At 44.2% G+C, this 268,799-nt stretch overlaps 1 protein-coding gene and 1 long non-coding RNA gene across 4 annotated transcripts; one reads left to right on the forward strand and one right to left on the reverse strand.

Moving 5' to 3' along the window:
• Positions 1-9,015: 9,015 nt before the first annotated feature.
• Positions 9,016-26,194, reverse strand: LOC122444827. Its single transcript, XR_006270359.1, has 5 exons — positions 26,103-26,194; positions 25,744-25,876; positions 17,773-17,953; positions 9,750-9,853; positions 9,016-9,147 (listed from the first exon to the last, which is right to left on the reverse strand). It is a non-coding gene; the product is annotated as an uncharacterized LOC122444827 (long non-coding RNA).
• Positions 26,195-26,655: 461 nt separating this feature from the next.
• DGKG (diacylglycerol kinase gamma) lies at positions 26,656-238,329 on the forward strand. 3 transcript variants are annotated; one of them, XM_043473480.1, is made up of 25 exons: positions 26,657-27,097; positions 72,010-72,325; positions 87,368-87,444; positions 96,571-96,736; positions 97,266-97,328; positions 109,735-109,890; positions 113,671-113,720; positions 117,309-117,383; positions 118,070-118,192; positions 122,334-122,451; positions 124,019-124,107; positions 127,362-127,478; positions 128,477-128,569; positions 130,155-130,214; positions 132,808-132,887; positions 134,035-134,109; positions 136,780-136,865; positions 141,809-141,898; positions 144,508-144,668; positions 151,920-151,984; positions 183,599-183,689; positions 203,047-203,224; positions 224,851-224,971; positions 227,190-227,250; positions 235,223-238,329. In XM_043473480.1, the coding sequence occupies exons 2-25, from the start codon at positions 72,259-72,261 to the stop codon at positions 235,319-235,321; spliced, it is 2,361 nt and encodes a 786-aa protein (XP_043329415.1). In that variant the 5' UTR covers positions 26,657-27,097; positions 72,010-72,258; the 3' UTR covers positions 235,322-238,329. The 3 variants fall into 3 exon arrangements, with proteins under 3 accessions (XP_043329416.1, XP_043329418.1, XP_043329415.1); XM_043473481.1 differs by lacking the exon at positions 134,035-134,109 and having other exon boundaries at positions 26,656-27,097; XM_043473483.1 differs by lacking the exon at positions 127,362-127,478 and having other exon boundaries at positions 26,656-27,097.
• Positions 238,330-268,799: the final 30,470 nt, after the last annotated feature.

Below are 268,799 nucleotides of genomic sequence, written 5' to 3' on the forward strand. Positions count from 1 at the left end.
TTGTGTCTCCTGTAATCAACATGTCACAGGGTTGTTTTCTATCTGGAGGCTCTAGGGGAGTATCTAATCCTTGCCTCTTCCAGCCTCTGGCATTCCTTGGCTTGTGGCTGCATCACTTACTCCTAGGGGATCTTCCCACCCAGGGTCTCCTGCATTATAGGCAGATTTTTTACCAACTGAGCCACCAAAGAAGCCCAATGTTAAAGGCCAATGTTATTCGAATGGTCTTCTCTGTCTGTCAAATCTCTCCCGCTTCCCACTTAGAAAGAGACATACAATTGCATTTAGGGCACACCTGAATAACCCAGAACATTATCTCACCTCAAAACATTTAACTTAATCACACCTGCAAATCCCCTTCTTCCAAATACAGTAACCTCAACAGTGCCAGCGATTGGACCTGACATCCAGGGGACATCATTCTGTCTTCTACTGCCCTGGGCTAGGGTCTGGCACTCATGACCTCTTCAGTCTATAACTGTTCAGTTAAAGCTGAGTCTGCATGGGGAAAGGTAAATGTGGTATGGAAACAACAGGATTTGGGGGAAACTACGTGGATGAAAGCAGGCCTAAGATTGCCTTCCGTAGGTAGCAACTTGTTTATTGATTCTGTTGTAGATCTGCCACTTCTTCACATGGTTTTACAGAGCTGGCTCAAGTTCCCAGGCTCTTTGTGTCCTCTCTATCCAACCAAATCCAGAGAAACTAAATTCAGGGAATGGCTGTCCCTGACGTCCTGGCATGTCAGAGCTGGAAAGATGACCTGGGCTAATCTTTGTTCCTCTCCTCTATTGATGGAGAGCCTGAGGTCTGGGTGAAACCAGGCTTGTTGAGTCCCTTCTCTCAGCAACCAGTACTTCCAATACTTGAGTGTACTTGGAGGGGCCAGCACAGTATCCCCCCAAAGAGACTTCCAGTCTGGGACATAAGGATCAAAGCAGGAGTAAACAGGATTGATTGAATATGTGAAAACCATCTTTGTTGGTCCTCTTTGAGCCTGGCTATGGTTCCGCCTGCCTCTCCTCTCTGGATCAGTGGGCCATCTCCTTTTCACCTTCCATATCTCCTTCTCATTTGCTTACGTCTTTGCCTCCACACTCACTCTCTCTTCTTGTCCCGTGGTGCTAGGTCCTGGAAGGATTTCCTCCCCTCCCCACCATTATCCTTCCCTTCTCAGCCCATAGCCCACCCTACTCCAGTGTCCTTGGCAGTAGGGTTTTTCAAACTTCAAGGCAAACATGATGAAACAGAAGCACAGTGGCTTCTGGAGGCAAAGAATTTTTTTTTTTTTTTTGGTGAGGGGGTCAAGTTTAAGGCCTCTAAAACTGAGAGATAATGAGGAAGGAAGTGGGGACGTGAGGGAGGGAGGTTCACCTTAGCTTCTCTGTTTGTGGGTTTCATTGCATGAATTCTCCTGTTAGCAGAATGAGGAGATGATATCTGGGCATCTACTTATATAAGTGCTAGGCTAAGGCTCATGTGCATGAGCACAAGAGACCCCCTAAGCTAGGGCCTCTGTTATTTGGGTGGTCAGACTGAGGGCTCTAATTCTACCAAAGAATCATTCATTAGCCATGTGACCTTTGGACTTAACATTTCCTCATCTTTGAACATCACAGGGATAATAATATCTACTTCACAGGGTTTTTGTGAAGCATAAATGAGATAATGCCTGTGAAATCCTCTAGTACAGAAATTGTTGCCAGTTAACAGTCAATAAATATTCAGTGAAATGATATCTGAGTCATTTCCCCTGTGAAGACTTTCCTGACCTCTTTCTCCCAGGACAAGTGACCGCCCCCCTCCCTTATACCTTAAACCCCTTATACCTGTTTATGCCCCTTTTTTAGAATCTATACTTTTGTTTTACCCTCTCAGCCCTCACCTGCCCTACTCCTCACCACTCTCTGGCTCAGCATCTCCAGGACAGTGGCAGTCTTACTCATCTTTGTCCTCCCAGTGCCTAGTACAGTGACTGGCTCCTAGAGATGCCTTGTAAGTATTTGCTGAGGGTTTCTGAGCACAAGCCTCTCAGGCCAGGATTGTTTTGAATATATCATGCCAGTTGCTGCCTCCTTGTATTTATTAAGATCGATGGCAAAACCCGTTGAAAGGCATCTGGCTCTCAGAGCCCCAGGAGATTCTGTCGGCTTTGGTCCACTCCAGGCAGACGGGCCTTATTTAGAGAGATCAAACTGTTTACTATGCTGGCAGTGCCCAGACTTGCTTCCTGCCCAAGCTGGGGCGGTTTGCCACTCAATGCTGTCATATTATTGAAATGATGAAGGCTCAACTGAAGGCTCACGCGGCTCTCCAACACTGCCAAAGGGGTGTCTCATGGGCTCATTTTCCCTGGGGACAGTCTCCTCTGGTTACAACCAGAGTCTTCCAAAGTTTTCATGGTTGGTCCCATCTAGACGTGATGGGTGGGAGTGCAGCCCAAGGAGTCACATCTGGACAGGAAGAGTCCTTCCTGGGGCCTGAAAATGCCAGAAGCTATTCCATGGGACATCGTCAGGATGGAGTACAGTGAGCTAGCTCCCTATATATGAACCTTTAAGTTGTGAACTTTCAAAGATGCGAACGTGCCCCTGCATGCCAGTTGTTGTACTGTACTACTGTACTTTTCAAGGTACTGTGCTGTGAGATTTAAAATGTTTTATTTTTTGTTTGTTTTTATGTATTATTTGTATGAAAAATACTATAAACCTATTATAGTACAGTACTATATATTGTGTTAGTTGGGTAACTAGGCTAATTCTGTTGGATTTATAAACAAATTAGATTTATAAACGTGCTCTCAGAACAGAGCTCATTGGTATGTAGGGGACTTACTGTACTAGCAATACTGTGACTCAGGAAAGAGTCAGTGGTGTGCCTAATCTAAGGGTGACGTGGAAACCAAACAGAAGAATGAGCTGCTAAGACATAGTTGGGAATTGCTGAAAGAGGTTACAGGAGGAAGTGGCAAACTGGCTGAAAGGTTCAGTTCAGTTCAGTTCAGTTGCTCACTTGTGTCTGACTCTTTGTGACCCCATGGACTGCAGCACACCAGGCCTCCCTGTCCATCACCAACTCCCGGAGTTTACCCAAACTCATGTCCATTGAGCTGGTGATGCCATCCAACCATCTCATCCTCTGTCGTCTCCTTATCCTGCCACCTTCAATCTTTCCCAGCATCAGGGTCTTTTCAAATGCGTCAGTTCTTCCCATCAGGTGGCCAAAGTACTGGAGTTTCAGCTTCAATATCAGTCCTTCCAATGAACACCCAGGGCTGATCTCCTTTAGGATGGACTGGTTGAATCTCCTTGCAGTCCAAGGGACTTTCAAAAGTCTTCTCCAACACCACAGTTCAAAAGCATCAATTCTTTGGCACTCAGCTTTCCTTATAGTCCAACTCTCACATCCATACATGACTACTGGAAAAACTGTAGCTTTGACTAGATGGACCTTTGTTGGCAAAGTAATGTCTTTGCTTTTTAATAAACTGTCTAGGTTGGTCATAATTTTTCTTCCAAGGAGCAAAGGTCTTTCAATTTCATGGCTACAATCACCATCTACAGTGATTTTGGAGCCCCCAAAAATAAAGTCTGTCACTGTTTCCACTGTTTCCCCATCTATTTGCCATGAAGTGATGGGACCAGAGGCCATGATCTTAGTTTTCTGAATGTTGAGTTTTAAGCCAACTTCTTCAGTCTCCTCTGAATGGTTACTGATAATTAAAAATAATCGCCATGTATTAGGAAACTACTAATGTCCCAGGTACAGTTATATACTTTATCTTCTTAATCGTCATGACAACCTATGTAACAGGCTTGCACATAAAGAAACTGAGCCTCAAAGGAGTAAGTGACTTACTAAAGTTCACACAACAAGCAAGTGACAAAAATGGGGTCAAACTCAGGCAGTAGACCGCAGTCCTTCCGTTCCTACCATGCTCCACTGCCAATATGGGGATGGAGGGTATGCGCTGTGACATCTTTTATACAGTATTCAGCATGGGCTGCAGATGCCTGGGCCTGGCTGGTTTGGGGGTCCACACTAGTAGAGACTCATGACGCATTCCAGAGCTTGTAGAGAAATAATGCTCTTGTCCTCCTTATGGCCTATTTCTGGCTTTTGATCACTGCTTGTGTCATTGCACTGTACTGGGATGGAGTTTCCTTCTCATGCATTATTCAACAACAAAATTCATTGTCTCTGTTGTAGCCTTAAGAAGAACTTCTTAAAGTTGAGAAATGTGACCTTTTCCAAGTCAGTCACTACAAGAAAAGGCAGTAAACTGAGAAAGTGGAAGAAAGGATTCCCTGTTGCTCTAGGGATCTTTCCTTCACTCTCATGAGGCATCAAAGAGCATGGATTTCTAAGGTAGGACTCTTCTTGGATGCCGGATGGCACCCAGTAGATAAAGAATGAATGAAATCCAGAGCCACAATCTAAAGACCAAGGAGTATCTTGAGAACCAGATTATCTAGTTGTAAATCACTCTCAGTGCTTATTTTCCTTCTACTATCTCTGAACACTGCATGAAGAATTGTTTAAACACCCCAGCCTGCCCTCTGCTCTATCAAGGAGCTTTTAGGAGAAAGACTTGTTACAGCATTAAAGAGGAGTAACACCCTGAACGTAACACCATGAAAGGTGAATCTTTGGAAATGACAGTTGGGTTGCATTGTCCTGCCTTTCTCCTCGTGGAGAATCTCCCTCCCTGGTCAGCCTTGCAGAGAGTGCCACTTAGAAGCTTTTTGACTGCAAAGAACAGAACATGTTGCTTAAACAATAGGGAAATGTGTTATCTAATATAAAGGAAGGCTAGGGGTACAGTAGGCTCCAGGCATGGTGCAATCCACACATCAGTGATGGTATCAGACACACAAGTTCTTTCTGCCACTACCCTCAGCTGTCCTCAGTGTCAGCTCCTACCCGAAACTGGTTTCCCTTGTGGTTTTAAGATGGCAGCTAATGGCAATCAGGACTACATGTCTTGTGAATATCAAGAAGTATGATGCTTCCTCAAGCATGGACTGTAATCCCTTACACTTCCCATATCTGGACCAGTAACAGATGCCAGTGAAATGCCACAGCTGGTAATGGGTAATGGGTTGATAGAATCAGGATTCAGTTGGAAAGTTCAGCTAGTAACCAACAGAATCTGCTTCAGAGAGTCTGGATATTATTTTATTTTATCATCAGTTCAGTTCAGTTCAGTCACTCAGTCGTGTCCAACTCTCTGTGACCCCATGAACCGCAGAATGCCAGGCCTCCCTATCCATCACCAACTCCCGGAGTTTACCCAAACTCATGTCCATCAAGTTGGTGATGCCATCCAACCATCTCATCCTCTGTCGTCCCCTTCTCCTCCTGCCTTCAATCTTTCCCAGCATCAGGGTCTTTCCAAATGAGTCAGCTCTTTTCAAAGTCAAAGTCAGGTCTTTTCAAATCAGTCATCAGGTGGCCAAAGTGTTGGACTTTCAGCTTCAACATCAGTCCTTCCAGTGAACAACAAGGACTGATTTCCTTTAGGATGGACTGGTTGGATCTCCTTGCAGTCCAAGGGACTCTCAAGAGTCTTCTCCAATACCACAGTTCAAAAGCATCAATTCTTTGGCCCTCAGCTTTCTTTATAGTCCAACTCTCACATCCATACATGACTACTGGAAAAACCATAGCCTTGACTAGACAGACCTTTGTTGACAAAGTAATGTCTCTGCTTTTTAATATGCTATCTAGGTTGGTCATAACTTTCCTTCCAAGGAGTAAGCCTCTTTTAATTTCATGGCTGCAATCACCATCTGCAGTGATTTTGGAGCCCCCCAAAATTAAGTCTTTCACTGTTTCCATTGTTTCCCCATCTATTTGCCATGAAGTGATGGGACCAGATGCCATGATCTTAGTTTTCTGAACATTGAGCTCTAAGCCAACTTTTTCACTCTCCTCTTTTACTTTCATCAAGGGGCTCTTTAGTTCTTCTTCACTTTCTGCCATAAGGGTGGTGTCATCTGCATATCTGAGGTTATTGATATTTCTCCCAGCAATCTTGATTCCAGCTTGTGCTTCATCCAGCCCAGCGTTTCTCATGATGTACTCTGCATATAAGTTAAACAATCAGGGTGACAATATACAGCCTTGACGTACTCCTTTTCCTATTTGGAACCAGTCTGTTGTTCCATGGTCTGTGCCACTTTCTATGTTTTATCATAGGAAGTGGCAATTTCCTTAAAACTGGCCTTTGCTTCTGAGGTTTGCTAGAATTTGGGAGCCTTTATATTGAGTGGAGTAGGAGTAGGAAATGGCAACCTCTTCCTGTATTCTAGCCTGGAAAATCCCAGGGATAGAGAGCCTAGTGGGCTACAGTCCATGGGGTCACAGAGTTGGACATGACTGGGTGACTGAGGACGCAGCACACTCCTTATACCAAGACTGAGAGCAGGATGGGATCGCAGGTACACCGTTGCCAGGTACACAGAGCCCAGGCCTCATGCCACAGATGACATTCTGTTTACGGCTAATCTCTGAGTCACTGTCCAGAGTTTCAAGGGGCTGCAGCTGCCAAGGGCTGACCCCATCCTCCTGGAGGCAACTAGAATACAGAAGAAACCCTTAAAATAGTGTCTGAAGGAACTTCTAGATACCAACACATGCCACTGTCTTATGCAAACCTGTCCAGACAGAGGTCTTACAGCCTATGGTCCTAGAAGCTGTATTCATGGTCTGTCAGTGTTGAGTTGGGCCCTTTGCTTCCCGGAGGCCACTGAAGATTTCAGTTGACCTTTTCCCTGCACTGCAGTTAATAGGGCCTTAATAAAACTAAAGAGATTCCATATCTGGAACCCCAGCCCTCATTCCTTTCATTAAATGCTCATTTTCTAAGTACCTCTCAAGAACCAGGCACCAAGAAGGGATGATACTTGCATGCTCTTCTATCTTCTTGCTCCAGAGATTATCACTAACCCCATGCAAGGAAGTAAGGGGATCATATCAAAGGCAGACACTTTCATGAATCTTTGATATGGGAGTTACTGCTAGGAGCAGTGAGGTGATGGGTAGAGGAATTCATGGAATATGAGCTGTACATGCTTTTATGGGGAAGGGGTTCTGTGGAGCATAATAAATGACAGGAGTCATTCTGGGTGAGAGGCTACCCTAAAACAGCCTTGAAAACAGCTACTCGCCAAGGGAGGCCTACATGTCATACTAGTTAATATAGGTTGTGCAGAGAAGAGGTTTCCTCTACAAGTATTCCAGGTGAGAAGGCTGCCCAGACTCAACAGAAGGGAAGCCCCATGTTGACTGGGGGACCGTGGAGAGCTGCTGTCAACGCCACTCTTTGTGACTCTTCATCTGGCGTGCTCTCATGTCAGAGAGGCAAAAAACATATTGATCTTCCTCTGGAGTGGTTCCTCAGTGACTGAGTCAGCAGAAAGGCTGCCAGCACCACGAAGCAGTCTAGATCAGGATGGCGGAGGTGGGCAGGTGGCATGTTAAGTACACACTCCATTCTGTGTACACTGGTTTTTAAAAACAAACAGCATGAACTTCTGTAGAAACTGTATACGTGTGTGTGTGCGAGGCGGGGTAGGAGGGGGAAGTGTGCACCTATCAGAGGAAATGTGCTACATTTTGTGGATCTGCACTGTTTCTATCAAAACCATTTCTATCAAAGCTTCAAAAATTAAGGTGGGGTGTCAGGGCCCTGTGACCTTGTCACCTAGGAATGGTGGACACTGGCTGTGTCTGGCAGGATTCTGGTCTGGGTGGCCAACCAGAGCCAAGTGGCCCCCTGGACTGGACAGGCCAGGAGGGAGCTATGGCGTTTTCCTTCTCCTCATGGCAGTGGGCCATCCTGAGACCATGTGAATAGCGGTTTGGTATTCTGGGAAGAAACTTACCCTCTACCAGTGATGGGCCTGGAGCCTCCCCTGTGGGCACTGGCTCCTTATACTTTGAGAAGTTCAGCTTACCCTAAACTTAGAGGGTAAACCTCCATCCCTGGAAGGCTACCACTACTTCTACCTTTATTCCTGCTGCCTCCTCTGAAATCAGCTCCCCTCCATCTTTAACTACCATGACTACTACTACTGCCATCCGATCACCTCCACTCCTCCTCCACCACCACCTTCATCTCCAACCACCATCATCACTTCCTCTGCCACCATCACTGGCCACCGCCAGCTCCTCTACCACCACCAACACCATCACTACCACCTTTATTGTCACCAACAAGCCACCACCTCCTCTACTACTGTTGTCACCATCCTCCCTACCCCCTCCACCAGGATCACCAGCGCTGTCACCACTATTACCAAAACCAAACCACTCGGTGACCACAACCACCACATACTCTGGGTGTTTACAGCGTAAGCCTGTGCACCATTGGGCCCACACCACACTTGCTACTATTTCTTATGATTCTTCCCTTTGTAAAAATTCTTACATTCTATAAATCTCATGTCTAGTGACTAGAACTTTGATGAGTCAGGGATTTGGATTAAATGACCAACCAACTCTTTTCCAGCTCTAAGATTCTTTGGTAGGTGTGTGTGTCTGTCTGATTATGTGTGCAACACTCATCCATGCCCTTAGGCATGGAGGCGGACAGTTCAGTCTGGTATTCATCCATCTTTCCAGGAGAGTTTCTGACAGAGCCTAGATTTAGAGTTTGTACCGGAAGACAGGCATGATGACCACCGTACACGTGTAAGCCCCGCTAAGTTCACGCCATTCAACACTGCCTTATTAACCAGTGATGTGTCCTGGGAACTCTGGTTCGTGGGAAAGCTTGGGGGCTGCAAGGCATACAGGAAGAGTCAACATGGAGAATTAGAAAAGACTGGTGTTAAAGATTATTGAGGCCTCCCACTCACTGAATGACCTTAGGTAAATCACTTTTCTCTCTCTCAGCTTCAACTTCCTCTCCCTGTAAATGGGCGTAATTTTACCCACGTCCTGGTATTACTGAGGGGGTTAAAAGAAAAGACAACATGTGATAGTACCTGATGCCAGGCTGGAACACAAGGGTGTTGGCTCCTCCCATCACTCCCCCACTGTTCTGACTCCCTGCAGCCCTCCGTCACTTGGGGAGCACCATCCCTGGTCCTGTCCTCTGAGACAGTGGGCTTCCTGTTCCCACTTCCATCTCAAATGGCTCTGAAGAAAGAACACAGTGATCCTGTAAAATGTCACTGAGTCAGAAGCTCTGCAGCTTTGCCAGCAGTCTGGGGGAGAGGACTTCAGAGCAGCTACAGGGAGAGAGAGAGAGAGGACACTGTCCTGGGCTGAGCTCCCGCTGCAGATGGACACCAGGGCTTCTGTCTTTCTGCCCCTTTAATGTGGGCACATCACACACCACACACACACAGGCCAATCTCACTGTGGGGGCAGAGGACAAGGGCCAGCAGGGAATGGGATCAGAGCCCCTGAAAGCTGGAACCGGTGCCTGCAGGGTTTGACAGATGCATTTGTGCAAATGACTGCCCGGGTGGTGCCTTCCGCCATAGCCTCAGCCCCGAGCATACAGATGAACAGGCTGACAGCCTCCCTGCCAGGCCCCCTCAGCGGGTTTCGTTGCTGCACTTCTCTCTCTTCTGACTGTGTCTCCCACCAGCCTTTAGCCCAGGTCTCTCTCTCTCTCTCTCTCTCTCTCTCCTTCCCCTTGGTCTCAGCAATAAGGGCAGGTCAGGGGGCCGTGTAAGCTCAGGCTGGTGCTCAGGAGCCCTTGAGAGATGATGGCTTGCTAACAGTGACCTCACCTCTGTCCCAGCTGCTGGCACTGTCTTCGAAAGCCCAGGGTCACATCCCAGAAGCTGAGCCAGAGAGCCAGTTGGGTCTGCATCTTCTGCAGTCATGGTGTTTCCTGGAAAGTACATTTTTATTTTCTTCTTAGCTTACAAGACCCTTCATGGGAATAAATTCCAACCAAATTTTGGGATCCATGTGTTGGCATCCAACGGGAGTGGAGTCTTCACTAAATCCCTGAGCCCAGGACTTGATCTCTACTCTGCCACATAAGGCTAAATGACTTTGGGGAAGTGACTTATCCTCTTTCTTTATGCCTTTCTACCTTAATCTGTAAAAATAGTAATAAATAATGATATCTGTTAGAGAGTTGTTGGAAATTTAAATGAGATTATTTAAATGAGAATTATTTTCTGGCACTTGAAGATTTTCCAGTGTTCTACAAATGTTACCTAACAGTGCTCTTACTACAACTGCCTCTATCATTACAATTATTGTCACTACCAGTAAAGCTTGTTGGAAGAGTTATCCCCAGTCTCAAAGATGGAATCAGCTTTAGTTACCATTTAATTCGCACCTTCTATGTGAATACTCAGTTGGGTACCTTTGCTGACATTAATGAGTGTGACCCTCACAATTAGACTGTGCAGTAGGCCATACCATTTTTTCCCCCATTTAATGAAAAGCTTCAGCAATAAGCATGGTGGTTTCTTAAGATCCCAAGGACAATGAGAGTAGGGAAGGGAACTTTGCATATTCTTGGTCCAGGCATTTATCTAGTTATTTATGACTTGCTTCCGTACAAAAAAGAGCTGAGGTCATGTGCCAGACAGCAGAGTGCCCTAGAAAGTATGAGTACAAAAGCATCAAAACTTGTGAGCCCTGGGTTGGAATCCCAGGTCCATCACTTACTAGTGAAATGACTTGGGAATGTTATATAAAACTTCTCTGAGCTTCAGTTTCCCCCACCCATTGAATCTGATCTGCAGCCTGAGAGACAGTCATTAATATCCCCACTTTTCTGTTGAGCAAATCAAGATTCAGAGATGTTGATATTTTACAAAGTTTACAAAGTTATTAGATAAGTAAAAAACAGAGCCAGATAATGGCTCCAATCTGAAATCTGATCTGATTTCAAATTCCAAATTATTCTGAGCTATCTAAATGGTGCCCTTCCCAAGCACAAAGCTGGGATTCAAACAGTACAGTTCTTCCTGTTACTGTAATTTTTCTAGGGGCATTGGACTTAAAGGGAAGACATACCAGACATGCTAATTCCCCCATTTACACTCAGTGCTCCCAATGACTAAGTATCTCAAGCCCTTCTTTCAAAGATAATTAAAACTTACACTGCCATCCAAACGAAAAAGGAGAAGATGGGCTAGTGGAAAGTGAGGCAGCCTGGATTGTAGCTTCAGTTACGGGTTTGCTTTTCCTTCATCCCCCGTTCCATGTACCACTGGAGTCTGACGTCTGCCCCAACACACCATGGGAAAACACTCCCCCAAGGTCATCAGAGATCTGGTGGTCAATTTTATGGGCCTTTAATTTTTTTTTTCCCATCATGTAGTACCAAATATACACAAACAAGCTGCTACACAAAAGCACCGTGGGAGATGATTCAAGGTTTAAAAGGTTCCAGGCCTCAAACAGAGTATACAGTCTGTGGTGGGGAATGGTGAGAAGAAAAATAAGCAGAATGCAAAGCAAACATGAGACACAGAAGCACAGATAGCTCTGGGTGTTAGCCTCACCTGTCCTCCCTCCCACTTCCTGCTCCTCACCCTACCCATCCTCCACTCCCACAAATGAAGCTCCCTGCCCCCCACCACCCTCAACAACCACTTCCCATCCAGCATCTCTCTAATTACACCCTGATCACTCCGTGACCACTCTGATGACCTTCAAAACCAGCACGTTCAAAGCCACAGACACTATTCCTGCCACCAGCAGCCATTTCCTGGTGAAATGCAGAAAAATTCACCCTTAACACCTTTCTCTCCCTCACCCCCCAAATTTAATCAGTCTCCCAAATCCTTTCAAATCTTCCTCCTGGATAGCCCTTGAACACAGCTGCTTTTCTCATCTCTAAAGTCACTTGTTTAATTCAGACCACCCTGCCTCTTGCCTGGAGTGTTCAGTCAGCTGATCACCTTCAGCTCTTTAGCCTGTCTCTCATCTGCTGTCCACACTTTATAAGAGTGATCTTTGTAATGGCAAAAGTTGATCTTGTACATTCCATGTTAAAAATCCCCCTTGTCTTCAGCATAAAAATCCAAACTCTTATGCCTGGCCTGCAACGCTTTTCCAGGCCTGATCCTGTGTTCTCTCTCATCCCTTTTCATCTCCCACTCCACCACCTAATATGGTCCATAATTCGAGTGATTGAATAGTGTTTCATCCAAGCCAGAGTATTTATGAGAGTGAAAAGAGGCCCTAGTCATAACTAACCTGAGGCACACTGGGATTCCCCAGGGTGAACTGATACATTTGGTCATCCAACCCATAATGGCCATCTCAGATGCCAAATCTACATAAATTTTTCTCTCTTCTCTAGAGATAATGGGCAACTTCTCTGTGTCCCTTGGCTCCCAGCTTTTCTTTGTAATCCAAGCCTAAGTTATAGGCCCTGACCAGCCTCCAGACTGTTTGACTACCCTTAAGTCAGGGGACCAGCATGGTCTCATCAGGGATGTCAGTGGGTGTTGCCTCAGGGCATGGCACATGGCCATTCACATGTTCATAGTCACTCACTGCAGCCAGGCCTGTGGGTGGGGGCTCCCTTAGAAGTGCCGGGGGAGGAGAGAGAGAGGAGGAGGAGGAGGAAGAAAAGGGACCAAGATCAGGCAGCTTCGAATCCCTGGTTCCAGCTCTTCGTGAAGGCCATCCATTTCCCCATTCTTTCTTCAGTTTGGTGACTTAGAGGCGTGGGTTGGTTTTTGGCCATTTAATAACAGACTCTTGACTATGCAGAACCACCATGGATAGGTCAGACCCTTCTTCCCCAAGACCTACATCACATGTTGGAAGACAACGCCTGGGTCCCCTGCCCCTGGGTCATTCCTGCTCGGCAGCCCAGCACAATCCACTGCACTCTGTGCATCCCTAGAGCTCGGAAGAGCCCATCAGACGCTGCCTAGAGCTTTGCTTTTCCTTCACTGTTGGGCTTCTCTGTAAGGTTTCCTTGGAACAAAAGATTCTACAGCTTTAAAATATCTGCAGGTGACTGCCCTGACTTTTAGAGCAGAATCCATGTTGGGTTCATTGTTCTATCATCAGTGTTTACAATAGACCATGCATACAGTGGCATCAATAAATGCTAGACAAATGAATACATTATTGGGATCAAGTTCCTTTACTCCCTGCTCTCCTCTGAAGGCACTGTCCTCTGAGTTACCTAGACCTGTCATCTTCCACACTTTAAAAACACCCTCCCCATCCCTGGGAACATTTGCCTGGAGGTGACAGGCCTAGACTGGACCCCACCAAGTTCCCACCCACCCTGTCCTACCTTCCCCAGTACAGCCAACCCATCAGCTGGCTAACTTGGAGGATGTCCTTTCTCCCCAGCTGGATGTTCTTCCTTCTCCCTTTCAGATCCCGCTGTGCTGTTGTTCAGTACTGGAAACAGCAGAAATCTCTTCAGAAAGGAAGCCAGCTGGTTCATTAGTCTGATTAAACTTAAGCAATGGGGACTGAGTACAGCTCACATGAATAGTATGCCTTCTCCTTGGCCACAGTGAGCTTTGAAGTGATTATTAATTTGGGGGCTCAGTCACCCCTCATATCTGCAAAATCATATGGGTCAGAAAGAAAGGAGAGGCCTATGGCCAGATGATGTCAGGACTTTCCGGGCAGGAGAGGTTCGGTCTCCCCTCTCTCCCATACCGCAGGCCTGGCAAACTCCACAAAGTATGCCAGGCTGCCCAAAGTCTGTCAAAAACACCCTGGTCTTCACTGACAGTGAGACTTGTCTCTAAAGTTAGATTTTGCTACTTATTAGCTGTGAGATTCGAGACTCAGATTCTTCACCTGAGAAAGAAAGGTATAAAATATATTTTTAGGGGCATGGCAAGGACCAGTAACTACTTAAAGCTCCTAATGTAGTGCTTCAGAACATCTGGAGTGTAGACAGGAGTGGGCAGAGGTGAGAAATGAGTCAGAACAAGCAAAGTAGGAACCAAGTCACAAAAGGTCTTAAAAGACGGGGAAAGGAATTTACGATCTTATGTTGAAAGTATTGGGGAAATTGTTAAAAAAAAGAAAGAAAGAAAAATCACAGGAGAGAGTGACATGATCAGATCTGCATTTTGGGAAGCTCTCTCTGGCTTCAGGGCAGTAGGTATGGACTGGATTGGTACTAGATGGTAGCGGGAAAATGGCTGGGACAGTCATCCTAGAAGAGAGGATGGGAGTCTAAAGGCAGGGAGTGGAGTCATAAGGAATCTGCTCTCTGGCAGCAGGTTTGGAAATCAGTGAGTAAGCAAGACAAATAAACTGTCATTGCTGAGGGACTGAAGATGGGAGGGGGCGCTGGAAAGGGAAAGTCCAACTGATCCTGAAGTTTCTGGCTTGGGTGGCTTTGCAGAGAGTGGGAGCCAATCTCTATGGAAAGGACTGCAAATGGAAAAGCAAATTTATGAAACACAAAGAGACAAGCTGAGTCTGGGACATGCTGAGTTGGAATTAATAGTCTGAATGTTCCATTTAATGCCATAGAATCCGATATTTAGGGGTATACAATTAGACCCTGTCTAAAAAGATCACCTCCCAGGCTCTATTTTTAGGGAGATGAACAGCCACATGCAATTCTGTACTTAAACGTAATGAAATGTTCTGTTTTAGAAAACAAATTGTGATGGGTGATGAAAAGTGGATACTGTACAACAACATGGAATGGAGGGGCTTATGTTGGTGGGAATGTGGACTGGTGCAGCCACTATGGAGAACAGTGTGGCGGTTCCTTTAAAAACTAAAAATAGAACCATCATATGACCCAGCAACCCCACTTGTGGGCATACTCCTGGAGAACACCATAATTCCCAAAGATACATAAATCCCAAGGTTCATAGCAGCAGTATTATGATAGTCAGGACACAGAAGCAACCTAAATGTCCACCAACTGAGAAGTAGATAAGGAAGATGTGACACATATATACAATGGAATATTACTCAGCTATAAGTAGGAACAAAATTGTACCATTTGCAGAGATGTGGATGAACCTAGAGACTGTCACACACAGTAAAGTAAGTCAGAAAGAGAAAAACAAATATTGTATATTAACGGGCTTCCCTGGTAGTTTAGTTGGTAAAAAATCTGCCTGCAATGCAGGAGACCCTGATTCGATTCCTGGGTTGGGAAGATCTGCTGGAGAAGGGATAGGCCTACATGTATGTGGAATCCAGAAAAATTGTACAGATGAACTTATTGGCAAAGCAGAAATAGAGACACAGACATCGAAAACAAATATATGGACACCAAGAGGAGAAAGGTGGGGTGGGATGAATTGGAAGATTGGGACTGAAATATATATACTAGTATATGTAAAACAGATAACTAACGAGAATCTAAAAATAAAATAAAAATAAATTCAAGTGGGAAAACAATAAATGAATAAATGGATAGGAGAGAAAAAGAAAATGGACCTCAAATGTGCCTTCAGAAGATGGGTCATGTGATGGAAAAAGCACAGCTTTTAGAGCATCACAGTCTCAGGTTTAAACCCCAGGTGTAAGCGTGGCTGTGTGACACTGACCCAGTCATGCAGGCTCTCTGAAACTGTTTCTTCAGCTGTGAAATGTATGGTAGAATAATAGTTTCTTTGCATGGCCCAGAACGGGGAGTGGTACACAGAAGGCAATGGGTTTGTTTCAGTTGTAACCACTGTGATTGCCTCCATCACTCTCCTTCCAGCTGCGCTTGGGCTGGTTCTCTCTGCTTCACAACCACAGGGACAACTCTGCATCCCTGTAGGGACCCAGACCTGAGGGACCCTCTCTGACCACAGCCCAGGAGGACACTGCCTGCAAGACATCCCCTGGGCACACCGTCACTGAACAAGATCAAGACACACCTCTTGGTTTGTGAAAAAGTGTGGTTTGGCCTCATCTTCCCTGGAATTTGAAGACATCTGGTGATCATGAGGGCTTCCCTGGTAGTTCAGCTTGTAAAGAATCCACCTGCAATGCAGGAGACCCTGGTTCAATTCCTGGGTCTGGAAGATCCCCTGGAGGAGGGGATGGCCACCCACTCCAGTATTCCTGCCTGGAAAATCCCCATGGACAGAGAGAGAAGCCTGGTGGGCTACAGTCCATTGGGTCACAAAGAGTAGGACACAAGCAGTGAGGTGAAAGGAGCCTGGGTCCCCATGTCTGACAGAGCCGTACCTGCCTCCTACCCACTGCCACTCCAGCTCTGTGACCTTGGGCACCTCATTTAACTCCCCAGAGCATCTGGGTCCTGGCGCCCCTTGAAGGGCTACTGTGAGGATGAAATGACACAACCCATGGGAGAATGCTGGCACACGACGTGGGTTTCCCTCTCCCCCTTCCATTCTTCTCAATATCTTTGAGACTCTAGACAAGACCAGAAATTAAATATGCAACTGCATAGGGCTAAAAGTTATAAATCAATCTCTTAAATGACTATTAAATCTAATTGTCAGCAGAAGAGAACAGAAAAACCAGCATCCAGAATCCAACAAAATAAGCTGACTCTGACTTTGTGGATGGATGGAGAACTGGCTGAGCTCCTGTTCTCACCACCTCTTTTTTTGATGCTGCAGAGATGAGGTAACACCAAAACCCAGGCTGAGGAAGAAAATCTCCAAATATATTTTTGTTTTGAATTTAATACAAGCAGCAGACAGTCACCTAGAACAAGGTAGCACAATGATGCTTATGCAGCAACTCAGGCTTTGGAGCTCACTTTGGGAAATTTTCTCCATCCCCACTCACCACTCAGAAGCAAAAGTAAATAGCATACAGGGCGTCCCAGGTGACTTAATGGTAAAGAATCTGCCTGCAAATGTAGGAGATGCAGGTTGGATCCCTGGGTCAGGAAGATCCCTGGGAGGAGGAAATGGCAACCCACTCTAGTATTCTTGCCTGAAAAATTCCATGGACAGAGGAGCCTGGTGGGCTATAGTCCATGCAGTTGCAAAGAGTTGGGCATGACTGAGCACACATGCAAATAGCACATTTCTGCTGTTTATTTCTATACTAAATGATCATGAAAAGATCATAGAGTTGAAGTCCAAACTTTCTATCAGTGTTAATGATCAAGGATAAGACAGTAAAGAAATCCAGCTCACAGTATGCACTTCAAGCTTTGCCTTGAGACCTAAGAAGGAAGACACAAGTTTGCCATGCATTGACATGATATTTCTGGCAGGGGGCGGGGGAGCGGAAATATCTGAGAAGAGCTGGGTGAACAGAAGTCTCTGCCTTTTTAGCCTCACCGCCCTTAGGAGACCTGTTATCAGAAACCAGCTTCTTGGTTCTCAACACAGTGGCACACCCCATCACTCCTGGAGACTTGCTTGGGCTTCTGTTGAGAGGCCCAATGGAGGGCAGGGGTCACTCTGAGGGTCCAAAGGGAGTATTTACCCAGAAGCCTGGAGAGGTAAGGGTGGGAAGGTAGGCATACCATCCACACAGTAGAACCAGAAACTGAGCTGAGTCTCTTCCTCACCCCTGTGTTAGTTTCTACAATGTGTGAAGTATAGGAGGGCCAGCTACGTGCTAGCAAACATTTGACAACCAGTGCTGGTGGCGTTGGGGCAAAGGTGCCTGACTTATAGCATTTGCAGAGTTCAGTGGTATAAATACTCCCACTGTGACTGATTTCAAACTACCAACATGATGTCGCTGAGCAGAGAACTGGGAAGAGATGCACACCATTGTCTCAAGCACACTACTAGTTAGGGCCCTGGGACCACCCCTGCTTGCAGTTGTCAGTAGGTCCCACGTGTCACAGAAGGACAGATGGAATGTCCTAGCTAGCTCTGAAGACACAGATAAGGCATCATCACCTACCTCAGAGAAGTCTTCTTATTGTCCTCTTCCACCCACAGACCTCAGCTGAATGCCTCTCTCTTCCAGATCATTTGTGAGGTCGTGGTGTCATCAGCTGTCCACATGTCAGTCCTCTCATTAAACACAGGTCCATTCTTCATTTCCAATACCCCCAGCACCTAGCAGAGTCTCTGGAAAAAGGCTTGTAAAGAGCGTTCAGTTACTAAATACGTATTGGATGGACACCAGAATGAATGATCAGTGAATGTACTGGGGAGGAAAGGAGGAAGAACACAGAAGCTGTCATCAAGCATCTGCAGAGATGCTCTATATAAAAGGGACACATTTTATTCTTACAGATACCAGGGCAAAATTGGGACCAAGAGGAAGTGGCAAGAATATGTGTTTAGAGTCCCTTTGAAAAAATAAACAGAGCTCCCAGCCCCTACAAAGCCATAGAATGCAGGGTCCTTCTGGTCTTTACCCTCTCAGTTAGCATCTCCTGCCCTTCACCCACTTAAACAATGGCCCTGGTCTATTCTCTCTGCCTCCAGCCTGCCCTGACACCCTAGCACAGTGTTTTTACTGTTGTCACAAATATCGAGGGAACATCTGCTGGTGTGCATGGCTCAGCCAGCATAGATGGGGATCACTCAAAGCAACGGAATATCTCCTCCCAGTATATAGAAGGAGAAGAAGAACTCCTGGTGGGTGCGTGGAATTTTTCTCATCCTTCCGCCACTAACTGCTTGACTCCCTTCCCTTTAGACCTTAACCCCACAGCACCCTTCTCAACACCAAATCCTTTCCTGCATGCGTGCTCTGTTGTCTCCAACTTGTGACCCCATGAACTATTCCTGACAAGAATACTGGAGCTGGTTGCCATGTGCTCCTCCAGGGGATCTCTCTGACCCAGAGATCAAACCCACATCTCCTGTGTCTCCTGCATCGCAGGTGGATTCCTTACTGCTGAGTCACCGGGGAAGCCCATTCCTTCACTGGGTGGTTGGCAAATTTTGCTCCACTACTAGACTCAGGCCCATGAGAACAGAGAGCAAGACTCCTGTCTGAATCCCCAGGGCCTAGCAAAACATCTGTACACTGAGGTGCCCAAGAAGCATTTGTTAAATGAAGAAAAGCACAAATGAGAAAAAAAGTCCATTTCCTACACCTGTAGTTTATATATCCCAAATTGGTAAAGCTCCCAGGAACACCTAGAAACAATCTGCAGATCAAGAAAGCTATGAAGCTAGCCAGAGTTCTGAGAGAAGGCAATTTGGGAAAACCCAGAGTCTCCCAATTCACATCCTTCTAGAGCTAACTGTAAAAATCTTTTCCTCAGAGACAAATAACTACAAAAATCATAAAATACAGTCAGTTCCCTACTTAGGAACATGTTGTGTTCTGAAAATCTATTTATGAAATTGTTGTTTGAAATTCAGAATACACTTTTTCATAGAACCATGTTAAGTAACTGACAATGTAGTTATAACTGGTGATATTTGTAAAGAAAAATAATAGGAAGCAATAAAGCTATTCTGGGAAGGGAACTTTTTCTTTTAAACATCATGAAATAGACATAAGCAATGTGTCAAACTACATAACAGCCTTTGGACCAGGGGCAATATTGGGAAACAATAAAAGAAAAATTTGAATGGTTTCTCTTTATTATGGATGCTAATAATTTAAGAAAATGGCAGTTTCATTGGGAACAGCTGCAGTGGAAAGGGATCCCTGACAGGAGCCAGGCCGTGGTGCTCAGATTTCAGAGTCCAGGTGAGTCACCTGCAGGATGTGTTTGAAGTGCAAATTTCTGGCTTCTGTCCCCAATGAGGCAGACTGGCTGGGTCTGAGGTAGAGCCCAGCTCTTTGTAATCCCATGGATTGTAGCCTGCCAGGCTCCTCTGTCCATGGGGATTCTCCAGGCAAGAATACTGGAGTGGGTTGTCATGCCCTCCTCTAGGGGATCTTCCCAACCCAGGGATCGAACCCAGGTCTCCCGCGCTGAAGGTGGATTCTTTATGGTCTCAGCCACCAGGGAGGCAGAGCCCAGTAATATGCATTTTAACAAGCACTCAGGAGAGTCTAAACCGGGTGATCTGAGGACCATACCCGGAGGACTGCCAGATGGAGGGGAAGGAGCATCACATCAGCTGACTTAGGTCTGTCTCCTGAGTGTCTCTCTGGTACAGCCCCTTGCCCCTTCTTTCTCTTCCTGTTTCCCTTCACCAGTGGAAGAAGGCAACCAGGGACTACCTGTCACTTCACAAGATATGTAAGGGTTTAGGGTTAAGAGAATATGTCAGAGAGATGAAAGAAACTATCGGTACTTCCTTGCCAATACAAACAAAACAAAGTTGATGCTCAGTCGTGCCCGACTCTTTGTGACCCCATGGACTGTAGCCCTCCAGGTTCCTCTGTCCTTGGGATTTCCCAGACAAGAATACTGGAGTGGGTTGTCATTTCCTACTCCAGGGGATCTTCTCCATCCAGGGATCAAATCCTCTTCTCCAGCATTGGCAGATGGATTCTTTACCACTGAACCACCTGGGAAGTCCCCAATTAAACTCCCTGTAGATTGGGATTAATAACATCTCCTTTATAGAATTAATGTATGTGTGTCTGTATAAAGTGCTAAATACATAAGTGTTTAACAAGTGGTTATTTATTCATATTATCATAGTGCTCTACAACTACTGATACTTGGAGAAGCAGGACAATATCAAAAAATACAACAAGGCAACAAAAAACCAGTTTTATATCATACAGTTCACTTTGTTCACAAGTGCTAAAGGATGAAAATTCAGGCAAGTACAGTGTGGGAGAGACACTCCAAGGAAGCAGAGAGATGCTCACCAAGGGTTCTGGTTTCTGGTACAGGCTCCACAGCTTACTACCTGGGCGACCTCGAGCAATCAAGTCTCCAGCGTAAAGTGATGTTGACGGCACCCTCACAAGGATCTCAGGAGGGTTAACATATGAGTCCACACAGTGTCTGTCACATGATAAGTGCTCAGTGACTGGTAGCTCTTTAGAAGATTTGAAAGTGGGGATCAACTTTCCCTCAGTGGTAGAATCTCAGGGCCAACAAGGAGGTCTTCTCTAAATCTGTCTTCATTAAACTCAATCCAATATTATTGATCTCCTACTATGCACAATACTTTCCCTGAGTGATAGGAAGATGATTAAGATGAGTCTAAGGAGGATCAATTGCCGTCCCAGAGATGAGGCAGGGGAGTGGGTATGAAGCACATGCAGGTAACCATTTTAGGAGGCAGCCTGTTGTTAAGTATTAGGGTAAATGTTATCTAAATCTCAATGGGAGTAGAGGAGAGAGAAAAAGTAACTTCAGCGGTGTGCATTTAAGAGGTGGCCCCAGGTGGCTCAGTGGTAAAGAATCCACCTGCCAAGCAGGAGACACTGGTTCAATCCCTAGAGGACGGCATGGCAACCCACTCCAGTATTCTTGCCTGGGAAATCCCATGGACAGAGGAGACTGGCAGGCTACAGTCCATGGGGTCACAGAATTGGACACAAATGAGTACCTGAGCACACACACACACATTAGAGAGAGAAAAAAGGCAGCTCTTCCTGCCAAGGGAGGAGCCTGAGTAGGATACAGAAAAGGGTGGGTCCAAGGTGTGTTGGGATGATGAAGCCAGTCAGTGTGTGGACCGAGTCCTTGAAAGGCTTACCAGAAATGGAAACGGATGAGTAAGCTGGGACCATTTCATGGAGGACCTCACATGCCATTTTAGGGAATTTCAAGGTTACTCTAAAGCAGGAACAACAATAATTCATTGAGAACTTATGTGACTGACACTGGGTTAATTTTTTAATAGATGTTTCTTCTAAACTGTTAAAACCTATGCACTATGTTATGATGTCCTTTTTACGAGTGAGGAATCTGAGGCCTTGAAAGCTTTTAAGCAGAGGGAGGGCTTTGGGGTATCTGCTTTTGGAAAGTAATTCCGGCATCAGCAGGTTTGGAAAATGGGTGAGAGGGGCCAGCACTTAGGACCCCCCTAATTTCTAAGGTATTGTGCCACTTTATCCCCCTAAACTGGTTAACAAGAGATAAAGAGGTGACTAGTATTTCTAAAAATGGACTGATTCTCTCAAAAATTGTGTGAGTTGGACAGGCTTTGAAGCACATGGTCATTTATGGAATTGGAAGCTTTTCCTCCCTGAGGTTCTTCCCAGGGGTCCCCAGAAAAGCTTCCCCTTTTGGGACAGCAGTGAAGAATTCCACAGCAGTGTCTTCTGACCAGACACAGCAGAAAACAGATCCAGAGTAATGTGGGTGAACCAAAATTAGCCTCTTTACAAGCTCATTAAAAAGCATGAAGTGAAGCATCCATTGCCCAAAATACAACAGGAAGTGAACAGGCTTCTCGCTTTTGTCTCTGCGTCCTCATGCTTCTCCTCTCTTCCTCCCACCGGCCCTCTCATGACAGGCAACAATCAAAGCAGGATCTTGGATGGGGGCTTTCTCCTCCTTTTTCAAGTAAATCCAATCAAAATTCCTCAGAAATCCACTGTGACACTGCAGAATTCTAGGCAGGGGGCAAAGTCCAGCCAACTCCTTTATTAAGTTTTTGTGTTAAAATATTACCATCCTTAGCAGCATGGAGACAGTTGCTGACCCAAATTGTTGCTTCCTAGGAAGCCGACGAGTAAATAATATAACTGGGGATTTTGTTGTTGTTTTGTGTGTGTGTGTGTGTTTTAAATAGTGGGTGTTACAGTAACTATCTAATAACTATTCATTTTTTGCATAGCAATTCTAAATACACAAAGCATTTCCACATATTCTTCATTTAATTTAATGATTAATTCTTCATTTAATGATTACGCTACCCAGTGGTATAGGTATTGCTAGTACCGTGTTACAGAAGAGGAAACTGAGGCTAGAGACATAGACCCAGGTCTTCCAACTCCATCTGGATGGTCTGCTTGTTACTCTTAACCTCATGGTTTCTCTCCTGTGCTTTCTCCCAAGCTTATCAGTTGTTACTATGGTTATTTTCCAAGCCAGCCTTGAGGAGGTGGTCCACCCCAGTTATGAAGCAGTACATACAAATTGTTCAGTTGACAATACTTCCTTAACACAGTAGCAGAGACAGAAAAGGTTGTAGACACCATTTCCAACCTCCTTCTTTTACCAATAAGAAAATGGAGGCCTGCAGATGGGGTGACCTGCCTACACTCCCAGGGCTGGATCCACATAACCTGCTCCTGGCAAAACCTCTGTCCCCATCCACAGCATCACAATTTCTCCCAAGCACACCCTTCACAGCCAAAGCAGAGAGAAAAGCAAAGTCAGGGCTTGGTAAATATCTGTTCCCATCTTGCACCTATTTGATAAAATGGAAAGAGCTTACTAATTATGAAATCACAAAATACTGGGTGGAAGGCAGCTTGGAGAGAATCTAGCATAATTTTTTTTTATTTTATAGGTGAGAAAAGTGAGGCCGAAAAAATGAAGTAAACTGAGGCTCCCCAAGCAGGGACTTGATTGAAGCCAGGGGGCCTGGCTAGATTCTCTGACCCTTCCTCCATGGCCTCAGCTACGCACAGCATCACGTGCAGTTCACTCAGCTTGTCAGAGGCAGTCCAACTTAAAAATTTCCAGACACAGGTACCTGACTCAGCCCCAGCTTTGCCTTGGCAATAGAGATCAGGCGTCAGCTGCCGGCTTGGATGATGTGTTCCCAGAGCAACATGGCGAGTGTGAGCTGCCAACACTGAAGTCTCAGGGAATGTAAAGTGTTGAGCCAGTTAAACATCCAAAAATGCCCCGTCTCTCAGAAACAAAGGTGACTCATCATAATGCCTGGCCATGAATAGGAACGGCATTGGAGTGGCCAAGCTCACACTCAGAGGCCTCCTGCTGCCCAGCCTCCAGCCCTGGGTTCTCCTCTCCACTGGGAAGCCCCATCTTCCCCTCCCGGAAACCTCCCTGGATTCTTAAAGCGTGGAGGAGGTCTCCCTTCTCACGCCCTGAGAATCTGCTCTATACAACTTGACACTTAATTTTACACTGTCTTTCATTGCCTCTTAATCGCTTTGAGTGTTTGTTTTATAGCCTACATGGGTTGCAAATGCTCTGAGGGGAGGAAGTAAGCTTCCTCCTCCGTACCCAGTAGCCCAAGAGCAGAGACATGCTCAGGCTCACAGCTACTCCTGACTTCAGTCTCTTTCTACGTCACCTGCATTTGCGCTTTCAGCAAACACTCAATAAACCCTCACTTGTTTCACTGGGGCTTTAGTCTCTTCAAAGACGGATGAGCTCAGCAGCCAGGGCCTCTGTCAGCCCGCACCAAGCCTCTCTGCAAATTAGAGAAAAGGCAGGACATGTGGCTCTGCTGAACTGCGCAGCTAGGCTGGTGGGGCCTGGGCTTCAGCCCCTCACTTGGCACCCTAGACACCTGATTCCTCATGGGGACAGCAACACAATGTCTCTGCCGCCTGACCTTCCCTGACTCTCCCTTCTGATGAAAAAACCTTACTCGGGGAAGCTAGCATCAAAGGCATCCCAGCCCCTTCCCCGTCAAAACCAAACCAAGAACAACAAGAAGCGCACATCTTCCATAGCTCCTCAATACTCATGCCCTGAAGGCTACATTTAGCGAGTCTTTCCAACATGGAGAAATAACTTTCTTCTACTGAAGGCCCCAAGCTCACCATGAGTAGTCCTCCTTCTGTGCTTTTGTTTTCCTTCTGCCTAGATTGTCTTTGTCTTGCTTATCTGTGTGTCAGATCCCTACTCTCCTCTCACATCCCAGGCCAAACCTCACCTCCCCTGTGATGCCTCAATCAGTATAACTGTCCTTCTCTGCGCTTCTTCCCACCTCTAGCCCCCTGCCTTCCGCATTGCTTCAATCTCTTCTACAACACTTTTCCTTCATGTTATTTGCAAGGAACCCAGGAACCAACTGTCTTTAAGTCTTCTGCCCACACAGGCTTCTCCGTACTCACCCTGTATCAACCCAGATGCTGAACTCAGCACCAGCCTGCGTTCCCCAAAGGAATCCACTCACAAAATAGGGGACAACTGCCTTTACAAATGATTTATCTCATAGGAAGGGTAGAGAACAGGGACTTCATAGTGAACACCGTCCTAGCAAAGTACTTACTCATCTTTGCAAGCATTCCTGTTCTCCAAATCCTTGCTTGGCAGCCCTGTTCTGGGAGTTTCTCTCTTATTACTCTTCCTCAGTGCACTCCCAGCCAAACGTCTGCATTCTGTCTCTGCATGTCTTCCCCATTCCTCCCACCCAGCTTATTTCCTTCCTGTTCAAGTAGGCAGAACAACTCAATGGTGCCCCAACCCCTACCTACAAGCATGCACCCCTCCTAGATCCATCATGATGCCCAAATACAAGTCCTCTCTCAGTTTCCCCTTCTTTGGAAGGAATATAGATTAGAGAGAACAAGAATGTTTTCTTGTGACACGTGTGTGTGCACACACGTGTTTTCCTCCACAGAGAATGTGGTTCAGAAGGCAAGGATTTTGTCTTCCATATCCACCCAACCTAGCAGAGTGAAAATATATACAGTAAGCCTGAGACCAGCCTTCTCTATCAGGGACAGGGACAGTTCTAAGCCCTTTCTGTCTCTTAGGTCCTCTTTCTTCCCAAGTAAGGCTCAGGACTAGAGTCAAGGGGAAGTGCCTGACAACATAGCAGGAGCTTAACAGACAGTCATGAAATGAATGAGTCAGGGACTAAAAGGGAAACAAGAAAAGATAAAAGACCTTTGAGAGCCCCCTCACCAGGATTATTTCATTCTAACCGAAGGGAACTTAAAGAACCAAGCCAGGACGAGAGAGAATAGATGACTGGTGAAGGGTCAGATGAAGTATGAACACAAGGTTCTTGGTATTGGCACTGCCTTCACTACCATGGGAAACCATGGGGAAATCTCTGAGCTTCAATTTCTCATGTACCCCTTTGGCTTGCCTGCAGATGGCCCGATATGGACACTGACCTCAGGGTCTTCAGTGCTGTCTGACACTCATGTTCGGCTTCTTCCCCAAATGCCCAGACACCCAGGGCCCCTTGGTGTCTCAGCATCATCAGAAAGCTTCTTGGCTGCAGTCCTGACCCGGGACCTTCACTGCCTGCTGGCAGAAAAGAATTCTCAGTTGTGGAAACTGGAAAACTCTACATATTTTACAGATGAGAGGCCAAACTCTGGATGACTTTAAATGTGGTGTGAAATGGACAGACACACCCTGCTGGTGTGACATGCCTAAGACAGTGTCCCCTCCACCACCATCACCCCATACAGACCTGCAAGTCATGGAAAGAGCAGTGTCTTGGCCAATGCTGGCCTTCATTCCTTACCCCTCTCTTCCAGCCCCTTTTCTGTGCTTTTCTACATCTTTAAAGTAAGAAGTGGTCTATTTACTGTGAAGGAAAACAGCCCGTGGTCACCTAAAAGTAAAGGAGAAAGGAAATTAAGCCTCAGTCCTAAGACCTGATCCAGCAATCAGAGCCCAACTTCGGTGGGCTGCGATGGTCCCCCTACATCTTCGACGGGGGAATTTTTTTCAGATGGAACAGTCACTAATCCCCTGCCCCTGAAATGTGCCCTTGGGCAGGGGCAATGATTTAGATGCTAGACATTGAGTGCCTAGGAAACGGAGATAATTTGTTGACTTTTCATTTTTTGTTTTTCTCTGACTTGGTCGAGATAGTGAGACAGCCAAGGCCCTAGCTGAGCTGTAGGTATTTGTCAAATAGTTGTCCCTGTCCCCTGAGTCACCTGGCCTTGGGCCTCTCTCTGCGCAGCCCACCACTGCTGCAGCCTAAATCCCTCAGCCTCTAACTCCTCCTCCCAGACCGAAGCCCTACCAGTGAGAAGTGCCCAAACCACCAAAGAGCCGCGGGTTCGCTCTGAGCCCACCGCATTCACGCGTGTGTGCACGCGCGGGTGTATTGCGCGTGTGCGCGCGCACGCGGGTGTGTGGCGGGGGCGGGCTCTGCGCCCAGGGGCAGGGCTCCGCCGTGAGAGTGGCAGCCGGACTTGCCAGCTGCGAGGGGCAGGGCGCCGCAGTGCCGTAGTAGCGGGCCGCCGAGACGCACCGCTCCGGAGCCGCGGGGACCTGGGCGGGCAGAGACCCCCGCGCCGCCTAACCCCAACCGGGCCGCCGGAGCTCCTGCGGCGCCCACCCGAGCTCCATCCCCCTCCCCGGGAGAGCTGCGCGGGCGAGCAGACGCCCAGACGCCAGCCTCGGTCCCCTTTCAGTCTCTCGGTTCCTCTTTCCTCCCAAGTAAGGGAATAAGCCCCGAGGAAGGAGCGCGCCGGAGAACCGCGCAACCAAGTGTTGCTTGCAGAGGTAAGACGTGGCCCGCGCGGCGGAGGGGGCTCGGGCTGGGGACGCGAGCTGCAGCAAGTTGGAAAAAGGGGCCAAAGCGGGAGCCGGTCCCGTGGCCAGGGGAGGGAGCTGCAGCCGAGGCCACGGCGCCCCCCCTCCTGACGATACCACCTGCCACACAGCCCCTGCAGGAGGAGATGCCCCCCTGGCAGTGTGAGGGCACTGGGAGCCGCCCAGGGTGGGGCACCGGCTTCCTCTTTGATTGGGAGGACCTTCCGAACCTCAAAGGTGTGCGGGCGGGAGGCGGCCTGGCTCCACGTAGCGTGCTGAAGCAACTGGTCAGATTTCGCCCCTTCTAGACTTACCTTTGGTATCCAGTTCGCGCCCCAGAGTGCACAAGGGCAGCAAAGAGCGGGGACACTTTTTCTAATGTCTGGCCGCCAAACCTCTGACCGTCCCGCAGGGTTCCGGGACTTCGGTGGCGGGGGGAGGGGGGGAAACTCCACAAAGCCCCCCGGGCTGGGGGAGCGTAAAGGGAAGCTGAAGAGAACGCGGAGACCTTGACAAATAGAAGCTACGGAAGGAGAGGAGGGTCAGGGAGGTCGGGTTGACCTGTTTAGTTTCGGACTCAAAAGATGTTTGTGCATGTGCGTGCATTTAGGATCACCTGTGGGGCTTTCGAAAACTCCACCAGTCCACTCGCCCTGCACATTCAGAGATTTTCTTCCTCTGGACGAGTGGACTAGAATTTGAGGAGGGGGGCTGTGGAGTTCGAAAAAGCCCTACAGGTGATTCCGATGCGCTGCCCTCATCCGCGCCATCGCTGCAGCGGGAAGCACGAGACAGGAGCGAAGAGGCAGCTCCCAAGTGTGAGCAATCCAGGTGCGGGACTCAGAGTGGCGGGCGAGACCTTCCCGCATCCCCCCTCTCTCCCCGCGGAAGGGCAGGAGGGTCTGCGGCACGCGCGGCGATTTGTGGCTGCGCCGCAGTGGCGCGCGGGAGAGCTGCGAACCCGCGGGCGCGCTCGCAGGCGGGCTCGGGGCGGCTGTCTCCTCCTGCTTCATTAGCATACGATGACCTCGCGGTCCCGAGGAGGCCCTGAGAGGGCTGTTCGTCCTTTTTCTTTTCTGGACTTAGGGTAACGCGCTTTGGTTTGGGAGGTGTGGACCAGAAAACATCACTGATGAGGGGCAGCGGTCAGAACACAGGGCTCGGGTTCGAAAGGGGGAGACGACGCTGTTACTTCGGTGCCTGGGAGTTTTTGTTGAAAAAACAGCCCCCCAAAGTCACTTGCTGGAGCACAGGGTACCCCTCGTTGTCAACGAAGGGTATTAGATCACAGGGGGCAAATGCCATCAGTATTTGGTCACCCGCGCACACATACTTTGTGCTCCTCTCATTTCAGAGCTTTGTCCTAAGGTGGGAGGGGACTTAGTCTAGTTTAAAAGGGCTGTGTTTGCCTGGTTCTGAAGGTAAATTATAGCCATCAAATAAAGGGCTGCCATTAATCTAACCTTCCTACTATACCTTCCATCAGTGTCTTTAGGGATCACCCTTAATGTTCATGAATAGCACTGGTAGGCGTTATTACAAGCTTTTTTTTTTTTTTTTCTGGGAGAGGGGTGGAAGTGGGGAGCAAGCAGAAGAGTCTTTCCTGTCTTACAGTTTCGTGTCAGTGTTTGGTTCAGATCAACCAAGACATGGGGAGATAATGATAAACAATCAGAGCATCTTGGAATCTAGACTTTCAGAGACAGGAAAAACTAAGGACATCTGTTCCAACTCCCCCTCAGATCTCCCAAAACACCTTCAACAGGTGGGGGTGGATGCCACCAACGTTGCACTCCTAGAGGTCCCAGTTGTGAATGCCTGAGGCTCTGCTCCAGGAAGTACCCTAAAACAGCAGCTCTTTGCTCTACTGCTGATCCCTAGCTCATCCTCTGGAAGAGAAGCACTATTTTTGTTGTGGTAAAACTTAAAAAATCTTATTGTATTGCAATGTTATGATATACATTTTTAGTATAAAAATAATTCACATTGAATGTTGGGAAGTTGAAAAGTGTACAAAGAATCAAACTACAGACATTTCCACAAGGCTAATATATTAGCATGTTTCCTTTCCAGCTATTTTTATGCCTGGAAATTGTACAGTCCAGGGAGAGCCAGCATTTAGTGGGTACCTAATGTACCTTGCAGGTTTTCCTGGTGGCTCAGCGGTAAAGAACCCACCTATAATACAGGAGCTGCAGGAGACATGGGTTCGATCCCTGGGTCGGGAAGATACCCTGGATGAGGGCACAGCAACCCACTCCAGTATTCTTGCCTGGAGAATCCCATGGACAGAGGAGCCCAAGCAGGCTACAGTCCATAGGGTCGCAAAGAATCAGACACGACTGAAGCGACTTATCATGGCCTGGCCACGTACCTTGCAAGTGTTAAGTATTTTAAATTCTGTGCCATATAATCCTCAAAAGTCCTGAGGTAGTATTATCAACCCCAGAGAGTTCAGGGGACTTCCCAAGCCCCACCACTTGTAAGTGTCAGAGTCAGTATTCAAACTCAGGTTGTTCAACAACTGAGGGGTTGCTTAGCCTCTGTAGCTATTGTTTCTCTGCTTTTTCTCCTAAATAGTATTGTAGTGAAAGTCCTTCACATGGCTGCATATTATTATATTTAGTCATTTAAATTGTTTCCTGTGTTTAGCAACAACATAACTCTGCACAACATCTCTGTGCAGTCTTCCTGCAGGCATTTCCAAATACTTCCTGTGTATAGATGCCCAGAAGTTAAATCACTGGGCCAAAGGGCATGAATGTTTTAAAGTTCCTAGTATATATGACAAGCTGGTTTTTGAAAAGGATACACCAGTTTATACTTCCATCCCCTTGAGGCAACTCTGGCACAGTCAAAGCAGGTGACCTATAGGAGGGTCTCCTCACAGGACCAAGCCAGCCCTCGTGGGCATTCCCCTGGCTTCATGGGGAAGGGATTACACATATTTCCCTGATGTATACACACAAGTGTGATTGTGAAAACCACACACTATATGGCTGTGCCTATTTTGTTTTTGTGCACAAGTATCAATTGCAGAATTCTCTGGCTAGACATCACTTACTACCTTTGAACAGACCACTGTGTAAAATATAAGTGGCAGAACATCCTACTTCTCCACACAAATTAATAGATTAGCTCCCACTCTTAGAAGGTACATCACTATCAGAGCCAAATTCAGCCAGCCCAGCCAGAAAGTGACAGCTTCTTCACACACTGGCTATTTTCACCAAGCTGTTTGTTTATACCAAGTATTAGTAGAATTCCACAACCAAACCATAGTGAGTTATCTTCATATGTAACAAAATTCACCTGTTCAACTACCCGCCACCTCCACCCACTCATGGGTAGGGACTACTAATCATGAAATAAAAATTAAGCTTATACACATCAGCAAAAAATGTCCTCAAGTGAATAAAATGTGGCCACAGAAGAGAAGTTAGGCAATACAAAAGGGGAAATTTTCAAATAAAACTAATTGCCCCAGCTATGAATTTTCTCTAGGGCTGCGTTTATCCCACAGCCACCTCTGTCACCAGCAGTGGGCTTGGCAGCCTTGGAATATAATCTCATAAGTGGAATAAATATCCATTGAGCCTCCAGTGTGAAGTCTACTTGTTTAAGACTCAGCTCAGATCTTAAAAATTTCTAGTAAGCCTTCCTCAACTGTTCATCTAGGTTAGCGATCTCTCTGCTTTAACTGTGCATACACTTAGCTCTCTGTGGTGACATCACTTATCTGCCCATCCCCCACTAAACTGTAACTCCTAGAAGTATGGCTAGCTCTGTGCCCCAGCCCCTGAGCTGGTACTTTTGCACAGTAGACAATTTAGTGCACTGACTGAACAAGAGAATTTTCCAGGTACTGTGCTGGGTGCTCCATGTGCATTTCTCTTTTGATGCATCTTGATTCTGCTCAGATTGATCAGTCTCAGAAATGCATCTGAAAGCTGTCTAGAGCTGCGCAGTGTATTTCCACATGTGACTTGCCATTTTCACTGCATTAAAATTAAAGAAAATAAAAATTTCAGTTTCTCAGTCACATTAGTCATATTTCAAGTGCTGAAATGCAGCACTTGAATATGCTGCAGCTTCCGGCTGCCATATTGGAGAATACACACATTGGCATTTCAAGAGTGTAAAAATTTGCTTGGGGGCATAAGAGACTGTCCCTGGATGGGTGAGGTCAGGAGAAAGGAACCCACCCATAATGTGGTCTGACCAGAGGACCAAAACCTAGGAGAGCAGACCTGCTAACCACCACCATCTGTGCTTCTCAGGGAAGTTGATCATCAGCCCAGGATAGAAATACTGGCTTGGTTAGGATCTACAGTATCCAATCACATCCAGCTATTGATATAACCAGGCTCCAACTCCATGGCCTGTGCCCTCCCCACTGCTCTGTCCAGCCCCATAAGTCACTGGCTCCAGGATTGTCCTCACTCTCTTGCCCCAGTTTTCCTTAATTTCTTTGTTCTTAATGAATAAAGCATAACATTTCAAAGAAGGCTTAATCAGCACCACATGACGTGAGATGACCACTTCCTTTATTCTACATCTCATGTTTCTGTTAAAACCCTGTCAGGTTGAACTAGCTTCTATACAAGTTACAGCTGTTGAGTTTCATATCCATTGAAAAAGCCCAACTTTCTTTGAAACTTGCTCTTGAACTGTATCCCCTGCCTGCTGCTGCCCTCCCATTCCATATTTGTAGAGATGCTACCTGGGACCCAAATACAGAGCCCTTGCATTTATTCCCAATTTTGTCTTGTTTAATTCAATCTCTCTTGCCGGCTTGCCCAGATATTTCTGGCTTTGATCCTGTTACCCAGAATATATGCTGTCCCTTCCAACTGGCTTCCTATTGTCCCCAAACATGAGTATGACCTCTTCAACTAAGTCATCAATAAAAAATTATAAACATTACAGCATTCTGGAGCATTCCAATATATACTCCTGATAGATAGATGTTAATTCAATAAATACATAGCATGTTTTAAGATAGTTTATCTTCTTGTACTATCTCTTAATCCAGAATTATTCTTCTTCAAAAGATTATCAGAGGAATCTTATCAAAGGTCTTGATAAAGTCAAGATACTCCTCCTCACTGGTATTTCCCCCATCTCCCTGCCTAATGTTGTCAAAGAAACAATTTTGTTACTTTGACGTAAACTAGTAGCAGTTAACCCATGTTGATTTCTCAAGATCACAACTTCAGTCCTAAAAGCTCATTCCAAATCCTCTTCTGTAATGTTTCCTAGGATTAACATCAACCCCTTAAGTTAAGACATTTTTATAAGTAACTTTTCCCATTTAAAAAAGTAGAATTGTATCTGCCATGAGGGTAATGGTGATTGTGATGATTGCGATGATGTGGTAGTGGTAATAGTGGAGGTTCATGGTAATGATGATGGTAGTGGTGGTTCATGGTAATGATGATGGTAGCTGTGGTGTTAGTAGCTTCCTCATTCTGTGATTCTGTACAGATTAAGGAGAGTGATTTAATTATCTCAATTGTATGTTGTCTTGACACCCTTGAATATTATTGTTAGGCCAAGAGATTGTATTAATTTGAGGCAGATCTAATAGTCTCTAGCATCACTGAACATGAGATCAGAGAAGGAGCCAGGGAAGCAGTGGGTCCCAGGCCAGCCTCTTCAGCATGAGGAATCCTCCATCTAAAGGAAAGGGCCCTGCATGGGCTCACACCTTCAGGACAGGCCAAGGTCACACAACTCTTTCTGAGTGCTTTCTCCAGGGCATACTTCTTCTCTCCATCTTTGATTCTGAAGAAGCCTAAGGCTTTGTTTTCTGCAGAAATGTTCTCTTATTCTCTTGGAATTAACCTCTCAATCATTGATGTCTCAGTGAAAATTAAAGATTCTTTCCTGGTATCATGGTTTAATAGGAGAGAGGAGGAGCAAGCTTATTGTTCAAGTGGGAAATGGAGCTGAAAGATCTCTATGACAGGATACAGAACACAGAGAGAAAAGGTCCAAGTAAGAGAAGACTTTAAAAATTTGTTTTATTTTATTTTATATTGTAGTATAGTTGATTTACAATGTTCTGTTAGTTTCAGCTACAGCAAAGTGATTCAGTTGTACATATATATATATATATATATAGCCATTCTTTTTCAAATTCTCCTCCCATCTAGGTTATTCCAAAATATTGCTGTACAGTACATCTTTGCTGGTTATCTGTTTTATATATAGTAGTGTGTTTATGCTCATCCCAAACTACTAACTTATCCCTCCCCATCTTGTTTCCTCTTTGGTAGCCATGTTTGTTTTCTAAGTCTGTGAATCTGTTTCTGTTTTATAAATAAGTTCATTTGTATCATTTTTTTTTTAGATTCTGCATATAAGTGATATCGTATGTTATTTGTCTTTCTCTTATCTGACTTACTGCACTTAGTATGATAATTTCTGGGTCCATCCAGGTTGCTGCAAAGGCATTGTTTCATTTTTTATGGCTAAGTAACATTCCATTGTATGTACATACAACTTCTTCTATTTCCATTTCTCTGTCCGTGGATATTTAGGTTGCTTCCATGTCCTGGCTGTTTTAAATAGTGCCACAATGAACACTGGGGTGCATGCATCTTTTCTGATTATGGTTTTCTCCAGATGTATGCCCAGGAGTGGGATTCCTGGATCATATAGTAGCTCTATTTTAGCTTTTTAAGGAATCACCAATCTGTTCTCCATAGTGGCTATACCAGTTTACATTCCCACCAACAGTGTAGGAAGTTTCCCTTTTCTGCACACCATCTCCAGCATGTATTATTTGTGAGAGTGAGAGTGAAGTGAGAGTGAAATCACTCAGTCGTGTCCGACTCTTTGTGACCCCACGGACTCATGGACTGTAGCCCACCAGGCTTCTCCAACCATGGAATTTTCTAGGCAAGAGTACTGGAGTGGGTTACCATTTCCTTCTCCAGGGGATCTTCCTGACCCAGGGATCAAAGCCAGGTCTCCCTCATTGCGGGCAGATGCTTTACCATCTGAGCCACCAGGGTTTTTAATTTTTTTATTTATTTATTTTAGTTGAAGGATAACTACTTTACAATATTGTGATGTTTTTTGCCATACATCAATATGAATCAGCCATAGGTATACATGTGTCCCCGTCATCCTGAACCCCCTTCCTACCTCCTTCCATACCCTATCCCTCCAGTTGTCACAGAGCACTGGCTTTGGGTGCCCTGCGTCATACATCAACCTTGCCCTTTTTATCTATTTTGCATATGGTAATGTATATGTTTCAATGCTATTCTCACAAATCATTTCACCCTCTCCTTCTCCCACTGAGTCCAAAAGTCTGTTCTTTATGTCCATATCTCCTTTGCTGCCCTGCATGTAGGATCATTGGTACCATCTTTCTAGATTCCATGTATGTGAGTTAATATACAGTATTTGTGTTCGTACACTTTTTGATGATGAAATCACAATAATAATAATTATCCTTTAGACATGTACCACACTTGGAAAATAACAGTGTATTTGTATCTATGGTCTTTCCTGATTCCAGTCATAGGTGTGAGGCAGGTAGCTTGGATGTCATCAGCCTCATTTCACTAGAGTGATTCACCGAAGCAGAGGCTGTGAAGAGTAGAAGAGTCTACTATGGCAAGAAAAGGGATGAAGGATAAAACTCAGTGACCAAGCAGCAGCTGACCATTTGGGCCCATCCCTCCTTTCTATGTGAGTCTGCATGGAAAGTTTTCTCTTTGCTTAAGGCATAGATGGTGTCATCTGCCCAGGCACCAAGTTTTCACATTCCTGTTTTCTGACCTGGTGTGAAAGTGCCAAGTCAGCTGGCCAGAGGTCAGCAAGGCCACTTTGACCCTTGATGCTGAAATTCTTGAAGTGTTTTGGCCTAAATGTTTTCATTCCTGGCTGCATTTTTTCACCTCTCTGCTCTGGGACAGCAGCCTACAGCACTGTACCTGCTGCCTCAGTGCCCCTGCCTTTCAGATAATGTGAAGGAGCCGGAGAAGGCTCTCTCAGTCCCTCAGGGCCATAGTGTTCCTTCCAGGATCCTTGAGAGTCATGCAAAATGGGTGCTGTTACCCAGTCCCGCACACTCCCTGTCCCAAGGCCTCGTCAACAAGGATCTCCATGGCCCCCAGAACCTGACCCCAGGTCACCCACTGGTAGGAGACTGTCCTTGCCCTTTTCTCATGCCAGGATGAGAACATGATCTCACAAAAAATGATCTTTCCCAACAGGAAGTCAGTAGCCATATTTTTCTATAGTTGGGGCAATTCCCACTCTGCCCCAAAGCCCCCATGGTTCTTAAGCCCTAAATCATGAATATCCTGGAAAATGCACTCTTGAGGAAGTTCACTCAATCATCTGATCACCATTAAACCAGTCAATAAATATTGAGAACCCTTTCTGTGATAGACACAGGATGAGTTGCTGGGCATAGGGCCAACTGGTTCTCTGGGAGCTTGGTGGGACTGGGTAGACCAGAGACAGAAACAGACATCATGTAGCATTATCTTTAGCTGAGAGTCAGAGGAAGGTCACCAAGGAAGTCAGGTAATACTCTCTGGAGTAGATGGGCTTCAGCCAAAGTGTAAAAGCTGGCTAGAGGTTAAGTGAAGAGACAAGTGTGGGTAGTACATTCTAGTAAAGGGGACAGTATGGAGTGAAAACTGAGCTGAGAAGTGGAGGTGAGTTGAGATAGGAGATGAGTCTAGATATGTGGACCGGAGGGTCTTGTCTCCCAAGTTAACTAGGTGGATCTGTTCTGGTAGACAGTGAGGGATCACTGAGAAATTTTACATGGGAACTTAAAGTTTGATCAGATCAGATTTTAACATTAGTGCAGCCCCTCTAACTGCAGCATTGGGAGGAAAGAAGACAGGAAGCAGGGCTACCCAAGGGAGGCTTTTCTGAGAGCTTAGGAACTATGAGGGCTGGACAAGGTAGTTCAGATGGAAGGAAGGACAGAATCAGGAAAGAACTGGTAGTTGGGTGGATGTGAAGGTAGTGAGGGGGACAGGGGAACCTAGGGCAGTTCTCAGGCTTCTACCTGGTACATCTGGGAGGATAGTGGTTCCATCGACCAAGAGGCTCAAGGAGCCATAGCGGGATTATTGATGAGTTCAGTTCGAGGCCTGCTGAATTTGCAGTGTTAGTGAGAGATCCAGATGGAGAGGTAGTTGATAGATGAACTATGTGGCTACAGTTGGAAAGGGATTGGAAAGGGATGAGTCTAAGGGGCAGGTGTAACCACAAGAGCCGAGGAGATCATGGGAGATCAATTTTCATTTATCTTGATACATGTATTGCCAGTATTCGAAAGATCCACGTCAAGGAGATTCATGCCTTTTTAACAAAGCGAGGAGGCTTTTCACAGCACTGAGAGTCTGGGCTTGATAGGCAAGCTTTGCCGGTAGCCATCTGCTGACCAGCTAGACCAATATCCACTTCTGCCAGCTGAGTGCTCAAACTATTGTATTCCTCTTCTATGTTAGAGCCTCACAGATTGTCAGCATGGTCCTTTTCTCTAGACCAGTGGTCCTCGATGCTGGTTAAACATTAAAATCACCTGGGGAGCTTTGCAGTAACACCACTTGTGGGTCCCAATCCAGGAGATGCTAATTTAATTGGTCTAGGGTCAGGCCTGGGCCTGAGTATCTTTTTTTAAAGGTCCCCAAGTGACACTGGCATTCAGCAAAGTTAAGAACAAAAAGTTCCTTCAGTGATTTCTCAAACTACGGGGTTGTTAATTCTTTACCTCCTCTGGCAATTCTCTTATGGCTCTATTACAGTTTCTCTAAAAATCACTTCAGTGTGTCAGACCCTACACTGCACACTGCACTTCAGTGGTGGCTTTGGGCATACTGTCCTTACCTTTGCATTCAACACGTATTTCTCTCTTGTGCCTGTAAGGCTCATGGGAAACTCTGTCAAACAGTCTGTGCTTCCAACCTCTGTTTACCACTTTCTGAGTTATGTAACTGATAGACCTGTTAAAAAGACTTAGGAACCACCCACCATGAATTCTGAGTGAAACTTGGTTAGTTCCAAGGGATCCTTGCTTTCTCTTCTAAATGCTTACAAGGCAGCAGTTCTTGAATGAATCTTTATTTACATTCAAATTTCCTGGAGACTCCTCCTCTGAGATTCTGATTAGGACCTGGTGTAGGGTGGGGACCTCGACCCAGAGATGTAGAGTGGGAGCCCAGAAATTCACTATCATTTCTAAGTTAAGATGGCAGAGGCAGCAAAGAATGGGACAAAATATTTGCAAATCACATATCTGAAAGGGGATTATTATTCAGAATATATAGAGAATTCTCCAAACTCAACAATAAAACAAGAATCTAGTTCAAAAATGAGCAAAGGATTTGAAACATTTTTCTCCAAAGACAATATGCAAATAGACAAATAAGCACATGAGAAGATGATCAACATCACTAATCATTAAGAAAATGAAAATCAAAATCATAATGAGATAACACTTCATATCCTTTAGGATATCTATTGTCAAAAAAAAAACCAGAAAATAACAAATGGTACTGAGGTTATAGAGAAATTAAAACCATTGTGCATTGTTGATATGATTATAAAATGGTGCAACCACTATGGAAAACAATAGCTCAGTTCCTCAAAAAATTAAAAATAGAATACCATATGATCCATCAATTCCACTTATGGTTATATACTCAAAGGAATTGAAAGACAGTATACAAAAAGTAATTGCATACCCATGATCAGAGGAACATCATTCACAGTAGACAAAAGGTGGAAGTCACCTAAGTGTCCATCGATGAATAAATAAAATGTAACGCATGCCTGCAGTGAAATATTACTCACCCTTAAAAAGGGAGGAAGTTCTGACATATGCTCCAACATGGATGAACTTTGAAGACATTACACTAAGTGAAATAAACCAGTTACAATAGGACAAATACTGTGATTCCATTCATGTGAATGGTTTAATCATTCTATTAAAAAACAAAGAAAGTTGAATAGGCAAAAACTGATTCTAAGTACATGCTGTTTTAAACAAAATGGAGCAAAAAGAAGGGAAAAAAGAGTATCGGTACACCAGGAAAATGTAAACCAAGGAAAGAAGGGAGAGCACTATTAGACAAAGTGGAAATAAATGAAAGAAATGTTGATTGATACATTAAATGTGGCTAAAAGACATAATCCATTAGAAGACTTACCATCGTTGAATATTTTTATTCTGAATAATATAAAACATCAAAATATATTTAAAAAAACTTGACAAAACTCAATTACAGAGGGAAACAACATATTTCTATCAATCTTCAACATGCTGAGTGACAAAGGAGTAAGTAAAGAATTTTAAGGATGTAAGAAAGTTGATGCAATGGACATGTACTCCTTCCCATTCAAGAATGAACATGTATCTGTATATTATCTATAGTGAAACAGATCACCAGCCCAGGTTGGATGCATGAGACAAGTGCTCGGGCCTGGTGCACTGGGAAGACTCAGAGGGATTGGGTAGAGAGGGAGGTGGGAGGGGGGATCGGGATGGGGAATACATGTAAATCCATGGCTGATTCATGTCAATGTATGACAAAACCCACTACAATATTGTAAAGTAATTAGCCTCCAACTAATAAAAATAAATGGAAAAAAAAAAAAGAATGAACATGTATCTATTTAAACACAAGAAATTTTGGTCACATTGTAAAGAAAATTGTGATACATTCCAAACAGTAGAACTTGTTCTGACAATAAGAAAAATTAAAAAGTTACTCTAGAATAATATATTCCAGGACTTGAAGTTGCCTCGGCTCTGTGTACACCCCCCAGCCACTGTTAATTCAGCGTTCAGAGAGAACAAGACCCAAGACCTGTTCTTTGACAAGCATCAAGTCTGTAGAGTGCTTTCTTCTTAAAGAATGAATGAAGAGTGAAACAGAGAGGAGCAAAGGAAAATGTAAAACAAAAGAATAGCGTACAGAATTAAAATAAATGGGCTTCTCCAGCTGGACCTAAAAGATTGTTTTAGGAGACTGGAATACTCTTAAGAGGGCCAGAAGTCATGGTCTTTATAAATCAAAAGACAAGGAGAAAAGGCTGAGGTGATAATGAAATATGGTATGCAAAGATAAGAATGAGATATGGAAAGGTGGTGAGGAAACTCAAACACAGCAACAGAATTAAAGTCTATTAGGTGAAACTAACTAGCAGAGTTTAAGCTATAGTTAAGCAAATCAAGTCTGTGGAGGAAGTAATGTTATAAAGGATAAGCAAACAGTACTGAAGCCAATTTAAAAAGAGATGTCTAAGTAATTATTATAAATCCAGTTTTTAAATTGTGTGCAAAAGTCAGATACTTCCAAAGAGAAGATATGTATTGCTACACAAAGTTATGAAACAGCAAATTAAAATTTTAGACACCAAAAAGCATTTTTAAGTCTGAAAGGCTGGTATTTCTCTGGAGAATATAGGACAGGATGGGACAATGAAAATAAAATGTTCTGAAACCCTTGGTTCAACTATGAGAGACTCATTGCATTCTTGACATTTAAAGTTTAGAAAATAATAGTTATTGAGACTTCCCTGGAGGTCCAGTGGCTAAGACTCCACACTTCCACTGCAAGGGATGTGGGTTGGATCCCTGGTTGGGGAACTAAGATCCCACAGGCTATGCAGTGAGGCCAAAAAAAAAAAAACGTAAAAAAACAGAAATAGAATTTTTATCCCCACTATTCTATCTTCTAAATCAAGGGATCTGAGAAAACATATTTCATATGACAAAGGACAAAAAATAAAGGAGAGCCAAGGAAGCTTTAAAAAAATTAAAAAGGAGTTTGGGATGGGCATGTACACACTGCTGTATTTAAAATGGATAACCAACAAGGATCTATTGTATAGCACATGGAATTCTTCTCAATGTTCTTTTGCAACCTGGATGGGAGGGGGAGTTTGAGGGAGAAAAAAAGAAAAAAAAAATTAAAAGAAGCATGAAAATAATAAGGGGTCAAATACTTCGGTTATAACAACTAACATAAATGGACTAAATGACGTATTTTTAATAAAGGTTTTCGTATTGGGACCAAAACTAAAATTCAACCACGTGTTATTTGCCATAGTCATTCCTAAAACAAAACAATGTACAAAGATAAAAAGAAATGCTGAGGAAAGATATAGCTGGCAGGTGCAACAGACACTAAAGCAGAAGTCATGATATTAATGTAAGACAAATGCAACTCAATACAAATACTTTGTTTTTTCAAGATATTTATATATTTATTTTAATTGAAGTATAGTTAAATTACAGTGTTGTAATTACTGCTGTACAGAAAGGTGACTGTTTTATATGTATATATATACATTCTTTTTCATATGCTTTTTGATTATAGTTTATCATAGGATATTGAATATAGTTCCCTGTGTTGTACAGTTGGATCTTGTTGTTTATCCATTTTGTATATACTAGTTTACATCCAATAACCGCAAACTCCCAGCCCATCCCTCTCCTACCCGCCTCCCAACCTTGACAACCACCATCCTATTTCCTATGTCTGCGATTCTGCTTCTGTTTCATAGATAGGTTCATTTGTGTCCTGTTTTAGATTCCTCATATAAGTGATATCACAAGGTATTTGTCTTTCTCTTTCTGACTTTATTTAGTAGGATAATCTCTAATTGCATCCATGTTGCTGCAAGTGGTATTATTTAATTCTTTTTTATGGCTGTGTAGTTTTCCATTGTATACGTGTACCACCACTTCTTGATGCATTCATCTGTCAAGGACATTTAGATTGTTTCCATGTCTTGGCTATCGTGAATAGTTCTGCTATGAACATGGGGGTGCATGTATCTTTTTGAATTATATATAGTTTTGTCTGGATGTATACCCAGTAGTGGGATTTCTGGATCATATGGTAATTCTATTTTTATTTTTTTGAGGAACCTTCATACTGTTTTCCACAGTGGCTACACAAACTTACATTCCCACCAACAATATAGGAGGGTTCCCTTTCTCCATACCCTGTCCAGCAAAGACAAATACTTTAAGACAATGATGGTGGTTTCATATAAACAAATAGTCCAATTCACAGTGAAGATACACTGCTATAGAAATATATGCATCAATAAACACTGATAGAAGAAAAACCGATGTTGCATCCAAAACATAATCCTGTTTAAAGATTTCAAAATGCCACTATAGGACTTTCATATATCAAGTAAAGAAACAAAAATAAATAGAAGAATTATGTAATACTGTAAATATGATTTTAATAATACATGCTGTATAATACCCAAAATATAGAGAATGAAATTTCTTTTCCAGGGCTCATGAACATTTATAAAAATGTATTTTCTATTAGCTCTAAAATAAAATCTCTATAAGTTATGCATTATTAAAGCAGAAATAATAAAGATCATAGTCTCTAATCATTAGAAATGAATAATAATAAATAACAATATGGGGGACAAACAATAAATTATGGTCTATTTATGTAATAAAGTACTGTGTAGCCATGGAAGACAATATTGTATGTAGAAGCATATTTATTTACACCAAATAATGGTCACCATAAAAGAGTGAAAAAAGTCTGAAAATGGTCAAAAGAAGTTTAAAAAGAGTGTATGCATTTATACATGGGGAAAATTCTAGAAATAATTCACAGCAAAATGCTAATTGTTATAATTGATGGTGAAGTTGCATGTGATTTTTATTTCAAAATCATATTAAATTAAAATATGATTTTAATTAAAATATGATTTGGATTCTTGGCTAAGGTTAATATTATGCTCACACAGTTTATATTTTGTAGAATCCATATTTTTCCAGTTGTTTTTATAACAAAGATTAGTTTGCTAGTTTCTAGGCCTTTGGCTTTTTGTTGCTGCTGCTGTTGTTTTCCAAAATTCTTCAGAGATCAATAAAAGTGGTTAAATAACCTGGTCATCCTTGTCCCAAGCAGTCGACCAAGCTATTCTTTGCTCTTCTTGTTTTAGAATTAACCAGTCCGCTCTGTAAACTTCCCTCAACTATGGTTTGGTCGATAGTGTTTAGGGTTAGTTAGTTTCTTTCTTTCTGTTTGTCACTTAATATTTTCAAATCATTCTGAGCTACTTTTTCATAATGTAATTCATATGCATTTTTTTACCATCTTCCTGTATATCATTTGCTTGTGTACCTTCCCTTTTTAAAATTTCTAAATGTCCTTTTTAGTTATAAACTTGTGGATTAGTCCTACAGGCATGTTTTTTAAAAGAACTATTCCTTTACCCTCTGTATCTGCATAAGTCTAGAGGTCCTAACTATTTATTACAGCCAGGCTTCTCTTTGACAGTCACGACCTCTGAGTTGGAGTGACTTCTTTCTCCTAAAATGTCTTTTGTGCTGGCTTCACCCTTCTGCAAGCAGGGTCTTTCTGTTGGTGAAAGTGAGGTCTAGGAGTTCATCCAGTTAAACTTCTTTATTCCATTTCAACAAGGGAAATAGAAACACTTGTCTGATGTTCTTTTAGCCAAATGAGGCTTTCTGCAAATGTTTAACCAGTACAAGTTCCCTTTCACTCATCCAACTTCCCTTGTGCCTGAAGAGTAGGGACTAGGAATGCACTGTTCATTTCCCCCTTGTGGTCAAGAGGTTGGTAGAAATGCTCATGATGATATCATACTGTTCCTCACCCTTTTCTGCTCACTCATGAGATATTTTAGGTGCTCTATCTTTATAGTCATGAATATCCATCATAAACCAATTTTTAGTCCAAAGCTACGTTGCCACGTAGATGTGTGTGTGTGTGTTAAGTGCTGTTGTATCTGATTCTTTGTGACCCCATGGACTGTAGCCCACCAGGCTCCTCTGTCCATGGAGTTTTCCAGGCAAGAGTACTGGACCAGGTGGCCCTTTCCTATTCCAAGGGATTTTCTCAATCCAGGAATCAAACCTGTGTCTCTTGGGTCTCCTGCACTGTCAGGCATTTTCTTTACCACTGCACCACCAGCCCTTAAATACAGTTGGTTTGTTTGGTTGTCCTGGAGAGCCACTCCAGCTCTTCATTGCTGCTCATGGGCTTTCTCTAGTTTCAGTGAGTAGGGGGCTACTCTCTAGTTGTGGTTCACAGGCTTCTCATTGCTATGGCTTCTCTTGTTGCAGAGCACAAGCTCAGTAGTTGTGGTTTATAGGCTTAGTTGCTCCATGGCATGTGGAATCTTCCCAGATCAAGAACTGAACCCATATTCCTTGCATTGGCAATTGTTATTGTTCAGTCATTCAGTCATGTCTGACTCTTTGTGACCCCATGGACTGTAGCATAACAGATTTCCCTATCCTTCACCATCTCCTGGAGTTTGTTCAAACTCATGTCCCTTGAGCCAATGATACCATCCAACCATCTCATCCTCTGTCACACCCTTCTTTTCCTGCCCTCAGTCTTTCCCAGCATCAGGGTCTTTTCCAGTGAGTTGACTCTTCTCATCAGGTGGCCAAAGTATTAGAGCTTCAGCATTAGTCCTTCCATTGAATATTCAGGATTGATTTCCTTTAGGATTGACTGATTTGATCTCCTTGCTGTCCAAGGGACTCTCAAGAGTCTTCACGAGCACCACACAGTTTGAAAGCATCAATTCCTTGGTGCTCAACCTTCTCTATGGTCCAACTCTCACAGCCATGCATGACTACTGGGAAAACCATAGCTTTGACTATACAAACCTTTGTCAGCAAAGTGATATCTCTTCTTTTTAATACACTGTCTAGGTTTATCATAGCTTTTCTTCCAAGGAGCCAGTGTCTTTTAATTTGATGGTTGCAGTCATCATCTGCAGTGATTTTGGAGCCCAAGAAAATAAAGTCTATCACTGTTTCCATTGTTTCCCCATCTATTTGCTATGAAGTGATGGCACTGGATGCCATGATCTTAGTTTTTTGAACATTGAGTTTTAAGTCAGCTTTTTCATTCTCCTATTTCAACTTCTTCAAGAGGCTCCTTAGTTCCTCTTTGTTTTCTGCCATTAGGGTGGTGTCATCTGCATATCTGAGATTGTTGATATTTCTCCTGATCATCTTGATCCCCACCTGTGCTTCCTCCAGCCCAGCAGTTCATGTGATGTACTCTGCATAGAAGTTAAATAAGCAGGGTGACAGGATACAGCCCGGAAGTACTCCTTTCCCAATTTCGAACCTGTCTGTTTTTCCATGTCCGGTTCTAACTGTTACTTCTTGACCTGTATACAGGTTTCTCAGGAGGCAGGTTAGGTGGTCTAGTATTCCTGTCTCTTTAAAACTTTTCCAGAGTTTGTTGTGATCCAGATAGTTAAAGGCTTTAGCATAGTCAATGAAGCAAAAGTAGATGCTTTTCTGGAATTCCCTTGCTTTTTCTGTGATCCAGTGGATGTTGCAATTTGATCTCTGGTTCCTCTGCCTTTTCTAAATCCAGCTTGTACATCTGGAAGTTCTTGGTTCATATATTAATGAAGCCTAGCTTGAAGAATTTTGAGCATTACCTTGCTAGCATGTGAAATGAGCCCAATTGTAAGGTAGTTTGAACATTCTTTGGCATTGCCCTTCTTTGGTATTGGAATGAAAGCACCTTTTCCAGGGCTGTGGCCACTGCTGAATTTTCCAGATTTGCTGGCATATTGAGTACAACAATTTAACAGCACCATCTTTTAGGATTTGAAATAGCTCAGCTGAAATTCCATCACTTCCACTAACTTTGTTCGTAGTAACGCTTCCTAAGGCCTACTTGGCTTCATACTCCAGGACGTCTGGCTCTAGGTAAGTGATCACACCATTGTGGTTAACCAGGTCACTAAGACCTTTTTTATACCATTCTTCTGTGTATTCTTGCCACCTCTTCTTAATCTCTTCTGCTTCTGTTAGATCCATACCATTTCTGTCTTTTATTGTGCCCATCTTTTCATGAAATGTCCCTTGGTATCTCTAATTTTCTTGACGAGATCTTAGTCTCTCTCATTCTATTGTTTTCCTCTACTTCTTTGCATTGCTCACTTAAGTGAAGGCTTTCTTATCTCTCCTTGCTATTCTTTGGAACTCTGCATTCAGATGGGTGTATTTCTTCTTTTCTTCTATGCCTTTTGCTTCCCTTCTTTTCTCAGCTATTTGTAAGGCCTCCTCAGACAACCATTTTGCCTTTTTGTATTTCTTTTTCTTGGAGATGGTTTTGGTCACTGCCTCCTGTAGAGTGTTATTAATCTCTGTCCATAGTTCTTCAGGCACTCTATAAGATCTAATCCCTTGAATCTATTTGTCTCTTCCACTGTATAATCATAAGGGATTTGATTTAGGTCTTACCTGAATGGCCTAGTGGTTTTCCCTACTTTCTTCAAGTCTGAATTTGGCAATAAGGAGTTGATGATCTGAGCTGCGGTCAGCTCCTGGTCTTGTTTTTGCATTGGCAGGAGGATTCTTAACCCTTGGATCACCAGGGAAGTCCTTAAATACAATTTTTAGTACCCTTTGTAATCATGTATACATCTGTGTCTATTTGTATGTGTCACCTGGCACCTCATCTCTCCTGTTAGTTTTATCAGCAGTTCTACACTTTGGATCGATTCATGTTATTCCAGCTCTTTGATCATTTTCCTATCCATCTCTAGGCAAATACACTCCCCTCTCACACCATGCTCATGAAATACAAGTCTTTCATTTCTAGATATGAACTCCCCGCTTTCATCACAACCGGAAAGCTACTTCCAGTACCGACACTGTTTGCTTCCATTTTATCTTAGAATCCAACTGTCAGCAGAAAGAATGGATGACAACACCCACCTTACTTCCAAATTTTTCACTGTCTTGCCCAAAACTAGTGGGACATCAGTTCAGATTAGATGATAAAGAAATTTAAATGCCTGGAAAAGGAACTGGACACAAAATGATAGTCAATAAGAAGTAATTAATTCTTGGTTCTTGAAAAGGGATATAACTGAAACTGATGGTTTTCCTAGTATAAAGGATTTATATGCACAGAAGACTGAAATGGATTAAGGCAGTTTTAAAGACTAGAGGCAAATGCTGAGGGCAGTTAGCAGGCTGTTACTCAGAAATTGGGGGGTGCTTCACAAGGCCTGTAATGCAAGGATGGAGCTAAGAGATGATGCAAAACAAAACTTGGTAAGTTGGTTTCTGATTTGGTATTGGAATTTTGGGAGAAGGAAGGAAATTGAAGGTAAAGAACACCAATCAACCCCCTGAATATGGAGAATGAACCTCCCATTTAAAAAGTTAGGAAAATCTATGCTGCTTAGTTTTTGAGGTAGAGGTGTGGAAAGATAAGTTTGAGAGTAGATCTATTTATATATTTGAAAGTCACACCTTATAAAGGGCTGAAGGACTTTATAAATGTCTGTGATTCCATCAGCGGTAGGATGTCTTTCTGACCAAACTAAGTCAGTATAGGATTTCACACTCTGATCAAAATAGTAGTCAACCAAATCAATTTTTTCTTTCTACTACTTCTTCTTTAGTGGAGGCTGCTTTCTGTTGGCTGTTTTTGTCTAGTTCAAAGCAATTCACCCACAGAGGCCAGTCCCACCAATTGGACTATAATTTATTAAACACATTCAGCCAAATGACTAACTCTGTGCTCATCTCCCAAACCCTCCAGTGTCCTAATCTAGCTCATGCACCCAGCCACTGCTAATCCCTACAGGCAGATGTTGCCACAAAGTTCCCATGTCACAGCTTTTTTGTTTGTTTGCTTTATTCATTCATTGCTTCTGAGGAGTGAAGATGAAAATTTGCACTGTTTTATTTGTTGTTGCTTTTTTATAGCTGGTTCTGAAAAGCATCATGATTCCCTTCCATCCTCTTCCTTAAATTGAAATCTAAGATTTTTCACCCCTAAGTTCCTGTCTTTTCTCATCTTAAATCCCTTTCTCCATTATATGAGGCCATGCAAGGGATCAGGAGATCTTAGCACATTTACCTGAATCTGATAAAGAAGATGGGAAGGCCGTTAGCAACCACTGAGCCCTGTGTGCTAGGCACTGTGCTAAGAAATTTGCATTCGTTTTGTTCAATCCTGTTCTACAAGGTAATACCACTATTCCAAGTTTCCAGCTGAAGAAACTTGGACTCAGAGATGAAGTGAGAATAAGTAATGTGCTCAAGACCACATATCTAGGAACTGTCATGGATGAGATGCAGACACAGATTTTTGGACTCCTGGGTCATACTCTTCTCTACTTTATGACCAATCTTGCTGTTCAGGTATAGAATACTGTTGCTATACTATTCTCTGCCTCAGAAACCAGTGGAGCTCAGGAACAGTCGAGAAGTGCCTTATACCTCATAGAATCTAGTGTATAGATCTCCTGACATTTCACCCACACCCAATCCATACACACTATTGAATGTACAGAGCCCATGGGTTTGGAAGATTGGGGGGAAATGAAATGGCATTACTCCTAATCAGTCTGAACTGAGGAATCCATTACCTAACTTTGTATTGAAATTGAAAATTAAAGAAATTATCTTAGAGAATGAAGGAACTCTTTTAAGTTAGACCCAATTTAGGAGTCTTGATGTTTTGATTTCAGTGGTTCCTCCCTCCAGTGCAAGTATATCAGGTACACTTAGTAAACCAGAGTCTTTTCTCTCCACTGCCCTTTCGAATCAGCGTCAGCCTGTGAGCATCACTGTGAGCTGAGCTCTCCTGTCTCTGAACTGCATGGTACTTAGTGCACACTGCCCAGTGTAACAGCTTTTAGGGAAGCTCTGTGGTATCCCTAGTGGACTGTCAGTTCACTGAGGGCCCAGAAAAGTCCTAATTCATCCCAGCAACCCCCACAGCTCCTAGCAGAGTATTTTACACATACTAGTTCAGTTCAGTTCAGTTCAGTTGCTCAGTCGTGTCTGACTCTTAGCGACCCCACGGACTGCGGCATGCCAGGCCTCCCTGTCCATCACCAGCTCCTGGAGTTTACTCATACTCATGTCCATTGAGTTGGTGATGCCATCCAACCATCTCATCCTCTGTCGTCCCCTTCTCCTCCTGCCCTCAATCTTTTCCAGAATCAGGGTCTTTTCCAATGAGTCAGCTCTTCGTATCAGGTGGCCAAAGTACTGGAGTTTCAGCTTCAGCATCAGTCCTTCCAATGAACACTCAGGATTGCTGTCCTTTAGGATAGACTGGTTGGATCTCCTTGCAGTCCAAGGGACTCTCAAGAGTCTTCTCCAACACCACAGTTCAAAAGCATCAATTCTTCGGTGCTCAGCTTTCTTCACAATCCAACTCTCACATCCATACATGACCACTGGAAAAACCATAGCCTTGACTAGACGGACCTTTGTTGGCAAAGTAATGTCTCTGCTTTTTAATATGCAATCTAGGTTGGTCATAACTTTCCTTCCAAGGAGTAAGCATCTTTTAATTTCATGGCTGCAATCACCATCTGCAGTGATTTTGGAGCCTCCCAAAGTAAAGTCAGCCACTGTTTCCACTGTTTCCCCATCTATTTGCCATGAAGTGATGGGACTGGATGCCATGATCTTAGTTTTCTGAATGTTGAGCTTTAAGCCAACTTTTTCACTCTCCTCTTTCACTTTCATCAAGAGGCTCTTTAGTTCTTCTTCACTTTCTTTCATACTAAGAGGTAGGTAAATGTACAAGCATAATTGCCTTTGGAACATCATTATTTTAGCCAAATTTTATAGGAAAAAGTATGACAAATAGAAGACAGAGTAGGATTTCAAGTTAGGGGAAAATCCACTATGATGTACAAAATAGCAGTTCTGTTGTAGGTAATTCATTTATTTAATCATAGTATACATTTATGCATAGCTCACAAATAACTGAAATTCACATACATACATGTACTCAAAAGGACATATATGTACATAGTTCATACTGAAAGCCCATACACACTATGCATGTTCATATGTAGTAAACATAGACTTATGCTCTCTACAACTGCTTGGATATTTACCTTCAAGTCAATGTGCTTTAAGGCTCAATCTCTAACTAATGTAGGTAAACTTTGAAAAGACTGATTTGAGTTGTTCCAGAGAAAATAGAAAGATAGTGAAAATAAGGAATTTATTTTCTAAATTATGTAAACAATGTACTATCTTTTTAAAAAAGAAAATTGTAACTTAACATGATGAAATCTCAACTTCTAATTTCTGTGTGTTCCTTAGAGGTAATGATTATATTTTCTATGCATCCTTTCATATTTCTCTTTTTGCAGTTACATGTACTTGCACAATTTAAAATTGCATTTATAATTGCATATATAGTATGGCATATAAGGTTTTTTTAAATGCCATTTAATTCTATTGGTTCTAATAGTCACAATAACTATATAAGGGAGATTCCATTATTTTCATTTTACAAATGAGGACACTGGGGTTCAGATAGATTAAGATTTAAAATTTCCCCAAAGTCACATAGCTAGTAAGTACCAGAACTAGACTGAGTCTTCCTTTCTGAGTGTAAAATGGTTCTCCATTTTTTCAGGTTTTTCCTCTGTCCTTCAGTAAATTTTATAGATTTCTCCATTAAGGTCTTATAGCTTTCTTACTGGATTTATTCCAGGGTACATTCCACTTTTTAAAGAAATTTTGAAAGAGATCCTTTTCTATTATGCTATATTTTCTAATTGGCTATTACTTTTATAAAGGAAAGCAATTCCCTTTTTAATATTGACCTTATATGAAGTCACTTTGTGAAATTTCTTAATAGCTTATGTTATTTTATTCTCTTGGTTTTTCAAGATGTACTGTCATATCATTGAAAAACTGACAGTTTCACCTTTTCTAATATGAATACCTCTTATTTCTTCTCATTTAATTGCATTGCCTAGGACCTCGAGTAGATTATCAAATAATAGAGGAATTAATATACATCCTTATCTTGTCCTTGATTTTAATGTAATTCTTCTCATATTTTGCCATTTAAAAATAAGTGTACATTTATGATCATTTTAACAATATTAATTCTTCTAATCCATAAATATGGTATATCTTTCCATCTGTTTATGTCATCTTCAGTTTATTTTATCAATGTCTTATAGTTTTCTGAGGTTAGGTATTTTACTTTGTTAAGTAAGTTTATTCCTTGGTTTTTTATTCTTTTGGATATGATTATAAATGGAATTGTTTCCTTAATTTCCCTATCACTATTTTTCAATGATATGATAGTATATCTAGAAAAACCAAGAGAATAAAATAACTCAAACTATTAAGGAATTTCACAGTGACAGCATATAAAGTCAATATTAAAAAATGAGTTGCTTTCCTACATGGTTAGTATATAGATATACAGATATAGAAAACAAACTAGTGATTATCAAGGGGGAGAGAGAGAGGGAGGGGCAAGACAGGCGTGGGGATTCAGAGGTACGAACATCTATGTATATAATAAATAAGCTACAAGGCTATACCGTACAGCACAGGAAATATAGCCATGTTTTATGATAACTATAAATGGAGTATAATCTTTTAAAATTGTGAATCATTATATTGTATACCTGAAACTTATATAATATGGTAAATTGACTATACCTCAATTAAAAAGTATACATTTATTATTTCCCAGAAGAGTATCTTTTTTATCTTATTTTTAGTTTATTTTCCAGTTTTGTTGAGATATAATTAACATACAGCACTGAATATGTTTAACATGTTCAGCATATTGGGTTAACTTACAAAACTATGAAACGATTACTGCAAAAAGATTAGTTAGCATCAATCATCTCATATAGATACAAAAAAGAAAAAGAAAAACAAACGTTTTTTTCCTTCAATGAGAACTTTTAGTATCTACAATGTTAACAACTTCAAATATACCATACGGTGGAGTTAACTATAGTCATTTTGTAGTACATTACATCCCAAGTACTATTTTGTCATTTAAATGTAAAATTTTCTGTGGGGTTTTGGTGGATAACTATTTATGAAGTAAAGGATGTTCTTCTTACCTTCTAATGTGCTTAAGAGAATGTTTGTTTTTTCTGTCAGTGTTAATTCTTTTTCTGACTATATTGAGATGGAAATATTAAAAATAGCAATATGAATTGTTCTTTTATTCTGTTAATATAGTGAATTATACTGATAGGTTTTGCAATGCTGACGCATCTTGCTTTCCTGGAATAACTCCACATATTACTCTTTTAATCCTGTTCTGGGATTTGCTGTTTTGTGGGGGCTTTGCTTAATTTAATAACCAGTGGTCATGTATGGTTGTGAGAGTTGGACCATGAAGAAAGCTGAGCACCGAAGAATTGATGCTTTTGAACTGTGGTGTTGGAGAAGGCTCTTGAGAGTCCCTTGGACTGCAAGGAGATCCAACCGGTCCATCCTAATGGAGATCAGTCCTGGGTGTTCATTGGAAGGACTGATGCTGAAGCTGAAGCTCCAATACTTTGGCCACCTCATGCGAAGAGTTGACTCATTGGAAAAGACCCTGATGCTGGGAGGGATTGAGGGCAGGAGGAGAAGGGGACGACAGAGGATGAGATGGCTGGATGGCATCTCCGACTCCATGGACATGAGTTTAAGTAAACTCCGGGAGTTTGTGATGGACAGGGAGGCCTGGCGTGCTGCGATTCATGGGGTCGCAGAGAGTCGGACACGACTGAGCGACTGAGCGACTGAGCTGAACTGAACTGCTTAATTTAATACAGAGATTGATCTATAATTTGTTTTTATTTGTGATCTCCTTGTTCAGCTTTTGCAACTGGGTTATGCTGACCTCATAAATTATAGCTTAACATCTTTTTCTTTGCTCTAGAACAACTTCTGTTAGAGGAGAATTATCTGTTCCTGGATGATTCTTAAAATTTGCCTGTAATACTGTTTGGCCCAGGAGGGCAGGGCAAGTCTAATTTTGAACATTGATTTAATTTCATTTGTGGTTACTGTCCTCATCAGACTTTTCTATTTCTTTTTCTTCTTCTTTGGCTGCATTGGGTCTTAGTTGCAGCATGTGGAATCTTTAGCTGTAGCATCTGGGATATTTTTTAATTGCATGTAGGATCTGGCATGTGAGATCTAGCTCCCTGATTAGGGATGGAACCCACGTCCCTGGCATTGGGAGCATGGAGTCTTAGCCACTGGACCACCAGGGAAGTTCCAGACTTTTCTACTTCTTGATTCCCTTTTGAGAATTTGTACTTTCTCAAAATCTTCCCATTTCATTTCAGCCTTAAATAAATTTCTTAGAAAACAAAGAAAATGAAAACTAAATAAGTCAATCAAGTCTCCAACTCAAGAAGCTGGAGAAGGAACAAAAGAAAGCTAAATTAAGCCAAGGAGAACAGCATTGGTATGAAGACTAGAGCCCACAACAAAGCAAACAACTGGACAGTTAGTAAATGCAATCAAAAGCTCTTTTTGCTATTGTTGAAACAAAATCAATAAAACAGATAATTCTTTGGGGGAGCGGGGAGGAGGAGGAGGCCTAGGAGAAAGGGAGGAAGAAGGGGGAGAGGTATGAGGAACCCACCAATATTAGGTATGAAAAGGGGACACCACTATAAATAAAAGAGATTTTATTAAATTATAAGAGAATAAAATATTCAACTCTACAGCACCAGATTCTTTACTAATTGAGCCACAAGGGAAGCCCAAGATTGATATATAACTCTTCCATATTTTCATTTTCTTTTTTAAAAAAAAGTTACAAGAAATAACAAGAAGTTACTTAAGAATATATGGGTTTTTTTACTTGCCATATTGTTGCAGATTTTTTGGAGGCTCAATCAGCAAAGAATCCACCTGCAATGCAGGAGACCCAGGTTCCATCCCTGGGTTGGGAAGATCCGCTGGAGAAGGAAATGGCAGCCCGCTCCAGTATTCTTGCCTGGAAAATCCCACAGAGAAAGGAGCCTGGTCGGCTACAGTCCTTGGGGTTGCAAGAATTGAACAACTGACTGAGGGAACCCTCAGTGCCACACTGTTGCAGATTGACTTCCCAGGAAAACAGATTCTGAGATGAGATTGCAGTGCAGGAGTCTTTTTAACTTTAAAAGGAATGCTTTGAGGATCACATCTTGTGGAAGGGATGGGATAGGGCAGGAGTTGGCAAAGGATTTGGACTAGGATGGACCTGCTGAGTTATGTCCCGTTGGGGTAAGGGGACCAGGCCTTTATGCCCTCTCCCATGTGTATCATTCAGTAATTGGAAGTGGGTTGCCCAGGAAAGGGGCATGACTTTGGTCAAGGCAGATCTTTCCAGCTAAGGCAGTTCCTGAAAAGGGCTGAGAGCTGAGAATCATCTGCCAGCAGCACTCCCAAGCAGCTGGGGGAATCAGTCCTTTTCAAAAGGGAATCTGGTTGGCACAGTTCAGCACCTACTACAGCTATTTATAGTTTAATATTTTAACTAACTTTTGACCGTTGACATTTAATCTGTATAAGACATTTCCCCACAGATCCATATATATATATATATAATATATATATATATATATATATTATATATATACACACACACACACACACACACACACACTGAGTTTCAGTGACTTTCAGAGTATTTAATTAGATGCACGTGCCAAATTGTAGTTAGCAGTCCCATATTGTGAGACATTTAAATTGCTTGGGATTGTTTTCTGTTATAAACAATGCTGCCAAAGATATCCTTGGAGTTGAAATCTTGTAGAAGTACTAACAGTAGTCACAGAGGTAGTGCTGTTATTTTTGTCTGTACTTTCTTTTTTAATATAATATATATCCTTCTCACCTTTTTATGCTGTATTCACTATTCTACAACTTTAACTTCTCTCTTAGTAATAAATCCTGATAAGTTGTCCATAATGGTTCATGAGGAATACCTCGTTTTTTTGTTTTACTTTGTTTTTTCTTTAAATTTGAGATATAATTGACATATAGCAATGTATAAGTTTAGGGTGGATAGCATGGTGATTTGACTTACATACATTATGAAATGATTGTCACAGTAAATTTCATGAGCATCTGCCATCATATAGATAGAAAATAAGAGAGAGAAAATTTTTTTTTCTTGTGATGAGAATTCCTAGGTTTTACTCTCAACAACTTTCATGTATAACATACGACAGCATTAATTATATTTATGTTGTACATTCAGTTCAGTTCAGTCCAGTCGCCCAGTCGTGTCTGACTCTTTGCAACCCCATGAATCGCAGCACACCAGGCCTCCCTGTCCATCACCAACTCCCGGAGTTTACCCAAACTCATGTCCATCGAGTCAGTGATGCCATCCAGCCATCTCATCCTCTGTCATCCCCTTCTCCTCCTGTCCCCAATCCCTCCCAGCATCAGGGTCTTTTCCAATGAGTCAACTCTTTTCATGAGGTGGCCAAAGTACTGGAGTTTCAGCTTCAGCATCAGTCCTTCCAGTGAACACCCAGGACTGATCTCCTTTAGGATGGACCGGTTGGATCTCCTTGCAGTCCAAGGGACTCTCAGAAGTCTTCTCCAACACCACAGTTCAAAAGCATCAATTCTTCGGCGCTCAGCTTTCTTCACAATCCAACTCTCACATCCATACATGACCACTGGAAAAACCATAGCCTTGACTAGACGGACCTTTGTTGGCAAAGTAATGTCTCTGCTTTTTAATATGCAATCTAGGTTGGTCATAACTTTCCTTCCAAGGAGTAAGCATCTTTTAATTTCATGGCTGCAGTCACCATCTGCAGTGATTTTGGAGCCCCCCAAAGTAAAGTCAGCCACTGTTTCCACTGTTTCCCCATCTATTTGCCATGAAGTGATGGGACTGGATGCCATGATCTTAGTTTTCTGAATGTTGAGCTTTAAGCCAACTTTTTCACTCTCCTCTTATATCCCTAGTATTCATTTATTTTCTTACTGGAAGTTTCTGCCTTTTGACCACCCTCATCTCATTCCCCCTCTCCCCACCCCCAACTCTGGTAGCCACAAATCTGATCTCTTTTTCTATGACTTTGTTTGTTTTTGAAGTATAACAGACCAACAACACTGTGTTAATTCCTGTTACACAACTTGGAATTTCTGTATATTTCAAAGTGATCACCACATCGATTTACTGCCTTCACTGTATATTTGCCTTTCCTGATGAGTTTTTCCTTTCACAATCTTCATGTTTCTAGTTGTGGCCTTTTCCTTTTTCAGTTAAAGAAGTCTAACATTTCTTGTAAAGTTGATTTACTGGTGCTGAGCTTTTTTAGCTTTTGCTTGTCCATAAAGCTTTAGATCTCTCCATCAATTGTGAATGAAAGCCTTGCTGGGTAGAGTATTCCTGGTTGTAGGTTTTACCCTTTCACCACTTTGAATATATCATGCCACTCCTTTCTGTCTGCAGTTTCTGCTAAAAAGTCAACTGATAGCCTTAGGGAAGTTCTTTTGTATATAACTTACTGCCTTTCCCTTGTTGTTTTTAATATTATCTCTTTATCTTTAATTTTTGCCATTTTAATTGCAGTGTGTCTTGGTGTTGTCCTCTTTGGGTTGATGTGTTTGGGATTCTGTGCTGCCTGGACTTGGATATCTGTTTGCCTTTCAAGGTTAGGGAAGTTTTCAGCTATTATCTCTGTAATTATGTTTTCTGCCACTTTCTTTCTCTCTTCTTCTGTGACCCTAATAATGTGAATATTATATGTTTGATGTTGTCCCAAAAGTCTCTTAAACTGCACTCATTTCTTCTTATTCCTTTTTCCCTGCAGCTTCAGTGATTTCCACTACTCTGTCTTCCAGCTCACTGATCTTGTTCCTGTCTCTTATCTAATCTACTGTTGATTTCAGTTATTGTGTTCTTCACCTCGGATTTGTCTTTATATTTTCCAACTTTTGTTAAAAACCTCCTACTCTGTTCATTCTTCTCCCAAGTTCTTTGAACATCTTTACAGTCATTGCCTTGAACTCTCTATTGGGTAGACTGACTTTCTCTGCTTCATTTAGTTTGTCTTCTGGGGTTTTAACTTGTTCCTTTGTTTTGAACATAATCCTCTGTTGCCTCACTTTGCCTAATTTGTTATTTTTATTTCCAGGTATCTGGTAGGTTGGTCATGTTTCATGATCTTGGAGAAGTGGCTTTTTGTAGGAGACGTCTTGTATGTCTCACTCCCTTCTCATCACTAGAGCTGTATGCTCTAGGTGTGCTCCCCGTTTAGACTGTGTGGGTCTTTCTGTTGTGGTGGGCTGACTGCATGGCTAACCCCCTTCCAGTTGCTTACCAGGCCTTGCCTTGTGAAGGGGATGCTATTCACTGGTGAGAGGGGTCTCGTTAGGAGGCTGCTGGCTCTGGGGCCTGGGGTTCCCAGGAACTGAGTTCTGGAGTAGGTGGTTGTGGACCAGGGGTCCCAGATCCAGTGTTGGCCTATTGGTGGGCATGGCCAGTTCTTGATGTGGCTGACTAAGGTGTCTCAAACAGGTGTCAATATGCTGGTAGTTCGGGCCAGTCCCCAGGGTGACTGGCTGAGGGGCCCGCAGTGTCCCAGAGCTAAGTGCTGGCTTACTTCACCTGCTGTTAGGCAGGGCTGGGGCCCAGTAGGCCCAGTGCTGGCCTGGTGGGTGGACTGTATGCTGATATGGCAGGCTGCAGGGCTGTGCTGATCCTGGGGCTGGTGCCTGCCCACTGGTGGGTAAGGCCAGGTCCTGGGGCTAGTGCCAGACACGGGTGTTCAGAGACAGGTCTTGAGCCCTCTAGTGGACGGAAGCAGTCCTGGGACAGCAGTGCACTCAGGTGGTCTTAAGGCAGCAGCCCTGCTTGTGACTGGGGCTGTATTTCTCCCCAGCTGGTTGCATCCCATTACTAGTGCTGAAAGGCTGGTGGGCAGGACTGGGTCCCAGCACTAATAAGATAAAGGCGGGATTCCAAAATGGCCCTTGCCAGCACCAGTGTCCATGGGTAGAACAAGCCCCCCACAGTGGCTCCTGCCAGCGTCTGTGTCCTCAGGGTGGGTGCCAGTTGCCTCCTGCCTCTCCAGGAGGCTCTCCAAGACCAGTCAGTGGGTCTTACCCAGGTTTCTTTCAAATTACTGCTTCTGCCCTGGGTACCAGAGCCTGTGAGATTTTGTGTGCACTCTTTAAGAGTGGAGTCTCAATTTCCCACAGTCCTCTGGATCTCCCGAAAGTAAGGCCCATTAGCTTTCAAAGCCAAATGTTCTGGGGGGCTCATCTTCCCAGTGCAGGACCCCTTCCCTGAGCCTCCCTGATGTGGGGCTCAGGTCACTCACTCCTTGGGGAGAACCTCTGCAACTCTGATTATCCTCTTGTTTGTGGGTCACACACCCAGGGGTATGAATCTTGACTATATCACATCTCTGTTCCTTTTGCTCTCTTGTTGTGGCCCCCTCTTTATTTAGTTGTAGAAGATCTTTTCTGCTAGTCTTTTGGCTTTTCTTATCAATAGTTGCTCTGTAAATAATTGTAATTTTGGGGTGTCCATGGGAGGAGATGTGCTCAGGGTCCTTCTACTCCATCATCTTGGCCACTACCTCTAAAATCCACAGTTACTTTAAGATACATGTACGGAAGTAAAATTACACAGGAATGTACATTTTAAGGCTGTTGATATATAGTGCTGTTTTGGCTAATATGCTTCAGTATGAGCAGTGTTGGAGAGTTTCTGTCTCCTTGCTTTCTTACCAACAAGGATGTCCCTTGTTTTAAAATTGTTAACAATTTGGTACAGTAGCAATAATGTCTTATTATTGTCTCTATCCAATGAAGTATGCTTTAAATGAGTATAAAAACAAATGACATTTCCCATCCTAAAATACTGGCACCAGATACCATGTGGCAAGAGCAAAGAGTTGATGTCTAACATTTCCAGAAGGAAAATGTAGTTACTTTTAGTTGTTTTTGTTCGGTCACTGAGTCGTATCCAGCTCTTTGCAACCCCATGGACTGCAGCACACAAGGCTTCCGTGTCCTTCACCATCTCCTGGAGCTTGCTCAAACTCATGTCCATTGAGTCGGTGATGCCACCCAACCATCGAATCCTCTGTCATCCCCTTGTCTTCCTGCCTTCAATCATTCCTAGCATCAGGGTCTTTTCCAGTGAGTCATCTCTTCACATCAGGTGGCCAAAGTATTGGCGCTTCAGCATCAGTCCTTCCAATGAGTATTCGGGGTTGATTTCCTTTAGGATTGACTGGTTTGATCTCCTTGCAGTCCAAGGGATTCTCAAGAGTCTTCTCCAACACCACAGTTCAAAACCATCAATTCTTCAGCACTCAACCTGCTTTATGGTCCAACTCTCACATCCATACATGACTACTAGAAAAGCCATAGCTTTTGACTTTTTGAGTGAACCTTAAATATTACTTATCCCACTGTCTGCAATTATCAGATGAGGAATTTGAGATCTAGAGAGTAGAATTGACTTGCTCAAGGTCATCTATTCCTTAATATCAGAACCAGGGTTCCACCCAAGGGTTCCAAGTCACACCATCTCCCCTTCTCTGATCTGCCTGGGAAATGAATGTACCTTTTTTCTCAGTTTCCAAAACTCCATCAAACTGTGGTGTTTCTGAATCTGGAAATGGTGAGCCACCTATGAAATATTCTAGATCTTGTATTTTTACTCAAATCAGAATATTTTAAAATTGTTATAAATATTTTTGTGTTTTCTTGATGACCAATCTATTGCCAAGTATTCCCATATGATTTTAGTGCCCTTGTTATGTCATGTGGCATAAGATGGTGATGAACCATCCACACTATCAGATTATCTGGATTTTAATCCTGTATTTATTAATTCATAGCTATATAAATTAGGACAAATTACTTTAACCCTCTGTTCTTTAGTTTCCTTATATTTAAAATAGGTATAGTTGTATCTACCTCTTAGGGTTATTCAGAGTAGTCAACCAGATAATTCACATAAATTGCTTAGGACTGTCTGGAATGTTGTAAAGGTTAACTGTTATTAATAAGTTGTTTTTCAAATTGGGGCCTGAACACCTCTGAGGTGGGAGGAGGCCATCTAGGGGCATGTTGTCAGGGGTCAGTGTAAGGTGTAGCCGTGCCTAGGCGCTGTTGTCCATGGTGCTGAATCATTGTTGTGTAATTGCCCGAAGGATATTACTGCTTTATGGATGGAGGAAGAGGCACAGGACTGTCCAGAGTCTTCTATAAACTGAATCCTGGGTTCCTAAAATGAGCCAGAAAATTGATCCTCAGGCAGTCTACAATCTAAAGATAGTATTAGTAATTTTCCTAGATCTGAAATCCAGCACCGGTGCTGGAGAAAGTATGGGCTTTGCCTGAGGCATACATGGGTTTGAATAATAATGGCTCAAGCTGCCTGCAAGGAGTCTGAACCTAGATACAGTGGCATAATAATACATACCTCGAAAGATTATATTAATATGAAGAAGGCAGTATATTCTCAATAAATAGCAGCTATTGTTTAGATTGTTCTGGGAAGCAGGAGGCGGGAAGAAGGAAAAGGAGAGGACAGTTAGAGAATGGAGATGCTCAGGTAGCAGAGGAGGGACAGGAGGGTTTGTGAATCTGAGACTATTCGTGAGCCGGCTTACCACAAGTTCCTCCTGGCCCACAGGAACTTTCCAAGCTGAATGTGGTTTCATATACTTCCAAACTTGAGTGTTGTCTCTTTGGTGTGGTCTTGTTTTGGTTATTGTTAGCACACACAAGCACACAGCAAGCCACACTACCGCAGCCTCCAGGATACCCGGTATTTTTACAGCGCTGTCTTTCTAGTCCTGCCAGAGATTCATACTCCTGCTGGAGATGTCTCTTCTGTGACTACCCCATTCCTGACACATGGATGCTCTGTGGTACAAGTAGACTTTGTCATTTTCTCGCCCTCTCATGCTCTTCTGTTTGTAGAGTTTTGCCCTTCACTTGATGGTAGGAGACTCCTATTATCTGTTCTGTACCCTCTCTGGATTATATATTTGGCACAAAATGTCATAGTAGGAGTATGAAGAATAGATCCAGCTTGTAAAGAAAGGGAAATTCCATGGGGAATATATCATAACATGAGAATTTTAGGAGCTCAGCACGGTGACAGCCATCTGGCAGTCAGGGGACTCTGGCATAACTCTGTTATGTTTTTCTGCCTTGAGAAAGTAGAACTGACTGAGAGGTTCAAAGTCTGTCTGCTTTCGGGCCCCCGGAAGGAGAAGGAATAGCTCCACATCATCCAAGCTTCTCTTCTTCATCCTATCCCTTACATTAGTGTAAAGCAGTGCTTAAAAACACTGCCTTGTATCAGAATCCCTGCTGCTGCTGCTAAGTCACTTCAGTCGTGTCCGACTCTGTGTGACCCCATAGATGGCAGCCCACCAGTCTCCCCCGTCGCTGGGATTCTCCAGGCAAGAACACTGGAGTGGGTTGCCATTTCCTTCTCCAATGCATGAAAGTGAAACGTGAAAGTAAAGTTGCTCAGTCATGTCGGACTCTTAGCGACCCCATGGACTGCAGCCTACCAGGCTCCTCCGTCCGTGGGATTTTCCAGGCAAGAGTATTGGAGTGGGGTGCCATTGCCTTCTCCGATCAGAATCCCTAGGGGTCTACAAAACACAAAATTGTTGGATCACCCTGAATTTCTATAGATCTGCAATGGGGTCTGTGAATTTACCAGTTGATGCTGGTACTGTTGGTATTAGGGCCACATTTTAAGAACCACTAATAGGAAATTTTACTTGCTATGACTCTCATAAAACATTATCCGAATAATTCTCAGAACAGCCCTGGAAAGATGTACTACTGCTACTGTTACTGCCATGTAGAAATGAAGAACACTGGTTTAATGTCACATGGTTGTAAGTGGTAGACCCAAGATTTGAATTCTGTTCTAATTCCATTCCCAGACTTGTGCCTAGTGCTTTGAGAAGAAGGCTCCCTGACATGAGATGTAAGTCATTTTCCCCAGGTGGTAGTTTTGTGAAGGAGGCCTCCTCTTGTGCTCTTATCTCTACATCATCCCCTCAGCTCTGGAGTCCAGAATTGGACCTTGGTCTTGCTGTTTACAGCCCCATTTGTTTAGCATTTTCACTGTAGCGCACACCTACTGGCAGAGCCAAGTGAATGCTCTCCCACATTTTTGAGAAAAGTTAAAGGTGGCCCCAGAGCAAGAACAATTTTTTTTGAAGTCTCATGTTTTACCTCAAACTTCCTGCATATTTTTCACTCTTTCACATTCTCTGTTCAAGTTTTATATAGATTTTTCCCCCTCAAATAGTATTAGCTTTCCAGGTGCGTGTCTTGGTTTTTCCTCTGGCTTCTAATTTACCTTCCAGTTTGAGGCTGAGGGTTTAGGCTCTCCTTGGTGGGTTTTTTGATGGTATCAGCACTTAGATACTCAGTAGGTATTCATCCAGTGGTGTTAGGTGAAAGAAAGATCATGAGCTTTGGAACTAAACAGACTTGATTTTGAATATCAGTTCTGTCACTTACTGGTGGATGAACTTAGGAAAATCATTCTGGGGCTGTTTCTTACAGTTATAAAATATCTTCCTCTTAGGGTTTGGTGAGTGAGTATCACAGATGCAGTGTGCAAAGCACCAGATGTGTGACAGTCTATACGGGAAGGTTGCTGCCATGGCTTATATTTTAATGACTGTTTAGAATGGGAGAACAAATGAATGAATGAATGAGCCCACTTGAGCTGTGAACGCCATGGGATGTAAACACTCCACAGTCTGATAGCACAGGCAGCCCCTCAAGTAGCAGGTCTCAGCTTCTCCCAGGAGACTGCATGCCTCTCCTGGGTACCAGCCCCCTGCACCTAGACATCTCTGTTCAGCCTGACATTTTCACACCTTCCCCAGAGCAGGGCTTCTTATATTCACTCTGAGGCCACTAAGAGATGCAGAGTCCTCAAATGCAAGTCCTCCCTGAATTCTTTTGGGTAGCACGCAAATTCGAGACTTTTATTTTTGTGTATGTGTAAGAACTATATGCTGGTAATTTACTAAGTGAGTTATTAGGGATTACTCATACTTGCTATTCATGAACTCAAATTAGATCATTACCAAGTTCCCTAGGGGCTCTAATTCAGTTATCTTTGAAGTCAGGCTGCCTCTAAATGCTCAGCAATGACTGCCTCCTCACTCAGCCAGATGGTTGGATTCCTGTGACATGGAGTAAAGTCATGCTGTTACCATTGCAATGTCAGACTTGCTTTGAGTCTGTTTTGGTGTTCAGCTACCGCTCTTCTTGCTTTTTAATTAGAAATGGTAGTTCGTTTAACTTCATCATTATCACATTAGTTTGTGGAGGACATTTGGTTAACCTGACAGCAGGCAGTGATACATATTTGCATCAAACATATTTTAGGCCTGTAATTTTCCAATTACTAGATTTTAAGACATGAACAAGCTTTAGTTCAAGCATGAATCATGATATTCTCTTGCTAAACAGATACATATGTAATCCAAACCCAAACGTGCCTCTTTGAGTTGTTTGGATTATTTATGAGTGCATAACTAACTACCCTAAAATGGAGTGGCCCAACTGTTATTTTATTATTCTGCATGATTCCATGCGTCAAGAACTGAGACAGGCTCAGCAGGGACAGCTCATGACTGCTCTACATCATGTCTGCTGAAGCTGTGAAATGTGAAGTGGTTTCAGGTGCTTCCTCGCAGCCAGGGTGGCTTACGTGACTGCACAGTGACTGGATGGTTTGGCTGGGATCTCACCACACAGGTTTCACTTGTAATCAGCTGGGTTTCTGGGTTCTCCTCCCTCTGTCCACATGGTTTCTCTGTGATCTCTCCAGTGCTTCCAAGAACACAGAAGTGCAAGCTGCCAGGCCTTGAAGCTTAGGCCTAACACGTGCACAACATCACTTCTACTGCACGTTAAAGCAAGTCACATGTGCAGCCCGGATTCAAGGGGTAAAGAATAAAAAGAGTATGAATGTCAGGAGGTGTGAGCCATCAGTGTAATAGACTATCACACAGGTGACATTGATTAATTCAAGCAAGTTACATAAGCCCTAACATCCTATATATTAAGCATATTAAGGTGACTATTATAAGTTTATAGATTATAGTTAAAAATTTATGGGTCATTTGTTGTGGTTGTTCAGTCACTAAGTCACATAACTCTGTGGACTGTAGACTGCCAGACTCCTCTGTCCTCCACTATCCCCTGGAGTTGGCTCAAATTCATATCCATTGAGTTGGTGATGCTATCTAACCATCTCATCCTCCACTGCCTCCTCCTCCTTTTGCCTTCAATCTTTCCCAGCATCAGGGTATTTTTATGTGGGTCATTATTTTAATATTAAAATATATACACTGATTCATGTTTCTTTTAATTATAAGTGACTCAGAACTAATATTATCAGTTTTACATCAACTAGTGTCTTTCATTCCTCTCCAGTTCTTGGTTAGCACATAGCTCTTTTTAATTTATTTATTTTTAACTGGAGGATAACTGCTTTACAATATTGTGTTGGTCTCTGCCATACATCAACATGAATCAGCCATAGCTATACATATGTCTCCTCCCTCATGAACCCCCCTCCCACCTCCCACCCCCTGCTACCCCTCTAGGTTGTCACAGAGCACCTGATTGCTCCAGGCAGATGGTCTCAGTCCAAAAAAAAAAAAAGTTGAAAACCACTTTCCTAGTGGTCAAGAAGTGAACCCTTAGGAATCTTCTAATAACTAGAGGTATACAGTGGACAGGGCACTGTTTCAACCCTGAAGGGGCCTAGAGTCTTGCAGTAGGTAAAGACACTGCAGTGTGGTGAGTGCCACAATGGAAAAGCCCAAGGAGTTATTGGAGACCAGAGATGATATGTCCAGCCCAGTGCAAGCAATTAAAGGGAGATTCTTAGAGAAGGTGATACTTGAACTGAACTCCAAAGGCTGTGTAGGAGTTGCAGAGTTGAAGAAGGATCAGCAAGAGCAAAAGCCCAGAGATGGTACAGCTATCAAGATCTGACTAGTGATTTTTTTGGAAGGATCTGAACCCTTCTGGGAAAAGAGAGGGGTTCATATCTTTTCAAAAAATCACTAGTTTTTAGTGAGTCTTCCCTTTAAAAAATATACTCATTGCAGTTTGTTATAAGTCATCAGACATATATAAATAATCTCCCCCAATCTGATGCTGTATTCATGAATTAATGTTATTATGAGAGCAAAGAAGAGATGAAGAGGTGTTTGTTCCTAGATAATTGTCTGTAGCTGATTCATTCGAATGAATAGAGAGACCTGGGGTGCAATTCAATACCCATTGAATTTGCTGTCTTCCTTCTGACTTGTGATTTCCATGCTGACATCTGTACAGAACAAATAGGGTTTGATCCACTATGCAAAATTGCAGAGCTAGAAAATGTGTTTGAAACCATTATTCCCACCCCCTCATTTTTAGACAAGCAACCAAGGCCAGGGGAGCTCAAGCAAGTGCTCAGATTGGCTTAGTTGTAGGAACATAAAACACTCTTCTTCCACCCAAGCCTGACAATATCTAATCTGAGTGCTATTTAGAAGATCCTATTACATTTTCTTTTCTGCCAGCCAAGATGTTGAGGGTGGTAATAAGAAGATTGTTCACACTGTAAAGAGGCCCCAAGAGGGGAGTGATAGGGCAGGCTGCTGGTAGGGAAATGCCAAGAGATGTCAGCTGGAGCAAGCCCTCTTGTGTTGTAGCTGTCATCTCTGTCAAAAGGCAGACAAACAGAGGGGACTGTCATGTGGGAGCATGGTCAGCAGTGACTATCTGGAGAGTCAGGCAGTGTTTGCTGATGGAAATAAAGAATGGTGCAGCTTTACTAAAAATAGAGCTACCACATAATTCAGCAATCCCAGTCCTGGGCTTATATATGGAGAAAACCATAATTTGAAAAGATATATGCACCCCAATGTTCATTGCAGCCCTGTTTACAGTTGCCAAGACATGGAAGCAACCTAGATGTCCATCAACAAATGAAAGAATAAAGATGTGATATATATACACAATGGAATATTACTCAGCAATAAAAAAGGATGAAATAATGCCGTTTAGTAGCAACATGGATGGACCTAGAGATTATCATACTAAGTGAAATAAGTCAGACAGAGACAAATATCACATGATATCACTTATATGTTGAATCTAAAAAAAAATGGTACAAATGAACTTATTTACAAAATAGAAACAGACTCAGACTTCAAGAACAAGCTTATTGTTACCAAAGGGGGAGATGTGGAGGGGGAGGGATAAATTAGGAGTTTGGGATTAACAAATATATACTGCTATGTATAAAATAAATAATCAACAAGGACCTAATGTATAGCACAGAGAACTCTACTCAATATTCTGTAATAACCTTTATGAGAAGAGAATCTGAAAAAGAATGGATATGTGTATATGTATAAAGGAATCACTTTGCTGTATAGCTGAAACTAACACAAAATTGTAAATCAACTATAATATAAAATAACATTTTAAAAAAATGTTCCAGTTTCTTCCACTAGGAAGCCAAGCACTGCGCTGCAGTGGAACAGCAGTTATAATAACAGAAGTATTTGTTGAGTTGTTGCAACATGTACCTCTTTACCTTGTTACTCCTTCTCAACTTCCTCAGAAATCTTTCCATCTGCCCTGTGCCTGCTACAGACACATTGGCTGGCCTCATAGTTCCCTGTCCATATCTGTATCACTCCTCTTACCAGCTCATGTGTTCATTATCTGTTCAGATATCTGTCTCCCATCAACTACTACAATAGGAAAATATAAATGATTTCTGTGTTCTATAGGAATACAGCTAGGAGAATAGCTTGATTTGCTAAAAAAAAGTTTTTGAAAAGCTATAGAAAGAAATGACCTTTGTATCTAGAGCCAGAGTACTGGTTTGTTAGGAGGAGGAAGGAGTGAAGGGAACTCCAGGTAGATTAAAGGCGTGGTGGGTTTGTCAGTCCATTGACTAATGTTCATGAGGCCTTGCCATGTGTCAGATATTTTGCCAGGTGCTAGGGGGACATGGTAGGTTGGTTTGGCTGTAACAGGGAGTATGTGGAGCAGGAGGTCATTGGAGTAAGGATGCGGAGATGAGCTGCACCACAGATAAAGGATCTTCTGGAATGGGCTGAAGAACCTGCCTTTTATCCTGGAAGACAAAGGAGGCCTCTAAAAGGTTTAAGGAGGTAAATGCTAGAGTCAAATTTGGTTTTAAATGCAGAGGTTATCTAGCACAGATATGAAGTGATTCACAGGATATACTGTTAAGTGAAACCAACAGTGTACAAAAAACAGTCCACAGTGTGCTACCTTTTGTATGATAGAGAAGGGGAAATAAGAAAATATCCATATATCTGCTCACTGATGTGAAAATAAACAGGAAGAATAAACTAGAAAACATAAGGATTGGGTGGGAGAAAAGATGGAAAGAAGGCGGGTGGGAACAGAGTAAAGGAAACGGGAAAGCAAGACACTGTTTTTTATATAGTTCTGACTTTTGAAACCATACTAAAAAAGAATCTGTGGGAATGGAGAAAAATCTCTACAGTGAAATACAAACAGGAATGAATGGGAGTAGGAAAGAACTAACCTGAGTAACTTTTGAAAATAGTACTTTGAGGGTATTGGCTAAAGACAAAGGAGCTGTAAATAAATCTAGAACTCTGTTTTTCACAGAGATGTGGCTAGCACTTCTGAAATTACTTTCTGTATAGTTTAGAATTGAGAAAAGTACATTGTCGATAATGGAAACAGTTTGTTGGAGAAAGGAGTTTAACAGTATGGAATGAGAGGAGGCTACAATTGACTTTGTGTAGTGTATGAGTGTGCATCTGGGGTTTTTAACATTCATAGATGGATGGAAGGATGGTTGGAAAGATAAATAGCCAGAAATGAGCTATGTGTGTATACGCGCATCTGTTTCCTAGCTCTGTAACCAATAGGGCCTAGAAGAAGTGAGACCTCAGTAGCAAAGAGCATACCTAGTACCCAAACCTTGGTTTCAAAATCCATTCTCCACTAAAAGGAATCAGGGCTCTTTTGAAAAATGACTGATTTTAGGACCAGAACTGAGGAAGTACAAGATGAGCCTGAAATATTTTGTAGTATCAGAAAATAAAGATGTGATCAAAGAATGATAGGAATATGTCTGAAGAATAAGGAATCACTTTGAATGAGCTTGCTCTGGCCAGATCTGGGACAATTTGGACTCAAAACAAATAATGATGGTAATGGATCATAACCCATTGAATAAAGTAAGAATCTATGAATATAAGTAAATATACATTATGTGGAAATGTAATAAGCATATTATACTTACATATTTATCATGTATATTTACATAAGCATTTTATATATCTATGGTATGTGTCGTATTTATAGTATAAAGAAAGTATAGTCTAGTATAAAAAATAAGGAAGAGAAAGCTCTCTCTTACAGTATAATCCAGCTAATAAATATAGAAGCGAGGGTGGAATTAGAAATTCACTATCGTGGTAATAATTAATCCAGGAAAGAACCATCAGTGGGTGCTAAAACCATCAGTGGATAAAAGTTTGATGAGCAGTTACAAAATTACTACAACCTGGAGCAGGATATCAAGTTCAGAAATCTACAGCACAACCCAAAGAACCCAGCTGCTGGCAGCTGCTGGCTTGTTGTATTGCTCAGTGTTGTATTTGCAATAGGATGGTAACAATAATGATTTGTTTAGGTTCCAGTATGTGACAGGCATTATACCAGGTGCAGTTTGGGGAGGGGGGGTGTTTGTTCTTCGCATATATTAACTCAATCCTAATACTAATTCAGTGAGTTTTTTTAATTAGTTATTCTCATTTTTAAGATGAGGACCCCAAGGTTCAGAAAATGGAACACTTGTCTAAAGTCAAATAATTGATAAGAGGCAGAAACAGGACTCAAATCCCCTGCCTTTTGAGTTCAAGTTCCATGGTGTTCCATCATGCAGTGTGTCTCTGGGTCCTGTCAGAGCTCTGCATTTCTGAAAGTATGCAGAATGGCAAGATCAGAGAGGCATTTTTACACAAAAGCATCAGGGGATTCCTTCTTTCTTCTTACCATATTTACTAAACGTCTTGCCTCATTTTCCTTATCTAAAAATAGGGAAGGCAAAGCTTAATTTCCATGGTTGTTATGAGGATGAAATTAGATGACATATATAAAGCAACGAGCACAATGTAAAGTAAGCATCCAGCATCAGTGTTTATAGCAATTGCAATGCTGAATTCCCTTGTATGATGGAAAATTTTTCTAAAGGCCTCACTTTTGGACTGAGTTGATAGTCAGAGGCCAGATCGTAAAAAGCTTTATGTATCATGAAAAGAAGACTACGTTTTATTCTATAGGCAATAGAAACCACTGAAGAATTTTATGACTTGGAAGATGTGATTCGGTTGGCAATTTAGAGCCAAACAAGGGGAAGAAAGCAGAAGCCAAGGCAGGCAGACTGTCAGGAGGCTGTAGTCAGAGACCAGGCAGATGAGGGTCTGAGTTAACAGACCAGCTGGCATGATGGAGGTGGGGGGGAGGTGCTGAAGTGGAACACCCAGTGGACAGTCACGCTCTCAGACTGGTGCCTGGGCTTGTAGGAAAAAAAGAACGAGGAGCTCAGCCTCAAACCTCTGGCCTGGGTATTGTATTGGTTCTTCTTGGGCATGATCAGAATGCAGAGGAGGGGCAGGTTGGAGGCATGGAAAGGTGCTCATTGAGGGTAGTTTGGGACAAACAAGGAAGTCACAGTGAAGTGTGTTGAAGTGGTAGTCGCTGAGTCGTGCCCGACTCTGCGACTCCATGGACTGCAGCCCGCCAAGCTCCTCTGTCCATGGGATTTTCCAGGCAAGAATACTGCAGTGGGTTGCCATTTCCTTCTCCAGGGGATCTTCCCAACCCAGGGATTGAACCTGGGTCTCCTGCATTGCAGGCAGATTCTTTACCGACTGAGCTATGGGGGAAACCCAAAGTGCAAGCCCCGTCACAGTAGACAGTTGAATATGCAGATCTGGAGTGAAGGGAGCATGCAGGCCTGGAGGTGGCACTAGTGGTAAAGAAGCTGCCTGCAATGAAGAAGACCCGGGTTTGATCCTTGGGTCAGGAAGATCCCCTGGAGGAGGGCATGGCAACCCACTCCAGTGTTCTTGCCTAGAGAATCCCATGAACAGAGGAGCCTGATGGGCTACAGTCCATGGGGTCACAAAGAGTTGGACATGACTGAGGCAACGAGCAGCATGCCTGGGAGTTATTGAAATCATGGAGGTGGATGAAGTTCCCCAGGGAAGGGATATAGGGTGAGGATGGGGCAGTATTCAACACACAGTATTTAACAGTGGCAAAAGAAGTGGAAGGAGACTGAGGAGGAACACTTAGAAAGATGAAAGAGTTTCCAGGGGGTTGTTTTCTGCTGAGGATAAGGCCACAGAGGGTGCAAATAATTCGAGGAAGGCCTGAACGTGCCTGTTGGATTTGGCAATTGGGTCAGTGGTTTTGACCTTAAAAAAAGAACACCCAGTTATTTTAACAGCAAATGGATTTATTCAAGCATAGCAGAGGAATTGCACTTTGGAACAAGTGAGTTGTGGCAAAAGCCACAGAGAAGTCCAATATATAAAAGAGAGGAATGTTATTTTATCAAGAAAAAGGAGGAAGTTGAGAAGGGGGTGTTTTGAGCAAAAGTCCATGAGAGAAAAGTGAGAGTTCATGGTGATGACCATTACTCATTCGTTGTTGAGTTGTGGAGGTGGTCAATTTCCTTTTTTTTTTTTCAAAGAAACTATTTATTTTTCATTTATTTATTTATTTATTTTGCTTCTCTGTGTCTTAGTTGCTGCATGTAGGATCTAGTTCCCTGACTAGGGATTGAACCAAGGCCCCCTGCATTCGGAGCACAGAGTCTTAGCTACTGGACCACCAGGGAAGTCCCTGAGGTAGTCAGTTTTTTGTAGGAAATGCAATGTATATCTTTTCCTGTTGGTCTGTGCTTGATGGTTCTTTCCCATTAATACTCCTTCTGTTGGGGTCCAAAATCACTGCAGATGGTGACTGCAGCCATGAAATTAAAAGATGCTTACTTCTTGGAAGAAAAGTTATGACCAACCTAGACAGCATATTAAAAAGCAGACACTTTACATTGCCAACAAAGGTCTGTCTAGTCAAAGCTATGGTTTTTCCAGTAGTCATGTATGGATGTGAGAGTTGGACTATAAAGAAAGCTGAGGGCCAAAGAATTGATGCTTTTGAACTGTGGTGTTGGAGAAGACCCTTGAGAGCCCCTTGGACTGCAAGGAGATCCAACCAGTCCATCCTAAAGGAAATCAATCCTGAATAATCATTGGAAGGACTGATGCTGAAGCTGAAACTCCAGTACTTTGGCCACCTGATGTGAAGAACTGACTTATTTGAAAAGACCCGATGCTGGGAAAGATTGAAGGCAGGAGGAGAAGGGGATGAGAGAGGATGAGATGGTTGGATGGCATCACTGACTCAATGGACATGAGTTTGAGTAGGCTTGGGGACTTGGTGATGGACAGGGAAGCCTGGCATGCTGCAGTCCATGGGGTCGCAAAGAGATGGACACGACTGAGCGACTGAACTGAACTGTTGGAGTCTATGATTGACAATTCCTCCTATAATTGACTTCTGTGGCAATTGCATGAGAACTCCCCCTTCTGGCCTCACCGCTCCATTTTAGTGAGGGTTCCCTTAATTAAGTTTCATGACTGGAAACTAGGCAAGACCAAGTGCCCAGAAACAGAATTCAGTTGGCCAGTGGATTAAGAAGAAAATTAAACTTTTTAAGGAGAGAAACTAGAGTTTGGATGCTCCCTGATACACAAGCATCTCACTCCCTTGCCATGTATTTCTTCCTACTGTTGGTGAGCTCCGACTAATGGAAGGTCTTACAGAGGCTGCTGTCCTTACAGAACATCTATCTTCTGCCTGCACTTTCCCTCGGCTCTAGCTCAGCCATCCAGGTCCATACCAACCAAGTCTATGTGCCACCCCAGAGAACTGTCCATTCTGCTTCCTCACTCCATCATCTCTTCCAGCCCCTTCATTCCTCAGATCCCCAGACTCGCAGACTTGCCTTCAACCCTGACTCAACAGTGGATTCTCTTTTATTAAAACTGGGTTTGATTTTTGGTAACATCAGTCTTTATTTCTTGTCCTATTTGGCTGGTGACTTTTCAACATTTTTAAACCTCAACTCAGAATAAGAGATACATGTTGCATTGTGGTAGGTGTATACATGTATGTATAACTGAAAGGAGATGCACTCTTATTTTCAATTCCATCATTCCATTCCATTCTGTGCTATTCTATATCATGTTTTTAGATGCTGGTCTTAGCCTGCCACATTAATTTCACAACCCATTAAACTGATTTAGAACTGGTGGAGCCACGAGGGGCTCAAAGGAAAAGATATTAAGTATTTGTCTGAATCCACTCCCTCCTCTCTTAGGCTGATCTGCACCAGAAAGGCAGGCCTTCCCTCTAATTATATTTTTATGGTTCTAAGAGGAAAGAGTCACTTAAGATGCCAGCCAACCTTGAGGGGGAGGGTTGGTATTTGAATTTGCAGAGTGGTTTCGTGACTCATCAGAGGAAGGTAAGCAGCTCTAATGGTGGAATTTAGAAATCAGTGGAGAAGAGATGGGCTTACCTTTCAAAACACGCCCTGTGGGCTACCGTCCCTGTGCTTTCTCATGAAACACCCGACAGCCTGGAGTATTTTCACGCCTGGAGGATGCTCTTAGGCGGCCTTACTACCACCTCTGACGAGGGACGTTTACAATTTCCCAGAGTTTAGGAGTATGGCTGCCTCTTCATCCGGGCTACCCAACCCCCACCCCAGCCATCCAGCTGTCTGGACTTGTATTTGTCCGGTCTGTATGTCCTCTTCTTCCCTGGGGTGGCATTCCCCCACTGCTTGGAAACCACTGTCTCCAATAGAGCTTTCAGCAAAGAACATTTGGGAATTTTTTTTTTTTTTAATAAGAAAAGATGACGTGTATTCTAACATTCTCATTCACAATTTCTTTTCTACTCGCCCCAGGAAGAGCAAGGATTTCTGAATATACCTTGACTACCGATAGAAGGATATTTTTGCCTGAGGAATAGCAGAGGTCTTCTCTCATCTGCTCAACGATACCTGCTGCTGCCATAGACACTTGGGTCCTCGAGAAATTTCCTGAAGGGCTTGTCTGTCACGTACCTGCAATGAGCCAGGCCCTAAGCTGGGCCACGGCTACAGCCTGGTAAACAAAACTCTCTCCCAAGCCTCAAGCGCTCACACCCAGGGAAGATGAGTGAAGATCGCTGGGTGTCCCTCACTCCAGAAGAATTTGGCCAACTGCAGAAATATGCGGAATGTGAGTAAACGGATGGACCCATCTCGGTTGGGATTTCCTCTTGGTTGGGGAGAGCATTTTTGGAGAGCAGAGTAGTGTATCATAGCAAAGCAAAGAGAATGAGATCAACTTATTATCTCCTTATAAAAATAGAATTTGTGTCTTTAAACATAAAAATGCGATTATCTTTATACTCTATAAATGATACATTCTCACCAGAGAAATCTGGACTATCCAGGGAAGAAAAATAAAAAGTAGGTTAAAAAATCACAGCTAAACGCTATGAGCATCTTGTCACACTCCCATCCTGTGTATATTGCTTTCTGTGGTCGAGTTCCTGAATATACCTTTTTCCTTTTCGGTCTTCATTTTTTTAAATAATGTAAGATTGTGTTTTCTCAGCTTGTCAAAACCTCTTTCTGGCCTACCTTTTGAAAGGCTGCAGTCTGCTTGGTTACAATGTTGCTCAGTCATTTTCTTTAATATCCTCTTGAGTTTGGACCCAAAGCCTTCTTTCAGTAAGATACAGTTTTCTGATGCATGCCACTTCTTTCACTTTGTATTGGAAAGCCTGGGCTTTCATATGGGGCTCTCGGTTTCACTAGCTGCACCCAGGAACAATGTCAGTGCATCAGCACACAGTGGGGGCAAGGCCTACATACACTCACAGCCCACAGCTGTGCCCCCCGCAGGCCGCTCCTAGTCCTGACTGTTGACAGGAGTTGGTCCGGGCTGACCGCTTCACTCTGCACACACACAGTGCCTGTCATGATTGGGCAACGGCACTGATTTTTACAGAGCCCTTTGTCTTTCAGAGCCCTCAGCAGCACTCCTAACCCCACCCCATTTTTCTAACTCCTCTCCCTTCGCATTAATTGTACTGGTGTTTTTGTAGGTCATTCAACCTGTCACTCCTTGACCTGCCCTACAGCACTTGCCCAGGCAGATCATCCTCTGAAGTGGGGCAGCCTGCCCCGCTTCCACAGGGCACTGGTCTGGGAGTCAGTCTCTGGGATGTGACAGCCCTTAACACCCACCCCACCCTTTAGATCCCCTCCCCCACACCCCCAACCTTAGTGTCCTCTTATGCAAAATGAGAGGGTTGGACTAGATGATCTTTCCCTGTGGTCCCTCCAGGCCTAACACCCCATGATTCCATGTGATCCAGCTGTAGGACTACTGGTCTATCTCTCCCTGGTACTCTGGAGCCCATGGCCTCTTGTATGACCACAGTAGATTTAGAAAGTCTGAAATGTATTGGCAAGGAGCAAGGAATCACCCTCCAGGGTAAGTGTTAGTCATGGGCTTCCTTGATGGCTCAGATGGTAAAGAATCTGCCTGCAATGCAGGGGGACCCGGGTTCAATCTCTGGTTTGGGAAGATTCGCTGGAGAAGGGCATGGCTACCCACTCCAGTGTTCTTGCCTGGAGAATCCCATGGACAGTAGAGCCTGGTAGGGTTTCACGGAGTTGCAAAGTTCATGGGGTTGCATAGTTCATGGGTCGCAAAGTCTGTCTCTCCCTGCTACTCTGGAGCCTGTGTCCTCTTGTATGACGACAGTAGATTTAGAGACCTCTGAAATGAATTGATAAGGAGCAAGCAACCACCCTCCAGGGTAAACTCATCTAATTCTGCCCACTCTGTGGGTCAACAAAGTATCAGGCCCTGTCAGGGAGGAAGAAGAAGCAGAGAGATAAGGCTTTGCCTGAGGAATCGGAATCTTGTTAGGGCGGCAGAAATGTACTTTGACATAAGTAGAGAACAGACTCAAGACAGCAGGGAAACCGTGCACAAAGGAGAAGGGAATTTGGAGCTGGGGGAGGCTGAAAGGAGTGGCTTAGGATGTGGCTCCGTCGGTGAAGAATCCACCTGCTGTGTGGGAGACCTGGGTTCCATCCCTTGGTCAGGAAGATCTCCTGGAGGAGGGCATGGCAACCCACTCCAGTATTCTTGCCTGGAGAATCCCCATGGACAGAGGATCCTGGCGGGCTGCAGTCCACAGGGTTGCAAAGAGTCAGACGCAGCTGAGCGACTAAGCAGAGCACACACAGGATGACAGAAAGTCTCTCACAGCTCTTAGGGCCAGAAGTCCAACATCCAGGCTCCTCCTGAGGGCTGGGAGGGAAAGATCTGTTTCCTTGGCTTATGGGTAACTGTCTTCTCCCTTTAGTTTTCACGTGGTGCTCTCCCTATGCATGTGTCTCACTGTCCAAATTTCCCTCTTTATGTGGAAAGCCTTTTTTTTAATCCTTACTTTTTAAATTTGTTTTTTATTGACATATAGTTGATTTACAATGTTGTGTTAATTTCTGCAGTACAGCAAAGTGACTCAGTTATGCATATATATACATCCATTTTTATTTTCTTTTCCATAATGATTTATCAAAGGGTATTGAATATAGTTCCCCATGTTATACGATAGGATTCTGTTGTTTATCCATCCTGTGTGTAATAGCTTACATCTGCTAATCCTAAACTCCCAGTCCATCCCTCCCCCACTTCACCTTGGCAACCACAAGTCTGTTCTCTACGTCTGGATAGAGTCATTTTGGATTGAACCCACCCTACTCTAGTAAGACCTCATCTTAACTAATTACCTCTGCCATGACCCTGTTTCCAAATAAGGTCACATTCTGAGGTACTGAGGAATTAGGACTTCAACATATAAATTTGCAGGGGAGACAACTTAACTTGTAACAGAGGATTCATCTGGGTGAAGTCTGTGGAGGAAAGAGTTTAAGACGTGAATAGTAGATGGTCGGGGGAGGAGTTGAAACAGGGGGAGCAAAGGTGAAGGGGAGCAAAGGGGGAGGTTGTGCGGAGGTAAGAAGAGCTTCTGGGCCAGGTGAGGAGAAGGAGCAGGAGGATGGGGAGGCAGACAGGGGAGCGAGGGGGTAGCAGGAGGCCTGGGACCCTGCCTGTCAAGGCGTGGCCTTTGGACCGAAGTGGCAAAATGTATAGCCATGGATCTGATGGCTGAGTGCAGGGTGCTCTGGACGAGAAAGTTGCCAGGTCAGGGAGGGCAGACAAGTCCTCTGGATGAAGGATGAAATCTCTCATCTGAACTGAGGCACAGAGCTAAAATGGGGAATGTGGCAATGAACAGATGCTAATTTATGGGAAATTACTGAGGAAGTACCCTCAAAACTTGTGGAACAAAAGGAAGCCAGCAGAGATACCTCAAAGCCTGTGAATCTGTGCATAGTAAGGGACAGAGGGGTCCAGATGTGGCAAAGCCATTGTGGAGGCAGGGGGTGAAAAGAAACTCAAGTATTTGGTAGGAAGTGGCTTCTCTGTGGTCTTTTTTTCAACCATCAGCTTTATCCTTCTTGGATCCATCCTCATTTTGTCTGTGTCTCAGGACAGGACAAGGGGCTCTAGCACCATTGTTCTAACAGAAAAGAAAAACAAAAGATGTGATTCTTAGAAAATGATTAATCCTCAGAGGAAACCCTGAACAAGGCACTTCTACCAATTTTAGATGCATTCTGGCGTTTAGTCAGATTACATTGCCATAGCAACTGCTCTTCCATAACCATAAAAACAGGAGCTCTACAACAGCAGAATAGCTGAAGCGTACAGCCTGAAAATTGAGAACTTTCTCCAGTGGAGTTCTAGGTAGGAGAGGCCAAGAATTTCAGGACAAGAGGTTTTCGATATGCTCTGTTTCAAGAGCATAAACCTTGCACCTTCTCTGGTGCACTTCAGTCAGGGGAGAAGCTGTGTTAAACTACCCTTGGATATTATATATATATATACACACATATATATATTATATAATTGACAGTGGCATGGCACGCATGTGTGCTTAGTCATGTCCAACTCTTTGTGACCCTATGACGGTAGCCCACCAGGCTCCTCTGTCCATGCAATTCCCCAGGCAAGAATACTGGCATAAAAAAAAAAGAATACTGGAGTGGGTTGCCATTTCCTACTCCAGGGAATCTTCCTGACCCAGGGATGGAATAGAACCCAGGTCTCCTGCACCTCCTACATCAGCAGGTGTATTCTTTACCACTGTGCAATGTGAATTAAGAGTGCTTGTCAAAAGAATAATATGACAATAATATGACAGCTTAAGAAGTTTTTTTGTTACGAAATAAAAACAAATGTAAAAATTTTGAAAGTGAAAAAATGAAATTTAAAGCTACTCATGATCCTATCACACTTCTCTGATGACTCAGTGGGTAAACAATTCTGCCTGCAGTGCAGGTGGCGCTAGTTTGATCCCTGGGTTGGAAAGATCCCCTGGAGGAGGAAATGACAACCCACTCCAGTATTCTTAGCCTGGAGAATTCCATGGACAGAGGAGCTTGGCGGGCTACAGTCCATGGGGTCACAAAGAGTTGAACACGACCGAGCGCACGCGCACACACACACACATGATCCTATCTCTCAGTGATAACCACAACTCATATGTTTATGTATAAATATAAATATTAAAATACATATTACACACATATGCATATATATTTAAAAACATCTAGACTATTTTGTGTGCTGTTGTCTTCACTCTACCAATATGTTTCAGTTATCCATTGCCGTGTCAAAACAGGCTCAAAACTTGATAAGTCAAAACACCCATTTTGGTTTTGTTCCCGTGATCCTGTGACTTGGGCACCTGGAAAGGGCCCAGCAAGATGACTTGTTCCTGCTCCACAGTGTTTGGGATTGCAGCTGGGTTGCCTCACATGACCCTGTATGGCCTGTTCACTCACTTGCCGGTACCTCGGTGCTCCTCCATGGGGCCTGTTCCTCCAAGCACTTTCTCATCTTCCCTGGTGACTCAGAAGGTAAAGAATCTGCCTGCAGTGTGGGAGACCCAGGTTCAGTCCCTGCCTGGGTAGGGAAGATCCACTGGAGAAGGAAATGGCAACCCACTCTAGTATTCTTTTCTGGAGACTTCTCTGGACAGAAGCGCTTGATGGGCTACAGTCCAGGTCACAAAGAGTTGGACATGACTGAACAACTAATGCTTCAACTTTTTTTCAGGGCCTCTCCATGTGGCATCTCTTGCCAGCAGGGTTACTTGGATTTTGTACATGTGGCTCAGAGCTCCAAGATATAAAAACAGCAGCAGACCTTTTCAATACCTGGATTGAGTGCTAGACCATAACTCTGTCCACATTCCATTGCTCAAAGCAGTCACAGACCCGGGCCAGACATGATGGGGTAGAGGAATGGACTCCACATCTCATGGGACAGTGGTTCACATAGTGGGGAGGAAAACTGACAGCAGCCATCTCTGGGCACTGCCTAGCACACAACGTGTCATGATGCATTTCCGAATCACCCAGTACTTTTCAGAAGCATGGTTTTTAGTGGTTATAGAGATTTCTTTTGAGTGCACATACATTATTTTATTTAACCAAATTACTAGCTGTGATCTTGCCTGTGTGCTCGTCACTTCAGTCATGTCTGACTCTTTGCAACCCCATGGACTGTAGCCCATGAAGCTCCACTGTCCATGGGATTCTCCAGGCAAGAATGCTGAAGTGGGTTGCCATTTCCTACTCCAGGGGATCTTCCTGACCCGGGGATTGAACCTACGTCTCCTGCCTTGGCAAGCAGATTCTTTACCACTGAGTCTCTGGAGAAGCCCAACTGTGATCTTAGGATGTATTAATAGACTCATAATTTCTAATAAGGCAAATAAATATCTACATTCTCTCCTACCCTTATCAGGCCTCTCTAGAGAACTGGATTTATTTCTGGGCAGCACAGTTTACTACAGTTTACAATGGACAAAGCAGAACTTGTTGAGAAGTGCCCATGGCACGGTGAGGCGCCTCAGGGCCTAGTTATGAAGAAATAGAGGAAAACACTATGTATATTTGCTGGAAAGGGAGAGACTCAGGGAAGAGTGAGGGAGCACTAGTTGTGTTAAAAATAGCCACAGTACTATTGTGGGGAAAAGGTGTAAAGTTAATAGTGAACGGCTTTAAGAAGTAGCTTTAGGACAGATTGGAGGAAATCATCAGAAGAAAGACTTTAAGGGATACATTGCTTCCTAATGATCAAACCTGTCTAAGATGGAACAGAAGGGACTCAAAACCACTGTTTCCTTTTGCTACAACTGTCTGGGCAGAGTTGGCCGAGACATTAGAGAGATTGGAGCTTCAGATGTCTGGTTGATTAAATGACCTTCATTAGCCCTTTCAATACTTAGTTTCTATGTTTAAACAGGTTTCTTTTTCAACTTTGGAGAGCATGAGCATATGGAAATGCCTCCTACTGACCCTCCTAACAACTTCAGAAATGTAATTGGCTTATTGTCCTGATCCTGTTATTTGGGGGGAAGGTTTTTTCCCTCATTTTTCCCCCATGATTTACCAAGGACAGAAATTATCATCTTATTCATAAAGCAAAAAAGCAAAAAAATCCTGATAAAACATCCATTTTCGCCTTTAATTCTCTAAGAAATGAAGCCAAACATTTCCTACATCAGTTAGTGGTTGCTTGATTTTTTAGACCTTTTAAAGCTAGAAGAGATCTTAGCCATGATCAAATCCAACTACCATCCATTTTACAAATGAGAACACTAAATTTAGAAGAGCTCAGTGACTTCCCTAAAGTCACGCAGAAAATCAGTGGCAGAATAAGAATTAGAACCAATGTTTTCAATTTGAGGTCAAGTTTAATTTGTTTCATTTTCAGTTCCAACAAACTAAACAGAATCTACTCATTGGAGCTCAACTTTCAGCCATACACTGATAAAGAATATATATATGTATATATATATAATATTAATATATATTTAATAGAACACAATTTTTAATAAATTTTTGCCAAAGATTTTATTTAGCTCAATTAGTGGAGGGGCCAGTAAGACATTAAAGTTGAGAAGTAAGATATGGTCCCTGGATGGATACAGATCAAATCCATAAATTCCTAGTTAGGCAATTTCATAAATAAATGGAAGAATGAGATTGCTTTGTTGTTGTTCAGTCGCTCAGTCATGTCCAACTCTTTGTGACCCTGTGGACTGCAGCATGCCAGGGTTCCCTGTCCTTCACTATCTCCCAGAGTTTGCTCTAACTCATGTCCATTGAGTCGATGATGCCATCCAACCATCTCATCCTCTGTCGTCCCCTTCTTCTCCTGTTCAAAATCTCTCCCAGCATCAGGGTCTTTTCCAATTAAGATTACTTGGTCAGATACAAAACTGTTTATAGGACAATAAACCCTAATCGTTCGGGTTATCTGTTTCACAGAAGTTCTGTGCATCTCTGCTGGAAAAAAAAAAATCTGTAAGTTAATATGTAACTTCACTAAGTCTGGGACATTTAATATGTTTTAATCAATAGTAAATAGTGAGCAGAACTAAGTACCTTCATTAAACAGTCCTTAGATAGCCTTTGTTCCATATGACATTGAAAAGATGTCTTGCCCACTTATTTTTCTTATTTCTGAGTTTTAGGAAATTTTTAAAATAATAGTGACATACAAAGAAATAGAGACAAAACTGGGATTTACTTCAGTACCCTTCTAAGGCTCTGAGATGAGACACCATGCCCTCCCCCCTTTATGTTTCTATTCTATTTAGGTCTTGACAGAAGAATCTGAAGGTCTTTTCCCCCTATATTCTTCCTTCCATAACCGCAGGATAGTGGGAATAAATGAGAAGAAAGGGAGCCCCAGGCAGGATTTCTGGGCAGGAAAGCTCAACCACCATGCTGGTTCCCAGGTTCCAACAGATAATCGGGGTACTCGGTGTTGGGTAGCCCTGATAGACTCTTCCTTCCTGAACAAAAATTTTCAATACATTTTTAAAAGATTGAATCAGTAAATTGTGCTATTCAGAAGTATATTTCAGTAGAATCAAATTAAGGCAAAGTTTTTTTACTTTAAGATGTAGGGAATCTATAGCTCAAAATTCAAACCTGTCGGTGTAATATAGGAGTCAGAGAAAATGTTTAGGGCTAATTTGTAGAACAATGAAGGCTGTAAGTAAGCTTTCTTGAAACTTTGCTATTTATATTGCCCAGTAGAGTGAGATTTAATCAAACGTTCATGGAAGCCCGGGCCCATAAAGGGTCATGTCTAGGTACTTCCATCTTGAAAGGGATAATCACAGCTATTTCTCACCCACATCTCTTTTGGTACAACTGGCCTTCTTTTCATTATTAATGACTAGAACTCTGCCCACAAGCAGTCACAGAAGCTATGGATAGGGAGAGACTTCACTGAAACAGTGGCTCTCAAATTTGAATGTGCACATAAATCTTTGTTGTTGTTCAGTTGCTAAGTCATGTCCAACTCTTTGCCACCCCATGGACACCAGGCTTCCCTATCCTTCTCTGTCTCCCAGAGATTGCTCAAACTCATGTCCATTGAATCGATGATGCCATCCAACCATCATCCTCTGTTGCCCCCTTTTCTTCCTGCCCTCAATCTTTCCCAGCATCCCAGGGTCTTTTCTAATGAGTCAGCTCTTCACATTTGGTGGCCAAAGTATTGGAGTTTCAGCTTCAACATCAGTCCTTCCAATGAATATTCAGGATTGATTTCCTATAGGATGGACTGGTTGGATCTCTTTGCTGTCCTTAGGATTCTCAAGAGTCTTTTCTAGCACCACAGTTTGAAAGCATCAGTTCTTCGGTGCTCAGCCTTCTTTATGATCCAATCTCACATCCATACGTGACTACTGGAAACGATAGCTTTGACTGTATGGACCTTTGATGGCAAAGTGATACCTCTGCTTTTTAACATGCTGTGTGGGTTTGTCATAGCTTTTCTTCCAAGGAGCAAGCGTCTTTTAATTTCATGGCTGCAGTCACCGTCCATAGTGATTGTGGAGCCCTTGGATTCTGTTAAAATGCAGATTCTGAATCAGTAGGTCTGGACTTGTTCTGAGATTCTGTCTTTCTAATAAGCTCCCAGGTGATGCTGATACTGCTGGTCCAGGGATCACACTTTTAGTTGCAAGAAGGTAACTATTCCTGCATTCCTCCACCTATGACTGATGAGGCCAAATTATTTGGAGAAAAAGTGGGAAATCTTGCTAGCAATGCAAATTCTACTTATATAAAAAACCATACCAGTCATTCAGGTCATTTATGATAAATCAGAAAGTCTTAGTATCCTGAGGAGGGTTTTCTTTACATTGAAGCAGTGGGAATTTTGGCTGATAAAGTGTTTGTCTCTTATTCTATATATAACCTTCAGAAGTGCAACAGAACCTTCACTTCCATGGGTTTACCCAAGTAGTTAGCTTGGTGGGCCCCAGTGGCCCTCAGCCTTAGCTGCAAATTGGAAATACCTAGAAGGCTTTAAATGATTGTGATGTCCTGCCCACAAACCCCCCATCTCTGGACCATTTAATTATCACCTGTAGGCATGAGACCCAGGCATCAGGGATGTTTGAAGCTCCCCAGGTCATTTCAACATGCAGCCAGGATTGAGAACCACTAGTCTACCTTTTCTCCCTGTGGCTCTGGGATTATAGGACATATGGAACAAGCATGACAAGCCCAATCCCTTTTCTAGCCCTCATTTATTCCATAAACTTTTATTGAACATCAGTTTTGTATCAGGCAGTGGGCTACATGCTGAGGAGAAGCAGGACAGGAAAAGAAGCATAACTAGGAGAATGGGCCCATGCTTATGATGCTGCACTTCCTACACCTGCTTCCCACATTCCACCCCAGGGCCTGACTCATCCTGGCTGCAAAGGTAGGCCTTTTGAAGCGGTGCTGCTGACCTGGAATCTCTGTACTGACATCATCTTCCTCCTTTGGACCCTTGGAAAACCCTATTCTTGCTTTTGTGCATCTTACTGTGTTCCTGAGTTTCTGAGTACTTATAAAACTTACTCATGCATCCCAGGCCTCACTGGAAGAAGGAAAATCTAGGGTTTTCCCCTTCATGCTTCAGCTTTCCCTTCTCCCTCTTTCTGTGTCTGTTCTTCCCTGGGTTGAGAGTCATTTATTATCTTGCCGGTCTGTGGAATATGTTCCTCTGGGCTCAGCATCAGTTTGTGTGTGTGTGTTGTGACAGACAAGCCTTACTAGTCAGATGCAAATAGACAGGTTGCTTCAGGTCTGCTTGAGCAAACTGAGGTCCTTGGGCCTACATAATTGGTGTCTCCCAAGTCCTTCCTTGAAATGCAGAATCTCAGGCAGTGATCCAGATCTACTGAATCAGAATCTGTGTTTAAACCTTCTTGTTGTTCAGTCTCTCCGTCATGTCTGACTCTTTTTGACCCCGTGGACTGCGGCACACCAGGCTTCCCTGAGCTTCACTATCTCCCAGAGTTTGCTCAAACTTCTGTCCATTGAGTCAGTGACGCTATCCAATGTTCTCATCCTCTGCCACCCCCTTCTCCTCCTGTCCTCAATCTTTCTCAGAATCAGGGTCTTTTCCAGCGAGTCGGCTCTTCACATCAGATGGCCAAAGTATTGGAGCTTCAGCTAACCTTATCCCCAGGCAGTCCAATTGTATGGATTGAGAACTTCAAAGAATGAAGAGTTATCATGTCCCTTAGATTTTCACTCTCTTCTATGGGTTTTCAGTTTCTCTTTTTAAAATGTTGCTTTATAGTTATTTCCAAGTTTAATGGAAACTTGATCAGTGTCTGATTAGTGTCATCAGGCTCCTAACTAGAAGATGGCCCCTAAACGCTGGGTCCCGGTTCAGGCAGCACAGCTCACATTCTGCTGTGAACACTGAAGCTCCAGTTGGGTCTGTTTGTTCAAACAGGGGACATCCCTGTCCCACACAAACATGGTGTCAGAGATGCCTATGAGTAGGGCCAGATTCTCTCCTTAAAGAGGCTTTGAATTTGCTCAAACACTAGGAACAAGTGGTTGGTTAAGATCCCAGAATTCTTGGCATTAAGAAACAACTTTTGACTGAAACTTCTTAAAGCAGTTGTTACGGCTAGCAACCTTGATCACAGCAAAGAGCCTTCTAAACTTCTGATTTCAGGTAAAACTGTGTACTGATGGTCCTGCCATAGTGAGTTAATATAAAATGTGTTCCTCCGTTGCCAACAGCTGAGTAAGCTGACTTGTTGGGTGGAGCTCTTTAGTGTTGTCCATTTAAACAATAAGGAATATTAGCCAAGCACATTTTTAGATTTTTAACATAATTATAATCTTTTTTTCCCTTTTGCAATGGTTATCTAACATTTTCAGCAGCATTCTAATGTATTATTATTTTTAATAATAAAACCACATTATAGAACAGTGGTTTCTCAACTTTGACTATATGTTTGAACATGCAGAAGCTTTTAAATTATACTGATGCTTGAGTTCCCCCAGAGATGTTGATTTAATTGGTCTGGGGTGAGGCCTGGGATTCAATGTGCTTAGGGATCCTCAGGTGATTTTAACATGCAGCCTGACTTGAGAGCTATTGTCATGGAGAAAGGGCATTACCTTCTGATTTACTTGTATTCGTGTATTACAACTGTGTTACACTATTAGATGTGTTACACTATTAGATGTGTTAAAAATAAGAGTGACTCACTCACTAGCTCTGTGTCTTTGAAAGAATCATTTAATTTCCATACACTTCAGTTTCTTCTTCTCTAAAATAGGGGTGACTTATCTGAAGGGTTATATTGTGGACATTTAAATAAAATGCATGAAGTGACTAGGACAGTGCTTAGCACATAGCAGGTACTTAAATAGGAGTTGTTATAGAAAAGAACTGTGGACATGGCCCTGCTTTGCACTCTCAGAAATGGAGCTCTGTCTCATGAGTCTGAGGGGGTCTTACAGCACAGGCTTGGATGGGGCAGTCTCTACTGAAGCTGTGCTCTCGTAGCCTCAGGTACAAGTGGCACCTGAAGTAAGATCAAGGAATGCTATGAAGAAGCCCCTCATGGTTCTTAACTATCTTCAGACAAACAAGATGGCGCAGTGCCCACTTATTCCTCAGGGAAAGAGAAACCCAGCCCTGAAATCTGTTGAGAAGAAAACAGATGAAGTATCAAAGGACCGCCAAAGAGAAAGTAATGGGTCTCAAGTTTGAGAATTAGATTGTTTCCCTTTTTTGTTTTTGTTTTTTAAAATGGAATTGTTTCCCTTTCACAAAAAAAAAAAAGGAATTGTTTGATGCTCTGAACTCATAAAAACCTATAAAGGAAATTAATGTAAATGTGTGGTGAGAAACGCCTCTTGTGGAAATCCAGGAGCCAGCAATCTCTTGGATTGCTTTTTTCTATGTAATTTGAGGCTAATGGTCAAAGAATGAAAATGCTTCTATCTGTTTACTTGAATGTGTACATATGATGAATACATGTGTATATGTGTTTACATGTAAGATAAATATATACACTTATGCATATATAGGAGCTTCCTTTGCAGCTCAGTCAATAAAGAATCTGCCTGTAATGCAGGAGACCTGGGTTCAATTCCTAGGTCAGGAATATCCCCTGGAGAAGGAAATGGCAACCCACTCCAGCATTCTTGCCTGGAGAATCCCCATGGACAGAGGAGCCTGGCAGGCTACAGTCCAAGGGGTCGCAAGAGTCAGACACGACTTCGCGACTAAACCACCACCACCACATGCATATATAAATTTGCGTATCATACATTTAAGGATAAAGCAGGATTAGCTCAATAGCAGTTGAGAACCAAACAGTTTCTGTGAGAATGAACGGGGGAATCTCTAAAGTGTGGCAATGACATGAAGAATTCAAGTGAAATCACTCCCTTGGTTCTCAATCAAAATGTTGTCTCTATGTTACTTTTGCAGAAGCCACACCAGGAAGACTCAGGCTCCAAATTTTTCATTTTTTAAAAAATGTGGCTACTCTGGCTAAGCTGAAAATCTCCCATTGAAATTGATTCCTAAATATAGTGTTTTCCCCAAATATTTAAGCTACTCATAGAGTAATTTGAATATAATGTATATGTGCCCTTAACTGAAATCTGACCGAATACTAATCTCTCTTCCATTCTGTTGCCTGAGTGACTTTTAAAAAACAGACCTGGTTCTGCTACTTTACTAAAAAAGTTTTTAACAATTTGAAATCAGTGTCCTTAAGTTGGCATTCAGTACCCCCCCCCCCCCACAAATCTGGCTCTGACTACTCTCTGGTTCTAACTTTGCCTAAAGATCCTGTGATGCTCATCTATCTCCGTATCTTAGTTCACCCTGTCTCTTCTAATACCCTGCCTTCTTCACGTCTGCCTTTCAAAACCTTACTTATTTTTTATAGCCCATCTCAAATGCCACCTCCTTCATAGGCCATCCCCAGTCCCCACCCTAACCCTACTCTCATCCTAGTTTTACTTCTTCCCTGTTCATTTTGCTTCTTACCCACTCCATGCTTCCTTGAGCTTCATATCATTGTCGCAGCATTAATTACATATTGCCTTGTGTTAGCAAATGTTTGGGAAGTACTAGTGAACAGTGCTTAAGGAAAAGTAATATAGACTTTTGAGCCATACTAGACCTGAGTCAAAACCGTGACTCTTAGGTAAGTCACTTAACTTTTCTAAATTTCAGTTTTCTTCATCTGTCAACTGAAGAAAATATTACCAAATTTGCACAGATTGGTAGCAGAGAGTATATAAGAATGTGTAGTAAAGGTCTTTAATAAGGCATAACTATTATTACCACAGTTATTCAGATCCTGTCCCCAACTAGTTCATCATAGTACCTAGCAGCATCTTACCCTCCTTAGTATTTTCTAAATTGAGTGGAAGCAGCCCAAACTGATGGCATCTGGTGCCTGGATCTCACTGAGCTATTTGTTTTCCAACATCTGTTTTGAATTTCAGGGAGAAATGTCCATTTTTAGGCAACAGCAGCATTTTCCTGTGGCATTTCAATTTGTCTCAATCCTGAAATGATTATGGCTTGTGCTTGATTGAATCCAAGTCAGCAAAGTCATGAAGAACAGCCCACAGCATATCTACTTTACATGGGCCTAAGAGAGCATAACCGTCTATACGATGAGCCCAAATACCAAGGAATCCTATGTCAGTGTTAAATAACATTGCCCTTGGTTTAGATGCTTAAATTGTGGCAGTAATGGAACTTGAGAAGCTCTTACTTATTCACAATACTGTGAGATAGGGAGAGCAGAGAAATTCTGATTTTCTTTGATGTCTAGAGTACTGGTAACTACACAGGATGCATTCAGGATGTGTTTATAATGACAATTATTGATTATCTTTTCTTGACTCCAAAGTCCCTTATAAAAGAAAAGCCACCATTTTCTCTTATAGTTTCTAAATGACTTCCTATGGAAAGCAGAATTTTTCTCAACTACCATGTGTATGAAGCCTGTCTCTGTTTCAGCACCAAGGACAGAACCTTGCCAGGCTTGATGCCCACCCATCCATTTAATTAACATTTTAAATGCTTTAAAATTTCTGCTCAGATGTTTATTTGATCATCTAATGTATTATTCTTCTGAGCACTAATAATGTGTCAGTACTTGGTATGATATACAAAGACTTACAGCTCTGAAGGTAGAACCAGGCAGAAGATGGGCAAGTTAATAACTATAACACTATATGACAAGTGCTGTTACAGAGTTATGTACAAGTCATGTGGCAGCCAGGGGAGGGAGTGATTAACTGACTAGTAAAATAAGGCTTTTCAAAGGAGTCAGCATTTCAGCTGGCTACTGAGAATTGAGTGAAGTTTGCTACGCAGAAAAGAGACTCCATGAAAGAGTACACAGTGTGTTCAGAAATTTCTAGAAATGTAATTTGACATGGCTGAAAAATAGAGTGAATGAATGGTTAGAGTAAGAGATAAGGAGTAGGCTGTATCAGATCACCAAGTACTTGTATACCAGCAAAGGGGGTTAAGCTTTATTCTGGGAAATTAAGAACCATTTAAGGGTTTTGAGCAGAGACATGATCTAATCAGATTTGTGTTTTAGAAAGATAGTTCATACAGCAAGAGTGAAAATGTACTAAAAAAAAAAAAAAGAACTGAGAGGGCAGAAAGGCAGAGAAAAGGGACATTATTCCATGTGGTTCTGGAAATGAGGGGCTGCTCCATCTTAACCAGCATTACACATGAAGGATTGACTTGGCCTAGCTCCCACTTGCTGTTCACCAATTGTTTTACATATGGATTATGTCTTTCCAGATTCTTCCAAGAAGATAAAGTATGTCTTGGCTGAATTTAATGAGGGTGGGAGCCTCAAACAATATGGCCCACATGAGGTAAGAACATTTTCATTTCAAGCCTTTAAAAACCCCATGTTCTAGCTTTTCCATAATTTGTTCCTCTGTTCGAAGTTTAGCTCACTGTGAAGAATTTGCTTCTCAACATATTTTCTCCCAAGTTTCAAGTGAGCCATTGGTGCTACCTGGAATTATATGTTCCCCAAGTCCATTCCCTGATGGCTCAGATGGTAAAGCGTCTGCCTACAATGCGGGAGACTGGGTTCAATCCCTGGGTCAGGAAGATCCCCTGGAGAATGAAATGGCAACCCACTCCAGTACTCTTGCCTGGAAAATCACATGGATGGAGGCATCTGGTAGGCTACAGTCCATGGGGTCACAACGAGTTGGACACGACTGAGCGACTTCACTCTCTCACAACTTCACAAGTCTGTTCACCCTTTCAAGTGTCTCTTCTCTCCTCAAATCTCTTATCCTCCTCCCCTCCTCAATTCCCAGTCATCAACTGTTTTCTACTCCACTGAGAAAATAGAAACAATCAGAAGAACTCATCCCCAAGATCCTCACCTTATGCGCCCACCTAGCTATACCATTTCTCCTGTAATTGGGTTAACTGTCCATGCTCTGATCTCATTTCAGCCTCACTTGTGCACTCAATCCCATCCTCTTTGGTCCATTGACAGACCTTGCTTTAGCAATATATTTCTCTCTCCCTCTCACTCTGCCTCTTCCCATCAGTTTTCTCTATGTATTAGAGCTATCTCATCAACAAATAAACATACTACTATTTCTCCTATATTTAAAAAAAAAAAATTCCTCTGACTCCACTTCTCCCTCTAGCTACCAATTCATCTCTCTCTCCTATCCTTTATCGCAAGTAAGCTGTTCAAAAGATGTGTCTATACTCATTGCTTCCAATTTCTCTTTTTCCCACTTTTCTGAAAGTTCTTCAATCAGCATGTAACCCCCACTCCTCCACTAAAACCACTAGATGAGACAGCCAAGAACCTCCATGTAGCTATACTCAAGTCATTTTACTCAACAGCATTGGACATGATTGGTCAAATCCTCCTCTGCTTTCTTCACTTGGTTTTCAGGATACTACACTCTCCTGATTTTTCTCTTACCCCTTTACTTGACATTTCCACTTAAAAATCAAACAGGAATATGAAACTTAACATAAGCTAACTGAGCTTTTTCATCTTCCTCTTATAGAGACTGTTTTTCCAGCAGTCTTTCCCATTTCAGTAAATGACAGCTGCACATTTCAAGTTATTCAACCTAAAACTATGGAGTCATCATTGACTTTTTTCTTTTCTGCTTTCCTCACATCTCATGGCTAATTTATCAGCGACCTCCATCACTTCTACCTTCAAAATACATCCAGATTCCAGACACATCCCACTACATGCTCTGCTACCACCCTGACCTGAGTCACCACCATGTTTTGCCCAGATCACTGCAGTAGTCTCCTCATTGGGCTCCCTGGTTTTGCTCTTGACCTTGAAAATCTATTCTTCACACACATACTGAGCAGTCTGTTAAACTGAAGTCAGATCATATCACTGCTCTGTTCTGCAATCTCTTATGGTCTGCCCACCTGCTACTAGAGTCAAAAATCAAGATCATTACAATCTGCACCCCCATCCTACTCTCAGACCTCATCTCCTGCTAATCTTCTTCTCATTTTTCCCATCCTTATTAGCCTCTGATGCCATCAAACAAGTCAAGGTTGCTTTAACCTTAATATCTGTGCCCTTGCTCTGGCCTCTTCCTGCTGTGTTCCTCCCCTAGCTATTCATATCATTCATTTCTTCACCTCCTGCAAGTGTTTGCTCAAATCACCTTCTCAGTGGATGTCACATTCTCTATCTAAAATGTTAAGCCCTCTTTCCTAACACTTCATATCTTTCGCTCTGCTTATTTTCCTCCTTTGTGCTTCTCACCATCTGTCACACTATATAACTTAATTATTTATTTGTCTATCTCTTCCATTGGAATATTTTTGTTCACTGCTATGTCCTCAGTGCCCAGAAGAGTATCTGGCTCATAGCAGGCACCCAACAAACATTTGTTGAATGAATAAATGTATGCAAGATTCAGCTCATGTAAAGTTTTCTGAGAGTCCAGGCACTGTGCTGGACACTGTAGAAGACATAAAGATGAGGAAGTACAGTTTCTGGCCTCCCTCCAGAACTTACTTCCTACCAGCAGGGCCAAGTTTGAGAGCCATGACCCTGGAGTCACAGGGTCTTAGTTTAGGCTCCTACCTTTGCTGCAAACCAGCAATGAGACCTTGAATATTTCACCTGTTTGAGCCTCCGTTTCTTTATCTGTGAACTGAAGATAATAACAATCGAAAAGAAAGACCTTGAAGTTTGCAGATGAGTGAACCACATAAGATGATTTCTGAAAAATGTCTAAGACTTTAAGGACACTGAAAATAGTGCCTATTATTATTCCCCTTCTGTTCCCTTTCCCCAGAATCTTTTAAACTCAACTCCCTCTTCCCTGGTCCTGGGTCTTTTTATGAGGGCTAATTGCAGAAAAGCTACTGCTCATCAGGACAAACTTGGGAGGAGGCTGGCCGCTTATTTACTCATATTGTCATCCTTTCAATAGACCTTGAGTCAGTTCCTTCTCTGCTGGGTCCTAGGAGAGAATCAACAGAGCCCATACCCTAGGGGTACACCTGAGAGGTGTTTTGGATAAAACGCACCAATCACCTGAGAGTGAAGCAGAAGGAAGATTGACCGAACAGGGACCAGACTGAAAATGCAGTTTCAAAGAACATTCCTGAGGACAAACCATGTAGAAAGGATGCCAAAGGCAGCAAAGAACTTGCAGCCCCCCAGTTGCCACCCCCACCTCCAAAAACATCAGAACAAAGACCAACAGGGGGTGCTAATCAGCCTGTCCGCCCTGAGGCTGACAAGTAGGAGGGAACAGTTTAGGCAGGGCTGCAGAGGGTGTGAAGGCCACAGGAGCTTACAGAAGCAGGGAGCAGCTTGGCTGCTATGAGCTTGCTGCCACCCCCGCCTCCACTGGGCTGGCCCCCCGCTCTTTATATCCTAGCATTGCTGTGTCCCAGGGGAGCTCCATCATTCTGATTTCATTCTCTCTCACAGTGTGGCTGGCTTCAAGTAGGTATAATGTGCCAGCACGGGGTTCAGAAACAACAAGGGTTTAAATTCTCTTGAGCTTGATGGCTTACTGCTGCTAAAATGTCTCAACGAGCAATGAGTTAGCTGTTGGAAGGGGCAGGTTGCTTAGGAAAGTGAGGCCAGAAAGAAAAGTTTGTAGAGTGGCTGCCGGCGGCATGTGGCCGTGACAAGAGTACCCTTGCTGGCTGGCACCGCGTGATTCTCTGGAGAAGAGAGTGCCACTGAAGACTCGAGAAAGTAGACAGAAACAGTGAAGCCAAAAAGGTAGGGGGACCTGGTAGCATCTTAGCACAAAACAAAGCTCTGCTTCTTGCTTTATGACTTTAGCAAGTTATGTTTCCAGAATTTTTTTTTTCATCCACCACATGATAGTAACAATACCATCTCATATTGTTGTTTTTTGTTTTGTTTTGTTTTGTTTTTGTTGTTGTTGTTTTACGTAGAAGAGGTAGCTTTTTTTTATTTTTAGGATAGCTCAGTTTTTATAGAATGAATGTTACCCCCCCCTTAAGTCACCACATACTTAAGCAAGACAGTGATCAACAGACTCTTCGTCTCATTCTCCTTCCTTTTTAGCCTGTGGAGGAATTAACAATTGCCTAGCTAGTTTCCACATGAAAGTCACACTTTCTGGGGAAAAAGAAAAAAAAAAGTCTGAACAATGGCAGTGTCTAAGATGTTACTCAGGGTTCTGAGAATTGCCAGTATGATGCATAGTGGTTGGTTATCTGCTTTGGGCAACATACCATCCACTTCCTACCCATCACACAATAACCAGGCAGCTACCTTGTCTGTGCTCATAAAGAACTTATTCTTTTGCAACCCAGATGTCACTGAGAGAGGCCCCTAGTCACATCTCCTTGCCTGCTGAACTTGAGGTGCTTAGAGGGGCTGGCAGGGAGCAGGATGTCAGTACCGGGGCCTGGACAGATACAATGGCAGGAGCACTGGACCAGGAGTCAGAAGATGAGGCTTCTGGTTTCACTTTGCTGTGAACTGGCTGAGGCAGATTAACTTCCAGAGTCTTGGTGATATGAGGAGATGAAGTCCACTCTGAGCTCTTCTGATGTGAATATTCTGTGTTTCTCAGCTTGTTTTATACCACTCTGTTCCCCAGGATAGGGCCATAAATGATTGAACATGTGCTCAATCATAACTGTTTTCTAAGTTCTAACAGTTTGTCAGTTTTTCTTCTATGGCACTCACCACTGTTGACCCTGTATTAGAATTATTTCAGTACCTTTACCACTGAGTCTCTTAAAAGTGTGGACTCATGCCTAACTCACCACTGTGTTCCTCATTGGCGCCCAGCACTGCGTCTTGTACCTGGGAGACTCAGTACATATATATTGATTGAAGAGACCCCACAGTAATTGATGACAGCAAGTGTACCAACTAGAAACCCAACATCCATTAAAATACTATCAGGAAATACCATGATAGGTGGTGTGGCGGATACAAAGATGATATAAGACAAAGCCCTACCTTTTAGTGTGTGTGTCATGAACAACTGTATATTGAGAGGGTAGCAATGTGAGTGTCCCAAGTCAGGAACCAAGGTGGAAAAGTAGAGCAATTCAGGCACAGGAGATCATACTAGGCTTTCTGGAAGAGGTGGCATCTGAGTTGGGCCAAGAAAGCAGTTCATGTAAGTACATGAAAGTCTGACCAGGAAAGAACACAGAGATAAGTGTGTAGAGGTACACATAGAGAATCATAGGAGAAAAGACAAGAATGGTCTCCGAGCTTGATGTAGCTACAAACCTAGGCTGGAATGGGATTATAGTAGGGCTTTGAATCCCAAAGGACTCAAGGAGTGAACTGATCCATTGGACTGCAGCAATGCTGCATATTAGATCTTCTATTTACATCGATTTTTTTTTCTAATTTCTTTGTTTTTTATAATGTATAGTAGAGGAGCACAGTAACACATGTATACAATGTGTAAGTGAAGATAAATGGAAGTGTATGTTTGAAAATCTTAACAGAAGGGCATATGATTTTAAAAGTTTGGAGACAAATGATCTCAACTCTCCCATGGGTAATTAGAGGCCAAGGAAAGTTTTTTAGTTGGGAAGCAATCTGATAAGAATTGAGCTTTGGGAAGACATACAGATGGCTAACAAACACATGAAAAGATTCTCAGCATCACTCATTATCAGAGAAATGCAAATCAAAACCACAACGAGGTACCATTACACGCCAGTCAGGATGGCTGCTATCCAAAAGTCTATAAGCAGTAAATGCTGGAGAGGGTGTGGAGAAAAGGGAACTCTCTTACCCTGTTGGTGGGAATGCAAACTAGTACAGCCACTATGGAGGACAGTGTGGAGATTGCTTAAAAAACTGGAAATAGAACTGCCATATGACCCAGCAATCCCACTGCTGGGCATACACACCAAGGAAACCAGATCTGAAAGTGACACATGCCCTCCAATGTTCATCGCAGCGCTGTTTATAATAGCCAGGACATGGAAGCAACCTAGATGCCCATCAGCAGACGAATGGATAAGAAAGCTGTGGTACATATACACTATGGAATATTACTCAGCCATTAAAAAAATTCATTTGAATCAGCTCTAATGAGATGGATGAAATGGAGCCCATTATACAGAGTGAAGTAAGCCAGAAAGATAAAGACCAATACAGTATACTAACACATATATATGGAATTTAAAAAGGTGGTAACGATAACCCTATATGCAAAACAGAAAAAGAGCCACAGATGTACAGAACAGACTTTTGAACTCTGTGGGAGAAGGCGAGGGTGGGATGTCCTGAGAGAAAAGCACTGAAACAAGTATACTATCAAGGGTGAAACAGATGACCAGCCCAGGTTGGATGCATGAGACAAGTGCTCAGGGCTGGTGCACTGGGAAGACCCAGAGGGATGGGATGGGGAGGGAGGCGGAAGGGGGGATCAGGATGGAGAATACATGTAAATCCATGGCTGATTCATGTCAATGTATGGCAAAAACCACTACAATATTGTAAAGTAATTAGCCTCCAACTAATAAAAATAAATGAAAAAAATAAATAACAACAAAAAAAAAGAATTGAGCTTTGGGAAGATCACCCTGGCAAGGTGAGAGGACTAACAGATGGAAGTGGAGGCAGAGGAGGCTTGGAGGGGCATTACAGTGGCCCAGACGGGATACAAGAAACAGGAGTCTGAAACCAGGAATATGAGGGCCTTCAACATTCCTTGTCAGGATGGTGGCTGATGAGCCATGGATCCAAAAAAAGACCTGGATATGACAGAAGTTGCAGAAGAACAGTGGAAAGAGGGAGGAGACAAGAATTGATCTCAGACAACTGAGAGTTCAAAGCTGAGCCTGGAATATTGAGAGGATAATGCTGCCATTGACATTAACAGAAACTGCACAGTCAGGAGGCCTTCCCTTGTGGCACAGAGGGTAAAGAATCCACCTGCTATGCGGGAGACCTGGGTTCAATCCCTGGGCTGGGAAGATCACCTGGAGGAGGGCATAGCAATCCACTCCAGTATTCTTGCCTGGAGAATCCCCATGGACAGAAGAGCCTGATGGGCTGTGGTCCACAGGGTCGCAAAGAGTCAGACACGCCTGAACGACTAAGCACAACACAGCACAGTCAGGAAAAGGAACCAGTTTAAGAAAGAATCTAATAGCAGTTTAGAGCTTGAGATCTTCTGGTCCAGCCCTACATAGTTTGCTAAAGAAAAACCCAAGGAGGAAAATGTGGTAGACCTTAGATTAGTCACAAGGTCTCCTGAATCTTACACTGGTCTTGTTTGAAGATCTTCCAGCTTTGGTTTTTTAAGAGCATTATGTAAGACTTTAACTGAATTTCATTTTTATTAAATCATTTAGTACACTCTGTTTTCCAGAAATATTTTATGCTGATAGTTTTCAATTTGAGGCCAACCAAAAAAAAGTTAACAGAACATTTTGGAGCTCAAAACTATGTTGTTAAACACTACTTGTTGATTAAAATGTGCAAAAGAAGGACAGTGCAAAAAAAAAAAAAAGCCTTTTAAAATAAATTAATAATAAAGATGAGAAAATCTTTAAAAAGATCATTGAATTTGTGACCCTCAAGAGAGCAGATTCAGAGGTGATGTACTGGAATCCAAATTGAATGGATTAAGGAGGTGAGGAGAAGTATGAAGGGGAAGGGAAGAAGCACAGGCTAGTAGCTCAAGCCACCAATAATTTCTTTGGAAGAGTGATCTGAACGTGTTCACAGGTAGAGAAGCAGGTGCTGGGATATGCCATAAGAGGCAGAGAAGGTAAAATCCAGGGTCATATTGGTGGGTTCCACTTGAAAGGTAGAAGATTTTGCCATTGTGAACTGGGAAAATGGCAGAGGATGTGAGAGGAGGAGACATTCTCAAGTGTTGAGGGAGTGGAGACAGGACAGAAAGAGTACAAAATTCAGGAAAGGCAGAGAGAGAGAGATGGAGACTGAGAGCTGTCCCAGAAATGTGACTCCACCATTTGCTCGGAGATCCTTCCTCTGGTAAGACCCTTCATTATCCTCTGTCCAGCCAAATCAGGCTTCCTCCACTCTGCCAAGGAGATATTTGAACTGCCTGCCCTGAGGCCAAAGAGAAGCCACCTTGCAAGCGCCCTCCCAGTGTGGTCCAGAGAGTGAGCGTTGCTTGTTTTAAGGACCAAGACTTAGTATCGCAAACCTGATGGTGCATGTGCCAGCCAGCTCCTGGTTCTGGGAAGACTCTCAGATCTTCCAGAAGAAACAAGGGGTTAAATGCTATTCACATTTTCAGGGAGAGCCAAGTAGCCTCCCAAAAAGGGATTTTTATCGCTATTGTTCACAAAAGCCTGCACAGCGGATCTTGGAGCAGCACTTCCTCAGATGATTTCCAGGAGCATCTGCCGATTTGATGAAAAATCTGATGCCATCAAAACCCAAGCCAGTGATGACTCACTGCACGCTGTTGTTGTCGGGTGTTTGCTGAGAGCAGCAGCTCTTTCTGGCAGTCCCCCCAACCTGGGACCAGAAGCCAGGCAGCACTGGGCAACATACAGCAAGGAGAGGTGCTAGTTTTTGGCATGCTTCTTGCTTCTACCTTCTGTCCTTGGCATCCTGTTCTTCTCTCCTGGAGCCTGAAACCTTCACAAGGACATGTTTTGAGAACCACTGAACCAGACACACACCCTCCCCTGTTATCTTGAGGTTTCTCCAAAGAAGGTCAATTATGAAAGTAATGAAGAATGGAGCCTGTCCCCTTTTTATTTTCTGGGACCTGAATCCTCAGGAACCACATCCCTCACAGTATAAGCAAAAAAATTGACATACCACAGAAGAGCAATTGCTTTCCATTGTGTTTTCAACTACATCCTTCTTCATCTTTTTTTAATTGAAGTACAGCTGATTTATGACATTATATTATTGTCATGTGTGCGGCATAGTGATTCAATATTTTTATAGATTATGCTTCATTTAAAGTTATTACAGAATAATGGTTGTGTTTCCCTGTGCAATACAATATATCCTTGTTGCTTATTTATTTTACACATAGTAGTTTGAACCTCTTAATCCCATGCCCCTGTCTTGCCCGCCCCACTTCCCTCTCCCCTCTCCCCTCGTCTTCATCTTAACTAGGATTCCAGGGCACTGACCTAGTCCTGCTCATTAGAATCAAAACCCTCATGTGGGGCTGGACTCAAGCAGAGCCCTCATTCCCAGGGCTTACTCTCCATTGCCCCCTTTTCTGCCTAAACTTAGACATGTTCCAAAAGCCTGCTAGGGTTTTGTGTCCTAGCAAGCCCCAACATATAACCACCAGTTTTTTCTCTTACTTACATCCCACCCCTGCTCCCTGAACCTGTCACTCTCTATCGCACCCTGAGCCTTTTCATTCCTGCCCCCAACAATCACTCCACTCCCTCCAACTTGCCTTTCCACTGCCAGCTCCCCAATTCCTTCTTCTCTCCCCACTCACTTCTCTGTCTTTTCACGTCTCTCCACTGACATGTCCCTCCTCATCCCTTCTCAGCCAATCAGCTATGACGTCTTCAAGCTGTTCATGAAGGCGTACTTGGAGGTGGACCTTCCTCAGCCACTGAGCACACACCTCTTCCTGGCCTTCAGCCAGAAGCCCCGGCAGGAGACCCCTGAGCACCCGAAGGAGGGAGCCAGCCACAGCGAGGCCAGTGGCCCAGGTACCTGGACCAGCATCCCCGAGATGGAAGGGAGATTTTGCAGCTCTGACCCACTTGCCACAGGCTCGGACTGCACTCCCAGAGGGTCCCTTGTGCACGGTAACTTCCCTATGGGGAGGAGGAGGGAATGGAGATCAAGGAACCAGGACTCCTGCCCTCTCAGGAAATCCTGACTGACATCTCTCATAATGCCTGACACTCAGAATCAGAGAAGAGGATGGGGAAGAGGAGGCATAACATAATGTATGGCAGCAGGGGTGGGTCTTCCACAAAAGTTGCCAGTTCCTGGGGAGCACAGTCAGCTTATGTGCCCTGAGAGTTTTAGAGCGGGGGGAAGGTGTGGTTACTGCCTTTCTAGAGTTTGGGCTGTAATGGGGAAGACATAGCCAACTCCAGTAAGTGAGCATGAACCCAGCAGACACCAGAGACACTGGTATACCCCAAGAGATCCAGACTTTGTAGGGTCTTCTACCTCTCAAAAAACCTAGAGGACAGGGGCTGGTCATGATATCTTCTTTTTATTTCCCAGATTCCGACATACAGAATGCAGATAATGCCGCCAAAGCAGACGAGGCTTGTGCCCCTGATATGGGTGAGTCTCTGGGGGAGGAGCGGGAGGTACCTCATTCCTGGGGGCAGGGGGGAATCTGACTAGCAGTTTTGTCTCCATGTAACAGTATATCCTTGAACAGGTCTCATCTACTCAGAAGGGCAGGTCAGGCCTTCCGACAGCTCCTTAGCTGTTTACTTCTGATGGATCTGTCTAGCCAAAGGAGTGTGGGGGAAGGAGAATGTGTACAATGGGGGTTTTGGAGAAGGGGAGCAGAGAAAGAGAGCCAGAGCCAGAGAGTGTATTGTGAAGAAGTGGCTATAGGGCTGCGGTGGAGATGACTCTATCACGGAATGGCTAAGAGTGGGTAGGGCGAGAAGGTGAGAACATGCTTGGTTGATTTCCAACAATATTTGCATGCACTTGTTTGAACAAGTGGAGAGAAGCAAGAGGAAGCTGGCTAACATTCTTTTGATGATACATTTGCCAGGCACCTGCTTTTATTGCATGTTTCACCTCGGCCTTTGTAATCACGCCCCTTCACACACTGAGCTGAGGCGTTAAGAGATTCCATACCACTGTGTGACTAGAGAGTCAACCCAGGATTGTTCAGACCCCAAGCTGCTGCTCTTTCCTACACTGAAAGAGGAAGCAGTGGTCTCTCCTGAGATGCCTAGACTAAGGTTTGTCTCCACGTAAAGGCACCAGTCTGCTGAGGTTCTAAGGGGATGATCAAGGCTGCACTCCCCCTGGGGCCACTGCCATCATGCCTGGCTGTCTGTGCACCAGCTCTTGGGTCATGATTGATGGAGAACCTTCCCGGGCACGTTTATCAAAGGGAGGCCATTTCTCCATTGACAGGCACTGTCCCAAGGGCAGAAGCTCTTGGAAAGAAAATATTATCCTCCTTGACCTCTGTTCTAAGATATAATACAAATTTCCTGGATACAATCCATTCAAGTTGGGTCAGACAATAAGACTATTGGCTAAGAATCTGGGCTTCAGAGGTAGAGTTCTTAGGTATGAGGCCAAGCTTTGACAATATCTATCTCTGTAACTTTGGGTATGTTTGGATCATGTCTTCGGGCCTCAGTTTCCCCATCTGTAACATGAGATGACAGTAAGTGTTAATATAGAGGTTAAGTGAGTTATGTGTATAAGATGCTTACAGTAGTGCCTGGAACAGAGTAAATGTTCAGCAATTATCATTCAGGTCACCTTCCAGAAGTCACCCTATTCTCAATTCATTGTGTCTGCCAAAATCTCTTTCAGTCTATACCCTCAGTCTCCAAATGTATCCACTGGGCATCCCCTTTTCATGGAAGGACCCTCAGGGACTGTGTCCTTCCTAGGTTGCTCTTGAACTAAGGGAGACAAACCTTTCTTCCCTTGCATTATTGTTTGGAAAAGATTGATACACATTGGTGAATTCCAGCTCTTAAGACATGCCCAGCAGATAAAGAATGCAGTTTTTAATGTATCTGTCTACTTACCTACCTGCCTAGCTATAGTCCATGGGGTCACAAAGAGTCAGACACAACTGAGCAACTAATACTTTCAAACCTACCTAGATACCTATCTATCTAAATACATACATACCTGGCAGGATAGATAAAAGATAATACAGAATGAGAACGACTGTAACAGGGACCTGGGATGAGAGAATTTCTTTAAGCAGATGCTACATGTAGGTCTGATCTTTTTTTCTAGTCATGGCAAAAAGGGCAACTAGAGGATTATAGAGGTTTCAATGTGTCACTGAAGGACTGATGAGATCAAAACTCACTCCAGATGGAAAGCAGAACATGGTTGGGAAAGGAGACTTGCCTCTGGACCATAAACTAATCAAATTCCAGGCTTCTCCTAGAGCTTCAGAAAGCAAAATTAGGAGCATCGCTGCATTCCTGAGGTCTTCACGGCCAGCAGCAGGGCAAGACTACAAAGTTTAGGCTCACCCACTCCTCTGCCTAGCATCTCACTCAGGCGTGCTAGGTCCAGGGCCCACTGGTCAGAATGGATAGGTCATAAATAAATCTTATGTGGAATAGAGAGGGCATTTTATGACATAAATCATTCTATTCTATGGTAGAAAGAAAAGCTTCAAACTGGGAGCTTTGAGATTCTAAACTCTCAGCAAGAAAATCAACTGAGAAAGCTGTCTTCTTCCTTACCCAGGCTCTTCGTCCAGAGATTTTCTTAGTCCAAGGATCTGGAACTTCAAGAGGAGCCTGAGAGAAGTTACACTTCATTCCCTGAGGTTCCAGATTGTCTGAACAGGGTTTTGTTTCTGTGGCTGAAGTTTCTAAGAACTTGGTGAGGGCTGTCATTGTGTGATATCTGAGAAAATATAACCAATGACAATAACAGGCGTTGGCTGGCTTATTTGACCGCCATGCTTATTTGCTATATTTGTTTCATTTTGAGTCTCAGAGTAACTTCCAGAGACTCTCTCCTGGAGAAGTGATTTGTCAGGGACTGTTTTCCTCTGCAGAGAGAATGCTAGCCTCCTGTGGTTCAGTCATGAAAGGGCAGTTATCTGACTGCTGGCCCAGTTATCTGACTGCTGGTACAACATTTTTTCATCTTTTGAGACTTGAGATTTTAAGTAGCAAATTCTTTTCCTGTTGGGCCACCTTCCACAAATGTCTTAATTAGATGCCCCTGTTCAGCAGAAACAAGAATGTAGGGACAGGTGGACACCGCAGAGAGGGGCCTCTGCCAGCAAGAAAGAGCCAAGTTCTGGAATCACTTTAGATCAGGCCATCTGTTGAAAATTTCACCCTTTTCCTGGTGCCCCAGCAGAAGCCAGAGGAAGAAACTTAATTCTCATTTGATATGGCCTATGTAGACCTACCAGATCAAGCTCCAAGCTCAGTTCTACAACCACCCACTTTAATTACTCATTCCTGGAGCCAGGTGGGGGCATGGCTGGATCCATAAGCATAGCAGAGAAGGCCTTTCACTGAGTCCAGAGGTCAGCTCAGGGCCTCGAGCAGCCTGTCCTTGTCAGAATGTCAGCTCAGGAAAGGCCGATCTCACCCCTTCCCGAATGCCCAGGACAAAATGGAATAAACAGCGTGAACTTCATTCTTCTGGTTTTTATTTGGTTCCTCAGGCAGTTGAGATGGTTCAGCAGCTTGGACTATTGGAGTCTCAAGGAAAATCCCTCCATTTTTTAATTTAAAATAACACATTGTGAAAAAAAATTTTTCTAAGAATATGGGAAAACGAAAGAAACAACAAAATCATCTAAATCTTCCAATGCTATCTCTCACACACACACACACACACCCCTATCCTTGTAGGGGTCTTTTTTTTCCATAAATTTTTTCTAAAACTGGAATCAGATTGTATATATATGATTTTGAATCCAGATTTTTCATTTAGCATTATATTCAAAAACATTTTTCATGTCATTCACAACTTTTGTTAAACATCAATATTAATACAAGTCTGTCTTTTAACAGATGGAAGACTGAGGTTGGGTATGGGGAGTAAGCCTACTTGTACAAGATCACACATCATTTAGCACAAACCCAGGTTTCTGCTTCTAGTCTGGTATCCTTTCCACACTGCCCAACTGGAAGGCAAGAAGTAATGGAGAGACTTAGAAAGAAGGTGGAACAAGTCAGCTCTGCCCAGGAACCATCACTAAGAAGGGAGTGTGATGTGGCACCTGGATGGAACCTCTGTGCTCTGGAAGAGGGCAATCCCTGAGGGATGTGCTCAATGGCTGTGAGTTAGGGGTATTTCATGTAAGGTAGCATGAGCAGGTGGAACACCACTGGGACCGTATGCCACTCAATCCTCCTGCACCCCAGCATTTCCACTGCTGGACTGAATAATAGGCCAAACTGACTTAAACAATCCAGTCACAGCTCTGGTAACCAAAACGTCTTTGGAAAAGGATAATGTTGATGTTTTTAATTGAAGTATGGTTGATTTATAATATTGTGTTAGTTTCAGGTGTATAAAGTGATTCAGGTGTATATTTTTTCAGATTATTTTCTATTATAGGTTATTACAAGATACTGGATATAGTGTCCTGTGAGTGCATGTGTGCTAAGTCGCTTCAGTCATGTCCAACTCCTTGTGACCTTATGGACTATAGCCCACCAGGCTCCTATGTCCATGGGATTCTTCAAGCAAGAATACTGGAGTGGATTGCCATGCCCTCCTCCAGGGGATCTTCCCAACCCAGGGATGGAAACCACATCTCTTAGGTCTCCTGCATTGGCAGGCGGGTTCTTTATCACTAGCACCACCTGGGAAGCCCATAGTTTCCTGTACTATACAGTAAATCATCATTGCTTATCTGTTTTACATATGATAGTGTGTATCTCTTCATCCCCTCTCCTATTTATTCCTCCTCCCACTGCCTGTATTATTTTTTAGATTCCACAGATGAGTGATATCATATAATATTTCTCTTTCTCTGACTTACTTCACTTAGTATGATATTCTCTAGGTCTACCCACATAGCTGCAAATAGTATTATTTCATTCTTTTTAAATGGCTGAATAATATTCCATTATATATATACAAACCATATCCTCCTTACCCATTTATCTGTTGATGGACACTTAGGTTGCTTCCATACCTTGGCTATTGTAAATAGTGTTGCTATGAACATTGGGGTGTATGTGTCATTTCTATTTAGAGTTTTTGTCTTTTTCCAGAAGTGGGATTGCTGTATCATATGGTAGTTCTAGCTTTAGTTTTTTAAGGAACCTCCATACTTGTTTCCATAGTGGCTACAGAAATTTCCATTCCCACCAACAGTGTAGGAACGTTCCTTTTTTCCCATATATTCTCCAGCATTTATTATTTGTACAATTTTCAATGATGGCTCTTCTGACCAGTATGAGGTGATACCTCATTGTGACTTTGATTTCATTTCTCTAGTAATTAGCGATGTTGAGCTTCATTTCATGTGCCTATTGGTCATCTATATGTTTTCTTTGGAGAAATATTTATTTAGGTCTTCTGTCCAGTTATTGATTGGGTTCTTTTCATATTAAGTTGTATGAACTATTTGTATATTTTGCGCTTCCCTGGTGGCTCAGACAGTAAAGAATCTGCTTGCAATGCAGGAGAACCAGGTTCGATCTTTGGGTCAGGAAGATCCCCTGGAGAAGAAAATGGCAACCCACTCCAGTATTCGTGCCTGGAGAATCCCATGGACAGAGGAGCCTGGTGGGCTACAATCCATGGGGTCACAAAAACTTGGACACGGACTGAGTGACTAACACACACATTTGTCAAGTATTTTAAATATTAAGCTCTTGCTAGATACATCATCTGTCAGTATTTTCTCCTGTTCTATAAGTCATCTTTTCATTTTGTTGGTGGTGTCCTTTGCTATACAAAAACTTGTAAGTTGATTGTTATTTTATTTTTTCTTTTGCCTTGGAAAAATTATCTAAGAAAATACTGCTATGATTTATATCAGATAATGTTTTGCCTATGTTCTCTTCTAAGAGTTTTTATGGTGTCCTATTTTATATTTAGGTCTTCAAACCATTTTGAGTTTACTTTTGTATTTGGTGTAAGGGTATATTATAACTTTATTGATTTACATCTGGCTGTCCAGCTTTCCCAATACCATTTGCTGAAGAGACTATCTTTCTCCACTGTATATTCTTCTGTCCCTTATTGAAGATTAATTAGCTTCAAGTGAAGTGAAGTGAAGTTGCTCAGTCATGTTCCACTCTTTGCGACCCCATGGACTGTAGCCTACCAGGCTCCTCAGTCCATGGGGTTTTCCAGGCAAGAATACTGGAGTGGGTTGTCATTTCCTTCTCCAGAAGATCTTCCCAATCCAGGGACTGAACCTGGGTCTCCCTCATTGTAGGCAGATGCTTGACCATCTGAGCCACCAGGGAAGTCCTCAAGTATATGGGTTTATTTGGGGGCTCTCTATTCTGTTCCATTGATCTATACATCTGTTCTTGTGCCAATACCATGATGTTTGGATTACTGTACCTCTGAAGTCCTGGAGGGTTATGCCTCCAGCTTTGCTCTGTTTCCTCAGGATTGCTTTGGCAATTCTGGGTCTTTTGTGGTTCCATCTAAGTTTCAGTATTATTTGTTCTAGTTCTGTAGAAAATGTCATGGGTAATTTGTTTAAAAAGTGAAAGTGAAGTTGCTCAGTCATGGACAGAGGAACCGGGGAGGCTGCAGTCCATGGGGTCGCAAAGAGTAACTTGTTAAGGATCACATTAAATCTATAGATTATTTTGGGTAGTGTGGTGATTTTAACAATATTAATTCTTCTAATCCAAGAGCATGGGGTATCTTTCCATTTCTTTGAATCATCTTTGGTTTCCTTTATCAATGTTTTATAGTTCTTACCTCCTTTGTTAGGTTTATTGCTAGGTTTTTAATTGCAATTTTAAATGGGATTTAAAAAATTTTTTCTCTTTCTGATGTTTCATTTTTAGTGTAAAAAATGCAACAAATTTCTGTGTATTAATTTTTTTATCCTGCTACTTTGCCAAATTCATGTATTAGTTCTTATAGGTTTTGCATGAAGCCTTTAGTGTGCTCTATGTAGAGTACTGGGCTTCCCAGGTGGCTCAGTGGTAAAGAATCTGCCTGCCAATGCATGAGGCTCAGGAGACATGGGTTTGATCCCTGGGTCAGGAGGATCCCCTAGAGAAGGAAATGGCAACCCACTCCAGTATTCTTGCCTGTGGAATCCCATGAACAGAGAATCCTGGCAGGCTTCAGTTTGTGGGATTACAAAACAGTTGGACATGACTGAGTGACTAAACAACAACAACAATGTAATAAACTATTACATTATCTGCACATAATTTTGTTTTAAAACAGCTTTGTTGAGGTACAATTGGCATAAAATGAATTATACACATTTAAAATGTACAGTTAGTAAGGTTTATGTCTGTATTCATCAATAAAATCAGCACATACCAATATAATGAAGTTATTCATGAACCTCAAAAATTTCCTTAATAGTCCTTTTCTCACACCCTCCTTATGCGTCCACTTCCATTTCTATATAGCCACTGATCTGCTTGTGGTCACTATAGACTAGATTGCATTTTCTAGATTTTATATGAATAGATTGATACTGTATGTACTTTTTTCCATCTGGCTTCTTTCATCAAGCATAATTTAAAAATTCATCCATGTTGCTGGGTATATCAATAATTAGTATGCTTTTATTGCTGACTAGTATTTTCATATACAGGTAGATATTCCACAATTTGTTTATCCATTAATTTATCAATGGACATTTGGGTTATTTCCAGCTTTGGGCTATTAAAACTAAAGTGAATATTCATATACAAGTCTTTATACAGACAGCTTTCATTCCTTTTGAGTAAAGACCAGGAAGTAGAATGTTTAGGAGTATTATGTGGTCTTAATGACTTGACCTCTTTATCATTATGAAATGACTCTCTTTATCCCTAGTAATATTCTTTGTTTTGAAATTTGTGTGATAAGTGTGAGTCGTTCAGTCGTGTCCAACTCTTTGTGACCCAATGAACCCACCAGGCTCCTCATAACTGATAAAACCACCTTAGTTAACTAGTGTTACTATAGTATATCTTATTTCATTCTTTCAATGTATTTGTGTCTTTATATTTAAATTGACTTTCTTATAGAAAGCATGTTTGGGGATCTTATTTTTTAATCCATTCTGACAATATCTGCCATTTAGAGTTTTAGAACATTTACATTTACTGTGATGATTGATGTAATTAGGTTTACAACTACTATATTGCTTTTTTTTTTTCCATTCTCTTCTTTTATTCCCATTTTCTCTTTTTTCTGAATACTTTTAAATTAATCGAATTTTTTATGATTTTACTTTATCTCCTTTTTTCTTTTTTTTTTTTTATTTTATTTTATTTTATTTTTTTTTATTCTTTGAATCAGCCATGGATTTACATGTATTCCCAATCCCGATCCCCCCTCCCACCTCCCTCTCCACCCGATTCCTCTGGGTCTTCCCAGTGCACCAGGCCGGAGCACTTGTCTCATGCATCCCACCTGGGCTGGTGATCTGTTTCACCATAGATAGTATACATGCTGTTCTTTTGAAATATCCCACCCTCACATTCTCCCACAGAGTTCAAAAGTCTGTTCTGTATTTCTGTGTCTCTTTTTCTGTTTTGCATATAGGGTTATCGTTATTACCTTTCTAAATTCCATATATATGTGTTAGTATGCTGTAATGTTCTTTATCTTTCTGGCTTACTTCACTCTGTATAATGGGCTCCAGCTTCATCCATCTCATTAGGACTGGTTCAAATGAATTCTTTTTAATGGCTGAGTAATATTCCATGGTGTATATGTACCACAGCTTCCTTATCCATTCATCTGCTGATGGGCATCTAGGTTGCTTCCATGTCCTGGCTATTATAAACAGTGCTGCGATGAACATTGGGGTGCACGTGTCTCTTTCAGATCTGGTTTCCTCAGTGTGTATGCCCAGAAGTGGGATTGCTGGGTCATATGGCAGTTCTATTTCCAGTTTTTTAAGAAATCTCCACACTGTTTTCCATAGCGGCTGTACTAGTTTGCATTCCCACCAACAGTGTAAAAGGGTTGCCTTTTCTCCACACCCTCTCCAGCATTTATTGCTTGTAGACTTTTGGATAGCAGCCATCCTGACTGGTGTGTAATGGTACCTCATTGTGGTTTTGATTTGCATTTCTCTAATTATGAGTGTTTATCTCCTTTGTTATCTTAGTTGTTTTAACTATGACAGTGTACCTTCAAGTAGTAGTATTTCATTTTGCATATACTGTAAGAAATTTACAACAACATACTTCTATTTCTCCAGGTCTTTGTGCTTTTTTACTTCTACATGTTGTAAACAATACAACATGTTGTTATTGTCATAGTTAGCTATCTTTTTAAAAGATTTAGTTAATAAGAAAAATATTCTTTATATTTATCTACATGGTTTACTAGTTTTAATGCTTATCATTCTTGTGTGCAAATCCAGGTTTCCATAGATTGTAATTCTTGTAAAAAGATTTCCTTTACCATTTTTTGTAATGTAGTTCTATATAACTTGTACATTTGAAAAGTTCTTTATTTAGCCTTTTTTTCCTAAAGATATTTTGCAGAATCAAGAATTCTAATTTGACAGGTTTTTTTCTTTTAATACTTTTTTAAAGATGTTGTTCCACTGGCTACTTGCTTGCTTTGTTTCCAGTAAGAAAACTATAGTCATTCTTATCTTTGTTTTTCTCTATATCAGGTGTTTTTTCTCTGGTTTCTTTTTTTATTTTCTATCACTGATTTTAATCAATTTGATTTTGGTGTTCCTTGGTGTAGTTTTATATATTTCTTATGTTTGATTTTCATTGAGCATCTTGTGTCTGAGATTCTATAGTTTTTATCATGTAACAAATCTGGGAAAATATCAGCCATTATTTCTTTAATATTTTTCTGCTCCTGACTCCTCTTTAAGTATTCCAATTACATGTTTGTTTGACTACTTGAAGTTGTCCAACAGCTCACTGGTATGATACTTTTTTTTTTAATATAGTCTTTTTGGCTAGTTTCTGTTGCAGTGCTTCAAATTCACTAATCTTTCCTTCTGCAGTATCTAATCTGCTGTTAACACGGCTCAGTATATTTGTATTTTTCATTTAACATCATATCTAGACACTTGATGTGAACATCATAAAATATCTTTCATATCTCTACTTAACATGTTCAATCTTTCCTCCAGCTTCTTGGATATACAGAATGTAGTTATGGTAACTGTTTTAAAGTTTTTGTATCATATCATCTGTATCATTCTGGATATATTTCAGTAGATTTTTCTCATTATTATTACTCATACTTGCTTTGTATACATGGCAATATCTTATTGAATGCCAGTCTTTGAAATTTTTACAGTGTTGGTACTAGGTATTTTTGTGCTCCTATAAATATTCTTGAGCTTTGTTTTGGGATACACTTAGGTTTACTTGGAAATAGTTTGACCTTTAGGGGTCAAGCTTTTAAAGCTTTGTCGAATAGGACCAGGGAGGCATTTTCTCTGGGGCTAATTTTTCCCAGTTATCAAGGCAAAACTCTTCTGAGTACTCTACTTAATGGTTCATTAATTATAGGAGGTTTCTATTTTGATTGCTGGAAATAGACTGTATGCCTGGTTCCCTGTGCAGTCCGGGGATTTTTCCCTCTCATCTGGATTCCTTCCGCAGCCTCAGGTAGTTTCCTTTCACACGTGTGCTGATCACTACTCAGATGAGTAATTGAGGGAACTCCCAGCCAGTTACTTAAAAGGACCTTCTGCAGAGACAGCTGGAGTTCTCTCTGAGCAGCTGCCTCCCCTCCAGGGCTCTGCTCTGTGAATTCCACCCACCGTGAGCTCCCCAGACTCCCAGCTGCATCTCTGCAACTCACAGAGATTTCCAGGACCTCCCTGGGCTTCCCTCCTTGTGCCACAGTCTAGAAACTTTCCAGTCAGTAAGATGTGGCATTTGCAGGCATCACCTCAATTGTTTCCCACTCTTGGGATCACTCTTTGGTGCTGGCCATATTCAGTGTCCTATGAACCATTGTTTTGTATCTTTTGTCCAATTTTTTAGTTGCATCAGTAGGAGAGTAAAACTGGTCCCTCTTATTCCAACTTAGTTGGCGTGGAAGTCACTATAATAGTGTTTTATTGAATGAATAATTTGAGGATATAATAGTAACTTGAGCTACCTAATACAAAGACTTTTTCACATTTGTCTTATATAAGTTTTTCCATAACTTTAACTCCAGTGAGATTTTAGTACTTCTGTTGCACATGTAATTTCATAGCAATTTCCTCCATCTCACTATCCTTGTTTTTATTTCATCCTGTTGTGTTTTCATCTCAATTTGCTCACCCCTGAGGCTTTCTACTCCTGTTTAATAGAGGTTGCACCTTCTTGCAATCTACTGAGTGTCCTGCCCAGTAAGAAATCATTTCCAGAGATATGTTCCCCTGAGATTTCAGGATAAAACTTCCTTTCCTTGGTTTGCAGCTCTGTTTCATGGATTCCATCATGGTGTCTTCATAGGGCCCTTTGTGCCATACAGAGTATGTCAACGAGTATGTCATACTCTGAGTATGTCAGAGTATGTCTTTTGGTCTCATCCACTGTCCATCTGGGTGATGGGTAATTACCTTCTCAAGCCACAGCTAACCTCTAGGATCTGGAAGGTTTTCATCTAGCACAGCCCTGTTGGCCTGAGATGAACTGTTTGCCATTGCTTGGCATTTTGCTTCTCTAAATAGTGTACTGGCGGCATTGCTTTCCCCAGCAGGTATTACTATCGAGGTTGTCACTCCCTCTGCTTATGCCTTCAAAACCCTGTTACATGGTAGTACAACACTTAGGTTGCATTTTCCAGTACCAGTCTTCCTTTTACTGTTTCCTGTGGTCTTTGTGAGTTGTACCCCTTTATTCAGTATTAAGATCATGGATGTGAAAAGGGTGGGGAAAGAGAGATAGCCCTAAAAGTGCCTCAAAAAAGTATAATTCACACAGTAAAATATAGGTATCTGGTTTTCTGGTTAGTATTAATGTTAATAACATCATATTTCTTAACCAGAGGACAAAGAAATGGTTTTCCTATTTATTAGTACTAGTCTAGTCACTTGGTCGTGTCTGACTCTGTGACCCCGTGGACTATAGATCCCAGGCTCCTCTGTCCATGGAATTTTGCAGGCAGGAATATTGGAGTGGGTTGCCATTTCCCCCTCCAGAGGATCTTCCCAACCCAGGGATTGAACCCAGGTCTCCTGCATTCCAGGCATATTTACCATCTGAGCCACCAGGGAAGCCCTTTCCTACCTACAAGAATGAAAAGAAGGAAAATTTCAGAGGGAAAACTTACTCTACTCCTGTGGTATATTGAGTCACTTTCTGCACTTTCTTTATGCTACTGATTAGGCTTTCAGTAAGTGAAAATTCTTCCTAGTTTCTGGAAATTAGCTGATTGTTGATCCCAGTTTTCTCTTTTGAACTTTCATCTTTTTTATTTGTCTTTAAATGCACTTGAGAAGAAAATTGTAAAGGGGTATGTTGGTGTATAACCAATAGTCTGGATTTTTAGAGTCCCAGCTAAAATTACCTCTTTGATGTATTCCCCAAAAATTAAGCTAAATGACATTTACCTGATTGATATTACTAAAATTCACTGTCATCTTTTCTAAAAATTCACATAGCATAAGGGACTTTCTTATACGGCTATAGACTCTTTAAAGGGTCAGGATGCAGTTCATTCAAAAAGTATGAAGCTTACAAACTAGATTTCCAGGACCTCTGATTTAATCATATCTTTTTTATTTGATCAAAAGCATCATCCGTACCTTTGAAGACATTTATATAAAATTCTTGCCTCTTCCATGAAAAGAATGGGGCAACAAGGGTTTCATATTTACTAAACCTTGTGTCCTTGGATGCTTTCATTTTGCATGATGCAGAAACAAAGATCACTGCTAACAACCAAGCAGCTGTGACCCCTGTGGGAAACCTCGTTGCTCAGTCTTCAGGCTCAGAAGCCCCCATAGTCTACCTGAAGGATGTCGTGTGTTACCTGTCCCTACTGGAGTCGGGGAGACCTCAGGATAAGCTAGAGTGTAAGTACGTGCCCTGTCAAGGGGCTTTGACTTTTTCTAGAGGAAGACCTAGTGTCCTATCCATCCTAAGCAGGCTGAGGTTGATCTGGGATCCTGGGGGTGGGTCCTGCCCCCTTGAGGGAGGTCTTCTGCCCTGTCACCAGTAGTGACATAAACATTTCCTAGGATCTACCCTGGAACACAGTATGAGTTGTGTGGGGTGGGGGTGCATTTGACACCTTGGTATTGAGAATCCAGATCTGGAAAGGGAAGGGGTCTTTAAAAGAGGTGAAGAATCCCTTTCTCTGCTTGCAGGATTTCCTGAAAGCCTCTAATCAGAAAGCTGCTGCCTCCCCTTAGAAGATTTTTCAAGGGAAGATTTGCAACATCTGTCTTCCTTCCCCTGTTCCATGCCCAGGCAATTCTTTAACTATGAGGAATCCTTTTTTTTCTTGAGACATAACCAACCTCTCCCTTGTTAAAGCTTATTTCTGTGTCTTCACCCATCCCAATCCAAGTGTTTTGGCCTCTAGAGAAAGAAGACTGGTTAATTAAGGGAGTTGAGCTTGGTTTTAAAAACAAGCTTCAGAAGGAGAATAACAGCAGAAAGGGAAGCCCACAAAGTGCAGTCTCGCAGACAATCACTTTGGAGACGGTCTCGCTGGCCTCTGCGAGCCTACAGGCAAACTTTAAAACAGGTTATAGGTAGGTCTTCTTTAAAAATATATATTATTTTGGTTTCTCTTAGGATCTTAGGAGACACTAAGGGAAAAGCATACACATTATAGCAAAAGTTAGAATTCCAGTCAACGATCAGAATAGTCAACGAAATAAACATTAGCAAGGAGAAGTCTGGCAGAGGTTAATCCTTGCCAAAAACAAGATGAAACATTTGCTCATTAACCGAGCTTAATATCTACCCCACAGGTTTAAAGTATTAATAATTGCCAGTCTTAAATGATAATTTGGAAGCAAATGTACCAGATTTCTGTTTGTACTGACTAACGTTAAAAGGGAAATGTCAAATTATTTCCCACATTCGGTTGGATTTGAGGCATTGTATTTGTTCATAACTACCAGAGAGAATATGGCAGACTCTTCATATGAGTGTCTCTCAGACTGAGTCCTGTAATAGTGATAAAAAGAAACTAATTTTAAGAACTTTTTCTTATAGAAAAATTTAAATACAGATAAAAGTAGAGAATTCAAAGAACTTCCCTATATCCATCAACCACCTTCAACAATTACCAGCTTCTGGTCAGTTGTGTTTTATTTATACCTCCTATTCATTTTTTCTGCACCAGATTATTTTGAAGCCAATTTCAAACATCATATAATTTCATTTGTAAATATCTCAGTATGTATCTCTGAAATATGACTTTTCATTAAATATAATCACAACACTGTTATCACATCTAAAGAAAATGATTCCTTACTATTTTCAAACATTCAGTTTTCATTATTTTCAGTATTCATTGTTTTCCCATCATGGGAAACAATTCAAACGTTGTTTATTCAAATTGGAGGTTCAAGTAAAGTCCATACACTGCCATTGGTTACTATGTTGACTGTTTGCGTATTTTTTTCCCTGAAATTTTTTGTTGCAGAAACTTGGTCATTTGTCCTTAAAGTTTTCTTTAATTAAGTCAAATAAATTCAAATCATCTCAGATTTTAGTGATTGAAACCAAGTTAAACCTTTTAAAAAAATAACGGGGTGTGTGTGTGTGTGTGTGTGTGTGTGTGTGTGTGTATAGGAAATGATAGGCTGAAATTCCACCTATTATCAATGTAATAAAAAAAAGCTCAACATCGAACATCTCATTTTTGCTAAGCACTTTAAATGCACTATTAACCTCACAGTAACCCTAGAAAAGTGACACGATTTTTGTCATATATCTATATACATGTATATAGATATATGTATCATTTTGTCATTTATATATAAGAAAGCATGGAAAAGTTAAATGACTTGCCCAAGGCCATGCTTCTTTTTTTTTTTTTTTTTGGTAGGTTTTTTTTTTTTTTAATTTAATTTTTTTTTTTTTATTAGTTGGAGGCTAATTACTTCACAACATTTCAGTGGGTTTTGTCATACATTTATATGAATCAGCCATAGATTTACACGTATTCCCCATCCCGATCCCCCCTCCCACCTCCCTCTCCACCCGATTCCTCTGGGTCTTCCCAGTGCACCAGGCCCGAGCACTTGTCTCATGCATCCCACCTGGGCTGGTGATCTGTTTCACCATAGATAGTATACATGCTGTTCTTTTAAAACATCCCACCCTCACCTTCTCCCACTGAGTTCAAAAGTCTGTTCTGTATTTCTGTGTCTCTTTTTCTGTTTTGCATATAGGGTTATCGTTACCATCTTTCTAGATTCCATATATATGTGTTAGTATGCTGTAATGTTCTTTATCTTTCTGGCTTACTTCACTCTGTATAATGTATATAATCCTTAAAAAAAGGATGCTTGCTCGTACTTCCTTGTTCTACTCCTCATAGTAGGACCAAAGTGGGCTCCACATTAGAGCCACCTGGGCCCAGAGTGTTTCTGACTGGGACATTCAGAGGAGCCACAAAGAATTGGAAGCCCATGACCCTACTTTTAAATAACTTAAACTCCAACCAGAGACACACCACTGTATACACAAGGTCCTGAGACATAAAACATGTAGAAGGAAGTGACAACACAAGGGCAGATTAACAAATTAACCGGAGTGCTGTGACCCTGTGGGTACATCCCGAGAGGTCCAGAGTAGTTACATGAGCGAAGGGTCGGTCAGTGGAGGCTCCACGGAAAATGCTGGCACGAGGGAACATTTCAAAGGATAGGAAGGAAATGAAGACATTTTCAGCTCTGCTCCCCACCCTTCTTACTACTGAGCCCACAGACAGAATCTCTACCTTTTAGATTAATTAAACAGCAAGTTTCCAAATCTCATAAATGAACATTTAGTCCTTTCCTCAAAATTCATTCCCAAATCTTTCTTTTCCTCCATCACTTCTGTACAGTTAGAACATGGCAGAGGATGTTTCTGAATCACATGTTGACATTTTAGAAAAAGAAATACAGTAGCTTCTATAACAGTAACTACTTCATAATATTATTGAGGATTAAATAGTAATAATGATAGGTACATAAGATGATATACATATTAAATGCCATATATAAATATTTATTAATGAAAGAAAATAAAAATAACATCTGTTGAGTGCTTTCTACATTCCAGGCACTATAGATTCTGGTGTATCATTTATGTGTTAGTCTTCATTTGAAAAAAGACTTAGGGTAAAGAAATTATTTTCATCTCCATATTACAGATGAAGAAATTGAATCTAAAGAAGATAAATGACTTATTTGATGTGCTCGAGGTGGTAGGACAGGGCCATGGTCTGAAACTGTCTAACTTCACACCCTTCCTATGGGCAGTGGAAGCAGTGCCTCATCTGTCACTCCAGCGTCTGCCCACCACCAGCAGGGCATCTGCTTTGCGTTGTGTTCCCATGATGCTGAGAGGTGTGAATGCTCCATAGGGAATCACACTCAGGATCCAGATCTCATCAGCCACAGAGTTATTGCTCAGACAGTCCTAGAAGCCAGGTGGCTTGGTTCTCCTCCCTCTTCCCACCCTCTCTGTAAGGAAGCAGACTCTGTGGCTTGGAGGGTGGGTTAGCTGGCTGTAACAGACTGTGCCCCAGTGATGGTCAGAACTGACCTAAAAACTGGCATCAAAGTCTCAGCCCATCCCTGGTGCCTGGAAGACCTCCTCAAGCCTCGCCTTTGTGTTTCTTGCAGTCATGTTTCGTCTCTATGATTCAGATGAGAATGGTCTCCTGGACCAAGCGGTAAGTGCTCCAAATATTCCTCCAAGATCCAAGAAAGGGGAGAGGGGAGCAGGTGAAGGGAGAGTTCAAAAACTCCCAGTTCCACCATCATCAGAATAGCTGTGTCTCAATATGAGCTGCAGAGATGAATAGAAGCCCCCTCTTTCTACATCCAAAGAGCTGGGCCAGAGGAGAGTGAATGCCAGCTTTCTTTTTCATTCCAGAAGCCCAAATTGCAAAATCTCAGATTGGGGAGATGTAAAATCTAGCTAACTTCCCAGGTGGTTCAGAAATTCCCCCTTCAGTTTCCTGCTGAAGTTCCAGAGTGGAGGAAAGGAGGTGGGGAGAGGCAGTGAGACCAGGGCAGGAAGACAGGAAGAAGGCAGGTAACTTCTGGTGAGCATGGCCATCACCCTTGCCTTCTTCTCATATCCTAGGCACTAGCACTAGGAGTCTCGCTGTATCTTCTCTAAGCACATCATCCCATCCCACCAAACCTGGGAAGGCCTGAGTCTTGCCCCCACCTTCTCTCAGGAAGAAGCAGGAATAGGGTGGGGATCATAGGGTGGGAAGAAGGGCAGAAAAGGAAAAAGGCAGAGAGTGGAGAAGGCAGATAGAATCAGACAGGTCCTGTTCTCATGACTGGCAGGGTCAGAGATGGGATGCATTCCCAGAAAGGCTCTGAGGTTGAAGTGCATGGAGCTGAGACAGCCCAGAGGGAGGAAGAAAGGGAAGCAGTCCACTAGACCAACTGCCTCATCCAGGTTCCCCCTCAACCCCAGATGGTCTTAATGGGATCCCTATAGCCACATTTCAGTGCTGTGGGTTGGATCATGCAAGGGAACCATCGGAGAATCGTGGACACTTAAAACATTTGTTTAACACCCATTGATTATCTCGTATATGTCAGGCACTGGTCTAAGCCCTGGGGATGTATCAGTGAGCCAATGGAAAGAGATGCAGGTCCTCATAATGCTTTCATTCTAACGAAAACACACACACTGCAAAGTGTAGTCAAGTATGTGTTAAATATACATGTGTGCTGCTGCTGCTGCTAAGTCGCATCAGTCGTGTCCGACTCTGTGCCACCCCATAGATGGCAGCCCACCAGGCTCCTCCACCCCTGGGATTCTCCAGGCAAGAATACTGGAGTGGGTTGCCATTTCCTTTTCCAATACATGTGTGCTAGAGGAAGACAAAGAAGGGAAAGGAAGTGTTGGATGAGCTTCAGTTTTAGCAAGAGGAGCTAAGGAAGGACTCCCTGAGGGAAGGACATCTGAGCAGATACTTGAAGGATTTGAAGGGAGTGAGTCATGGGGAAGCGCCTTCCAGGCAGAGGGAGCAAGGGCACAGGTCCTTGAGGGGTGCCTGGAATGTCAGCAGATTAAGGAGGAGGCAAGAATGAGTGGAGCAGGAGGGGTGAACAGATGAGGTCAGAGAAGTAATGAGAAGGGACAAGATATCTGCAAAGCATTCTCAAGCCTTAAAGGTGATTACAAGGGTTTTCTCTGGAGAAGCGGAGAACCATTGCAGTTTCTGAGCAGACGAGTGACATGATTGACTTAGGTCCTCATAGAGTCTCTCTAGCTGCTGTGTTGAGTCTAGACTGTAGGAACATAGGCAGGGATACCAGTTGGGAGGCTGTAAAAATAAGCAAGACAAATGATGGTAACTTGCCTTAGGGTAGCAGCATTGCAGGTGGTGAGAAGTGGTTAAATTCTGGATCTGTTTGGAAGGTACCATTGGTGGACTGAAGCAAGTCTCAGAATAGTTCTCTGTCTCTCAACTTCCCACCAAGACCCCTTGGCAGTTGGATATCCAGACTCTTTGTGAACACTCCAAGTAATGGAGAATTCACCTGTTACCTTAAAACAGCCAATCCACTGCTGAGGATGATGTTAGAGAGGGCATCTTTCCGGCAACAAAGCCTCTAGTCCACCAGGGAAATTTTCAGTACCAAACTCGATTCTGCCCTTCTCTCCCCTCCCCCAACCCAATGGTGAGGTCAAAATAGGCCAACCTTCAACTCCTCCCTCCCTCTGTCCCTCAGCTTATTTCTGCCCGCTATAGCTGACCAGCAGAGTACCAGTTGTACACAGTTCAGCTCAGTTCAGTCTCTCAGTCGTGTCCGACTCTTTGCAACCCCATGAACCGCAGCACGCCAGGCCTCCCTGTCCCTCACCAACTCCTGGAGTCCACCCAAACCCATGTCCGTTGAGTCGGTGATGCCATCCAACCATCTTGTCCTCTGTCATCCCCTTCTCCTCCTGCCCCCAGTCTTTCCCAGCATCAGGGTCTTTGGCCTTCAAGTATTTGAATATCTGACCACACCTTCCCTAAAATCTTCTCCAAGCTCCAATTTCCTAATTTCTACAGTATTTCTGGTAAAACAGATTTAACTATCCACTCTAGTCAAGCTCTAGTTTGGCAATGTCATTCTTAAAATATGGCGTAGAATTGAACCTGCCCCTCCAGGACTCTAAGTATCCATATGAGGAGAACTCATTCTTCCTGAAATCTGCCCACTCTGCTTCCTGAAAATGCCAACCCATTTACACAGCTCTAGATCAAGTCTAATTCTCCAATTCAGAATCACATTGTTTGCTCACATTGAATCTTGGACCCTGCTAGATTCACAAGCTCTTTTCCACTGGAATATCTGCTGAACTCTGTTCCCACCTTACTGCCCACTTCCTTACCCCCACCTACTGCCTCATCTGCAGTTTTGCAGTGGGCTATTTTCTAATTTAAATGAGATACAATGTTAAAAATCCCTGTTGGGTTTTAACTTGCTTATGTTGATCCAGCATTCTGTCTGGTGAAAGTAACACCTTTAACCTTTGCTTTAGTTCTCCAACCCGTGTGCCCAAATCAACTTTATTATGAATATCCTAGATGGTACCCTAAATGTGCAAATGCTTCCTCAGTCCAGTGTGTTTCCGTGGGACTCTCGGGGCACTAATTCATTAGCATCCAGCAATTCTGTGAAGTTTTAGATAGAGCCTGGCCTTGGTACCAAACAAAAGGCTCACTCATTAGAGAAGCATAGCCTTCATGAATTTCCTGTTTCAGGAGTCCCAGACCCAGGGCTGGACTTGATACAAAGGATACAAAGGAGATGCCAAAAAGAATCTGAATCATAGTGCCTGAGAAAGGACCAACCCAGTGGCCCTACATCCAGCTGAAACTGACCCCCAGGGGGTACAGATGAATCCCAAGTTGCTAACACTGTGGGAATGAGGTGTGGGAAAAGGGGGAGGGAAGAAGTGCCTTGGTTTGTAAGTATTTTTAGGAGCCGTGATCACAAAGAAGGAGGAAACAGGGGAAGAATAAAGCTCAGAATAGGGGAAGGAAGGTGGGTTTAGGAGGTCAGTGTTCAGTGAGCTTTCTGCATACCTCTGGCTTATCCACGGTCTGTGCTTCTTGTGAGCTTTGTGGTCAAGGCAGAAATAAAGAGCAGAAACAAACAGTGAGCTCATGATGAAATGCCAGTGTGTTGTACCAGCTGCTTCTCACACGACACCCTGCCCATCTTCCCACAGGGTTTGATTTTGACTCTTGCTCTTGGAAACACATCTTCAGTTGGTTTCTCTCCTTGGTGTTTTCTAGGAGATGGATCGTATTGTCAGCCAGATGCTGCACATTGCCCAGTATCTCGAGTGGGATCCCACGGAGCTAAGGCCTGTGAGTTTCCAACAGCCTGGGGTGACTTCCCAGTGAGCTTCTAAGATAAGAGTGGGACTTGAAAAAACACATTTGTTTACCGTAGAGTGTCTCTCAGACTCATCTTCTTAGAGGTGGTTCCTTTGGGGTCCTACAACTCCTTGACCTCCCACTTCTCTGATAGGAAAAGTTAGAGGCAACGGGGAATAGTGTAGACTAATTCAAATAATAATACCTGATGATACCCCCTTGCTCAATTTTTATAACAGGAGTTCATAGGTCAGAGAATTTAGAGCTAGAAAGAAATTCAAAGATATTTCTCAGTCATCAGATAATAATAATTATTACATTGGGGGCTCCCATGAGACCAATATTATGTTTGGCATTTTGTATACATTTTCTCTAATCTTTGCTACCAGGCTGCAAGCACAGCAATGCTAGTTTTGTTTTGCAGATGGGCAAAGCAGATAAACAGAGTCCAGAGAGTCCAGGTGGCTTGCTTAAGGGCACACAGGTCTGGGAAGAGCCAAGCTTGGACCTCTGTTCTCCTCACCCCAGTTTGCTCCTTCACTGCTCTGTACTCACTCTGACTTGGAGAGAAAGGGGTAAAACACAAGAAAACTCAGAACAAAAGAGAAAGGAAAGGGTGGGGGCGGGCAGAGAAGTCGGGAGTGAAAGAGGACAATTGTTTCTCTACGGATTCGCAGATACTGAAGGAGATGTTACAAGGGATGGACTACGACCGGGACGGCTTTGTGTCTCTTGAGGAGTGGGTCCACGGAGGGATGACCACCATCCCATTGCTGGTCCTCCTGGGCATGGACGACTCTGTAAGTTGCACACTTGAGGTCCAAGACCCCTCGCTTTTCAGAAACAACAGGTTCCGTGTGGAAGTTAATATCCTTGGTTTTTGTCCTGGACTTCCCAATGGATACCTCATATGCTCCAGGCCAGCCCCAAAGTCATCTCTTTTTTACCTGTTAGTGCCTGAAACACGTTCATTCATTTGACAGACATTTACTAAATTATTACTAAATAAATACACTGTTCTGAGGACTGAGAGGAGACGCAGATATCATATTCACCCACCTGAAACTTCTGTTCAACCACACAAAGGACAAAAAATTTTCAGGGAAGAATTCCATCTTTTCTCAAAATTAGCTGTAAAAATGCTAAGAAAGTTTGGGAAGAAAGAAACAGGGAGGGAGGGAAGGAAAGGAAAGGAAAAATACTGATCTTATTTAGCAATCAGAATAACCAGATAAGGTAGTTTTTTTTTTACCCGTTTATACAGATGGAAAATTGAGATTCTGAGTCTGAAGATGAAAGAGAGGAGCCAGCATTTATGTGTACCTGACTCTAAAGAACCTGCACTTTTGAACACCCCACACTTAAGAGTGAGAACAGTGGAAGAAACTTTGCCTGACTCTAAAGGATGCATGGGATTTTGATACCCCATTCTTGAGATAAAGATCAAGTGAAATGACCTAGGATATTTGATCTGGTTCTCAATAATGGGTATGGTTTGGCTGGTAGAAGAGAGTTTGCAGGCAGGAGAAGAGCTTGGTCAAAAACCCATGTGAAAGAAAGTTCAGGGTGTGTTAGAGAAACCTCCCAATATTTATGTGAAGCACTGGCATCTGACCTGGTCTGCTCATTTACCATGAAAAATAGCTTCCATGCATGAGGTAGGGAAGGTTAGAACTAGGAATGCAAATGGCAGCATTAGCATTTACCAGTATGGCCACATGGGTTGTAAACAACACCTGTTTGAGATTACTGAAATGGCATAGAGAGGGACAGAAGAGAAGGTTCAGCTAGGTTGGCCTCTAGCTGACATTGTTGCCCGTGAAATGTCCATCTGACAGTTCTGCAGTTTAGGACTAAGAATCCTGCAATTATCTCATAGCATGTTTAGGTCTTTCCATGTACTAATAGAAATCAATGAACCAGGAACTCCTTTATCCTTAGAACCCTAGAAGGTCAGAGCTGGAAGAGAATTTGGTGATCCCTGGTCTATCCCTTTTTTTTTTTCATACTGAGGACTAGAGAAGTAAAGGCACTTGCGGTTGGTCACACACCTAATTGGTACCAGAGACCATCCTCCACATTCAGTAACAGCACACTTCTCATGCAGTGATGAGAACCTACTGTGTGCATGAACCCACATGAGCTAGGACTTGGGGGAGCCCAGATAGGTATGGTATACTTTCTGCTGTTAAGGTTCAAGATGATACCTGAATCAAAGTAGTTCTGCTTTAGTGTTGTTCTAACACACCAGGTTTTGGTTTTTTTTTTTTCCTTTTCTCTAAAACATAAGAATAGAGATGGGACTTTTTAATCACAAAGAACCAATTTCTACTTCTGTTTCTTAGGTGGGACTTGCTGAGTCCAAGGTGCCACCAACTCTTTGTTTGGGTTCTACTTTTTATGGCTGGAAGAGGAAGAGACATTATTTCTCCAACGTTCTCCCCAGTGTCTCCCCCCCGATGCCAAATGAACCTTGTATAAAACCATACTTTACATCAGGAATAATGCAAACAAAAAGCAAAAGTGCATTTGGTTTTCATGAATCAAAAGTTTTATGTGTTCATTTGAAAATATGCACTATATTGTATGTTTTTACACTTAATAATTAGAGTTCTAGGGAAAACATTCCTCGATGTCTTGTAAGTCACAGTGCTTGTTTGGCTTTTATCAAAACCCGCTTATGGCCACTGAGAAGTCTGGAGCTCTCTGAATGGGATAAATGAGAAACAATCTGTCTCCAAGGAGCTGTAGGCTCAGCATAAAACCTGGTGTACAGGACTCTCAAACACTGCAGCCTCCAATGTGCAAAAATAAAAGAACCACATGATGGTGCTGTAACTCAAGCAGAAATGTTACTTATTCCAAGTCAAGGTCCTTTTAATTCTTACCCTCCTCTGTCTGTGAAAACAGTATCTGAGAAAGGGAGAGTCAGCTAATTAATTTTGCTCACAAAGGTATTTTTAGGTCAGATGACCATCCTTTGGGCTGGGTCTGCTAAGAATACTGTAATTTCCCTTTTGTCCATGAAGGAAAACCCTGGTTGGTGGAGATATAAGAAGAAACATGGATTTGTAAGCAGTATGACCACTGGCTTGGCTCAGTCACTTAATATTTGTGTGGTCTTGGACTGTTTATCTGACTTCTATGAGTCTCTGCTTCTTCATTTCTAGAATAGGTATAAATCTACCTCCTCACATGTAAGAAAACACTCTTTACTTATTTTTGTGTTCCCTACTGCCTAGTGCAGAGTAAGAACTTAATAAAAGTTTTCATTTTTCACTTATATTTCATTTAGTTTTTATAAAGATCCCTTTTGGTCAATGTTTGTCAAAAGAATGAATGAATCTGTCTTTTAGTGAATCATTTAATCAATTAATGAACCCATTTACTAAAGTAGAAACCATTAGATGATAGGGCTTTAATTCTATAAAACTCAGGTTTTGGAAGAAGCAGGGTTTTGAGGTGGTAAGAAAAAAGCATATTCTGGCCCCAGGAGGAGACCAGCATTTGAAAAAGCACATGAGCTTCTCTAGAGACCATTAGGAGAGGAGTCGAGCACAGGAATGGGTCTGGCCACCATGGCCAGCCCAAACCAGAGGGGCCAGAAATAAGTAGGTTTCAGTCCAGCACGTTGGACTCCATTTACCTGACTCTCGATCATTACGAGCTTACAGTACTTTTTTTTTTCCTTTTTTTTTTTTTTTTTCACTACCCTTAAGATCAGCCCAAGAATGTTACTCTTTTGATGGAGTCTATGACAAAAGTTCAAGGACACTATACATGGAGGGACGCTTCTGAAACCACAGTCTCCGGTGAGGCTGTGCTCCCAGGGGCTAGAAGGTGGGAACTTTGGTGTCTGGGAAGGTGTGTGATTATGTCAAGCTTGGCCTATCTGGTGAATAAGGATGAATTTGCTTCTGAGCCAAGCCAGGGGGAAAGGATTTAACCCTCTCTGTCTCTTTGCTATTTTTTTCTATGTACAGAAAGTTTGATGAGAGGAGTACAGTATTTTTACTAAGCTAAGTTTTTTCCTGATTATAAAACTAATACCTCCTCACTGTAAAAAATTTGGCAAATACAGAGAAAGTAGAAATTAGAGAATAAAGTAAATCTGTAGTGTTGTTAGCTATAGCTAACCTCTGTTAACAATTTGGTCACTTTTTTTTTTCCATCCAGTGTATCGTTATATAAAACCGAGATCATAATATGTCATCAAATTTGCATTCTGCTTTTTTGTCTTAGCACTTAGTATCATGAGCACATTCCCAAGCCATTCAAGGTTCTTATGAATATCTTTTTGATGGCCACATAGAGATGTACCTCAAACCTTTTGGTCATTTTTGAGAGCTTTAGGATATTTCCAGTTTTTCATTAGTTTAAATAATGCTGGGCTCAACATCTGATAGAGCACAAAAATGCTCATATATCTTTCAAAAATTTATTTAGGATAGAATCCAGGAAAAGAAATTTGTAAGTTGAAAGTTATAAACATTTAAAGGACCTTTAGATAGAGAAATGGATGGATGAATGGATGGATAGATAGATAAGATGGTTGATAGATGATAGGTGATTGATGGGTAATAGACAATTGATAAATGGTGATTGACATAATAAACAGATGCTTGACAGATAATAGATAGATGATCGAAAAAAGAAAGGACGAAGTTAAAAGAAAGATAACTAAGTTAGTTTGTTCTGATTTCTACTCCACCAGCCATGCAGGAGAGGGCTAATTTTATCTCCCACACACATACTCCATTCAGTCCTAATTTTTAATTTTTCCTTATTTTAGAACATACGCACATACACACATGAAGGATTTTGTTTTTATTTGCATTTCTATTTAGAGTATTTACATCAGTAAATTAAATGAATAACTCATCTTCCAAATATGAGAAGAGGCTTCTTGCTGAGTACCGCATTCCATTGCTGTCCCCTCAGGGCTCCAAGGGGGATGGGAAGCACGCCTGGATGCTGAAGCACTTCAAGAAGCCAACCTACTGCAACTTCTGCCACATCATGCTCATGGGTGTTCGGAAGCAAGGCCTCTGCTGCATTTGTGAGTAAACTTCCTTCAACCCCTTTTTTGCCAGGAACTAGCTTGCTCTGCACATGGTTGAGCCAGTCCCAGGAAAGTTTAGGCATCTCTCCTTCCTAGCTTGAGGGACCTGCCATATTCTTCCCACAGCAGGGAGTAGAGCAAGACCTCCATGTCCTATTCTTGTTCTACCCAAATCAAATGGACGAATATTATTCTGCTGGAGTCGTGTCATGGGCCACTGACTCCCTAGAAAAAAGTTATTAAAGTTCACAGGTAACTAAAAAGCATCTCATTAATTTCAGTTGCGTTTTGCTAGTGAATGTTTGCGTGGTCAGAAGAACCTGAAGTTTTTTTTTAATTAAATTAATATTCATAAATACAATGGAAATTAAAAATCCATTTGTCGAAAATGAATTGTTAAATGAAATGTTAAATGAAATGAAGTGTTAAAAATCCACTTAGGAAGTCAGACTTGAGGGGAGAAAAAAAACACACACGAGAAAGGAGGGGTGGAGCCTGGAAAGGAGAGCAGAAGAAAGAGATGGAGGGGAAGGAAGAGAGAAGGGATGGGGGAATGTGAGTGAATTTGGGGGGCAGGAAGAGAGGGGAAGGGCTGCAACAGAAAGGCTTTGCAAGGCCCAGGGTGTATGGGTGCAGAATCCTGCCTGCCCACCCCCGCCCCCACCTCAGGATGCAGACGGCAGGCACTCAGCCTGAACCCTCCAGGGACTGGGGACCTGCTGCTGTGGGAAGGTCCCTCGGGTACGGTGCAGGTCACCAAACTGTCTTATCTGCCATGCACACGGGAGCCAGGCAGCAGGCAACCTCCACCACAAAAGACATCATAGCAGAGCTGGACCCAGTGTCTACCTCAAACAAGCATCAGCAGGCATAAAAGGGGCCGCCTGTCTTTCCAGCACCCTCTCATATCCGGCTCTCACCCACTTATCATAGACCCAGCCTTATTCCTAGTAGGTTCTAGGCCTGTGGCATAGTAGTAAGTAGTAACAACAATAAAAGTCATTTGCAGAATAGCTATTCTGACTTGCCCAAGTGGTGCCTTATACAAATCATTTAATGCTGCAAAAGCTCCCCAAAGTAAAAGCTACTTTTATTCCCATCTTGTAGAACACTGAATTTCAGAGCTGTGAAGGCACATAACCTAGATCATGTGGGTAGTTACAAAGGGCAGAGCCGGAGTTCAGGCCCAGGTCTGCCTCTCTGCAGAGTTAGGGAAACGCTGGCCTTGCTTTCTACTCCCCACCATCCCGACGTTCAATACTGTGTTGTTGGCATAGCCAGGGTGACGCCTCACATTCTCCTTAGGGATGTTTTCCTGCTGCGTTCACCGCTGAAAGGCAGTGGGCGGGGTGGAAGGTGCAGAAGCATGCCTGGGAGATAACCGTGGATTCCTGTCAGTTAAAAACTGGAGACTTGAATTTCCAGTAGGCAAGGCCAGCTCCACCTGTCCCCTGCCCCATGGAGGGAGGCCTGGGCCTCCGCTCGGGGGGAGGAGGATGGCTGACCCTCCCTAGGTGGTCACTCACAGGCACTATTCTTATTTATTTATTCATTTATTTTGCAGACTGTAAATACACTGTCCACGAACGCTGTGTATCCAAAAACATTCCTGCGTGTATCAAAACGAACTCCAAAACCAAAAGGGGCGGTGAGGTTGGTGATACCTGTTGCCTTGTTCTACTGCATGCTGTGTCCCGGGCAACATGTCCATCTCCACAGATTCCTGGACAGGAAGGGGCGTTGGGAGCTTTATCCTGTCCCTTCTTTGCCTCGAGGACCACCCTGAAACCATCTTGTCCATCCATCAATCCATTCAGCATCTCCCTAGTACCCACCCACCGTGTGCCAGGCCCTGTTCCCGGGGGTGTGAGGGTCATAAGGTGGTCCTCAGCCTGGGGGACCATGCAGTCTGGTGGGAGGAGACAGGCACATAAGCAGAGACAATGCAGTGAGCAATGAGGTAGATAGATAGCACTTTGTGGGACTTACAGTTGAGGCATGGGCCAGGGGGCAGGGAGAAGAGACGAACAAGGAAGCTTTCACACACACACACACAAATGGCATTTGAGTTGTGTCTTGAACCCCAGTCAGCAGGATTTCACAAAGAATCGAGGAGGACAAGGCACTCTGGACTGGAGAAGCCTCCAGAGTGAAGGCATGGATACGTGGCTTATTCTGGGGCCTGTACTTGGTTTAGTGTGACTGGCATAGAAGAGGCTCAGAGGGAAAGGCAGGAGATGTGCTCCAGGACTGGGGAGATCCAGGCTGAGGAGCTGGGAAGGAGGTTCATAGGTAGCTAAGGGACTGCTAAAGAACTTTGAGCACGTGAAGAGATGATTGGGTTTGCAAATTAGGTTCACTGTTGGTACTAGTGATAAAGAATCCACCTGCCAATGCAGGTAGATGTAAGAGATTCAGGTTTGATCCCTGGGTCAGGAAGATCCCCTGGAGGAGGTCATAGCAACCCACTCCAGTATTCTTGCCTGAAGAACCCAATGGACAGAGGAGCCTGGGGGGCTACAGTCCAAGGGGTCACCGAGCTGGACATGACTAAAACAACTGAGCATGCACACGCTCTGACTGTGGAGCAGGAAAGAGATCAGATTAAAGAGGGGGAAACCTTTCCAAAAGTTCAGGCAAGAGGTAGTGCTGCCGAGGGCCTGACTGGGTTGGGGTCTGTACTCACCTTCTCTTCTGTGTCTCTGCTGAGTGACTGCCCTCCAGTCACTCCAGCTGTTGAGTCTTCTGACTGTCTCACTGGCTGAGAAAAAGGACATAAAGGGAGAGGGGAGAGTTTGAGAGATCATTTGAAGATCCTACCACCAGGACTTGGTGGAAATGGTGTAGGGGTTGAGAGAGGGAGGGAGGTTGGAAATGACTACCCTGTTTCTAAGGTGGCCATCTAGTGGTGCCATTCACTGAGTCTGGAAATAGACTCTTCTTCAAATTAGCAGGGGAAGGACACTCAGAGTTGTTGCAGAGGGAAGATCCCATTAAGGAATCTGAGTCAGGGGATGATGAGCAGGCGGGAATAGTATCCAGCCATCCCCAGGAGTCTGAGAGAGAGTGTACCTCCAGGGACACGCATGCATGCCTGCGAGACACCACATGGCCTCTTGTCTACTCCTCCCGCACCATGCCCATGCACACACCTTGCCATGTCCATGCCTTTCACCAGGACATATGGTGCACCTCCTCGGCTCAGGCCCTGAGCCTGCACTCCGGCCATTGCCACACTTGGAATAGAGGGAGACCACTGAGGGACCAGCAGGGCACATTCATGGCTTTCTGAGACTCCAGGGCCAACCCAAGGCCTTCACCATCTCTTCTGATCCCAGAAGAGGAGGGAGAAGGCAATGTGGTGTTGGGAAAGTCCCATGGACTAGGATTCAGGAGATCTGGCCATGTGTCCCTGCCTGTCCACTTCTCAGCCGGAACCTAGGACCAGTCACTTAACCTCTCTGAAGCCTGATAGTTTTTATCTATATATAATGGAAATAATAATAATCTTGGAGCAAATTAATTGTAACCATGTAAGTGACAAACTGGTTAGCAAACCGAGTTCTTTACACCCTCAGGGGTGAGTGGCAGAAGGTGAGAAACTGCAAAGTAAATGTGACACATCTAGAGCAACAGTTTTACCAAAAACCTTTTGGAAGGAGGACACAGTAACTTAATTGATAAGTAATTTAAAACTTTTATCTAATGCAAACATGGATGGTGTCATGCAAATATTCCATGTGTTTTTAATATTGTGCTTGTTGTTGGCACTTCAGGCTATGCCCCCACATTTCCCCAGAGTCCATATCCTCCCCTTCTGCGATTCAGGGTGCCCTAGTGGAAAACAATTTTTGGAAGTTCTATAGAATTCCTGGGGTATACCTTAACTGAGTACTCAGACCCCCAGAATTTGGCATCATGGGTCACTTTGCGCTTACAGTCACATGTATACACATGCATGCCCACCTGCTTGCCAGGTTCCTGGGCTGCTCTAGAAGCAGGTCCTGGCCAGGAAGCAGGTACAACCAGCTCTGCAGGAAAAAGATGTGAAAGCCGCTGGCTGATGACCCACAATAATTCCTCTGGGCTTTCTCTCTCACTTCCTTCCAGAGTGCTTCTCAGTCTGGGCTGCACATTATAATCACTCAGGGGGCTTTAAAACAAACTAATGATGGGCCTTACCCTCAGGGACTCCTATTTATTTGACTTGGAGTGAGGGCTGGGCGTTAGGACTTCTAGAAACTCCCCAGATGGTCTTGAGGGGCTGCTAAGGTTCAGACACACTGGTCCGTAGAAGAAAGAAGGGCAAAGGGAGTTCTTGATCAGAGTACCTCCCAAGGCTCAGGGCTGTACCAGGAAGGCCCTTCCAAATAGGCTGGCTCCTTTAATTTTCCCAGCAAGCCCAGGGGTAGGGCTTATTATGCCAATTTCTACAGATGAAGGACCTGAGACTCAGAGAGATCCAGGAACTGGCCAAAGGTCACCCTGCTGTAAAGTGGAAGATCAGTGACTCTTATCAGCTTGGTCTGTAGACCAAGCCCTCCTGTGTTTCTCTGCACTGAGCAGCCTTCCAAAAGAGGGCACACACAAGCACATCGCTTTGCAAAGAGGTCCGCAAGACAGACAGAGGGACTGCCGGATGAGACTGCTCAGAGGCTTAACTGCTGGGAGATGGACAATGAAAAAGCAGGCAAAGTGGCTTTCACCTAGCTTGATTAGAGTGATAGTGATTAGGTAGGGAACGACCACCCTGTGCAATTCAGCTAAGCTGCCCAGTGCCCGCTAAACAGGAACCAGCCCTCTCTGGCCTCCCCGTCCCTGGCTCTTCCCAGGCCTTCTCCTCAGGCCCAGGGCCCTGGGCCGTGGTTCTGCAGCCTTCCCTGGTATCCTTCCCTTCCCTCCTGCAGGTGATGCAGCACGCATGGGTGGAAGGGAACTCCTCCGTCAAGTGTGACCGGTGCCACAAAAGTATCAAGTGCTACCAGAGTGTCACCGCGCGGCACTGCGTGTGGTGCCGGATGACGGTGGGTTGGCGCCCAGGGCAGCCCTGCTTCTTTTCAGGGTGGTTTTTTTTTTTTTTGCTCAAGCTGCAGGCAGGCAGCAGTGGACATCCTGCCAGGGGACATGAGCAGAGCTCCGTGGGCAAGGCTAGAGAAGGCGCCCAGAGCCGCTGCCAGTGCCTGACGTCTAATTGCCTCCATAAATCATCAAACTGCCCAGAGAGAGGGTGTCCCCCACCCCCAACCCAGGTCTGCTTAAGACGATGCTGGCCAGTCTGCTGTCTTTGTGGCCAGGCAGCTGAGATTAGCAGGCTGGACCATTAGCTTCCTTCTCCTGGGTATTGGCTGGGCCAAGGGCATTGACAGAGGGAGAAAAGAGTTAGACACCAGAATCCCTGTGTCAGAGGAAGACAGGATGCTGACAGCAGCCCCACTGCCTGGGCCAGAGGGCTGTGCCCACCAGCCGCAGCAAATGTCCACTTCCATCCTGGACACCTAGAGCTGCCTGACCTGCCTTCTATAGCAGACTCAGTGCTGCATCTTGTTCCCTTGACCCCCAGGTATCAGCTTCAAAAAGGACATGTCTCCAAATCAGATCGCAGAACTCTGAAAACGCAGAGGTTGAGCCATGGGGTTTACTTCCAGCGTCTCATGAGTTTCTTCAACAAGATCTCCTTCCTACCAGTGTCTCAGTGCATAGGGAGCAAATAACCAAGGGGAGCTCTGGAATCCACCCGCAGCTGCCACACTGACGGCCCACAAGTCTGCCTGGGACCATTTCACCCCAGCTGCCATGGGCAGCACTTGGTCTCCTTTCTCTGCCCACGGCAGACTTGGCACCCCTAACCACACACCACACATGCAAACACACACACTGTCTAAGCTATACTGCCAAAGCCAGCAGTGCATCAGGATTTGAAGGCATCCTAGACAACTTGCCTCCCTAGGAAGTTTCTAGACTCTCATACTTGACATTTCCTTGAACACTTTCACTCACTCTCATCTTCATTTTTCCCCTCCAGTTTCACCGCAAGTGTGAGTTGTCAACACTGTGTGATGGTGGAGAGCTCAGAGACCATATTTTGCTGCCCACGTCGATATGCCCTATTACCCGGGTAAGTGTTGCCTCCCAACAACAGGGCTCTGTCTCCCCCCGCCACCTCCACCACCCCCGCCTGGGCAACCCCAGCTCACGTTTTAGATGCAGGAGCATTTAGACATTTACATCCCTCTGCGGGCTCCCTCAATAACTCAGGATTTGTGTTTTCAGCACAAGTTGAAGAGAAGTCAGTGCTGCACAGTCAGGTTGTCAGGGAAGACTTCCCAGACTGAAACGATCCCGACCGCCAGCCACCCAGAATGCTCTGACATGGCCCAGCAGGAAAAGCACGTTCTTCATTCCCAGCCCCTTGCAGGCAGATCACAGCTCAAGGAACCCCAGTCACCAACTGTGCACAGTGAGGCTTCCCAGGCCTCCCTTGTGTCTGTCTCCCTCTCTCCTGTGTCCAAACATTCACTTCCCACCACTTTGAAGATTTCCAAGGGTGTCACAGCCCCATCCTAGAAATGAAAGCTGCAAAATTAAACTCCAGTTGTCCCCACATCTGAAACTTTTTCTGTCTCCTGTGTTGAAGACCCTTTTTTCAAACCAAGTACCAAAGACCTTAAATTGTTCTCTTTTCATCTTAGAGATGTGGCTGAGGATCACTGACTCCTCACATTTCACCCTTTACTTGACCATCTTCTTTCTCATTAAAAATTGACAGGAAAAAACCACCTTCAAAAACCATTTGGCAGTATCTACTAAGTTGAAGTTACACAAACTCTATAACTCAAGAGGTCCCCTCCTGTCTGTCTGAGAAATACGAGCATTTATTCCACCAAAAGACGTGCACAAGAATGTTCCTATCAACTTTATTCATAACAGTCAAGCACTGGAAACAAGCTTAATGACCCCTCACGAGAACAGATTAATAAGATGAAGCAGATTCACATAATGTAATACTATAGCGCAATGGAAAAGAACCATGCTTAGATGCAAAAATATGGGTAATCCCAAAAATATAATGCTGAACAAAAGAAGCTGGACTCAAAAGAGATGGTATGTGATTCCATTTATATGAGATTCAAAAGACAGGCAAAGTCAATATGGCATCAGAAGTCACAATAGAACAACACCAGAAGATGCAGTAGTGACAAGGGCATGTACATATGCAGAAATTCATAGAACTGTAGATTTAGATTTGAACATTTTACTGTATGTGACACAAACTTCAATAAAATGAATAATAAACATTGAAGAAAACACAAAACGTGACAGATGACTTAGTGTCATATGATTTAGGTTAGTGGTAAGCATAGAAACCAAATCTCAGACCTTGCTTCTCAGAGATCAAGCTTCTAAATCAACAGAATAGATTTCTGCCCATTTCAGTGTTTCCTCTGAAACACTGTGTTCCTTCCAGTGTCTCGAAGTCAAAGTCAGGGCAAGTGATGACAAAGGCCTGGAGAGTCTTTGAGGAACCCAAAGGGAGCATTTCTTTGTTTTGGTTCAAAGCCTCACTTTGAAGACTCCATCCTATGCTATACTGGTTTTCTATTCTCTTTCTTTATATTAACCATTTGTTTTTCTTTTGATTTCTTTTTTTGTAGCAGGCATATTTTTTTCAAAGGATGCTTGTCTTTCCTCTCTTTTCACAGGACAGGCCAGATGGGAAGTCTGATGGTAGCGTGTCAGCCAAGGGTGAACTTGTCATGCAGGTACCTCAGCAAACCCTGAGTCTACTCATTCCTTCTAAGCTGGTCCAAGGCTGTGGAGGGAAGGACAGGATTTGAGTTCCAGAGAAACATATCTTAACATCTGCTTTCTTATCTCATTGATTATATTGCACAAGACACTGGATTTCCAGTCTCTGGAGTTACCTTTGACCACCACACTGTAGGCAAGTGGTGCAAAGGGAGGTTGGCTGATCCCATAGCTGGCCACACTGGCTTTATCACCTTTTAAGGAACATGCTGCATAAAACTTCAATATGCATACCCCCTGAATAATAACAAGAATGTGGCCTAAAAATAGACAATTGGGTTTTCCAAGACTGCCAAGCTGTCTCCAGAATGTGATCTGCCAAAAGAGTTAAATAGATCCAAAAGTTCTCCTTCATCCTTAAATGTGTATTTAAGAACTCAGCGTTTTTTTTTTAGTTGGATTCACCAATGAACTTCTCTTTGTGCCTTTCACAAAGTGCCAGGGAATACAGAAAAGACAGCCTGGTGAGGTAGAATGAGAAACAGAAAAAGAACACTGGGGCCTCCTCCTCTCCCTCTGACCCTTAAGTTTCCTTGTTTGAAAAGGGACATAGCGAATCCCTGCACTGCCCACCTCCCAGAGGTGCTCCAAGATTCGATGAGAGCTTGTAGATGAGTATAAAACATAAGCCATAGTGATGGCAGAAGCTTCGTGTGGTAGAGCTCTAGATACCTTGAAGGGGAGAAAGTCAGATGGAGCATGCACACACACGCACACAGTGCAGATATGTCCGTTCACAGCTGGCATCTATCTGCTTATCCTGCATCTGTTCTGATTGGACAGTGTCCATGTATGCAGGTTGTTCAGCATTCTGAATATCACCCCCAGAGGTAAAGATTTACTTCTCAATCTCCAAGATGCTTCTGGGTATCACACAAATAATCATCCTTGGCAGATGAAAAAATTCCTAAAATGTATAAAGAATATTGCTGTCCATTTCAACTTATCTGGCACTGGGTTTGCTGCATTTTTAGCTTGAGATATGAAAAAGTAGGCATAAGACAGTGAATATGGAGCAGCGCTGCACCTCTGTATTGGTGTATCCTTCTGCTGAAGCTACAGGTATTTACTGAGTACACTTGTCTCTGGGGCAACGGGATCCTTGGTAGGAGGGTTATACACACTCCCACCCTGCCCTTGAGACATTTAATATCCAGTTGATGTTTTGAGACATTTGGGCTTCCCTGGTGTTCAGATGGTAAAGAATCTGCCTGCAATGCAGGAGACCCAGGTTCGATCCCTGGGCCGGGAAGATCCCCTGGCAAAGGGAATGGCTACCCACTCCAATATTCTCGCCTAGAGAATTACATGGACAGAGGAGCCTGGTGGGCTACAGTCTATGTGGTCACAAAGAGTCAGACAGGACTAAGTGACTAACACTTTCACTTTGGCTTCACCTGAGAAAATAAAAAATAAAAACATGCAAATAAACAATACCAAACGAAACCCAGAAGATATTATATGCTTCAAGTGCAATAGTTTTCATTGCAATGATCAAGCAAAACTTCATAGACGAAGTAGGTCTTGAATTGGGCCTTGAGGATGAGAAGTTTTTCTTAAGGTTTCTATGAAGGAAATAGGCATTTCAGGGCATTGAGGAGGAGATGAAACCAGTGTGAGCAGCCCCACAGGGTGGGAATTCACTCACTAGAGGGTAAGAGCCAGACTTGGCTGGAACTGCAGTGAAGGTTAGAGTGATTAAGGGAGAACGATAGAATGGGGCGACACATAAATACCTTGCAGGCCAGGTTAGCAGGTTTGGATTTTATCCTCTGGGTAATGAGCTGTCATTAAAGGATTTTGAGCAGGAGTGGTAGGACTAGTGATACCTGGGAAAGAACTGCGTGGGGGCAGCTTACGGGCTTCATCTGAGGTGAGAAAGGCCTGAGCAGTGTGGGCATTGTGGCAGCTGCTGGAGGTAGTGAGACATTCCAGGGAAAGAGCTGGCAGGACAGGGTCTTCCCTGGGTGACTGGATGAATAATAATAGTAGCCAGGAGAGAGGACCAGTTTTCGGGGGAAAGAAGGTAAGTCAGATCTGGGGCATGTTCCAGTGGCTGAAGATACCGCCTTTGACTGTGAGAAAGGTGGAACCAGAGCTCGGGAGAAAAATTGGGGCTGCAAATGTGGATTTGAAAGATGCCGGGGGTGGAAGTGATGATTAGCTCCATTCTATTTAGGTATAGGACATACGGATGGCCATATTTTCTAAGATCATTTCAGTTGTATCTTCACAAAAGCTAATCTTGTGCTGTGGGCACAAAGCCACACCATTGCTGAATAATTTGAAGCCCCATCTCTGATCCCCACCTCAAACCCTTGTCACCATTAATGCTACTTAAAAACCACTTAGGCTGGAGACACTTAACTGCTTAATCCCTCAGATTAAGCCAGTGGAGCAGCACCTACTGCCTCCTGACCTCCTCTACCCCATGCCTGGATCTGCTTCCCAGCTGCCTCTCCCGGGACCTGTCTTAGTATCCACTCTCATCGCATTCCTTTCTGTGGGCTGAAACACAGCTAACTTCTTTTTCTTTTGCCTTTGAAGTATAAGATCATCCCCACTCCGGGTACCCACCCCCTGCTGGTCTTGGTGAACCCCAAGAGTGGAGGGAGACAAGGAGAAAGGTATGTTCTCTTCTTTTTTGAGATGGAGAGGCTAGAACAACCTCATCCGGGTCCTTTCTTCCCCTCAGCCATAACCGAGTGGGCTACGGAGATGGCAGACCTGTGGTCCAGTCCCAGCCCTACCACACATCATTTGATGACCTGGTCCAAGTGACTTAACGTCCCTGTGCCTTGGTTTCATCCTCTGTAAAATAAAGATAGTAATCATTTCTCCTCCCATGGGGGTTTTGTGAGTATTAAGATAGACATAGTGCTTAGGGCTTGTCACATGGGCCATTATTCTGTTTCCCAGAATCAGGCCAAGTTCTGAGATGCCTGTTAAGTTCCCTGCCTTCCGAGTCTTTTCTTGATTTAAGAGACATGGCAGAGGCACCTGGTTGAGACTTCTTAGGCTATGCCACCCCGAGAGAGCAGGGCACGCATCTCATCAGTGAAGGATATGCCCAGTCTGCAGAGAGTAGGGGATGGGCAGAGCAGCTCTGCCTCCTGTGTTCAGCTCTGAGGCAATGAATTGTTGACATGGTGATCTGGAATCCACGCTTTAAAAAATAACAAGCAGATCTTCAACAAGAATTATGAGACCCCCCCAACCCCAATCCTAGGGGCAGAGCACCCTTTCTGAACTGACCTATTTAGCCTCAAGCTGAAGCCTTGAAACCAAGCCTAGATGTGGCTACTGCCCCCAGTGCTCCTCTGCCCTAACTCCACTTCCTGCATGGCCTCCTGACCCCAGGACTTGGGGGATCTTTGTCTAGTCCACAAAGAGCAGAATCATACTACCTAGAACATGCAGAACATTTGGGAGAAGTTCTCCATGAAGGAGAAGCCCTCAGGAGAATATGAGTTCTGTTCTCTGGGTTGCTCTGCACTGTCCTCTGTGCAAGGGGTACTACTCCTGGGGTCGGAGACTAGAATCTTGGATGGTGGGGAGACTTTGAACCAGGGTGAGGGCCTGGGTGAGGCCAGCTGGACCTGGGAGTTCAGGGTCTGCAGGACCTATGTGCAGTCTTCCCCTTCTTGGGTTTAAAGAGACCCACGTTCCCACCATCACTGGGCTGGAGAGGTACTTGCCCTCCTATGACTTCTCACAATGACATTCCCCTTCTCTGTCTCGGTCTCTCTCTCTCTCTTTCTTTTTTTTCCATAGAATTCTTCGGAAATTCCACTATCTGCTCAACCCCAAACAAGTTTTCAACCTGGACAATGGGGGGCCTACTCCAGGGTATGGAGACACAATCTTTACTTCTTATTTCTCCCCCACCCCCTGTAATCTCTAAAGAGGATAGCTTTCTGGGTGGTTTGTTTATTTTTTTTAATCTCTTTCATCCATAGACTTGTCCTTCCTACCAATTCACTCCTTTTCTCTTCTTTTCCTCATTATCTACTCTTACTTCCTCCTGGAGATACTGAGGAACACCCATTACAGCTGACTCTGGGAAGCAGCCTAGTCTACTTTATCCCAGAAAAAGCTATTGATTTTGTAAGAGGGAAAAATTGCAAATGTCATCTGTGGGATTGGCCAGAAGGGCAGGCTCGTAAATTAACTTGTTCGCAAGGCTGTATTAGCTGGCATCTTCATACTGAATCATCAGGGAGAAGAAAAGAGTTTTCTTAGCACTGTCTGTCGGTGTTTCAGAAATCTATACGGCTGACTCAGAGTTCCACGGCATGTTCTGTTGTCGAGGCATTTTAGGATCAAGACAATTAGTTGTTCGATGAAATCACATTTTTTCCTGAATCATCCAGTTTAGAGGTTGTTCGGTGCACCCCTTCCCCACCCCCACCGGCCCGTCTCCTGTCATTTGCCTATTGGCTATTTCCCTGTGTTGAGGAGATGGGGAGCAACAAAAGGAGATGAGGCAGCCCCTCTGAAGCTCTCCCCAAGTTCTGTGGGAGGAACCGTGACATGATAAGCCCTGTAATCAGAGGTTCCTCCAGCACTGGGGCTGGAAGGCACCCAAAGACTGCTACCTTCTTACCAGCTGGAGCCAGTGCACTAGAGATGTTGGCTGGCCAGCCCGAGGCTGTCTCAGTGCCAGTCCTCAGATCTGGGCTTCCTGGGATGGGGTTTCCAACATCCAAACTTGCATTGCTATGCTTGGCTCACCAAGACCTTAAGAGGGTCTGGGTAAAGACTCTAAAAAGGGACTCTGAGGACTTCCCTGGTGGTCCAGTGGTTAGGACTTTGTACTTCCACTGCAGGGGGTGTGGGTTCAATTCCTGGTGAGGAAACGAAGATCCCAAATGCCATGCAGCATAGCCAAAAATTTTTTTAAGTATTTTTCATTTTTAAAAATAAGTAAGAAGAGACTCTGTCTTCAGCTGTTTGACACACAGCTATTATTTATGGCAGTGATGATACAAGACCACTAAAGGGGAAAGAAACATGAGTGCAAATTCAGCACCTCTGCCGTGACTTACCTATAAAATTAATGTCAAAATAAAGCCCACCTGTACTGCTGCACGTGCCATCATGGTCCCCGTGATGGCCGACAACTGCTCCATTTGTGACTTGTGACTGAGCAGCAGCCCACAGATGCCTTTACCAGCCTGCTCTCTTCTAGGGCATTTTGACAGCTGAATACAGACAGTACTGCCCCTTAACCGCATCCATCCTAAATTGGCTTTGCCCAGGATGACAAGCCTGGTGGCTGCTTTTAGGTCCGCTGTGCCCTGAGTATCTCTCTCTGCTGTATATGTCAGCCTGTAAGCAGAGAGGCTGTCTAGCTGAAGGTAGCCTTCATTCAGAATCCACTTCTACAGGAGAGAAGAGTTCTACAAGAGAAAGGCCGGGAGGGGATGTTAATTTGCCCACACCTGCATTGGCAGAAGACCCCAGGGGTCTCCTCAGATCACCAAGCAGAGCAAAGAGGAAATCCTGGGCTTCAGCTTCTCAAGCCCCACCCCGAGGCCTCCCCAGATCCTGTCTGTGCTATGGCAGAGGTTCTTAACCTTTTTTGCACCAGGAACCCATTTGGCAGTCTCATGGAGCCTATGGACCCCCTCTTAATATTAAGATAATATTTTTTAATGTATAAAATGAAGTATATAGGAATACCCAGGGAAATTTTATTGAAAAGACAGTTACTAAAGGTTAGACAACAAATCTGTGACAGGAAAATACACGTGATTTATTAAGACATTACATAGCAATTTCCAGAGGCGGGCCTAATAGCTGCTGTAAATTAAAACAGTAATGAGCAGAAGTGATAATAGAAAATGCCTGCCACAACTGTAGTAAAACATTGAAATACCTGTCATTTCGGCTGCTTAACAAAGTCACAGGTATTGTTGAAGGAAATGCTAATTTTCAGTTAGAGTTTAGGGAAGATAATAGTGTAACATTTTTTTCAAGTTCAAGGCCCTCTGGATTCTACCCACAGACCTCTTAGATATGCACCCCAGGTTAAGAGCCCTGCTCTACAGGGTTAAGGCCTCTGAGGGGAGATGGTGCTCACTCCACTTAGGTCTGGGGTGGGATGAAGATTCAGCTAGTTCAATGCATCTCAGAGGTTTTGAGGACAGAGCAGGTTAAGAGAGCCAGAGAGGCGGCAGATGTTGGGGGTTAATTGTATTGGTGCCAAAATAAGCAAACTGTAGATTCCTCTGCATAAATCATAGACATTTTCTAGAAAACCATTTTCTGTGTTGAATACTGAGTCAGAATCTCCTTAGACAAAGATGGCTCCATGGGGTTCATACTCAATGGCATTGCTTAGTACGTTCTGGTTTCAGAACACTGAGTGACCCTTTCAACCCCAAAAGGAGTCAAGGTCATAATATGCTTCCAGGGAAGGGAGCAGGGTGTTGGGGTGGGGAAGGGGGACTCTGACTCAAAGAGTGTCAAAGGTCAGCCTGTAAACAAAACCATTTTGGCCTTTCTACTTCCCAGACTTAACTTTTTCCGCGATACTCCAGACTTCCGTGTTTTGGCCTGTGGAGGTGATGGGACAGTTGGCTGGATTTTGGATTGCATTGGTAAGAATGAGCTGGAAGGACCTTTGTAGTTGATTTACAATAAGTGTATTTAAAGTTGTGCGTGTGTGTGCTAAGTTGCGTCAGTCATGTCTCTTTGCAACCCCATGGACTATAGACTGCCGGGCTCTTCTGTCCATGGGATTCTCCAGGCAAGAATATTGGAGTGGGTTGCTATGCCCTCCTCCAGGGGATCTTCCTGACTCAGGGATGGAACCCACGTCTCCTGCTTTGCAGGCGGGTTCTTTACCACTAGCACCACCTGGGAAGCCCATATTTAAAGTCAGAGGAAGGTAATAAAAAAGAGAAATGGAACCATGTCTTGTTTATCTTTGTTTCTACTCTTGGACCAGTGCTTCACTAAATACCTACTTTGGGTGGACAAAAGAAAGAAAACACAATGGAAGGATTCCCACATGTACAGATGTTAACAGCTTAGTCTCAGGCCTTGCTTCAAAAATATCTGTCACGGGCAGGATTTGAGTAGTTGCAAGACAGGCCAGATAAGGAGACTGGGGGGAAAAGCAGCAGGACTGGGACTCCAGGAAGGTCCAGCTGCTGCTGCTGCTGCTGCTAAATCGCGTCAGTCGTGTCCGATTCTATGCGACCCCATAGACAGCAGCCCACCAGGCTGTCATCCCTGGGATTCTCCAGGCAAGAATACTGGAGTGGGTTGCCATTTCCTTCTCCAGTGCATGAAAGTGAACAGTGAAAATGAAGTCGCTCAGTCGTGTCTGACTCTTCGAGACCCCATGGACTGTAGCCTACCAGGCTCCTCCGTCCATGGGATTCCCAGGCAAGAGTACTGGAGTGGGTTGCCATTGCCTTCTCCCAGACAGGTCCAGAGTGCTGGATAAAGGCAAGAGAACTAAGAATAGATGCATAGTGCAGGGCAAGTCACCTTGAGATGAACACCTAGAGCCCAGAGCCCACAAAGCACATCTAGAAAGCTCAGATCAGTTCAAGCAAAGAAAAGCTACGATGGGGTATGTCCAATATGCCTTGATCAAAAGGGTGATGGGGATGGTGGGGAGGGTCTGGGCTGGGAATCAGGAGGCCTGCCTGGACTTGTGGGTCCTTGGACACAGTACCACCAGTAAATGATGGAGAATAACTGAAATTCTGGGATGAGGGATACATTCAAGATCTAACCCTGGAGAGTGCAGATAAACACTGAGATATAGAACATAAACTCAGGAAGTCAGCCAAGGGAATTGTGGAGATAGTCCAGAGCATGGAGCCTGGGCTGCTTGGCTGTTTTCATCCTTTGTTCCCCAGATCCTGCCTGCGTACCTCCAGGTGCTCAGCTCCCGCGGAAGCCCTGGCGATGCAGCAGTAAATAAAGGAAACTCTCACCCTCATGGAGCTTCCTTCTAGAGGGAAGAGGCAGGCAGAAAATAAATAAGTGAAACATACAGTATGACAGAAAGTGATTTTTTAAAAAGAGAGAACAGCAGAAAATGGGCAAAGTGATCTCAGCAGTGGGATCGGAGTTGCAAACTAAGACAGGGTGGTTTTGAAGGCCCTGAGGAGCAGATGACATTTACATGGAGACCTGGAGGAGAGTGAGCTTCATGGATGCCCAAGGAAAGAGTAATTCAGGCAGAAGGAACAGCAGATACAAAGGCCCTGAGGCAGGAGCAGGAGAAGGCCAGTGAGGAGGCTGCAGAGCATGCCCAGGGTGGAGTCTGTGAGGGGAGAGGGGCCGGGGATAAAGCAGAGACAAAGCAGGGCCAAGTCACCAGGACGTGGACGACATGACACGGAATGCAGCTGTCACACTGAGAAGGTCCCAAGATGCTAGATTGTTTCGAGCAAAGCAGGGGCACAACAGATTACAGAAACTGAAAAGGGTGGGAGCTGGGAGACCAGTTAGGAGGCTCCTGCAGAGACCCAAGGAGGGGACCTGGGCCGTGAACCATAGTAGAGACAGAGGAGGTGGTAAGGAGGAGTCAGGGTCTGGATAGCTTTGGAAGATGGAGCTCACAGGATATGCTGACTTCCCATGGGAGACAAGGACTTCCTCTGGGAAGAAGGGAGTGGAGGATGGGCCAGGATAGACTCTGAACAGGGTGGTGAAGGCTGGGCCCCCAGGGGTCGTAAGCAAACCACCTGGGTTGGGACAGGCATTCCCCACACCTGCCGCATCTGCTCCCCCACAGGCACTTTGGTTTCCATGGACACGGCCCTGCCAAGCAGCCACCCACGCTCTCTTGTCACGTAGGGCTCTGGAGTTGTTTGTGGGAGGAGGCAGGCATCCTCTGGGAGCCGGGGAAGAGAAAGCTGATCAGCAGAGGGTGGATGGCTGCAGTGCTAGGAACTGCTTGTAGGGTTCCCTCTCCATAAGGAAGGAGAAAGTAGGGTTTGCGGACAAGCTTTATAAAATTCATCTGCAGAGAACACAGGTGATACATGCTGCCCAGAACAGAAAGAGCATGTGAGGTGATCTGTTTTTTTCACAGGTTAAAAAACAGAGATCAAAAAACAAGAGTAAAAGGAATAAGTGGACAATGTTCATTCATTCATTCATTCAAGAGATTGAGGCCCTTGTTCAGTGCTCTTTGCCTCCCCATTTCAGCTCTCTCTCTGATCTGTTCTCGTGCAATAGCCAGAGTGGTCCTTCCTGAATGTCAGTGGGTTTGTGATGTGTGTGAAGCACATCAGTGGCTTCCCAGGATTCTTAGATAAAGATAAAACCAATGCTTCAGGGGGCCCAAAGTGGTGCCTAGCAGCTGCCCACCCTTCCAGCCTCATTTCCTACCCCAGCCTCCCCCTCAAACACTCAATCCCTTTCTGACCCTTGAAGACCCTAGTGTCCCTTATACCAAAGGGCCTGTCTGTTCTGCTCCCCTAGCCTTTGCTTGGTCGGCTTCTACTTCAGACCTCAGCCTTCCTTGGGGAAGCCTTCCCTGATCACTCATTACAGGACCACAGTCACCTCCTTCCTAGTATGCATTTGAAATTATGCACCAATTACCTCGTTAATAGTTATCTCTCCCTCTCAACGGTAGGTACCATGAGAGCCAGAGCCATGTCTTTTTTTTTTTTTTTTCTGCCTGCTATGAGAGCTGGCGCACCTAGCACAGCATCTAGGCCTTCAGTAAAGGTGTAGAGCTACGACGACAAATGAGATACAGGTCCCCCAGGAAGGTCACAGTACATTTGGGGAACAAACAAGTAGTCATGTACAAAACAGTGTGAATGAGATCATCCCTGGCACTAGAGAAGCACTCTGGAGAGGCACGAGGTCCAGACTGGGCCAACCAGGAAGGGCCTCTGCATTGAACCACATGTTGACATAGTGAGTGGGAAGCAGGATGTGAGAAGGATGAGGCTAGAGAGTAAAGCAGAGCTGAGAAGGGCCTTGCTGCCAGGCTAAGGAGTGATGGGAGTCATGGCAGAAGGCAAAACGGTAGACTAGTGTGATCAGGCTTGTGGTTCAAGGATTGCCTGCCCAGGTGGACCTGTGGAGAACATACAGGGGGAGAAACTGGACGCCAAGAGGACAGAGACGGGCCGCTGCAGCAATACCAGTAGGAAGGACACAAACTGTGTCAGAACTCAGCCAGCACCATGGGAGGGAGAGGAGAGATTGCCTGGAAAGCTATGGAGACAGCATGTAGAAATTGATGTGTGAACGGATGTGTGGTGAGGGAGAAGGAAAAATCTAGAATTACATCCAGGTGTCTAACCTCAGCACTGTGAGGATGGTTGATCTGCTGCAAAGGGAGCCACAGAAGAGGGGGCAGACTTAAACAAACAAGGGTCTTCCAGGGAAAGGAAGAGTCCCAGCAAAGGCCAGAGGCATAAATGCATTGTTCTGAGGAATAAGAGAGTCCACCAACTTACTCCATCTCAACCCTCCTGGCAGTAACCTCAGCCCTGAGTCTTGCCTCAGCCATTTCCGGCATGAGTATGACAACCTGGGGGGACAGTTGGAGGTGGGGGGGGGCGGCCTGTTCTGCTGGGGCAGCCCTGGCATGAACCTCATGCAGGATGATGATTCTTGCACTGCCCCCCACTCCATCCCTAGCCATGCTCCCCAGTCACATCACCCGCATCCTTCCCTGGCATCAGATGCTCTGAGCTTTATATAAGTGATATCCCCTGCAACCCAGTGGGTGTCTGGCCTCCTTCAGCTTTCCCAGCGCAGTCAACATGCTGCTGTAGATATGCAGCCAGATGAAAACAGACACGTTATGCTATGCTTTCTCTAATGGCTTGACCTGGTGCTTCATCACAGCCATCGTGGGAGATAGGATCAGGACTCTGTGTGTTTGCAAGTCTGGGAGGCGGTGGAAGTGGCAAACTGTTCCCTAGGTGCCAGATAACATCTCAGGGTTTGGCTTGTTTGACACAATGTTATTTTTAAGCTTTTGAACCTGAATGACTTGAGGTGAGGCATCTTCAGTTTCTGATGTCTCAGACCCACCTGTTTTACTATTTATGCAGCTGCTTAGACTCTGAAGAAAGGAGGAGTTTGGACTTGGAGGTGCAGAAATCTGGGTTTGGATGCTGACTCTAGAATGACTTTCCCTCCATGAACCTCTATTTCTTCATCCACATGAATGATAATATCTTGCAGGGTCTGTCTAAGGGATAAGTGTGGTAAATGCTTGTTATCATTGAAGATTAAAACTATGCAAACCAATGTTTTTGAGGTATACCACTGTCACCCTTTGGAAAGAATTAGGATGAAATGAGGATAAACCAGGTGTAAGTTACTTGGAGACAGATTTAGCTCAATATGAAGGCTCCTTTGCAGTGGTTAGCTTACTGCAGATGGAAGAGATAGCTTTAGGAAGTAGTGAGTTCCCCAACAGGAGAAGTATTCAAACAAAGAATGCCATAGAGGCGTTCAAGCATTAGATAATAGATAACTGAACAACTTAAACCTTCTGTAATCATGTGGCATATGGTTCTCTCTTCCTCTTCATGGGTTGCAGATAAGGCCAACTTTGCAAAGCATCCACCTGTGGCTGTCCTGCCTCTTGGAACAGGAAATGACCTGGCCCGCTGTCTCCGCTGGGGAGGAGGTGAGTCTGCGTGGGAGGGGCACTATCTGAGGGACAAGCACCCCAGTCTACAGGGAGGCTCTGCAGAGCTAGACTAGCTCCCCTCTTAAGGATTACATTCCATGGAGAAATACTCAACCCTGGGGTCATCTCTAATCCATGCCTTTCCCTGGTGCCAGGGCCTATGTCTGCCCTTCACAAGATTTACTATCAGCCTGAAACTCTCGACTTTGAATCTGTCTCCCTCTATGTGTGTGCTTGTGTGCTAAGTCGCTTCAGTCATGGCCAACTCTGTGTGACCCCACAAACTGTAGCCCGTTAGGCTCCTCCATCCATGGGATTCTTCAGGCAAGAATACTGGAGTGGGTTGCCATGCCCTTCTCCAGGGGATCTCCCTGACCCAGGGCTCCTTCATTGCAGGCAGATTCTTTACCACTGAGCCACTGGGAAAGCTCCGTCTCCTTCTGCAGAACAAGTCAACTCCTTTGTCTCCTCTCCAGGGTTCATCCCAGTCAGGGCTCACGTAGGAATTTTTCTGCCTGAAATTCCCCCTCTCCAAATTACTGACCTTCTTCTGAATTGGGACTCAGAATAAAGACTGAAAAGTCCAATTAACCAGTTACCAGGGGCATTTCAGATCATCCCAGGGCCAGGGCCTCTCATTCTGAAATTCCCCTAAGGGGGACCTCAGAGTAGTAACCAGCTTATAGGGCAATGGGCAGGAGCTAAGAACTCTGCAAACTGCAGCAGCCCCTGTAGAGCTGCGCACGCTCCATAGAGCGGGGAGGTTCAGGACAGCACTTGGAGCGGACGGATCAGGCTGGCAGGCAGAATTGGGATGAGACTCCAGATGGCTGATCAATTCTGGGAGTGATCCAAGACCAGGCCCGTAGCGGTAAGTGTGCCTGCTTGGAGGGCGGGGGCAGAGCAAGCAGAAGCTAGCCCCAGAAGGAAGCTGGCAGGCCTGGGAAGAGCTGTCAGGGTCCTCAGCCACACACTGGGCTCGGGAAAGACCCTCTACTCAAGAGGGACAAGCAGACTGAGGCCTCAGACTCTGGGCATCTAGGCAGCAGAGTGAGGCACAAATTTCCCACAGCACTGTGTTCCCAGTTAGCATCAAGGCCCTCAGCTACCTCATTACTTTCATTGCTATCTTGTGATGCATCCCCTGAGATGCTGACCAGACCCCTGACAGCTTGAAAATGCTCTTCAAGCTTGTCCCAGAGGTAAGCAGGAACATGGAAGTGTTATTTGAAAGAAAAGACTGTCTCTCTCACTAACTTCTTACCTACAGTTCACTTGATACATTAGTTTTCCATTGCTACTCTGTACAAACAAGGGCTTTCCTGGTGGCTCAGTGGTCAAGTATCTGCATGCCAATGCAGGAGACACAAGAGAGGAGGATTCAATTCCTGGGTGGGGAAGATCCCCTGGAGAAGGAAATGGCAACCCACCCCAGTATTCTTACTTGGGAAATCCCATGGACGACGGATCCTGGAGGGCTACAGTCCATGGGGTTCCAAACCGTAAGACATGACTTAGCCACTAAACAACCACAAACTATGCAACAACTAATGATTATAAACACAGAGGCTTAAAACATCCTTGTATCAGCTGCTGTAGGTCAGAGATCCCAGAACAGCGACTTCCCTGGTGGTCCAGTGGCTAAGACTCTGCACTCCCAATGTGGAGGGCTTGGTATCAATCCCTGGTCAGGAAACAAGATCCCACATACTGCAATTAAGACCCAGTGCACCCATATAAATGCTTTAAGAAAAAAAAAAATCCTAGAACAATGTGACTAGGCCTCACCGGATAGAATCAGGGCACTGAACAGGCTGTGCTCCTCTCTGAAGACTCTAGGGGAAGAATTTCCTTCTGAAACTCTTTCAGGTTGTTGGCTGAATTCCATTCTTTGTAGATCTGAGGTCTCTGTCTCTTTGCTGGTGGTCAGCTGGGATCACTCTCATATCCTAGAGGCCTTCCTCATTCCTTGCGTGATTCATCCCTCCATCTTCAAAGCTGGCAAAAGAGACTCTCCCTCAGTCCCAATCCCTCTCAAGCTTCGGACCTATTTCTTAAGGAAAAGCCCAGTCTTTCTAAAGACTCACCTGATTAAGTCAGATCCACTTAGGATAATTTTGCCTCCTTGAAGTCAGCTGTGCCATATAATATACCAAATCACAACTGACTAGCCCCTCTTATCCACAGGTCCTGGGGGTTGCTGGGTATATATCCCTCAGGGGCAAGAAATGTGGGGACTATCCTAAAATTCTGCCTATAGCATTGTCCATCTGCATCATGACACAGTCCTGGAACAGATCCTTAGTTCTCCTATGTGCAGCTTCCCAGCCATCCGCACACTGATTCTCCAGGCCTCGCTTCAGCTACACAGGCCTACCCATCTTTGGCCAGCACCCGGCCCTGCCCCTGCCACTCTGGCTTCCAGATCACCCTGGCTTCTTTCTAATTACTCCAGATTGTCCTTTCCTTCTCTGTGGCCCGGGAAACCTAAGTGACTCTGGCCTGGACACACTGGGGGTGCCCAAGGGGTGCCCCACCCTGATAGCTGCATGAGCAGCAACCAAGCCTTTCTGCTCTGGGGCCAAATGCAGTGCTGCGCTCCACAGGTTATGAAGGGGGCAGCCTGACAAAAATCCTGAAAGACATCGAGCAGAGCCCCTTGGTGATGCTGGACCGCTGGCATCTGGAAGTCATCCCCAGAGAGGAGGTGGAGAATGGAGACCAGGTCCCATACAACATCATGAACAACTATTTCTCCATCGGCGTGGTGAGTTGGCCAGGAATGGCTTTTCTGCATGGGAGAGAAGTGCCCAGGTGGGCAGGAAGGTTTCTGGTCTTTCACTGTCCACTCTGGGTCCCTACTCTTTACTTGTCCCAGCTTCCCCCTGCCTCAACTTGGGTCCAGGCATCCTCGCATCCAGCCTGGGTGTGGACATCCTTACTGCACCCAGTCCTGTCCTTGTTTATGCAGCAAGTTCCTGCCCCTATCATTTTACCTAACACAAGAAAATAACACCACATTCTTCAAAAGACCTATTACTCTTTGGATAATTTGAAATAGTTAAAGAAAAGCAACACCAAAAAATAACCAAGGATGAGGTCAGGAGGAGATTATCTGGTGAGCTTCCAGAGATGGAAATGCTGATGCTCCAGGGAAGACGTTGTGGTCTCAAGCTGGCTCCCTGGGTTAGTTCCCAGAATTCTCTTTCTCCTGTCTTTTCTCCTCTTCCCAACCCCACTCCCCACACTCCAAGTGCATCTAAGCCTCTGGGGCATCTCCTCCTCGCTGACCCTTTAGGCTGAGCTGTGTTCCCCCTAAGCTCCCACAGTCCTCTGTGGTCACCTCTGCCTTAGACTAAAGGGTTTGTTACCATGTGCCTCACTCAGCTGTCCAGCAACACACACACACGTACACATAAACACATACATATACATGTACATACACATGTTCATACAAACACACACACAGTATAAGGACAGCAGCACACTCCTCTTTCTCCCCCAGCTCCCATCACATATAGCACAGCTAAGTTAGTTTTGCTGAACTCAGCTTCTGGTCCAAGTGCATAGGTTGGACCAAATTGTTGGAGACATGACTGAGGGGAAAAGGTGTCAGTCTTTTCCATAAATAGATCTGGGGATTGGGAGGAAGGTGAAACATAGACATTAGCATTTATTGAGCACCTACTGCATGTTCTCCACTGTGTTAGACTTGATTCTAGTCCTCACAGCAATCCTGCAGGTATTATCATCCCCACCATCTGCATGTTACAGAGGAGACTTAAGGACACGGAACATAGAAGTGCTGGAACTAGGGCACACACACTGTGCCTCACTCTGAAACCAGGTCCTTCTCTCTGCTGTCTTGGAAACTATGCTGCCCAGTTTCATATGCACATGAATCCCTCCAGACCAAGACTGTGTGACCCTCTCAGTCATCACCTCTGCCTCTTTTGCAAATGTTGGTGGTTTTTAAAAAAGGAGAGAAAAGGAGAAATGATAGGTAGTTTGAGGGAAGAACAGGGTTAAGGAAAGGGTTTTTTGTTTTCTTAATAAACTAAAAGCAGAGCCATGGAAGCAAAAAGGAAGAATAATAATCCCTTATATTTATGGGATTTAAAATTTACCATATTTACAGGTATTTTCTTGGTTCTTATGATTACACTGGAGGGCAGTATTCCCTCCATTTGGTGAGTGAGGAAATAGAGGATCAGATTAAGGGATTTGCTTTCATTCTCTGACTCCCAGTCCCCAACTCTTTTTCTGTTAACTAAAACAAAAGAGAGAGGCATTGCTTGACCCGTGAATGGGCTCTGAAAGGATAGAGGTGCTGACGAGAAATATATTCGGGGTCTCTGCTGCCCTGATCTGGTTGATCTCCTCAGCTCCCCTGCGCCCTCCTTAGTGGGGGGAGATACTTTTGCCTAGGACCTACCAGCTCATCCTCCTGTGTCGTAGGCAGAGGAGACCCCTCCATCCTCTTTTTGACTCAAAAGCTCCTCCTTTGGAGCCACCTGCTCAGGCTCCACTTCATGCGAGGGGGACATGCAGCCTTCAGCTCCTGCAAATGAGACTTGGCTGACAGGTCTGGTGTTGGAGGCCAGGGGAATTCTGGAGCATGCAGCTTCCCTCCATTACAGTGTAACCGAAACAAGTGTCCTTTTTCCTGCAGTAACCAGAGAATGTCTTGCTGACATGTATTGAGTACCTACTGCACACCAGGCACAGTGTCCCTTTTGGAGGGTATAGCCTTTGCCCTTTTGCATTTTGCAAGAAGGAACTATAGCTTAGAAAGATGGAGCCGGAATCCCTAGTGTCCATAGCCCACCTTGCCAAATGCAGCAGCATTAGAGAGGCATCCTCAAAATTTACTGTGTGATGGGCTCACCCATACCCTACCTATACCCTCAGTCAGAAATGCAGATTCCACCCACATGACAGATCCTGATTCATATTCTGATTCAGCTGGTCTGGGCAAGTCTGGAAATGTGCACCTTTAATAAGCCCCTGAGATAATTCTGATGCAGACGGTCCCGATCAAGTCCTCAGTGAGTGAAGACAACCCATTAGAGCAGAGAAGGATGGTCAGAGGAAGTGGTTTTTCACAGGAACAGAAACCAGATCTGAAGTAGATAAAGGAGAGGAAAGGCAGAAAGGAGGGGAAACCAGCACCTGTAAGCCATAGGCCAGAAGTGAGAGCCAAGCCGCAGGACCGGGTGACCTGCCTGGGAGCTTCTAGAGGGCAGGTTACGCCTTTGGCTGCCTTCAGAGTCCTCAACCCCAAGTCTTCTCTTCTCGAACCCAGCTCTGGCTGCCAGAAACAGTAGTACTCCCAAGGCCTCCCTGTCCATCTCTACAAAGCGCCATATGCAGTGACACTCAGTACTGCTGACCAAATGGACAATCATGCCAAAAACGAAGAGACAACCTTCCCTCAGCTAGATAACCAAGCCCTAATCCCACGCGGCAAGACTGAGCGTGGTTTTAATATATTCTTACAAATAAGAAGGAAGTGAGTGGGGGGATGGACAGGAGGGAGGGGGAAAAAGGACAAATACAAACTAACTGCCCCCCAAGAAAAAGCAGAGGAATAGATTCTCCATTTCCCTCAGGGGTCAAGATATTTATCTACCCCGGGCTGACCTACAGTAATCCAATCCGCTCATCTTTCAAGTTAAGAAGAACCTCACAAAATCTTCCTCGTGGTTTTTTTTTTCATATACCTTTAGCTTGTGCATGTTTAATATTTTATTGCAAATCAGTGAAGAAGCAGGGTTGTTTTTCTCTCACTGGTGTAACCTTAGCCTTCTCTCAATAAAATGCTTGCAGGGTTTGTGTGCTCACTCTTTAAAAGCTGGAAAGGGAAATTCTTGAGAAAACAAGTAGCCAACATGTAACCCTAAGAGAATCTGGGGCTGACATTTGCAGAAGCTCTTGCTCCCTATTTGACTTCCCAAACTCTGTAAGAGGAGAAACAGTATGTAAACCAACCCCCCAGCTTTACTTCCTTAAGACGATTAGAGTCAGACTCCTTTGGCAAAGAGAGCGCTGCAAAGTCTTCGCCTCTTTTGAAGGACCTGGAATATCTTACTGATATCAAATGTCCGCTGCACTTATAAGGGTGGTGACAGTGACCCCCGCTGAACTGTCCCTGCGTGGTAGGGAATTCACTCTGATGAGTGCACACACTCCCGTTGGTGCCAACAGAACCCACTTCATAGGTGGAGGGATGGTGAGGGCAGAGCCTCCTGGCCTATGTTGAGAGGGACGGGGCCTCGTTGCCTCTGCATTCCCATCCGCCACAGACTCCCCAGTTCCCCGCCAGTGAGGAGCTGAGATCCTTGACCTTCTCACTCCCTCCATCTGATAATATCCATTGGCAGGAGATTTTTCAACCCAGGCATTCAGGACACTACTTCCTCTGACTTCTCTGGCCTCTTCATCACTGCTCTTTATTTTTGGATTTGCAGACATGTCAGGATGGCCAGGTATCAATGACAGGAAGTTTGGAACTCAAAAATCATTCCTGGGGTATGTGTAATTCTGAACACCGCAAAGGCTCTGCTTTCACCGAGCCTTAACAGGATGGGTGAACAGCTAATCCCTTGAGTCAATGAAATCTATTTCTGAGGCGAGGGGAACCCAGGGGCCAAGGACGGGCCACAGCCATCACACTAACTCACGCACCATTTTCCACCTCACATTCTGTACTTACTAGACTTCACCAGCTAAGTTCCCACAATGGCAAACCCACTAGGGAATTTATCAGAAAGTTATCATTTCCCTGCAGACTTTTCAATTCCTTCAGCCGCAGGTTCTTATCTGTCACCTATGAGAGTCAAGAAGTTACAGGAACAATGGACTAACTGAGAGGTCTACACTCTTTGTCATTCCCCAATCAGCCATAATTCTTCAGAACAATCCAAATACCAAATAACCTGTCTTATTGTCTCCTTTCTGTTTTTTTTTAATCTCCATAAGTTGCCAAAGTGACTTAGACCTACATTGTCCAATATGGTAGCCATTAGCCACATGTGGCTATTGTATACTTGACATGGAGCTACTCTAAGGTGAGAGATGTAAAATGCACACCAAATTTCAAAAATGTGGTATGAAAGTATTTTCAATATCTTAATTTTTATATTAACTAATATTGTAGTGATAATATTCATTGAAATATATTATTAATATTAAAATTAACTCAATTTGTTCCTTTTCACCTTTTTAACGTGGTTACTAAAATTCTTTTAATTTATTTCTATTGGACAGGACTGGCCTAGACATCCAAATAGCTCAGAGTCCAAATGATTACCACTTATATGTGGAAGGGGCACAAAAATCTTTCGTCCAACTCTGCACTTGGGAGTTTTAGTTAAGGAAAGAGTAGACACGTGTCCATACTGCTTTTTATCTCCTTTTTACCCCACACTTCGTAGGAAGGACCCCAGAGAGTGAGGCCATCAGAAATGAGTGTGCAGCATATCCATGGATGTGCAATTCCCACCTCCACCCCCACCTTCCAAATAGAAGACTCATTTTGCTGCAAGTATTACAGGAAAGGTTTGGGACCACTATAGTACTGGTTTCTAAAATTTAAGTGAACTCACCTCTGAATCTAAGTATAGCTAGCTTAATGGCTGGCACAGAGAAGCCCAGCAGAGGGTGGAGATGAATCTTGCCTCTCTTCTTAATCCCCAGGCAGAGAAACACGGTTAGAGACTTTACCAGCATTGCCTTTCCAAACCTGAACAGTGGACCTGCTCAACTCCCTCTTACCACTTTGTGTATTTATCACGGGGTTACACTGTCGGATTCAGAACCACATGCTTAACTAGTAATATTGTATAGCCTGGTCTTTGTAAAAAGAGCCTTTGCAAAACCTAGTTATGAAAAAGAAAAAAAAAAAAAAACAAGGATAATGGGAATCACACAGAGGGCAGGGACCTATGCACATATTCTAGGGAATTAAAAAGCCAGGAGCCAGTCACAGCAGCATTGGGGGTGGGGTATGTGAAGTACAAATCCTGCCAGGCAACATGTGATTGCTTTTTTCTTTTCTTTCTTTTTCTTCTTCTGGTTTTTTCCCCCCTGACAGAAGAAAATCAGTGCTTCAAAGGAACACAAGTAGACGGAATGTTTCTTGAATTCTAGAGAAGCATTTGACAGATGTCACATGAATCTTATTCAGCAAGCTCACAAAACTTGCTTAGGAGGGAGGTGGGCGCACTCTGAGGGCAGGAAACGCTCCTGCCTGGAGAAGCCGTGCAGGCTGGCTCTGCCAAGGGGACAGAGACCAGCCCCCCACCACCCTCCTCGGTTGTTCCCCCTCTCCTCCCATTGTCCACAGGGGTGCTTCAACTTCAACTCCTGATGTATCTTAAACAAATAACAAATCAGTAACTGGAGTTTAAATGTTAAATTCCCAAGACATTGTTTCAGCAAAGAGTGTTAGCCAACCAGAAAATAAACCCATATCCTTGACTTGCCCCGTCTGCCTTTCAACAGGGGGCTGCTCGCTGGGTTTACTCTTCTGCCAAGTAAAAATATTACGAAAGCTCCCCTTTGGCCCCTATCTTGCTTCTGGATTTTCTGTCCCCACCCTTAGCCCGTATTTTACTCACCACTCACAGCACATGCTCAAAAAAAAAAAAAAAAAGTTGCTTCATTGAACTATACCTCCTGATGTTTAACATTTTTTTCCAGAAATTTTAGAATTTCCATATCAAGAAATGAAATTGATATAGCTAAAAACTCACTGTATGGAATTCGAGTTTTCTTTTAGTTACACATTCCAGTAAATGAGTTTCTGTGTCTCTTCCCTGCACAAATCTGAATCAGCTTCCTTGTTCTGTCACCACCCCCACCCCCACCCCTCCCGCCCCAGCTCAATTAGCCTGTTTATTTCTAAAACCCACCACCTGCAGCCGACATGCTGGCAGGAGGCCTGAGCGCTGAAGGGGCTTTTACACATTCTTCTGCTGGAAAAGGAGACCAGTAACAAGGGCAGAGGACCAAATCTGAGGAGGAAAGATGAGTTCAGTTTTAGGTCTGAAGTTCAGGGTTGGTTCTCCAGCGATACATTGTAGAGACAGCAGCAGCTACATGCTAGCAACAACTAAGAGACCTGGATATAGCCCATGGCAGGGAATGTAGGCTGCAGAATGGATTCAAGGCTGAGAGGTTCTTCTGCTCTGAGCATGAAGAGCCCGGAAGCATGGTGACATGAGAGCCATCCTAACTGAGGAGCAGGTGGCTGAAGTAGAGCAAAGGAATGTGCTAATAGTAGGATAGCAAAGTATCCATAGAATGTGGTAATGAGACTCTTACTGACCTTGGGGAGAGTCGTTTCCATGGAGTGATCAAGAGGCAAAAGCCAGAAGTCTAAATATATTTTTAATTATCTGCTAAGCCTGTTATCCAATGCTACCAATTCTGTCTACTGATATGGATGACTAAGAGTTAATATATAAAAGCCTCTAGCAACATCAGTTTTCTGGTTTCCACCATGTACTATAGTTACATAAGGTGTTATCATTGGGGGGAGATGGGTGAAAGGGCCACAGGCACTCTCTGTACTATTTTTGCAACTACATAGGAGTCTTAAAATATTCCAGAATACAAAGTATTTCTTTAAAGAGTGAATAGGGTGAGGCATTTCCGAACACATTCAGCCCCATATGGGCTTCTGCATTCTCACTGCTCACAGACTCAGACACACTCCCTCTCCCCAAAGTGCAAGCCTTTCCCCCAAAGGGCAGCATCATCCCCTTAACTTACCCTGAACTAGAAAGGGTAGAGAGTGAACATTAGGAGGAGTCATCTAGCATCAGTTCTAACAGCATGAGGGCCCTCGCCCCTAACCTTGGACCTGGTGTCCAGCCTCTGCGTGGGGACCTCCCTGGCCTCCCCCTGACATCTGGGAAGTTCAGTGAAAATGTGTGTCCCTTCCCTTTCTTCCACATTGCACAGGGTCAGGACCACTAACCAGGAATCTGCTTTCTGTCCCTTTCCCTTTCAGGATGCTTCCATTGCACACAGGTTCCACGTGATGAGAGAGAAACACCCTGAAAAATTCAACAGCAGGTAAGAGGGTCCTGCGGGCTAACCAGTAGCCGGGACTGCACTGCCTGCCTGCCTGCCCCACCCAAGAGACTGCAGGTCGCAGGCCTCCACCTGCGCTCTCCAAAATGTTCTCAGCTCCCCGGCCCAGGGCTTTCCTGCCACGTTGCCGTTGCCGTTGGCTTTTCCATTTCCAAGAAGAAAACAATGTCAGAAACCCGCCACGGTCTGGCAGCTCGCCCCCTGCCAGAGGGAGATGGTGCAATTGGGAGGGCCTGGGGCCAGGAGGGAGGGTGTGGTGCGTCTGCCTTGGGGAGTGGGGGTCTAAGCTTGGCTAACTTGGATTTCCCCCTCCTGCGGCACAGTTGCTTTCTCAAAACCTACAACGCCCCCATCCCGAGCCCCTCGATTCCCCGGGGGAGGGACAGGGAGAGGGCAGAGGCCTGGCTTCCCTTCCTCACAAAGGGGAGCTGGTGGCAGCTCTGGCCGTGGCTGAGGGGCCGAGTTGGCGGCGCTTCCCCCTCCCCTGCCGGCAGAGGGCAGCAGAGAGCGGCCCTGCTAAGGCGGGGAGCCCACCGGAGTCCAGCCTCAGCCCGCGCACCTTGTAAAGGCCGGAAACTTGGTCCAAAAATGGAATAGAACAAAGGAAACCAGATCATTTGCAGAGTCAAACCATTCTGCGGGCGGGTCCATAGAACTACCCCTAGGATGGTTCAATTACCTTTTTCCCTTCTTTTTCTCCTCTTGATGGTTAATTTGCATCCTTTCTGTTTTCTTATGGTTGGACCTTATCAGGGTGACCACTGGATCCCACCCCACCCTCGAGCAGGTGGGGAGGAGAGTGGGTATTGATTTGGGCTCAGATTGAGTCTAAGGAACTTTATTTAGCCCACCAAGCAGAAGTCCAGTGTTACCCACACACCTTCATTTAAAGCCATGCACTTCCTCAGAGCTCCCTCATTTTCATTCCTCTTCTCTCCCCTGACCCCGTGCCTGGGAGGTTAACCAAGATTACGGAAATCTTTTTAGGGATCAGAAACTGAACGTAATGAAGCCACTTCGACTTCAGGAAGAGTGATCTGTGGGATCTAATAGTAGCTGAGCTAACCTTATTAGAATGTATTTTCCCTCACACACACACCAAGTCAACTCACAAAATACTATTAATATGTATATTTTCAACTCCTATTCCTACAATAGTCACAAACTTACAAATCAATTGATGCTTTTCTTGTGATCTTTTTCCCTCTAATATATATACACATACACAAAAATCACTTTTTAAAAAATACTCCTTCTCTTCCAGCCATTCCAGACTTTTAAGGTCCCCTTTTTACACAGATACCATTATGCATACTCATGCACACATGTTTCTTAAGATGCCAAATGTTTGTGAAATCCATGGGGGTTCTGTTCATTTGTTCAGTGAATATATCTTTTGAACACAGCACCAGGCACTGTTGTATAGGTGTTTTGGATAGATATGTGTAGGGGGCTCACAGTCCAGGGATGGAGGCGGACTAGAAAGCAGATGTGCGTAGTGATTTGTGTTAGGTGATATGAATCCACAAAGCAGGGGCATGGAATTTGATGTGGAGGGTCTTCCAACTGGAGAGATGCCTGGGCCAAGACACAAAACAAGTTAAGTATTGCTTTTCAGGTTGACAGAAAAAAGAAGGGCAACCCAGGGAGAAGGAGCCAAATGTACAAAAAAGATCCATATGAGCGGTGGGAAACAGCCTGCCTGGGGAAAAGCAAGCTCTTCAGTGTGATCTTTTGGGTGGTCTCCTTTCATGAAAAGAAGCAAAACCTCTGTAGACAGCAAGGAAGCAGAAGGCGGGAAGAATTTGTCCATACTCCAAAAATCAATAGACAGGTGAACATATGACATAAAAAGAGCAATCATCAGTTATCCACGTGATTAGGTAGAGTTAGAAAGACTCCTCTGCCAGGAAAAAGTAGTAGCTGTGCATTTCAGTGCAGCGTATGAACAATCTCACTGATCTGAATGAACATTTTTCCTCCCCACCTCCCAGTTTCTATCAGCAAGACTGTCCTTCGCAGTGAGGTGTGCACCTCACCCTTCACCCAGTTGAGGTTAAGGGTAGTGCGATCATCTAGGAGGACAGTCACGGCTGCTGCTGCTGCTGCTAAGTCGCTTCAGTCACGTCCGACTCTGTGCGATCCCATAGACGGCAGCCCACCAGGCTCCCCTGTCCCTGGGATTCTCCAGGCAAGAACACTGGAGTGGGTTTCCATTTCCTTCTCCAATGTGTGAATGTGAAAAGTGAAAGTGAAGTCGCTCAGTCGTGTCAGACTCCTGGCGACCCCATGGACTGCAGCCTACCAGGCTCCTCTGTCAATGGGATTTTCCAGGCAAGAGTACTGGAGTGGGTTGCCATCGCCTTCTCCCGGGCCTTCTAATAAGTGCAAACATAGTGGCTCCGAGGTAGACCCTGTTTCACAAGGTCTCAGAACACTTCCTGTTAAAAACTTGAGTCCATGCTGTTTCTACTCTGCCTGCTTGCTCCTATTGAAAATTCCCAGGAATGCCCAATTTGTCCACGGAGAGGCAGGCGAGCAGCCATTTATTCCAGGCTTCCTTATTTAGCTTTGGAAATGGTTTTAAATAGGCAGGTGGTTGTTGCCATGGTTACCCCATTACACCAGCCGCTAAATTTAGGAAGGGCCACAAGGGATAGGAAGAAAGCTTGATACCCGGGATTTGGAAATGTAAACGATATTATCAAACACAGCTTCGTTTTACTCAGCTGAACTTAGGTTTTCCAAAGAGTAGTCACTGCTTGGCTGGATGCCCTTACTGTTAATACCTAGGACTAGGCCCTCAGGGATAACCCTGAGGTTAAATCTAGGGAGTTGTAACTGTTTTGCTCTGTTCTGTTTTGAACAAGGGAATGTGACTAGTCAGGGCTAGAATTTATCAGGAAAACTGAATCTTTTGCATTGCTCTTCAGTTTTCTGGGCTATTTTAACAAGAATTACTAACCTAGGTACAAGGACTGCAGGAGTTCTGCAGGCACCTTGAAACTGTATGTAAGATATCGAATTTATTTTTCTGGAGAGAATGTCCATTAGCTATCAGAAGGTTCTTGAAGAGACCCATAACCCTCCAATGGTTAAAGTCACAGTTCTGAGCCCTCTTTGAGTCCTAAGAGGTATCAAATTATGACTCAGCTGTTGGGATTTCAGGAAATTCTTTTCCCAGTGGCCTCTGGACACAGGTTGTTGCCAGGGAAGGTGGTTGGTTACATAAAACTAAGTTATGTTCCCTGTGGAATTGCTTTGTTAATGAAGCAAGAACCAGACCCGAGGATGCTGGGTGATGAGCCAGATGTGATGGACAAGGATTAAGTGAGTGAAGTCGCTCAGTTGTGTCCGACTCTTTGCGACCCAGTGGACTGTAGCCCACCAGGCTCCTCCATCCATGGGATTCTCCAGGCAAGAATACTGGAGTGGGTTGCCATTTCCCTCTCCAGGGGATCTTCCCCACCCAGGGATCGAACCCAGGTCTCCCGCATTGCAGGCAGATGCTTTAACCTCTGAGCCACCAGGGAAGCCCTGGACAAGGATTAGAAGGCCTTTAATGGCAAAGATGTGGCTATTTGGAGCTCCTACTTCCTAGTGCTTCCCAGGTGGCGCTAGTGGTAAAGAACCTGCCTGCTGGCGTAGGAGATGTAAGAGATGTGGGTTTGATCCCTGGGTCAGAAAGATCCTCTGGAGAAGGGCATGGCAACCTACTCTAGTATTCTTGCCTGGAGAATCCCATGAACAGAGGAGCCTGGCGGTCTCTAGTGCATAGGGCTGCAGAGTCAGATACTACTGAAACAACTTAGCATGCACATGTGCTACTTCCTAATCATTAACAGTCTGATTATTAATTGCTGACTTAGGAATGTTATGAAATTTATCATCTCATTTTTGGCATGAACAACAAAAGAGAGATTTAATTCTCTTGGGATTATATGTGTTAGAAGGTGTTCTAGGATAAAAGGGTAAATAAGACTTGGTTCCTGCCTTCAAGGAATTCATAGTCTAGCAAAGAAGGAAATACAGGCCTCAAATATTTTTTTTACAAAATGATTTTCACATATAGGGAGGCTATATGTTATAAGTCATAGAGTGTATAGGAAGTTGTATTTAATAAGACACTTGTTAATGGTTGTATTCCAGCATCACTTATAAATGAATTGTGTAGAGTACAGAAATGATGTTAAAAGGGAACCAAACTAAGAACTGTTATAGTTCGAGCTCCTGCTACATGCCAGGTGGTAAAATAGATATTTTAAATTCATTAGAATATTTGAATCCCAAAACTGCCCTTCAGGGTAAACGCTAACATTCCCATTTTGCAGATAATGGAACTGAGGCTGGGAGAAGCTAAGTTGCCTGACCAATATCATACATCTTGTTTAAGCAGTGGAGATGATAAGATTTGATTAAACTCTGACTCCAGAGTTTAATCTCTGTTTCCTGCACCTGTTACCTTCCATGGGTTGCATCTAGCAAATACCAGTTGTATGTCAAACATTCTGATGGGTACTTTATACATGATCCCACCCAGTGCTCACAACGGCATGCAAGGGCAAGTGCTGCTGCTACGTTTTAGAGATGAAGAAATTGAGGCTAATGAAGGCAGAGCTATTATCAGCTTGATCCGCCTTTATGAATGGTCTCTATAGGGGAAAGGCCCGCTGGGTTCCAAAGGAGAACTGCAGTTATCCCACCGTGCTTACCTTGTGTGGTAGGACTCTTCTCCCACTGTCAGTGGCCACAGCAAGGAGTAGGACTGACTACATGATTGTGTGGCCCAATGCAAAGTGGAAGTGTGGGGCCCTTGTTCAAAAATCATTAAGAATTTCAAGTCAGTGACAGCAGAGTTAAACCAAGCGCAAAGCCCTTCTCAGTGTGAGGCCCCATGTGACTATACAGAACTCATATTCATGAGTTGGCCCTGGCAAGAAGATGTGTTAGTCACTCAGTCGTGTCCAACTCTTTGCAACCCCATGGACTGTAGCCTACAAGGCTCCTCTATCAACAACAAGGAGAGAGTAGATCAAAATACAAAGACACATTTGCCAGGGCTCACAGAATGGGGGTTACCAATAAAGGTAAAAGAGTGGAGGAAACAGGGTTCCAATTAGGGGAGGAGGAGGAAGGATTATCAGTCCCTCAAACGGGCAGTAGTTAGTAATAGCAGATGAGCCAAAGATGTCAGCAGTGTCTTCCAGGTGTCCAAGAACCAGTACACCATGAAGTTTCTGAATTAATTCTCTGTGAAGCATTTTGTTTGTATGGAACAGGTTGGGGGTTCCTAATTGGAATAAGTACCTAATTCCAATGTCACCATCAGTGAGTATCCAGAAAGGGAAGTCTAGCTGTGGAGTTTTTTCACTCTTGGTCAGAAACTCAGAGCACTTGAAGAATGTGTTATTCCAAACCTGCTGAGTGCCATCCACTTGAATATGTCCCTCAGCAGTTTAAGCTGAAGCAAGGTATTTCCTGTTAGATCTTTGAAAGGGACCGAAAACAATGCTTCATTCCTACCAGAAGCTAACCACCTTTCTCAAAAGCCCTTGGGTCGTGAACAGGCTCAGGAGTGTTCACTTTCTTGGAACCAGGAGTAGCTGATCAGGGGTTCCCCAGAAGCTCTAACGAAGCCTGAATCCTTAAGAGGTTGGAAATACATCTCACAAATAACTAAGTGCTTAATAGTTATTTATAGAATGAGGCAGCAGGGTATAGCCCAAGTTGGCATCAGAACTTGGCTCTGCCACTTACTAGCTATGTGACCTTGGGCGAGTTACTTAATCTCTTTAATCCTTTGCTTCCTACTGAATCTTACAAGGTTGCTAAAAGTGTTTAATGAGTTAATGCCTAAGTGCCTGACACATAGTAGGTCCTTAGTAAATATTTGTTGTTGAATATTATTGAATGACATGTATGAGGAAAGCATTTCCTTAAATTTGACAATAAAGCATTGATAATAAAAGGCTTTTCTGATGGAGTGACAAGTGGGGTGCAATTATAGAGTCTTTGCCTCATTGACATGGCCCTTGAACTGAAAAGTTGGAGGACACCTAAAAGTTAGAGGAAACTCCAGCTGTGATATATTGAGTCTGTCCAAATCTTCTCTTGGGAGATAGGGAAAAAAAGCAAAAGTGTTAGTTGCTCAGTCGTGTCTGATTCTTTGTAATCACATGGACTGTAGTCTGCCAGGCTCTTCTGCCCATGGAATTCTCCAGGCAAGAACACTGGAGTAGGTATCCATTCCTTTCTCTAGGGGATCTTCCTGACCCAGGCATTGGACCCAGGGATCAAACCCGGGTCTCCTGCATTGCAGATGGATTCTTTACATCTGAGCTACCAAGGAAGCCCCAGAGGATAGAAGGATGGCACCAATTAACCAGGATTGGATTCTATAGATTGGAGCAATAGAAAAAAGTCCCTTTATTGGCTCCATGGGTGTCTACGAGTCAGAGGTTTGGGTTCTGAAGACCATAGATTGTAAGTCTAAATGCCAAGTTCAGGCTAGCAGCAAGATCAAGATAGGAATCACAGACCTCTGAGGACATGGTAACAGGAGGAACTAGAAGGGAGTGAAAAGGGGGAGTTACAGGACAGGTGCCATGTTCTCCATGGAAACATTGGGCTTGCCAGCTGGGGCCATGGAATGCATGGCTGCAGGGTAGGTGGGTGACCCAGGGCTGACAGACACTGGAGGTGTGACTCCCCTTCCTTCGTTGATGCTCACTCTTACCTCTCCCACTGAGCATCTCTTCTCCCACTTTAGATGAGCACAGAGATGTTCAGTGGGAGGCAGAATAGAAGCCAGCAAAGCTCAAGTCATACTATTCTGGAAGGAAAAAGGCCTCCTCTCTTGAATACTTATAGCATTGTCTGCAGTCACAAACATAAGCTGTAGATATTCTTTTTCATCTAGAAATGAAACTGGTTTCAGCTATTCTTTCCAGGAGCCCTGTGAGGGAGCCCAGCGTTACAGCCCAGATGTTTGACTTTCCCAAAGCATCAATGTACAACAGCAGCAGGCTGATACATCAGGGATAAAATGTTTATATTCTGGGCCTGAACTGGGTTTGCATCTCCTTATCTAGTACTCAGGAGCCCAAGAAAACCTGCCCTAGGTATGCAGAGGGCCAAACTGTCTGCACCTGTTTCCCCCAATATATCAAATGATTTTTTTTCAAACATGTAGGATTCAGAAGAGTCCCAAATGAAGCTGATTATGGCATTTTCTGTTTTTATTCTTACTCCTGTAGGTATTTATAAAGGAAATGCAAACCTTATGCTTTGTGTTCAAGTACTTTCAAGTCTTCAAGTCAAGTCTGACAGACCCACTTATTTAATTAGTTGAATGTTTCTATACTAGCCCACAAAAATGTTTTATCCCCCACCCTCCTCACCCCACCTCAACAGAGACATAGCGAGTGAAATGAATGAAATATGGGTTCGTGTTTTTTCCACCAGGCCTTCATCATTACGCAACTGCTCAAGACCAGGGTTTTTTGGCTGGCTTGTTTGTTTACAGTCAGCCCTTGATTATTTGCAGAAATGAGGGAACAGCAACATAGATCATTTAAAGCTGTGGATGGTCAGAGATTTTAGGAGGCTGTGATTAATCTTTGTGTGCAGGTCTCTGCTGTAAAGATTCAGAATATTTTAAATGATATGATGAAACTACATGGACTCTTTTAACATTTCCATTTTCCCCCTGCCTCCCAGACAGCACAACTTCTCAGACTGGTACGCACAAGGAGCCTATGATATCTCAAGACTCCTTAAAAAGTTGCTTGTTGATCAGAACGTTTCCTTGCTGTAGCTTAACAGGCCTTTTTTCCTAGCCCCTTCCAGACTGAAACAAAAAAAGGTATGATTCATATCAACAAAGAGTAGAATCAGTTTGTGATAATACCAGAAAGGAACTTGAAAGCCAGCTATGTTTTCAAGTCTGTAGGCTAGATAAACTAAAAGTTATCAGTACTTATTTGTTGATTCCTCTCTAGAAATATTTCCATCAAAGAGCACAAGACATAGGATATAATGAAGTTCAGAAGGGTTATGGTCAGCATGATAAGCTCATGGAAGAAAATCAAAGTACAAAAATTCAGAGTAAGGTAGGAACTGGCCAGGTCCTCAAATGGGTGTTGATAGTCTGGATGCCTTCCAGAAGGGAGAGGTCAGAAAAATACTGGAATCTGAAACCATGTCTTGTAAGGAAGGGCTGAATTGGGGATTACTTCACCAAAAGAAGAGAAGACTTAGGGAAAAGTGATTATTGGCCTCAAATATTTTAAAAGTGCTTCTCATATAGGAGGAATTAGGTTATTTTGAATGATAAGTCAATGGGGAAAGTGACTGGATAAACCGATGTGAGCCCCATATAAGTACATCAATTCCACCAACTAGGGCCACCCACAAGTGCAAGCAACAATTCTTCAAATTCTCCAGGCAAGAATACTGTAGTGGGTAGCCACTTCCTTCTCCAGATGATCTTCCCAACCCAGGGACAGAACCCAGATCTCCTGCATTGCAGGCAGATTCTTTACCGTCTGAGCCAGCTGGGCTTCCCTGGTGGCAATGGTCAGTCAAGTCTTTCTCACAGCGAATCCTTCTGACAATCTCTCTTCTGCCTTCCTCTTCCACTTTAAAGGGTTCTTGTGATTTCTTTGGATTGACTCAGATAACCCAGGATAATCTTCCCCCTCAAGGTCAGCTGACTGACTGCCAGTTTAAATTCCAGCTGCAGCCTCAATTGCCTTGTGCCATGTGACCTAACATATTCATATTCACAGGGCCCAGGGATTAGAACATGGACATCTTCAGGACATTATTCCACCTACCACAAGTGCCTTACCTCATAGCATTATTTTGAAGGTCCAATGAAACAGTGCATTTAAAATGCTTACTACAGAGGTGTGGCACATCAATGCCAGCTGTTATTATTAACATTCTTATTATTACAAAGACAGAGCCCACATCAGGTAATAGTCATGTTAAATGACTCAGTAAAGTCCTTAAAACTCTGAGATTTGGAGATTCTCTAAGAGGAATGGTAAATATCTATTGGTCATAGGGTATGAGTCATCAAAAACACATGGCATTTTTTTCTTCATTTATCTTGACAAAATATTTTCAATAAAATAACAATGCATGTTATAATTTAATAATATATCATATAGTATGATATCATAGTTTATTTCAAAATCATAAATAAGTTGTAAAGTTCAGAAAAGTTAGAGTATGAAAAAACCAATCACTCATATTCCTATCACTCAAAAACATAATATTGCTATTTTGGTACATTCCAGCAGGTTTACTTTGTATTTTAAAATAATTATGTATATATGTATACATATATATTTTTTTAAATAATTATAATATGTCCTTATAAAGTTGTATGTGCTGTTTTTTAAATAACTTTTGCTTATACAAGTAAAGGCTTATTGTAGAAAAATAAATCATATTGTCCTCTTCCCCCAAGAACATTATTAGCATTCTAAATGAATTTTCCTTCAACACCTTGCTACACAATTTAATTAAGCTCACTGGTATACACTGGGTTAAAGCATTATTAACCCAGAAGCACTTACAGGTTATGAAAGAAAAATGATATAAAAGAACTGATTGGAATAAGTTTATCTGCAGTGGGAGTTTTATTAGTCTTTTCCAATTAAGAGAATTCCAATGATTTTGTTCAGTTAATATGAAAATTTTAAAATGTTATTATTCAAGTCCCTTTGCAAATGAAATAACTACTTGATATGTTATGCAGTTCTACTTCATAGAGATCAAATAAAAAGGATATAATTCTCTTAACACAGTTCCCAGTGTTGTACATAGTTTTGCTCTATCTGAAAGAGACTAGTTTGTGTTTTATGTGGCCATCAGATGTAGCAAGAGTTGCCATCTGGACTCTGCAGTGGTATAGTTTTTTAAGCATGTGTGACTGTCTGGGTATATTGAAGTGCTTACGAAAGTAATAAGCCCAATATAATCAGCATTGCTGCAACTCATACTAACAATAGGAGCCATCATTTGTTGAATGCTTTCAAGAATTTCATGTTTAAAAAAAGAATTTCATGTATATTAGTTTTAACTAGCACAGCTGTCCAAGTAGCCGTTAAGTATTATTGCTCCATTTTACAGATGAGAACATTGAGGCTCACAGGGATTATGCAGTTTAGGAGTGGGCAACTAGTTATCGGAGTGGCTATTCAAACCTAGTCTGTCTGACTCCACAGCTTCCACTCAGCCCGCTATACTTCCTGCCTCCCTGAATGCCCAGTTTGGTGCCCCAAGACAAAGAAGCGCTTAGGAAAGAGACAAAAGAAGAGTCTCAGAGACAGTTAACAGAACCTCTGAGAAAACTTTTTTTAAAAAAATCATTTTTCCTGGAGAGGAAAATCAGAGAATGTGTTGGGAGTAGAGTGAGAAGGATTCACAGCAGGAAATAGTGACCACACCTCTTAACTCTTCTTCCCAGCTCAGGAAAGAATGCAAGGGGGAAGCATGTGCTTCTAAAGTGAGGAATTGCCTTTGGAACGGGAGGAAGAATCTCCTGACTTGGAGACATATTAAAGGCTAAAGTGAGTTATCGAGGGAAGTATTGTGGAATGTCTTGCAGAAGTTTCTAAAAACAGAAAACAGCCTCATTCATCTGGCCTGACAAGCGCAGCATCTTCTCTGAGCCCAGGAGTGAGTCAATGTGCCACCAAATGGGACCCTCTGCTTCCTACTTCACCGTGACGGGTGGTCCCCGAGAGACCTCTCACCCGCTTTATTCCTCAGTTCCCACTTGGACCCCACGATGGCTCTTCCTCAGCATGTCCTCAGTAGCCCACTGGCCCATCCTGATGCTCTTCCTTCTCAGGCCCACCCTACCTGGAGCTGCTCATGGTTTTTGTCCTGTTTCTGCCCCATGAGAACCTGCTGCCACAACCAGCGTCCCATTTTATAGAACTTCAGTGCATCTGCTTTACCTTCAGGGCCCTTTATACAGTTCTCCTTCCCAAACACCAGTCTAGTCTTAGTGTTTGGTTGCTGTTCCTCTCACCTTGCCCTTAACTCCTTAGTCTAGGAAACATCTCCTCTGGAACCTAATCGTCACCTATTGTTTCAAAATGCACTCTAAAACATTCTGAATAGTCCTACCCTGTCCACCCCAAGTCCTGGCCTCTGCCTTTCCTTAGAATCCGTCTGTAAGGTTTTCTTTTAACAATCATTAATTTATTTATGGCTGCGCTGGGTCTTTGTTGCTGTGAAAGGGCTTTTCCTCCTTGCGGTGCCCAGGCTTTTCTTTGAAGTGGCTTCTCTTGTTGTGGAGCATGGGCGCTAGAGCTCAGGCTCAGTTGTGGCACAGGGGACTTAGTTGTTCAGTGGCATGTGGGATCTTCCCGGACCAGGGATAAAACCTGTGTCCCCTGTATTGGCATGTGGATTCTTATCCACTGAACCACCAGGGAAGTCCTCTACAAGGTTTTTGACACATATTTTTCCTACTTTTATTTTTTTCCTCTTCATCTTCTATAAGTCCTCATTTTGGCACAAACTCTCTCTGCCTTGTTCACAGGCTTCCTCACTCAGAGCAGGGTCTGAACCCTTTGAGGATCCACTGACTTCAAACCAGAAAGGTGGTGCTGAGCATGTGCCCTCATTCAGCCAAACATGTTGAGCATCTGTTCTAGTAGCGTGATGCTGGGGCCGAAAGCAAAGATAGGTTACCACAGCCCCTACCTGCCGGAGTCTGCAGGTCTAGTTAGGAGGATGAGCGTATTCTGAGGCTCTTAGCAACTGTATTAGTTTGCTAAGGGTGCTGTGACAAAGTACCACAAACCTGGTAGCCTAAAACAACAGAAATTTCTCTCTCACAACTCTGGAGGTTGGAAGTCTGAAATCAAGATATCAGCAATATGGGTTCCTTCCCAGGCTCTGAGGGAGAATCTGCTCCGTGCCTCTTCACTTGCTTCTGGTGGTTGCCAGTGGTTCTTGGTATTCCTTGACTTGTAGCTGCCCCACTCCAATCTCTGCCTGTCTTCACCTGATGTTCTCCCTGTGTGTCTGTGTCTCTCTGTCCACATTTCCCTCTTAAGGACACCAGTCATTGGATTTGGTCCACTCTAATCCAATATGGCTCCTCTTAACTTGATGACATCTATAACGTCACAGATCCTATAAGGTCATATGCTGAGGCACTGGGGGCTAGGACTTCAACAAATCTTCTTGGAGAACACAATTTAACTCCCAATACCAACCCTCCCTCAAACCCTCACAAAGGATGGAAATACAATATAACATGGTTGAGCTTCATTTGAACAAGGGGACATGAATAACGAGTACAAAGACCTAACTGAGAAAGTGCAGTTAGCCTTCAGAAAGAAAGTTATTACTTCCCATGTGGCAATAGTGATAAAGAACCTGCCTGCCAATGCATGAGACATAAGAGACATGGGTTCGGTCCCTAGATCAAGAAGATCCCCTGGAGGAGGGTATGGCAACCCACTCCAGTATTCTTGCCTGGAGAATCCCCATGGACAGAGGAGCCTGGTGGGCTACAGTCCACAGGGTCTCAAAGAATCAGACATGGCTGAAGTGACTCACACACACACAAAGAAGGTTATGTTTGAGTGTGAGCTTGAGAGAGATGGGATTCACAAGGACAGGAGCTGGGTGCCTGCGAGGAGGCAGGAAGTAGGCTGGGAAAAGGGCAGGAGTGTAAAAAGACAAGACGTGAGAGAAAGGAGAGGGGCTCTGAGGGCAAGTGGGAGGCAGTTATGGCAGGATCTCAGTGCTCTGCCCAGGATTTTGTACTTTTTCCTATAGGTGAGTGAGTGGATGAGTCAACAAATGCTTTTTGAAAATATCAACGAAGGAATAAATTATTCTTTCCAGTATTTCCAGAGCCAAAATGTCAGGGCTTCTCCAACATTTACATGCTGAGCCTTGCTGAAGGGCTAGCCTAGCACAGGCTATTAGATCAGACAGATACCTGAGGAGAAAGAAGGAGAGGTAACCCCAGGAGGAAACCGAAAGAACAGGATAGAAATAAGGGGAACCAGCTCTGCTCACAGGGGGCTTCCCTGGTGGCTCAGTCATAAAGAATCTGCCTGCTATGCAAGCAGGAGATGCAGGTTCAATTCCTGGGTCAGGAAGATCTCCCGGAGGAGGAAATGGTAACCCTCTCTATTATCTTGCCAGGAAAAATATCATGGACAGAGGAACCTGGTGGGCTATGGTCTATGGGGTCACAGGTTCGGCCATGACTGAATTGACTTAGCAGCAGCAGCAGCTCTGCTCACCTGGGGAGTTAGCACACATCAGGGCAATTCCCCTGGAGAAAGGATAGGCTACCCACTCCAGGATTCTTGGGCTTCCCTGGTGTCTCAGACAGTAAAGAATCCACCTGCAACATGGGAGACATGGTTTGACCCCTGGGTTGAGAAGATCTCCTGGAGGAGGGCATGACGACCCACTCCAGTATTCTTTCCTGGAGAATCACCCTGGAGCCTGGCAGGCTACAGTCCATGGGGTCAAAAAGAGTTGGACACAACTGAGTGACTAAGCACAGTACAGCACACAGGACCAGAAAAACTGTGGAAAACAACCAACTTTCTTGTAAACCCTGAACCCTGATGCGTGCTGTTTGGTTGTGGAAGTAGAAATCTATTTTGGAAAAAAAAATTAATTCCGTAAGTCATTCTCTATTTTCTACCACTACAATTTCAGAAGTTGATTTAAGTGGCTTTTAAACAGCATAACGTGTTTTATCGCTTGTTTTTAGCTACAGAGAAAAGAATATCTTATTAACACTCTATTGTACTTTACTAATTAAAATGTTAGAGGATTACTGTCCTTTTATATAGGGACATTTCTGTGATACAGAGTACATCTTTATGTTTAGAACTGATGAGATTAGCATGTTCATTTCGATATATTTTCCTTAAACTCTTCATACTTGCACATGTTTTATTAGAGTTTGAAAAACAAGGTTGAAGAGTAATATATATTCAAGAAAGATTTGAGTGATTGATTTTAATTCTTCATTTAAATCAACATTTATTCAAGAAAATTTTACTGCATTTATTACTTGGCCAAAGGAATTTCTGAAAGCAGCTTTTTGCTATACTAATCAGGAAACTCAATAACTCTCTTTAGTGAAATAAGTGAATTATCTGTCAAGAAAACCTGGGCAAATGGCTTTACAACTCCATATCTCGGCTGTGTCACCCTTATGTGAAATGTAGATGTTAATACCTTGTGAATTAGTCACTTCTCTCATTCTTAACTTTCTGGGGTGTAAATGGAAGTTACAACGATCTCACAAAAAGCTCATGAGATTTGGAATAAATATATAGATTTAAAATATCTTGGGTGCTGGTATGATGCTTTTGGCTACTACAGGAATTTGTAAGGAGAACATTCAGCAGTTTATATGTGAGTAACTGCAGAATCTCTCAGTTAAGTGCATAGTGTTGTGATCCTTACCTATTATATATTATAACATTGTATATAGACTCTTAGCTTTAGACTGGATTTTAGGTTTTAACCCCGTTCCCAGTATAAGTATCCCTTCTATAAACATCCCTCTGAGAGAGGTCTTCAGAGCTCTACTTTGAAGATTATAGATCTCTACTTTGAAGATTGTAGGACTGTTTTCATTTTTTTTTTTAACTTTTTTTGGCCTTACTACTTCACATTTTACAAGAAAACATTTTCCCAATCTTCTAATGCTCTCCAGTGAATAAGGGGCTCTCCTCGTTCCAAGAGTGTACTTATACGCTCAAATTGCCAAAGCATCAGAGACTTACATAATTGCTGAATATTCATGTTTACTGAACCTACACTTAGATTGAAATTCCTCATTGTCTAGTAACAAAATGTTTTCTATTCTGTTGAATGAAGAGTCCCTTTAATCTTGAAAGTGAGCCTTTTTAGAGAGCTTTCCAAAATGCCAATCAAGCCAAGTACTCTATCTTGCCTTTGAACTCAAGGAGCTGAAAGTGTGTCTGTAATCTTCAGCTTTGGGTTACCAGAGGGCAAGAGGTGATAGGAATGTCATGGATAAATGAAAACCCCAAAACTCTTAGTCTTAGTGAAACTTTTATTGAAGCTGTCAACACAGAGTGTTCTAATTAATCAGGTTCTCCCTTTTGTCTTCTGTACCACCTGGTAACGGAACTTGGGCAGAGGGAATGATGGGGCTGCTTATAATCAGGATTTCTGTAGACATGTGCAAGGTTGGGTGAGGATAATAAAGCAGGATGCTCTCTGACTTGAGCTGATGGCCTGGTTCAGGATTTGTACTTACAACCGTGTCCCCCACCCAACTAGAGATGAGTGTACTAAAGAAAAATGGCCAACAGTAAGTCAGTCGGTTAGAAAAGTAGAAGAGATTTGAGAACTGGATAACTTGTCCCTTAATTATCAAGACTCCTTAGTGTAATGTTAATGTTTGTAATAACCATCCATCTGTGCAAAGTGGTAAATAAAGCAAGCTACTTCTGTAGGGTTAAAGGACAAATTCATTACTTGGTATTCCATGATTGTCAAACCTACCAGATTGTACCTAATTTATAAACACAGAGCAACTGAAAATATTTTTTTCCCCAGAAAAGGTGGACTTTATTCTTCTTCACATGATCTTTGCGAATTCCAACAGCTTCAAGTTTTACTCTGTTGCAGCAGGCCAGCCCTTGAAACCAGACACACATTAGGACACATCACCAAAGGTACCAGGGCTCAGATGGGAAGGATCCGATTAGGAAGAAAGTGGGAGAAACTCTTGAAGTAGCTTCTAGGAAAATTCCCAGGAGAAAACTACAAAGGCCTATATGAGGGGTCACAAATTTGAATGCCAGCAGAGACCAGAAAGTTAATGTGAACGGGTGCAAGGATGTAAGGCTTTAAGGAGTGATGAGGACTCTAGTAAGGTAGAGAGCATATGCCCTGTGTAATGGGAGTGGCCAGTACTCAGCTCTGGCCAATTGTTGCCAAGTTGGAAAGCAACCCAGTATTAAGCAATCCAGTATTAACAGATCTGATTTCTCAAGAGAAGCTGGGCTCCAGGTGTTTATTTTAAAATTCTTCCAATTTTGAAAACCACTGTGCAAGTCAAATTTCCAAGCCTCATAAGATCTGTGGGCCTCCAAGTTATCACACTGGTGCCCAGAAAATATAAACTGAGGGCTATTATGAGGGCAAATTACTTTTTTTTTTTTTTTGCTTGACCATGGTCACAAGTATTGGTCTTGCAGATGTAATTTGGTCTCCTCCCAAAGGAGAGAGTGAATGGGCCTCAGAAGACCTAAGAGGCCAGGGTCTTTGCATTGATGGGGGGTTCTGAGATGTCCTAAAAGAAATGATCCAGAAAGAAAAGGCACTCAGAAGCTCAAACAGAACATAAAGCAAAGTCAAGAGTGTGATTACTAAGTAGATATACCATGGGGATAAAGAGGAAAGGCCCAGTCTCTTGATGGGGAGAAATTAAAGTATGGAACTGTACCCAAAGGAGACAGATTTCGCACTTCTGGAGAAAGGAAAGAACAGCTAACCAGATCATCATGAGTTTGGTAAGAGTCTATAGAGGTCACTACAAGCTTGTCTTCTTCAAGCTATAAAATTAGCATTGGTTAAAGTGCATTCCATGAGATGTTAAAAGGAGATTCCCAGGAAGACAGGAGCTCAATTGTTGGAAAACTCCAAGTTAAATCTATTTTTTTTCTGTGTGATAATGTAGAGCCTTTAGTATACATAGATTCAAGTCTATGGAGACCATGCCAAAGCAGGATAAAGTATTTATTTTTTAATATTTATCCATTAATTTATTTATTGGGCTGCATCAGGTCTTAGTTGTAGCCTGCAGGACCTTCATTGCTTCATCTGGGATCTTTTGTTGTGGCCCACAGGATCTTAGTTGCTCTGCTACATGTGGGATCTTTGTTCCCTGACCAGGGATCCAACCCACATCCCCTTGCATTACAAGGTGGATTGTTAACCACTGGACCACCAGAGAGGTCCCAGGATAAAGTCTTTAGTTTCCCAAATTTAGCTGACCACAGAATCCCCCTACCCTAGAGCGTCTTGTGAGACTAGTGTTCTGCTGAGTTCACACTGATGACAAACGTGCATTAGAGACAAGAAGAAGCAAACATGAATGTGCATTAGAGACAAAAAGGAGCAAACATGCTCAAATAACCCGTAGACTGTTTCTCCCTTCGAGCCATGGATGTGGGGACAAGTCACATGTCCAGAGGGACCCTGGTTAGTCTCTCTGGTGACTCTGGTGTCTTGGGTAGGAAACCAAGTGGCAGAGTTGATGCTCCAGTCTCTTCCAGAGCCGTGAGTCAGGATTTTAGAAGAAACAGGCACAGATGCATGGGGAGCGTGAGCTGCTCTGTAACTGAGCCGAGGACGCCTGTTTCCCTGGACCACGGATTTGGATGCTGGAATGACAGGCCCCTTGGCAAGGAATCGGGAGCTTGTCACATAAACCAAGGAAAACATTTTTGGCCAGAGACTTGAAGACCAAACAGGAGAGCTTTAAAATGAGATTTAAAGGGGATAAAGTGGAATGTTCAAATGAAACTCTAAAATCGCAGCCCACGGAGGGGCAGCAGGTGTGAGCTAGAAATAAGAGGCCTGGCAGAGGGGGTACCGAGCAGTTCTCTGAGGAACTGGCAGCAGGGTCACATCCACACTGGGGACACGCTCGCCAGCTGCATGGTGAGGGGGCCAAGTGAATGGGGGAGGCAAGCACGACCTCCAAGACAACAGAGGTGAGGTGGCTAGGACACACAGCCAGGATGCCATGCTAGGTCAGGGTGACAAGGTCACATGATTAGAGGCGCTAAAATGGGTGTTAGGAGTGTGCACACAAGTAGAAGTCACAAACGTGAAAGTGGAAGCAAAGCCGAGAGCATATGGATGAGATTTTCAAAAGGGCAAAATAGAAAGGATTTTGCTGGCGGGGTGTACGCTACAGTCTTCTCAGGCAGAGAGAGTCTCTGGCTGGTGCTTTCCTATTTAAGATGTTTTTCTAAGTAGCATAGGAAGAAGATGGAATAAAGATGGGAAGAGAGTATTTATTCAGGCATCTGCCCGATTTTATGAATTGTTGCCTTGCTAACAATTTCATGATGTAAAAGAGAGACCAAGGAGGGAACTACCTTACTCTGTATTTAGTTCTGACCAGGAAGCATCCAGCTGGTTCATGGTGTGGAAGGCACAGAAACTTCAGAGGAAGTAGCCGGATTATCGTGTAGTTTTATGAAAGCCAAAGGAAGAAATGTGAGGCATCCTTTAGTTGTGCCCTTTTCTCCCTCTTCTTACCTCTTTTGCTTCTTACTTCCCTCTGCCACCCCTGGTCCCAGTCGAATCAGAACTCCATCCCGACTTTAGGGTGGTCACCAAGGATTTTAGGGTGGGTTTTATTAATAGTGCCCATGTTTCTTTTCCAGGAAGTTAGGGAGAACAAAGATTCCCCAGTCCAAATTCAGCAAGAAAGATGTGCTGCTTGTATTTCAAATTGGAACTCAGAATCCATGAGGCCACAAAGCCAGTTTTATATATAGCAGTGGAGTTCTGTTGCTTCATTATCTGAGTGTTTATCAGAGGACCCATGTATACCTTCTCAATTAATTTTCCCAATAACCCTTGCAAGGTAGGGAATACCATCCCAATTCAAAGATGAAGAGACTAAATGACTTGCCCAAGGCCACGTAGCAAGTAAGTGACTGATCTGTGGCTGAAACCCAGCCCTTTCTGGCTTCTGACCAGAGCTTTTTCAGCCCTACCACACTGTCTCCAAAACTAGACATTGGATATCTAATGGGCTAATTGGCTTTGGTGGTTACTCTGAGAACCCAATCTCAACATGACATTGTTTCTATGGGAAAATGTGCTCAGAGTGACAAACAACTGGCTTAAGCAAGGAACTTTTGTAACCCGACCTGTCATAAATCGGGCACTACCTCAAGCTCAGGAAGGCTGGCTGTGGGAGGGAGAGAGGAGACCAGGCTTATTCAGCCAGCATCCCCTCAGACACTGCGATACCATTTCAGGCCAGCTATGCGTTTGCCCAGAAACAACAGCCTCAAAGGCATCTGTAAAATAACCACATAGCACCCACCACAGAAGACAGATGTGAGGACCACAGGGGGGGACCCTTTGGTTTCTAAAGCAGCTAATGCAGGTCCAGCACACAATAGACACCGGATAAGTAGAAACTAGAATAATTGCCAACAGCTGGGGGTGAGCTGGGAGTGGAGGAAGTAGAGACAGAGGGGAAGCTCTGCTGGGAATAACGTAGGGTGAAGTACTGTAGGGTGGGGTTGTGGACCTGCTTTGGGGGTTTACCTCCTTCTCCGCTAGACAGTTCCTAGTTTCTCGCCTTGGTTGGTCAGAACCCAGGAAATGGTCTTCCTCAGCAAGAGCGTCTGAGCTTCCTCAGCCTACCTTCCCCCAGTGTTCAGGGCTATATTTGTTTGTTTGGTTGGTGGGTTTGAGAACAAAATCTCATCTTTTTATTTTGTATTTATCTTTCATTTCCTTATTTTCTAAAAAACTTTTTATTTTTATTGGGGTAGCTCAGCTGATAAAGAATCCACCTGCAATGCAGGAGACCCGGTTCAATCCCCGGGTCAGGAAGATCTGCTGGAGAAGGAATAGGCTACCCACTCCAGTGTTCCTGGGCTTCCATGGTGGCTCAGCTGGTAAAGAATCCACCTGCAATGCAAGAGACCTGGGTTCGATCCCTGGGTTGGGAATCGATACCCTGGGTTTGATACCCTGGAGAAGGGAACAGCTACCCACTCCAGTATTCTGGCCTGGAGAATTCCCTGAACTGTATAGTCCACGGGGTTGCAAAGAGTCAGGCATGACTGAGCGACTGTCACTTTCATATAGCCGATGAACAATGTTATGATAGTTTCTGGTGGACAGCAAAAGGACTCAGCCATACAAATACATGTAACCATTCTCCTCCAAACTCTCCTCCCATCAAGCCTGCCACATAACATTGAGCAGAGTTCCATGTGCTATACAGTAAGTCCTTGTTGGTTATCCCACTTTAAATATAGCAGTGTGAATATGTCAATCCCAAACTCTGTTCTAATCAGCATTCCTCCCCACCTCAGCCTTAACTGTTCCTGACTGCCTTCAGGTACCAGTTTCCTGGCCTGATGGATGTGTGAATGCTAATAAAGCATAGATCAGGATCAGAAAGCTACACAACAACTAAGCAATCATTACAGGGCCTTAGAGCCCCATGTGCCCATCTGCCTTCTCCCCTTTCCCTGCCTCTGGGAGCCAGGCTCTATTTGACTTTGCTCTCTGAGAGTTGTGAGGTTGTGCTTACTCAGAGCCCTCTAGCCTCAGCCAAATCGGCCTGAAGGGGATTTTCGTTCCACAAATAAATCTTCAAAGAGAGAAATGATTGCTAAAAGCAGCCAAACTTGGTGAGATTTTTATTTTATTTTATTATTTTGGATGGGGGAAGGGAACTGTTTTCCCTTGGCAAGGACAGATACTGACTGGAAAAACACTCCAGAGACTCGGGCCCTCAATAGAGGAACACTTTAGCTGCCTCACCAGCTGTCTCTCCTGAGGGTCATCCCCAAAGTGGCAGGACCATGTGGTGGCATTCTCGTCACGGTGGCAGTTCTCAAGTCACACTTCTGTCTCTTGGGAGAGACTCTGCCTCAGGGCCGCAGAGTCTGTGAGTGTGCTGGGTACCCGTGGACAGAGTCTGAGAGAAACCTCCTGCTTGGGCCTGGGTGTTTGCCCACACAGGGGTGTGTCCCCAGGTGCTACCCTGGGGGAGGATCCCGTTTCAGACTTTGACTGGCTTCATGCCCACAACTGGAGTCCCAGCCTTAGGAGGGGAAACTGTCACAAGCTAGACAGAATTCCGGAGTGCCCACCAAAGGAGACTCTGCCCCTAGTCCACGGAAACCAACTGTCTTATGTGCAGTAGAAGGCTCATTGCTTAAAAGGAGCAGGTTCTCCAGGGCTCAGAATTACCCTGGGAGGGAGGGGCAGAACGGCTGCTCTAGAGGAAGCCACTGGCTTTGGCCCTTTTTTTCTCTGGGGCAAGAGTGGAGACTAGAGACCCACAGGGAGACCCAGACCGCCGACTCTGTGGGGAAGAGCGAGAAAGGGCTGGAGTAGCCTGAGTCCGCCAACCTGGAGCTGGAGCCTGTGGTCTTCCGGTGGCTTGTGATCAAAGCCAGCCCACAGGCACGAATGGGAATGGCCCGCAGCTTTGCAGTCACCAGCTCTTGTGGTTTGGGCTGACCTTTCCACTTCTCTCAGATCCCTCTGGGGCAGAGCTGCAGGAGGGGGTGTGGGGGTAGATGGCAAGGTAAGGAATAAGGATGGGAAGGTGGAAGGTGGGAGCTGGGATTTGAATCCCAGCTGGTGCATCCTCAATCTCAGTTTCCTAAGGCTGATGTCAGTCTTCTAATCTGTACCCTGAGAAGGCTGGTATGGCTTAGAAGAGAACCACTGTGCAGAGGTGGTGTGGTTCTGCTTGCACTCACATACTATCAAATGGAGCACTACTCTTATTTATTCCTCATCACCCTCCACCATGGATGCCCTACTGAATAAGATTTCTGTCGCCCAGAAAGGCTGTTCTAAGTAACCATTCATTTTCTATCTTTAGGATTCAACAGAATCCATTTGCCATTCAATCAGAGCAGGTTGCCAAGAGTAACCAATGTAATTGATTTTATTCCATTCCACATAAAAAAAAATTTTTTTAACCCGCTAGTTAGCCTATACAGTCTTTGTTATGAGTAAATGCCCAAATACTGTTACATATTAAGAAACACTGACAGCGACTCATGACCTCCTTCCATACTTTGGAATAGTTCTTGGAATCTGATCTCCCAGCTAGGAATCCCCGGGCCCCAAAGTTCCCCTAAGTGCAATTGATCTGTCAGCTGTGATTTTACAGGTAATTTTTCCCACGTCAAAATGACTTAAGAAGTGTCTTTATAGGTTATTAAAAGGATTTTGTCTTTATAAAATACACATTAGGCAGGTTCCTCCCTCCTTTCTTGGCCTTTTCAGTTTTCTTTAACCCCCTTCTTGAGCTCTTCCCCTTTCCTGTTCCCCACCCATTTCTGGTCTTGTTGCCCACCCCTTCCTGGTCTCTGGTCTTGGTCTGCAGTCCACCTGTCCTTTCACCACCCTATATTTTTCTGAGCACCATGAACACCAGTCTTGTCACCAGTATGGAAAAAAGCCAGGGAATACCTTGACCCTTGAGCTGAGCCAAGACAAATTTGTTGGCAGGAACAGTGGGCACAAGAGTCGAACTCAGAGAACAAAAACAGCTATTTATAAAGTCCGCTTCCTGATCGCTGGGGGCTTGCTTGCCCTTGTACCAACAGGGCCACTGCCTCCCCTTGGAAAAGATCCTTCCATCCATAGCTCTGTGCCAGCAGGTCACCGAGTGCCATTCCAATGAGCAGCGAGGGCAGGGGATAGCATGCAGGGTGGATTAGATGTGGTGATAAGCTCTCTGATGGGCCAGGGCAGCTGGGTGTGCGGGTGACACAGATGGCCTCTGCAGCACCTGTGAGACGACAGTCACTGGCCCTTTACAGGACCTGACACCCTGGCCTTGGAACTAAGCCTTACCTACCTGGGCTTTTATTTTTTCTTTTTTAAAATTTTGATCTAAACTTTGGTTAACATAGTCACTGAACATCCAAAAGCACTCGGGACTTAAATAATATAAAATGTCAACAAATAAATGGTCTCAATATTATAACAGTTGTCATTCAGCTTGAGTTGCACTTGCTCTTCCTAGGTTGCTATCATACCTCTCTGGTTGTGCTAGATTCCTATTTTCCTTCATAACCTGACACTAGTCTAACTCTAGTAGTCAGAGCAGTAACAGCATCAATAACCCGGCAAACTCATGGTACTGAGATCATTTGTTTCTGTTTTTTAATTGAGATGAACCTTATGAAAATATATAATTAATGTGCCAAAGTAGCCTGTTGGCTAGGTGGAGTTTTTCCCCAGGTGTGCAGTTTGGGGTCCATATGGTGTTCTTTTAAAGAGCTGAACTAGTTGCCAACTTTAATAACTAAGAGATTTTACTTTACAACACATTTTTGTGGCATCTTTGTTTCAAAAAAAAAAAAAGAAAGGCAGCTCTGACAATACTCGGGCCCACACTCCTCCATGGCTCTGATTATGGAACAGGTGGGCCCTCCTGCCCTGTCCCATATCTTGTCATCTCAGGTTCTTCAGGGAGCTTGGAGAAACCTCTGAAATTTGTCATCCTCCACCCTTCATTGTAGGATGAGGAAACTGAGTCTAGGAGACCCTGAGTAACTCTCATGGGGTCGACATTCTAGTGTGTATGAGAAGTGGGGCTGGAGGAGGTCTACCCAGCATGGCCACCACATCATTAGGCTCCCTCAACCCAACACAGAACATATCTTGGGGGCAGCATCTGCTTCACTGGGCTGACAGAGGCCTAACTGACTGACTGAGTCATGACCCACTCAGGGAATCTGATTATCAAAGTCCAAACCACAAAGAGGAATACCTTCAATTCAAGGGCTCCTATTTCTAGAAATAGCTATAGTGTCCTCTTTGTAGCCTTCTACACCCAAAGAAATGTTTTCATGTTTTGATGACTTCAAAAGTCTACTGCCCTTCAAACTTCCTAGATGATCAGAAAAGGGCCATCAGAAGCTCATTGCCTTTGCTGGTGAAAATGCCCAGCAGTGAGCTTGGTTTCACTTGTGGACATCCTTGAAAACAGGCTATTCATAGGCTGTCAGGATGGTGACTGAATCCAGTCCTAAATTGCTGACAAATATAAAAGAACATTTTTAATTAGTCTCATTTTTCCCTCATCTGTCAAATGAAAAGATTCAACTAACTAGTGTGCAATCAATGTTATTTTCTTATAAAGCAGGGGGAAATTAAGAAAGCCCAGAAATAGAGTCAACCCACGGTGTCACTGCTGCTGCTTACCACTCCTCCATGTGCCTGAGAGTCCCTGAGAGCCCAGATGAGGGGCTTCTGCCTCAAGAACGGGTTTTCCGGGGTAGCTTAGAGCCTGACAGTGAACCTAGGAGTTTCTTGGACCTGGAAACCAGCCTCAGGACAACTGGTTACGGATTAGTCATCTCCAGCTGAAAGGTGATTATGAGAAGGAAAGAAATGCTGGGCCAAAAACAACTCAGGAAGACGGATGCAGAAAAGGCAGTCCAAAAGTCATTAAAACATTGTTAGCTTTATTTTCTTCAAAAAATATTGGCTGCCTGGGATAGAACCCCACAGGCTCCTGTCCCTACCCCTGCAGCCTTTGGGGAACAAGTCTCCCGGGGAGTGTGTCTCTTAGCAACAAGAGAGAATAGTGAGGGAGTACTTCCCATGCATGAAACACCTGCTTGGTGCTTTGCATTTGCCATATGAGCTTCGCAACTTTGCTAAGTAGAAAATCATATTCACATTTTGTAGGAGAAGAAATGAAGGGTCAAAGAACTGAAGTAACGTGTCTAACCAGGAAATGGCAGAACCAGGCGTGAACCCTAGCCTCTCAGACTCTAAATGCCATGCTCTTATACAACTGAAAATGAAACAGACAAAAACTAGTACCACATGCAGCAGCAGCAAACCTCCAACAAGGGCTAAAAGTAATGGCAGGAGAGACATCTTCAAAAGACCAGAGGAACACTGGCGGTCAGGCTGTCTACTCAGCAGGGAGAATGAGGGCTTTGTCAAATTGTTAGAGGGCATTATTACCTCTTTCTTTGGAAAGGTGCTTAATGTGATGATGGAAGAGGGGAAAGAGAAAAGAGAAGATGAGGCTGAGAAGAATTTGCTTCACCCTGTGAATTTATCATCAAGAGCACCTCCTCACAGGATTCTTCTAAGAATGGAAAGAGATAATATATGCAAAATTTTTGAAAAAGTGAAAATGTTAGTCACTCAGTCATGTCTGACTCTGCGACCCCATGGACTGTAGCCCACCAGGTTCCTCTGTTCATGGAATTTTCCAGGCAAGAATACTGGAACCATTCCCTTCTCCAGGGGATCTTCCTAGCCCAGGGATCAAACCCAAGTTTCCCACATTGCAGGCAGATTCTTTACTGTCTGAGCCACCAGGGAAAATGTAAAACCTAAAGTCTAAAGCCTCCCTGATGAGAGACTTTCTCTACTTCCAGATCAACAAATAACATGTCAGCACTCAGCGCTATCCACATCTGCTCTGCCAGTGTAGACAGAACCAAAGAATCCAGGTTATTCCTCCCTAGTGTCATGGTATGCAGTGGTAGCAGGCTGGGGGTTTGGCTTCCTTCCTGTTCTCGTGAAAGTGAAAGTCACTCGGTCATGTCCGACTCTTTGCAACCCCATGGACTATACAGTCCATGGAATTCTCCAGGCCAGAACACTGGAGTGGTTAGCCTTTCCCTTTTCCAGGAGATCTTCTCAACCCAAGCACCGAACCCAGGTCTCCTGCATTGCAGGCAGATTCTTTACCAGCTGAGCCACAAGGGAAGCCCAAGAATACTGGAGTGGGTAGCCTATCTCTTCTCCAGGGGATCTTCCTGACCCAGGAATCAAACCAGGGTCTCCTGCATTGCAGGTGGATTCTTTACCAACTGAGCTATCGGGGAAGCCCCATAGCAGCTGAGAAACCTTTAGGAAGCCCTGCCTCAGATGGGCCTGCCAGTGCAGTCCTTGGTGACAGCACCCCAACATATACAAAGAGAGGGTCTGTCTTGTCCTCTGTGTTACTTGGCCTGACGCCAGCCTCCACCTCAGGCCCACCATTAATGTCTGACCTCAGTCATGCAGGGTGCTGGGGGCCATCGCTATCTGATCAACCTGCATCCCAAGAGGAGTCTCTTCCTTCCTTGGTCCCTACCCTCCTGGCTCCAGCCTTTGGACTTGCAACTATTTTGGCAGCTAGGGCAGAGGCAACCAGAATAATCCCCCTTTATATTATCTAATATAAGGCTAGTGGCAATTTTTTCTGAGAAACCAGATATGTGACCTTCATTAGGAAGAGGGTAATTTGTTTTTTAATATTGAATGTTGCTGATGGCTTGCCAATAATCAAACTTTTAATGTGTACAGGGGATGAAGGCCTGTAGACCAAGGCCTGTTCTAAATGACTTTACATGTCTCATTTAATATTGATAACATTCTGTGAATTAGGTATTTATCCATTTTGTGAGTAAAGAGACTCAGAAAAGTAAAAAAAAAAAAAAGAAAAAGTTCAAAGTTATACAAGCTGTAAAGGGCAGGGTCAGCATTTGAAAGCAGGGCTCCTTGATTCCATCCTGGGGTCTTGCATTAGATCCCTTGGCCCTCTCTTATTATGCGTGGCCAGATGTGGCCCACATTGGAGCTGAAGTGGGAGGCACCCGAGGTGAAATTGATGTCTGTCTCCCGGCTTTCCCCATCTCACTCTGTGTAGGAGATGCCTCATGGGCACCTCCTGTGCCTCATTTCTGGGTGAGCTGGGAGAAAAATGTCCAGGGTGTCCTGGGAGCCTCTGGCTTTTCTAGGGATCTATTCTGGTTTCCCCAACTTTCTGAGGTTGTTTAGATTCAAGACCAGGAGGTTCCTGTGACAAATCCAATTCCGAGACTCACCTAGACCACGCCCCTGGCCCCTGGGACTTAGGTAAGGGGGAGGGTACACTCTTCATCAGACAGCATTTCCCAGCTTGTGATGTAACCACTAACACCCCAGGCCTGCAACCGCTTCCATTTCATAGCCTGGTTTACAGCGGCCTAGTCTGTGATCGGAGCACACAGCACCACCCCACACCACCCCACATGCAAAGACATGAGAAGATAGTGTGTCTAGGCAGCAAAACACAGGCTCTGGGGCCTGACAGTCAGGGAGGGGTCCACCTCTGCATTTACTTGCTCCACAACCTCGACAATTTGCTTTTCCTCAAGTCTTCCCTTACTTGTAGCAATGGTACTTACTTACTCAGAGATAAGTAATGGTACTTATTACTTGGTACTTACAATGGTACTTATTCAGAGATAGTGCATGTGAAATGTTTTGCAGAATGAAAAACCAAAGAACCATAAGAATAGATTGTATTTAAAAGTGAAAGTGAAGTTGCTCAGTTGTGTCCGACTTTTTACGACCCCATGGACTGTAGCCCACCAGGCTCCTCCATCCATGGAATTTTCCAGATTGTATTTACTTCTAACTAAAATGTGCCTGAGTTAAAAGAGGAGGAAGAAAAGCTCTGAGATTTCTGAACAAAAGTCCTGTCAGTCAGAGGTTGAATATTAGCATCTTGGTGAAGCTATTAAAAGCATGGAAATTTGTGAGGCAGAGATCCTGCCTCTCTTATTTATCACTCATCTCCAGGTCATATGCAGTGCCTAGTCCATAGTATGGCTCAATAGATGATCTATGGATAGATGGGTGGATGGGTGATGGACACGCCAAAACACAAAAGTGCTGTCCTTCAGTTACAAAGAGGACTGCCGCTGGAGGACTGAACTCCTGCGCTCCTCTCTCACTGAACAGCACCTGCCATCTATCATGCAACCTAAACACTTGGGTGTCATTGACTGTTTTTTCTCACTGACTCGTTCCAACAAACCAGCCCTGTCAATTCCACCTACTAAATTTTAGCTTGTGAATCCCTTTCCTTAGCCTGAGCCCTGCTGTTACTGCCTTGGTTCAGGTCCTTCCCAGTTCTCTCCTGGGTTTATACACCACCTACAAACCATCCTCCAGACCTCAAATCTGTACCCACCCCTTCCAGTCAACTCTCTCCAGACTTGGAACAGAGTGATCTTTAAAAAGCACAAAAGTCTGTCAGGTCACTACCACCAGCCCCTCACCACTACCGTCACTTGAGGATGGTCCACAACACAGTATAGACTTTAAGATAAAGCTCAAACACCTAAGCACTGCACCCCCCTTATCTGGCCAATCTACCCCTCCTGGAATTCCAGATCCTCTCCAGCAGGACTGTGCTCTCTCTTACCCTGGGCCATTGCTTGGGCTTTTTCCTCTGCCTAGAATGTTCTTCCTCAACTTTCCTTATTCCCTTCCACATCCTTCAGAACTCATCACTCACTTAGGATGGGTGGTGGCCTCACTAAGAACTGGATGTCCCTCCTCCTAGGTATCCCCAAGGCTCAGTACTTGGCACATGACTGTTTCCACACTCTGTTTCCTCGACTCCCTTTCCCAGGTGTCTGGCTCATGGAGTTCTGTGTTTTGTTCTCCCCTGTGCCTAAGTACACCCTATCTAGTCCTGGCACCCTGAATATTTCTTGAGTTGATGAATACTTTGTCTCACACCAAATGTGTACTTTCTCAGAAGCAGATTTGCAAACATGACGTCTTTGGACAATCATGTGACCAGTCAAGATAATTAACCAAGGATTAGGGTGTGGTCTGACTCTGGAAAAAAAAAACTATTAGATTAGACATGGAGGGAACATATATTTTTAACCCAAAGTCAAGACACATGATCTGACTAGTATGAGCACATGTTTTTCTGTCCCAGAAAAATTTGGATGTATAATGTCTACAAAAGTCTATATAGTCAAAGCTATGGTAGTCACGAACAGATGTGAGAATTGGACCATAAAGAAGTCTGAGCACTGAAGAATTGATGCTTTTTAATTGTGGTGCTGGAGAAGACTCTTGAGAGGCCCTCTGGACTGCAAGGAAATCAAATTAGTCAGTCCTAAAGGAAATCAACCCTGAATATTCGTTGGAAGGACTAATGCTGTAGCTCCAACACTTTGACCACCTGATACGAAGAGCCAATTCACTGGAAAAGACCCTGATGCTGGGAAAGATTGAGGGCAGGAGGAGAAGAGGGTGACAGAGGATGAGATGGTTGGATGGTATGACCGACTCAATAGACATGAGTTTAAGCAAGCTCCAGGAGATGGTGAAGGACAGGGAAACCTGGCGTGTTGCAGTCCATGGGGTCGTGAAGAGTTGGACACAACTTAGTGACTAAACAACAACAACGATGTCTACAGCTGCCCAACCTGATGCCATAACTTTATTATGGTATCCAAACATGCCAAGACATTGAAATAATAACTGATAAGTAAGTAGCTAACATTATTGGTGAGATTACTATGCAGCAAGCATTATGAGAAGTGCTTTGCAGTCATCCCATTTAATCTTTACAACTACCCTTTTAAGCAGATCTTTTCATTACCTCCATTATACAGATCAGGAAACTGAGGCTTAGGTTCACAGCCAGCAATGGACATCTAACCAGCAACAGAAGAACTGTCTGTTTGATCTTCTCAGTCATTCTGCAATACTGACCTAACCATGACCTCTTAACCTTATTAGATCATCAGAAGCACCACTTCTGGGTAAAAATAGCTTGCGGCTTCCGGAAATTTTTATTAAAACTCTAAATCTCCTGGCAATAACTTTCAAAAGTCATGATTCAGACCAGCAATGATATTTGAAAATGGAATCATAATGCAGGTCTCCTGGCTACAGAGATGCTCTTGCTGCTTGTGAGGCATCCTCAACCTTGGCATTTATGACAGTCTGTGCTTTTCCTATTACTGAGTCTTTTGCCGTCATTGTCTATTGAAAGGCACTGACCCTCATTCTGTCTTCCCTGAGGAATCCTCTCTTTCAGGGCTAATCGGTCTGTCTTCTTCCTTCATTGTCACTTCACTGGGATCTAGAGTAATGCTTCGGAAAATCCTGACAGCTGACCACCTGAATAGTGATCACCTGGGCACTCATAAAATACATATTCCTGGGCCCTGTCACACATAGGCCACATAGAATCGCTACAAATCAGAGCCCAGGAACTAGCATTTTAATCACATTCACAAGTGATTCTTATGAATACTAATGTTTCAGAGCCACAAAAGTAGTCCCCAGATCCTCACAGCTCCAAGCGTGATTGCTGGACCAGTACTAGCAGCATGTTAGAAAACAAGGAATTCTTATGCCCAAATCCTGAATGACTGAATCAGAATTTGCATTTTAATGAAATCCCTGGGTAACTTGTATTCACATTTCTGTGCATACAGAGAAGTGATCAGAGCAGTGTTTCCTCTGCACATCATGGCAGGCGTAGAAAACAAAAGCAAATGTTTGGCATTTACCTCATATAGAAAGAACCCCAGCTGTGGCATCAGGGGCTCAGTCTGCCCCAGACCCCAACCTGGCCACCCAAAGCTGAGGAGATTGGTATCTCAGGCACACCTGGGCCTAGTACACTGGCTGAGAAGGTCTACTTAAAGAACACCCAACCCTTCTAAGTTTCTTCATAAGCATAACTCCATAAATATTGTTTATCATTTCTTTTCCTGCTTACTAAGAGTCAGAAAGGCTACTTCCCAACTAGATCTTAGAAATCTTCATGCAGTGGGAGAACACAGACTTGTCTTTAAGCTGTAGGTGGACTCTTTGAGAAACGTAGAGAGAAAAGTTGTGCCTCTTATTCAAAAGCATCATTTGCTATGGCCTAAGAAATACTAGGAAGAAAGCCTTCTTTCCTTTGAAGAATGCTCCTTTCTTTTAGTCCACAGCTCTGAGGATGGAGGATCAGCAACACGCAAGGCGGCATCCTCTCTCCTGAAGACTGTGCCAAGAAGATTGTGATTCTGTTTAATCCTTCCTCAGCAAAATCTGCCAGTTTATAAACTGGACAGGTGTCCCTTCTCTTAGCCAGCCCCTGAGAATAGGATGACAGTTGGGACGAGAGGAATGGAATACCTTCAGAAACACTTCCTGGTGAGACCATCTGATCAAAATGACCAAGTGTCAGGACACAACCATCTGACTTTGCAGAGCTCCCGGCTACATGGGAACACCATTGTTTCCGGCCACCCCACCCCCCATCAGGAAAATGTGGAACATCTTTAAAGCTCAAAATAGTGAGCTCTTACTTTGAAGCAAATAGGACAAGGCCTACCCCTCAATGAAGGATTGTCATAGCCTAAGTGAATACAATTGAGAAAGAAGTGGGGGGAAACTATTGCTACCAAAACAACTCACTTTTTTTTTCCCTCTTTCCTCCTTGCCTGCAAATCTGTGTCTAATTCTCTCCACTATGCTTCTCCCAGTCAGAGCATAGACAAAGTAGCACACATTTTAGCTGGTTTGATGTGGGGCTATCCCTCCTCTGTCCTGAGGCTATACCTCCATCAAGTCTCAACTGGCTAACTGATTGTCCTCCCTTCGTACCCCAACTATCGAAGCTCCTCTGCATTTGTGGTAGAAAGGACACTGACCAGAGCGTGCTGTCAGTTGCCACCTGGTTGACTTTCATGGAACTCCTCCCTTGATCCAGATCCAGAGGCAAGCAGGCCTTTCTCTGGCTCTGACCAGGAAGATCAGAGAGCCACTGGCTGTTCACCCAGAGTAGCCATGATGTCTAAGAAACAAATAGGTTTTTCTTTAAGTTGGTAGCAAGAACAGTTGGTTAAAAAAATCTTCCATCCCTGATCATCCGATTACGAAGTGCTGAAAACATAAGATTGGGGACAGCTGAGGGCTTGAGTGTCCCGGCCCTGGGAGCATCGCTGTTGTACACAGCCATTTCAAACACAGAACACTGAGCCATCTTTCTGACTCCTGGTCCAGGATGAAGAACAAGCTGTGGTACTTTGAATTTGGCACCTCGGAGACCTTCGCAGCCACCTGCAAGAAACTCCACGACCACATAGAGTTGGAGGTGAGTTCCCAAAAGCTTGCTGGACCTTGGTTCTGGTCCTGGACTGTCACATACCCTCAGAACATGTCCCCTAGGTTCATGGTGGTCCCAAGTGTAATCCTTCATACCTCCATCCTGTTCCCAACATGTCTATAGCCTCACTCCCAGTAGGCTCTAATCACGGGGTTTGCCTTTCCGGCCTGACCAGGGAGTTCTGGGGTCTAAGACCTAGAGGCCCAGTGGACTCAGGACTGCCGTCCTTTCCTGCCCTCAGCCCTCTCCCCAACATCACCTTTAACTTCTTTTTTTTCAAGAAATGAAGACAAGGTGCTACCCATTCAGGGAAAGAAGCTGCTATGGGGGTAGAGGCAATGTGCCAAGCCTGGTTAAAGTCTGGGAACTGAAGACCGCAGGGCTGAGAGGTCTGCGGTTGAGGCCAGAGGTGACTAGACATCATCAGCTCACCTGCCTCAACTTTCAAGGAGCCAACTCAGGCACTCAGGGCCAGCTTCCCAACCTGCACAGTCACTCAGAAGTTTCCTCGTTTAATGCTCTTCTGTGATTTTCTTTTAAAATTTTTGATAATTTTTTTTTTAGCAAAGGGCCCTATATTTGCATTTTGAACCCTCAAATTACATAGCTGATCCAGTTGGTGCACTTGCATTTTAACTCTCCAGGCACTTGCAGCAGCCTGCCTCTGACATAGCCTGTGGGCTTCACTTACTGGTTGATAAGCTGCCCACTTCTCATTCCCCACCCTGCTTCTGCTGGGCTGCTCTCCTGAGGTCTTCCCACTTCTAAGAAAAGATTTGCCCTGCAAGCCCAAACTTCTATGCACACCTGCTGTCTCTGCTCTGCGGGACCTCAGGCCCTTGGGGCCCCTTGCCCATTGTTCTCAGTTACCGACCCCCATACCCCTTCCCAGGGAATTCAGGCCAATGGTCTTGTTTTTACTTGAGAAAAACAAGTGAAAGACAGGCAGAGTTGGGCCGGGATGGGCTCTTGCTGGGCCACCAGCTTTGTCCCTGAGCTTGCAGCAGCGGTCAAGTGGGGCCCGGGCATCCCTTGGAGGAGGAGCATTTGGCCTGAAGCAGTGTGGGAAAGCCCCACCACTCCCTGCCGAAGGGAGCCTGCGCTCACGGGGAGTTTTCACAATCAAACCACAAAGCCAGAGATTCTGTGCTTCTCTTTGACTCATCTGCCTGCCTCTCCCCAGCGGTTGCTGGGTTACCAACCCCAGGGTGGGAGGAGCCAACCCAGCTAATCCCCTAAACTTCTAGTCTGCTCAGTCAGAGGGCAGAGAGGCCCAGGAGTGGGGGGCACATGTCCCCAGGTGGTACCACCTCCACCTGGGAAAGTATGAGAAGCCTGCCTTCCTCTATGGACACGTAAATCCATGGCCAGAAGCCCTACAGCAAAGGGGGAGGGGGCTGGACTGGGCTGGAAACTGGACGTGGCTGGAGCTCTGTGTGCATTTTTCCTGTTGGCATGATCATCTGGGGTGTCTTTAAATATACCCCAAGTGAGGGACAGCCCTGGCCTAACCACTGCCAGCTGCAGACACACAGCGACTGCTTGTTCTCCCTGCAGCTGGCCTTGAAACTGTGCCCAGAATAGAGCAGCTCAGCTCCCCTGCCTCGGCAGGCCCCGCCCTCCCAGCTCCCAGCTCCCAACTCCCAGCTTCCAGCCCACAGCATCATGGGCCCCTCTGAGTCCAGTGCACAGCGGCTGGTCCTGAATTGCAGAGGGGGCTGGTGGCCTCTGGAGGAGGTGGGAGTGTTCACACCGTGGGTTGTTGGGGGCTTTCAGCAGCACTTCTTGTTTTCCTTAGCTCCCCATCGAGAGTCTTTTTAGTATTTATTCCTGAGGCTAAGGATGGGGGGCGGTGGTGCCTCTGACAGGCAGCTTCTGTGCTGACAGCCTGCAGGATTGTGGCAGGCATCCTTTTGTATCCAGGGAGCGGAGGGGAGACGGTCCTGGGTCTTATGATACGGAAGAGACCAGAGAGACAGTGGGGGAGGAATGTGAGTAACAGATGTTAGGAGGCTGTGGGGCAGCCCAGGTAGATGTGAGTGCATCAGGGGCCTGGGGAATAACAATAACAGAAAGGTATGTTAAGTGACCTTCTCCAAGTGGCGGCTGCACACAACAACCCAGGCCTGGGAGGACCAGCATGCTCATCAGTTCAAGGTCAGCGAGCCTGAGAATAAGCCCACACAGGTATTTATACTGTGTCACCATTTCCAAAGCCCCACCACAGCCTTTATTGCAGAGTCACACAACAACCAGTGAGCTAAGTAGGCCCAGTATTCTTATCCCCACATCACAGAAAGCAAGCTAAGGCACAGAGGGTTAGAAAGATAAACAGAAGGGAGAGGGAAGTAACAAGGGAAGAGGAGAAAATCACAGACTCTGACTGCCTACTGTGGAGTGTCCTCATTTGATACCATCACCCAGCGAGGCAAGTATGATCACATTTTTTTTAATGTGGAAACTGAGGCTCAGATACACTAAGTAACTTCACCACAGTTTCATTGCTGGAAACTTGTAAGAGTCTAGGCCTTCCTAGTCCTCCTGGAAAGGAGTTTAACTTGGAACTCAATAAACAGATTGACCTAACAAGTGCTAGGAGCTTGGTGAATTTTTCAGCGCAGATACACGGTTTCTTCCTCCTTTGTAGAATGTAGGACTGCTCGGTTCTTTCTCAGCTGTGGCAGCTGGGCAGGGCTGCTGGGAAATGCTTTAGGAGAACAGAGGGCACAGTCCCACTGCTTGCTCATTTGAGGAAGGAGGGGGTTCGGGCTGGACAGGAGGAGTCAGAGAGGAAACCCGCCTTAAAGTTTACCAAAGGTCTTCCCATGCAGCATTTCATTTTGATCCACAGAGCATGCAGGGAAGACACAAATATCCTGACTTTCTGGGTGAGGAAACTGAGGCTGATAGGTCCAGCAACTCGTGGAAGGGTACAAAAGTTAGCAGTTCAGGAGAACAGATTAGAAAGTCTGTTTCATTCCATGTCTCTGTGTCACCTCAGTAACACTTGGATGGTGAAACTTAAAGCTAAAATGAGTTTTATGCAGAAGTTCTGCACTGAAAGCCTCTCGCAAGGAATACAGCCTGTTTTTCAGAGACTTGTAGCTTATTGGAAACTAGGAGAATTTGGTCCCTTCTCTGAAATAAAGTTTACAGCCCAGTTGACAGAACAAACATGAGCTGGTTAATATAATACTCACTTAACTAGTGCTAAGAAAACTTGATCCTGAGATCTTGAGGACCCACGTGAGCAATCACCCTGGACACTGTTTTGGGGTCAGAGACTAAGGCCAGAGAAAAGATGATTGCAGATCTACTGGTCACCTGCAGACACTTGGTCAAGGCTGGGGTAAGGGCGGAGGGGGTGGGGTTGCTCAGTGAAAGGGGCTTGGCCTGGACAGGCATCAGCCCTCTTCATAGAACTGTTGTCTGGGCTTCAGTGTTCTCATCTATAAAATGGGGAAAGGGGTTAGTCTACTTCCCAAGGCTATTGATTAATGTTTTCAGGTTTTTGTTTTTTTTTTTTTTTGAGTAACTGGCAATGGTGCCAAGTGCCTCACTGAATCCACAGAGCAGCCCCAAGTGGCAGGTGTCACATCCCCTTTCCAGAGATGGGGATAGAAAAAAAACAGAAGAAGCTCACCTGAGGTGCACAACTCTGAGTGGTCAGGTCAGGCTTCAAATTCAGATTTGCCCAAAACCCAGGAGTTTCAGGGCAGTCCTGGCACATCATTCTAGAGCAGAGATTCTCACCAGTATGAGGTATATCTATCTGATCTTCTCTTTAGTCATACAGTTTATTTTAATATTTTGGGTAACACTGAAAGCAAACAGGAGACTTTTACATTTATCAAAAAGCAAAGAAAAAAAAATTGCGGATGCATGCGCTAAATGCTTCCTCTGCGAACACACAAAGCAAGCTGTGAGACTGAGTACCCTTCCTGGGAAATGGGTGCTCTTCATTCGGTTGTTGTTGTTCAGGCTTATTAAGTCACATTCGACTCTCTGTGACCCATGGACTACAGCCCTCCAGGCTCCTCTGTCCATGGAGTTTTTCCAGGCAAGAATACTGGAGTGGGTTGCCATTTCCTTCTCCGGGATCTTCCCGGACCAGGGATCAAACCCGCGTCTCCAGCATCGGCAGGCAGATTCTTAACCACTGAGCCAATTGGAGTTGCCTCTAATTAAGAAGCCAGCCTGTCACCCACATAGTTGTCATCAGCCCTGGTGGAACAAAAGCAGTCTCTTAGGGTCTCCAAGTCTCTGACTTCCCTTCCCTTCCAAAGCTGCCCTTGATGTTTATTCTGATCTGATTGTACCAGAATAAAGGGGTGGGGAAGGGGAAGAAGGAACACAGTGAATCACCTCCCCCACCCCAGGCCCAAAAGAGGCTTGCACAGGTTTTGAGTTAGTTATGATTAGGTGGAACAAACCAGGCAGGCACTGACTTGAGCACTTATTTTACATGCTGTGGAAATTTTACTGGTTAAAAATAAGAACTTCCAAAATTCCTTGATATCATATCTACTTTTAAACAATGTTCACAAGGGAATGCTAGCCAGCTTCCCTAATATGAACCTCTGCCTGGGGAAAAGTGAGTCCAAATGTGGAGGCTGCTTCAAAAAAAAAAAAAATCTGTTACCCAGTGTATTTTGGGAATCTCTGCACATCAATTTTCCCCTTTTAATTGAGGATTTTTTTTTTAATACAACAAAGTTTTGAGAACAGTATATCAGATATTCCCATTTCTCCCTCACTTAGAATTGATATTTGTCACTATTTTGTTTTATTCCCTTCAAGTATCTTTTTAACCAAAGAAATAAAAATTTATGGATGGAACTGAGTTCCCCACAACTGTTTTGTGCTCTGCAGCTTGCCTTTTTCACTCACCATTAATTCTCAAGATCTCTCCATGGTGATATTGCTGGGACCAGTTCATTACTTTTACCTACTCTATACCCAGGAATAGCACCCCCCCACCCCCCCCGTGATGGGAGTAGGAGCAGAAATGGGAACCCTCAGACCCTCTCGGGGGACATGAGTGAACCACTTTGGAGAGCAGTCTGACAACAAACACTGAACTGAAAATTATCTTTTAGGACGAATGACCCAGCAGGTTCTTCACATCCTAGACCTGGAGAGTCCTGCACATGAGTTCACGGGGTGATGGGCACAGAGATGCAGTGCAGTACTTTATTATTCCAACAGAATGGAACCAACTCCAGAGACCATATTATTCTAATACTTCAAAGAGATAGAGTGAAAGTACTAAAGGCCACTGAATTATATACTTTAAAATGGCTAATTTTGTGTCAGGTGAATTTCATCTTAATTTTTTTCAACGTGATGCCATATCATGAAATGGGCCCTGTCTATGAGACTCCTAAACTCTAAAACTAACCTTTAGCACAACTATGTGTATGTAAAGAAGCAGAATAAATAATGAATCAGATTACTTTAAGATTGAGCAGATATCTTTACCTACTCCAATCCAGAGGTGTCATTTTTTCAGAAGAGAGAAATCAAGGACTTTACAGGTTGAGTTGGTTGGCCAACTTCACCTAGCTAGTAAATGGCAAAAGAGAGCCCATGGTTGCCTTGATATCCACTGGCAATGGATATCCTCTAAATTAGAGGATAGATCTTCAAGCACCTTTTCTGGCATCATCTATATATACCTTCTCAGCTTGGGCAAGTGGAGGCTCCCAGAGCTTGGAGTAATGAAGTAGGAACTAGCCAAAAGTTCAGCTCATCAACCCAGCCACAGTGATTCCAAGGGAGATGAAATGAAAACATATTCATGGGGAAGGGAAAGATTTATGGAGAAGAGTGTCGTGGGAGATTTTGAGATCTCAGAAAACAGAAGGTGGCAACCTGATCATGCACCAAACCTTCAAGTCAGAGGCTGGAATGGACACAGAGAGACATCCTCTCCCATTTGTGGAGTACATTCTCTTCTTCCATCAAGTCCAGGGGTTCCATCTTTCCAGGAGCATCCTCACCGTGAGACCACCCAAGGCCGCTCTTGCCACTTCAGATTTCTTCTTCCCTATCCTTCAGTTCTCACTGCTCCAGGTACCCAAGCCTCAGTTTCTGCCTGCTCCCTCTTACTACAGGTGCTAAATTCTTTTGATTAGAAAAGTAATCCAAATCTGTGCAACCCTGTGGACTTTAACCTGCCAGGCTCCTCTGTCCATGGAATTCTGTAGGCAAGGATACTGGAATGGGTTGCCATTTCCTTCTCCAGGGGGACTTCCTGACCCAGGGATCGAACCTGGGTCTCCTGCATTGCAGGCAGATTCTTTACTGTCTGAATCACCAGGGAAGGCCCAAATCCATGGTAGAACATGTTAAACCATATAGAGGTGAAAAGGAAAAGTAACCCACAATCTCAGCAATCAGGGATCAGTGCTGTTCTAACGTTGGCCTTGTTTCAATCCTGTAATAATGTCAGCCCTTGTATTTTTAAGAGCAGGCCTCTGGAGGACCTCTTTGACTCTTTGATTGCCTTAATCTTTATCCATTTTTAAACACAGCTCCATCCTTTCTCTCTTCCTCTTTCAGTCATGCACTGACTACAAGTTTCCTTCACAGATCCTCAAAATCTTTCAGCCTACCAAGAAGAAATTGGCAATTTTCTCTTTAAAAATCCCATTGCTTGCTTACAGTTTGACACATAACTTTTTCTCTTAAATGACCCTCTTTTTTATTCCCTACACATGCATACCCCGTATTTCACTTCAAGCCTCCATTCATCCACGTGCTTTTATTTTCTTATTCTTTCCCATTTCCTTTGTCTTTGTGAATTGCTTTGATTTTCTTTGTCTTCAGATTCCTGGCTTCATATACTTTGTGTCTCCCAAGTACTTTGGAATAACTTTGAGGGGTGAATTCTCATGCCTACAATTTCACAAAGCAGATGGTGGGGGAGGGGTATATGCAGCACAGTGGATAGACCTGAGGGTGTCTCAGGGGACCTAGCTTGGGGTCTCATGCATGACTCAGTATGTTGGACTAGAAGGACCTCCACTCAGGTTCCTGAGAGACCTCAAGGCTAACCTCTGCCCCAGCAAGCTTAACTTTTCTACTCACCAAGGTCCCCTAGTGAAAGAATAACTTTCCCCAAGCTATGTCTACAGACAAATGCATCTTTTAAATAATAACAACCTGTGAGGCCCTGTCCGTGGGAAATGTGTTATTTCTCTTAGACTTTTTAGAACATTGAAAAGAACTCATGATCTTCATCTCCACACTCAGGACATTCGGAGAGCTTGGGTGAAAAGCATTCAATCTTTTCCAGCTTCTACCACTCGGTTATGAAACAGAATATTACATACACATACGTCTCCTTGGCTTTAGTAGACTAGTCTTTGGTTATCTGTCTTAGTGAGGTCATAAACATGCTGATCCTAGTGTTCTACAGAAGAGGAATGAAGAAAAGAGAAGAAATGACTCAGGAAGGATATATAATCTAACAAAGGACCAGTTAAATACTGTGTACACATACACATTACATGTCAAGTCCATTGGAATCCACAAATTAATAGCAGCAGCCACTTACTAAGCACTCACCTTGCAACAAGCTCTGTATCCTGGCACTTCCTACACTGACTTGTTTAATCCTCATAACAACTCTGCATGATGTGCATTATATACACAAGGAAACTAAGTCTCCTTAAGATAAGTACTCCAAGATCAGATGAGTTCCAAGCCCATGTGCCCCAAGCACAGCACTCCTTGTAGAATCTCCCTCTACTTTCCCCCTCAGGTATATATCAGCTGAGTTGGTGATATGGCTCCCCTTCAGGACTTGGCCAATCTATTAGGCAGTTGGCTGTCTGGGGCAAAGACTCGTCTTATTCACCCTATATCCCCAATGCCTGAAATGAAATCATTGCTCTCTAGTTATTGATTGCACAATTTGAACCAAAGTGTGAAAAAAACCCCATAACGAATGTGAACACTAACAGAAATTACTACTTGACCAGACTCAAGTGATACCTTTGTGTAGGATGTCACCAAAGTAAAAGGGACCCACCTTGCTCCGTCTATAAGACAGAATGGGCTTGCAGCCTGGCACTCAGGCCTTCTTCTAACCGTTGGGTGAGTGGGAAGACCTCCCACGCCCATCTCTGAGCTGTTGCTGGGACCTTTGAAAGTAACTGAGGGTCTGGGACAACTGTGAACCCAGGACAGGAAATGCCAGAGTTCTCCCACCTCTTTCCCACCAAGGAGAGTGAAGACAGTGAGTGGGCAGAGCCCATATGGCAGCAAGGGTGCAGAGCAGTGAGGGGGTCAGAGGAAGTGACTGCAAAAGGCAGAAGAAGGCATCTCTACCCTGAGCCCACTCTGGTGGCCCAGAAGTCTACCTGGTCCCTGTGGTCATCAGCCCTGTTCTCTCTGCAGGCAAATCTGGCCCTTCAGAAAGCCCCATCCACCCCAGGTTGGTCTGAGCACCCCAGACAGACCGCAGACCTATTAAACTGCATCCAGAGCAAGAATACCTCAACACACTAGGTTGTTTTTTCTTTTTTTTTTAACTTGGGGAGGGTGGAGCAGTGGATAGGAAATGGCTTTGCCCCCTATCCAAATCTGAGGCAACCCACCACTGTGAGCTCTGAGAAACAGCAGTTTTGTTTTGGAAACTGGCACCCAGGGCAGGCTTGCTCCTGGAAATGAATTTGGTTCTCCCCTCAGCTGCAGTGCTCTACTTCCAGCCTCACTGCCAACACCCCCTTCCAGCTGCCCCTCTCAAAGGCACCATTGTGCCTGCCTGGCACAGCAACAGAGGAGGGCTGAAGAGGAAGCAAACATTTTCTGCCCATGGGATGTTCTTAAGCAGGTTGTGTGTACATGGCTTCAATGCTGCATTCCTGGAGCCCACACAGACCCGCCAAAACACCATCATCCCTGTCACAGATGGCAGGCACTTTCCAGTCTAACTGGCCCGCCACCGCTCCCTGTCAGAGAAGGCAGGGCAGGCAGCTAGATGGACACGGGCAGCGATAGGGGGACCATGATGCCACTTTTTCAGCACAGCATTGTAGCCTGCCAAAGCGAGGCTGAGCAGAGACTGAATCTCTGAACTGGAAAGGGATTTGGTCCCATGTACCACTCAACAAAAAGATTCATTCTGGCACATTCTGATAAGTACACATCTAGCCTTTTCCTGAATACTCCAGGGAAAGGAAGCTTACTACTTTGCCAGAAACCTGTCCATTGCTGGGAATCTCTTTCAGAAAGTTTTCTTCCTGATGTTGAACAAGGATGTATGTCCCTTTCATTGCCATATCCTTCCCTTGTCAGCCCTCAGCACAGTTCTTGGAACAAAATAGGTGCACAATAAGTGTTTGTGGGATGCATGACTGAATTCCCCATCCTTTGGGCCTATTCCACCCTCTGGGAGCACACTGAACATACCTTCCTGCTCCTCCACATGACTGCCCTTCATAGGGGTGCAATCTGTCTTCCATGTCCTCTCCTATTGATCTTCACTGAGCTAAATATCCCCAGTTCCTTTCATGGCTCGATGTATAAATCCCTGACTATCTTGACCTGTCTTCTCGTGATAGAGTCCATTTTTTCCAATCTCCTTAAAATGAAGAATCAAATCCCTTATATTTTATATATCCTTATATCCCAAAAGTAGTCTCATAGGTGACAAAGCATGAAATTAACAAGCCTCAGGTACATGCTCCATAAGCTAGACTGTCTTTTTGATCTCGTCATTTGCATCTTCTGCAGGAAACCTGTAGGTTCATGAAGCCCACCACAAACCTGATTAAAATGGGAAACGTCACTGAGTGAGTGTTTCCTCATCTGTGAAAAAAAAAAAAAAAAGATACAAATACCAACCTTGCAGGGCTCTAAGGATTAGACATAAAATATATGAAGTGCCTGGTTCATAACAGTTACTCAATAAATGATAATCTATTAATATTATCACATAACATGTATATATTAGTATCTAACTGCCCACAACAGACATTAGGTTCTAAAATGAATAAAATAAATAAATAAAAATAAAATCAAACAGTGCCTCTGATTGCAGGGGAAGCCACTCCAGCTACATGCCAGGCCAGATTTTTTTTTAATATAGATATTACTGGACTGTCTTTCTAGTAACATTGTCACTACTCATCAACACCACTCAATTTCTTTCCTTTTCTTCTCTCAGGATCCACATCAGATTATGGACACTAAAAACATTCTCTCTAGTTCTTCTCTAGGGGAAAAAGACAGCATTGTTGCCCTGACTGCTTTTCTTTCACTCTCAATAAATTTCTCTGTTCTGGCCATAGGCCCTATAGATATGCAGATATCTACTGCATTCTCAGTGGTGTGCTGAGGCCAGCTTGCCTACTGGCACATCTCTTCTTAGCTCTGCCTTTAGGGATGTCTTGTTGGTACCTTCAAATTGGCCACTGTGGGAGAATTTACACCATGTAACACCACGATCACAGCTTTTTTTTTATCCTGGAGATCCTGTTAAACATTTAGCAGCATACCACTGCCTCTAGCACTGACCTGCTAGAGGTCCCTTGAGGACCCATTTCCACTCCTTCCCCAGGGTCTAGCACTGAATAAGTAGGGCCCCATCATTCTTGTCTTCTGTCTCTTAACTCTCTCAGATACATCGTGTGCCATGTTTCCTATTCTTACTACTAGCTGTTAGATATAGGTTTCCCTTAGCTGTGATCAGAGGACCACTTCTTGAAGTCTTGGATTAACCTTCCATATTTCTCCCGAATATGAATACTCAATCCACTTTCATTGGTCAATATATTCATCCTGGGAAGTTATAGAAACTCATCTGGAAGGAAAGACTTTGCCCGGTTTCTTTAACACCTTGGTTTTCATTTGGGGATCTCTCCACAAATGAATTCTTCCAGTTTAAAAAAGTTATATTGGACTTCGGAAATGGGTGATACACGCCAGAACTGTGGAGAACACAGAGCCCTGTAGCATATGGTCCTTTCCCTCTGGGAGCTTAAAATCTCCTGGGGACAGGTACATATGCATGATGCATGGCAGAATATATATTCAATATACAACAGAAAAAGCAAGGAAAATTCAGAGAAGGGGAAGATCAATTTCTATCTAGAGCAGTTTCCTCTATAGGGAAGGCCTCATAGTGGAGTTAGTTTTTGAGCAGAAAGGGCAGGATTTTAACAGGCATAAAAGAGCTTCGTGGCAGTTCAGACAGTGAGTACAACAGAAAAAGCAAGTAGGCCCAGCTCTGTGACCTACATATGTGGCCCTAGTTAAGCCCTAGCTCTTGCAAGAGACAGCTGTGTGATCTAGGAAAGTTACTTACCAACTCTAGGGCTAATTGTTTTCATCATGGTGATAAGATATTAACAAACTGAATGTTCCATCCGGCTTTGCCATTCTAAGATTCTGTGCTTTGGCCCTCTTTCAGCTGCTAAAATTCATCTTTACAAAGTCACTCCTGACCCCTTAGTTGCCAGACTAGATGACCAAAGGTCTGATTACAGATCTGCTCACTCTTGATTAGCTATGTGACATTGGACCATTCCTTTTACCCCCTTAACCTCCCTTTTTCTCATCTATAAAATGAGGTAATTAGACTGAATGATCTTTCAAGACACTTCAGATTTTTGATTCCATGAGAACACAGATGCAGAGACAAGAGAGAGAAAGAGGTCCTTTTATGGCATTTGTAGAGACTTGGATGAAGAGGACAGAAAGGGTGCTAGGGTGTCCTCAAGGATATCCTACCACTAAGGGACCGTGATAATGGGTCCAGACAAGGAGTGTCATCCACTGACTGTGCTGTGCTAAGTCGCTTCAGCCGTGTCCGACTCTGCCACCCTATGCACTATAGCCCGCCAGGCTCCTCTGTCCATGGGATTCTCCAAGCAAGAATACTGGAGTGGGTTGCCATGCCCTCCTCTACCCACTGATCAAGAACTCTACAGCGAAAGATTCAGGCTGACAACACCTAAACCCACTAACCAACACGAACATCACCAAAAAATGAGACAAGCAAATTATGTGCCTGTTAATGAGATGCAATAGTAGATACACTGATAGAGTAGTCTTGCTAAAACGTCCATCCTGAATTTGACCAGCCCTGCCGATAGGCTGGAATATGTTTAAAAGATACCTCAGAGGTGCAGTAAGCAAAATCCAATATCTGGAAACGCTACATAGCCTTCTGTCTCAAAGAGTGGCCCACCACCCCCAGCATCATTTTCAGCAGGGGGCACGTAGAAATGCAGCCTCAGGCCGCCTCAGACGTCCTGAATCAAAATCTGCATTGAAACCATCCTGAAGTGATTTGTATGCACGTTGAAGTTTGAGAAGCACTGCTCTATGAGCCAAATGACCCATTTCCCCCCATAAATATTACAAGGCAAGAAAAAAAAAAAAAAGAACAAGGAATTTATAGATCAGAAGAAACCTAAAAGACATATCAGCCAAGTTCAACCTGTAGACCTTTCAGACAAACCAGTTATTTTTTTAAATGAGACTCTTGAGGAAATTTGAACAATTACTGGATATTTATCAGTATTAAAGAATTATTGTTACATTTTAAAAGTGGTCAGAGAATTGGGGTAATTCCTTTTTAAGAGTCTTATCATTTAAAGATACATAAAGAATCTGCCTGCAATGCAGGAGACCTGGGTTCAATCCCTGGGTCAGGAAGATCCCTTGGAGAAGGGAATAGCAACCCACTCCAGTATTCTTGCCTGGAGAATTCCATGGACAGAGGAGCCTGACAGGCCACAGTCCATGGGGTCTCAAAGAGTTGGACGTGACTGAGCAGTTTACTTTTAGACGTATTTGTAGATGAAATGATAGAATATCAGAGATTTGCTATAAAATAACAGTTCAACATGGTGGTGGGGAAAATGAACTGAGTTAGAGTTCAAAAAAGATTAGCCATGAGTTGCTAACTGCTGAAGCTGAGATTTGGGATTCATGGGATTTATTATTTTATCATCCTGTATATTTGAAAATATCCCTAATAAAAATCTGTTTGTTTTCTTTAAAGTCCAAGAAGGAGTCATCAAAGATGAGAAAGTCCATCAAGAGAAGGCAGTGGCAGGGGAACCCAAGACAGAAAATGTCAAGCAGAAAGGGGACAAATGCCCCCAGAGCCACGGGGGGTGGGGGTTGTTCCACCTTACAATCCGCCTGGAAGAGGTCTTTCCAGACAGCAGACACTGCCAGATGGCAGGGAGGATGAACCCAAACAATCTGAGTTCTGAACTGGAGAAAATCAGTGCTATCGGTGGCACCCTGAATCGAGGTTAGAAGACGAGAGAATTTCCTAGTTGCTAAAAACTGAAACAGGTCATCAAATAAATTATGGGATCTCCTTCTCTAAGGACCTTCAAAAATAAGATCCACAAGGCTAAAATGGAGGCGGCCTCATTCCCCATCCGCCGCCTTTTTCAGGTCACCGAGGCCGCCAGGCACCCGGGGCGCGGAAAAGCCCACAGCCCAGGCAGGGAAGCACCGCTGCCCTCTCTCACGTCCTCGGCTCTGTCCCTCTCAGGCAGCACGGCCAACTTGGCAGGTCCTAGCTCTGCCCATAATTATGAGGATTTTAGGAATCGCCGAGATGGGTGGAAGGGGATGGGGGGATGGGAATGAATAGGACTATCCACTGACTCTCCACCATCCCTCGGCTCAGAAACTAGAACTTCAGATTGTCTTCGCCGGGGTCACGAAGTTTGAACTCGCCGACAGCTGCGGGCCGGCACAGGAGGGCCTGGAGCCGGCGGGTGCGGGCGGCTCCGGGCCCGCGCTCCGGCAGATTCCTGAACGTCTTCCAGGCGGCCAGGAGCCGGGCTGGGCCGGGATGTAACCACCCACCCCACGCGCCGGCAGCGCCGCTGCCTCAGACCCGCGTCCGGCACCTCACCGCCCTCGCCGGCTGGGAGCACGGCTCGGGGCGTGTGCGTGCATGCTGCCGGAGGGCTGGGGACCAGAACTGTCTCTGTTTCAACCCATACCCGGCTATAACTACCTGGGTTTCACTGCACGCAGCCTCGACTCGGAGGCGAGCCTGCCAGCACAGAGCTAGGTTAGGGATGGCTAATGGTGCGCGCAGGGACCGCCGCCCTCCTTGCACTCTCCCCAGGAGCCCCCTCTCCCCTCCCCCGTGGGAGCAGGGGGAGGGGATCCCATGACGTCATGGAACTGCTGGAGGATTTAGCTCAGGAACCGCCGGGGGGGGGGGGGGGGGGGGGGGGGGGCTGTGTTCCATATAAGCCTCCTGTGTACTTCTCTCCACGGCTCCATGTTTCCAAATCCAGCACGGCAGCTTTCCACCTTTCCGGAGCCCTAAGCAGCCCAGGGGTTCTGAAAGAAAGCAGTGCATGGTGTCTAGGCCAAGAAGTGTGGAGAATAGGCATGCAGGTATGGTCTGGCAAGCCTCCCACTAGCATGAGTTGGGCCAAAAGGCCATTAAAATGCTTCCAGCAAGGCCTTAGATAGTGGGAGAATGATTTCAGGCTTAAAAATGCCTCATAGCACAGGTATTATTATTATTAACAGTAATAACAGTGCAGACAATTGTGGAATGCTACCGCCTTCCAGAGACCAATCAAACCCTTTAAGTAGATGCGATTTCCCTACCCCCACCCCATCTTACAGATGACAGATTAAAGCTGGAAGAGTGAAGGAACCAACAAGAATCCAGGATCCTACAGCTGGCAAGTGACAGAGCCAAGATTTAAACCCATCTCTGTCTCCAAGCTCAGGCATGCTCCTTCCAAGACAAGGCAGTGCCTCTCAGTTTTCAAATAGGTGCATTCCGAAGGTGGGGGCATCTATAGCCAGCAGTCCCCAAGCTCCCCCCACCTCCTCCACTCTCCCCAGTCCACCTACGACTCAGTGAGATAGTGGGGGAGGGGACATCCTATCATAAAGCAAAGTGAGGACTGTTTGCGCTTCCAGGGAGGTTAAAGGCTTACCAAGTTAATAACTAACACTCTTGAGCTTGTTAGGACTAGAGGCGGAGGGGATAGGGCACCCTTAAAACGGCAGTAGGGAAGAAAGGGGACATTGTGGAATACTAGGTGCCAATGACTGGGCTGTGCAACTAGTTTACTTAAAAAAAAAAAGGAAACACAAAGCTGGCACAGAGGCAAGATATAATACTGATACCAACACTGGCGTGCTGGGCACTGCTCTTAGTACTCTATAAGACAGAGCAGTGGTGGGAGATTTCAGTTATTCAAACAGCTGCACGTTTAATTTTATGATAAGTCTAGCATCAGCAAAAGTCCCACGTTGCTGCACTGACTTTCATCTCCAAAGTAGAATCTGGCATCTGACTTGCCTAGGTTTGCAACTGAGCTCTGCAAGCCTGTAGAGTGGAAGTTGTGTAGCCTTACACCAGCACCCTAACCTCTCTGAGACTGTCACATGGAGGTAGCAATAGTACCTCCCTCATGGTGTTCATGTAAGCATCCCAAGAGAGTGTAAGCTCAGGACCAGTACCGTGCAGAAGGGAGCTCTCATCAGATAGCTGCTAATAATATTATTATTACTTGTAGAAGGGAGGAGGGATTTTGGCCAACATTGATTAAATTGAGCTCATGCCGAAGTAACTACAACCGAAAGAAAGAGTGACTGAGTGGTCTAGGAAGTGATAAGGGTGCAAAAATTTCAGTGCTGGGCACTGGGTTGAACAAAGATAATTTCAGAGAGTTTGGTGAAAAGTCTGACCCAGTGGGATTCTAGCCCAAATCCCTAAATAAGAATATGTGTTTAAAGGACAAAAGGATGAAAGACATCCCAAAGTAAATTTCTTAACAGTTCATTAATTCTTTCAGGAAGAAAACAGCAACAAGTTTTTGATTAAAAAAAAAGGAATCACTATGACAGCAACAAGGAGGTCTGGGTTGAGTCCATGCTTTTGGAGGGTTGTACACATACTCATAGGGGCTTCCCTGATGGCTCAGCGGTAAAGAATCTGCCTGCTATGCAGGAGACACGAGTTTGATCTCTGGGTGGAGAAGATGCCCTGGAGAAGGGAATGGCAGTCTATTCCAGTATTCTTGCCTGGGAAATCCCATGAACAGAGGAGCCTGCCAGGCTACAGTCCATGGGTCACAAAAGTAGGACATGACTTAGTGACTAAACCACCACCATCAAACATACTCAGATAAGGTGTGAGTGTGTACCCAAGTATGAATATACAAAGGCAACTCCGACCTGTGATCCTGGCTTTGGGCAAGCTGAAGGCCAAGCAGAATCTTAGACAGTGTTTGAAGCAAAAAAGAACATGGAAAGTATACCTCATTAGGATTTTGCCATTCCAAGAGAGCTTTTTTATCTTTTCCAGAGGGAGAAAGAATAGCTTTAACAAAAAAAATTGAAGAACGGATGATAAAAGTGGGTATCAGAGCCCAAGGTTGATCAATAGAGAACTGCTGACCTTGAAAAACATACACATTTAAATCGAAGTTGCTGGACAAACCTATATAGATGTCGTTTGATGACCACTTTGACAAATCTACAAAGCAGAGTAGGTTCCAGCCAATGAGAGGCAAACAGACAAATGTCCCAGTTTTTTTTAAATTAGGGATACATTCTGGAAGGCACAGACTGACAAACTTTATCCCACCCCTGGGAAAATTCTGGAGTCAAGTATTAACCAAGTATTTGTTGCCCTTTACAGACGTTAATGGCTTTATATGAGTTCTCTTATTCCTTTTCTGATGGAGGTCGTAAGGTGGTCATTTAGGAAATGTTATTTGATCTCAGCACAATATCTTATGTTTCAGTGGAAAGAGCACAAATTTGAGGTCTGCAGACCGGGATACTAGCCTAGCTTCACAATTATGAGTTGGGTGACCTTAACCTCTCTGGCCTCATTGATGGAAGATAGGACGTGTTCTTTTAGGTCCCTGTCATCTCTAAGTTCCATGATTCCACACTGCAATGAAAAGTGGGCTAGGTGATGGTCATACACAGAGAATGCATCCCTAAAAAGGCAGCCATACCCCAAGGACCGTTTAACGTACAATATCTGGTATGTTAAACTGACCAAGGAAAGGGCTTGTTCCCTGTTTTGCCCATTTATACATGTATTAAAGACAGTCTCCAAATGATAGGAGAGCGATGGCATACGGTCACAGAATGAAGATTTAACATAAACTAGATGGACTGGAGGAGGCTTGGGCTGAAAACCAGATGAAATAAGTATAAAACCCTATGTCTAAGTTATTTAAAAATACCTGTATGAGTTCAGGATGAAGAAGAGCAGGCTGAGAAGTAGATGATGGAATAAGGATCTGAGTGCCTGAGATGACTTCCCATTCAAGGTGAAGTGATTCAGCCGTCATCTAGCTGCTCACAAAAGAGCTAACGCAACTTTGATCGTACTTGACAATAAGGATAATGGTCATGGCGGACATATTGAGCCCGTACACGGGCTCCCCACATTCTCATTTCTGGGGCATGATAGCATTGGAGGATTCCAGCCCCAGGAAGTACTGATGCCTTTGCCACCTGTGCCATCAGATCCTGCCATTGGTGGTGTTTTCAGTGCCAGGACCTTATAGAGTAGGAGAGTAACAAACCATAGTGTGTATCGATCAGGGCAAGTCTGTAGGAGGGGCCAGAAGGTTGAGACCACTCACCCAGAGAAGGCACAACTAGATGGTGGTGTGTGAGGGAGGAGAGAGAAAGGAGTGGGTAATACTGAGGCTCCAACTGCCTGCCATCAATCCATGTACTTCTATTTGTAAGTTGTGCGACTTGGGCAAGTTACTTAGCCACCTCTGAGTCCTGGTTTCCCCAAATGTAAAATGAGGGTAATCTTAGTAACTAATTTATAAGATTATTATGAAGGTAATAACTGAGATGTGTATAAAAGCTTACTGGTCAATGGCAACATTTTAGTCATGTGCACAGTGATGAAGTGTACATATCATCATGTACCTGGTGGGCGCTCCCATGGAGGAGGAAGGAGGCTCATTCTGACTTCAGAAGGGAGAAAAGGACCAATGGGTGGAAGCAAGAAGGAACAGAAGCATGTTCAACATTAAGACCTGTCAAATAATCAGAACTTCCTAATAAAGAAAGGAATTCCTGGTCACCAGAGAAGCCTACTCTATTCCATTTTGTAGCTGGAGAAACAAGTCATGGGGATGACAAGATACCATAAATTAGGAGCTGCAAAGAAATCAGGATGCCCGGATGAATGGCAACAAGCCCTACCTTGGCATTCCTCCTCTTTTGAGAAATCTCTGTAAGTTTTGATTTGTAGGTAACCTCAAAGAGAGATTTTTGTTGCATGCTTCTAATTTTTTTCCTGCCTCATAATAAGCAAGATAAATAGGGCTTTGTAGTCCAGTTCCCCAACTTTGAATCCATGCTCTGTTATTTATCAACTGTGCAATCTTGGACAACTTAGCTTACCTCTCTGGGTAGTGTTTTATTCTGTAAATGAAGTAAACTACCTCCAGTTCTGAGGAACAAGGATCAGAGCTAATATATGTCTTGCTGTGTTGCTGAGCATTACGCCGAGGTAGGCTGACTTCTATTAGATACCTGAGACAAACAGATTCAAGCCTTCTGGCCTTTTGTACCTGGCGGGATGCGGGTGATGGAGACTGGATAAAGAAACTCTGCTACATCAGCAAGCACATATGCCAAAATTGCACTTAAGATAGAGATACAGGAGACAGAAGAAGTCTGAAAGCCGGCCAAATCTTAAAGTCTTATACTTCTCACAAGAGGGATTAAATAAGAAAGGGTAAAATGAAACTTTCCTGTCATTTGTTGAGAATCTGCTGTGTTCGAATCTGGACTCCATGTTCCACCACATCTTCACAGTGGTGCAGAAGGGACAGGATTGATGATAATGAAGTTGGACTGGAGCACAGTTTGCAGTTGTCTTCTGAACCAGCCCTTCTAGATCTATAGATCAGTGGTCCCCAACATTTTTGGCACCAAGGACTGGTTTGGTGGAAGACAGTCTTTCCACAGAGGGAGGAGTGGCTTTAGGATGATTCAAGCATATTGCATTCATCGGACACTTTATTTCTGTTATTACATCAGCTCCACCTCAGATCATTAGGCATTAGATCCCAGATGTTGGGGACCCCTGCTAGAGATGGTTTCTGAAGGTTTGTACTGTACCCCCAGAGTTGACAAGGAATCACCACCCTCATCTCACTGCAGTGGATAAAGCATTAGACCTGAGCAACTTTAGCCACGATTCAGCTTCTGACAGAGACTGGCTGGTGGCTAAGGGCCTGTCACATTCTTGATGAGAGCCCCCACCACACTCACCACACCTGAGTTGGGATACAATGAGGACACTAACAGATGACCTTTCTTCTCTGTCCCCCAGTGTGACGGGGTTGGGGTGGACCTGAGCAGCATCTTCCTCGAAGGCATTGCTATTCTCAACATTCCCAGCATGTATGGTGGCACCAATCTCTGGGGAGAAACCAAGAAGAACCGGGCTGTGATCCGGGAAAGCAGGAAGGTCGTCACTGACCCCAAGGAACTGAAATTCTGTGTCCAAGGTAAGCCAGGCATGAGAAAAATCGTGCTAGGTCAGTGCCTCAGTGGGAGCCATTTTCAGTGGGTCTGTCAGCAAACTGTGTTAGGATCTACAGCAGGCTCGAGAAGGTTCTGCAGCCTTACAAGAACCCAGCAATACACTGACTCATCCCTGGTGCGTCATCATTTATAACCTAATTGAGAAGAGAAAATATACAGTAAGGGATCCCTAAATGGCAGTCAGTAATCAAACCTTGCGTTTGAAACTCCATGAGGTTAGAAGCCAAATGCTACTTGTGTCAGGATTACCAGTCCTTTAGTAACTAAATCCAGTAGTCAATTCTCAACCTGGATCTTGCTTCATCTGTCAGCAGCATTTGACCCACCTTCCTGATTTCCCTCCTTCCCACTGGTTACTTCTCGTTAGTCTCTTTTGCTGATTCCTTGTTTTCTCTTTAACCTCTTGATGCTGGAGGGTCCCTAGGAAGGGTCCTCAACCCTCTCCTCTCTCTGTCTGCTCTCACTCCCTTGATGACCTCATTGAGTAGTGAGACTTTATTTAAGTACCACGTGAGGGCGAGTGACTCAGCAAGTCCAAAACTGAACTCCAGCGTCCCTCCCCCAAACCTTCTCCACCCACAGCCTTCTCCATCTCAGTTGACGATAACTCCAACCTGCCCATTGCTTAAGCCAAAACACTTGGCAGCATCCTCGATTCCCTTTTATCTCACATTTCATATCCAAGCCATCAGAAAATCTGTTAGCTCTACTTTTTAAAAACATCTAAGATTCACCCACTTCTCACCACTGCGCTCCTACCACCTTGGTCTGAGCCACCATCCTCTGTCCCCTGGGTTCCTGCACATCCTCCCAGCTGAATTCCCTGCTTTGTACCCCCACCCTCTACAGTCTGTTCTCACCACCTCATCAGAATGCCCATGGGCAAATATGTCTGACTGTGCCACTCTTCTCAAAATTCTGCAGTGGCTAAGATTAAAAGCTAAAGGTCTTTACGTGGCCTAGAGAACCGTAAATGGTTTGGCCTCTCATTAGGTCTAGACATCTTCTTCTTTTACTCCCCCACACTCCCTCTGCCTCTGCCACCCTGGCACCTTTAACATGGCAGGCTGCTTTCATGAGCTGACTCTTCTTTTTGCCTGGAACAACTTGGTAGTGTGCCTTAGAAGCCATCAGGTAGACCATCCTACCCACCAGGATACAGAACGCAGGTCTCTGAGAATGCCCCTAAAATTACTTTCAGCCCTACGCCTTACCAGCCATTTCCACGAACGCAGCGAATGAGACTTAAAGTTCCTGGCATCTCTGACTCCTCTGTGGATTGGACAAACAGGCCTCACTCATCCCCAGGGATCCCAAGTGGACTCAGTGACCTGGGGCTGGGGGAGAAGCCATATGTGAGGAGGGCTGTGGCAAAGACCCCCCAATGAGGAGGCAGGAGAATGGATTCAGATCCAAGTGCTGGCATTCACCTACTTCTTGGCACCTCGGGTTTCTTTTCTATAAACCCTACATCTGATGTAGAAGTTTTGATAACTGAATGGATGGGACTGACCATTGGTTTCTAAACCACACCTGTCTATAGAAAATGAAGTCCTGGGCCCCAGCCCAGATCTCCCTAATCAATCTCTGGGTTGGTTCCTGGGAATCTGGACCTCCCCAGACAATCTGATGGGCTGCCAGGTTTGCGAAACATTGACATAGACAAGTATCCCGGAATCGGAGCCTGGGTTCTTTGATGTCCGAGGCTGTTGGTCCTAAGACTGGATGCAACCCCACCAGTAGGAGGAAACAAAACTTGGCTGACCATCCAAGAAAGTGGTTACTGGCTTATTTCAGACCTACTTGTTAGACAGTCAGATTGTTATATTCCAAGGTCATCAAGGCGTCACCGTCACACCTGTTCTTTTTAAGAGAGAACTAGGGATTTTTTTTTTCTCTGCTGCCCTCTTAAGTCCCCTTTCCTTCACACAGTAAACTTTTCAATTTGTATAAATTATTAAACTGAGTAATGTGTTCCTCCTTCCTCCCTTGGCAGGGGAAGTTGTGGGTACTAGCAGAGGGTGGGGGAAGCACTGGAGGTTGTAGAAAGTTCCTGCAGACTTTCCCACCCTCGGGCTTTCATCCCAGCCCCCACTCTGGCATCTCAGCAGAACAGAGTCAGGGCAGGATCCCACCACCCATATCAGGCAGGGACTTGGGGACACCGTTGCTGAGGGTGTGTTCTGGTTAGAACTCAAGGACAACTGTCAGTTCCTTACATGTCTTACCATTTATCTTCCCCTTCTTCAAGCAATAATAATGTCTGCTGATCGCTCATGACCATCATGTACAGGAACTCTCTTCCTCAAATCCCCCTTTCTCACCCCAAGAATATGCTTTCAGAGCTAAAAATGAAGCTACTTCCTGTTCTTTAGATGAGGACTTGAGCTGATCAGAGCAGAGGCTAAGGAGAGAGCCTTGGCTTCTTAGCTTTGCAGAGAACCAACCAACAGTGAGCTCTCTTAAAGGGCCATAATCTCCTTTAAGATGAGATGTTAATGAGGAAAAGCTAAAGAGGTGACCCATTTTAGTGGAAAAGCATTGGCCTAGTAGTCAAGAATTCTGGGTTCTTGTGCAGGTTCCCATAGCACACAGGTTCCTTACAGAGCTGCAGAACTATGGCATGGCCAGGTTTTGGTCTAATGGATTCCTTGAACAGAATTATATGGCAGGTTTGTTTCTTCAGTGTGTTTTGTCTCACAGCTTACAGGCCAGTGGCTGAGAAGGTAGGGATCTCTCTCCCTGCATGTTCATCATTTATTGGGATTTGTTACTCTTTGGCAATTTTACTGGGCTTGAGGGTCAGGGAAGAGACAGGAGAAATTAGTGGGAGGGAGGGGGTTTATCGTAGGAAATGTTAAAGGAAATGACGACAAAAAAGGTTACTGTCAGATCTCATCATGGGTCAGTCTTTCTTCTAGGAAAAGCAATCCAGAAAAGATCAGTCAGGATTAACATGGAGACTTCCCTAGTGGTCCAGTGGTTAAGATTTTATGTTTCCAGTGCAGGGGTTTCAGGTTTGATCCCTGGTCGGGGAACTAAGATCACACATGCCAGGCAGTGTGGCCCACCAAAAAATGTTTTTTAATTAAAAAAAAAAAAAAAAAAGATTAGCATGGAATGAGTTCTATACAACCATTGGCTGATTAGAAAGCAAGAAGTGGTCCTGGGAAAAGCACCAAGCTTGAAGTTGAATGACCTGGGTTTAAATTTAGGCTTTATACTTTATAATCTTATAAACCTTGGAAAGTCACCCAACCTTTCTGAGTCTCAGCTTCCTCATCTGTAAAAATTGGTATAATAACATCTAGCTTGTTATCATGATGGATGTCAGAGTACCTGGAACATAGTATAACCTCAAGCTGTAAGAAAATTTTCCCCTCACCTTTAATGCTGCTTTATATTGGTGCTAAAGCCAAATTTCTGATTTTGAAGTTCTTATCTCTAGCCTTGCCGCCTACCCACACTGTCACTAAGAAACAGCAGAGATCCTGCCAAACTCCAGCAGCCCCTTTGCCCTAGCACATACTAGGGCATTAAAGTCATACTATCAATTGTACCCACAGCATCTTTTCTAGACCTTTCAAGGATGGAGGCTAGATGATTTTAATTTTTGTATCCCCAGTGCCTGACCCAATGTAGTTAGTCAAAACAAACAAACAAAAAAAAAAATAGTTGTTGAATAATTGAGCAGTCCACAGCATTCATTCTTTTTAGTTTTTGTAATACCAATAAGAATAGTGACAGATAGTATTTTGTAGTCAGTTTTGCATATATTGACTTAATCTAAGTCCTAACCAGAAACCCATGAGTAAGAGTACACCCACTGCCCACCATGTCACCGTTTCATAGTTGGGAAAAACAGAGGCCCAGAGAACTGGCAGGACTTACACAATTTATGTCTACTGGTTGTAGCAGAGCCAAGTCCATGATTCCTGGCCTGGCCCCAAGTGGTTAGTGTCCACCTAGAACATTTATTTGAGAACCTACTTTGTGTACTGCACAAGCCAGACCCTCAGGAAGTATTTATGATCCAGTCCAAACAAACACTTGGTTGAAATTCTGCTCCTCCTACAAGACCTACCCCAAGGGCCATCTGCTTCCTGGAGCCTATAGTGGTACCTCTGGAAGTGAATCTGGCCTCTGAATTCCTAGAGCACTTAATTTTGCCTTCTGTCTTGACAGTGCACTGGTTATGGGTAGCCTTTTCTCATAGGCATGTGTATCCTCATCATATCTTTCTCTTGCCATTACCTGGAAAATAGGGAGCATGTGTTCTTCACCTTTGTGTCCTCTTCAAAGACCAACATCCTACCTGACCCATTTCTACAGAAATGCTTATCAGAAGGAGGGAGAGAGAGAGAAAGGAATCTTGCCTTTGGTCTATGAGCACAGTGGGCAGTAGATTCTGGAGCTGGACAGGAACACACCCTCAGTGAAAAATGTTGGAGAAAAAAATATCTTATAAACTGTTCAATGCAGCTATTTGTGTAACTGAGAATTTCATTTTATGAAACCATTAGAAATGCACTTGGTAAGTAAGATATGCCTGAAAAAGTGAAAGTGAAGTCACTCAGTCGTGTCCAACTCTTTGCAACCCCATGGTCTGTAGCCCACCAGACTCCTCCATCCATGGGATTTTCCAAGCAAGAATACTGGAATGGGTTGCCATTTCCTTCTCCAGGGGATCTTCCCGACCCATAGCCTAGAGGACTTATAGCTGAGAGTCAGTGTAGAGTAAGAGCCTAACCATTTAACTAGAGGTTGAAAGACCCAGGCCTCCCCACCTCCAGCCGTGTGACAGTGGTTGAGTCATTGAACCTCTCCAAGCCTCCATGTCAACCCTTGCAAAATGGAACCTGTTATAATCTCTCTCCCTCAGCATAGCCACCTTGTTTTGAGGGTTAAATGAAATCGTCCACTTAGAACACTTATCAGAAATGCCTGGAGCATGGTAAGCACTTGATCAATAGTGGTCAGAAGAATTAAGTGATAAGTATTTAGTATGTAAGAAAATGACCAAATTTAGAATTTCACTCTCTTGATCTCTGCTTCAGGAATTTGGTCTAGAGCAACCCATAACTCTAACAAGGGTTACTTGTTGGCACCGTGCCTAATGTGTTTGACTGTTGCTGCCAGTGTGGGGGTTCCACCTGAGCAGGCTGTCTGCTGAAACAAGATAAGGGGAACAGCACCAAATCTTAAAGCACCAAGGGTGTGCACAGCACAAGATTACATCAGTCCCCATCAGGCTAGAGGCTAGGGAGTAAAGCCCTGGAAGCTCTGCCACTGCTTCTCTCTGGCAGCACTCTGGATGTGAATGCGGAGACTTTTACACATGTTCTCAGACTCTTCTCTGGAGCTTCATATCTGTCCCCATCCAGCCTTCAGTCTGGAGCCAGTAGCAGCCTTAAGGCTAAGTCAGCCGCACCTGGCCCCTCTGGTTATTCGATATTAAGGTCACCTTCCCCTCAGTGATTTCTTAGTCAATCCCATTTGAACTGCCACCATAGTGTCCTAGACGAGTTTCTAAGTAGTGAGAGCATAAATCTGCCCGGAGTCTCATTAGGTAATAATTTTTGCAATTCCTGGTAAAGACAGGGAGACAGACACCGTTGGTAGGATATACAGTTTGAGTCAGTTTCCCAGCAGCAGGGACAGGGTTTCTGTCATTTATTCAACACACACCTACGAAGCACCGACCAAATGCCAGGCACAGTGACGAGCAAAACCAGGCCTGATGTCTGCAGCCATTAGGGAGTGCGGGAGCCAGGCCTCAGTAAAATAGTCCCACTGATGGGCGTATAATTAGAATCTGTCATAAGTGCTAAGAAGGAGGATGATGGCTACCCAGTACGCCAGTTGACCAGCCGGGTGTGGCTACAGATATGCCTCACTAGTCTGGTACTCAAACCAACTAGCAGGCACTCACATAGGCAGCCTCCTGGAAAAAGCATTTAGTCATCAAATGTGCCTCCCAGATGCCCAGGTCTTGCCTGGGAAGAGGAAAACCCGCCGCCTCACAGTCAGTTGACACCACTATGCAGGCACAGGTAGTTCAGTCTGCCCATAGATCTGTGCCCGCATAGATCTTCACTAGTTGTATGGGTCACACCCTGAATCCCAAAACAAGGGAAAGGGACCCCAACCAGACATCATATCCACCATCCCAGGTTGGGAGCCACAGTTCAGTGAGATAACAGGATAATCGTGAGCACATGAGTTCATTGCTTCTCGGGGCTCCCTCTTCCTTTGTATGAAACTAGAACAGAAAGTGGCCAGTTGGGTTCAAGAGCTGTCCAGGGCTGTAGGTTCCCAATTTTCGTATTTGGTGGAGACCTGACCAGAAAGACAGTCATAGTGAGCAATCACCAGCCTCTTACCACTCGTTCAAGTTGAAAAATAGAAATATTCCTAAAAAGCATGCATTTTGCAGAGGTCTCTCTAGCCAAGGTCTCACCTCGGGGCTGAGACAGAGCAAGGAGAGTGACCCCCTAAGAGCCTGGGGATACTTAGATGTGCACTGGGATGTCCCTCAGTGCTGGGAAGTAACCATGGCAACATACTAGTCATTCCTTGTGACAGTGGCAGGCCTACAGAGTGACCCTGCTCTGCTTTCCACAGAAAATCAGCTTTGTCACTCAGTCCTTCAGGCACCCACATTGGCATCAACAAACCCCAAGGCATTCTCTTCCCCCTCTTTACACATCTTCCCTCCTCTCCTATAGCCCACTACCCACCCCTATGTTCCCTGCCTTGTTGATAGCATCACGTCCCCAAGGTAGGGACCCAGAGTCAAGCACTTCCCCTATGGTGACTCATGAAACTGTCCTGTAATAATTAACTCAGATGGTGTCTCTCCCACCCAACTGTGAGCTCACAGTTCTAGATGTCATAGTTCCTTCTACATGCCTATGCCTGGCATGGTCTCTGAGACCTCGAAAGAGCTAATTAACATTGGTTGACCAGAAGCTCCCAGGGTCAGGAGCACCTGGAGTGGTAAGATAGGGAATTGTGTTTGATGGGATGGAACATGTGTGTGTGTGTGATGCTCGTGAGCAGTGTTCCAGGGCCCCTGTGCTGGCATCAGCCCGTACAGGAGGCCAGGAGTTCCCCTCCCATCCTTACTGGTCCTTTCTCCGAGCACCTGTGTATTCCCAGCTGCCTCTATGTTGCACAGTCCCTCTGCTCCTGTCAAGGCTGCCTGCTGGACTCTGCGGGTTATCCAGGTGTGTTTTCACAGCTTCCAAATAAAAGCCACACAGCCTGATTCTCAGATGCCCGTGGAAGCTATAATATTTCCTATGTAGTATTGAAATCCGAGAATCACAGGTCTCTTTAGAAATTTAGAGGTCCTTTCCTCTAGATAAGGAGAGTGAGAACCAGCAAGATGAAGTGGCTGGCTTGACCAAACCTGGATTGAAATGCCAGTCTTTTAGTTCACACAGGCCTGCTCTCTGTGCACTAGAGCAGAGGTTGGCAAATTTCTCCCATAAAGGACCACATAGTAACTATTAAAATAGTTAGGCCTTGTGGGCCATACCATCTCAGGTACAACGGCTTTCCTCCAACCACTTAGCATGAAAGTGGTCATAGACAACACACAGGCAAATGGGCATGGCTGGGTTCCAGTCCAACTTTATTTACACAAACAAGCATCAGGCTGGGTCTGGCCCTCCAGCTGTGGTTTGCCCAGCCCTGCACTGGGACCTCGTGTGGTCCACAGCCAGCATCAAAGGCATCACCTGAGAGTGTCAGAATATAGGCCAGACCTCCTGAAGCCAAATCTGCCCGTCAGCAAGATCCCCTGGTGGTGTATGCTTGCTCCAGATTGAGAAGTACTGCACTGGTGGGGCTGGCTGCCCCTGCTGAGAATGCCAAAAAGAAATTTCCAGATTAGAAAAAGTGAGGCCCAGGGAGGTTAATTGACCCATCCAGGGTGACACAAGTTGGTGGACCTGGGACTGGAGCCCAAGTTGTAGTCTTTCAAACATAGAATTGCTTCTACACACACCAGAGAACCCATCCCATCCTCCCCATTTCTGCCTGTCCCTGACCCAACCCACATTTACTAGAAATTCTAGTGAAGCAATTCCTCATTCTTTCCCAGTTGACTTGTGAATCAAGAGAACTCTGCCTCTAGCTGTGTCTCCTCCCACCCACTCCCTGCCAAGACTGGGAGGGGCAGGGGAGGCAGAATTGGGCCTCCAGAGGCTGTTCCCCTTCTGCAGAGGGAAACTTGCTCACACAGGTTCAAGTTGGAGTTAAACTCCAACTGAATTCCTGCCTTTGGAGATTTGCTGCTCAAAATAGAACGAAAGAACCTTTCATTTTTCACTTGCAGAAGAAAATTCTAGACCGGCTCTCTGGCAGGCCTAGACATTGTAGATTTTTCCCTCTTCTGCTTGCCCCATCTTGACCCACATACCAGCTTCTGTTCCCCTGTAGCAGCTTTAATACCTGGCAGCTCCTAAGACCCAACCCACAGCAAGACTCCATGCTGGCCACACGCTTTGCATAACGATGCTTCTTGATCTGTGTCTAAGGCATGTGAGAAGTGCTTTATCTTCTTAATTAATCAATAAAAATGTATTGGGCTGTTATTTACTGAGCACATATTTACAGGCCAAGCTGTTGCCTATTTAATTTCTTAATCCATTTAATGGCTGAGGCTAATGAGGTTAAGTGACTGTCCCAAGAATGAAGACAATACACAATAGAACCAGATGCCAACCTGCCTTCAAGTACTGAATGCTCCAGATGCTGTAGAGGGTGTCAGCATGAAGATGTGGACCTGACCTCCAATACTTCCCAATCTCATGTTAAAAATACATATAGAACCACCAAGTTACCACTGGCATGATAGGCCAGAACAGTATCATTGGAGTGGGGGTGGGTAAGAATAGGAGGGACATTCCTTAGGAACTCAGTCCCCAGCTGCCCAGAACTGTGCCAGGGACCTTGGAGGCAATCAATAAATATTTGATGAAGGACTGAATGAATGAACAAAGTAGAATGTATATATGCCAATACTTCAAGCTGGAATGGATTTGAAAAGTTGGAATGAGAAAAGAGGCACATGGGCTAGGGCATTACCACCTAGAAATAGCAAAGGGAAGACTGGTAAAAGCCTTTGAGTAATGTGCCTTTGAGTATGTGATCCTTTGACTAACAGGAAGAGATGAAGCATTCTAAGCCAGGAGCAATAGAATGACAAAGCAGCACACAGTATGTATTGGAAGAAAGGGAAAGGAACTGGCAGCAAGAGGTCCAGTTAGGAGGCTGGTGCAGAGTACAGGCTCACAGGTCTAAGGCCTTGAATGAGAGTCAGTGGCACAAGAGGAAGAATGGATAAAAGTCAGCAGGAATTGGGAGACAAACAAAGGGAACACTACCCAACGGAGTCCCAGCTTCCTCTGCCCACAAGCTCAGCCTTCTCCTGTCTGCCTCCACTTCAGAGCCCTCCCCACTCCCAGTGGCTGCTGTTGGTAGAATGGATGTCTTAAGCAGGGCCCTGTGTCTTCCACCTGCAGCCAGCACCCACTTCTTCCCATTTTCAGGACAGTTCATCCAACACTTGTTAAATACCTACTTGAAATTAGCACTCAATGCTGCTAGAAATATTTTGCATTCATCATCTCATTTTAATCCCTTACAGCATCCCTGAGAGACACTTTATAATTAGAAAAATGAGGCCCAGGGAGATTAATTGACCTGTCCAAGGCCACACTAATTGGTGAATCTGGGACTAGAGCCACGTCCAAGTATACCAAACCTGGCATTCTTTCCTCCCATGCCACAATACCCTCCCCCACCACCTGCATTTCTGGTTGGTCTAGGGCTTCCCTGGTCACTCAGAGGTTAAAATGTCTGCCTGCAATGCGGGAGACCTGGGTTCGATCCCTGGGTCGGGAAGATCCCCTGGAGAAGGAAATGGCAACACACTCCAGTATTCTTGCCTGGAGAATCCCATGGACGGAGGAGCCTGGTAGGCTGCAGTCCATGGGGTCGCAAAGAGTCGGACACGACTGAGCCGCTTCACTTTCACTTGACCCAACAACCAGAGAGTCACAACTCTCCTCTAGCTTTGCTCTTCTGGGTATGTGCGTCCCTCTGAGCTGTGATTAGTTCAGTAGGTGTCGTTCTCTGTAATGTACCTCGTGTGTGTCATGCCTGAGACTCGGGCTTGAGTTGAACTGGAAAATCTCACCACTGACTGATTTATTCTATTACAGACACTGAATGTGGAGTTGAAGCTTCTTGAGCTCAGTAGGCATAGTAATGCCAGGTCACACACCAATTGGGATTTCAGCTTCGGCATTCCGTTTAACAAGACTGTGTTGCCAAGAAATCTCCCCCCCAAGAGCAGCCAGGGAGAGGCTTACCCCACTACACGCCCCGTCCCCTGCCCTCAGACACTCCAGCCTGCCGAGACATTTGGTCTCTGCTTTGCATCCTTTATTTAGAAGCTTGTTTTTTATGTCAGACAGGCCTTGGTTTGAATTCCAGCTTTACCATATGCCAGCTCTGTGACATTAGGTGAGTTTTTCAACCTCTCTGAGCCTCAAGATTTTTTTTTTTTTTATGTTGGGATAGTAGTTTCTACCCAACAGAGTTGCCACAAGGATTAAAAACAGTAATGTTTATAAAGCTCTAGGCCTGCTTTAGAGTCTGTACCCAGTACTGGTCCTTTTCTTCCTGTTGTCATTGGAAGCACCAGCTCAAGATTCCTATAGTTCCACCGCCTCCCAAGCCTTAAAAGACATTCTCACTCTTGGTCTTTCTTGCCGCCATGATGTCAGACCCTCACCTCAGAGCCACTTGGGGAGACCCTTTCTTCTGGAGAAATCTCCCACCACACAACGACTCCACCAGCATGCTGCCCTCCCCTTCTGAAGCACCTGCCCTGAGGCATGGAGGGGATAAGAAGCCCCCTTACCCAATGTGCAGAGCCTTCACCAGAGCCCAGCCAAACCAGAGAGGGGAACGCCACACAGAATGGAGGCCCTGTCCCTCCCTCCTCCCTCCCTGTCCCACCGCACAGACAGGCTTTTAGGAACCAGTGACAAAGGCCATTGTGAGTCCACACTCGCTCTTCCTCTTGTCTCCGTGTAGAGCTGCACAGAATGCTCTGTCTTATGCACAGTGTGAGAAATGGCAAGGCCTGCGGCCAGCCAGGCAGAAACCCCAGCCTCCACCTGTTAGAAGAGCTCAAACTAACACTCAGGATAGAATGCCCTTGCCCCTGATCAAGGGAACAGAGGCCCAGAGGAGAAAAGTGACTGGCCCAAGGTCACACAACTAGACCCCCAGAGCAGAGGCAGAAACCCAGCCCTGCCTGCGGGGCCAACACATCTCCTCTCCCTTCCACCTTGCAGCCCTTCTGCTCCTTGGAAAGCAGTGGCTCTGGGAGGCTTTTCCCTCCCGTTTCCATCTGGGTTATCCACAGTCCAAGACCATTCAATACCCTCTGGCCACTTTTACGCCCTGATGGTGCTTTACGGACCGCTGGGAGTAGAAGACAGCTGCCAGCCAGTGTGACGAGGGCATCAAGGAAATGCCCATCAGGAGGGGTGCCTGGCTGGACCAGGAGTGACAGAGCCATGACTGAAAGGCTCCGCACCGCATTGCTCAGCCCAGAAACAAGGGACAGTCACCTGGACCGTTGTGAAATTGTATCTCACACATACACGTGCATATGCACAGGGGAGGGACAGGAACTAAGACACTCATTTACAAGTAAAAACCTCCCTGTCTTAAAGTAAAAGAAGTTGAAAAGGGGATGCTTCTCTTGCCAGAAGGACAGTCACCCTAAAATCTCAAGGTCACAGTATTTCTGCGCCTCCCTCCCTCAGCACCTACTCCTCCTTTTCATACCCTCCCATCTCCCCCTCCGCCATCTCTTCTTCCCCCTCCCTTCTCCTCCTCTGACTCCCCTCCTCCCCCTCCATCTCCTCCTCCTGCACTGTCTTCTCTGGGTTACATTAATTACCATCTGCAAAAGGCCACACACTTACTATGTAGCAAAGGCAGTTTCCTGAGAACATCCATTTCTAAAGAACCTAAAATCACAGGAATGGGCCCCTGTTTTTTGAGGGCAATCTTCATGCTCTCTGTGCAGGCCCTGGATGGCATCACTTCTAAACCTTACAGCAATCCTGCCAGAGTGCTTATTAGATCTATATTTTCCTGATAAAAAGACTTGGAGGAGCTAAGTGACTTGTCCCAAAGTAATAGAACTAGTGAGTGCCAAGTCTGTCTAAAGTCCTTGCTCTGTGCGTCACACTTTGGCCCAGTGGCATGTTCTTCACACTGGGTTTACAGAAGGCCAGGGGGTGACATGACATACTGTCACTCAGTCGTGTCCGACTCTTATGACTCCATGGACTGTAGCCCACCAGGCTCTTCTGTCCATGGGATTCTCCAGGCAAGAATACCCAAGTGGGTTGCCATTCCCTTCTCTAGGCCAAGGGGTGAGCCCCTTACCTATTCCATTTGCCAGCATGGGGCCCGTCTTCCTTTATGCCGGGTCTGACTTAGAATCTCTAGGGAAAGCACAGGTCACAGATTACCCTTCAGATAAATTGTGATTGGGATACCTGAGGCCTGGTGCTGTGAAAGACAAAGGGGGAACATGGAAGGTAACTGACAGCCTTCTTTACTTACTCACCTTCGCGTGCCCAGGGAAGTCCCAAAGTCCCCTCCATCTCCGTCTCCCCACCCCCAGCCCATTTTCAGGCCGCCATGCTTCAAAGCCAGCTTTGAAGCTCTCTAGCTGGGAGCAGCCTCTCATCTTCACAGACCAGACCCAGTGGGCAGCTTAGGTGGGCTGGTCCATGCCCAGCTCTGTGGGACTCAGTGTTCCTGAGCTTCCCAGGGTGTGTGGCCTATCTTCACGGAAATTTGGTGGCAGGAGGGGAGCCCAAGGTGACCCCTGACACAGTCTTGGCGGGTCGAGCTTGCCAGCTACCACTCACCTTCTAGACGGTGGGGGCTGAACCGCAAGGCAGGTTCATCCCTTCTTTCTGAGGAGAGTGAGAAGATGGCACACCCGCCCTCCCCCTGCGCATCGGCTTCTCAGTAACCCGTGATAAGGGACATTTCTAGTTGCTGTTTTACTGCACACCCTTCACATTCTTTCTTTCTCTAGTCTTCAAAAGAACCCACGATGAAGGTTTTATTATTGTCCCTCTTATGGGCAGGGACATCGTGGGGGGAATTTTGTTCATATGTTGAAGCCCCAATTCCCAGTACCCTGGAACGTGGCTGTATTCGGAGATAGTTGTATTTGGAGGTGATTCAGTTTAAATGGGCAGTTAGGGCCCTATTTCCGTCTGATTGGTGTCCTTATAAGAAGAGGACATTTGGGCACAGAGAGAGGCCCTGGGGGTGCACAGAGGAAGGGCCATGTGAAGAGGCAGCCGGGGGTGGGGGCTGGCCATCTGTAAATCAAGGACAGGGGCTTCAGAAGAAGCCAACCTTGCAAGGTGCAAGGTGTAACTTGACCTTGACCTTCCAGCCTCCAGAACCATGAAAGAATAGATGTGTGTTGTATAAGCCATTCAGCCTGTGGCACCCCAAGCGAAAGAACAGACTCAGAAAACAAACACCCTGCCTGTATGGACACAGCCATCAAGCTGTTAGCCCCAAACTCAAGAACTTGTGCAGAGTGTCTCAGCCTTCTTCCTTTATCCTGTGACTCCATATTTGTCTGTCAGAGGCCAGGTATGTAGTAGTGACACATTTTTGCATTTTGAATTAATCAGACACACAGACCTGTCAGTCAGAGCTTCAGATCAGCATCAGCTGATGAATGTTACCCACTGAATTGATCCGTGTCCATCCTTACTTTGGGCTGGAATCCTAACACCTCAGTCAACCTGTGCTGCTGTAACCTACATAAGGGGGCCGAGCCCACAAGTTTTATTACATCACACAGCCACCATAGGGTATGCGCAGCCTTCCTCACCACTGGGATGGGATGTTTCAGAAACTCTCTGGGTGCCATCACATACTCAGAGTTTCAACACCTCCATTGAGGGTTGCTTAATTCCCAGGGTGGTCCATGGCAATCCTTAGACCTTCGTGCTGATGGAAGGGGGAAGTGGTTTGGCAGTGAGATTGACAGTAGCAAGGCATCCTGCTAAGCCTTGCTAGATCTCCCATGCTTCTCTAGGGCCCCACAGGCAAGGAGCCCAAATCATGACACTCACATATCCCTCACATCTTAAAGGACTGAATTTTCATTAGTGTGAACCAGCAGCCAAGATGAGAATGAACATAAAAATTATTCACCAAAGAAGAGAGGTGAAAACCAGACTGGGTCATCGCTGTATGCAGATTAAATGGGTTAATGCATGGAGAGCATGTTACCGTTTCCATCTAGGCAAGTTGTTTTATCATTATTATTAATCATCATCATTTTCCTCTTTCAGGCTAAACTTGTCAAAGTCTTTGGCACCAAAACATGTCTCTTATTCAATTTATTCAACAAGCACTTAATGGGGGCCTTCTGTATGCCGAGGCCTGGGCAGGTTGCTAAGGATTCAAAGATAAAATGAGAATATTATCTCCCAGCCTTCATCTCTCAGTGGGGTTGGGAGAGTGATGTGTACAGAGACAGGTGTCGTTGGGTGAGATCCAACGAGGAGAGGGAAACACAGGAGAGGGAAAAATGCATGCTGCCTGGGGTAATGCAGGAGGGTGAGTGTGTGTTCTCCAGGCAGAGGCATTTCTGTGCTGGGAACAGGGACAGATAGAGAGTGACCTCGCATGCCTCACTGAGAACTAAGACGTTGTCCCTTGGGCTTCCAGAGAGTTTGAAGAGGGAAGACGTGCCCCTTAAATATGAGCACTCTGCTAGCATCTGCCTGTCAGTACTGAGCTCCAGCCCCTCCTCCCACCTGCGGGCAGGTCTTTAGAAAAGCAAACTGGGACTGTTGAGATGGAAGAAGTGGGAAAAGGAGCAGTCAGGGAAGAGTTTAAAGGAGGAAAAACAGCTGGAGCAGGACTCCCAGTTCAGCTAAAGCTCAACTGGAATTATGGCATTTGTGTGGACGTGTGAAACCATGAGGAACCCTGCAGATTGTTAAATGTGTTTTATCCTGAATATGTGGACTTATCCTGAATGTGTTTATCCTTATGTGTTTTATCCTGAATGTGTGCACTTTTGTACACAGCTCTGAGGTAGACAGAATTGGGAGTTGGGAGGGTGGATGTGACATAAAGGAAAGCAAAATTGATAATATTTTTGGAGCTCACTCTGTGCCAGGCGCTTTCACATACACCCCTGCCATTCAATCTCATAACCACTCTTTGAGGTCAGTATTATTATTCCTAACTTCTTTTCAGAGTGAGGAAGCTGTGGATCAAAGCAGTCAGGAAGTAACTTGTTTACATTTTTCTTCACGCCAACTCCTGCGTATGTTTGGGGCAGTTTTATTGCCTGAGGCTCAAGTCCTCCAACTTGAGTGTGCCTCAGACTCTTCCAGAGGGCTTGTTAGAACACAGACCGCCCGGCCCAGCTCCTTGAGTTTCTGATTTGGTTGGTCTGGGTGAGGCCTGAGGATTTCCGCTTCTAACAAGTTTCCAGGTGAGGCTGGTGCTGCCGCTCGGCCTCCCCTGGAAACAGCCACATTCTGAGAATCACTGGCCCATTGGGAATGATCTACCCGGCAACCTGGCCCAGGGGTTCCCAAACTGTTTGCATTTTGGAATCACCTGAGGATCTTTAAAAGGAAATACTGATGCCTTGCTCCAGGCTCACACTTTATTTTTCATTGAAGTTTAGTTGATTCACCGTGTTTCAGGTATACAGCAAAGTGATTCAGTAATTCATTACATGTATATATATATTTTTTTCAGATTCTTTTCCATTAGAGGTTATTACAAATACTAAATATAGTTCCCTGTGCTATACAATAGGAGGTCCACATGTTTTGATTTAACTGGTATAGGGGAAACCTAGGCATCATTAGTTTTAAATACCACCCCCCCCCCCCCAGGTAATTCTCACATGCAGCAAAGTTGAGGAGCCACTGACCTAGCCTCTTTTCTCCTTGACTCTGATCTCCATCAAAACCCTCTCCCTCGGCTGCCACCACTGGGGCCACAGGTAGAATGTGTCATACTAGCACCACTTGCAACACATCTTCCCACCCGTCTTAGAACACCTGCCCCTGGAACTCATCCAGTCTCTTACTTGCCTTTTTCCTTTTTGCCTAGTCCATCGTCTCCTTCTCTGTTCAACGTAAATCTAATTACTGCAGCCATCTCTTGCCCACAGCAATACAGCACCCTGTTCTTCCTTTGATGTCTACCTGGGAAAATCTGAGGAGGAATATCTAAATCTGACTGCAGGCATGGAAGTCCAGGAGGCTTCTTGAAGTTGATGGCACTCGAGCCAAGTTTGGATGGACAAGTAAAAATGAAAGAGGGTGTTTCAAGCAGGGATATGGCAGAGGTAGAAGCATAGAAGAGAGGGAAACAGTAAGGTTTATGGGGGAGCTTCATGTTGTGTGTGTCTGGAGCAGGAACTTGCCCTACAATGTCAGGAAAACACTACAGAGGCAGCGTTTTGCCAGATGGGGGTGGGTCTTGGGCATCAAGTAAGGAAACTTACATCTTTCCAAGTATAAATGGCAGTTGATAGGCATTTTAAAATGACTTTTAAATTGAAATAGTAATACCTACTTAGAAAATGCAGAATAACTAGGAAAGCATCAAGCAGAAAATAATCACTTTTAATCTAATGACCCAGAACTCACAACTGTTAAGATTTTGGGGGAATTTGTTTCCTGCTATGCACGTTCTTATATAGTTGAGAACATGCTGTAGAAGTTTACATTCTGCCTTCACACTTAAAATTATAATATATACATATTTAGTGTTATATAAATCTGTAAACATTATAATTGTGTAAAGTTCTATAGTGTGATACCATATAATTTAGCCATTTTCATAAACATAGAAATGGGAGAGGGAGAAGTTTCACTGTAATAAATGATGCCACAATATTCATAGCTGAATGGACTTAGGTTTTGTCAATGTTCTTGTGATCAGTATCAAGAAAGAAATGACTCAACAGTATGAAAGTTTTAGACTCATTACCAAACTTCTAAAAACTTTTCTTCCGGTTTATACTCTGATCATAGGTGTCAAAGAATGCACACTTCATCTTTCCTTCCCAGCACCTGGTATCATGGCTGGTGCCCCTGAAGAGTTTTTGCCATGGGTGTGACATGAGCAGCTGTGCATTTATAAAATCCTATACTGGAGGCTGAATCAGATGAGCCAGGTTGGAACAACTATGGCTGCCCATGCTGTTCCATCTTTGCTTCCACTTTCTCCTAATCCCATGTTCCCATTCTTCATCTTTATTCTTTCTTGGAGAGCATATGGTAAGCGTTTGCTTCACACAGAACTGGGCATAATGCTTTGTCACCAAGAAAAGTGCTGAAAGACCTAGCTCTATGGTTACAACAAGTTGGTGCCCAGCCCAGAGACCCTCTTTTGATAGTTTTATAGAAAAACAAATCTCTAAATAGTAATTCTAATTAGGTAGAAATACCTTTTTATATTTTCCAGTGACACTGCCAAGTGAGTTTATTGCTAAATTAGTTTTCTTGTGCATCCAGTGACTATCCAGCCCTACGCATAATCATCCCATTCCCTGAAATGTCCTTCTTTCTTCTTAACCCAGCAAATTATCTTGACACTCATCCTTCAAGACCTTCCTTAAAGTCTGTGGAACCTTCCTTCCATACCTTGCCCAGAATCAGTTACTCAGGCATCCTTCTTCCTGTAGTTTACTCACAACATTTTCTATACCTAACACTTTCTCCCTCTTGGCTAAGAGTCCTTGAAGAGTAGAACATTTTGTATTCCCAGTTCTTAACACAGTGTCTGGCACATGGTTGTCACTCAGTAACTGTTAAACGAGTGAATTAATGCACTCCTGTTTTGCTAAGGTACACAGACATTCCATCTTAAATATGAGTGACTTGACGAGTATAGAAACAATATAGAGATGATATGAATTGCCAAAAACCACTCTTTGAATCATTTGTACCTGAGGTAAAACAGTGGCCTTGCCGGGTAGCTCAGTTGGTAAAGAATCTGCCTGCAATGCTGGAGACCCTGGTTTGATTCCTGGGATGGGAAGTTCCCCTGGAGAAGGGATCAGCTACCCACTCCAATATTCTTGGGCTTCCCTGGTGGCTCAGACGGTAAAGAATCCACCTGCAATGTGGGAGACCCAGATTCAATCCCTGCACTGAGAAGATCCCTTGGAGGAGCTCATGGCAACCCTCTCCAGTATTCTTGCCTGGAGAATCCACACGGACAGAGGAGCCTGGTGGGCTACAGTCCATGGGGTCGCAAAGAGTCCGACTTGACTAAGCACATTGCAACAAGGTAAAACAGACCCTGGTATAGCAGATGTCCTGGATTCTATGTTCTGAACATTAATGTTCTGTGTGCTTGGTCATTGACTTGTAACTCTGTTTCTGTTTCATTTTTAACTCCAGATTTAGTTTCTGCATAAGTATCTGTGTGCTAAAGGAAGTACAGGGAATTAAGTGATGCCAGAATTTCCCAAAATTTGTTCCAAAGAAAATGACCATAGATACCTACAAAACTGTTTATAGGTGTCACACAAAAGAAGAGTCTCATGGTCCAGCAGGTTTGGCAAGCAGAGTTAAATATATTTCTTTACCTCAGAACTTCCTGGTAGGCATTTTAAGTTGAAAGATCAGTCAGGCAATGGTAGAGAAACAGAAGAGCAGTCAATCTTCCTGCAGTAGCAGACAGGAATCATCCTAGCCTCTTCATGCCAGGAAAAATTCAGAGTCAAAGGCAGAGTGGCAAAAAGTATAATAAGATCCTTGCCCATTCTCCTACATTTATCCCCGCTCCGCCTCCCAGTCCCACATCTGTGTAAACCCCCTGCCCCCCACCCACCCACCCACCACACTGATGAGATCAGCCTGTATTACATCTCTTCTAGAGCCAGGAAGCAAGGTAATGTGTGGGAAGTGATAGCTGCAAGGTAATGTGTGGGAAGTGATAACAACTTTTCCAGTTAAAGCCATTCAACAGGAAAATTTGTTAAAAGACCAAGACATTGTAAAAGCTGAAACACTTGAGTCTATTAAGTCCCCTGCTTCTTAGAACATTTTGTTACCAGGGAATGTTTCAAGGAGGGAAAACATTCAACTATCACAGCACTGTCAGACACCAAAGCCTGGTACAGAGAGCAACATTTTAAAAGACATCTGTCTCTCTGCCAACAGAGAAACTTCTGCCTCTCTTTTGTCCTCCTTTTTCCTACCCCAGTACAGCTCCCCCACCCTCCTCACCCCTAAACCCACTCTCTCTCCTCCCTCCTCCCCCTCCTATTCTTCCTCCCCCTCCCCCTCCTCCTTCTCTCATTCACAACCCTTCTTGATATCACAGACACTGTAAAATGACACAGTAAGCTAAACTATCCAATGGTTATTCAACACGCTTGGGTAAGAAGGGAATTAATTAAGTGACTGGAGGCTTAGACATTCGCTGTTTATTGGATCTAAACTCCTTAAAAAGAGCCTGGAGCATTCTCCTAAACAAACTTTGCCCTTTTGTGGCTTCTTGTTAAAGTCCAAATGAGAGGGAGGGTTTAAGGAGACGGTATCTTTTCACACATGTGAAAAAAAGGAGTACCAGAGAAGAAAAATGGGAGTGTCAGTGGGTATAAAGGAGGCAACCTCTGTGCCATCACAGAGAGACTAACAGTTTGTGTATCTGTTGGCAGCTGATATTCATCAGTTATCATCAGTAGGTTAGCAAACTTTAGCAATGTTTACACATTTGTGGACAGCCCAATAGTTTAACTGTCTTCATTAGAAGAATATCCATAAAGTCAAATACAGGATTTCATTAACTTTGGGAAAGATATATTTAGCTCCTTCCATTAAAGCTTCCATTCTAACAGAACATTTTTCCTATGATCTGTTTATAATTTTAAATGTTTATATACATGACTATTTGTATATATGTCTTACCTCCCATATTGGATCTTACACCTCTTACAAGCTGAGTTCCAAAGAGCTAGAAAAGTGTCCTGCACACAATTTGTATTCAATAAAAATTGGTAGAAAGAATGAAATGAATGTAAAAAAGAAGTATATTTGTCAAGAGAATGTTTTGTAAAAAATAGTCTTCTAAACACAAACCCAAAGATCTCCTTGCCAGTCTTAATAAACACTAGCACATTATACCAGGAGACATCTTAGAAGATGGGCTTCCCCAGTTGGACATCCTTGGGCTCAGCGGCAAGGAATCCGCCTGTAATGCCGGAGATGCAGGAGATGTGGGTTCGATCCCTGGGTGGAGAAGATTCCCTGGAGGAGGGCATGGCAACCAGCTGCAGTATTCTTGCCTGGAGAATCCCACGGACAGAGTAGCCTAGCGAGCTACAGTCCATGGGGTCACAAAGAGTCAGACACAACTGAAGTGACTGAGCATGAGTACCTTAGAAGACAGAAGCCATCTGTCAAAGAAGCAAAACATTAACATAGAACAGTTTTCTACTTTGTGAATATTAGTAGGATGTTAGTGATTAGCCACAAACTATGAGAGAATTACACTTGCTTTGGTAGGCAAAGGAGGAATGGAAGCTTTTAAAGAATCTGCCTTTTTATTTTGCTTCTGTTTTAAGTAAGTAAAAGTTGTGTTGTAAAAATGAGTCTTTGGGCCAACATCAGACCTTCATCCTGCCATTGCTTTCCCCAGAAGTTGGACAGGCACAGTCCAAGTCCCAGGAACTTTGGAAAGAAAGGACCTCTTCTAGGTGCTGAATCAGAAGCAACTGCCACTGTGGGAGGCCGTGGATCCTATGTGACTCTGAGCCTGAGACTCATATTTTCTGTGCCTCTTTTTGTACTTTGGACCCAGGATAATCTGTTGTAGGTGAAATATTCTTTTCCTTGGCTCAGATTAGGCACCTGGTGTCCTGAAAGAGGTCACTGACTTCCCCCAAGGATGTCCAAGAAGGTTGGCTCACCACTGGCTTACCGCAGGCCAAATTTGAAGTTAATTAAGCATCAGTCATCGTCAGTAGGGCCAAGATGTTATTCAGGCATTCAGGGAAGAGAAACCTGATCCAGCTCGCGTTAATGACCTTCATCAGCATTCCTTCCTATCTTAATCCCAAACCAGTGTGTCTTTAGCTGCAAGGTGGGGGCGGGGTGGGGGGGGTTGTATTTCAGAAACAGATGGTTCATCTTTTACGTTACTCTGCTTTTGAAGAAACTTCTGGATATGTCACCCTATTCGTTGCATGCATGATCATGCAATCTGGAGCAAAACCTTTTTTCACTGGAACCAGGTTTCTGTTTATGAAAAGGTACGTTTATTGACTTCTGGGGAAATGCCCTATTCAGAATGAGGGTGAGAATGCTGTTTGGTGGGAGCTGACCAAACTCCCACCAAATTTGGTGGGATATTGAGAATTCTAGGTTGGCCATCTGGGGACTAGACCTTCTGGCCCAAACCACACTGGGGAACAGAGACATGTGTATGCACTGGTTCTGCTTGTCTCACTCTACAGACCTCAGTGACCAGCTTCTTGAAGTGGTGGGGCTAGAGGGAGCCATGGAAATGGGGCAGATCTACACTGGCCTGAAGAGTGCAGGCAGGAGGCTAGCCCAGTGCTCCTCTGTCTCCATCAGGTATGTTTCCTCATCACTGAGCCCGCCCCCGCCCCCACCCCCACCCCCACCCCACCGGTCTCCCCACATCCCTGAATATTCCTACAGATAACAGCGTGAAAGCCCTCTTTAGATTTCAGGTCAGAGTGTGGGGGCAAGGTGGGGGTAGAAGTTCAATAACATTTATAGAGAATGCCTTTGGAGACCACTTTCCAAACCAGGTATAACAGCCATCTAGGACATCAACTGGAGAGTCCCACCACAACCAGCTTGCTGCTCTCTTAAAATGAATTGATGAAATTCTAGAAATAGGATTGTAAGATGAGGTCCAGAGAACCAGAGATCCAACTCCTTGCCTTCCTTATCTCCACAAATTGAAACGCTCAATGCATGCCGGAGGGCAGCTTTGACAAAAACCAGGCTCTATGCTCTACTCTGCTCATTCTTGGATAGTGGTCTCAGAAACACTTTTATTAAAACAGTCCCATATACCTTTGTAGAGCTAAACTGATGTCAGCAAACCCATCATAATTGACAAAGAGGATAACAATTTTTTAGAGTATGGACCACATAGGTCAGCCAATGCAGGCTCCTTACGAGATAGGGTCTAATGGAGGGGATCTTCTGATTTTGGGTTGCTTCTGTTTAATAAATGCAACTAGTCACAGATTTTTCTCCACATGATTATTTCCAGAGTCCTTATTCCTTTCCATTTCCCATTTAATTTTTATAGTGTGTCTTGGGGATCTCCTGGAGGGGACTCCCATATGCAGGTTTCCCAAAGTTATTTAAACACAGAACCCTTTTACACCTTATCGTGGGTGAAATGTCCTCAGAGTTCTTTTGGGGAAACTCTGTTCTTAGTGCCACCCTGCATCCTTCATAGAGGTCCCCATAGCTGTTCCCCGATCTGTCCCACTAACCCCTTTTCTTCATTCCCTCTGTGTCTCCTGTCCTTTCTATTATTCCCCAGATCTTTGCTTCTCTTTCCTTTTGGGCTGTTGTTTTGCTGGAACCGGTTTTCCAAGTTAATCTCTTTAATTCCTTTCTCCGTGACTCTTAACACCGAGTAGGTCCAGTCTGTTAGAACATCTAAGCCATAACATATGTGGACCAGAGAATTTTGATTCCCTAAGAATTTGGGGGGGAAAAATGTCTAAGAAAGAGGATATTTTCTGTTTCCAGATAAAAACAGGGGTTGAGTCAGGAGCCCTAGCCCCCTGGGCATTCCCTACATAATCTCTTCATGCCCCAAAACCAAAATTCCACTCTTTCCTTTTATTATTTGTTTTATTATTAGGTTTATTGGTTTTTGTTATTAAATATCCTCAGGGTCAGTTGGAGAATCATCTACATCAAAACAGCTTGCCTCCCTCATTTTATAATTTCATAAACAGGGCAGATGCCAGACCCAGGTGAGGGCTTTCTGGCCAGTGTCTGGCAACTGTTCCTGGCTCGCCCAGACCAGAGACCGCCAAAAGGACCTACCTTTTCTCCATTGTCTCTCACCTGTAACAGTCCATAAGCCAAAGAAGCCTTGACCCAAGCAAGAAAATAAGGCTTTCTCCTCTTCCCTCTGCCTACCCCTGGGGATCACATTTCCAATGACCCCCCCCCCCCTTCCCCAGCTAAGCCAGCTCCACAGTCCATGCAACCATAATGTCTACTGTTGTTCAGGAGATAAAAGAGGGGATGGTTGAGGATTGGGGGCAAGGCAAGACACACTCAGACCTGAGCTGTACCTCGTATAAGTAGGAGACATTACCTCATTGACATTATGCAACTGCTCACTCAACATAGAACCCAGGCCTTTCCCTATTTCATAACCTTTACCCTTTCACAGTGGAGTTTTTGGCACCACGGGCAAGCCCTCTGGCTGGTTGTTTGCCTAGGGGTCCACTTAGATATTGTGCTGCCATACTTGTTGCCCACTTCTCCCCAGACTCCTGTGGACTTCACTGCTCACTCAGGGCCATGTTTTTCAAAATAGAGTCTGAGGACCAGAGCAACAGAGTTGTCCATAGTTCTTATGAAAACACAGACCCCTAGGCCTGACCCAGACCTGCCCCATTGGGACCCCTGATGTGAGCTCAGAAATCTGTTTTCAACAAGCCCCCCAGGAGTCTTCAGAACCACTCCTAGGTGGCTCCACTCTCCACTTCTGTTTCCCTGGTGAGGACACCCTTCATTCTCCAACTCCAAGAAGCCCACTGTGCTCTCTCTGTTCTCCGGTCTCCAGGACAAACAAGCTGCTGCCCATGCAAGTGGATGGAGAGCCCTGGATGCAGCCACCGTGCACGGTGAGTTTTGCCAATCTTTGAGATGAGGGTGAGAAGTTTTGTTGGGGATCCCTTCGGGGCACTGACTTAATATGAAATTCTGAGTCTCTGAGTTACACGGGCTTTGGGAAATCATTCAGCACAGCTTCTCTCCCACTTAGTTCATCCATCCATTCATTTACCTGCTGAGCTTTTATTGATTAGGTGCTATGAGCCAAGCCCTGGGAGGCACCAGTTCCAAAACCAAAGGAGACATAGACCTGTCTTCAAGGAGCTTATAGTTCTAGGTGAACTCTGAGGCTTCGTCTACAGTATTCTTGAGAGCCTCAGCTTGAACTGCTCTAGTGGCAAGGAACTTATGAACCCAAAAGGAAGACTGTTCCACTAATGAACAAACCTAATTACTAGAAAGGGCTTCCTTATGTGAAGCAAAATCTGCATGCTTGACCTTAGAATTCCACCTAGTTACTATGACCACCCGGGCTCCTGGGGAAGAATCCCCACAATGCACAGGCATGCTGCACCCGAGATGTACCCACAACCCTGAGGAATCACCTGAAAACTCCCCTAAAAGTGTAACCTCATGGGTTATCTATTGCCTTTATGGCATTTCTGTGACCTGTATTACCCAGCACCTAGAACTGTACTTGTTTTGTAATAGTTGCACAATAATATTTGTTGAAAGATGAGTAAAGAATTGAACAAATGAACAAACAAAAATAAAGGGAACAACCCCATTCCCTGCCTTACCAGTTTGTTAGAAGTTTGTTCTTAGAAACCCAACTAGACTGTCTATGGCGAAGAGAAACCACTGTCCTGGTGTTTAGAGCCCAGGGTGTTAACTGAAATATGATGTTAGCAACATCCTCAATACTGTTGTGAGTGTGCGAATCTCAAAAGACAGAACTTGTGTTTCTGAGCTTCCTCACTCTAGGGGAGTATTCAGATACCTTGAGAACCTGCTATTTGGAGCCCTTCAGAACATCAATTCATCTTCTATTAGAGAAAGGATTTTCATGAGACTGGGCCTGAATTCTGTTGGACCTGAATTGTAGGTTTATTTCTATAACTCTTTGCTCTGTGTAACTTTTACAAATTGCAAAGTTAGTCCCTAGAGACAAAGACTTTTTAAAATGGCATCTTTTATAAAAGATATCAAAAGTAGAACTTTTTCTGTAAAATCTTACCTCCATCTTTTGGTTTCTATGAAGTCTAAGAAAAGGATGAATACACTATACCAAAATCTAATAATATCTTACCGCCTTGTTCTAGTTGTGACGGATGGAGGGAATTTGTACTATTTATAATCTTGATGGAATTGAATTAAGAAAACTCTATCCAAAGTCCTCCTGTCTCCTAAAAGGAAAAAAGAAAAAGCTGGAAGAAAGCAAACCCTTGGCTACCTAGCTCAGTGATATCTAGAAACTGGACTGCCTTTCCTCCAGATCCAAATACTGGTTTTAAGATAGATAAATATTCCTCCTATCCCTGCTCTCTCTCCACGCCACCCTTCAGACATTACTACTTACTATGAAAAAAGTAATAAGTAAAACCCAATGATTTTATGGTGTACAGTCATATGTGAAGGTATGTTAGTCAGCTCAGGCTGCCCTAACAAAATACTACAGACTGGGTGGCGTAAACAGCATAGTTTCTCATAGATCTAGAGCCTCCAAGTCCAAGAGTAAGGTGTTGCTTTCTGGTGAGGCCTGTCTTCCTGACTTGCAGACAGAAGCTCTTTCACCATGTCCTCACATGGCCTTTTCTCCGTGTGCATTTACTCCTGATGTCTCTTCCTATTCTCATATGGACACAAGTCCTATTGGACTAGGGCCCCACCTTTATGATTCCGTTTAACATTATTTACCTCCTTAAAGGGAGGTTTAGTGGTTTAGTGGTAAAGAACCCAATGCTGGAGACACGGTTTTGATCCCTGGGTTGGGAAGATCCCTTGAAGAAGGAAATGGCAATTTCACTCCAATATTCTTGCCTGGAGAATCCCATGAACAGAGAAGCCTGGTGGGCTACAGTCCATGGGGTGACAAAGAGTCAGATATGACTGAGCATGCAAGCACCTCCTTAAAGGCCATATCTCCAAATGCAGTCACACTGGGGATTAGGGCTTCAACACAAGAATTTGGAAGGGGACACAATTCAGTCCATAGCAGAAGGTAACAGAAATACTTCTTAAACTTCCAAAAGTTTAAAACACCCTTTTTGAAACATTTTCCTGAATGAAGGCACTCAGTAACTGTGAATTGATTCAGAATTGAAGGCTTATTGATAGGACATCACAGCAACAGAAGAATGTTTGATAAAAATTAAAATCAGTTAAATTAGAAGGAAAGCTATGACAAATCTAGACAGACTATTAAAAAGCAGAGATATCACTTTGCTGACAAAGGTCCATATAGTCAAAGCTACGGTTTTTCCAGTAGTCATGCATGGATGTGAGAGTTGGACCATGAAGAAGGCTGAGTGTTTAACTGATGCTTTTGGACTGTGGTATTGGAGAAGACTCGAGAGTCCCTTGGACTGCAAGGAGATCCAACCAGTCAATCCTAAAGGAAATCAACCCTGAATATTCATTGGAAGGACTGATGCAGAAGCTGAAGCTCCAATACTTTGACCACCTGATATAAAGAGCCAACTCATTGGAAATAAGACCCTGCTTCTGGGAAAGGCTGAAGGTAAAAGGAGAATGGGGTGACAGAGGATGAGATGGTTAGATAGCATCACTGACTCAATGGACATGAGTTTGTACAAACTTCAGGAGATAGTGAAGGACAGGGAAGTCTGTCGTGCTGCAGCCTAATGGGGTTGTAAAGAGTCAGACATGATTGAGCGACTGAACAACAACAAATTAGAATGAAGAAAAAAACTGTTAAATATGATTATGCAACTAAATCCAAATGGCAAAAATCATTCTTTGAAAGAGAAGATAGTGTAAACATTTGTAACTTGGATCCCAAACCTAAAGTTATTTTCACCAAGACTGAAAGCATATGGGAGACATTGTTGAAGGAACAGTAAAAGTATGTTAAATTTGCTAATTGATAATTCACCTCACTTTGATAATTAAACAATGTAAATCTGAAGAAAAATTTAGTAACTAGATAATTACTACTGAACCTAAAAAACAGGGTTGACACCTTCTGAATCTGGGAGAATTTAAATTTTATGAACCCTATCAGTGTAGCACAAAAAAGAGAAAAACAAGCAAACATTTTAAATGTTTTGATTAAAATAAAAGAAGTTAGGACTAAATATATCGATAACAACAAAATACCATAAATGTGCTCATGTTCCCTATTAGAAAGACAAAACTCCCATATTGGGTTAAAATGCATTGATAACACTTCTTGTAAAGAGATATATCTAAAGCAAAAAGACATATCTTTTTATCTTATCCTTTATCAAGCATAGAGAAATTAAAAGTAAGATATGATAATTTGGGGCAAACTAACCTTCCAACATGCCAAAAGCATAAGGTGGAATAAAGAAGGTCGCTTTTAATGTAATAAAAATTACACTCAATTTTGAGATCTAATGGTCATAAAAATTTAGTTGTCTGATAATAGAATCAAAATTTATACTGTGAAAAACTGTATAGATGTAGTATATTCTGAAATATATATTTATATAAGAAACTTACAGAAAGACAGTTACTGAGAGGCTTTAAAATATTTGTTTCTGTCTTTGAGGTCAAGTTGTAAAAAAAAAAAAATAGATGACTTAAAACTTGGATTTTAAAAAAACAAGCTCAGAGGTACAGAGAACAGATAGTTTTTCAGAGGTGGGAGCAGGGAAGGCAAGGTAAGTGAAATGGGTGAATGGGGTAAAAATGTACAAACTTCCAGTTATAAAATAAATGAGTCCTGAAGATGTAATATACAGCAGAGTAACTATAGTTAATAATACTGTATTGCATATTAATGGGCTTGGTGTGTAGCAGGATGTTAATTCCCTTCCCTAAGGAAGTCTCCTTAATAGAAGTTTAGATAGAAAAATTACATGGTAATATGAATAGATGACCCAAAATACTCAATCACATTCAACATTTCTGATTTTTAAAGATTAGAAACTCTTGCAAAACTCAGATTAGGAAGATACTTCCTCAAAATAAAATGTCTCTTAAACCAATAACTAATACTTGATGTAAAACAGTAGTAGGATTCTCATTAAAATTGTGGATAAGACATATGCTAATGTTATTTGGACATTCTAACCAATGCAAAACACATGAAGCAGAAAAGAGGTTAGATAACTCTTTGGAAAAGACTCAAAACTGTCATTATTTGTAGGTAGTATATGTAAAAGAAATCTAATAAAATCAGCTGAAAACCTCATAGGTTAAATTATTTCAGTGAAGCTATATAGAAAGAGACAAAAGTTAACAGCTTTTGTATATACAAGCAATAACCAGTCAGAAGAACATAATAGAAAAAAGCTGAAATATTATATGGCAACAAACAAAAACAAAATACCAAGACAAATTGTGAAAAATAGATGAAGAAGGCTGCAAGACTTACTTAATATTTTTTTAAAGATTTGAAATTAGACACATCCCATGTTTCTAAAAGGGACCCCCCAAACAAAATTCCAATGCAATTTTTTAACTTGACAAAACAATGCCATTGCTAAGGCATTTTATAAAAGAGCTGTGAAGAACTTCCCACAAGATATTAAAATAGTTATATAGCTACAATAATTGGCCCAATGTTGGATAGGTAAATCAATAATACAGAAGAGAGTGCTAAGAAACTCTAGTGTATATCAAAGGTAGTGAAGGAAAAAAGAAAGATCATAAACTAATTTGAAAGTAATGGACTGTTTAACATATGTTAGCCAAGAAATTGCCTGTTTGAGAAAATGCCATTATACAATCCAGACATCCACATCCATGGGCGTCACATCCTGGATGCAACCGACCTTGAATAGAAAATATTCAGGAAAAAAAATTCCAGAAAGTTCCAAAAAGCAAAACTAGAATTTGCTCTGTGCTGGGAACTATTTAAATAACATTAACATTGTATTTACAACTATTTACATAGCATTTACATTGCATTAGGTATTATAAGTAATCTAGAGATGACTTAAAGGATACAGGATGTGCATAGGTTATGCACAAATACTATACCGATCCTACATAAAGGACTTGTATAAAACCAGCATCCGTGGATTTTGGTATCCCCAGGGGTCCTAGAACCAATTCCTTATGGATACCAAGGGATGTCTATATACTAACCTCTCACCTCTGTAGTACTAGAATCCACAAACCTCGTCAAAACCTCACATTACCCAGCATCTCCAAACTCCTACCTTATCAAGACATTTCTCAAAACTGCTAAAAACCCAAATGGGAGGGATTTGAGTTTCACTTCCTCCTCTTTGCCCAGGAGGTGCTAACAAGCAAATAAATTGGTCAGCTAGAGGGAGAAAAAGGAGAAGCAAAGGTCTTCTATGGTCTTAAAAAAATGGGCTCCATCAGCGGGAAATGTAAGCAGTGCACCAGCTGTCGCTCTGCCCCAAGCACGTCCAGCTCCACTGACAGGATAGCCCTCGTTCTTCTTGGCTGGGCTAACTAGTCAGTACTTCCATAGCAGGTACCAGTCCTATGCTTTCTCAGGGAATGCCAAGGTGAATACGATGAATTTCTCTTTCCCCTCAGAGAGTGAGAAAAGACTTTACCACAATGAAATGTGCCACAAATCATCAGCGGGGGCTAAATTGCATGCCACAGATAACTACTATCAGGGCCCCCTGTCATCTGCATCTCACTTCCCTGAATTCTGAGATAAAGACGATGCCCATAATCTGGCACGGAATGCAAAATGATGCTTGAAGTGTCCTTGGTGTGCTCCCCTGGGGACCACCCCAAAACAGTGAGACTTACTACTCGCCTCCTACATCTCCAGGCTGGTGGAAACCAACCTAACAGTCATTTCAAGCTTCCTTCCCACAGGTTAAGCTCTTTCTCCACAGCGTCTTTTGGTCCCATCTTTTTCTTTTCATAACCTGGGGCCTTATAAATTTAAATCCAGCTTGCAGTAGAACTTCTTAGGCATACTCTCCCCAACTCCAGCTCATCCTGACAACAGCTATTGAATAATTCCTTTCAAGCTTTTTTTTTTTTCCTAGTGAATTCTCCAGCTTAAAAAGTTGTCCTGGTTCCCATTACCTCATATTAAACCCAGTCTCTGCCACCTCCCCTGTAAAGCCCTACCCCAGCCGCCCCTCCTGTGTCCCTGATTTCACTTCTCATCCTGTGGTCCACACTCAACCAGTTGGTATGTAGCCCCTCAACCTAGTGCTTTCCCTTTCTCTCTCACCAATACATCTTCTTCCCTTCCTTTCAGATCTTAAAATGCTTCCTCAGTTGCTGCATTCAGATTCTTCTCATTCCTTACCGAACCTTCTTTTTGACACCACTTGGTTTATCCTACATTCATTTAAACATGTTGATGAGTCTGTCTCTTCAAGAGCTCTTCCGTTGTTCTCTAGGATCACACACTGTCGTTTGAACAGGTGGTAAAAACCGTTGAGAGTAGGTTCATAGACTGTTTCTTCTTGATAGTTTTTTTTCTTCTTGATAGTTTTTTAAATTAATTTTTATTAGAGTACAGTATAGCTTTCCGGTGTTGTACAACTTTACAGTGTTGTACTGCAAAGTGAATCAGCCATGTGTATACACACACTCCCTCTTTTTTGGATTTCCTTCCCATTTAGGTCACCACAGAGCACTTAGTAGAGTTCCCTATGCTAGACAATAGGTTCTCATTAGTTATCTATTTTATACACAGTAGTGTATATATATGCCCGTCCCAATCTCCCAATTCATCATAACCCCTCCCTTTTCCCTCTTGGTGTCCAGATTCTGTTTGACATACATCTTTCTCCTTCTCCGATATAAGGTAAGTCTTTAATTGGTGCATTCCATTGTTTACACTGGGTTTTCACTGACTGTCATTTCATCTTCACAACAACTTTGTGAGGAAACTAGAACAAATGTTACTATCATTTTACAGTTCAGCAGGCACTGATTTTGAAGGTTAAATGATTTGTCCAAAAGTTCACAGCAAAGAAGGGGGAGTTCTAAGACCCAAATCCAGGTCTTTGTTTCCTAATTGCCTCTTGTTCCCACATCATCTTCCTATTTGATAAATGTTGATAGACTGAGAGTGCAAGTATCAATGTATCAGTGTCACTAGGCCACATTCAAATAGGTACCAAGCATTTTGAAGCCACGCCATAAAGGTAAGGTTGGCAAGAAAGAGAAAAAAAGACTTCACCAGTGTCTTTTACTTCCAATTGCAAATTTCAAGTTTGCAGGAGAAAACACTCATTAAACCTAAAAGTAAAAAAAAAAAAGAAAGCTTTTATAAGAAAGTTGGGTCTCCCCTAGAAGACTAAGAAAAGAGGAAATGCCTAAGACTCACTTTTAAACTATCCACATGAGTGGCGATTGGTTCAGAGGTCAAATTCAAGATCCTAGGTCAGTTCAGAGTTCCTGGTTTATGTCTCTGTATGCTTGGGCAGGAACGGCCAGGAACAGGGGAGACTGGGAACTGGAAAAGCAGGACTCTGGCCATTCTGCCCCTCTCTGTGCAACCTTAGGCTAATCTGAGGCTCAGCAGAGCCTTGGGGGTCTCCATTCCTTTATCTGTCCTACAGAGGGCTTGACTGAGATGGTCCCTGAGGTCTCCTCTGGCTGTGACATTCTGAGTCTATGAATAGCAAGGACATGGGACAGGTGCGAGCTGATCGCCACGTGGGAAGCTCACACCTGTCTCTCTCCAGCGTTTCCGCCCCTTGCTTCCAGCACCATTCAGGGTCCAGTTGCCAATTGTGAAGCTGTTCAAGGACAGTCGTCCTTCTGCGTGGGGCTCCTTCCAGCTCGAAGCTGGCCTCCCTTCCTCTCTCTGCAAGTCACTCTCCCATAGGCTCCTGGGGTTTGCAGGCCACTAATTCATTTCTCCCTCTTTGCTTTTAGATTAAAATTACTCACAAGAACCAAGCGCCTATGATGATGGGGCCCCCTCAGAAGAGCAGCTTCTTTTCGCTGAGGAGGAAGAGCCGTTCAAAGGACTAGACACTGTGCCCAACGCCAGTTCAACCAAGAGAGAAGACAAGAAACTGAAACACACGCACACATCCACATGCACACACACAGACACCAAACTCTTCTCCAGCCAATGGAAGCCAAGCCACCCTTCAGGAAGAAAGCTTCATCCATTCTGTTTCAACCGTGGATGCATCCCCACAGAGCCAGTGCCGGCGGGACATTTTGAATGGACTTGGGATTCTCCAGGGTGTGGCTGGCTCGTGCAGCAAGCTTCACTTTCCCAGAAGGCCTTGAGTGGGACTTTCTGAGACTGAAGGAGAAACCCCCCTTTTTTTCCACCAGCCCTGCAAGTTTCCTCACAGCCGCTTGCAAGGAGCAGGCTGCAGGTTTCCTGCCTATGCTGAGGTCGGATGTGGCCAAGAAAAAGAGCCCGTGTTCCAGAAAACTCACACAAAGGTCCCTCTGTGCGGAGACAGGACGGCCTCGGACTCTCAGAGCGCAGCCCTTGGCAGGGCTTGGCACCTGCACGCTGGTCTCTCACTTGTCCTTCAGGCTTCTCCCTGAACTAGCTGAGGAGGCAGAAAGGCTGTGGAAAGCTGTGTTTCCCTTCTTGGTTCTGCATATTGTCAGTGGGCACTAGTGGTTCTCCCGAAGCCTTCTGCTGGCTGTGTGCTTGTTTAGAGCCGGCTCCAAGAGCCCGCAGAGCTGCGTGCACAGCACACCTTAGATGTGGTATTTATTTTCTTAGTTCTGTGAACACCTGGGAGGGAAAGCAGAGAACCTGGGATTTATTTTTTAAATCGGTGTCATAATATTGTGTAAAAAGGGAAGAGGAAAAAAAAAAAAAACACCCCCAGCTTCTTTCTTTTTCAAGCCAAAGCGTGTTTCCTGTTTGAGTTCCAAGGCCTGGTGGCAGACTATTCCTGAAGGCAAAGATGGGAGGGAAGGGCCTTTCACTGAGGAGACCAGGAGACAAGCCTTCAGGCGTTTCCCTCCTGCCTCTTTGCACTTGCCACTCCCAAAGCACGACCTGAAGACCCTTCTGCAGGTCTTTGGTGTGTGTATATATATGTAGCATATATATATTTATATATATATTTATTTACTGATGGATTTTTCCTAATTGAAAAAAAAAATGCAGTATAAGAATTGAAAGTGGGAAAGAAAAAGAAATGCTTGTTTCTGCCATTTCATTGTCAAGACACATTTCTCCCTGGTGGTCATAGGATTCAAGGGAAATTGAAGTATCTCCTTATAAAGAGACTGAGAATTTCTCTTCTCAAAACAACTATGAAAGCTATGGGGGTCAGGATTTACTTTCTCATTTGTCAAATAAGGAAACTGAGTCCTGGAAAAGTTAAGAAACTTGTCCGTGGTATCTTGGCTAAAATGGTTTGGGACTCGGTGCCACTAAAAAGATACTTAGTAGAGAAAAGAACCTACACATCTTGGAATAGGGTCATTTCTGGTCACTGAGAAGTGATTCCATTTAGATCCAGGTTGCCAGGGAGGAATCAACACGTGGTACACATGTGGACGGGACAAGCCCATGTGAGAAAATGAGGGCCTCCCCCATGCTTGCTGGAGACTCTCTCAAGTCTGAGCTGGTCAGCGTGTGCATGCATGCTCAGTCGTGTCAGACTCTTTATGACCCCACGGACTGTAGCCCACCAGGGTCCTCTGTCCATGGGATTTTCCAGGCCAGAATTCTGGAGTGGGTTGCCATGCCCTCCTCTAGGAGATCTTCCTGACCCAGGGATCAAACCCACATCTCCCGCACCTCCTGCATTGGCAGGCAGATTCTTTACTGCTTAACCACTGGGGAAGCCCTGACCTGGTCAGTAGACAGATTAAACTCTCCACGTGTCACGTCATCATAGTCCCTAAATCTGGAAACACTCCTGGCTGCAGGGATGACCTCAGCATAGAGGCACAAGGAGGACAAAGGCACCTTCAGCCAGAAACTGCCAGCCAGTGACCAGAGGGGTCTCTGCAGAGCTCAGAGGGCGTCATTCCACTGGCACCAGCATCACTGCCTTCCCCAAGGGCAAGCCTGAGGAGAGCTTCATTGGTAGAAAGAAATGTTCACCTTGTCCCCTATCCCCTCTGAGATTTCTAAAAACCAAACCTGGAGCCACTTGGCATCACCCCACTAAACTCCCTCTCATCTCCTCGCACTGGGTCAGGAACTTTGTGCAAGGAAGGGAAAGTTAAGATTATATGTACAAACTGTTCGTAACTCTGAAGGAAGCATCATCTAGGACCGCCTCAGATAAGAGATCTAGAACCATCTTGTTCAACCTAACAGCACGGAACACCAGACAAAGGGAAACCCCTGAAGATTGTCCTGAATGATGGGCTCCTTGGGATGGGACCAACAAGCTCCAGAATGACAGCGGGTGCTCTCTTGGAAGCAACTTGCTTCTGAAATGAAGGCAGGTTCAGTTTGGAGGTCACTGATTGTAAGACATTTATAGAAGTTATTACATGTGCTTCAGCCCCAGCACCCCAAGATTGAGGCTGTTGAGATGCTGCACTGTTGTCAACAGATGAGACTGATCTTCAGAGATTCACCCATCAGACACTGGCCCTGCCTGCCCACTCGGGTGCACAGGACTGGCAATGTTGCTTGAGAGACACGTCCCACGTCCTCCTTAAAACCACAGAGTATAACAAATGTTGGTGGAATTGTACTTTCAATTTTGTAACCTAAGTCTAGTGATGTTGTTTAATCTGACTTTGCAACTCATCTTTTAACTAGTGGGACTGTGGTTTCCAACTGTGGAGTACCTCATCATAGTGCTCTTCACAGCAACCCCTGAGGTTGACAGAGAAGGTATTATTAACCCCATCTAAATAATGAGGAAAACAAGACTTCATATAACTTAGTGACTTCTCAAAATTAGGCAGTCAGGGGGAAATCCTCCCTTATTCCTCATCTTATCTGATTCTGACCATGCACAGACATGTTCTCCACCTGCCCCCACACACTTCTATCCCTCTGGCAATAAAAATGAAACAGGAAATCTTCAATACATTCTGTGTCTCTGGACTAATGGATGAGGTGTTGCATCTCATTATAACTTGGTCTTTGTAGATTTCCTCCAGTGAGTTGAAAATGGAGATAGATTTGGTAGAACGATTATATTTCAGGTCAGAGACCAGCTCCTCTCAAGAGAGTTCTTTCCACAGATGGAAAAGATATGTTGAAATTGCCAAATAAATTAGGAAATACTTGGCAGAATCTGGAAGAGCCTCCAGACTGGCGTTACATAACATGCATATACATTATACATATGCACATTATATAAGGTGACATAGTACTTAATGTGCTGTATATATTATGTAAATTACATATTTGTGAGTAATCACGATAAATATAGAGACCCACTAATCACTTTTTACACATACCCAGTGACAGATTAGGAAGTTGCCTTGCCAGAGAGTCTTAAAACTTACTCTCTCCTGCTGCTTTGGTTCCAACTCCTGCCAAAAATAATTGCATCAACTTTTCCCATCTCTAGCCCCCTCTTCTCTTGGCCAAAACCCTTAGTTACCTCCTGTCCTAGCTAGGCTGCATCTTCCATGGAACACTACCATGACTGGGATCCATAAAAATAGATTCTGGGGATGGGATGGGTCTAGACCCCCAGATCCCCTGTGTCGATGTTCCCAGGTAGGTGGATGCCTAGTGCTGATATTAAAGGGAGAGGTGAGGAGAGAGAGGAAGAATCTACCAACCATCCAAGGAAGGAAACCGTGTTCCTTGGCCACCAGTTCCAGGATCTGACCATCAATCAGGAAGTTATTTCCAAAGTCTAGTCTAAGTTTCTGCAGCACATCTGAAACCATAATTTCCTAAAATGTGTTTCACACAATACTGGTATCTATGCTTCACACACAAACAGTTCTGTGATCAAGTACTAGATCCCCTTCTAGAAGAAAGAAGGGGATTTATTTGTCAACATCTGTAAGTTAGAAACTTGCCCTAACCCCACCATTTCTTCTTTTTGTTCTCTGGGGATATGGGAACATGTAAGTTACCATCCTCTGCAATATTCCATAAAGTACTTTTCCAGGACAAGGAGTCTCTACTCTTAAGACACTCTAGTTTCTTCTGTGATTGTTTAACTACTTTTATTGTTCCCATCTGCATGTCTTCAAGCAAGAATCAAGGTTCTGGCCTCTTTGTTTCCTGAATGGAGAAGGGATTGGGGAAAAATTAAGGGAAAAACATGATAAAGGTCAGACATTGTTGGTCCAGAGGAGTGAAGGAGGTCTGAAGAACACAGTTGTGGGAAGAGTCAATGTTTATTCAATTTAATGACCACTTTTGAAGCTAGCTGGCAAAACATGCAAAGAGCTGTTTGGTCAGAAATTGAACCACCACCTGTTCTTATAGAAAGAACCTTGACCTAGTTGGGGAGGAACAAGTAGCGATTGATCTACCTTGTTGAAAAGCTATTGAAACTATTGTTATAGGCATCAATGTTAAATCAATAGGTCTGTTACTTTCTTTTGAGGAGCAAACCTCAGTGTCCATCCTTTTCTGAAAGAGTGAAAAACGACTCCCAGAGAGATTTCTGGATCAGTGGGTACTGACCAATTAGACCACACTTGTACATGGTGAGACTGACCAAAATTGCTGGGGCCTTCAAGGGCAACTAGTGGTGGTGGTGATCTTTCCTCAGCAGTTCTGTGTTAAAGGAAAGAGTTACAATGTTACGCCCAAAAGAGAGCTTGCATTTCTGTTGGTGTTCCTATTAGCAGTTTGGAAATCTCTTAGTCATGAATACCAGACCTGCATCCAACTTGGAATAAATAGCAAGAAAAAAAAAACTATCCCATCTCAAATACCAATCCAGTTTTGCATAAAACAGGTGAATAGAATTGTGTAGAATTTCACATGAGACCATGGTTTTTAGCTCACTTTAATGTTCCACCATACTCAAATACATCTTTTAACTTTCTACTATAGGGAGAAAACAGGAAAGGGAATTCTCATTTATGGCTTGCTTGATGAAAGTGGAACTGTTAGTCACTCAGTCGTGTCTGACTCTTTGCAACCCTATGGACTATAGCCTGTCAGGCTCTTCTATCCATGGAATTCTCCAGGCAAGAATACTGGAGTGGGTAGCCATTCCCTTCTCCAGGGGATCTTCACAACCCAGGGATTGAACCTGAGTCTCTTGCATTGCAGACAGATTTCTTTTACCATCTGAGTCACCAGGGAAGAGGCACTATGTCAAGGCCTTTTCATGTGCTATCCTATTTAATCCTCAGAACAGCCCATGATCTGGGCATTTTGCTCCTTTCACAAATAAAGGAGTTAGTACATAGAAAGATAAAGTACCTTGTTCAAGGTCAAACAGATACAAGTGGTAGAGCAAAGGCTTGACATGAGTCTGACTTATATCAACGTTCATGCTTTTTCTACTGTGTTTTAGTGTCTTTAACCTTTTTATCTATTTCCAGCTCTACCATCGTCCTGGGTGAGATTACACAGATAGTTGATGCTCTATCTGGTCAACCTCTGTATGGCCATCTGCTCGTATTTCTACTGAAGAGCTTCTAGCACTTGCTCATATTGAAACTCAGCAGCCTCTGTGGGCAAATAGAATCCAAAGCCTCACCCTTGCAATCAAACTGGCAGCCATCCCTTAATCCTCAGTGTTTCAAATTCCAGCTGAATGAGAATTGTTTCCCAACGCCCGCCTAATAGATTTTTCTATTCAGTGCTGAATGAGAGAGCAGCAAGCGGCTTTCTCAGACTCAAATGCTATGGTCAGCAGTGACTGGCCTGCACAGGGAAGGAGAGCTAGGGTTGTGGAAGGGAGCCTCCAGCAAGAAGGCTCTGCATGTGATCATCATTAGTGATAGGCGTGGGCTGGGCCATCTGTGTTCCACAGAAGAACAGAATGGCAGACTGCCTTTCAGATGCCAAAAGATGCTATCTAATGGCAAGATCCAGGGAGCTCAAAAAGCAGAGAGGCATTTTCCTCCTGGGCATCTCTGTGGGAAACCAGGGACACACAGAAAACCAAGGGGTTTTGGAAACTAGCAGCTTAACTTGTGGGGCATTTTGCCCTTGCTACCACTTCACCCTTCATGTCCATGGTGCAAGACAAGGAGACTCTCAGTCTCATCTGCTAAGTAAACTCCCTTACATGGATCCCAAGCTGAACCATTATCCTGGAATCTGTAGATGCAATGGCAGATGCATTATAGCAAGGCACCAGGATTTGGAATTAAGCCTCCAAGTCTCCCAGGGGTCAGGAAACACTACAGGTAGAAGAGAACATTTAATTGGATGCTCAATGAAGATTCTAGGGGAATAATCAGAAAATTTGGAAGACTTGTCTAAATGGATCAAATTAAAAAATGCAGTTTGGAAGCAAAGAGGATAACAACTAACCCTATATCAAGCACGCAACAGGTAATAAGCAAATATTTACTAAATGAATGAATATTCAAAGTGGTATCTGTCCTTCTACCCTGGAATGGGTAGGGGAGGAGGGATGGGGGTAGAGGGGATGAAAGCTTCTTAACTAACAACTCGGGAACTTGAAACCACAGGATGTAGAGGGAGCTCATGGGGGCCTTTAACTACTCAGACATCTGTTGAGTGATGGATACAGCTAAATATGGATCATCAAAGGGCTTTCTAGGTCACATGGAGGGCAGCTTCATGATTCAGAAATATAAAATTCAACTTGGACAAAAAGAACTGTTTGCAATCTATTTCTTAGAGATCAGGTCTGAACTGACAAAACCAAAGGGACAGTGCAGAAGTGGAATTACTACAGAGTAAGAGATCAGCATAATAAGATAGAGACTCATGAGATGAAAAGAGAATTCATAGGATAGAGAAGAGATGGATTTTTAGCAGGTTTATTTGGGCAAGGGAGATGAGCCTGGACAAAATGGAAGAAAGGGTTCCCTTCTAAAAATGTAAGAAAGAACTGAGAAATTAAAAAAGCTTAACATTGAGTTCATGGTAAAACAGAAATATCTAGGCATTGACATCTATTAAATAACAACGACCATTAATTGTCCAGTCCAAAGCCTATAGCTTTTGTGACCACTTTCAAACTTCACGAGAACCTTTTGAGGTGAGGGCTATATGGTTCCCCACTTCTAGTTCCCCAGATTCCAGAAAGTCTGCCTTTGCTGTTGAGGGACTAAACAACAGTACTTTCAAAGTCATGAACTTTATAATTTTTGTCTTTTTTTTTTTTTTAATGTATATTATGGGAGTGGGTCTGGTAAGATCTTTCTATTGTTTGTTCTAATCTTGTTAATTTAAGATTGTGGGAGTGGGTCTGAAAAAAGTATATAAGGCCTTGGAAAGACTAGCTATTGGGGCATTCATTCTCTGTTCCTCCTTCTGATGTCTATGTCAGAAGCTTTCTCTGTCCCTTTTCTTACTTTAATAAAACTCTGCTACACACACACACACACACACACACACACACAAACTGGTACCAGTTGGCTACCAGAAAATGGCATGACGTGACCTGCAAGAAAAAAATTTTTCTGGTGAATATTTCTTCTCTCCCCCACAACACTGAGGTAAAAAGATTGAGAACTAGACAAACGAGGAGACTGAGAAACAGCAAATCCCATGAGGCAGATCTGGGATTCAGGTCTGTCAGGATCTGCCTTTCAGAGTCCATGTTCGTGGCTGCAGTGCCCTGGCTGAGGCCACTGAGCTTCAAGCATGGTGACAGGGATTTACTATTCCCAAACCCACCCGTGTGCATGGTCGCTTCTGTCTCAAACTTGAAATCCAAGTCCCTCCCCTTCCACAGAGCTGGAGTGGGAAACAGCCTTCAGCATTGGCTTGGGTGCAATGGCACGCTTGGAAGAGCAGGTCTGGACTCAGCAAGTCCATGCATGCTTTGCCCACCTCCTTTCCTAGGCCCTTGCTCCGAGGCACGAGGGGAACCTCCTCAAACACCACTCAGAGAGCAGAGCGCCAACGTGAACACCTGGTGAAGAACTCAGCCAGATCAGAGTACTCGGCAGGATATTAAAGATCATATTAAAAAAACACACTGAGAAACCACATCAAAGGTCCAGTGAAATGAGGTTAGTTAGTCAAACATCAAAATTCAGTACCTGATACCTAAAGGTGGGATGGAGACTTGAAGTGTCCTTTTAAAAATGTGTTGAGTGAATCATAATTTGGAGTAAAAAGACTGCTTCTAGAATAATGCAAAAAAAATTTCCTTTCCAAAAAAAATTATTTTTAAAATGGAATCTTTGCAAGAATTACAAGTGAGGGGTAATAAAAATGGTAATTTCTTTTTATGTTAGATAATACAAAAAAAAAGAATTTATAAATGTCACAATCTAAGTGGCAATCCAGAAAAAGATTCCAGAGAGTCTGCCTTTGCTGTTGAGGTACTAAACAACAGTACTTTCAAAAGTCATGAACTTTATATTTTTTGTATTTTTTTTTTTTAAAGAAAACTGGTGCCAGTTGGTTACCAGAAAATGGCATGACCTTCAAGAAAAAAATTTTCCTGTTGAATATTTCCTCTCTCCCCCACAACCTTGAGGTAAAAAGATTGAGAACTAGAGCCTTTAATTTAGAGAAACATCCATGCATGGAAGGCGTTAATGATAGAAGATGTTATTGTATTGCTGTATGGGGTTTGCTATCATCACACTGTACTACTACCAGGCATTAAGGTAATGATCATAAACTTAAGAGGATGAAGCAATTCCCACTCCCATGTCCCCCATTAGCCTCCTGAAGCTCCCACCCCTGTTATATATACTTCCTGAAATTAGAACATCCGGGAATAATTTCTTTCCATTATGACAATTTTCAACCATACACAAAACTAGAGCCATACATATAACAAGAACCCATAGACCCATCATTTAGAGTCAACAGTTGTTATCATTTTGCCATATTTGCTTCATCTTTTTTCCCAATGGAATACTTTAAATAATAGGTGTCATGATGCCTCGCACCAAAATACTACACATACATCATGGTGGGGATTCCTTTAAGTGTTCAGGTTTGTGTGTATCATCCATGTCGCTGCAGGGAGATTTCAGGGTATTGTACATATGAGCTCAGTCATTTCTCAACTGACTGAATCCAGTTGCAAAAGTAGAAGTTAACCGGGGCATCATTTTGTCACTGATAGGAGAAAGTTTGGGGGTGGAAACCAAGGAAGATCTTAGCTGCATTCAAAGCATACCTGATTGATCTGGAAAGAGGAAAAGAGGAAGGTAAACACATTAATTAAATTCTCAAAAGACACTAAATTGGGGAATATTAAAGTATTAATGATGTCAGAGAAAATGCAAAGCACTTGGAGGACTTGGAAATTTACCTGAAGGATGTGTATTCTTATTTTTGAAATAAATATTGTTTAAAACATTAGGAGTTACAGGAAGACCGGGCACAGCATTAGTTGGGACAAATACAACAGTGAAACATCATACCTGCAGATTCATTTGATCACATAAAAACCAATTCTAGTTTTTGCCCCACCACATGAAAAGGAGGAAGCTAGACTGAGGGAGGGGGCAGCTGCTGAGCTGTGCAGACAGGTCCTCCCCACCACACACACACTGGGGCAACAGACCTGGGGGCGTGTCAAGCCCTGAGAAACCATCTGGGAGGCCTAGTAGGCAGGGCAAGTTATCATTTTCAATGAGCAAAGGGTAAGGGGAGCAGGTAGCATTCCACATGCTCTGTGCTTGGCTGCTGGTATCAGGATGGACTGACTGTAGATATTGAGGACAAGAGGGTGGGCAATATGGTAGGCTGGCTTGCTCTCAGAAGTGACTCTGCCCAACAGAAGGGAAGATGATAGAGTGAGTGACAGCAGGTTCCTGAATACTCCATCCATCAATGAATGAAATGAGTTTGTTATTCAAGAACAGCCTAGGTGCAGCAACACTTGAAAAGCAAGCCCTGATTGTCACCAAGGTGCAATTCCCAGCCTGTGACCAGTGGACCTGAGCACCCATCTGACTTCCCCACACATCAGGAGGAAGTACTCTTATCCACAGACCCAGCGCACTCCTGCAGACCTCTCACTTATTAAACACCCTAGCCTGTCACCCCATGCCCCAACACCATGGGGCTCATAAGACCACCACCTTCTCCTTTCCTGACATAGCTGCCATGAGAAATGAGAGTCAGTGTTGACTAAGATGGGAATGAAAACTGTTTGCATCATCCTGCTAGTGGGAGCATGTTTTCTTCTCAGAGCACCCCCTCTTTAGAAGAACGCCATCTCTCCCTCCTCCAGCCTAACCCCGGCACCCTAAAGCCCAGGAACCAGTGATGGACATGAAAACATATGAGCTCCCTAGGGCTTAAAGAAGAATTCTTGGCAGACCTTCCTGCAGACAATGGTGGGCTGTGTTTGCTCACCCGTGCTGCCTCCTCTGGGCAGCATGACTTTCCTTTCCTCTGTTTTCTCTGAACCAGAGACCTGGCTATACTGCTGTTCATGAGTGGTTTTGGTAGCAGGAAGGAGGAAGCACAGCATCACCTCCTATATCCCAGGGATCAAAATTGATATGGTTTCCTGTGGGGGGGGGGCGGAATAACAGAGAAAGTTCACTTGTAGCTGTTGAGCCTTCTTCATGGTGGCACTGCCCTTTGCTTGGCTCTTCCATGATCAGCCCGTACTGCTTAGGATGTGGACAGAGGAGCAAGGAAAGAAATAAAATGGGATCAATGGGAGGGGAGTTTGGGGGAGAAAGGATACGTGTGTATATGTATGGCTGAGTCCCTACGCTCTTCACCTGTAACTATCACATTGCTAATCAGCTATACTCCAATAGAAAATAGTTTAAAAAACCAAACAAACAGGATCAGAGGACAGGACTTCATGGTGACTCTAAAGAAGCCAATTCAAATGTTCCTTCTGAGATGCTGGTGAGGATGGGAATTCTATTTTCCCCCAAAAGGGAAGAAAAGTAGGGGATTTTATGGAGATCTGTCAGATGTTCTCAGAAGCAGGTTATCTGCAGGAAATTGATCCTGCCTCCACTTGACTTGGGAAGAACTCCCATCCTTGCCCAGACCCTGTTTTCTTGAGGTAGGAAAGAAACTTTGGGGAACTTTGGTTGGGCTGGGAGCCCAACCTCCATATCCAGCAGATGTTTCACATGGCTCCCAAGAGGAGGGCGAAAGATTTTAGGTCAGAGCTTGGTTTTTCTGCTGCCATCAAGGAAAAGAAAGGAGGGGGGAGGACCCTTGGCAGTAATGGGTTCCACTCCAGACCTGGGCAGCTGGAGGCAATGCCGGAGAAGACTGGGGTCTCAGCCTGCCTCCTGCTGACCCAAGGGCACCTCCTCCTGACGCAGCATCACTGGGAACAAGCACTCCTTGCCTTCTGCTCAGCACTGCGGTGCTCCTCTCATGGGCCAATGCCCTGTCCTGTCCTGACACCAGTTCATAGGAAGGACTTGGGCAAGTCATGTTATATCTCAGGCTTTCCACCTGTGAAATGGGGCTGGAGAGGATGGTGAATGCCTTTATTCTGTACTCAAAGTATTTTGTGATTAACCAATGTCTATTTGCTAAGCATGTACCTTAACTTCTTAACATGTTGCAATGCAGTAATCTTACTTTTTCTCATATTCTGCTTGTCTCAACCTCCACCCACCCCCAGAGCCTGTTGCTTCTGCTTTTTCTTCTTCCTTTTAGCCTCATGATGTTTCTCTTCATTTTTCCCATGATTCTATTTTTAGTGTTTTTACATAAAATCAGAGGATCAGAGGGATTATAAGGGGATATCTCCCTACTTGGTTATCTCCAGGCAAGTCTGTGCTCAAAAGATCAGAGGACATAGTCCAGAGCCCTGTCTCAGGATGCATTCCAACGTCTCAGCTTCTCCCATCAAGAACTTGTCCTCAGTCTCACTTATACACAATGCTACGCTCCTTTTTCTCTTTACCTCTTGAGTCACTTCTCAGCCTAAAGCACCTTTCTGAGTACAGAACTGTTGGGACATTTAGCACAAAATGACATTGTTCAACATCCCAGAACATAAAGATATTGGTTTCAGTGTAAAAACAACAGAATCAGGAACAAAGAGGAACTAGAGACCATGAGAGTTAAGAGGGTTTGACTTCTATCAACAAAAACAGAACAAATACGTATAACCCTCTGGAGTCACAATTTGATATACTGCAATTTGATATACACAATTTGATATACAGTTGATATCTCAACTGATCTGAAAATTTCATTGAACAGGGAGTTCTGGAATCCTAGGCCCCTCCTGTTGGAAAGCGCTTCCTTAGAAGTCATCAAGTGAGTTGGTCGCCTGCATGGCGAAATGTTTGTGCTCTGTTGATGGTAGTTGAACAATGGATGGTGGTCATTCAGCCTTAGTTCCTGTGTCACCATATATAGAAATCCTCTCCAGAGCCATTTTTGCAGGCCCTTGGGGAGGGAGCAGGCCAGGTCTACACTTGAACAAGGCCCGATGCTTCAGACTGTGCCCCTTTTGATCCATGTGAACCTGCCAAGGTGGCTTATGGTCTTGATAGAGGCAGGGTGGTCTAGTGATCAGGTCACCTTTCAAAGAGGCAGATTTCAAAACCTGCGGCATCTTTTCTCTTTCTTCCCCAGATGACAAGAGCCAGGAGACCCAACTAAAGAGAAGAGGGCCTGACAACAAGTTGCCAACCTCGCCTACAGGACAGCTGCCCTCTCCCATAGAAGGGGAAGAAGCGTCCTCAGTGCTCAGGAGAGATCCCAGAGGAAGGACTGTTGGTGGCAAGTAACTGTAACTCCAAGAAACCACCTGCTAAAGATGGTTCTTTTAAGGATGGATGCTTTACTCTTTTTGCAGAAAACAAGACCCCTCTCTCTTAGAAAAATCTGGCAAATGTTCCATCAAGGCTGCTGAGGAAGGGAGCCATGCCCTGTCCCATGATGGTGTGAAGAAAGAAGCTCTGCTTGGGAAACAAGAGCAACCCGGGGAGGCCTTGTGGCCTTGGACATGTCCTTTAGCCTTTTGGGAGTCCTCTTGAGTAAACTCGGGAGTTGGTGATGGACAGGGAGGCCTGGCATACTGCAGTCCATGGGGTCACAAAGAGTCGGACACGACTGAGTGACTGAACTGAACTTTCTCCGTCTATCACACAAGGGGGCTCTGAAGACCTTCCCACTTTACCAATCTTGCCTTCACCTGGGACAAACGTTGCTTGCTTATTCTCGTGGGTCTTCCACAAGCCCAAAGTTCCCCCCTGCCCTGCCAACCTCAGAGGGCTACTCTTAGCCTCTCAGCCAAGAATCTACCTTCCTTCCTTCTGGAGGATTGATAGTGCTCAGAAATCAGCTGATTTGGGGGGCCAACATGAAAAAAAAAAAAACTCTACAAGGCAATTCTTTGATAATCCCTCCACCTGTACACACATTCACACACACACACACACACAGATACACATACTCAAACCCTGAAGTGTAAACATTTTCCCTTCTTTGTACCAAATCTCTTTTACCTTTTCTAATTGCCAGTGTGTTAGGAGGGAATTCAGTCCTACCAACAAAAAGCACTGCTTCCTCTTATGGAACTTAGCCAAACCTCTGTGTTTGGGGGTAACCCTGGGCTCAGGGTGAATGAAGCTAAATGTTCTAACACCCCTCAACTGCAGCCCCTCAATGCAGACTCTACCAGCGTAGACTGAGGCAGCAAGCAGCTAGGCAGTGCCAGTGCCCAGATCCCTCCCACCTGGCCCATCCACCTCCACTACCTCCTCCACCCATAGATACGCTGTTCGGTCATGGCGGCTGCCTGCTCCAGCCTGCCTGTCTGCCAGCCCAGAGTGCCGTGGACTTGTTCTGCAGTGTACCGTCTGTATGTGTGTCTGACTCTGTGGTTTACTGTAAATAAAAATGACAGCTGGCTGGCCTCTGACCTCCTGGTAGGTTTTTTCCATGCCATGTCTTGAGAAACCAGGATTGTCTGGTCAGTGAAGAGCACTGGAGATGTGTATGGTTCTCTAGACTATTCTGCAGCCTCTCCACAGTTACCCACCGCCAGGAGAGGTGGGTACCACTGAAATGCCAGGAAACAGGAAGAATGGAAACTCTAGGTGCCACTTTCCTGATACTGAAGGAGGGAAAGAGGAAGCCAAAAATTCTGTTAAATAAGCACCTGTTAGATGTTTTATGTAAACAATCTCACTGACATCTGAAGAGTCCCTTATGAATTGGTTAGCATTTTGTAGATGAGGAAACAAAGGCATAGAAAAAGGAATGAGCTTGCTCAATAATTAACACATAAGTATCCTAGTTCTGTCTCTTGCGTACCCCCAGCTTCATGTTCTCTTCTCTAGTGTTTCTCCAAGTATGGTCCATGGACTGCTTACATCAAAAACATTCTCCTGAATCATGATTTCTGATACTGAGACCCTGAGATCTGATATTTATAACCTGGGATCATTTGTCTGTTTGTCTGAGAAATATTTTTATTGAAGTGAAATTTGCATAACATAAAATGAACCATTTTAAGTGGGTTTTTTTTGGTGGAATTTGGTGTAATGACAATGTTGTACAACCACCACCTCTAGTTCCAATGTGTTTTCATCATATAACCTTGGGACTATGGTAGATCCTTGTGCCTCTGAAAGCTTGAGAACCACCGTACCACACCTGCTAGAGAGCAGGGTCACTCTAGGAGGAGATTGAAGAGCATCCTTAGACAGAAGAGTCCTAGAGAGAAAGCTGGTCTGCACTGACAGGGTGAAAGGAAGTGAGGCCATGGACTTCACATCAGGGTAGGCTGCCCTTCACCCCAAGAACAAAATCTTCAGCTGGGCTCTAGGTGGAGGCAGTCCTGAGCCACAGGTGTCCAAGGTTGCACTGGGGTGGGGCTGGGCAAGGAGGTGGGGGTCCAACACAGGAGCCTCCGGGCCGGGCCCTGCCGTGGAGCAGCAGCCCCAGAGGGTGGGGCCCCGGGTACTGGGCCACTGCTGGCGGGCTCCTGTGGCCTTCTCAGCCCCACCTCGCGGCCCAGCCCAGCTTGACTGGCCACTCCCTGGTATTTAAAAAGCCGCCGGTGTCTACTCTCCAGGCTCTTTCTGTCACAACTGACGACCAGGTTCCAACAGCCCCAGAACTCACTCCTGGAACGCTCAGTCTTCTCCACGTCCCTGCCATCATCCTCAGGGCTGGGCAAGGACTCTGACCTCAGGGAACCTTCCCAAAATGGTACTCACTCCTACCCGTTCCATCCCCCATCCACCTGGATCTGCCGAGTTCTATTTTGTGCCTCTGAGTCTAGGTAGAGGTTTCTGAAATGTTGGTTGGGATGTTTGAGGTGGGGCCACTGAGACAGATGTGTAATTGCTACTTGGGGGCAGAAGAAAGTTCTGGAAATAGCTCAGCTGCCCACTAGACTTTGGGGAGATTTAGCTATCACCCTCCCAGCTGAAACACTAACTATGCATGAAAAATATTTTCCTCAAGAAAATGGCTTTTCTAGAGGCAAGAATTCAAGAAAACCCCTCTGGTACAGAATTTGAAGTCACCAAATCAGCAAAACACTGAAATTATGAATATGGAAAGTTGTTTATAATACTGAACTCTTATGGTAGAGTTTTCTTGAATCTCTGTAGCTAACAAAAGAATTGGGTAAACAAAGAAAATGTTGGTCCTTTCAAGAACAAAGGCTTTTAGCAATTGTGTTTGTATTTTCAACAATAGCAAAGAATGAGCCATTTGCTGTAACATTTACAAGATTTTCTAACACAGGGGACCATGTTCCTACTCCTCCCACCATGTAACAGGTTACTGTGTGCCCTGAAAAGTAACAAAACTGCCTTTGTTTTTAAATGTTCTTCCCTCCCACTTTCCATTAACCCAAACTGTCACTTATTACAGACATATTTCTGAATCTAAAATCCTAAAGCCATCATAGTGGTAGAAAAAGTCAGAAAGCAGGGCTTCCCTGGTGGCTCAGTGCTAAGGAATCTGTCTGCCCTTCCAGGAGACACAGGTTTGATCCCTGGTCCAGGAAGATCCCACATGCAACAGAGCAACGTGCATCACTACTATTGAGTCTGTGCTCTAGAGCCAGGGAGCTGCAATTATTGAGCTCACATGCCATCACTACTGAAGCCCACACACCCTAGAGCCTGTGCTCCACAACAAGAGAAGCCACTGCAACGAGAAGCCCAAGCACCACTAGAGAGTATCCCCTGCTCACCCCAACCAGAGAAAATCCCTCACAGCAACAAAGACCCAGCACAGCCAAAAATAAATAAAATTGTAAAAAGTCAGAAAGCAGCAAAAAGTGGTGATAGAAGCAGCTAGGAAAGATCAGTGAGATCAGATGGATGTGGTCACAGTCTCAGCATCAGAGGACTCTCAGAGAACACTTAGCCTACCTTCCAGTCAGAGCTGGACTCCCCAGGACCACACCTCTCTGTATGCGGCCACATCAGCTTGAGGACTTCTGCTGATGCGCGGCCCACCACCTTCCCAGGAAGAGTGGTTTTCTGAGCCTTAGGCACTTTTTGCACCCATATCTGCCTGCCATTCACTCCCGTTGGTGGGCCCTGAGTTGGTCACTATAAACACAAAATAAATCTCTCCTCCCTTCTGCAGGACAGCTTTCAGATGTTTGGAAACATCTGTCCTAATTTTTTTTCCCCATCCAAACTAAACATTCTCTAAATCCTTAAATCATCCCTTATATGGGTCAGACCCTTAGATAGGGATCCTTATATAGGATCATGACTCTCAGACCCTAATCTATTCTTGTAGCTTTCTCTGGAATGACAGCAGTTTGTCCACGTCCCTCCTAAACTGTGGTTCCCAGAACTGAGCACAGCACAGGATCAGGTGGACAAGTACAGAGCCGCCTCCTTGCTCTGAATGCCACGCTAGCTTTCTTTGGCACCTGTGCCAGCCTGCTAATTCATCTTACTCTCACAGCCAACCTCTCCTAGCCTCTAATGCGTGCTAATAATGACCACTGGTGCGGTGCTTCACAGATCACGAAGTCCTTTCAGAAACACGGTCTCTTTTGCTCTTCACTACAAGCCAGTGAAGTTGATTAAAGATGAAGAAACTAAGGTTTTTCCGAAGCCACACGGCCAGGCTCAAGTCAAATTCATGCTCCTCCAAACACACCCATGTTGTCTTTTCACTTGAACCTCAGTTCGTCGAACCTCTGTTAAGCCCAAGAAAGTCTCCCTGACATCATCTGTTAGTGTCTATTCAAAATCATCTTTTCTGTTCCATTTTGTCTTGTTAATTTCTTCCCACCTTCACCCTATCTCCATCTTTTGACTCCCATTTCTACTGCCCCTCAGCTTAAAAGGAGAGGAAAGGCAGCAGAAAACGACAAAGTGCCAGAGAGAGCCTTTGGGAGGGAGGAGCTGGAAGAAAGCCTCTCAGAAGAATGGGCAATGTGAGCTGGCATATGTGTTTTCCACAGGGGGCTTGGGGGAATGTGTTCCACGTCCCATTCACCTTGGCTGATTCTGATACCAAGGCAAGCCACCCAGCCTATCAGAGTCTCACTTTGAGGGGTGGGCATCTCAGTGAGACTAGTCCATTTCCAAGACTATTCTCAGCTCTGTGAATCTAATAGGTAGAAAAGTTGTGTCTGACTCTTTGCAACCCCATGGACTATAGCCCACCAGGCTCCTCTGTCCATGGGATTTCCCAGGCAAGAATACTAGAGTGGGTTGCCATTTCCTTCTCCAGGGGATCTTCCTGACCCAGGAATTGAACCCAAGTCTCCTGTTTGGCAGGCGAAGCCCAAGTTGAAAAGACTTTATTGTTAATTCAACAGTTCTTTTATTTCAACTCAGTGAAGATATTGAACATCAGATATTGCACATGAGTTTCTTTTGCTAAAATAAAGAAAAGCAAATATGGCTAGGGGTTATGGCAATAAGCAATGTTTATTTCACCTGATTTCCAGGCCAGGGTTTTGTAGGGGGAGGAGGAAGAAAGGATTACAACACCTACCTCTCAAGAAGTAGGACCCCAAGACTAAGGAATCCTCAAGGAGGCTAAACAAGAGGCTCTGCAATGGTCACCTGACACCCTCTTCACAGGGGACTGAGGGCCCCACAAAGAACAACCCTTCCACTGTGACCACTTAGATGATGTGGGAAAGGAAACCCTTACTAGTTAAGCAACTCTTGTGTGCCTTCCTGGGGCAGGCACGTGATAAATATTCCTAGATTGTTGCCTTAAGATAGGAAACATCATCCCATGTCTTCATTCTTCCAGAGTAGAGCTGTTCAATAGAATTATAATGTAAGCCACATATGTAAGTTTAAATTTCCTAGTAGGCACACAAAAGGAGTAAAAAGGAACAGGTGAAATTAACTTTAATCAAATATTTAAGTCAGCATATTTCAAATGCTATAATTTCAACCTGTACTCATATAAAACTGAGCTACTTAACATTATTTTTTCATGCTAAGTCTTCAAAAGCCAATATTTAATTTACATCAACAACTAACCTGGGCTCAGTGGCTACCATATCAGACAGAGAAGCTCCCATAGTATCTGGTGCTTCCCCATCACAGCACTTCTCAAACTACACCGCAACTCCCTGCTTCATGGTCTGCACGATCCACCAGACTGGAGTTCTGGGAGGCCAAGGACGGTGCAGTTCACTGATACGTTCCCAGCTCAGTGCTTGGCATGAATAAAATAGGCCCTTGATGAATATTGGCCAAGAAAGCAAGGAAGAGAGGAATTCAAGCTGTCATACCCAGTCAGTACAGGGAAGAGTTTGGGTTTGAAACTACGTCCATCTGATGATAAAATATACCATCCCCTCACTATATCATGCTACCTCCTAAACTTCAGGAAGTGTTATGAAAACAGCATGGTCTTTAATGCCAAACAGAATTGCATTCAAGCTTCAGCGAGGAGACCAGTAATGGGGAACTCACTACAGAGGTTATCAGAGCAATTTTGTGTTATACCCTACTTCTCTTAGCCCTAATTTCCTTACCTGCTAAATAAGATGATAATGTTTACCTCTCAGAAAACTGTGAAGAGGACATGTATCTTGCAAACATTAGACTTTCTATCAATGTTAGTTTCTTTTCCTTGTCTGATTAAACAGAAATAAAACATTCTTATCTGGCCAAGGTTTAATCACGCAGCAGCTTTGACCCTATCTAGAGAGGGGAAAGTAATGAAAAGCAAACCAAAATTTGAGAAAGGGAGCCAGCTCCTACCATCTGCCTCCTTGTTTGTTCTTTAAAGAGCACCACAAAATGCAGATCCAGCCAGGGCAGCCCTGACTTGTGAGAGTGCTGGAGAGCCCCATGTTCTGCTGGCAAGTAGCTTACACACAGCATGTCCTTCCGACCTTCGCCTCAGGAACTCTAGCATTTGCCCAGTGGAATCCACCTTCACCACCCTGAGACCTCGGGAGGCTGGAAACTAAGAAACACATGTGATACAGCAGCACAGGTAGAGAAGGGGGCCCAGTCAACGCCGAGAGAGTCGGTCAGGAGGCCTGACTTCTTGCTGGGTCTGACCCTCAGGGAAAGAAAAAGCTCCTTTTACGCAAGGTCCTGGCAGGAACCTAGGAAGAGGGACAGCTGGTGAATGCCAAACGGCCTTTGTCTTGATCAGAAAACACTTACCAAAGTTAAACACTCCATCCTAGCTTAGCTCCTACCACCCACCCTCCCCTTGTATGTGCCCCCTGCCCCATCCACCCAGATTTGTCCTACCCGCATGCCTTTCTGGCACAGCTCGCTGCCTGCTGGGCCCCCTCCTCCCATCTGCACTTGCCTGTAGGCCTTCGCCCTCCCAATCCTACAACCACCCTCCACAGGGAACACCGTGTGCGTGTGTGCGCACACATACACACACACACACACACACACACACCCCATCTTTTTTCTACCCGTCCTCCTTTGCCTAAGTCTTCCCTACCTCATTTCCACCACCACCATGATCAATACACACACACTCACTGTGCCGCTATCACACACACACCACCTCCACTACCACACTCACACCCACATTTACCCCCACCACTTAATATGTTTACTCCTGTTAACATGCACACACTCAAGGTTGCAAAGAGTCGGACCCGACTGAGCAACTGAACAATACCCCCACACATAGAGGCACATACACATCACAACTGACTGTACCACACACCTTCTGCTAGTCCCCCCACCCTTACACACACACACACAGAATAACGACCCATTTCGGAATGTTTGATCTCCCCAGTTCTGAAGACTTAAGAGTCATTCATACGCAAACACCTCTTATCTCCCCTACTTGACTATGAACCCTTGAGGACAGGATCTGTTTCTCTGTTTATTTCTGTAACCTGTGCAGTACTTGGTTCATGGCTGAGACTCAGTGATTATTTCTGAATGAATCAGTGAATCAATGTGGGTCTCTCCGGCCTAAGTGAGCAGATAGGGGGGAACCACCGTGTAGGCCCTGGGGGCCGGGGGTTCTGTTTTTGGTGGCCGGTCCTGCCTGATCCTGTTCTGCTGCCTCAGTTTCATTCCAAAGGAAATATTTGCTCTGGGAACACATAAAATGTGAATATGTTCTAATCTGTTGCAAAGATACACAGAGCCTTCAGTCTGACACTTAGCTTTCTGAGGGCACTTCAAAGAACTGTGAAAATAAAATGTCCAGGCAGGGAGCAGGAAAAGTGTAACTCTTTCCTCCCCAGAGAGAAGACAAGATGAAGCCAGGGTGATCAATTCCCCTTGGAACAGCTCTCAATGAAACCTCTGGGGGAGGGGGGGTATCGGCATCCTAGATGTGACCAGTGATCAAGATTTTCTTTTCTATCATTCTACAGATTCAGAAGAGCCTGTGATCTGAAACCACACCAACATGCTCACACCAGAAACCTCTACTTGATGTCCCTGGTGAGCTAATGGAGAAATCTACCTCCCAGGAATGTGTGGGAGTTAACCCAAACTCTCTCCAGCTCTCCGTCTGCTGGAACTATCCTTCTGCCCACCCAAGCATCACATGCCCTGTGTCTGTGTACCTATATTTTAGCGAAGATGCAGCACAGTTGGAAACATCAGAAAAATAAAAAATTCCTCCTGGCAGAAAATTCGAAAGAGATCTTTGTAGTTTGTTTGTTTCCTACTAAGGAATTCTTAGAAGTTCAGAAGCTTCCATAATAAGCTGTCATAGGATACAGTTGTTTCCGAATATGGCCTCAGGTTTGATTGCAGGGTTTTAAAGTGTCTGACCGAGGAATGCAATGTTTCAGCGTTCTCTTAGCCAGCCCTGTCCCTATTATAGGCGGGGAGGTGGGGGTGGGGAAGCACAGCGTTGAACCATCAGTTATGGAAACCTAGTGTGTGCAAATTAAACCATTTATTAAACACCTGAAGAGAGATCATTTAAGATCCCTGCAGTGGACTCTGAAAATATAACCCAGGATGCCCCCTTCACTTCCATGTCTTGTAAGTGTGAATCTTCTCAATTGGGCTATCCTGGGGACAGGCATATCTACTTAGAATTCTGGGCTGATCACACCTCAGCCACTCCTTAGGGCACAACTCAGCCACCATTTCCTTCCCCTTACTTGGTGTTCAAATCCTCTCAACAAACTGCAGGTGAGCCTTAATGGTGTCCTCATCCACCTCATTTTGTAAGTGGGGAATCTGAGGTTCAGAGAGGCCAAGCAACTTGTCTGAGATAGCCCAGCTCAAGTCAGAAGTCCAATTTGCTGACTTTAAAGCTCCTTCCCAGGGGACCACTTCACCAAGAGAGCCAGTCTGCACAAAAGCCAAGGTCTGCCTATGCCTACCAGTTGTTTTTCAAAGCAACTGTTATTCTCTACTCATTAAATTCTCTATCTTTTAATATCTGTAATGCAATTTAAAAGTTACACAATAATAACCTGATCAATTCAAACCGAATTTCAAAAATTCAGACTTTTTGAAAATCTCTATATTTCTTTTGAAAACGGTCTTTTACATTCCCCCATTACAAAGTGATGTGTTGACAACACCCCAGTGCTCTGAGTCTTTTGCCTCTCCCAGGAGCCAGATGGATGCCTCTGACGCAGTCCTCCCTCTGCCTGACAGCTGTCATTCACAATGAAAGGGAGCCTTTGACCCTCATCTGAAATAAGCAACCAAATCTAGCCAGATCTCCAACAGTCATATCTACACTAATGCACACACACACACTGTTCATGGTAGTGCTGTATTTAACTTCAAAAAACTGGAAACAGCCTAATATCCAACAGTAGGGAATTAAGTAAATGTTATAGCCGTAAAAAGGTATACTAGACAAACCTTAAAAATGGAATTCATGGAGAGTGTTTAATACTCTGGGGGACGTGTCTATGATCTAATGCTAGGCAAATGAAAAGTTATGTTAAAAAAATATCTCTAATATACAAAACAGACCTCCCCCCCAAAAAAAAAGACAGGGAAGAAATATGTTTAAATGTCAACAGTATTCATTTATAGAATTATGGGTGCCTGTTCATTTTTGGTTTTTGTATTTTCCTAATTGTACACTATTGGAGAAGGAAATGGCAACCCACTCCACTATTCTTGCCTGGAGAATCCCATGGACAGAGGAGCCTGGAGGGCTATAGTCTATGGGTCATGACGAGTCGGACATGACTGAAGTGAATTAGCACACATGCATGCAATTGCACACTATGCATATATAATGATTTTATAATCTGAAATGTTTTAAAAATTTTAAGAAGTCTGATTTTAAAAATTAAAAACTTGGGGGAAACTGCAAAAATGTATTAAATATCTGAAAATTCGGATTGGAATTAGGTCATAAATTTAAAAAAATTTTTGAGTATCACGATAGATATGAATGCTTGCCTGTTAAAAAGAACAACTTCTACTTCCGGTCCTACTCCCTTACAAGTAATAATGTACCAAGTCTTTTAAAATAACAAATGTAACAACATGCAGTTTTCTGTTACTTGTCAACCATGGTCTTGGGTAGAAAATAGTTTGAACTGACCTCTACCATTCATGGTCAAGCCTGATGAAGGGCCCCTGGAAGAAATCCCTGGTGTGTGGGGGGTGGAAAGGAGGCAGGGGGCAAGTAAGCAAGCGCCTCCTCCCCAGCCTGGTGTGAGCTTAGTCACTTAGTCACTGAAAGAATTTAGACCGGTTCTCCCTCCTCTCTGCCAACCAGCAGAGGCAGAAAGCAGCAGCAGCAGCAGGACATGCTGGGTTGACACCAATCATTCCGAGGCTCTCGGAACACTAGCAGCCCATAGACAGCCTTCCCCATCCTGCCTGTGGACTCCGTCCTGTTTATTTGCACTTCGGGGTGATCTGACCTAGGATGAGAAGGCACCTAACAGATGCTTTGCTGACCTTATCTTTTCATCTGGAAGCCCCACAGTTTTTCTCTCATCTCTCTGCTCTGAAGCACTTCAAGCCATCCTTCACCCATTTTGATTGATCTTCTGCAGCTCTTTCCACTTGTCCCTCCCTTACTCCAGAACTTCCCTTGGTTCCCTCTTGCTCAAGGAATCAGATCCAGACTCCTCAGATCTCCAAGACACAATCCCTACCCAACCCTCTCCAAAGTCATCTTCCTTTGACCTCCACCTCCCCCACCTACACTACCACCCACCCCAGCATCCAGCCCAGCCCTTCCATCTGGCAGGCTGCACATCAGTGGCCATCCAAAGTCCCATCCAGCGGAAAGAAATGTTCCTTTACTAAAATAGAATAATGGAGTCTTGTCCAAACTGTGCTCAAAGATACAATTTTCCCCAATGTTAAGTTTTCTCCCATCAACTTCTGTTAAACCTTTGGCACCAGCAGCTCTGCCTAGCGCTAGTGAGAGCCTACAGATGGCAAAATGAAAAAACAAGTCCCTGGTGAAAATTCACAGAAAAGCCTCAGGAACAGCCCATCACGTGTCTTTAACAGCTTGTTTATTTCACAGACATGTGCTCATGCCTGTGGTTTTATATGTACACGTAAAATAAATTTTCATTTTCTGCTAATAAAATTGTCATTGGTTCATGTGGTAGAATTATGTATCACGTACTTTTGTGATGGTCTTTTTTTTTTTTCAATCTTCATGGTCTGCTGAGAAAATTATGTTTGCTGTGAGCCAGGACACTGGGTGACTTTACAAACTACTGCTTCAAACACACGATGTCCCTTTTCCAACATATCACACACAAACACATTTGTGCCTTTGTCATGCTATGATCTTTGAACTCCTTTGCATTCTGCAAGGTCCCGTTCAAACAGCACAGCCTTCGTGAAGGCTTTCTGCCCTGTCCTAAGATCCAACAGAACTCCTTTAGTTCCTCTAGAAATCTATGAAGAAGAAACACTAGACACCAGAGAAAAGTAGTTAAGAAAACACTAAGTGAAATCTACAAAAGAGGAAATAATACACTGAGAAGTAAAATGTTGGGAACTCTTTAATTTACTGAAGTCGTTGGGTAGGGGGGCAGATACTAAAAGCATCAGTAATGGTCACAAAAGGTTAGCACGTAGTGCCTGCATTCATACAGAGAAGAGGGGAGGGAGAAGATGTAGTACGTTTTCACTCTATGCCAGACATTGTTAGGTGCTTTTTGAAAATTTATCTCTCCTCAGAAATCTTAAGGTTTGCATGATCCTCCCTATTCTACAAATGATAGGACTGTGTCTCAGCAAGGTTGAGGTTTCTCAAAGTCACCCACTTAGCAAGTGGCAGAGCCATGAGGGACACCCAGGTCCACTACCCAGACCTACTAGGCACTGGATATTCACTCATGCTCTCACTGAACAATCCGACAGCTCTGTGAGTCAGGAGTTGTGATTCCTGTTTTTCCAAGGAGACTAGAGTACAGAGAATTGAAATAGTCTGATGACAGTCACGTAGTTATGATGGTGACCAGGGTTCTTGGCCTTTCCTAATCAACAGAAATTAACTAGCGGTCAGACACGGAAAAGAAAATGGCAACCCACTCCAGTATGTTTGCCTGGGGAATCCCATGGACAGAATCCCTGGTGGGCTACAGTCCATGGGGTTCCAAAGAGTCGGACACAACTGAGCAACTAATATTACTACTACTAGAGGTCAGACAAGAAATTCAGACAAGGCTTGACTGGGACTCCTGCTGCAGCAGAGGAGGAGCAAAAATAAGCAGCAGGTTCCCTTGCTCGCTCCCTAACAGGGGCAAGCTGTTTCCTTACATGGGGTGAGGGTAGGGGTGGATTCAGGGGTCAGGCCAGAGGTGTGGCCTAGGTGTCTTGCCCACCCCTTTGGTGACACTGAGTGCAGGCGGCATGCACAGCGCTCTGCTTTTTTGCCCCTGTTTTTGCTCCCAGCTCTTCAGAAGTGGCACGTTGGCGGGGGGGGCTGGTCTTTGTATCTTGCTGTCCAAAATTTGCCCCAACCGCACATGCATGCAATTATGTTTAGTCCCTATCGTTTCCTTGTATGTTGTCGCTGTAGAAGATATTTGTCCAAGTGCAAGCACGGCAGCTAAACATCCCAGGTCCCAGCCCTTGTCAGTTAGCAGTGATGGAGGTGAGCTGGCAAATGGGCATTTAACTTCATGTCCACCCTTGATTCACCAGGCAGAGTACAGGTATAACTTAGTAACTGCAAGCGAAGGCAATGAATCTGGGAGGCAGGGGGAGGTAATTTAACCCACTGAAAATCTTTGAATAAATCAAAAACTGCTTCCAGACAGGAGTCTATAGAGCTATTACCATATGGATTACCTCGTTACCATTTACATTTGCAAGGTGTACACACAGTTGTAAATTAATGCTGCCCGCATTCCAGTCAGGATGCGTGGGTTAGAAAGGGTAAAACATGGATTCCGTAAGAAGAAATTACGTCTTGTCTTTGAAGGAAATTTAACATACAGGGAGGAAGAGAAAAACCATATTTAGTTTTGATATTCTGCTGTGGCTGAGACTACCCTGTCGGGACAGGCCCTGAGGTCAGTTTCCAGTTCAAGATGAATATACCTAGGTGGGAAGGTCCAGATGAAACCCAGATAAATATCCAAAGCAATTAGGTTATGGAGAAAGGAGCAAGGAGAGTGGGGAAAGATTTCAAACGCAGTTCAATTCAAAGGATACATGAAATCCTCCCAACCAGGATGCTACCTGGTAAAGGCAATTCCTCAGTGGTCAGGCTGAAATGTTCGTCATTCTTGGCTGCCTAAAGAAGACAGACAAGGTGCCCTAGGGGTTTATCCCAGGAAGCTGGCCACACTGAGGCCTGAGGAGAAAAGGAATGTGGTTCTTCCAAGCTGTTCAAGATTGCCCGCCCAGTGGGCAAAGAGGCGCCTGTCAGGGAGCATCTGGGTTGAATAAGTTGATAAGGATGTCGATTCCCCTCCTTCTAAACAGGGTCTGGACTTCCAAAATACAAATGGGAGATTGGGGCATTCAGGAACATGATTTGCTCTGGGTTGCTAAGGGCCAAGATAAGGCTCCCACCACGCTCCATGCCACCCCAGATCTGGATAAAAGGAAACGCAGTGTCCCAGGGCCCAGGTGCTGCTGCTAAGAAAATGCAGCACCTCCCTCAGCCCACACCCTGAGCTGTCACAGAGCCCAGGTTATCCACTCCTCGTTCCTTGCCACCTAGTGGGCAGGTTGAAGCTGGCCACGCATGAAACAAATCCATGGAGAGAGGGTAACTCAGGCACCCCCTTTCTTGAGCACAGGGTTTTGCTCTGCAGTAGAGGTGGCTCAGTGGTAAAGAATCCAACCGCCAGCACTATTTACAATAGCTAGAACATGGAAGAAACCTCGTTGTCCATCACAGATGAATGGATAAAGAAGTTGTGGTACATATACACAACAGAGCATTACTCAGCCATAAAAAGGAACACATTCGAGTCAGTTTTAATGAGGTGGATGAACCTAGAGCCTATTATACCGAGTGAAGTAAGTCAGAAAGAGAAAAACAAATATCATATACTAACACATATATACAGAATATATGAAAGATGGTACCAAAGAATGTATTTGCAGGGCAGCAATGGAGAAAGACATAGAGAACAGACTTATGAACATGGGGAGAGGGGTAGAGAGTGTGAGATGTATGGAAAAAGTAACATGGAAACTTACATTACCATATATATAAAAGAGATAGCCAACAGGAATTTGTTGTATGTCTCAGGAAACTCAAACAGGGGCTCTATGTCAACCTACAGATGTGGAATATGGGAGGGAGATTCAAGAGGGGGGGGATATATGTATACCTGTGGCTGATTCATGTTGAGGTTTGACAGAAAACAATGAAATTCTGTAAAGCAATTATCCTTAATTAAAAAATTAATTAATTAAAAAAAGAATCCACCTGCCAATGCAGGAGCTGCAGTTTCAATTCCTGAGTTGGGAAGATCCCCTGGAGAAGGAAATGGCAACCCATTTGCCTAGAATATCGTATGGACAGAGGAGTGTGGCAGGCTACAGTCCATGGGGTCACAAAGAGTTGGACATGACTGAGCACACTTACACAAGAAGTCACTCGCACCTTCACATATTCATTCATTTTTAGTGACCTCCTGCTAAGTCGCAGGTGCTGTGTTCCGGGCTGGGTAATTCACAAGCATCCAGGAGGGTCCCTATTAGAGGAATTTTTCTCTTGGGCAACACAGCCACACAGACAATGTGATTGATACACGCTCTCATGGAGGACAACACAGGAGAAGTCGTCTGTGTGCCTTTTGGTTGATATCTGAAAGCACCTATGTGTATCCTGTGATTTCAAAATGTGAATGATCCCCCTTTAATGACTATATAGGACTCCTGATGCCCTGTCCCCAAGTACCCATTCTAGCTCCCCTCTCGGTCACATCTCCTCCCGGATCGACCATCTACAGTTTAGCTGCACCCTCCAAAGACCACCAGGCCTCCATGTATGTGCACTGTTCTCTCTGCCTGAAAGGCTCTTCCCTCCTGGCTCTGCCCAGCAAAGTTCTAGTAATTAATCACACAAGGGTTGGCCAAATGTCAAGCCTCTCTGGTTCTTCCTTGACCCTAACAGGAAGTACTCACTGCTCCTTCGGTTGTACTCCCAGAATCCATTTACAGGCCTCAGTTACGACACCTGTAAACATTGTATAATAGCTATTTGTTCCTGTGCCTTTCACCCCCCTCCCACCAGACTGGGAGCTCTTCTCAGCAGACAAGCCCCACGCGAAGGACACCGGTCAGTCAATAAATGTTTATGGACGTGAAAATGAAGTTTATGGCTGGGTAAACTCCCGTGTGTCTTACCTTAATAAGGTAAGGGCCTATTAAAAGTGATAGCCCAGCCTTGTCTAACAGATGGGAAGTGCCGTTCACCTTCCATGGCCAAACACTCTGACCTACTTATTGCTGAGCCTCCATAGTGCTGGGGTCGGGGGGAGGGAGCAGGGGGGTGGGAAAGGGCAGGGGGCAGAAATACAGGGTGGTAAAGTCCAACTTGTGTTTTTTAAAGGCTAAAATGCATATACTTAGGTAGGACTGTCTAGGCAATAGAGCATATCTAGAAAGTGTTACTAGTGTAGGATTTTGGAGGAATACAGGCTAGATGATGTGGGGAGTTTTCCATTCTGTACCTTTCTGTGATGTTGAGATTTGTCATGAGCCTCTGTCACTTTTCAAACAAATAAGACATGAAAATGAATCCTGTGACTATATCTTAAGTGAACAATGAAAATTAGGTGGCTGTTTACCAAAGAACATACACTAGAGTCTCACTGGAGTGTTCATGGGCTTCCCTGGTGGCTCAGATGGTTAAAAAAAAAAAAAAAACAAAAAAACCCTGCCTGCAATGCAGGAGACCTGGGTTTGATCCCTGGATTGGAAAGATCCCCTGGAGAAGAGAATGGCAACCCACTCCAGTATTCTTGCCTGGAGAATTCCACAGATACAGCTGAGTGACTAACACACAAAGTGTTCACAGCAACGTCATTAATAGCAAAAAAAAAAAAAAAAAACTAAACCCTGGAAACCACTCCAGTGTCCATTAACACTTAAATGGAAAAATCAGTTATAATGTATTCATACAATGGAATACTATACAGCAAAGAGAATGGACAGAGCACAAGTAAACACCACTAAATGGATGACTTTTCCAAACATAATGTTGGAGAAAAGAAGCCAGATACAAAAGAGTATGTACTGTAGGATTCCACTTACAGAATGTACAAAACCAGGCAAAATTGATCTGTGATGCAAGAAGCCAGGACTGTAGCGACCCTTGCCGGGGGCGGGGTTAAGTTAGTGACTAGAAGGGGGATTGAGGGGGTCTTTTGGGAGGGGTGAGATGAAATGTTTTGTAATCTGGCTGCTAGATGCACAGAAGTGTTTGCTTTGTGAAAATTCATGAAGTTCCACACTTATGATCTGTGTACTTTCCTATATGTACATTATACTTCAGTAAAAAGTAAACAAACAGATGGAACAGGCCACAAATGAGATGCCTGAGCATTCTATTACCTCAGGCTGACAGTCCCCCTTGAGAGTCAGATGCTGAACTTCTAGCTTCCTAGATGTCCAGTTGATGGCATAGCAGTGGGAAATGGGATCCAAACTGTGGTTCCCTAATGGCTTTATGAGCACCTGGGCACCACGCAAGGGAAAGCCTGAGTGCAGAGCACCTGAGTACCTCCAAGACACAGAGCAGCCCGAGTTTCCTGGAAGGAGATGCTGTTCTCATACTTCGCCTTTCTAACCAAGTAGTTTGGCTTTTTAAGGGCTTCCCAGGCTGCACTAGTGGTAAACAACCCGCCTGCCAGTGCAGGAGACTTAAGAGACACGGGTTCAATCCCTGGGTCGGGAAGAGAAGACCCAAGTGACTTAGCATGAATACACAGGTTTTTTGATGGGCAAAAAGGGAGAGGAGCAGGAGTCAGGAGAGGTTTTCAAGTGGACTCTGGTTTAAATGGAAGCTGTCTTACATCCCAGAGGTTAGGTGTCAGAGACAGACTATTAGTAAGAATCGAGATGGGGAAACATTAGCAGAGGCCATCTGTTAGTTGTGCAGTCGCTAAATCGTGCCTGAATCTTTTACAAATCCAGAGCCCATGGACTCTAGCCTGCCAGGTTCCTATGTCCATTGGATTTCCCAGGCAAGAACACTGGAGTGGGTTTCCATTTTTCTTTTCCAGGGGATCTTCCCGACCCAGGGATTGAACCCATGTCTCCTACACTGCAGGAGGAGTCTTTACCACTGAGCCACCTGGGAAGCCCCAGAGGCCATCTCCGTGTTTTTAAACACTCTTGTTTGGTTTCAGGTGACAACAGGCAAGAAGACTGCTGGATGCCCGATTTGAAGCCTTGGGATGGAATCCACACTGGGGGAGTATTTCACCTGCGCGCTCTGTTACCAGTCAGGCACAGTTGATCTCTTTGTCCAACTCAAAATAAATACTCCCCCCACCACCACCAAAGGCCTGACAGAGCCAGGGCAGGCACTCACAAAACAAGCCAAGAGCCGAAAAAACCACCCTCCTCACCAGCTGCTCAGCCAGCACGGCCGGAGCAGACTGCAGAGCCTAAAGTCTGAGCCCATCCGAGCAAGGGTTAACCTTTGGCCAAAGAAAACTCTCCATTAAGGGCGCAAAAAGAAGCAAAAGGCGGACTCCGAAAGGTCAAAATAGTTTTTGTCAAGTCTACACATTCAAGTTCATTCACTTCCTCATTGGAGGGGGCCCTTTTGCTCTCAGAACACACGGACGCAGTTTCAAACTCCCTTGGGTTGCGAGTTTCCAAGGTCATGGTCCATCTGAGGCTGAAAATCCTGGAAAATATGAGGAGTTGCTGGAAAAGCATGTTCTTAATGTACTGACTTAAAGTTCTGATTGACAACCTATCATGGAAAAAGAGCAGGAAGACTCTAAAGATCAGACACGGGATTCCCCAGAAGCCCATCAACCTGAAGCTGCTTCACACAGGAACCCTTCACAGGCCTCAGAGGTACAGTAGGATGCTGACAGGTGACTGGCAGCTGTGTCCTTCATGGCTAGACCCAAGGGCCCAGGAGTCTCGGGAGTGACTGCAGGGCCCCCAGAGTGCAGTAAAGATCCTGCCGCTGGGCTGGACTCTTTTCTGAAGGCAACGGGAAGCCACAGGAAAGCTTCCAAAGATTTACACCCACTGTTTTGAGAAGGTTTGAGGCTTAAGGAAGAAATTCCCCAGTCATCAGGAAATCTAAATATGACATGGGCCCCCAGGTTTTCTTGATAGTGGATGTTTTATAAAGTTCAAGAATTGACAGTTGGGAGAAGGAAGTAGGAGAGAGGGTGTCCTCAAGCTCAGAAAATGAGCCAGGAGAGGAACGAGGTGCCACTAGGCCATGGGTGACAGGGTCAACCTGTTAGATCAGAGGCCCTGCTTGCTCCTAAGTGTGAAGACTCAGACATCAGCTTTTAACTTCTCACTTTGTTTTCACATCTGCAAACTGGGTATGATCACCACCTTGAAGGAGGAATGGGAGCACTAAGTGACCACATATGTGAAGTGTCTTCACACAGAGCCTGGCATCTAGGGCATCCTTAGTATAGGGAATTTCCAGTCTTTCTTCTGTGACTGAAAAGACAAATTCTAGCTGGCCTGGAATAACAACGCAGAAATCTGCCTTGGATTGCTGGAGCATGTTCCTAAGGAAGCAGAGCAACTCTCGTGGGAGAGGGCAGGAAGCAGCCAGAGCCCCAAAGGCAAGATGAGGAAAACTGACAGAGTGGGAGATGGCTGGAGTGAAGACCATGTGGTAAAGTGGCTCCTAGCAAGGGCTGCTCACGATCTGAACTGGGCTCCTGACTCCAACTCTTCCTGGCTGTGTGATCTTCAGCAAGTTACCTCTCTGTGCCTCAGTTTTGTCATGCATGAAATAAGGACAATAATGGTTATCTACATCACAAGGTTGTTAGGGGCTTAGTATGGGCAAAGCCTCTAAATGGCCTGGCACAGAAAAGAGATATTCTGTGTCAGCTATTGTCACTAAGCATACGTGCCTTCCCTGGAGCTGAGATGGCCCAGGAGAATGGTTACTGGCTGGGCTCCAGAGGGGGACCAGTGGGTACCCTCTCCCTCTAAAGACGTGCTAGCCACATATCAATTTATGTAGCTTCCCTGTACCTAACCTTCCTCCTTTGTGAAAAGTGGAGGTGATAATAATAGTACCTCCCTCAGAAGGTTGTTGTTGGGACTAAATGTGCTAATACATGTGAAGTGTTTAGAAAAGTGTCTGGCTCATATGAAGCATTCAGTAAATGTCAGCTATTATTATTCCCTGACTACAAAGAACCCTGAAGACAATATGGCACCTAGCTGTTTAAAGAGACATTAAAAATCTAAAAGATTTTCTTTTCTTGCCTCAGTTTTTAGGGTATTTATATCTGAATTCTACAGAGGAAGGTGTGCCAGCCAGAGAGAATTTTTTATGCCATGAGGACAAGAAACACATTGCTGTACCTTTCTGATGTAGTCCTCAAGTTCCTTCAACCATACTGTACAAAAATGGAAAAGGACTCCCCACAACCCACGGTCATGTAGCCCACACCATCACCTTCAGACAGGGTTACACTCCTCACAGCATTTTTTTTTTAAGATTCTTTTTTTTTTTTTTAATGTGGACCATTTTTACAGTCTTTATCGAATGTGTTGTAATATTGTTTCTGTTTTATGCTTTGGTTTTTTGGCCACAAGGCACGTGAGATCTTAGTTCCCCCACCAGAGAGCACACCCGTACCCCTTGCACTGGAAGGTGATTCTTAACCACTGGACCACCAGGGAAGTCCTTGGACAGTATTTCCAAGAGAGGAAAGGGAGGCGTTGTCCCCTGTGAGGGGCGAGGATCACCACACTGCCACATTTCCCACTGCCATTTTGGTGATCAGCTCAAGGCAGGGTTACCTGCCTTATACTTAAACATGCTTTGGGGGTTTTAGAGGAAGACTTTAAAACCAGTCCTCTAACGGGAAACAGAAGCTTTCAGGCTGGGGGCAAGGGACTCGTTTTTCTATCCTTCCATGTTGTTTCTCTGAAGACACACTGCAAATTGAAGAACAAGGGGCTAGTTATCCTACTGTGACTGAGTTTTGCTGGTGCCAGAGAACAAAGGCTAGATTGACAGGAGATGGATGTTTCTGTGTGCTGGTCTTTTTCTGTTATCTTTCCCAGTCCTGTTTCTCTCCTGAAGTGAGAGAATGGTACATCAGAACACAGGCTAGAAAAATCCTCCAATGTAAGTGATGTTCTTAGGAGGACACACTCGGTGTACTAAACAAATAACTTCAAAATATTGACCCGTATTAACTCTTTCAAAGGGCTTCCCAGGTGGCACAGTGTTGAAGAATCCACCTGCAAATGCAGGAGACGCCAAGAGACACAGTTTCTATCCCTGGGTCTGGAAGATCCCCTGGAGTAGGAAATGGCAACCTACTCCAGTGTTCTTCCCTGGGAAATCTCATGGACAGAGAAAACTGGTGGGCTACAGTCCATAGAGTCAGACACGTCTGAGAGTGCACACAACACAACTCTTCTTAAAGCAAAATTCATTCAAGCAGATGGG

The sequence above is a fragment of the Cervus canadensis genome, chromosome 7 (genome assembly GCF_019320065.1).
Source record: "Cervus canadensis isolate Bull #8, Minnesota chromosome 7, ASM1932006v1, whole genome shotgun sequence".
NCBI lineage: Eukaryota > Metazoa > Chordata > Mammalia > Artiodactyla > Cervidae > Cervus > Cervus canadensis.

Bases quoted from the DNA above. Each gene is read 5' to 3' on its own strand.
- DGKG (XM_043473480.1), top strand. From the start codon at position 72,259: ATGAGTGAAGATCGCTGGGTGTCCCTCACTCCAGAAGAATTTGGCCAA. The intron at 132,888-134,034 runs GTATGTTCTCTT...TTTTTTCCATAG, and splicing joins GGAGGGAGACAAGGAGAAAG to AATTCTTCGGAAATTCCACT. The intron at 203,225-224,850 runs GTAAGCCAGGCA...CTCACTCTACAG, and splicing joins ACTGAAATTCTGTGTCCAAG to ACCTCAGTGACCAGCTTCTT.